This window comes from Temnothorax nylanderi, unplaced genomic scaffold (genome assembly GCF_030848795.1).
Source record: "Temnothorax nylanderi isolate EJ_2023f unplaced genomic scaffold, tnyl_v1.0 TNYL_tig0267_pilon, whole genome shotgun sequence".
Classification (NCBI taxonomy): domain Eukaryota; kingdom Metazoa; phylum Arthropoda; class Insecta; order Hymenoptera; family Formicidae; genus Temnothorax; species Temnothorax nylanderi.
Window position 1 is genome coordinate 1 of NW_027249329.1, and position 258,983 is coordinate 258,983.

The following is a 258,983-nucleotide window of genomic DNA, read 5'->3' on the forward strand; positions in this document are numbered from 1 at the left end:
CGACGTTACCCCCGCGATCGCCGAAAGACTCTTGGCTACGGTGTACAGCGCGATAAAGATCGCGGGGCCCGGCAAAGTTCAAAACGGGCGACTCGGTACGCGTCAGCAAATACAAGACGATTTTCGAGAAGGGTTACACGCCGAATTGGACCACCGAGGTGTTTAAGATCGTTAAAGTGCAGCATACCAATCCCGTAACCTATCTACTCGAGACTATCGTGGAAAATCGTCGCTGGAGCGTTCTACGAGTATGAGTTGCATCGCGCGACGTATCCTGACGTGTATCTCGTGGAGAAAGTACTGCGCAGGAAGGGCGACGAGGTTTACGTGAAATGGCTGGGATTCGATGGATCGCACAACTCTTGGATACACAAGTATAATGTTATTTAATTCGTACAGATTGTATTTTTTTAAAACATATGAAAAAATAAACTATGTAAAAAATATTAAATACAAAATATCCAATATATAAAAAATATGTAACGACGTATGCAACATATAAAATGTTTGAAATACATATAAAATGTTTGAAATACATATAAAATGTTTGAAATACATATACGATATCTTTATTAATATCCTTTCTAATATAATACGTTATCTACTATTGCGGGTTTCGTGTTCATCGTGGCGCTATAAACAAATATTTTTTTTGAAGAAGGGGGCTGTTATTGCGTATACGTATCTATTTCACACTATTTTTTTACGACGCAGTACGCGAGACAAAGGAAGAAATGCAAAACAAATAAAAAATGATCTTTCAAGATTCAGTTGGAGCGAGAGAGAGAGAGCAAAGGGTATATAACGAGGGATGCATCAAGCTACAGTAGTATGATTTGAGAGCTTAAACACCTCGGTGATACATCTGTGCATTGATTGAGACATTTAAAATCTGGTGCAGCGATCGAAACAGTTAAAATCTGTGCGGAGCGATCGAAACAGTTAACAATCTATGGTGCAGCGATTCATCTGTGCAACAGTTCATCTGGTAAATTTGCAAATTATTATTTAAAATTATGGGAATGTGTTGTGGTATAATTTTTGACATATTTTTTGTCAAAGGTTTTGACAAAATCGCAGTATGGAGATGGTGGTGGAAGGCTTCGGTCTGAAGCTCACGCAAAAGGATCTTCACACGCTGGTCGATTTAAATTGCTCAACGACGAAGTGATTAACTTTTATATGATCTGCTGATCGCCAGAGGTACATCTTCGACAAATATCCGAAAGTACATGCGATGAACACGTTCTTTTACCCAAAACTTCTGTCGAGCGGTCACTCGTCTCTGAAGCGATGGACCAAGAAGGTGGACATCTTTGCGCAGGATCTCATTATTATCCCAAGTACATTTGAACGTGCACTGGTGTATGTCAATAGTAGATTTCCGCGATAAACAATTGTTTATTACGACAGTATGGGCAGTGAAAATCCGAAATGTCTGGCTGCGCTAAAACTAATTTACAAGATGAGAGTCTTGACAAAAAGAAACAACCTTATGATATGAGTGATTGGACATTTATTCCGCCAAGAATATTCCGCACAGACGAACGGCAGCGATTGTGGTGTATTCTCTTGCATGTTCGCCGAATACGTCTGTGCAAAGCAGGAAGATAACGTTCACGCACGATGACATGCCGTACTTTAGGAACAAAATGTTTAGGGAAGTAATAAATGGAAATATTATATAAAAAATTTTTTATTGAATAAATGTTTATATATAAAAAAATATGTGTGATTAATATTGTATAAAAATTTTTTTATTGAATAAATGTTTATAATATAAAATATAAAATATATCGTGATTAATATCCTTCCATTATACATATACGTACATACATATATACATACATACATTCATACTAGTACATTACATTACATTACATTACATTACATTACATTACATTACATTACATATTATATTACGTTACATACATATGTTGTGTTATACTACTACTACGTACATTACATACATATATTCATATGTATATACGTACATACATTTTATTACATATATTGCATACATTACATACATACATACATACATATTATACATACATACATATATATTATACATACATATATACATACATACATGAATCTTCACTGTTCCTTATCATATAAAGGTATGCGATAATGTCCCCAAGGCAATGTATCTGTCGAATCCGCACGATATATCGCTTATCGTCGTAAGGACTCAGAGCGATTTTCGTCTCACTGATAGTGTACACTTCGTGCATTTTCGATCGTATGCACGACTGCGGTCGAGTCATTTCGATCTCATCGTTCAGACACCGCGTGTAGTCGTCGAACGTAATGGTGCGCGCGATAACGTTGCTTTTGACACCTTTAGCTTTTTTACAGTCTTTTTTGCCATCGACTCGCAAGGCATACATTTTCGCCCTAAGTCCAACGAATTCGGTCATGATCGCGCCGTTGTTTTCGTCCTTCATCAGGCCCGGCACTTTTTTATTCACGAGAGGTATACCGTAAGCGTTATCTACCGCGTAATCACTCGTGTCGAACCTGGCTATATCACGTTTCATCGTCTCGTACGCGTCGTCGCACTCGATATGATAAATCAAACTGTCCGTGTCGGTATACATGATTCTACACGAGTCGTGGTACAGGGGAGACATGTACTCGTGGTGAAATTCGTATAGGCATACCTTCGACAAGTCGAGGATGCACATGCCGACGTAGATCGGTTTGTCGAATTTCACCTCGAGTTTGCGCATTTCGACGGCTACCAGATTTTCCGAAAACACGCTCCTGCTGTGGAAATTCGGTCGCGCGATCATTGCCTCCGCGCCGTATCGTCCGTCCCACTTCGTCAGTAACTTTACATCGACGTGATTGCGTACATTCTCCATCGTTTTCCCGAAAACTGCGTTATTCATTAATTTATATAAATTTTTTCGAACTCATTTTTGGCCTGTGTTCTAAATTCTGTATTGAGTTCGATGTAAGCGCGGAGCCACGCAGATTGAACGAATTGTAATACGCGATGTATTTTTGTGACGCGAAGACCGTGGCGCGTGCACTGCTGTAGATTGCGATAATGAATAACGTAACGCTCCTTATCGTTCACCGTGGCGAGAAGTTTGTCCTGTCGTTTGCCGGGCGGTTTATCGCGCGTTGGACAGAACGGTAGGTCAGTGTGCGCGTCGTGTTTATCCTGCGGATACTCTAGGTCGACCTCGAGAATATAGCCCGTAGGCGAATCCAAAGCGATCGCGTTATAGTCGAAATTCGACACGTCTTCGACCCATCGAAACTCCGCGTAGGGCAATGGTTGACACATCGCCCAGCCGTACAAATTGTTGACATCGAAGTACATTAGATACGATGACGGTTTCGATGAATCGTACGACTGCATGTACTTATTGTTGGCCTGCGCGTATCTGCCGGAACATTGACTCAGGCCGCCGCGAATACCACGTTCGATAAACATAACCATGTCAATGTCGGTCAGCAGTTCGAAATTGACACACGTATGTTTCAACATGGCATCCCACGTAAAGCCTGGTAAAGTGTAGTAGTACGCGGGATCGAGTCCGTAACTCGCGACGCAGCTGTCGCGGAAATTTTCAAACACGTCGGCCAACAGCAAGACATCGGTTTTCAGGTATAGATCGCTGTATTCGCCCAGGGTTTGAACGGAGAATCGCTGCCATACGTTCGCGGCGTGCGCGTAATCGCTCTCGGATACGGTTTCACCGGTCAAGGAACTGTAAAATGAATCGCGCGGCGGTAAACACGTATCCTCCAGCTTTTCGACGCTGTCCACGTATTCGTATGGAAAGACACCTTTTCGCGTCAATAATTTGAAATCGTCGTCGGATAACGCGGAAAATTTGGAACGTATAATTTTTAATTTATCCTTGTCGAGGAAGGATGCCAATTTTGCGAGACTCGCGCTCAGAAATTTATACGAGTCGATAAATCTTAATTTTATGTCGCTGCGCGAATCTGATCTTTCCGCTGTGTCTTTCACATGCTTCGTGAATGAGATGTACTTTTCCTTTGTTATAGGCAGTACATCGATCGAGCCTTCGAACGCGGCAGCTATCTCCTTGATAATAAAGTGTGCGTCATAGCCCGACAGATTGTGGAATATTACTGGGATGAAGTGAGAATCCTTATAATTCAGATTGCACGTCGAGTGTGCTGGACCTCTGTAACGCCCGGTCAGGTGGCAATGATCGCGTACACGATTATCATCCGGCGCGAACGGTTTTTCGCAAATGTGACATTGCGCCGCACTGCGAAATGTCTCCCACTCGTCTCGCGTTAGGTCTACCATGCATACATTGTCTGACAAGATATTCTTTACGCGATGCGCCAATCCTTTGAGTTCCTCGACGAACCACGCGACGCAGTCATTATCGCGACGAAATCGATACGCTGATAACGTTTTGTCGTACGAGCACTGTACGTAGTATGCTATACTACATACCCGATGATGTTGATAGACGTATGACGCGTGTTCCGTCTCCGGTTGTGTCTTCTGCAGCACGCACTCCAGATCGGCATATACCACGAAGGGAAGTCGCTCTTTCCTGCTGTGGTTCTTGAAGCTCAGCCACTTGTTGTCCTCGCTCGGTAGTCTGATGGCGCATTTGTTTACCTTTCGACATTCCACAGTGTGAGACTGCAACTTGTCGCTCGAACTAAAATAGTGGAGACATCTGCAAAAAAAGAAACACAAATATTATAAATTTTTTATATACAAAATATAAAATATTCTATATATTATTTAAAAAAAGTATAGACACTTACCGATCACAAATGTACTTTGCGTGTCTATGTTTGTTAATTTGTGAGCTCACGAGGCGGGATAGATGCTTAATCCACGCAAAATGTCCAACATTGTTGTCTCGTGGATCCTGCACGTACAGCAGATTCACATGTTTGTTACTCGTGTGGTCGGTAAGCCGTATTGGAAGAACTGTTGACGTCTTCTGTCCCTCGATGGTATAGACGTTGACGGATATATTGTTGAGCCGTTCGAAACTTTTTAATCTGACTCAACGTCATTGGGAACTCAATGTCTCGTACGTTCAATACCGTTGAATAATGCGGGTATGATGATTCCCGTGCTGAATTTCTTTCGGCTGGATGCAGAGCAGCCGTCACTGACCACGCAAAACACGCATTGTCCATAGACAGTACATTGATTACCGCGTACTTCAATTTAATGTCTTTAGGCAATTCCAAGTGACACCCCGCGCGCAAAGGATTGTATCTGTTGACGTTCACCGTCAAATTGAGGATTCGCGTCAACGCCCACCCACTGTCGCGTTCCTGGAACTCCTCGAGTTTCGCTAATGTGGGCTCGATAACGTGCCGCTCGTACCACTCGCGCAAGTGCGATGTACGACAGAGTTCTTTGTTATTTGTATTAAAACTCTTATTGGCACGTTTATCACCCGCCACAAACTCCCCGTTGAACAAGGTGTTCACTTTGACACAGTTATGTTTTTTTATAATGTCTCGCACTCGCTTGCACACTACGCTGCAGGCGTCTTCCAAAAACTGCCGCGGTTCTACATGGTCTGTATTAATTACCGCACCGGTCATTATCCGCGATTCGAACGCGGCGTCGATTTCTCGCCATACGAGTTCTGTCGCGCGCGTGTCGCCACTGTTACCGGCATTCGCATAATCACCGCCACCGCTACGGATAAATTTTCTTTCCAATCGCGTCTTCGCACCCTCGAGTCGCGCGATTCTGGCAACCAACTTTTGCCTCCGCCCGATCGAGAGCCGCGGACGTTTGGCACGACAGCCTTCTTCGAGCTGCTCGACGAATTCCGCGCATTGCAGCGCCCATGTAAAAAATTCACCCAAGGTAGCTACTTGGTCGGACAGCTCCAATAGATCGCGTTCGGTTTGCTCGAATTGATCCATGTTTGATCTATTTCACACAAATATAAGCACCGTTTCTTCTTGTTCACTGTTATTAAAAAATGTTCACGTCGCGAAAAAGCTAATGTTTTTATTTTCGTTGACATTCGCCGCAATCCTTAATCATCGGAGCGGGACCGTCGATGTGCGTTTCCTGCCACGGTTGATTCCAGTGTTCGTCACAGCGACGATAGGTCTGAACCTCCAAATCCGCCTTTATATGCTCCGGAAGTTTGTCCCACACGTAGTAGACGTGATCACCGCACATTTGCAATAGAACGGCTTTCGGCACGAATTGCAGCTGTTCGGCGCTAAAATCGCGAATGTCCGACGGTCTCGACAGCAGGACGAACATCTTTGCGACTGAGCGATAAAAGAATCTCTTTTACAGAGCACTTGCGCATGATAATGTTCAACCATACAATAACGAAGAAACCGCGTTACTTTTCGATCGATGTATAGCTCTCAAATCTCACTACTGCGGCTCGACGTGCTTCATCCCTCGTTATATACCCTTTGCTCTCTCTCTCGCTCCAACTGATTTTTGAAAGATCTTTTCCTTTGTCTCGCGTACTGCGTTGTAAAAAAATAGCGCGAAATTGTTTAGTCTACGCGCGATAACACCCCCTTTTCCCATAAAAATGTTGTTTACGACGAACATGTTCCGACAGGTTCGACGCGTTATCGGGTCGATCATCGTCCCGATGACGTCATTTCTTCCTTTGTCTTTTACGTACTGCGTAGATTGTTTTACGTACTGCGTAGATAGATTGTTTAGTCTACGCGATAACACCCCCCTTTTCCCAGAAAAATGTTGTTTACGACGAACATGTTCCGACAGGTTCGACGTGTCATCGACGAGACACGCTTCTACGCAGTGCGCTATCGAGTTAGTCTTACCCATTGTGCGCCGCCTAACGGCGTTGTTGCGAATATACCCCCTGCGAACATACCCCCTGCGAACATACCCCCTGCGAACGTATCCCCGCGCGACGCCGACCCCCCGCGCGGACCCGCGGCGCGACGCCGACCCGCGGCACGGCGCGGCGCGACGCCGACCCCCCCCCCCCCCGCGCGGACCCGCGGCGCGGCGCGGCGCGAACCCGCGGCGCGGGTGAGTCATCCCGGTAAAACCAGAGGTTATGCGTTATGCAAAAATTTATCCCGATGAGTCATCCCGGATATGAGTCATCCCGGATATGAGTCATCCCGGTGAGTCATCCCGGTGAGTCATCCCGGTGAGTCATCCCGGTGGTATGCCAAGGTCACCCCCCTCCCCCTCACCCCCTCGTAATCCGATACCCTTGTGTAACCCGATACCCCCCCCTCCCCCTCACCCCCTCGTAATCCGAAACCCCCCCCTCCCCCTCACCCCCTCGTAATCCGATACCCCCCCTCCCCCTCACCCCCTCGTAATCCGATACCCCTGTGTAACCCGATACCCCGCCCCCTCCCCCTCCCCCTCCCCCCCCGCGAAACCCGATACCCCCCCTCCCCTCACCCCCCCTCGGAGCTCCCGAGTCCGAAGCGGCCGTCTATACCTACTCTTGCGAGTCGACGGTAAGAAAGATACGAAAAAGGCTAAAGGTGTTAAGAGTAACGTCGTAGCCAGGTCGATAACGTTCGACGATTACACGCGGTGTCTGCGCGACGAAATTGAAATGACGCGACAGCAAGCCTGCATAAGATCCAAACAGCACGAGGTATACACCGTGTCCGAAACGAAAATAGCTCTAAGTCCGTACGATGATAAGCGATACATTATACCCGGTTCTACCGAGACGCTGCCATGGGGGCATTATAAAATACCATTGTAAAATACAATTGTAAATACATTTAGATATGTATAAAAATAAATGACTCATTTGTATGTATAATATGTTTTTATATTGTAATAAATTTTTACAATACATTATTCTTGTGTATCCATGAATTGTGTGAATTATCAAATTCTAACCACTTTACATAAACCTCATCCCCTTTTGCGCAAAACTTTTTCAACGAGATACACGTCGGGATTAGCAACGCGATGTAACTCGTATTCGTAGAAGCCGCCGGCGACGGGTTTTCCGCAGGAATCTTCCAATAGATACGTCTTAGTTAAGATACGGGATTAGTTTTCTGCACTTTGACGATTCTAAACACCTCCGTGGTCCAATTTGGCGTGTATCCTTTCTCGAAGATTGTCTTGAATTTACTCACGCGTACCGAGTCGCCCACTTTGAATCGCGCGGGAGCAGCGATCTTTACGTGGCTGTACACCGTTGTTAGGAGCTTGTCGGCGATCGCAGGGGTAACATCGATGGGTTGCATGCCGATAGTTCGATGCTTTCGCGCGTTGTAATCCGATACGAGACCCGGCAGCGAGTCGATCCATTTGTAATTTCCGTTGAGCGTAAACATTTTCTACATGTCGTTCTTGAGCGTGCGATTGAATCGTTCGACGACCGATGCCTTCATTGCGGAATAGGTCAAATAGTAATTGATATTATGTTTCTTCAAGAGTTTCTGCACGTTTGCGTTGTAAAATTCTTTCCCCTTGTCAGTCTGCAGATTTTTCGGACATCTTCCGCCGTCTCCAATTATTTTCGCTATCGCCGTAGTAACCTCAGTTCCGCTCTTGGCCTTGAGCGGTACGGCCCATGCGTGCTTGCTCAGCACGTCGATAACGGTGAGTATGTAGTAGTAGCCTCTGTTGAATCGCGTGTATGGACGCATCTCGACCACATCCGCCTGCCACAGGTCATCGTATCCGCGCACTATGACGCGTCTTCGCGAAAAATTTCTTCTCGCAGGAGCGTGTAATTCTTCCACCAGCCTCCGTTTCTCAGTTGATTGCTTCTTACTAGCCATGACGACGACGCGCAACTGACGCAGAAATCAGATGTACGTTCTTATCTATTCGCGATGATTCGCAATTACATCTTGAATCATCTTTTGAAGCTCGTTTAGGGTAATTTGCACGTTATTCTGGAATGCGGCCATCTTTCTCTCGATTTCATCCTGCCAATCTTTCAAAATTTGCACGCTCTGCTGCACGTCACGTTTATTGGCGGCATCGTCATCATCTACAGGCGGCGCTATCCGTCGAATCTTGCGTGATTTCGCGTCAAAGTCGGTGGCGATCATGCAAAGAGCGTTATCGCGCACGTAATTTCTAATTAATCCGCTCCATTGATAGTACGGTTCCGCACCGCCTCTTCCGAGCGATATACCAAACTTGTTGATCGGCATTTCGATGTTGATTGAATGACTCGCCGACGCGCGGTTTAATTTATAATAAGTCCAGCCTCGCGAAGTTCCTCGATAATCGACAGGATCTCGTTATCGTGACCGGTGTGACCCGCTAGGCGCGAAGCTTCGAGCAATCGGAGACGATCTACAAGCTCGTTGGGATCGTCCCAATGAACATAGTCGATCTTGTTGTCGTTTAATGTCATGGCACGCGGTATACCTTTTCCAGCTTTTTTACCCGAAATCGACGATGCAATTATATGGTCGATCTTGTTGCCGTTTAATGTCATGGCACGCGGTATACCTTTTCCAGCTTTTTTACCCGAAATCAACGGCGCGATTATTTGTGTGTACTTGTATCCCCTGTTGCCATTTATTTGAGCGTGAGCATCATAATTGCGTTTATGATGCTTCGTCGTCAACAGAATGCTCTTGTATGTTTGCATATCGTCCTCCGTGTAGATCTCGTCATTGGGAAATTTTCTTAAAGATCAACTCGTAAAGACCGCGTGTGCCAGCGTATCGTATGCCGTCGATAATTATGTTGTCCGCGTTGTTCACGTCAAAACGTTTATTACCGAGCATCATTCCATCGTTGCTGAAATAAACACCGTACATGGTGTCTATACCGCTTTCTTGATCGCCGCTCAGAACTGCCCCGACGTACTTTTGGCCCAATAGACCAAAGTGATCTCGCAACGTTTCTCGAACCTCAGATGTTTGCAACTGCTGTCGAACGGACGTCACGAGTGAGTCATCCGTGGTTTCGAAAACATCTTCGTTTGTGAGTGATTCGAGCATTGTGGGTTGCACGGAAGGCGCAGAGGTTATCGGTGGTTCATTCAATAGACCTGTCGATCGTTTCAATTTACGCGGTTGTAAAATTTTGGTTATTTCGCTCAAATTAGATGGCACATTTATCGATCGTTTCAACGTAACCGGAGTTGAAGCCATTACAGAGTCGTTAAACGAGGCGTTTGGTCGTTTTCGTTTGAGCTTCGGCTCTTCGTCTTCCCACGCCGTTTCATTCTCAATCTTTGACACATCAGATTTTTTGCCAACGGTGTTTTCGGCAATCTGCCTTAGAGGCTCGATGATGGGCTTAAAGTGTCTCTCCAATGCGATATCTTTCTCCATTTTACCAGTTTTCAAGGCATGATACTTTTTGCGAATCGAATCGCTCGTTTTCACAATTTGATTTGCTATCCTCTCGCGCTCTCTAATCTCCTCGCTGCTGTCCATGTTGCGATAACGTTGTTCAATCGACGCGTCGACAACAACTAACCACGTTTCGATATCGCAAAGTCGTTAAATCTTTTTCTGTATCGACCATTCGAAATCGCGCTGTCCTTGTCTATCACCACGAATCCATACTTTTGTTGCCAACATGTATGACACAATTTACTGAAATCATCGTATGAGATATCTGTGTTTACGTGATCGTTGAATACGTGTTTCAGATTGGTACCATCCTGTTTAAACAGAATCAATAGATTCGCGTTGTCGCGTATAAGATGCTTCGGTATCTTTGCATACGTCTGACAAAGATAGAAGGAGTCAACGTCCGCTTGCCGGCCTATTGCAAAGTATTCTCTTATCGTATCCTGCTCGTCGCACGCCACATCATCAAAGATAAAAATAGAATTCGGGAGCGCCTCGCTTGGTGGAATGACGTCACTGTTATTCGAGAACGTAAAGTAGCCAATCTCTTCTATCGGTGTTAGTATATTCTCCAAATATCGATATTTCGGTTGTTGCAACGATTTCGAGTAAACATACACATTCTCGAAACGTACACCATGCGGACTTTCCAGCAAGCTTATCAAGACGTTTGTCTTGCCGCAATTCGACGGACCGCAGATGATGCCGCGTATAGAAATCGGTAGCATGTCTTCATGTTTGCGTACCTCTTTCGTTAACTATATCCTATCGTCAAAGTTTGTCACTTTGATCGTCCGCGATTGTCGTACGAACCGCATTTTACCTCCCTTCCACAACGAATGAAAAACAATATCGAGAAAGCTGGCCTATTTATAGAGGCGCGTAGAGCTGAGATGCTCAGTCTTTAAAATGTTTTTGCTCGTGTCGGATAACAGCGATATTTACAATTTAACCGCCGAGCAGTTAAAGTATATACCAAAGGTCATTCTACTACGACAGTTTTATAATCATATAGATTATTTGTGGGATAAGCTTCCCGAACATATCAAGGCAGATTCGGAGGTTCAGCAATACCGTCGCTGTTTAATACAGTATAATTTGCCGTGTCAGCAAACGCACATCGACGGTCCGCCGCCGTTGATAAAAAACTGCGGCGAATGCCGCCGAAGATAGGTCGAGGTCTGTTGAATCGCGCGATAAACGCGCTTCCGATCGAATTACATATCCCCGGCTATGAATTTTGCGGTCCGGGAACTCATTTAGAAACACGATTGGCAAGAGGTGATCGGGGTATTAATCCATTGGACGCAGCGTGTCGCGAGCACGACATAGCCTACTCGCGTAGCAACGATCTCGCAGAACGACACGTGGCAGACAATATACTCGCCGCGAAAGCGCGAAAACGTGTCACCGCGAACGATTCAACTCTCGGAGAGAGAGCTCCAGCTACAGCCGTCTGGGCGGCCATAAAGGCTAAAACAAAACTCGGTATGGGTTTGAAAACGAAGAAAAAGAAGAAGAACAAGCGAATACTTCCGGTAGCGAAACGCGGCGGTATCCTACCGATCCTGCCGTTATTAGGGGTTCTCGGTTCGTTGGTTGGCGGAGCGGCGGGAGTCGCAAAGGCCGTGAACGATAACAAAGCCGCGCGGCGTCAGCTGGAAGAGATGCAACGTCACAATCGCGCCATGGAAGGTCACGGACTTTATCTCGCTCCGTACAAACGCGGACGGGGAGTCTCGAGAAAAAAAAAACGTCGAAGAGACGCTAAAAATCCCCAAGGGTGTAACTACCAACGTACAACTGCAACAACTGGCAAAACGTATGCGCATTCCATATTTTAGAGGTATTTTCATGCGCGACTCGTTACCGATCGGCGGTATACGTCGAAACGAAAGCGGTATCGTGAATTTGGATAATACTGAGGGACCGGGTACTCACTGGGTGGCGTACGCGAAGAGGGGAGATCGTGCCATATATTTCGACAGTTTTGGCAATCTTCGACTACCGAGAGAATTAGCGCAGTATCTAGAGAACAATGTGACGAAGATAGAGTACAATCGCACGCCTTATCAGCGATACGATCAGAGCAATTGTGGACAACTGTGTCTGCGTTTTCTACAGTCGGTTGACAATCAATTTAAAGACCGGCGTTACGCTGTTTAATCTCAGTATTCATTCAAACATGTCACTGACATTTACGCTCACTGGCCAGAGCAGCATCCTCGCGGTAAGCTACTTTCCCGCCGTGGATTTGAGCGATGGCGATTACGAGCTCGGTCTGACAGATTTTGAAACCTATCACACGATACCGAATGTAAATTCGTCGATCAATAAATTTTACTATGACGACGACAAGGAGATTACCATTCCCGAAGGATCGTACGAACTGCGTGATATAGACATGTATCTGAAACGCGCTCTTTTATGGGATCAATCCAATAATGTCTCGATAAACGAAGATGAACCGCACCCATTGATTATTATTCGGGCTAATAACAATACGATGAAGAGTGAGATCAAGTGCGCTTATCGGATAAATTTCACCAAACCGAACAACATTGGATCGCTGCTGGGATTTTCAGCGAATCGCGTGCTGGTGTAGCGACAATGGCACGAATCGGATGTTCCGATAAATATCATCAACGTAAACATCATTCACATAGAGTGATTGATTTTCGTGGAGAGGAGATCACCGTTAGACTGCATGTACGAAGACGACAGCGATAACGTGAGATGCTCGTTCTGAACGAAGATGAGCAGGTGCAACAGACGAGAAACAAAATTAGAGAGACAATCCGATCGCCAAAGAAGAAACTCACTGCGTCGAACGTTGAATTTTTGAAATCATTGGGTTTCATCGTACGAAATGGCTAATATCTTAAACATTTGAGGTGAACCGATCTTTGACAACAGCGTCGTCAAGATTGAGACACACACGTACAATCCGTACGCCAACACAACGTTTGGACATAACGATGAGATAAGAATACCCATACAACAGCAGGATTTATACACGTTGCCGTGCGAGAGCTTTCTCTACGTTGAAGGAAGATTGATGATAAAGAAAAGGAATGACCTGTCTCAGGCAACGCTTGCGAATAATTGTGCAGCGTTCATGTTCGATGAGATTCGATACGAGCTCAACGGTGTGGAGATTGATCGCAACAGAAACGTTGGAATAACCAGTACCATCAAGAACTATGTATCGCTATCGTATAATGATTCTCAACTCATGCGGAATGCTGGATGGGACGTTTCATCGAGCATACCGGAAGGATACTTCAACTTTTGCGTACCGCTCAAGAGGTTGCTGGGCTTTTGCGAGGTTTACAAACGCGTGGTTGTTAACGCTCGTCACGAATTAATTTTGATACAAGCGCGCAGCGACAACAATTGCATTGTAGGAAATCCGGCGACGGAGCCGGAAATTGAATTGTTTAAAGTACAGTGGCGAATGCCTCACGTCACATTAAACGAGATCAATAAGCTATCCATGCTACGGGCCTTGGAAAGCGGGCGATATCTTAGTGTTAGTTTCCGTTCGTGGGATCTGTACGAGTACCCCATGTTGCAGAACACGACCAAGCATTCGTAGGCCGTCAAAACGGCGACTCAGCTGGAGAAGCCGCAATACGTTATCTTTGCGCTGCAGACCGGGCGCAAGAATATCATGTCTCAAAATGTTAGCGTATTCGATGACTGTAACTTGACCAACGTGAAACTTTATCTAAACTCTGAATTTTATCCGTACGACGACTTGAATCTGGATTTTGGCAAAAATCGATACGCCGTCCTTTTCGATATGTATGCGCGTTTTCGTAAATCTTATTACGGATACGATTCCAGTGATACGCTTTGCAGCTTGTATACATTCCTGATGGAAGGACCTTTTGTTGTCATCGATTTCTCGCGACAAAACGAATCTGTCAAGAGCGCCACCGTGGATGTGCGAATAGAATTTGACTGCAAAGAGAATGTACCGGCAAATACTACCGCCTATTGTCTCATTTTGCATAATCGCGTAATCGAATACTGTCCGTTGTCGAACGTAGTGCGCAAAATCATGTAAATTGCAATATCAGCAGATATTGCGATATAAGATACACTGATGTACCGCGATAAGATACAGATTGCACCGTAGTTTCGTCATGATCGTACCAACGTTTGTCGATTTGCAAGGTTTCACCGTCGGGATGAAATTTGTCGTAAAGGAGGTGGCGGTTCTGAGAAACGAGACCGTTTTGGCGCATTACATTTTTACATGTCCCATGCCATGGAGTCTCCTCATGAAATCCGACAAGTCATGCGCTTCTTGGTTGATTGCAAATCACCATGGACTACGATGGGAGAACGGAAACGTGCACTACAGCATGGCGAAACATTTAATTACATCGGCCGTGCTTGGAGAGGGCGACGAGACGTCGACTCTTGTGTACGTCAAGGGATGCCAGAAACGAGAATGGCTGGTGGATCTGCTTGAGAATAAAGCGAGAAAAAATCTAAACATTGAGACTTTGGATGCCGATTACGAAGATATCGAATCTTTAAATAATCTAGATGTTACTAATACTATAAGATGTGAAAAACATGTTAAGAATTGCGCATTACAAAATGTATTAAAAATATTTAACTGGTGGTCGCGACACCAGAAATAATTATGATTTTTTTTAAATAAACTATATATGTATATATAAAATGTTTTATTTCCTTTTCCCACATAGTTTGTAGTATAATATAGATGTTTTAGCTGTTTAAAAGCTGTTTTAGCTGTTCAAAAGCTGTTTTTAGTTGTTTGCTAGTTGTTTGATAGCTGTTTTTAGCTGTTTGATAGTTGTTTGATAGTTGTTTTTAGTTGTTTTTAAAGATGTTTTAGTTGTTTGATAGCTGTTTTTAAAGATGTTTTTAGTTGTTTGATAGTTGTTTGATAGCTGTTTTTAGTTGTTTGATAGCTATTTGATAGCTGTTTTTAGTTGTTTGATAGTTGTTTGATAGCTATTTTGTTGTTTGATAGCTGTTTTTAAAGTTGTTTGATAGCTGTTTTTAAAGTTGTTTTTAAAGATGTTTTAAAGAAGTTTGATAGCGGTTCAATAGCAGTTATACAGATCAAATCACCGAAAGTCAATGACGCGATATCGTTTTCATGAACATACGTGTCTCGCGGTGACTTCATCGCACACGTGCAAAACTGCACATCGTAGATTTTTCGCAAGGCCCAAATGTATGGATGCTGAGATCATGGTGAAATTAGATATGATAAACAAACGATGTGACAATAGTGGGATATAGAAGGATGAATTTGATGGTACGCTCAGTAGTCGAGGACTAGAAGTAAGAGTCGGTTGGCGTGCTTGTTCGTGCGGCTTATACAGACAATTGGTTCGCCATCTTAAGAGCTGTATAGCTCGCAGGCCATAAACATTAGAATTAAAAGTCGTGAGTGCAAGTAAGCAAAGTGTATATAAAATGGATTTCGAAGAATTGCAGTTTGAAGAAGAAGAAAGAATGGAAGTTGAAGCAAACGATGAAGAAATGGAAGTGCCTGACAAAATGGAAGTGAATGAAAAGGAAGAAATGGAAGTTGATGATGATGCAATATTGTCAGACGATTCGTGTTATGATAGTGAAATGTCTGAGGATGTTCCGGAGGAAATTTTCAGAGTCTTGAATCAAGCAGAAATTAATGCGTTAAATCCTCTGACAAAGATGTGCTGCACATACTGTTATTTTACTCCAGGACAGGTGAAGTTTTGTGGGTCATGCATTGTGAGAATCAGTGGATTATTCCCAATGCTGTACGTTTATCGTAAACACGAGACATGTCCGTATATTCTCATGGACGGTCTCTTCTGTTCATCTTGTGGAGACCCATTATATCAAACACCATGTAATCTGTGTCCTATGTGTGTTTTTGTGTAAATTTTAACTGCTTTGAAATAGTATTTTTAACTATTTTAAGTGTATATATTATTGTCTAAAATTAAGAGACTATGGCCTATACTGCTAAGAGACTATACTGCTAACAATAACTGTAACATATATAGACAATACGAAACGTCTTCATCAATGTTGTGTCACACAGTGCGAAAGGTGACTGACTCCAGAGCCGGGGGTTTCTGATTCAAATCCAGCGGTGGTAAGCAAATTTTCTAAGTACAATATATATAAATTTATTTAATTTCACATACCGGCGCGGCCGTTGCACGCGGACTCCGCGGCGCGGCAAAAACGCGAACGCGGTCACCCCTCCCCCGCGGCGCCCGAAATCGCGAACGCGGGTCCCCTCACCCCGCGGACCCCTCCCCGCGGCGCCCGAAAACGCGGTACCCCCCCTCCCCCTCCCGCCCGCGGGGCGGCAAAAACGCGGTACCCCCCTCCCCCTCCCCGCGGCGCCCGAAAACGCGGTACCCCCCCTCTCCCTCCCCGCCCGCGGTACCCCCCTCCTGCTCCCCTCCCGCGGTAACCCCCCCGCGGTATACCCTCCAACCCCCCCCCCCGCGCGGTAACCCCCCGCCCCTCACCCCCCCCCCCCTCGGAGCTCCCTAGTTAGAACGCCCATACCTTACCTACTTTTTACAACAATTGCAAAGTAGTTTTCTCTGCTGAACACAGTTTTTTATTACTTGCGTTATATGTATGAGCCGCCATTTGCTGCGCGTGCGCAAACAACCCGGCAACCGAGCAACGACTTGAATATTTCGTTGAGCACCGACAGCGCCAAACAGCAGTGCTGCAATTGGATATAAGTCCGTGATCGGAACTTCGGAAGGCTGTTAATAGACTAAAATAAGATAGAGAATAACGTAAGTCGCGAAAGGCTATATATTTTACAGTTTTTTACGTTTTACGTTTTTCTATGTATGCTTTACTTTATGTACACGCTACGACAGACGTCTTGTTCTTTGTCATCAGCCGAACGCTGCCCTTGCGGCAACCCAATGCAAAATATAAACCATGTAATATTTAATTGCGGATTGTACTGTAGTAAAGCCTCTTATTTAGTCAAATACATTGAGGAAACCTTTCCTCAATCTCCAAGAGATATTTTCCCATTTTTAAATAATCCCCCTCATCAATTCATCCGTCTTCTCCTCGCAACTTGCAAGTCTATGGATCTCCCCCCCTTAGAAAGAGCCGAAGAGTTTAATCGGAGGATCATGTTAATCGGAGACGGTAAATCGGCCCACATCTGCAGTGAGGAAATAATAATTATCCATATCGAATCGAAATCGATTTATTCTGAGTCGAAAAGTCATCGAAAGTTGTGCCATAAATCAATCGAAATCGATGAATATTTCAATTACTTTCGATATACATTTTTGACGTCAATTAGACGTCGATTCGATAGATCATTTCTCGCTGGGTACAACCATGTAACAGAGTGACTTTTCCTTCTGCTAAAGTGTTTTATACTTCTTGCTGTATGCTTTGTGTCATTTTTCTATTAGAAAATAAAATCATTTTTAAAGCAATTACGGACATAAGGCAACATTATATTTTTTAATATATCACAGATGCGCGCTTCGCGCGCGCTATTTAGCTTCAACATTACACACAACTGTCAAAATATACGATGACAGCTACTCATGAAGTAAGCGCAGCGAGAGAACCAATCGGCATCACGGAAAAGCAACAACAATAAACTTCGATAGATTCGAGTTTCGACTTTACGTGCCTTTTTTAGATATGACTACTAGACACCACAGACGCGCGCTACGCGCGCGCTATTTGTTTTTAATATTTTACTGTTAGGGCCAAAGTACATATGACAGTCGTAGTCGTGGACGTATGTATAATAACGTACAAGCTTTGGCGTATCCTGATTTGTCAGGTCAAGGACTACGACCGTCGTATATCGCTACTCCATGTTATGTGCTTTGGCCCTTACTATTACACTATTAACCACACAACTGTCAAAATATGCTTTGACAGCCGCTTATGAAGTAAGCGCAACAAGAGAACCAATCGGCATCACGGAAAAGCGACAACAATATTTTGATAGATTCGAGTATTGATGACATGCCCTTTTTAGAAGAGGATTTTTGTACTGAAGTTGATTCATAATTCCGTTGATTCGTCATATTAGTTCTGTTCCATTTCGAGAAAAAGATGTCCATACTATAACAATTCCACGGCCATGCTTGACCATGCCTAAAATGCACTTTGGATTCAAATCTTCACTTTACGACTAATATTGTATCCTATCAGATAACAAACGATTGAACTTTGATTCTGTCTCGTGCGAGCCAATGTGTGAGTGAATTACGTCAGCATACGTGAGAGAATAGATTCGTAAGGTAAAGTGTGATACTCCTTCTTTAACCAACTATCAAGCAGCTTATATCATGCAGTCACATGTACTGAATAAAACGGAGTTTTTCTTTTGCATGGGCACTCATTTTACTTATTTAATCCGAATTAACAGATTAGGGGTTCAGACACAGACAGGTTAATTGCGCAAAATAAATTATTTTTGTATTAAGTAGCTGTATTAAGACAAGTTGTTCGTACTTGTTTAATACTCAAAAGGCGACGACGTTTTTGCAGGTTTGCCCGTCTTGTGCAAAAGTGCAAAATTATCTGAATAAAAATGGAAATCAAGCAAGTGAAGATTATAAAACTTTGCGTGGAAAATTGAGGAATTGCGTGGAAGTTTCAGGTACGCATTATTTTTACAAGTAAAGTCTTTAATATCGTGGACACTATAAGAACAAAACCGGAGATGCTCGCAGTAGAAGAAGCGGCGGCTATCGAGGTAAGTGCCAAAAAAATTAAAGAGTGGGGAAGAAACGATGGAGTAACGCAATAGATTATTGTTACGAGTGTCGCATTTGTTGCAGTGGTTCTCCTTTATTAAAAATCTGCTGATAACATTACAGTTTATGTGTCGAAGATACAAGACATTTTCATCATAGATTGAAGGCGCTCCGGCAGAATATTTTGGACAACATGGTCATAATGAGATTTTAATAACGCTTTTATTATCTTATGACCATTTCGCTACGGCGTGAAAATCGACTGCGTAGAATCAATGTATTCTTTCAAATTGAATGGCCGAGGTGATTATAAAAGAAACAAGAAGAAACTCGCAAGAAAAACATAAGAGCAGTGCGCTGGCAAGGTGTGACTCAGGGGCGAGGTGCGGCACGGAACAGGAAAGACTCTGGAAAGGGTAAAAAAAGGTGTTTCAAGTGTGAAAAGATTGAGCACTAGAAGTGTGACTGTTCGTCAAACTCGAGTAAATAAGGTGAGAGTTCAAAACATATCGATACGCTTGTTAGTTCTCTGTTTACATCAGACTTTAGTAAACAGTAGGTATATACAGATGGTTTTTGGACTCCGGAGCGACGAACAACATGTCAGACGACGAGAGCAAATTACCGTTCCAGAGATATCCAGAGGATTTTCGATCGAATCGAGGAGGTAGAATGGAGTCGTTCCTCGGCGCACAGCATCGCAGCCTATGCACTTGGTGGGTGCCATCAAAAAGTGGTGGCACAGGACAGCGTATAATGAAGATGAACCAAAAAAATGAAACAGAAGAACCCAAGGAACGAACAAATAGAACTGACGAGCGAGAAGTGGTAAATAGGTACACTCTGAGACTGACATATCTGTAATCAGCTTGACGAGACCTTTCGTTTGGTACCTACTTTATGACCAAAATCGAATGCGAAAAAAATGAGGCCGATCTTGTTCTCACTCTTTGTTGATTTGAAATTTCTTCTGTCACTGATGCTAATTGGCGACGGAATATCAAAAATAACAGTGGAAGAAGAAACATTTATAATATATTCAAGCCTACGACTCCGAGCGTTGAGTTTGCAAGTATCTTGAAAATAGTTATCTTGTTTTAGACTTGAAATTCAATCTTTTCTCAATGAGTGCAGCACTTGATAAGGATCTCTTATTAAAATCTAACAGCGAAAAATGTCTTCTTTTGAAGGATGACAGTGTAATTGCAGTAGGAGAACGCGTGGGAAAACTTTTTCAAATAACAATATGTGGTTGGTCTCGTAAAATGTCAAAAAATATAATTAACGGCGAATGCAAGTCAGGCGCGGTAAGTGGTACGCAAATAAAAAAGAAAAAAATAAATATGTATTTTAGAAGTAACAAACGTTTCGGCTCTTCCTTTGAGCAATCTTCAGTGTTTATTGGAGGCGATGGTAATACATTTCTGCTTGACCTGAGGTGGGAGACTCCTTCCTTAAAGAGATGTTGTATTACGCGAGCTGAGAAGCATCAACAAAGTGGACATAGTTTCCACTCAAGATCGGCAGTAGTCACAGAGTTATAAAAATTACATAAGGTCGCACGAATCGGAAATAATTATAGTGAGTATAAAATTTGTCAAGTACGTGGAGGATTTGGAGTACCGGAACAAAATAAAGGTTCACAAGGATGTGTTTTTCAAAACCTCACTCAAGATGAAATGTAGAGAATCAGATCAGAAATCGGAATGTGACTTTCCAATAGTATTTCTAATACTAGTTCTCAAGAACGTCAAGAATGATGAGAAGGAAGAACCGCAACGTGAAGTTGTGGAGCTCGGTAGCAGTGAGAGCAAAGATGAATTTGAGAAACCGGAAGAGCAACCTGCAGGAGACCAGCGAGAACTGGACCAGCGAGAAAAGGGACAGTCAGAAAAAGGATGAAGAAGGAAGAGGGAAGAACTGGTAAAATCAAAGTTAATTGAGAAATAGAGATAAACTGAAACCACCTACTTGGTTTAACAGTTGCCTTCTGAATTCACTTCTCCTAACCGAGGGGAGTGAGTCAAAAACTTTTCGAGAATTGTTAAGCAGCAGCGAGATGTAGGAAAAAAGCCACGAAGAAAGGCAGTCTTGAGAAAGAATCAAACGGATTCTAACGTTCATCTCCAGAAAAGGAGACGGTGTTGTAAAATCGCTGGGTCTTTAAAGTCAAATTAAAAGAAGATAGCACGATTGACAAATACAAGGCAAGGCTGGTAGTGAAAGGTTTTCTTTAGAAGCCTGAGCTCGATTATTTCGAAACTTTTAGTCCAATTGTCAAAATCGATTTAGTTCGAATGATACTGACGCTAGTAGCAGCGCATTGAAAGCATATTAAGTAATTTGATGTCAATATTGCTTTTTTTACGATGATCTACTAAAGGAAAACGTCTACGTGGAGCAGCAAGCTAATTTCGAGGATGAGTCATGCAAGGTCTGCAAACTTCAAAAAAGTTTTTATGGGTTTAAGCAATCTTCAAGGTTCTGGAACAAATCTCGCTTTATCAAATCTCTGAGGGAGTTTAATTTTAAACAAACGGAGACGGATTCTTGCGTTTTCGTAAGCGTCGATGAAAAGGTGACACTTATTCTTGCTGTTTATATCGACTACGGTTTGGTAATATCTACTAATAAAGAAATAGTTGACAGGTTGTGAGTGCATTTGCGAAGAAAGCTAGAAATTGAAGTCAGTCCTTTAAGTCTATTTTTAGGTATGCAAATTAGGGTTGGCATCAATAAGATCCCCGAAGAAATCACCCGAACAAAAAAATCCCATTAAAAAGATCCCACCAAAAAGATCCCCGAATCAACAACATCCCATGCATATATATCCCAGATGCATACAATCCCCAAATCGACAACATCCCACGTGTAAATATCCCGGATGCCAAAGAATGCTAGAAAACATTCCTTGAAGAAATAATAAGGCACACATATATCATTGTATTGTGCTATTTAATAAATATAATACATTATTCCAAACAAATATAAATAATCGGGTGCGTTGCACCGGCAGAAAATTTTTGTGATCCATAATTCTTTAATCAATATAATACATTATTCCAAACAAATATAAATTACAATCAGGTGCGTTGCACCGAACAATTAACGATCCTTATTCCTAATAGGCTAAGTTATGGGCAACACCACGCAGGTAATCAACAACGTCACCTTGACCATAGGTGCCCACAACATTGAGGAGCCGCCTGTTACGATCTCGATATTTTTTGTTTTTCGTTTGTTGAGCGTCACCTCGAAGTATCTATTCGACCTTTAAATCGGTCAGAGCCTGCTCATCACGCATTAAATCGATGAATTTCCACGGAGTAACGTGAGCCGCTTGAGCACGATTGTTAAAGGCGTTATGCCAACCTTCGACGATGTTGTTGGTACGATCTCCACCTTCAAGGGTGGTATCGTAATGATTCCACAAAGCAACGGGAAATAAAGCAGCACTTCGTACTTTACGTCGGTTGATAGTACCGATCCAAGTTGCTTCGATGTAAGAAAGCAACATTTCCCATTCGCCAGCATGATCGGAGTAAAATGGTGACGCAATTAATGCCTCGTATGCAGCTTCCACGTCAGCCGGGGGTACGAATGCGAGTGCACCTAGCATCCTGAGATTCAACGCGTAGTCGCCACTACGCGCGTATGCCGATTGCAATCCATATTGTTGAATGTGCTTCCAAATGCACTGTGACATATGGAAAAAGCACCCTTTTACAGTGACGCCATTAAACACCTTGATGATTGATGAATGCGCGTTCGAAGTCAACCATCACTGTCACCGGTTGTAAACGTGGCTCCATTGACTGCAACTCTTGCAGCATTTTTGTGTAGACCTTCTCGCTTTTCCCGGTTGTCAGCACAAACACAAGCGGCACCGCCTCACCTCCAACAGTCCCATGTATGGTGTACATTTGATAAAATATGTTGGGAACGACGCGAAATGTACCATCAGCATACCACACATCACACGAGCGTAATACATTTAGATTCCGTTCTGTTGTGAAAATCAATATTCTTTCATTTTTTTTGCCTTAATGCTACAGTCACTTTTCAAAAATGGCTCGTTTTTCCACGTGTTGCGATAACCATCGGGCACTACAAAATCAGCAATAGTGGTGGGATTTGGTGGTACATTTTGCTCAGCCTGACGAATGCGGCGAACCGTACAGCTGAGATCTCTTCTGCTTGGAAGTTGCCCACTACCTGCCACAGACACTCCAGCAGTGGCTGCAGCAACAATGACTCCTGTCGGCTCTCGGGTTTGTTTAGCTTTCTGCCTTAGTTTAGCCATTACCTTCATCACTTCTACCTTGGCGGGGTCCGGCGCGTGAGAGTGATCAGATTCCTCTGTTACTCTACCTATAAACGCATTTATATCAACAATAATAACATCGAGCACTCACTGTCGCACATAGCAATTGTAACATACCTCTTTTATTTTTAGTGGATGTATAGCAGCGTCCACGGCATTTGCCGGTTTTATGTAACATACATCGCCAGATGAATTTTCCGGCACCCTCGCGATGAAATACATATATATATTCGCGGTGAATTAGATTTTCGCCGCCTTTCTGGTTTGTCACAAAATGCAGCGTCATTCTCAGCAGACTCGCAAATTCAAGGCACTCGATGAAATGTGCGACAAACCGTCACCGGGAGAGTTTAAACGTTCACCGCGACAAACGATAGCGTACACAAGACACACAATATTATTGTAGCACTAGCAACGCTGACTGAAAAGCCACCTGACGAATTTCGAACACCTGTGCTACAACCAGCGGGAATTTCGAGCTGCCGGGCCGATGCACAGGATATTGATGGGGGAACATTTTATTCGGGATCTTATGAGTGGGATTTTTTTGTTGTTGGGATTATTTCGATCGAGGATCATATTTTTCGGGATCTTATGAGTGGGATTTTTTTGTTGGGATCTTTTTTGCCGGGGGAAATTTACCGTTCACCGCAAATTAGTTAACAGATAGATGAGTCGATTATCAGGCAAACTCAATACTTCGAAATAAGGCTGAAGAGATTTGACGTGGAATGAGCCAACAGTACGTGTGGCTATTCCAGCCGATACTTGTCAGGATCTAAATTGCTTCAACGAAGGACAAGACCTTGAAAACTTCTACGGAAGTTATATCAGTACAAAATTACCTTTTTCAAAAAAGGTAAAAAAAGGCGCCAAGTACACGCGCAATGTATATTGTAAATCCAAAAATCTAACCTAAGTGGTAGTAGCTTTATTTCTTTTTAACAAAATTATTATATCACAAAATTGATAACACAATTTGATGATATTATTCTTTTAAGGAAAATTAAAGCTACTACTACTTGGGTTAGAATAGGAAGATCCTTACATGGGAATACAAAGATACGTACCACTTGGGTATAATTTTTTAAAAGTGCAAAAGTTATTTTTCAAGGTAATACATATGTAATTGGCGCAATTTAAAGATTTTATTTTTTTTTTAAATACATATGACTTGGGTTAAATTATCCCGGGAAAAAAGAATTATATCTGCCGAGATATGATCAGATCTGAACAGATATAACCAGATCTGATCAGATATAATTTGATCTGCCGAGATATAATTATTTACCGAATGTATCCAGATCTGCCCAGATATAATTGAAAATCATGAAGCGATATAAAACGCTGTAAAATCATAAATATATCGATTTAATTCAAAAGTGTGCCACTTTATTATAAACTTGCCCGGGAAAAAAAGATTATATATAATTATATATAAATATATATGATTATATATGTATAATGCTATTATATATGAATTTTGTCTCTATATGATCATATATAATTATATATAATCATATATAATCATATATGAACATATATAATGATATTATATATATGTAAATATATACATGTGTAATATGATACATATAATTATAATACATATGAATGTATGTATGTAGGGGAGACCGGGGCTAAACAGTCCGTTTTTTTTCGGTGCCGATTTTTAACAACAAAATAAATAATTGTAGTTAAAAGTGGTATACCACTGTAAAGAGTGAACCTTTAGCTACAAAATTTATATAGGAAATTTTTGTCTACGTCGCTTTGTTTAACCGGTATAGAGCAAAAACGACAACGGTGGAAAAATTGAAATCTCAAAAATGCCGGGGTATAACAGTCTGCACTGCATTTTCAATACATATACGTACATCTAATCTTAAAAAATAATAGGATACATTTTAATAATTGTTTTTTAAGAGAAAAATATAAAAATTTATATAAAATTTAAAACAACCTAGCTTCCGAAGCGCGGATCTAGCCCGCGGCTGGTCAGGGTTCGGAGTAGGCGCGGAGGAAGACACAAGACTCGGTTGAAATGAAACGTAACAAGTTTATTCTATATACAGTAAAAGCGCGGGTGCGCCGGAATTATGCACCGAGAGCGCGTAACGAAATATACAGTAAAAGCGCGGGTGCGCCGGAATTATGCACCGAGAGCGCGGGTGCGTCGAAGGTATGTACAGAGATCGCGGGAGTCGACGGTATATACAGAGATCGCGGAAGTCGACTATATATATACGGAGATCGCGGAAGTCGGCGATATATACAGAGATCGCGGGCGTCGCGGATGCGGATACGGTACCGGCGATACGCGGGGATCGCGGAGTTCGGAGCGGTGTACAGAGATCGCGGAAGTCGGCGATATATACGGAGATCGCGGAAGTGCGAGCTTGGCCAGCGGCGGCGGTAAGCGCACGCGATGCAGGACCGCGCGGGATCGAGCGGCTAAGACCCTTAGCAGATGTAGAGATGACTCTCTACATCCGGACGTCTCGGAATACGCGGGCGGGAAGCGGTACCGGGTGGCCAAGACCCTTGGCGAGTAAGAGAAGAGCTCTCTTACCCTGGTTCACTCCGGTATCACAGGTCCTCGAAAGGAAGATCGAGTCGACCGCCTAGATTCGTCACTTGGCAGAGCCAGAGATGCCTCTCTAACTCCTGGTCGTTTCGAGTTTTTGGGATTGCGGGATCCGTGAGCAGCGGAGAACAGGTCGGATCGGTTTGCTGGCTCACGGCGGAATCTAAATGTTGGTAAAAATTCGCCGGTTTATATACCCGCGGCGACGTGTGTCGGTGTGGCGGGGGTATACGCGACGGCAATCGCGAGCGCCGGGATGGAGCGGCGGAGCGTTCGGAAAATACGGCGTCCCGACGCCGCGATTGCGTTCGGCGGCTTTCGGCCGTTTTCGGCACCGCTCGGCGCTCCGAGTCGGTTGCCGCGGTAAGTCCGTTCGCGGACTTATACGCGAGATAATATGTTTAAAAAAGGGCACACCGTGCCTTGTCTCGCCCGGCGAGTGTTCGGCCGGGCGGCATCCGGCTGATGTTCGCCTGGAACGATGTGTTTCGGGGCGCATCGTTACATCACCCCCCCCCCCTCTCTAGAGCGCGAACTTGGCGCTTCACGGACGGGCCCTTGGTTTGGCCGGTAGTTTGCGGATCTTCCGGACCGTACCCTCGTGATTGAAGCGTACATGCCACTTGTAGCCTCTTTCCGTCGTTTTCCATTCCCGGGTGACGTGGGCGGCGTTGTGAGGCACCAGAATGATGTGGCCTGGCTCTACCTCTACCGGGATCTTCGGGGGTAGCCGGGAGCCTACGGGCCTGAGTGCCTGTGCCTCTGCGGCTGGCGGTGCGGCAGGCGGTGCGGCCGGTGGGGCGGCAAGGGCCGGTGGTGCGGCCGGCGGTGAAGTCGGCTTGGCGGCGGCCTTTCTTCGGGCCAGGTATTCCGCTGGCGTGACCCGGCGGCGCGGCATTGGCGGTGGCGGGGTCGTTAGCCACTCCATTTTCTACCTCCGTTGCTGGTCTGACCTCTGGATCACGCATCCGACCGTCGGCACGTTTTTGCGTGTCGGCGGAGCGGCTGCGGGTCTCGAGGCCTCGGCGGCGGCGGCGACGGAGGCGGCGGACCCCGTGGCGAACAGCCTCGTCCACGTGTCCCCGAAATCCGGGCAGGCCGGATCGTAGGCGACGGGCTCGGCGAGGATCGCGTCGATTTCGGCGAGGATATCCTTCTCGGTTGTCGTTGTCTCCATTTCGAGAGCTTTGACTCGAGTGTCTCATTTTGTTCGTGGAGCTCGTTTATGTTTTTCTCGCCGCTATTGTTTACCGGGTGGTGGGGGCATGGGGCAATGTTTTTAAGCTCCCTCGTCGTCCTCGGGACTCGTCGTCGGGGCCGTCGTTGTTATCGGCTTCGGTTCCGTCGTTGCTTTCGCTGTCGGTTTCGGCGGCGGTTTCTCCCGCGGTTTCGTTGTCTGGAGGGGGGGATTCTGGCGCGGCTTTGAGATCCTGAACGTGGATATGTCGGATCCACTTTCCGCTCTTATCGCGCAGGTCCACGATTACGGGGGACACGATACGTCGCACCTCGAGGGGACCTTTAAATTTCGGCGCGAGTTTCGCGTTGAACGCTGCGGCTTTATTGGAGAGTGGGTACTCGCGTTTCCATACCCAGTCTCCAATTTTCGGTTTCCACGCTCGTCGCCGTAGGTCGTAGTATTTCTGCTGTCGCTGGAACGCGTGGGCGAGGTGTATCCTCGCAAGCTCGAAGGCTTCCTCGAGGTGTCGGCGCGTTTCGTCGGGCGGCGGTGCGGCGGTGTTTGGTGCGGCGTCCCGGTTGAGAGGGGATACCGGCTCGCGACCGTAGACCAGGTACGCTGGTGTGTATCCGGTTGCCTCGTGCCGCGCCGTATTGTACGCGAACTGCAGTTCCGGTATTCGTTCGTCCCAACTTCGGTGGTTTTTATCTACGTATTGGGACACCATGGTCTTTATTACGCGGTTCGTTCGTTCTACCGGGTTACAATGTGGCGCGTGCACGGGCGTGTATGCATGCCGCACGTTATGCGCGGCTAGCATTTTCTCGAGTTTCGTGGACCGGAGCTGCGTCCCGTTATCCGACAGGATTACTTCGGGGCATCCGTGCCGGAACAGTATCGCTTCGGCGATATTTGTCGTGACGGCGGACGCGGTGGCGCGGCGTAAGGGACGCATCTCCAGCCATTTTGAAAAACGGTCCTGCATGGTCAGGAGCCAGGTATGCCCTCCCTTCGAGCGCGGTAATGGCCCTATTAGGTCTAACGTGACTTGTTGCCAGGGGCGGGCGACAGAAGTGGCGTGTAGCGTACCGGCCGGTCGCGTCTGCGCGACTTTATGTTGTAAGCATTTCGGGCAGTTTCGGACGTATCGCGCTATTTCTCGAAACATGCCGGGCCAATAGTAGTATTGCGCGACGCGAGCTATCGTTTTCGCGATCCCGAGATGTCCGGCTGTAGGGGCGTCGTGATTTCGGTATAGTATTTCGGGGCGGCGGTCTTTGGCCACGCACTCTTTCCATTGCTCGTCGGCGGGCGTTTCTTTAAAGTCGAGATTGTGGAGTACGTGACGGAGTAGTTTTCCCTCTTTTATTTCATAGTCCGGGTATTCGCGTGGGGCGTTTTGTACGGCGCGCAACGTTCGGCGATACCAGGGACAACGGGGCGGGGGAGTAACGGCGGCTGTGGTGGGCTGGCGAGATAGCGCGTCTGCTACCCGGTTAAGGGCTCCCTTCCTGTAGCGGATTTCCAGGTCGTACTGCTGGAGCTCGAATGCCCACCGGCCCAGCCTCCCGGTGGGTGCGTCGATTTTCTGCAGCCACCGGAGCGACTGGTGGTCCGTGAGAACGGTGAACGGGTACCCTTCGAGATAGTCTCGCATGCGGCGGATTCCCCATATTACGGCTAGGCATTCGAGCTCAATCGCGCTGTAATTCCGTTCGGCCTGATTGAGAGTTCGGCTCGCGTACGCGATGACCCGTTCGCCCTCCGGGAAATTCTGCGTTAGAACGGCTCCTACCCCGGTGGTGCTGGCGTCGGTTTGCAAGATAAAACGGCGCGTGAAATCTGGACAGGCGAGAACCGGCGCGGTAGTCAGGGTCGTTTTTAGTTGTTCGAACGCGTTCTCTTCCTCGGGCCCCCACGCCCACCGGGCGTGCTTGCGGGTTAGCGCGGTGAGGGGTGCGGCGACGGTCGCGAAGTCTTGTATAAAGCGCCGGTACCAGGAGGCGACGCCTAAAAACTGTCGGATCTGTTTTACGGTTTGCGGCCGGGGCCACTGGGCGACGGCTTTGACTTTCTCGGGGTCGGTGCGTATTCCCTCGCGGTCGACGATGTGTCCTAGGTACTGTAGGCGGTCTACGCAAAACCGACATTTAGCCGGATTGAGTTTTAAATTCGCGGCGCGGAGCCGTCGGAAGACTTCCCGTAGGATTCGGAGATGCTCTTCGAATGTCTCGCTAATTATTATAATGTCGTCTAGGTATACGAAGACGTGAGGTTCTAATTCGGGTCCGAGCACGGTGTCTAAGAGCCTTTGGAACGTGGCGGGGGCGGAGTGCAGGCCGAACGGCATTACTTTGAAATGAAAGAGCCCTTTCCCGGGTACGGTGAACGCGGTGATTGGTCGGCTAGACGGGGTGAGCGGAACTTGCCAGTAGCCGCTTTTCAAATCGAGTGTCGTAAGATATTTCGCGCCGCGTAGTTTATCGAGGGTGGCGGTGATCTGGGGAAGTGGGTATGCATCGGGCTCGGTCGCGTCGTTGACCCTCCGGAAGTCTATACAAAATCGGTGCCGTCGACTACCGTCTTTCTTTCGAACCACAACTACGGGGGAGCTCCAGGCGCTGTGAGAGCGTTCTATTACTCCGTCTCGCTCCATTTTCTCGACTTCGCTGTCGATAACGGCCTGCATGGCCGGGTTACGGGGCCGGTATCTCTGTTTAATCGGGCTAGCGTTCGGTTTTAGGCGGATGTCGTGCGCCGTTCGGTCGGTGGGCCCGCGGAGGGTTTCGAAGAGCGGTAGTTCTTGCTCGAGGAATTCTCGTAACCGTATTTCCTCGGCCGGCGTGCGCGGTGCAATCCCCTCGGTAGCGGCCGTCCCGGGGGTGGTCTGCGGGGTTGTCGGGCCGGGAGGGGCGGGTACTGCGAGTCCGATTTTCGCCCAGAAGTCCACTCCGAGGAGCAGTGCGTTCGCTAGGTTTGGCATGATCGAGAAATCGTGCCAAATCGTGCGTTTCGTGGTCTGGATCGGTATACGGATGCGGCCGGGGAGGACGATGCGGTGGCCGTTGGCCAGTTGCACCTCCTCTTCGTCGGGCACGATCGCGAAGCCTAGGTTTTGTGCGAGTCGCGCGGTTTTTTCGTTTACAAACGATATTTCGGACCCGGTGTCGAGCAGCGCTAACAGTGGTTGGTCGTTTACCCGGATGTCTAGGTGCGGCCGGGGAAAAAATTTTACGTTGAGAACCGGGGGGCGGCCGGAGTTTCCGCGGTCCCGGCGGCGTTTCCCGGCGGAGGGTGGCCGTCCTTTGTGAGGACTCCATCCTTGCCGCATTGTGAGCAGAATTTCTGTGCGGGGCGACGGCAATCGAATCGGGTGTGTCCCCGCTGTTTGCACCTCCAGCAACATTCCCGTCGGTTGTACGCGGCGGCGATGATCGGTGTTTCGGCGGTACTAGGTTTCGCGGTGGCGCGCTTCTTTCGATTTTGCTGTAGCCTTTCGTACTCGCTGGCGCGTTGCTAGAGGTCGCGAGGGCTATCGACGTCGCCTCGCCAGATGCGGTTCTGGTAATCCGGGTGTAGATTTTCGTATAATTGCTCGACCTGTTCTTCGGAGGAGTATCCCCCCGCCCGTCGCATGAGCGTGAGTAGGTGGGTCGCGTATTTTACGTAGGCCTCCCCGTCCTTCTGCGTACGATCGCGGATTTCGTTGACGAGCTGTAATCGGTACCGGCGGGGTAAGAACGTTTCTTTAAAATCTGTGATAAAGTCGTGCCAATCGAGCCATCCGTCGCGGTTGTTTCGGTACCAGAGGAGCGCGTCTCCTCTCAGGAGTTCGGGTAATCCGCGTAGCCAGTGGTCGTCCGAGAACTCGTACGCGGCGCGGAGTTCGTCGATGCGCTTGAGAAATGCCCATGGATCCTTGCCTTCGAAGTGCAGCCCCCACTTCCGCATTTGGTTCATGATCTGCGTGGTGGGGGGTGCGGGGTATGTTGGGCGGTCGGCCGGAATTATGGTTACGGGTGACGTCGCGTCGGGTATGGTCAGTGTTATAGGCGGCGGGGGATCGTTTTCTCCCGTGGGTTTCCGGAACATCTCGGGGTGGGTGTCGATAAATTGGTTTAATCGGCCGCGGAGGTCTTCGATCGTTCCTTCGGTGTCGAGGCCGAGAGTCTGGAGTTCGGTTATTAAATCGGCTTTGTTGAGCCGGTAATAGTGCGCCTTCATTTTTTCCGCGTCTTGTGCCTGAGCCTTTCGGTCGGTTCTCTGTTCGGGCGCCATAAAACAACCTAGCTTCCGAAGCGCGGATCTAGCTCGCGGCTGGTCAGGGTTCGGAGTAGGCGCGGAGGAAGACACAAGACTCGGTTGAAATGAAACGTAACAAGTTTATTCTATATACAGTAAAAGCGCGGGTGCGCCGGAATTATGCACCGAGAGCGCGTAACGAAATATACAGTAAAAGCGCGGGTGCGCCGGAATTATGCACCGAGAGCGCGGGTGCGTCGGAGGTATGTACAGAGATCGCGGGAGTCGACGGTATATACAGAGATCGCGGAAGTCGACTATATATATACGGAGATCGCGGAAGTCGGCGATATATACAGAGATCGCGGGCGTCGCGGATGCGGATACGGTACCGGCGATACGCGGGGATCGCGGAGTTCTGAGCGTTGTACAGAGATCGCGGGAGTCGACGGTATATACAGAGATCGCGGAAGTCGGCGATATATACGGAGATCGCGGAAGTGCGAGCTTGGCCAGCGGCGGCGGTAAGCGCACGCGATGCAGGACCGCGCGGGATCGAGCGGCTAAGACCCTTAGCAGATGTAGAGATGACTCTCTACATCCGGACGTCTCGGAATACGCGGGCGGGAAGCGGTACCGGGTGGCCAAGACCCTTGGCGAGTAAGAGAAGAGCTCTCTTACCCTGGTTCACTCCGGTATCACAGGTCCTCGGAAGAAAGATCGAGTCGACCGCCTAGATTCGTCACTTGGCAGAGCCAGAGATGCCTCTCTAACTCCTGGTCGTTTCGAGTTTTTGGGATTGCGGGATCCGTGAGCAGCGGAGAACAGGTCGGATCGGTTTGCTGGCTCACGGCGGAATCTAAATGTTGGTAAAAATTCGCCGGTTTATATACCCGCGGCGACGTGTGTCGGTGTGGCGGGGGTATACGCGACGGCAATCGCGAGCGCCGGGATGGAGCGGCGGAGCGTTCGGAAAATACGGCGTCCCGACGCCGCGATTGCGTTCGGCGGCTTTCGGCCGTTTTCGGCACCGCTCGGCGCTCCGAGTCGGTTGCCGCGGTAAGTCCGTTCGCGGACTTATACGCGAGATAATATGTTTAAAAAAGGGCACACCGTGCCTTGTCTCGCCCGGCGGGTGTTCGGCCGGGCGGCATCCGGCTGATGTTCGCCGGGAACGATGTGTTTCGGGGCGCATCCTTACAAATTTTTATGCGAAACATTATTAAAAAATAGTTACGAGGGTTCCTCTTTCCGCAGAAGTCACTCGCCCGACTTGTTTCACTCCTCGACGTCCGATGACTCTATTCGGTGTCTGAACGGTTGTAATTCCCGTCTCATCCATATTTCATATGCAGTGAGCCCGAAATTCCCCTGAAAATGCACCCGGACTGCTTACTGACCGATTAGCCCCAAACACAAGTTTCAGGTTTGATCGCCCACGAAATATTAGACATCAACGATAATGAAAAAACTACACTGGATTCGTGTTCAGCATGCATTACTCTTTATAATCACGTACCTCGAGATTTGGGGAGCAAATATTATTGCAGATATTACAAAGTTTCCACGCGCAGAAAATGTAACTTTCACCTTCCGAAAACACGTTTGCCCTCGTAAAAATCATAACACGGCAGGTAACCTGCCGAAACTCCGTTGGTCACATAGGTACTATAAGCAGCGTTTACAATGTTAATAGCGAGTTCGCACAATATACAGGTTCCGAGATATTTGATTAGACGTATTTACCCCGTAGACGTTTTAGCCCCGGTCTCCCCTATGTTTGTCCGCTATGCAAATCTACAGTTTTCAAATTAGAACAACTAAATTTGGTATACTATCTCATCATGATACTCTAACTTAGACCGTAGACGTATTTTGAGAACCGCATCATTACCGATTTTTTGGGAAACCGGTTCCAACATTTTTCTAATGTCTGTCTGTTTGTCTGTCTGACTGCGAACTACTCATTCATTAATGGCATTTTCTAGAAACCGGTGCCATTTGTCTAATTTTTCGGGGATGGTATCGTACTAATATATAAAATTCTTACGGGTGGTGTATGTGTTTGAACGTTATTAACTTAAAAACTAATCAACCAAATCTTAAAGTATTATATATGAAATAGGAGTAGAAAAAACTGAGGAATATAATAGAATTCTAAAAATTGCTAATAATAAAGGAGTTACCGATTTCTGTCTAGAAAAATCTACGTAATTGCTCTAATTTCTGTAAATTTTGATATATCGAGCTAAATGCTTTTTTTATGGATGGAGTATCATTAAAGGTAGGTTGATATTGAATTTGGCAAGAATCGGTGAAAGGGTTGCCGATTTTTGCCTAAAAAGTGTATAAGTTATACATGTCACCTTATATTATAGATTATTATCATTAAAGGAAGGTGGTTTTTTGAATTTGGCGAGGATCGGTGAAGGGGTTGCCGATTTTTACTGATTGTATTATTTGAGAGCAGTCTCCAATCAATGCTTTTGTTCAAAAAGGTTCAAAGTATACAATGATCACAAAATTTTTCAATATTTTTTTTGCTTTCTGCTTTATAAACAAAGTTTGCTATTGCACGTTCTATGTAAAGTGATATAGCATAAATTAAACGAATAAAATAGGGATGTCGCAAAACATGCTTTGTGCATATATATATTACATATATACATCTCTATATATATAAAAAAGAGATGAATGTATGTATGTATGTTTGTCCGCTATGCAAATCTACAGTTTTCAAATTAGAACAACCAAAAGTATACTATCTCATAATACTCTAACTTAGACCGTAGACGTATTTTGAGAACCGCATCATTACCGATTTTTTGGGAAATCGGTTCCAAAATTTTTCTAATGTCTGTCTGTTTGTTTATCTGACTGTGAACTGCTCATTCATTAATGGACCGATTTTCTGAAAACCGGTACCAAAATTTGTCTAATTTTTCGGGGATGGTGTTGATGAAGAATAAATTAATATGAGAAAATAAAAATAAAAATTAAAAAAAGAGGCCCTCATACAAAATTGTCTAAAAAAGGTTCCTTTTTTCAAAAAAAAAAATTTGTGGGGGGTAAATATTACTATTCGGGGAAAAAACATCGTCTACTGTCTAATAAATTAGCCCGTAGAGGGTTTTGGGGAGGGGTCTGAGCTCGGGGACACAGGGTCCCCATACAAAATTGTCTAAAAAAGGTTCCTTTTTCAAAAAAAATTTTTTTGGGGGTAAATATTACTACTCGGGGAAAAGAAGGAAGAGCTTTTGAGCCCGCGCGAAGCGCGGGAAAAAAAGCTAGTACACTTACATATATATATTTTTAATAATTTTTTGCGTATAATAATAAATTGCGTAAAAATAGAATTAAGAACTCGTTAAAAAGTCTAACTTTTATTTTGTATTTTCTTTAATAAAAAATTTTATATAATTTTAGTTTCAGCACTAATATCGCTGAATTGCACTAAAATCATTGAATTGACAATTATAAGACAACAAAATTTTTAATACCTTTGTCCTATTAATCAAACAATTTGAAATATCACGTGTGAAATACACCTATCATTATTTATGATATTACCTATATCCTGATTAATTACCACAATAATCTCTAGTCATCTATATGATATACTTGCAACACAAATTGAGATTTATATTCTGTGTGTGTGTGTGTGTGTGTGTGTGTGTGTGTGTGTGTGTGTGTGTGTGTGTGTGTGTGTGTGTGTGTGTGTGTGTGAGTGTGTGTGTGTGTGTGTGTGTGTGTGTGGTGTGTGTGTGTGTGTGTGTGTGTGTGTGTGTGTGTGTGTGTGTGTGTGTGTGTGTGTGTGTGTGTGTGTGTGTGTGTGTGTGTGTGTGTGTGTGTGTGTGTGTGTGTGTGTGTGTGTGTGTGTGTGTGTGTGTGTGTGTGTGTGTGTGTGTGTGTGTGTGTGTGTGTGTGTGTGTGTGTGTGTGTGTGTGTGAACGATACTGTTATGATATATCTGAATAATATCCTATAAATATATTCCTGTAAACTAGTAATATCTCTACGTTTTCGCAAGGGCGGAAATTAGACTATTTTACAAATATTCTCTAGATATCTAAAGGCTATTTTAGATATCTCAATAATATTCTAACTTCCCGGAAAGATATCCTAACGACATTACGCAGATCCACTTTTGCTGTGTGGGTTATAATATAATCATACAATTATGGTTAAAGCAGAGAATACTTTAAATTTATACTTTCTAACACATAAAATTACCCACACAGCAAAATATGTCTGAGATATAGCCAGATACCTTTATGCCTACAATTTTAAGTCAAATTTGAGATATCTTATTTTCAGATATTCACATAATATCTACAGGACATCATTACTCGATATCACATTATATCTTTGAAAAAGACAACTCTGCAACATTTGCATTCGAATATATGGCCAATTCATAATTAGTTCTTATATTTTATAAAGATCAATTCAAGTTTATTCGTAGCCAATAAAACAATCCGAGAGGACTTGGACGCCGTACCGATTCGTCCCGGCGAAAGCAACTCGGCGCGAGAGGACTTAGAAAATTTTTGCTCGGGCAAGCGCTAGTAACATGTACTGCCGCGACGCGGCTACATGCGCCAGTACCTTCTCGTAAGCAAAAATCCATACGCATTAGGATAAAAGGCGAGCCTGTGAGATACTCTAATATTTTTCGTGATACCTCCGAGATATCATACAGTGCAGAGATGGCAAAATGCAAAATATTGGAATAGTATCGAAGCATAATTTTGAATTTATTGCGAATTCTTATGAAAAGAACTTCTTTTATATTTGAAGGACTCAGAATTGGTGACATAAAAATAAATTTCTTATGAACTCTTAAGAATTATTTTAGAACAGATAATAAATACGGAAAAAAAATTAATTTCATAAATCGAGAATTTAATAAAAAATTCTTTTTTTCTTCTTGCTATTTGGGTTGTATGTAACTGTTTTGTGAAGATCTGATTCGTGTTGCGCCGAGTAAAATTAGGAATCAGGAATGGTAACGGTTGACAAGGATGACAAGCTCGTAGATCGCAAGGATGACAGGAACGTTGAACGCAAGGATGAATGGCGCGCAGAGCAAGGATGTCTAGCGCGCAGGTCACAGGAACTACAGGAACGTAGAACGCAAGGATGAATGGCGCGCAGAGCAAGGATGTCTAACGCGCAGGTCGCAGGAAATCAGGAACGTAGAACGCAAGGTTGAATGGCGCGCAGATCAAAGATGTCTAGCACGCAGGTCGCAGGAAAACAGGAACGTAGAACGCAAGGATGATTGGCGCGCAGATCAAGGATGTCTAACGCGCAGGTCGCAGGAAATCAGGAACGTAGAACGCAAGGATGAATGGCGCGCAGATCAAAGATGTCTAGCGCGCAGGTCGCAGGAAAACAGGAACGTAGAACGCAAGGATGAATGGCGCGCAGATCAAAGATGTCTAGCGCGCAGGTCGCAGGAAAACAGGAACGTAGAACGCAAGGATGAATGGCGCGCAGATCAAAGATGTCTAGCGCGCAGATGATGTCGTTGAGCTGAGCGGTTATCATGGGATAGCGGTAATCTCAGTCGCGGTGTATCAATCAGTCGTGGGTATCACGTAAGTCATCAGTCGCGGTTATCAGATCAAAGTAGCGTAAACAATAGTTGCGGTGTATCATACAGTCCTCAGAAATCTCCCCGGCAGCCGTGTGCCAAGCGGTAAACTCGGGCAGCCGTGTGCCCCGGCAGCCGTGTGCCAAGCGGTAAACTCGGGCAGCCGTGTGCCCCGGCAGCCGTGTGCCAAGCGGTAAACTCGGGCAGCCGTGTGCCCCGGCAGCCGTGTGCCAAGCGGTAAACTCGGGCAGCCGTGTGCCCCGGCAGCCGTGTGCCAAGCGGTAAACTCGGGCAGCCGTGTGCCCCGGCAGCCGTGTGCCAAGCGGTAAACTCGTATTTTTTTTGGAGCACTTCTCGTAAAAGATGAATTATCGGAAACGCTCCACAGGAACAATGTCAAAAAGAAACAATGCACGTACACATAAGGAAAATACCGGGTCACTCGACACAAACGTATACATTGTAATGCGGATATCGTATCAAGAGTTAAATCAATGTCGAACATATCACGCGGGCGCGTAACGTTAAAATGGCGAGAATGATTGTACTGCACGTAATACCGCGGAGATTAAAACGAGAAAATTAACAATGTCACAACCGACTACGAATACACGCAATAGAAGGAAATCGAAAGTGACTGCTCACGAAATGCACATATAACGAGGATGTCAAACCGAACTTTACGTAGTCGCGCGGTAAGATTATGGCGAGAATAGCGACAATGCGTTTCTTGAAATACCACGGCAATCGAATCGGGTAATCAAACCTGAAGCCTCTCTCGAGGTAGAAGCGACGACGTTCAAACTTTCGGGCGTCTCGTTTACGTATCCGTAGGGAGTGATTAACATCAAAGCGTCCCGTCCGGCCTTGTGAGGCCTTTGGAAGAGGACGGGAGCAAACCACGTCAGAACTCTGAGGCTTTTCAAGATTTTAGTAACTCCTCGCTCCAAGATGCAATTCTTCAGGTAACTGTGAAGGAAGCTTTCTTGGCGACGATACGCGCACTCAACCCGTCTCGCGTTACTATCTTTTCTCGATATTAATGACTAATAAAACTCGTGAGAATGAAAAGCTCAGGCAAAAACACAAAGGAGACGAAGAATAATAACGGTTGCTAGGGCCGGTGCATGACCGTTGCCGCGCTCGTTGACTGTCGCGCCTTTCCCGATCGCGCTCGCGACGTCTGAGCCGATGTTACGGCGCTTATTTCAAATCGTCGCTTTAACGATTTCGAAACATTACCGCCCGCCTTCGACAACAGAGTTGGCGAACAATTGTCTCCAGGTTTGATCGGCAGAATGCAAAGCTTGACAATGGGTCGTTTAAAAACTTGAGGAGGCGGTGCGAAGGGTCACCACTCTTGATAGTCCGTCAGGGCCTGGATGAAGATCCGTGACTCCGTGGGAGGTTCTCATATCAGGAAATGTCCTGGGGTCAAGGCGGCGTAGTCGCTTGGATCGTTTGAATCAGATGAAACTTCGTTGACTTTACAGCTGCTTCCCATTTTCCTCCAAAGTGAGGAGCTGATGGCGGATTGAAGATCCATTTGGTACCGTCTTTAGCCAGAAGATATGCGAGCTCATGTAATTCCCTGAATGCGCTGGTAAAACGTTGACGTAAAACAGCATCAGCGCCAACAAAATTTGTTCCACAGTCGCTTTGAAGGGTAGCGCAGATGCCTCGACGACCAGTGAAACGTTTGTATGCCGCAATGAACGCTTCAGTCGTGTAATTGGTTACAACTTCGATATATATGGCTGATGTAGCCAGACATGCAAAGATCGCAAGGTAACCCTTATAGGTTCGAGCCGCCCGCCCTCTCCAAGTCTTGATCATGATGGGACCGGCATAATCCAATCCAGAATGTAGAAACGGCCTTGCTTGAATAACTCGAGACGCTGGAAGTTGACCCTTGAGTTGCTGTGCTCGGATTCCACGAAAGCGAGCACACCGAGTACAAATTAAAATGAAGGAGCGAACAGGAGCTCTGCCTCCAATGATCCAATAGGTTTGACGAATATAGCTCAATGTGACTTGCGTTCCACCGTGTAATGTGCGGCTATGAGCGTCGTCAATAATGAGAGTGGTGAGAGGGAATCTCCTTGGAAGGATGATGGGGTGTTTTGACTCCATGGAAAGATCAGCGTAATGCAATCGTCCTCCAACGCGTAAGAGTCCATCTCGATCATTCCACCAGAGGTTGTGATTGATTAGTTGCTCTGGAGCTAGTCCGCGGGAAGCACAGTCAGCTGGGTTCTGTTTTCCCGGTATGAAGTGCCATGACCCCTGGGGCAGCATCTCTTGAATTGCCGCAACTCTATTCCGCACGAAGTCTTTCCTTCGCGACGGATGGAACAAGATGTGTGATAATCAACTAAAAAGTGACAGACGAATCAGTCCAAAGGTGCACAGGTATGTTAGGTAGATCTAGCACCATCTGAGTGTATGTCACCAATTTCGACAATAGGAGAGCGGCCGAAAGTTCTAACCGCGGAATTGAGAGTAATTTAAGCTGAGCGACTCTAGTTTTTGCGCACACCAGGTGCACAGAACATTCATCATTGTCTTGTATGATCCGAACATACACTGCCGCGGCCATTGCCACAGAAGAGGCGTCTGAGAATCCGTGAAGTTCGATTATGCGATTGGACGATCCAAGTCCTATCCATCTTGGGATAGAAAGTTTTTGAAGAGTAGTCAACTGAAGACAAAAAGTGGTCCAACGATTGAGTAGCTCCGAAGGAACAGACTCATCCCAACCACACTTGAGCAACCAAAGTTCCTGCAATATTATCTTGCTCTGGATCACCACTGGGGAAATAAGTCCTAGAGGGTCGTACAGCTGAGCAATATCAGAAAGGATCGTGCGTTTGGTAACTCGGTCACGTTGCGATGATTGATCGGAGAAGTGGAAAGTGTCAGTCTCGGGTTTCCAAATGAGTCCGAGAATCTTCACAAGGGATGGCTCGAATTAAACTGGAGAAGAAGACTCGTTGCTACTGACCGAATCTGGTGGCAATAGCTCTTGGTTGTTACTCTTCCACTTTTGTAAGGGGAAGCCGCCCGCCATACAAAGCTGCGTTACCTGATGCGCTATTTCTTTGGCCTCAGAGATTGTGTCGGCACCTCCAAAGGTGTCATCGACGTAGCGGCCCTTCTTGAGGGCTGGAACAGCTTTAGGAAATCGCACACCTTCATCCACAATGAGCTGTAGTATCGTTCGGAGTGCGAGAAACGGGGCACATGTGAGCCCATAAGTGACAGTGGTAAGTCGATGAGCAGCAAGCAGACCATCAGAGAAATGCGGCATAGTGATCTTCGGTAATGATTGAAGTCGTCTGCACGAGCGGGACGGCTCACCGGAATCTGGCGTCGGACGGCATGAACCAGCCGGCTCATGAGAAACCAGCGCCGCCGATGGCGTGGCAGAATGAGAACTCTCTAAATCATCTCGTTGAGAGCGAAGCTTTGACTTGGCTAATATGTAGAATTTCTGACAACGCTCAAACGTCTTATGTTTGATGTATCGGTGATCTTTTAGCCGTCTATCTCCCGAGCGGCACAAATCCACGTGTTCCTCTCGAAAGTGTTGCCAGTTTTCGTTGAGCAATTCCAACCGTGCATTAACAAGTTGAAGAGTTGCAGGAAACATCTCATCTTCTTGATAACAGTCCGTCGCCGCCTTCTGTATTAATTTGAATCGACTGCGTTGCAGCGAAATCCTTGTCTCGATACTTGACATGATGTTAGGCGCAACAGGATCCGGCTCGAAGGACCAAAAAATGTTTTGTGAAGATCTGATTCGTGTTGCGCCGAGTAAAATTAGGAATCAGGAATGGTAACGGTTGACAAGGATGACAAGCTCGTAGATCGCAAGGATGACAGGAACGTTGAACGCAAGGATGAATGGCGCGCAGAGCAAGGATGTCTAGCGCGCAGATGATGTCGTTGAGCTGAGCGGTTATCATGGGATAGCGGTAATCTCAGTCGCGGTGTATCAATCAGTCGTGGGTATCACGTAAGTCATCAGTCGCGGTTATCAGATCAAAGTAGCGTAAACAATAGTTGCGGTGTATCATACAGTCCTCAGAAATCTCCCCAGCAGCCGTGTGCCACGCGGTAAACTCGGGCAGCCGTGTGCCCCGGCAGCCGTGTGCCAAGCGGTAAACTCGGGCAGCCGTGTGCCCCGGCAGCCGTGTGCCAAGCGGTAAACTCGGGCAGCCGTGTGCCCCGGCAGCCGTGTGCCAAGCGGTAAACTCGGGCAGCCGTGTGCCCCGGCAGCCGTGTGCCAAGCGGTAAACTCGGGCAGCCGTGTGCCCCGGCAGCCGTGTGCCAAGCGGTAAACTCGGGCAGCCGTGTGCCCCGGCAGCCGTGTGCCAAGCGGTAAACTCGGGCAGCCGTGTGCCCCGGCAGCCGTGTGCCAAGCGGTAAACTCGTATTTTTTTTTGGAGCACTTCTCGTAAAAGATGAATTATCGAAAACGCTCCACAGGAACAATGTCAAAAAGAAACAATGCACGTACACATAAGGAAAATACCGGGTCACTCGACACAAACGTATACATTGTAATGCGGATATCGTATCAAGAGTTAAATCAATGTCGAACATATCACGCGGGCGCGTAACGTTAAAATGGCGAGAATGATTGTACTGCACGTAATACCGCGGAGATTAAAACGAGAAAATTAACAATGTCACAACCGACTACGAATACACGCAATAGAAGGAAATCGAAAGTGACTGCTCACGAAATGCACATATAACGAGGATGTCAAACCGAACTTTACGTAGTCGCGCGGTAAGATTATGGCGAGAATAGCGACAATGCGTTTCTTGAAATACCACGGCAATCGAATCGGGTAATCAAACCTGAAGCCTCTCTCGAGGTAGAAGCGACGACGTTCAAACTTTCGGGCGTCTCGTTTACGTATCCGTAGGGAGTGATTAACATCAAAGCGTCCCGTCCGGCCTTGTGAGGCCTTTGGAAGAGGACGGGAGCAAACCACGTCAGAACTCTGAGGCTTTTCAAGATTTTAGTAACTCCTCGCTCCAAGATGCAATTCTTCAGGTAACTGTGAAGGAAGCTTTCTTGGCGACGATACGCGCACTCAACCCGTCTCGCGTTACTATCTTTTCTCGATATTAATGACTATAAAACTCGTGAGAAAGAAAAGCTCAGGCAAAAACACAAAGGAGACGAAGAATAATAACCGTTGCTAGGGCCGGTGCATGACCGTTGCCGCGCTCGTTGACTGTCGCGCCTTTCCCGATCGCGCTCGCGACGTCTGAGCCGATGTTACGGCGCTTATTTCAAATCGTCGCTTTAACGATTTCGAAACAGTAACATATCTGCTTTTAAATGAGGCATAGATATCCGACATATGCAGAATCAGATATCATATCTGAGATAAAATTATCATGGCTTTTTATAATCTTGGAGATGTCTCTGAGATATTTCCATGATATCTTGCGCACTCAGATATTCCGTCATTCAGATATCTTCTAGATATCTTGGTGATATATTTTGCTGTGTGGGTATAGGGGAGACCGGGGCTAGACCGTTATTTTTTTTTCGGTGCCGATTTTTAACAACAAAATAAATAATTGTAGTTAAAAGTGGTATACCACTGTAAAGAGTGAACCTTTAGCTACAAAATTTATACAGGAAATTTTTATCTACGTCGCTTTGTTTAACCGGTATAGAGCAAAAACGACAACGGTGCAAAAATTGAAATTTCAAAAATGCCGGGGTTGAACCGCCACCCCCCGGGGTTAATCCGTTACACTGCATTTTCAATACATATACGTACATCTAATCCTGAAAAATGATAGGGTACATTTTAATAATTGTTTTTTAAGAGAAAAATAAAAATTTATTTCAAATTTTTATGCGAAACATTAAAAAATAATTGTTTTACCCATTCCATAAAACAATTTAGGCACGTGAATACAGAGGTTAACCAAATCGTAAACTCCCCAACGGCACGTCACATTGTCAACGCGGGCAACCACGGGAAACACGCGTGACGGCGTTCCGGTGCCATAGGATCAGCGCGGACCCTCGAGCAACCTAACCAAGCCGCGTTTCTCGCGGGTAAGCGATAAATAGCGACAGGGGGGTTAGAAAAGCTCGCAGTGGAGCGCGACCATTTTACCGACTCGACGGCGTCCTCTCGCCGATTCCTCGATGCGCCGACGACGACGACGACGACGGCCACGACCACCACGACGACGACGACGACGACGACGACGACGATGACCACCACCGACACTACCACCACTACAACGGCAGCGACAATGACGCCGAGACGATGCGGCGAACGCTGGACGATGCGGTCGCACGCGCGACTGTCACTGACACAACGACCAACAACGACGATCTACCGCGCGCGCGGCATGTCAACTCTCGCGCGGAAATCGCGGGATCTCAGAGCCGTGCCGCGCTTCGCCGTACCTCGCCGACGTGCCGTGAGCGCGAGCGATCTCGAAAACAACGGTCCGCCATCTTTTCGGTCGGCCAAAACACCCGTTTTGCGACGATACGTGCGTACCATTTCCCTCCTACACAAACTGACGCACGTGCAAGGGAAGACAGAATCACGCTCGAGGGAAACCTAACCTGAAATCGCCGTGAGCTGAAGTCGTGCGCCCGGCGCGCCACAGTGACGAGACTGGCGGACCAGCCCCGGGTGCTTACTAGCGGATAAGCCCCAAACATAAGTTTCAGGTTTGATCGTCCACGAAATATTAGACATCAACGATAATGAAAAAACTACACTGGATTCGTGTTCAGCATGCATTACTCTTTATAATCACGTACCTCGAGATTTGGAGAGCAAATATTATTGCAGATATTACAATATTTCCACGCGCAGAAAATTTCACTTTTACCTTCCGAAAACACGTTTGCCCTCGTAAAAATCATAACACGGCAGGTAACCTGTCGAAACTCCGTTGGTCACATGGGTACCATAAGCAGCGTTTACAATGTTAATAGCGAGTTCGCACAATATACAGGTTCCGAGATATTTGATTTGGCGGATTTACCCCGTTAGCGGTCTAGCCCCGGTCTCCCCCTATATGTATATATTTTTCTATACCAACTATATTATCTGCTTAACTGTCCAATATATCAATGATTCACTGCTTTAAATAACTTTCAATCGTTCTATGTACCTACTATTTCTACATACATATTAGTCGTTTATGCCTTTTAATGCTCAAAACAATTGCTATATTTTTTAAACTCTTTTTGTTAATAACTTTTTAATAAAAAAACCTTTTGAATGTTGTTCAGGGTCATGACCTTGACAACATATGTCAAGGTCATCGGACCCCCTATCAAGCTGCATACCCTATACTGCATAATTACCGAACTTTGACCCTAGATAACTCCCGAACGAGTCAACGTATCGACCTCTGGTTTGTGCCAAAAATTTTCCTTTTTATGCCGATTCAAACAATATACTATGATATGGGGGGGTTTCATTTAAAACTTTTGAGTTGGGGTTCAAATGGATAAGGTTTCAACCTGCTGCCCGTGTCGCGGACACTTATACTTGGCGTGAGACACTGCCGTGTTTCTTGATAAGAAATAATATTCTATATATTGTACTTGCGAAATAATCGACTCCAACTTCAAATTTTAGAATAAACACGTACGTTTTAAAATATATTTATAAATAGTTTCTATTGTAAAGAATCGAATCTTTTACAAGTAGTACTCGAACTCTAAGAATAATAAAGTTGTTAATTTAAAGAATGTATATGTGTAACGATGTTGAGTGACTTTTATTCTATATTTTTAATTACATTTTTATTATATTTAACTTTAATAATTGTTAATTTAATATTTTTAATTATAAAAAATATGTATATTAAAGTAAGGTAAATATTTCCCTTTACACAGTCAGCCTCGATGATCTTGACCTTGACATATGTTGTCAAGGACATGACCCTGAGTAACTTTTCCTTATAACTTAATCGTCGCTCATTGTTTATTTAAAATATAAACAAAAAAGTTAAAAAAATATACGAATTGTAGTCCCTCCCTCCCAGGCAGGGGTGGATGGGGGTGGACCTCGATTCGCGTGGAAAGTTGAAAACCCGAACTATACAATGATACCTTGTTTTGCCCTATATATAGGCCGGGATGAAGTGGGGTGACTTTCGCTTCGATCTACTCCATCCTACCTCTACTTAAGGGTGAAACAAGGCCGGTAGCCCTTCCCCCGCTTACATGTGTACTATCTACACACACATCAGCATACATATGAGCAAATTACTTCCCTTAGTATTGACACAAATTCGTATATTCTTTTAACTTTTTTGTTCATATTTTAAATAAGCAATGAGCGACGATTAAGTTATAAAAAAAATTTACTCAGGATCATGTGTTCTTAACAATATATATCAAGGCCATGGAAATCGGTAAAGTCGCCCTTAATTTCATTGTACGGATCGAGTTTTCAACTTTTCAGGCAAAACGAGGTCCACCTCCACCCATTCTTACCTGCGGAGGAGGAGCGGTAGCCCCGCTTACATGTGTACTGTTATACACACATATCAGTAAATTACTTCTTTTAGCACTGACACAAACTTGTAAATTTCTCAAACCTTTTTGTTCATAACATTTAAATAAACAATGAGCGACGATTAAGTTATAAGGAAAAGTTACTCAGGGTCATGTCCTTGACAACATATGTCAAGATCAAGGTCATCGGGGCTGACTGTGTAAAGAGAAATACTTATCATTCGAACATATTTGATCTAAGTTCGAATCCACTTAGAATACCTTTGTTTTTCGAGGTATTCATAGAGAGTTCGAATCCTTATTTCATCCAGGTTCGAGTCTACTTGAAATTATTGCTCTTATTTTTCGAAGTGATTATGGAGAGTTTGAAACTACTCTAACAGGTTTGAAACTACTTGTAAGATAATTATAAATTAATTATATTGCTAGTTACAAAACATACTTTTAACATACTTACACTTGAACAACCAATGGGTAACGCGTAATTTCATCTTCTCTTAGCCCGGGTGGTAGATGCAATCTCACCTGGGCGTTATAGCCACCACTTATCTGTACAGGAAATGTTTTTACTTGCGGAAGTGCGATGTCAGCTATTCTTTCCTGTAATAAACATTTATATTATAAATATATACATTATGTATGTATTTTTTAAGACGAAAAAAATTGGCACATATTTGTGATAAAAATCTATTTAACAGGAGATTTAGTAATCTAAAATTTATAACTTATGCGAAAACATACGCGTAACAACGTGTTATTCTGCAATGTTGCAATGAGTCGCGGCACGGGCATTTCCATTTTGTAAAGGGCCACGGTAGGTATACCAGGTCCAAGGCACTCGAGAATGAAATATTCAAAATCCGCGGACGGGAAGATCGCATTGTGATATTGACAAGGTGGATCGCCGCTTTCTAAAAACACAGAACGTATGGGGCCGAAAAATAGACATATGAATATGGAACAAACTATTTACGATTCAGCATTGTTATTACAAAATTATTTAAAAAATGTATTTGTGTATGTATGTATATACATATTATATGTATGTGTAGGTGCATAAATGTGTATACACATATATGTGTATGTTATGTGTATATGTTATGGTCAAAGCCCGAAACGCGGTATTCCTACCCACACAGCAAAATACATATATCACCAAGATATCTAAAAGATATCTGAATGACGGAATATCTGATTGCGCAAGATATCATGAATATATCTCAGAGACATCTCCAAGATTATAAAAAGCCATGATAATTGTATCTCAGATATGATATCTGATTCGGCATATCGTCGGATATCTATGTCTCGTTTAAAAGCAGATATGTTACATACAACCCAAATAGCAAGAAGAAAAGAAGAATTCTTTTTAAATTCTTGATTTATGAAATTAATTCTTTTTCCGTATTTATTCTCTGTTCTAAAATGATTCTTAAGAGTTCATAAAAAATTCATTTTTATGTCACCAATTCTGAGTCCTTCTTCAAATATAAAAGAAGTTCTTTTCATAAGTGTTCCGGATTGGGCGAGTTCGCGCGCACGGCGAGCCCTTCGCGATGGATGAGGAGACGCTACCGCGATCCCGTTCTTATCGGCCGCACGCGCGATTCCTGGCGCGCTCCGCGACCAATCAAATTGCGCGATCATTCGCACATCGACCCGCATATCTATCGAAATCGATTGGCATGGTTCTTCATCCTCGCGTCGCGGCGCCGCCGGAAGCGCAAAAGAGAGTACGTCTGCTGCCGGCCGGTGAACCACACGTGTCCACATCCGCGACAACGAATAGGTCGAACCGGGTGGTAGGCTACGCGACAAAGTCTCCGCTCGCTCCGCGACAAGATCTCTGGTCGCGCCGACAGGATCTCAGCTCGTGCCGCGACAAGATCCGCTCGCGTCGACACGAGATCCGCGCTCGTACCGCGACAAGATCTCCGCCCGCGCCGCGAAAAGAGGTTCGCCATCAGCCTGCTATCTCGCGCGTAGTAAGAGGACCGCTCGTCGCCCGATAGCGTGGTTCACCGTGTCGACTCGGCTTCTACGTCATCTCGCACCGAACAGTACGTTTGAAGGCGTTCGAAAGGCCGTGGTCGGCCGAATTCCATCTCGCGAGTTACGTGTGATCTGCGTCGCCTATGGCCGTCACCCCTCGCGAGAGACTCGTATACAATCTCGCGATTTGCGGATGATCCGCGCCACGCTCGGCCGTCATCCCTCGTGAGAAGCAAGACCACTTTCGCGGGTTGCGAGTGATCTGCGCTGCGCTCAGCCGTCACCCCTCGCGAGAGTTCAAGACTCAAGTGCAATCTCGCCGATCGCGAGTGATCTGCGCCTTATCGGCCGTCACTCCTCGCGAGAGAAACTCAGATACCACGCTGTGCGCGTAAGGTGCTGCGTTCAGCATTTCTACCGCGTGTGAGACGTTCCGCGATCATTGCTGTAAACGCCTCGTGCGCCGTGCGCCGTTATCGGCCATTTTGGTGTAAGCCGCCGTGTCACCGTTCGACACGGCCATTAGAACAACACGTGCTAGCATCGTAGTGTTCACGTGAAGACATGTTCGTGACACCTGATCAAATAAAGATCCTCTCACAGCACAAATAATAAGAGTCAAGCTGATTGAAATTGCCCGTTCCGCGATCCTACGATCCTACCGCGCACCTAAACGGAGCGCGAACCTCCCTACCCCGCACCGCATCGAGACAAGTCTGACTTCTGACTCAGATGAGTTTCTGGTCCTTCGAGTTGAAACAATAAGAATTCGCAATAAATTCAAAATTATGCTTCAATACTGTTCCAATATTTTGCATTTTGCCATCTCTGCACTGTATAATATCTCGGAGATATCACGAAAAATATTAGAGCCAAGTATCTCACAGGTTCGCCTTTTATCCTAGTGAGTAAGAATTTTTGCTTACGAGAAGATACTGGCGCATGTAGCCGCGTCGCGGCAGCGCATGTTACTAGCGCTCGCTCGAGCAAAAATTTTCCAAGTTCCTTCGCGGCATATTGCTTTCGCGCCGCAGTCGTTACCTCCAGCATAGCTCCAGCAAAAGTTTTCTAAGTCCTCTCGCGGCGTGTTTTCACGCCGCGGTCGTTACTTCCGGCGTCGCCTAAGCAAAAGTTTTCTAAATCTCCTCGCGGCGAGTTGCTTTCGCGCCGCGGTCGTTACCTCCGGCGCCGCCTGAGTAAAAATTTTCTAAGTTTCCTCGCGGCATGTGGCTTTCGCCGGGGCGAATCGGTACGGCATACAAATCCTCTCGGATTGTTTTATTGGCTACGAATAAACTTGAGTTGATCTTTATAAAATATAAAAGCTGACTATGAATCGGCCATATATTTGAATGCAAATGTTACAGAGATGTCTTTTTCAAAGATATAATGTGATATCGAGTAATAATGTCCTGTAGATATTCTGTGAATATCTGAAAATAAGATATCTCAGATTTGACTTAAAATTGTAGGCATAAAGATATCTGGCTATATCTCAGATATATTTTGCTGTGTGGGTAGGATTGACTAGTCAATTCTGCGGAACGACCAAGCCTACGGTGAAGCTTCTTCTCCACCTATTTGTGTATTGTCTATACCTACACACACATCAGCAAATTACTACAACTTACTTTGACCAAAACACTTGGTCGTTCGACAGAATAGATTAGTCAATCCTAGGATTGCCCGATTGTTTCGGGTTTTGATCATAACATATATATTATACCCAAGTTACACATCACAGTCAAAATGACATTATTTTGACATCATATTGACCAAAAGTGACATATTGGGTGAATATGACGTCAAAATAATGTCATTTTGACTGCGATGTGTTACTTGGGTATGTGTATATATGTACAGGATATCTGGTAATTACCGTGCCACCTTTTGTGAGATATAAGGGCAGATATAAGGGTTAAACTGAATACTCGATAAAAAATTTTTTATATAAAAACATATATAAATACGTAGAATTGTATATAAAATATGTTTTCTTTTTTCCGTATAATTTCTGTTCGTATATACAGGAAAAATAATAAGAAGAAAAATTATAAAATAATTAAGAAGATAATTTTGCATTTTTTTAAACAAAAAAGTTAAAAAAATAAGAAAAAATTGCTTATGTAAGCATTATTATACATTTGTGAAAAAAACAATGCAAAACTTATTTTTCTAATTATTTTTTAATTATTTTTCTTATTATTTTTTTATGTACACATATATGTACGGATAAAGATTATATACAAGAAAAAAATTATAAACAAGAAAAAAAAAGGATTTTATATATAATTATATATGTATTTTTATACGGAAAATTTTTTTATCGAGTAGAAACTTCCTCTACGTATTTTAGGGGAACACCAAACATGGCCCCCTCCGATTCCGGCGAGTCTAACATATGTTGTAGTCCTACCCTCCCACTAATTCATGGTAAAGCGATACGACCCAACTCTCAAGCAAAAAAAAATTAGACTGTTTTTATGTATAAAACTCATAAAAATTTTATTTCTAATAATCAAAATTTATTATTCATCTTCGGAATCAGATTCACAATGAGACAGATTTCTCCGAAATGCACCCCTCTTTGTCAGCCGTGCGATGTATATTTTTATCGACAGGTAACAAATTTTATAAAGCGATTGCAAAATTGTTCATTTTTATTACAACAGCAGCGAGAAATCGGTACTCGCGAGGACGCAATAAAAATACATTCGCTGCTGTTACATCAATTGAGCGCTCCCGTTTTTCAACCGATGCTTTTATATGCTTGGTACGCATCAAAATTAATAGAAGAGAGGCCAATATTTTTAAATATGAATGATATTTGTTTTCCCATAACAGTAGTAAAAAAATTGTGCATCTGCAAAAGTGTAGGTTTTATTCAATGTGCTCATTGTAAAAAGATATTATGTTTTGAATGTTTTTATGATAAATACCATCCTAAAACATGTAATCTGTCTCATTGTGAATCTGATTCCGAAGATGAATAATAAATTTTGATTATTAGAAATAAAATTTTTATGAGTTTTATACATAAAAACAGTCTAATTTTTTTTTTGCTTGAGAGTTGGGTCGTATCGCTTTACCATGAATTAGTGGGAGGGTAGGACTACAACATATGTTAGACTCGCCGGAATCGGAGGGGGCCATGTTTGGTGTTCCCCTTGAGCCTTGGATACGTGTAGTATATAGATCATAATAAGGGACACATTTTTTTTTACATGTACTTTTACACTACTGCATGCTGGTTCGATTGCTAAATCCGCGACATTCAGTGTCACATCTGATAAAATTGTCCTCTTCTAAAAAGGGCATGTCATCGATACTCGAATTTGTCGAAGTATTCTTGTCGGTTTTCCACGATGCCGATTGGTTCTTTCTCTGCGCTTACTTCGTGAGCAATTGTCATTGCGGAGATCGTGTGTTTTAACATTTCATGTACATATTGTTAACGGTTAAGTGTGTAGTGTAATGATTATATCCCAGACAGCACAGGATATCCTATTGGGAGTGGGCACAATGACCAAAATGGCGGATATGAGCCGGCTTCTGAACACGCGAAACATATGTGCTCACTCAATTTTGTCGATAAAATTGTAAAATTCACTTTCACTATACTGATTTATGATTTTTTTTTTACAATTTTATCGACAAAATTGAGTGAGCACACATATTTCGCGTGTTCACGAGCCAGCTCATATCCGCCATTTTGGTCATCGTGCCCGTTCCCAATAAATACCCATTTTTATGTCCATTTCTTGTCGGGATGTCCCTGGACCTTATAAAGATATCCATAGGATATACATTTGTGGATAATCTAGGAATATCTCAAAATGGACAAGTTTGTATGTCCATATGCTATCCTTATTTGTATGTACTCGCTCCCTCTATGCCAACGCCATCTGCATGTAATTCCGATCTCTTTCTGTTTCCTTCTATATGACCGGAATCTCACGTCGGTCACGTCGAAAATTATACGTTAAAGGTAATCCTGTGTTTCTTTCTTTACATCTAAAAATCGTATTATGTGCTGTTGACTTTATATCATTATAATGATACCCACACAGCAAAATATACCTGAGATATAGCCAGATATCTTTATGCCTACAATTTTAAGTCAAATCTGAGATATTTTATTTTCAGATATTCACAGAATATCTACAGGACATCATTACTCGATATCACATTATATCTTTGAAAAAGACATCTCTGTAACATTGCATTCGAATATATGGCCGATTCATAGTTAGCTCTTATATTTTATAAAGATTAACTCAAATTTATTCGTTATAGCCAATAAAACAATCCGAGAGGACTTGGACGCCGTACCGATTCGTCCCGGCGAAAGCCACACGCCGCAAGGGAACTTGAAAAATTTTCACTCGGACAGCGCCAGAAGTAACGACCGCGGCGCGAAAGCAACCCGCCGCGAGGAGACTTAGAAAACTTTTGCTGGAGGTAACGACTGCGGCGCGAAAGCAACATGTCGCGAAGGAACTTGGAAAATTTTTGCTCGAGCGAGCGCTAGTAACATGCGTTGCCGCGACGCGGCTACATGCGCCAGTTGACATGCGTCAACTAACCTATGTAGGTTAGTGGCGCGTTTTAAACAGTTAAATACTTTTAAAGCGCGTCACTAACCTACATAGGTTAGTTGACGCGCTTTAAACACTTAAATACTTTTAATACGCATCACTAACCTACATAGGTTAGTTCTTCAGATTTACCGATGTTTCATTATGTATATATATAAACGAGCTTGTAAAGCGCACCACGAACCCATGTGGCACCTCGTTTCGCGTGGAAAGTGTATGCGTGAACTATTTCGACATATATATTAGTCATTTATGCCTTCCAATACTCAAAATAGCTGCTATATTTTCCAAACTTTTTTTTGTTAATAACTTTTTAACGAATAACGAGCGACGGCTAAAACCTTCTGAAGGTCACTCGGGGTCATGACCTTGACAACATATATCAAGGTCATTGAAATCGGTGAGGTCGCCCTTAATCCAGACATTTACATAAAACTTTTTTTATATTTTATTTTGAAGGACTCAGAATTGGTGACATAAAAATGAATTTCTTATGAACTCTTAAGAATCATTTTAGGACAGAGAATAAATACGGAAAAAGAATTAATTTCATAAATCGAGAATTTAAAAAGAATTCTTCTTTTCTTCTTGCTATTTGGGTTGTATGTAACATATCTGCTTTTAAATGAGGCATAGATATCCGACATATATGAAGAATCAGATATCATATCTGGAGATGAAATTATCATGGCTTTGTATGATCTTGGAGATGTCTTTGAGATATTCTCATGATATCTTGCGCAATCAGATATTCCGTCCTTCAGATGTCTTCTAGATATCTTGAGATATATTTTGCTGTGTGGTTATATAAGAGTTAGATTCTTCTAACCTATTAAAACCTATATATATGTATATGCAGCTTCCACAATCAAGATCGAATTACCTAAATCATAGCATGAAACAATTACTATGTTTACACGAGCGTTACTTCTGTAGTAACCCACACAGCAATTAAAATATATCTGAGGATATAGCCAGATATCTTTATGCCTACAATTTTAAGTCAAATCTGAGATATCTTATTTTCAGATATTCACAGAATATCTACAGGATATCATTACTCGATATCACATTATATCTTTGAAAAAGATATCTCTGCAACATTTGCATACGAATATATGGCCGATTCACAGTTAGCTCTTATATTTTATGAAGATCAACTCAAGTTTATTCGTAGCCAATAAAACAATCCGAGAGGACTTGGACGCCGTACCGATTCGTTCCGACGAAAGCCACACGCCGCGAGGGGACTTAGAAAATTTTTGCTCGGGCGGCGCCGGAGGTAACGACCGCGGCGCGAAAACATGCGACGAGTATTCCCTCGGTCTCGACGTCCGAGAAGGCACGCCGCAAATTAACAATCGGTAAATGGTAGCTCGACCAAGTATGTCCTCCAAAACTCGGTATGGGCGCCAGTCGCAAATACTCGAACCACGGTACAGTAAATCCAAGCCAACAATATAAATATCTCAGGCGTGAATCCTTTAGTAATTCAGATCGTTGTTAGATCTCGGGGAGGAGGAGAGGGAGCGCAGTGCAATTAGCACACACAAAATAATATGAACAATAATGATAACATATTTTATAAGGATAAGGTGTATGACAAGTCGTCTCTCAGATATCAATAATATCGTAACGACTCCCGTAATAATCACAATCTCGTAACGAATTCCGCAATGAATAACACCGTAACGAATAACGTCTGATACTACAATGAATAATGCGAATGATATCTCGCCATTACGCGACGATATCTCGCTCACAGTACCAACATGACTACGCGAAGAATATCTACCGAATACGCGACGATATCCCGCCAATAGTCTCGTAATAACTACGCGAATGATATCTTGCAATCACGCGACGATACCTCACGAAGTTCTCAATACCAGAACGCGAAAGAAGCCTCGCACATTACGCGAACGCCATCTCGCCAATAATGAGACGATTACGCGAAACGTATTTCACGATTTCACGACAATCATGTGTCCGAATACAACCGAATTCCACAATAATGACTGCACTACATAATCAATTCGGTCCCGCCTCGCGGGACGGTAATATGCGCAATGCTCCTCTACAATTATTCGATCCCGCATCACGGGATGGTAAACACAAAGAGCACGGCTATTATTATCTGTTCAGGATTTAGACACTCGTAACGCCATCCCTTGGTCGCCCTCTGAACGAGTTGATTTCGCGCCGCACCCCGTCAACCCCTGACCGCAAAGTCTCTCCCGACGCGTTATTGATCCTGCCATGCCTGGATTGCGTGATCCAGCAAACGAAAACATTGGTTGATACGTGTCGCGTGCCCGAAAACTCCCGAAACGGGACCGCGAGAGCTCCGGTCTCGGTAGTAGCGAAAGGCACTCCGTTTCACGCGGTTGCTCCACGCCGTCGTGCATACGAAATTTACCGCGCCGTTATTGCGCCCGCTCTTTACCGCGCAGCGACTGCGCCCGCTCCTTATCGCACCGTCGTGCGCTCATACTGACTGCGCCTTAGTGCGCCTGCAATTTCATCGTCGCATCCGCGACCGGTGAAGATTCGCGTCTCTGTGCGCTCTCCTTTCCGCACCGTCGTGCGCCAGCTCATCGCCGTTGCTGTATTGCGCTCGGCAGACTTTATTCGGTTCGTGCGTGTAAGTGCTAAGTGCAGCTAACGTAAGCGCTACACGTGCGCCAGCTAATTAACCGCCGCAAGTGCGTCCGCTAATTACCAGCGCCACAAGTGCGCATTCACACTCGTGACCGGCCAACACTCACGCGTCACGTGCGTTCGCGCCCGGTGAACACTCGCATCACGTGCACGCTACATGTACGTGAACCGCTCTCCGCGCCTGATTATTGTAAGGGTGCGTCGACTATGAACAGTTGCCTCATCTTGTACAGACGTTGATTAAACGAGAGCTGTGCTCTATTGTTAACCAGAACAGTGTCCTCATTCACTCACACGCCTTATCCCTGTCGGGGTAGAACCCGCTCTTCCGCTAATTGGCGCAACGGATTTACGCTCGGAAACGCCAACATTATCTATTGCGGGTGACTGTCGGCCGCGTGCGAATCTCCGAGAAGGACGATTACGTTTCACTCTCGGCCAACCCCTCCGTCGGTGCTTTTATGGTAATTATTTAGCGGTAAACATGCTTTACGCGGCACTACGCGACGTTTGGAAGGGTCCCGGCCTCGAGAGGAATCTTACTTGTTACCAGATGCTCGAGTAGTGGCCTTACAATAGTTAATCCTCTGCAAGCTCGGCAGCCGGTGATTCGGGATGTCACCTCACGTAACGCTGGCACGACAGTGGCGATTCTCTGGTCCGGCGGGACCACGCTGGGCCCGCGCGCCTGCGCGCCGTGCTTGCAAGCCTTCCTTGCCGATCGGCCCTTCGCGAGCGCTGCGTCCGATCCAAACGCCTTCCGCTCTTGTCGGCGCCCTTCGCGTCTGCTTCGCCTGCCGGCGGTACGTTCGAAAAGCTGCTAAGAGTCCGGCTGTCCAGGCCGCGACTTCTGACCGGCATTTCGACTGCCAGGCTGGCTACGTCGACCGGTATGCAGAATCCCGTGGAGACGATAGGGTCGTTCTACACCCTCGGCGGGAACCTCGTCGGGGCGTCCCCCTGCTCGGATCCTCCGTTAGCAGGCTTTACTTTGGCGCAATTGGGCTGAGCGCTCGCCCTGCGAGTCGCTCCAAGCGGTATCAGTAATGGGCCCGAGCGTGACCCGCCCGTCGACGAACTCCTCCGCAGGATGCCTCCAGAGTTTCCTCGTGCAGTCCCGCGGTGCGACCCAAGTCGTTATAGTAAATCCTGCTGGCCACCTACTCGGCACCACCTTTCGTAATCTATAAATCTCGCAAATAATATAATTATAATACTAATACGGCGCGGCCGCCCCGCCCCTCTTGGGTGGAGGCCGCCATCCCTGACGCTCCCCTCGGTCGAGCTACCATCCGGGCGGAGACGTGACCTTGTCACGTCACAAGCAACACGCCGTGAGAGAACTTAGAAAACTTTTGCTCGGGCGGCGTCAGAGGTAACGACCGCGGCGTGAAAGCAACATGCCGCAAGGGAACTTCCCAGACAGCACACGGATATCCAATGGACATCCATAAGACGTCCTTTAAGGATATTGAGAATGTCCATAGGCCATCCGTCCTTTGGACATTCTATAGATGTCCATAGTATATCTGTTTAAGAAATTGGTGGACATGCTTATATCCCTAAAACATGTCCACAGGATATTTGATGGACGTTCTATGGATATGATAAAAGGAAACATCCAGAATTGTAATTTACATTAAAAGGATAAAAATAATGAAATATATAAATATTTTAAAATAATATATTTATTTTAAAAATTATATAAGGTATATACATATATGTATGTATCCACACACACATACACACATTGTTAAACGTATTGCACACGTGTATTGCAAATTAATTAAAGAAAACAGTAATTCTCGTTCAAAATAGTTATCAAAACTAATGTGGAAATTTCAATACGGGTGTTTACTCAAATTTTGTAAAAAAATTCCCAGATTTTCTAGAAATTTTACTCCAAATTAACACTTTTGCATTGTTTAAAAACAAAAATGACTAAAAATGAGCAAAAGTGAAACAAATTTACAAATTGCAAATGCAAATATTTACAATGAAGAATATGTTTTATTTTATTTTGCTTCTTTTCCCTCCCTTTCTTTTGCACGTCTCAGCCAAGTTTTAATGGCTTACTCAACTTTTTTTCGATTTTCCGCTGCTTTACACAGTAGAGCACTTTCTAAATAGAAAAAAAAAAACATAATATATAGACATAATTATATATTTGAAATATAACTATAGTTATTATACAGGGTATCTCTAAAGTCTGACTGTTTGAGATCGCGATTACATTCGTAGATTGCATCGATTGCATCGTACGAAAAAGCACAATGCGTGTGCCATCGTCATATTATAAGTTCATCGTTTCAATAAAATGACTATTTCTATATGTCATTTCCTTGTGTTTTGCGTTATAACATGGGCTTTTCCAAGAACATTCCTAATCAATAACTTTCTAGACGTTTCCCGAACGCTGTTTTTATGTTCTTGTGCGATAGAAAAACCCACGTTATATAAACAATGTTCGGCGTGACAAACAACAACAATTGTCAACGGCCCGTCAACTATATTTCGTCTCGAGACGGCACATTGCGATGACGTAGGCAGCCGACTGCCAATCGCGCGTCACAATACGTGCCTCGCGCATGTCAGGTGCGAATCAATGCGTGTCAGGCCATTTGGCCGCCAATCGCACGTTTCGACCTGAGGTCACCTACAACACTTAAACTTAATTGGTGATTGCCGAGAAGAAGCTCCCTTATAAAAGAGCTTGCTTCGTCGGAGACCCGCTCTCGCTCGCAGTTCACCCGCAAGTGTACACTAAAGCGCTCATTTCGCACACCGCCTAGAATCACGCGCTTAGCGTTCGCACGAATACGACGAAGCTCTCTTTGTCGAAGTTCACCCGCTTAGAATCACCGCTAGTTAAAACCGCTTTTGTACACCGCTTTGAGTTGCTCTTCGCTATCGCGCTTCGCAAACACGCTTTCGCTGCTTTGCTTGCCGTACTAGCTTCTGTGCGCGCTTTCACGGCTTCTTTCCTTTTCTGGAAACAGACGAACTTTGTACATATTGTATGAATATAGACCCTTTATTTTGTAATACACGGATTTGGTAAACTTATTCTGGTTTTTGTGAACTGCTTTTCCTCGTGCTTGTCTTCCTCGCGCTATCAATCGCGCATCCGCGCACTCTCGCACAGTCTGACCGAGCCTCCTGGATCTCAGAAACGGCTTTAGATATGGAAAAATGTTTTAGATAAAAGTTGTAGGATATTAAGGGAGACAGATGATAAAAATATGGAATTAACTTCGAGCGATTTTTTTAAGGCCAGGTTAGTGTGATCCATGTTTTCTTAAATGGAATCTTCCATTTTTTATTGCATATTTTTGTAGCCCTTGTCAAAACGTTTTCAAAACACTACAATAAAGCTCTCTTTTATTAAGAATTTTCTGAGATATTTTAAATTTTGTCAAGATACTTTTAATATAAAATATGAAATATCTCATTAAGTATTTACTTTTCGATGACTTTGTATTTTTATACGCAGAATAATAAAAAAAATCGATTTTTGTAAAAAAAAATTATTTTAAAAAATTTGATTGTATTTTGTAGAAATATTTATATTTGCAATATTGCATAATGTAAAAATTAATATTATTATTCAATTTTTTTCATTATTCTATATAAAAAAGTATTAGGGTGAAGTCATCGAAAAATGAATATTTCACGAGATATTTCATATTTTATATTAAAAGTAGCATAACAAAATTTAAAATATCTCAGGAAGTCCTTAATGAAAGAGAGCTTAATTATAGTGTTTTGAAAAAGTCTCAACAAAGGCTACAAGAATATGTAATAAAAAATAGGGTTTTCATTTAAAAAAAACTTTGATCACAATGACTTGGCCTTGAAAAGGTCATTCGAGGTCAAGTCCATATTTTCATCATCTGGTTCCCTTTATATCCTACAACTTTTATCTGAAACATTTTTCCATATCTAAAGCCGTTTCCGAGATCCAGGGGGCTGGGTCAGACTTTAGAGATACCCTGTATAAAGTGCCGACAATAAACATAAAAATTTGCAAATATAAATCCATTTTCAGACAAATTTAGACTATTTATGCGTTTTAATTACATGTTTGATGTTATTCAGCAAGAGAGCAACGCAGATGTGGTGGTACAAAATATTTAATTCCGACTAAACTGTGAAATTTACTACGTTTAGGTTAGGTTAGGTAACGTGATAGCGTTACTTCTGTAGTAATTCACTCATTTACCCAGAGTGAATTATAAAGTTTACTACAAAACTCCGTTTACGCAGAGAAATTATCGTAAGTTACTACAGAAGTAACTCTCGTGTAAACATAGTAATTAATTATTTCATATCATGATTGAGCTTATTCGATCTTGATTGTGGAAACTGCATATATATAAATTTTAATAGGTTAAAAGGATCTAACTCTTATATATCATTATAGTGATATAAAGCCAATGGCACACAATACGATTTTTAGATGTAAAAAAAGAAAAAGGATTACCTTTGATATAAATAACGTATAATTTTCAACGTGATCGACGTGAGATCTCGGCCATAGAAGGAAACAGAAAGAGATCGGGATCGTAATTACATGCAGATGGCGTTGGCATAGAGAGAGCGAGTACAAATAAGGATAGCATATGGATATACAAACTTGTCCATTTTGGGATATTCCTAAAGTGTTCACAAATGTATATCCTATGGATATCTTTATAAGATCCATGGACATCCCGACAAGAAATAGACTGTGACGTTGCGGCCCGCCGTACCGTGGCAGCGCCCCGCCGCCATCACAAGGCGCGAAATTTCGCGCCCAGGGACAGACCAGAGAGGCAACGGCGAGATCTCCAGGGGCCGAATTTTATCGCGTTTCCGCAATCTGATCCTTTTTAATTTTATTTTATGTAATTGTAATACGCGCGGTGCCTCACCCAAACCACGGCGAGCTTCTCCGAGGGAGCACCAGGAAAGGAAGGGTCCGGGAGGACCAAGGACCGAGGAGGAGTGGCGAACGCGGAAACGGCAGAGACCACGGGTCGGCGAGAGCAACGAGGAAGGAAGGCGTGCGGCGCGTGAGGCAGCGACGGACGAGGCCGCCGATAGCGGGGCCCCAGGCGCCTGGGTAAACCCGGCCTCAGCAATCTGCCACCACGGAATATCGGCCCACGGGGTGGATGGCCACCGCCCCGGGGTCAAACCGGAGGCACACCGGAAGGGACGAAGTCCCGTCCTTTACCAAGTACAAAATTTTAAGGAGTCGCTGCGCCGCCGAGGGACCGTTGCACGCCCCCGAAGGATTCCCTTACGACGACCCTGCGCCGGATACCGCGAGCTTGCAAGCTCGCGCTCCGATTGGTCCGCACGCCCCGTAGGAAGGGGGTGCCACATCGATTCCGCAATCGAGCGGATTTAGCGCGACACTCTCTGGTCGTCCGTCGGCGTGTCCGAATATCTCGGAAGTAGATCTGCGATAGCGAGGTTAAGTCCTGCGTTACGACGACTGTTGGCACGAGGTGACGGCGAGAAGCCCCGGGAGAAGGCATTGCACCGGTGAGGTTGCCCGCAAGTAATATCGTAAATGTCGAGCCACGACGCCGCCCTCCGGTGCGCGCTCTCGCTCGGAAAAATGTGCGTAATATCCCGGCATGTACGGTTCCCCGCGAACCGAGCGTAGTTTTGCGATCGACAGCGAGAGCAAAGGGCCTCGGGATGGTACCGTGGCCGCGGAATCGCGGCAGAACGTTATGGCGAGCCTCTGGAGATCGCGATAGATTTGCTGGCGAAATCCGGTATTGCGAGCCCGTTTTCGCGTAATGTCCGCGCTTGTGGTCGCGTCTCGCGTGCACGGTGTTCGCGGCGTATCGAATTCGTCCGGGCGTTACCAATAATTACTTGCGTTGGAAGGTTGTCCGCGTCGACACCCTGGTTGCTTTAACATGTTGTTCGTGTCGACTACTTGCGTTAGGATATCATTCGCGTTAGGATAGTTGCGTTAGGATAGTAATTACGTGAGAGTATTATTCGTGTTGGTTGGAGAATGCTATTTCGCGTTGGTTTGATGGGTTGGAGAATGTTATTCGCGTTGGTTTAATTGCGCCCGGTTGCTTCCCGCGGTAGAATAATTGCGTTCAGACCGTACTTGCGTTAGACTGTTATTCGCGCTAACTCATTAATTGCCTACTTGCGTTGGGATATCATTAGAATGTCGTTTGCGTCGGTTATTGCGGCATGCCGTTTGTGTCGACTTATTAATTGCGTTGGATGTTAATAGCGTGGACTCGTTGTCGCGTTCCTTTGTTATTCGCGGTAATTCCGTATTTTCCCTCGCGTTAGTTCTAGTATTTCGCGTTTTTCCGAGCACCTCGGCGTATCATTATCGCGTTCGATCAGAATTACTTGCGTCAGCTTCGTTTGTTTCTTGCGTTAGATTAAGTCCGTATTTTTGCGTTAGATTAAGATATTCTGGCGACAGAATTCCGGTGCGGCTGCGGACGTGGCGTTCACGCACTCCGAGCGTGACGCACCACCATCTCGCGATATTCTATGTTCGACCATACTTCCTAGTTACAATATTATTTCGCGTTTACTCCGATTATTCGTATTCGGCCGTATCTTTTGCCGATGGTCTACCCTAGTTGTAAGTTTAATTTCCTACTATTGTTCTCTGATTTGATAACGGCGCATTCCGCGCGTTTACTATACAATAACGTAAAACTCCATTCATTTCCGGCGTCCACGTACCATTATTTTTGTTGCTTAAATCCTGACGCGCGCGTTATCTGTTATTCGCTTGATTTCTATAATTTGGTAATGGAAGTCGAATTGGCACTGATTATTTCACCGGAGAATTTCCTCCGAATAAACGTTGTTATTCATTTGTTAACTGCCTGAGTTAATAATTTAGGCGTCACCCCGCCGAATACCGCGCTGCCCTATATCAACCCCGCCCATCACCGTTAGGTCGAGCTGGCCGATTCCTCGCACACCGAAATTATCGAGTCTAGCGTCTTTCTTTGGTTTTTTTTTTGCGATCTTAGCGTACGTTAGTGGACGCGAATTTACGCGTCTGGCGCCCAACAATAAACTTTCGGGTAGTGAAGTGTCGGATGTGCGAGAGAACCGTCGGAGAGGCCCATTATCCTTCTCTCCTTTCCCCTTTTGATCCGTCGTGCGCCTCGGGCGCGAGAAAGACGTGACAAGACATAAAACGGACATCCATAGGATATCCTGTACTGTCTGGGTTACAAGTAACACTACCCAAGTGTCACTCGCCGATTTTTTTGAAATTGTGCACACAAGTAGAACTTCGAAAAATATTTGTGTCGTGTTTTCTTATTTGTGCTCATAAAGCGTTTTAAGAGTAGAAACTATACTCGAAATATTGACCTTCTCAACCTTATGTATAACAACCCTTAAGGCCATGTACATACGTTATCTTGAATGATTTTTGCACCAGAATACTATCTCTAGGAGTTTTCAGGGTCGTTGATTAGGAATTCTTTTATTGGTCACGTGATGCCATTGCAATCATGATACGTACTTCGTGAACAAAGTTTAAATTCCCGTTCTTTGCCGAACACAGGAATATAACTAATGTGGAGGTGACGAAAAACTATTCCTTTTTTTTTATTTTATAATTTTTATTTTACAATTTTTTATTTTACAATTTTTTATTTTTTTTAGAATTTTTTTTTCAAGGTAATTGCATGTATAATAACAATGGTCTTAACTCTAGCTCCGGTCCAGTGGATTGCTGAACGATTTTCGGTTTTCTAGTTGTCATATAATAACATAATTTTCTAGTTTCCTTATAATAAGTTTAGTTTTAAAAATTATTTTTTTTATCTGATATTATCTTAAACATCTTATTCAAAGTCTGTATTTTCAATTTCTACGGTACAAGTTTAAAAATATTAATTGGGTTGTTGAAAAAAAAATTATATATATATCTTTTTTTATATGTAAACGTGTATTAATAACACCAAAGCACAAAAATATATAAAAAAAAATTTTTGTGTAAACCTGTAAATTATTATTAATAATTTTATCGACGTAAAAATTCAAGTTTTGTCACGTGATCATGAAACGCCACGCGATTGGCGTACGAGCTCGTGACGTCACGATGTTACATGGTCACGCCGCGAAGACTGAATACGATGTGTATAAAATAAGCTCTCCGAAACGACTTATAATAAATTCGATCATTTAGCCGAATTTCGACGGAGAATGTGTGAACAGTGTTTCGTGAAAGCAAATAGCAATAATTTGCCGCAAATAAACATGTTTGCGGTGTTAGAATTTCTCAAAGATGATGATCGTTTCAATGCTCCAGAAATACGGTGTGCCAAAGCTTCATTGTAAGTAAAATAATTACGTTTCAATGTGTAACTGCTCATTAACAAATAACATTACTACGAGATTTTTATCGTAAATTTATTTAAAGGAACTGTCGTGAGAGCTACGGAGATGCAGCTGTAGGTTATGTCCAAGTAAAACGTGAAGGAGACCTCTGCATTGTGAAATGTCGAGTATGTCCTGAACATAAGGTTCGGAGCAAAGCATATTCAACAACATTAATCATTAATGAAGCAACAGAGAAAATCATAGACGTTCAGTGTCATGATTGCGCAGCAGCAACAGGTATCTATGAATATATGCAGTGAAAAGTGATGCGTTTTTACCTGTTCTCATTGCCATGCGTTCCTTAAAATTTGTCTTACATTACAGGTGAATGTAAACATGCTTTAGCAGTTCTCATGTGGGTACATCGAAGGAGCGAAGACCCTGCGCCTACAGAAATAGCATGCTATTGGAAAAAATCTCGTTTGTCAGGTGTAGGAACGGCACTCAAATATGTCGAAGTCAAAGATTTAGTCATTCAGAAAGTACATAAACTAAAACAAACATCCATTCCCGATAATAGCACTTTCTTACACGACGTTCTAGAACTGGCAGAAAGTAAACAAATTGACTGTCAAATTTCACGACTAGAGGTTGACTTGAAATGTCTGAAAACAAATAATTTATCGTTGCACAGACTCCTTTTAAAATTTCACTTAAATGGAGGTCTGATGTCAGGAGATTTTCTTACTTTTGCCAGTTCTGAGATGACTCAAGTCTTATGCGATGAAGCTGAACAATTGACACGAAACTAGAGTTGCCCACTGTGGTACGAACTCCGATACAGGAGGATTACAGCTTCTAAGCTGTACAAAGCAGCACATTGTACAACAGATAGTGGGTCGTTTGTTAAACAGGTAACAGGGGCGAGTAAGGTGCATGAAACAAGTGCAATGTTACGAGGAAAGGACTTGGAAAAACTGGTGCTGATAGAGCGCGAACTAAATACACGAATTAAGAGTGCTGGACTGTATCCATCACCAAATTATCCAGCTCTTGGTGCATCACCTGATGGTATGACCAACGAATGCATTGTAGAAATAAAATGTCCTTCGAATGAAAAAGCGTTGGAAAGATTCTTGTCGAAAGATAAAATTATCAATCCTAAGTGCGTAGCACAAATGCAATTACAAATGTTAGCTACAGGAAAGAAAAGAGGATTATTTTGTGTGGCTGATTCGGGTTTTGAAAGTACAAAAAAGTGCACATGCAGTGGTTTGCATACGATGTAGAAGTAGCACAGGATTTAGTTAAAAAGGCAATGCTGTTTTGGGAAAGAAATATATTTCCATTGTTATTATCTTCTGTACAGAAGTAAGGTGTTAATGTATAAAACTATATGTAACAAAATATATAATATATTCAGAATTATTACCCACTTGTCATACTATTTTTTTATTATTGGTGAGTGTAAATTTATCAACGCCGAGGCAATCACGATAATGTCATCAGTGTAAGATAACATACTATGGTTTATAACAGCATGTGGCTTTAGAAAATCGAATTCACGCAATCTCCCAATGACACGTTCTACGTGGATCCGTAAGCTAGCAATGCGCTTGGTTTCCAAAACCTCAGATTTCGTAGGTTTATGTGTAGACGATACGCTTGGTGGTTTTATTAAATCGCAATGTTTTTCTGCTAATAAAGATTTGATATTTTTAAAACCTCGGTCCGCCACAACAGCACATTTTTCAGGAAGCTGATCTAGTATACCACACTTCTCAAACAATAATACATCTGATATTCTACCTCCATATCCAGTAGAAATGAAATTGATAAAGCCATCGGGTCCACAGATATCAAATACTTTATCGTGTTACACTTTTTATATTCAGACCAAGTCAAGGCTTGATTTACGGGATCACTCGGTTTTTCGATTTGTATTTCCAGAGCATCTACTATGGACTGGACATGACTGTATGAGATCCGAAAAGGAATAGGCAAAGTTTTTTTAACTAAGTCAGGATTTGGGAAGAAATTCAAAGTTTTTAGTAAGTGACTGACAATGAGTATTGGAACAGTTTTGTTGAAAACTATACTTTCATTACTAGGACTCATACAGAATTGTTCAGCCAGTCGTTCTAACGTATCTTGTCTTCTGATCTTCATTAAACATAACTGTATATTTTGGATACTTACATTACCTTTCGTGCTCAAAAGATGCAACAGTGATTTCCATTCGTTCGGAATCCCTAGGTACGCTTTCATGTTGGTACTTATGAAATAGTTTGTTACATTTAATATGTCACGTTTATATTTATTTGGGCTACTAGGATCATCGAGACTCGTTTGGTCGCTAAACATATAATAATCATGAGAACTACTTATATCTATCGACGTAGTTGTAGTGCTTGTCGATATGGTGTCATGTGCATAGGACATCTTAGAAATAATAGGTTTTGTCGGAGAAGTTGCAACATTCGTACAAATGGGTAATTTAATCGGGGAAGAACATTCATTGACAGTCGATACTGGAATGTTGCACGTTGTATAAACGCTACGATAATGTGGTCGGATCTTGACCTGTATGCCAACACTGTGCTGCATCATGGAAGTCTGTATTCCGACGTCTCTTCTTGTATCCGCAACTTCTTGTATTTCACACACAGTGAAAGTTTGTTCAGCTCGAGATTTGAGACCGAGTTCATTTATCGCAGGCTTATTTAGAGCAGCAGTTATATTCTGTTCCGATGCATCTGCAGCATTTGTCGAAGAAGACTCGAATGCTTCTGTGAGGATCTCGTTTATTTCCGCTCGTCTTTGTCGTTTTTCTGCTACTATACGTGGAGTTGAGCATGTTCTACGTTTACGGTCGGGCTGGCATTCGAATTTATGTGAAAATAACGTTTTTTCTAATTTTTACTGGACCTCCCATCATCATGTAATACTGATAATTTTCCATATCCTCTCGCAGCTATAAATATAAAACATTTTTGATGCAGTTACGAAATTAGATTAAGTTATTAATAGATAAAATCATATCAAAAAAATAATAATTTAACAATTTAACATATACTTAGGCTGCAAAAACTTACATTGAAATGGTCTTCACAGCAAAAGAAGTTCGATTTGCTGTTTTTTAGGTTGTCTCTCCGAACGGCATTAAACCATTTTTTACGAAGTTTCACGTCTTGTGGCACTGTCGCGAACACTTTATTTGGTGTACTTTTTGTTGTACTACCACAGAGAGGAACGAAACACGTTCTATACGATTTAATTATTGCCATTTCTATTAAAAACTCAAAATCTCAACAGATATCGTATACGGCATATAACATTGTGACGTCACAGACCGCTCGGGTAACTTCGGGCGTGATCGGCGCGTCATCGGCTATGAGTTTGAAGTAATATTTTATCAAATCTATATCTCCGTTAATATTACAAAAAAGAGAAGCACTTTTTTTCTATAAAACATATGCATATAAACTTCCTAAATATTAAAAAAAAAATTACGTTTAAAAACCCAATTAGAATGAAAATTAGAAAAAAAATTAAAAAAGAAATTAAAAAATTGTAAAGTAAAAAATTGTAAAATAAAAATTGTAAAATAAAAAAAAAGAATAGTTTTTCGTCACCTTTATGTTGGTTATTTCTGGGTTCGGCAAAGAACGGGAATTTAAACTTTGTTCACAAAGTACGTATTATGATTCCAATGGCATCACGTGACCAATGAAAAAATTCCTAATCATCGACCCTAGAGATAGTATTCTGGTGCAAAAACCATTCAAGATAACGTACATGGCTTAAAGGGTTGTTATACATAAGGTTGAGAAGGACAATATTTCGAGTATAGTTTCTACTCTTAAAATGCTTTATGAGCACAAATAAAAAAACACGACACAAATATTTTTCGAAGTTCTACATGTGTGCACAGTTTCAAAAAAATCGGCGAGTGACACTTGGGTAGTGTTACTTGTTAGAAAATTTTGCTCGGGCGAGCGCTAGTAACATGCGCAGCCGCGACGCAGCTACATGCGCCAGTACCTTGTCGTAAGCAAAAATCTTTACGCATTAGGATAAAAGGCGAGCTTGTGAGATACTTGGCTCTAATATTTTTCGTGATACCTCCGAGATATTATACAGTGCAGAGATGGCAAAATGCGTTAGTACATTTTATGTTCTTTCTGAGACAGACTGGATCAAAAGATTTTTAATAAACCCTTTTTGAATAAATCATGAAGGATTTTTTCTTATTCTTCTTCAGATACAAATTAGCGTTCAGATGAAGTTTCCATATTGGAATAGTATCAAAGCATAATTTTGAATTTATTGCGAATTCTTATGAAAAGAACTTCTTTTATATCTGAAGAAGGACTCAGAATTGGTGACATAAAAATTAATTTTTTTTTAACTCTTAAGTCATTTCGGAACAGAGAAATAATACGGAAAAAGAATTAATTGCATAAATCGAGAATTTAAAAAAAATTCTTTTTTTTCTTGCTATTTGGGTTGTATATAACATATCTGCTTTTAAATAAGGCATAGATATCCGATATATCGTATATATATATATATATATATATATGCAGAATCAGATATCATATCTGAGATAAAATTATCATGGCTTTTTATAATCTTGCAGATGTCTCTGAGATATTCTCATGGTATCTCGGCAAGTGTTGCACAATCAGATATTCTGTTATTCAGATATCTTCCAGATATCTTAGTGATATATTTTGCTATGTGGGAATTTAACTTACGATCATTTCTCTGCGTAAACGGGGTTTTGTAGTAAACTTATGATAATTCACTCCGCGTAAATGAGTAAATTACTACAAAAGTAACGCTCGCGTTACCTAATCTAATCTAAACGTAGTAAATTTCACAGTTCAGTCAGAAATATTTTTTACCACCACATCTACGTTGCTCTCTTGCTGAATAACATCAAATATCTAATTAAAACGCATAGTCTAAATTTGTCTGAAAATGGATTTACCTATATTTGTACATTTTTATGTGTATTGTCGGTGCTTTATATAATCACTATAGTTATATTTCAAATATATAATTATGTCTACATTATATTTTTTTTTCTATTTAGAAAGTGCTCTACTGTATAAAACAGCGGAAAATCGAAAAGAAGTTGAGGAAGGCATTAAAACTTGACGTGTAAAAGAAAGGGCAAGGAAAGAAGAAAAATGAAATAAAACATTCTTCATTGTAAACATTTGCATTTGCACGTGCAATTTGCAATTTGCATTGCAATAAAAGTATATTATTATTATAATTTGCGAATTTATTTCACTTTTGCTCATTTCGAGACATTTTTGTTTTTGAACAACGCAAAAATGTGTTTGCAATTTCCATATTATTTTTTGTAACTATATTTACACTTTTTAAAACTTATGATCTATTATAGCATGAAATTTATTTTGAATTAAGGGGACACAGGTTTGTGTATATCATCAAATCGATAAACATTAGCATTTGTATGTGCAATTTGCGAAGGCCAAAACACAGACTTTTGCATAAAGCATAATGCATAAGCAAATTGATTGGCCCATATATATGTGCATAAGAAAATAGACCAATCCATTTTCTTATTAGTTTAGTGGCCTATAGAGTGGTCAATAGAGATGAAAATAACTTGCACATTGCTTCCTCATCATTACAGATCGGTACCATTGCTCCTATTTCGCTCACAAAGCTTCTCTTATGAGTGTTACGTCCTGCGAACTAATCGATTTCCCTTTTTCGCGGAAATTCCTATGCGCCTAGGATATGCCTTAAGATTACGATAAGTAAACTGAGCACGGACGGTTATCGATCGGCGAGTGAGCCTTGATCCCCTCACATTCCTTTTTTTATTACGATCAAGCTGCCTATTTGCTTGAGGAACTAAAAGCGACCTCCCAGACGAATTCTATCAGTTGTCTGGCCCACCCGGCGACATGACGCGCGAAAAGGGCCTTAGTCGCAGATAAAATTGGTAAAAATCTTTATTGCATCGAGCGAGGTTTGCTCGTACGATGTTCCCGACAAACAGAAACAAAGCCTAACACGTGTTCTAAAATACACATGGTGGAAGTTTCTGTTTGCACTTAAGATCGAGAGGTATGGATCGTCTGTTAACATAGGAACAGGGTCGCGAGATAAATAAGGACCCCTAATAAAGGAAAATCGGCAATAGTCGAAAACAAATGCGTCATGGGACACTGGGAGAAGCGATGAGTTGCACCCCCAATAAGACAGTGGGGGCCTTACGAGGGGACTCACCAATGAAAAACCGGAAAAATCGATAACCGTCTCTAGCTTTCTAGGATAGACGAAAACTTAAGATCTGGCTCTTGGGTGAGAAACGTCTCGCCCAATAGAAAACCCTCTAGATAAAAATTAGAAGAATCCCACCAACCAAAAGTCCCAAAACGAAGACCAGACACCCCCCACAAGGAAATCCACCCTTTCCACCCTTGGAACTTTCCTATAAAAATCGCGACTTTAAGCACTTACTGACACTTCCGATCCGGTACGAGACAGTTCAGTCCTGAGTCCGTATACTCATTCTAGTTTCGTTATATTGAAAACAATTTTCTGTTGTTGCCACCCTAAAGGATCGCGAGTAAAGTCTGTGCGCGCTAAGTGCCACCATCCATCTTACCGACCCGGCGAGACCTGCGGTCAGCACCAGCCCCGACAGAGTTACCCATACACCTGTTTCATCAAAAAGTAAGTCCTGTACACACACACACGTATATATATCGGCTCCCCTTCGTTTATATATTCACGGGTTAGGGAAGTCTCTCAGTTATAACCTTCAACTATCCGAATTAGCCGATTTATCGGTAGATCCGCCATAGTCTTCTATTACTTTGAGTTAGCTGACCCGTCGGTGGACCGAGGTATTGCTTTGAGTTAGCTGACCCGTCGGTGGACCGAGGTATTGCTTTGAGTTAGCTGACCCGTCGGTGGACCAAGGTATGTTGCCTTGAGTTAGCTGACTCGTCGGTGGACCGAAGTATATTGCTTTGAGTTAGCTGACTCGTCGGTGGACCGAGGTATATTGCTTTGAGTTAGCTGACTCGTCGGTGGACTCGAGGTATATTGGTTGAGTTAGTTGACTCGTTGGTAGACTCGAGCCACTCCTTGGATCTCCAAAACCTGAGGTGACTTCCCCCCAGTTGGCGGATTTTAATAATTAACAATCCGCTAACTTGTAGTGGATTCGGCCGGTCCCACCCATGAGAAGTCGCGAAACGCCGCGAGACACGAAAGACGTCGTCAACATAAGCGGGCGCGAAAGGAGGTCGAAACCCAAGGATCGGAATTTCCCCAGGAACAAGATAACCCCGGTCCTCCGCATCTCGCCATTCCACCGCCTCCACCAGCATTTACGGAGGAGCCCTGTTGCTCATCACGGGAGAATCGCCCCGTTGCCCCACCCCGTCGCGTTGTCCTACCCTCTCGCCTCGTTCCCGCACCTTATCGCCCCGTTTGCCGCGTCCCCCCTTTCCGCATACTCCCCGTTAGACCCAATCCCCCTCCTCCGGTCGAACACAGGGTACCATCCCCGACCCCCTCGACCGCCTCCACCATCGACATCGATGAACCTAACCCTCCCGAAATAGTCACCCTAGATTAACAATCATCTCCTTTTTAATCCATAAAATTCTTGTCCCTCTGTTTTCACTCCCCAACCTTTTCTTTATACTTAGTTCTTAATGTCGACTTAAATTTCAAGTACTCATATACACTCACACACTCGAATAACATACACTCCGGCTCATCTCAATACCTGATTCTCTACCAATGTCGGTACAACCATTATGTTATTGTAATGTTCACCCTATCAATCTCAGCAACACGTATTGTTATATTGTGTAATAAATGTTTAATTTGTCTATAAAATTTAATTAAATGTTCTTTTTATTTTAAATAAGACCTCAATCTCAGTACCATTATTCCTCTCGAAATCGCACGAGGTCCGATCCCGAGTTAAAAGGATTAAATTCCTTGACTCGAAAGAGGACCGACGATCGCACCGCTCACGGAAGGCGTCTTAGCGTCTACAAACGTTGACCCTTCCTGAGTCATAAAAGTGCGTTCGGGCTCGCGCCACGCGCCGCAGAGCGCGTACCTGCGAGCACTATTCTTAAGCTTCGAGTTGCGTCCTTCCTTACCCCGACCCCCCTGGTTAGCCATTCCTTCGCTTCCCAGATTTTCTTATCCTAATCCCGGGGTTGGACGTAACAGAACTTAAAAATTGGGGGCTCGTCCGGGATTCAAGTGTGATTTTTCGAGAGTGGTGATGAGTACGAGGTCAAAATCTGATAAAGATCAAGTTGACGATCTCTATAAACAAGCCCTACAAAATCAAGGCAAAACTAAACCTAGCTTTACACCATATACATCCACTCCCTTTCCTAACATTAAATCAGCACCTAGACAACTTTTCACCCCAAACGTTGGCGAGACTGCGGAGGACAAATCAAATATAACCGACGCGTCCGATTTCACTCTTCGCGTTTCTGATTCCTGGGATAAAACAATACTACCTGCACCGCAGGATCAGTATCCCGTTTCCGACGATCACTCGAATAAAACAATACTACCTGTGCGGCAAGATCAGTATAATTCTTTTATAAGCATCGCAGGAACAATGGCCCACGCTAACCCTTTCGCCACATTAAAATACGCGGTAGAGGCCGTTCCCTTCTTTGACGGAAAAAATATTCCGTTAACATATTTTATCGAGGGATGCGAGGAAGCGAAAGCTATGCTGCCCGCCGAGGCAGAAGCTCAATTCACTAAAATAATCAGAACCCGAATTATAGGCGAAGCTCGTCGTACCATACAAGATCAAGATTTCGATACTGTAGCCTCGTTAACAAAATATTTAGAACAAGTCTATGGCGCTGCTAAAAATATTTATCAATTACAAGGAGAGTTAGGTTGCATCTATCAAAAAATAGAGGAAGATGTAGTAACTTACGCGAATCGGGTCAAATTGTTGGGAAAACAGATACTAGAAGCACATAAAAATTCAGGACATGCTGCCGCTCCCGGTCAAAATATTAAAGCCTCGTTAGAAAGGGACATGTGTAAATGTTTCATTAGAGGGTTGAAACCGGAAATTGAACAAAGAGTGACAAGAAATTTGGATGTCCAAGCCACTGTGGCCGACGCATTGAGAATAGAAAGAGAGCTGTACGAAATGACAGATTTACGACAGGGTCAAGGTAATCTTGCAGGAAAATCTTCAAACACTAATCGTTTGCGGGAAACCTGCCAGATCTGTCATAAAGAGGGACATTCAGCCTCTAACTGTAGGAAATTAACTCAGCCTTCGCCGCAACCTCATAATAAAATTGATCTTGGAACCGAAATTCTCATATGTCAGATATGTAAAAAACGCGGGCATAGCGCCGACAAATGTCGCCTCCGCGACCCTCAAGCCCGACGATCCGTCAATGTAATTCAAGAAAGTCATGTCACTTGTCAATTGTGTTCAAAATCCGGTCACAATGCTAAATCTTGTAGAATAAATACTATTAACAATCAGAGTAAAATGACCGTAATTTGTCAATGGTGTGATAAACCGGGACATTCGGCTAATAATTGCTGGAAAAAGCAAAACGAACAACGCGACACGGCAAACAGACCAAAAATTGTCTGCCAGATTTGTAATGGTGTCGGGCATATCGCAAAAAACTGTCGAGATAAAATGGAACAAAACGCGACACCTAAAACCTCATTATTTTGTCGTTATTGCAAGGGAGAAGGGCATCTCCTCGAAAATTGCGAATTACGCATTGCGAGTAATAACCGCAGGCAAACAATCAACCAGGGAAACTCCAATGGCCCCTCGAAGTCGGGTGTGCAACAGGGGTCCGAACGGATCTCACACCCATCGACATCTCAGAAAACTCAATAGACAGAAAAACGATAGAGATACAACCCGTAACCGTAAACCTCGATAAACACCGTCGCGTGCCAACTATTCAGGTAAATTTCGGTAGACCGATTTCACACGTTACCCTTATGCTGGATACCGGTTCTGGCCCGAATTTAATTAAAGAAAAATATTTATCAAATAACAATACAGTCAATCACAATAAACTTTTGCAATTAAGCGGTATAAATGAATACCCCGTTTATACCCTCGGAGAGGTTATTTTACCACTTTTTGAAAAACCGGTAATTTTTAACGTAGTATCAGACGATTTACCGATTCCTCAAGCCGGTTTATTAGGCAACGATTTTTTTCAGCAAACTTCTTCAAACATAGATTACGCGACGGGACACTTAAACGTATCAGGAATCAGTATACCTTTCCTCTCACCGGAAACTATTACAGCTTTTCCGCGGTCAGAATCTCTATTTTATGTAAGAGTAGAAAATCCGGAAATAAAAATAGGATACCTACCAAAATTAAAAATAGCCCACGGAATTTATCTAGGAGATACCATAGTAGAAAATAATTCCGGAAAGGCATATTTAAAGGTTATAAGCACCTTGGACGAAGAAGTGGAAGTTCAAGTACCTACCCTGCGTCTTAAACCATTAAATGAATTATTTGACAACTCTGAGTCAAATATGGGGACGCATAATAACCGAGAAGAAATTGCGATTACGCAAATTAATCCTCGACGCTTAGAGGACAATCAAGTTTATTGTGAAATAATTGACAGAACAAATGAAGAAGAAACGGAAGTCGAGATCATTATTGAAAATAAAAATAACGAGCATGCAAAGTTAAATAAAGGCGAGTTTATAAATGAAAATAAGAACGAAAGTAAAGTAAGAAGAAAAGAACCAAAGGAAATAATTGAGAATAAAACTATGAGAAAAAATAAAAAAATAAATAAAAATCTTGATCTAGGTATTCGAGAGGAAGATTTCCAAACCTTCCCCGAAACGCTAGACTCCCAAAATCCTGGAGGGGGAAGTTACCAAACCCCTCCTGAAATATTAAATAATTCCAAAATCTCTGGAGGGGGAAGTTACCAAACCTCTCCAGAAGATTCCAAAAATCCTGGAGGGGGAAGTTACCAAACCCCTCCTGAAATTTTGAATAACAAAATCTTTGGAGGGGGAAATTACCAAACCTCTCCAGAAGATTCCAAAAATCCTGGAGGGGGAAGTTACCAAACCCCTCCTGAAATCTCGAATAACAAAATCTTTGGAGGGGAAAATTACCAAACCTCTCCAGAAGATTTAAATAATCCCAGAATTGCAGAGGCAAGTTTCCAGACTCCTCTAGCATATTCTACTCCCGTCGATTGCGAGGAGGGAAATAACCAAACCTCACTACGTAATACGACAGAAATTAGTTTAAAAGAGCCAAAAGGTGAGAGCTCCTTAAAACCTGTAGAAAAAATAATATTTCCAAGGGTTGGAATACCCATAAAAAGTGCAGATATTAATAAGAATAATACCTCTCATGTTACTATTGGAGAACTCATGAGAAGAGTAAAATCATATAATCCTAATATGGAAAAGATTTATGAAATTAACAGAAAAAGTAAACCGTCTTCAAAAACTTTAGCATGCGCACAAACTCGATTCCAAAAAATAATGGAAAATTTCCGGTATAAACGTAAATCAAAGCAACATCAGCTAATGTCAGAAGCACCGACTAATGACATTATTTCACGTGAATGTTTGGTATCATCCGGAGAACCTAAGAAAGATAGGCTTTCGGAGATTACGAAATTGCTACGATTAGAGCATTTAAATAGTGAAGAAAGGAAAAGCGTTATGAAACTTATAAGTAACAGTCAAGACCGATTTCACATTCCCGGAGAAAAATTAACGGCAACTCACGTACTACGACATCAAATACCAACGACAGATGATCGACCTATAAATACTCGACAGTATAGATTTCCACAAGTCCACAAAGAGGAAATAAATAAACAGGTAAAGGAACTGCTCGAGGCAGGGATCATAAAGCCTTCTCAGTCGCCTTACAATACGCCCATTTGGATAGTGCCGAAAAAGGAAGATTCAAAGGGAAACAAACGTTGGAGAGTAGTATTAGATTTCCGAGGTGTGAATGAAAAAACTATGGGCGATGCCTACCCATTACCAAACATTGTAGAGATTATCGATCAATTAGGCAATGCAAAGTATTTCACAGTATGTGATCTCGCCTCCGGGTTTCACCAAATAGAGATGGACCCTGCAGATAGCCATAAAACCGCGTTCACAACCCCTAATGGTCATTATGAATTCGAGAGAATGCCTTTCGGGTTAAAGAATGCTCCCGCTACCTTCCAACGAGTAATGGATTTAATATTAACAGGGATAAAAGGTGTATTTATCTATATGGACGATATTATTATTTCCGCTCCTACACTAGAAGAACACGAAAGAAGGTACAATTTAGTAATGGAACGACTCCGCCAAGCTAATCTAAAGTTACAGCCCGATAAATGCGAATTTTTAAAAACCGAGGTAACATACTTAGGACACATAATAAGTAGCGATGGAATTAAACCCGATCCAAAAAAATTGGAAGCCGTAAGACAATTCCCTAGGCCAAAAACACCGAAAAATATTAAACAATTTCTTGGATTAGCAGGATATTACAGAAGATTTATACCAAATTTTTCCAAATTAGCTAAACCTTTAACAAATTTATTAAAAAACGATACGCCTTTTAACTGGACATCTGTTCAAGAAGAATCTTTCGAAATGTTGAAACAGAAATTATGCGAAGAACCAGTCTTGCAATATCCTGACTTTTCGAAACCTTTTATTTTAACTACCGACGCTTCCGGAACTGCCGTAGGGGGCATATTATCGCAAGGAGAAATAAACAAAGATCGGCCAATAGCATACGCGTCGCGAACTTTAACCGACAATGAATTAAAATACGACACTTATGAAAAGGAAGCTTTAGCGATAATATATAGCGTCAAACATTTCCGACCATATCTATACGGGCGAAAATTTACATTAGTCACAGATCATAAGCCTTTACTTTGGTTTAAAAATGCCCAAGATGCAAACATGAGAATTCTCCGTTGGAGATTGAAATTAGCAGAATATGATTATGATGTAGAATACAAGGCAGGGAAAACTAATGTTAACGCCGATGCTTTGTCAAGAAATCCGGTAAATTTCGGAGAAGCAGACTGCAACATAATTAATCATAAAAAACTTTTAAATCCGAATGATCCCAGAGATGCAGAAACAATTGCTAAAATGTTAGAAGAATCTGATGAGGAGGAGGAGGACGAGGATTTCGATCTATACCTTTCAGATGACGAAAAAATGGAAGATTTACCACCTAACGATAACCCACCTGATAGAAACAAAGATTATATACCTTTTACGCAGGAAGAACTGCGTGAGCCACCGAAATCGGAAATTGTAGAAAAAGCATTAGTCCACGATCCTCCTAATTATAATAGAATACAAACTCGAAGCCAGACAGCGAAAAATACGCAGCAAGAAAGATCACAGGGTCAGAGAGATGAAACCGAGGAGATAAAGGATAGAAACGATCCGCCAGACAAGGAAAGCGACTTTGAAGATAACGAAATAGACGATAAGGAAGACGAATCTAGCGAATCTGGCGTCCCAACCAATGAAAATAAAAACCTACGGATAAAACCTACCATTATTAATAATCAAATACTCAAAGGCAATATAATAGAAACTCGTGATTTACTATTTTTACGTAAAGACAATGTGGCATACTTTGTCGACACTAATGGGAAACCATTAGATTCTGGATCACAAAAGCTATTCGAACGAAACGAGATCCCACGTTTAAGCCCGCTTACCTTAGGTGAAGCAAAGGCCGTAAGGTATAAAAAATACTACCATATAGCACTACCCATCAGTGAAGGACAACGGGAAGGCCCAACAATGACCCTAACGCAGATTACCACAGTTATAAAAAACTTACAAGACGTAGCCGATAGACTAAAATTAGAAACACTCAGTATCGCAAAGACAGATATTGTCAACAATGTACCATGGAATAATATAAAATCCGTCTTACAATTAAATTTTACTAACTCAACAACCAAACTAATCATATGTAACGGATTAATTAAATACCCTCCTAGAGATCTCCGTTCTATTATAATCGGTGAAATGCATTGTTCGCCTACCGGAGGACATCGAGGCGTAACAAAGACATATCATAGAATTAAACATAAATATTATTGGGAGAACTTAAAATCCGACGTTCAACAATATATACAACAATGCTTACAATGTCAATTGAAAAAATTAGTGCGAGTAAAGACTAAACAACCTATGATAATTACTGACACACCAGGATCTTCTTTCGATAAAGTAGCGATGGATATCGTAGGACCCCTGTCCAAAACCGAAAGAGGCAACGAATATATTTTAACTTTACAAGATCAATTAACTAAATTTTGCATGGGAGTACCCCTACCAGATCAAACTTCCGAAACAATAGCGGAAGCCTTCGTGGACAGATTTATTTGTGTATTAGGGGCACCTAAAGCAATATTAACCGACCAAGGAAGAAATTTTATTAGCGATTTAATGAAAAAGATTGCTAAAATATTCAGAATTCGCAAATTTTGCACAACCGCCTTTCACCCTCAATCAAACGGATCGTTAGAAAGATCACATCATGCATTAGGAGAATATCTTAAACAATATGCCAACGAACAAAAACAGTGGGATAGATGGATTAGTCTTGCGATGTTTAATTATAATACTTGCATACACGAAGCAACGAAACATACTCCATACGAATTAGTTTTCGGTAAAATAGCAAGAATTCCATCAAACGAACCTCTGGCTCTAGAAGATAAATTAGCTAATTACAACGAGTACTTAATAAATCTCGTCACGCAACTTCATACTATACAGACGAACGCTCGTGAAAACGTCGTCGAAGCTAAATTCAAATCCAAGAAACACTACGACAAAAAAATCAACCCTCGAACCTTCAAACCAGGAGATCATGTTTTTCTACTAAAGGGACCTAAGCCAGGTAAATTCGGAGATCAGTATACAGGGCCCCATGAAGTTCTGGAAATATTAAGCAAAAACAATATAAGAATTAGAATAAAGAAGAATAGCCGAATTGTACATCCAAATCGGTTACGAATCTCCCACATTAAAATAAATAAATAAATAAATAAATAAATAAATAAATAAACAAATAATGTAAATCTCCCATACTAAAGTATATTTAAACAATAAATATTAAATAATTCAAATAAACAAACAATTAATAACATTTCAGATGGATCCCTGGACTAAAGGAATAACCGCAATATTAATAATAACCATATGGATACGCCAAACTTACGGAATAATAGGATATGACTGTACTTCTCCAACTACAAACTTAACGACTTTATCACTAATAAACGTTGAAGATTGCGATATTCCACTACCAAAGGTCAATTCTAGCCAAGTCTTCATACAATTATTGCAGCTCAACGAATTCGAAACTGTAAAAGTGATACAATGCAAGGTAGAAATCGATCGTACGATCCGGAAATGTGGAATGTTTTCTCATAATTCGGACGTTCTAAATGGAAAATATGCATATATACACGAAGTGACCAGGGAGGCCTGCATACGAATGCATTATTATGGAACTCTCGAATTTAAAGGAACATACATAGTGGCACTAAAATCTAACCAGACCACCAGTCGCCCGGCGATCCTAACTGGCGTTGTGGACGCCGACGGAAAATGTTCTGGAGGATCCTATTCAGATCTTTACGGAACGTGGACAAATGTTCTCGTACAGGCAACTGTCACAATCACCCTGCAAGATTACTTCGCTAACGTTAAACTAAGCACTAACCGTATACATCTTAGATCAGGAGTGGCCTGTGATTTTAGTACCGCCAGATGCACCGACATAGAAGGAGGAAATACCTTTTGGGAGCCCATACCTAATGACTCCTGTAAATTCACTTCATATAGCATCTTATATAGAGGTTACGCGGAAAAGGTAATCGATAACGTAAACGAGCACTCTCAAACCGCTTATACTGTGAATGCAGACGATACAGTCTTTGCTTTAACCAGCACCGGGAAAGACTTAGCGTGTGGATATTCGCTCATTCGAACGGAGCACCCAAAATTAGTAATTTGGGAAACCTCACCTGAAATGGACATTGCTAAACGAACCGGCCGTGTAGAAAATCTCGACCTTTTTACTTACATGAATTCGAAATTCGTTTACGTAGAAAAGCACATCCGTAACCAGATTAATCAACTGTACAGGAACATCTTACTACAACAATGTAACCTTGAGTTAAAAATGTTGCAAAACGCTTTAGCAATAGCTACACAATCTCCCGACATCTTCGCCTATCATTTCATGAAGGGACCTGGATATATGGCCCTCCTAGCAGGCGAAGTAATCCACATAATAAAATGCGTTCCAGTCGAGGTAAAATTAGTCCACACCCAGGAATGTTACGAGCAACTCCCAGTAATGTTTAATAACAAGACCTCCTTCCTAACGCCTCAAACGCACGTACTACTACGGCAAGGAACACAAATTAATTGTAATTCTTTCGCACCTCCTATGTATCTTTTGGGAGACTCTTGGTATAAAATTACGCCAAGGCCAATAGAAACACTAGCACCTACGGTCATAAAACCCATGACCAAAACTACCTGGAAGTACACTAGCCCTGGAGCACTCGCTACCAGCGGCATATACACACAAAAGGATCTGGAAGATCTAAGGGACCACATAATGTTTCCCGCCGAGAGACCCGCTGTCCTTAACACCGTAGCGAGAGGAGTAATGGGAGAATCAACCGTGCTGAGTGAAGGCTCCTTCGCCAACCTAATCGACGAGGTTTCGATCGAAAAAATTGCACTCTCAGCCTGGGAAAATTTCTGGAGCAAATTTTTAATCTTTGGCAATATTAGCGCTGGCCTGCTTGGAATATATCTTTTTATAAGAGCCATTAAATTAATATTAGATACACTTGTGCATGGATATGCTCTTCATACAGTATATGGATGGTCGATATATCTAATAGGAGCAATATGGGACTCGTTAACTCACCTTTTATTACATCTGGGACAGGCAAGGCCTAAAACCACAAATGTCAGTGGCCCGGCTCCGAAAGGCGATCCGGAACAAAAAACATCAGCTAGCGCGCCACTCCATGATCTCGAATGGCAGGCAAATGTACGACCTGTCAAGCCAATTAACGAAAAATCCGAACACACCTATCCTCTCCTCCCTTTGAAAGAAACTCCCACCTACACTTTTGAACTTAAAGGCTAATAGAAATAACAAATTAAATAAACTTCTCCATCCTCTGGATCAACCTTGCCTCTTTGAATCGCATGCTACGACATGCAAGAAACTAAATTAAACTTCTCTATCCCTTGCATCAACTCTGCCACTTTGAATCGCATGCTACGTCATGCAAGAAATCAAACAACAACATTCCTTTGTAGACATGGAAATACAGCATATCAACACCCGGCTATTAACCCGCGGGCCGCTGAAGGTCAAAGTCATCAAGGTGGACTCGCCTGTTTCCTTCTGGGTCCACATCGAAAAGGCACGGGAGGATCTTGACGATCTCATAGATGACCTGACTCGAAGGATGACGCGGAGAGGCCATCTTCTACACGAGCGGCCTGACCATGTACACCCAGGCGAGGCGATCGCCATCCACGAAGGGAGGCAGTGGCAAAGGGGGATAGTACTCCGAATCGACAAGGACAGCATCGTCTCAATCGCCTTACGAGACTGGGGGCGCGTTGTCCAGAGGCCCATACACGAAATCTATATATTAGAAGACAGATTCCGTGACCTCGAATGGCAGGCAATCCGTTGCGGGATTGCAAACATCCAGCCTGTAGGGACAAAAAAGAGGTGGTCCCGTAGGGTCAATGGACTAGTAAAACTTCTCATAGAAAGACGGAGCGGATGGCTAAAGATCCGCAAGGCGACGAAATTCGGAGACGAAGCTACACTCGTCAGCTTCAGCCCAGAACCCGAAGGCGAAGACGAGATACGTGATCTCGAGGGGCTGCTAATACGGATGGGATGTGCGGCACCCAGCATTTCGGAGGAAAAATAAAAATAAAAAAAATATATATATATATATTAAGAAGAAAAAAAAAATAATTTTTTTTATATATATGATTAAATTTTATATACGTAAATCACGAATAAGGCCTTGCATATATTTCTCTTTAGATTTTACACATATATGTATGCGTATATAAATATAGTTTTTTCTTTCTATAATCTTAAGTCACAAATACACTTATACTCCCACGACTTCTCCTTAGTATTATAATTTTACACACACATATGGTATATATATGTATGCGAATACATATATATATATATATATATATATTATATATAATAAAATAAAAGTAAATAAAATAAAATAAAAAGGAGGGAAACATATGTATATGTATGTGGAAAGAGAGAGGAAGAAATGTACGTATATGTATTTTGTTGTATAAGATTATGTAAGTGCGAATACGCATAAATGGATAATGTATATGTGCATATGCGAGTACACCCTTACGGAAAGAAACTACAGCCAGTAAATATTACACTTGTGTAGTTACTACAGGACCACCTGTAGTTATCACAGAAAGGAACACAATAATCTGTAGTTATTACACGCTGTAATTACTTAGTGCGTGAAATCCCTGTAATATGGAATACACGTCTAATCATGAAGGGTGAAATCCACTACACGTGTAATCCACTATATATGTAATATACTACACGTGTGGTAAGTGACTTGTGTAGTAGACTACACGTGTAATCCATTATATGTGTAATATACTACACGTGTGGTAAGTGACTTGTGTAGTAGACTACACATGTAATCTACAAAATGTGTAATACACTACTACACATGTGTATTAAACGTAATGCTACCAGTAATCCATAAAATTTGAAATAGCGAGTCTTATCATATATGGAGGGGTAAAAACCACAGTGGTGTAAGTCAAATTTTTAAAAATATTTTCTCGTGTGCATAGATGCAATCTGCACAGATTGCATCTATGCACACGAGAAAATATTTTTAAAAATTTGACTTACACCACTGTGGTTTTTACCCCTCCACCTCCATATATAGTATACTTTTACTTCAATGCAGCTGTATATATATAAATTATTTCTATAAATATTGTTTGAAATTTATTAGATTTAATGTATCACTTTTTAACCACATTTTATTATTTTTTCATTTCATATTTTATAAGTAATTTCATAATGAGCCGGCACTGGTTTCTGACATTCACCCGACTTTAAGAAATATTATATCATATATCCAATTTAAAATTTTATTACTCTTTTTAAACTGAATTTGTTTCTTAAGATGATTTTTGAAAAATTATATATTTGTGCTGGTTATGACATATGTAGACTATATATAACACTTACATCAAATTAAGAAGTAGTCTACCACGTAAGGCAGTTGGCTCACGATCCAGAGGTCCCGAGGTCCCGAGTTCGAATCCCACCAAGGTAAGTGTGTTTTTCAAATACAAGAAAATATTTATAATCATAGACTGCATCTTAAGAAACAAATTTAGTTATAAAAAAGTAATAAAACTAAGAAAAAAATAATTTTTTTTTATGCCGGGTGAATATCGGAAATCAGTGTCCTCTAGTATTAAGAGGACTGCAATCTTGTAGTCCTGTAATCCTGTAATATTTTCCTGTAATCCGAGCGTATAGTACGAAAATATTACAGTATATTACAATACTTTAGTCTGTAATTTTGTGTAATACTTTTATGTAGTTCCTGTAATATAATTTTCTGTAATCCGCTGTAGTTTCTTTCCGTAAGGGCATTCCTTTCTGAAATCTCAAATCGCACACACCCTCTTGCCTTAAGTTTAACGTATCTATATGCGTGTATACCTTACCATTTTAGTATCTCTTTAGTATCTAATAGTAAAATCATAAACATTACGAGTTACCTTATAAGTGAAAATGGTCTTGCGCAGGCAATAACGATATTCCCTTCTCTTTATTTTCTTCAATTGCAAAGATTTTTATTATTCATAATAATATTAAAAGGATTTTATTACAATTACATACCTTACGAAGGAATAAAGAAGAAGGAGAAACAAAAAAAAAACAAAAAAATGTATTATATTATATTAACTCTCACTCTGTAAAGGAAAGACGAAAGAATTAAGGAAGGGGTTTTGGAGGTCGCCTATTTCTTTCCTCTTTCTGAAAACCAAAAGATGCACACAAATGCGAACCTTTCGGTATCTAAATCTTAAGATCGATTAAATTATCGACCGATGGAAATCGGCTATTGCAAATATCTTGTTAAACTCCCAACATTTATTATCTTAACCGTAGTTCTAGTTCCACAAATCGTAATAAGTTTTTGTTCCTTTTTTTTTATTATCTTATGTTTTGACCTTCACTATCATAATCTTTATCTCATAATCTCAACTCTAAAATTTGTAACAAATTTTATTTGTATTTTACGTTGTATCCTAGACTATAAATGAGATTTGACATGCAAGTATCCCTTTAATTTTCTTACCTTTTATAATCTCACTACGATTCCTTCTTCCTAAGATTTTAAGATAAATATAATTGCGTAGGTAGTTTTAAACAATAGTGTGAGGATGCTTTCCTTCTAAGTGGTATATATATTTACAACGACAATAAAAAAAAAAAAAATAAATAAATAAATAAATAAATACAAGTAGCATGAAAATAAAAGCCACCTGACTGTAAATTAAGTACGAGGTTCCGGCACATTCCCTTCCATGAATTATCTAATGCGAGAAAAAAAAACTCGCGAATAAAAAAATAAAAAAAATATTTTGTGTCGATTATCAACGGCACCCCGATGAATTATTCCGTTCGAGAATTTCATCTATTTTATTGTAACTTGCCACCATTGCTATACAAAACGGCTGCTAGATGAAAACCAGCTAGCCCCTCGTCGTCCTCGGCGATCTAATCCATAAGGATACCATGCCGAACCAGACGGGTACATAGCAATCCAGCTATAATTAAATGGCAAGTTAAACCTGCGATATGTCACAAACATATTAAAAATTGTCAGCAAGCCAGCAAGGCACACAAAAAACACAGGTAGTTTTGGGGCTACCGCATGGGTCAGTTGAAAAACTGCCACAAAAAAAAAGGGGGACGCCTCGGGACGGACGACAGCCACGTGGACAACCCATTCTAGCTAGTAATGGCACCATTATTGCCCCATTAAAGGAAGGAAAGACAGCCTCACACAAACCGAAATCTTGCGCGTTGCGAGTAGCATTAAGACATTATCAAAATAAGTAGGAAAATATATATGCGTATACATTAAATATTTCTCTTGCGTTTGAATGTGCAGGTAATCAGAATTATCATCCTCTCTTTGATCTAACAATCTGATACATGCACATGCAGGCAACAGCATAAACTAGAAGGACGAAAGAATAAAGGACGGATTTATGGAGGTCGCCTTTTTTTTCTTTCCTCCTTCTCTAAACAGAAAAACGGAAATCGTTTCTCAATCAATTAGTCTGCAAATGTTGTGTTACACACCCCCAACATTTGTCTAAGGCGGGGGGTGTTACGTCCTGCGAACTAATCGATTTCCCTTTTTCGCGGAAATTCCTATGCGCCTAGGATATGCCTTAAGATTACGATAAGTAAACTGAGCACGGACGGTTATCGATCGGCGAGTGAGCCTTGATCCCCTCACATTCCTTTTTTTATTACGATCAAGCTGCCTATTTGCTTGAGGAACTAAAAGCGACCTCCCAGACGAATTCTATCAGTTGTCTGGCCCACCCGGCGACATGACGCGCGAAAAGGGCCTTAGTCGCAGATAAAATTGGTAAAAATCTTTATTGCATCGAGCGAGGTTTGCTCGTACGATGTTCCCGACAAACAGAAACAAAGCCTAACACGTGTTCTAAAATACACATGGTGGAAGTTTCTGTTTGCACTTAAGATCGAGAGGTATGGATCGTCTGTTAACATAGGAACAGGGTCGCGAGATAAATAAGGACCCCTAATAAAAGGAAAATCGGCAATAGTCGAAAACAAATGCGTCATGGGACACTGGGAGAAGCGATGAGTTGCACCCCCAATAAGACAGTGGGGGCCTTACGAGGGGACTCACCAATGAAAAACCGGAAAAATCGATAACCGTCTCTAGCTTTCTAGGATAGGCGAAAACTTAAGATCTGGCTCTTGGGTGAGAAACGTCTCGCCCAATAGAAAACCCTCTAGATAAAAATTAGAAGAATCCCACCAACCAAAAGTCCCAAAACGAAGACCAGACACCCCCCACAAGGAAATCCACCCTTTCCACCCTTGGAACTTTCCTATAAAAATCGCGACTTTAAGCACTTACTGACACTTCCGATCCGGTACGAGACAGTTCAGTCCTGAGTCCGTATACTCATTCTAGTTTCGTTATATTGAAAACAATTTTCTGTTGTTGCCACCCTAAAGGATCGCGAGTAAAGTCTGTGCGCGCTAAGTGCCACCATCCATCTTACCGACCCGGCGAGACCTGCGGTCAGCACCAGCCCCGACAGAGTTACCCATACACCTGTTTCATCAAAAAGTAAGTCCTGTACACACACACACGTATATATATCGGCTCCCCTTCGTTTATATATTCACGGGTTAGGGAAGTCTCTCAGTTATAACCTTCAACTATCCGAATTAGCCGATTTATCGGTAGATCCGCCATAGTCTTCTATTACTTTGAGTTAGCTGACCCGTCGGTGGACCGAGGTATTGCTTTGAGTTAGCTGACCCGTCGGTGGACCGAGGTATTGCTTTGAGTTAGCTGACCCGTCGGTGGACCAAGGTATGTTGCCTTGAGTTAGCTGACTCGTCGGTGGACCGAAGTATATTGCTTTGAGTTAGCTGACTCGTCGGTGGACCGAGGTATATTGCTTTGAGTTAGCTGACTCGTCGGTGGACTCGAGGTATATTGGTTGAGTTAGTTGACTCGTTGGTAGACTCGAGCCACTCCTTGGATCTCCAAAACCTGAGGTGACTTCCCCCCAGTTGGCGGATTTTAATAATTAACAATCCGCTAACTTGTAGTGGATTCGGCCGGTCCCACCCATGAGAAGTCGCGAAACGCCGCGAGACACGAAAGACGTCGTCAACATAAGCGGGCGCGAAAGGAGGTCGAAACCCAAGGATCGGAATTTCCCCAGGAACAAGATAACCCCGGTCCTCCGCATCTCGCCATTCCACCGCCTCCACCAGCATTTACGGAGGAGCCCTGTTGCTCATCACGGGAGAATCGCCCCGTTGCCCCACCCCGTCGCGTTGTCCTACCCTCTCGCCTCGTTCCCGCACCTTATCGCCCCGTTTGCCGCGTCCCCCCTTTCCGCATACTCCCCGTTAGACCCAATCCCCCTCCTCCGGTCGAACACAGGGTACCATCCCCGACCCCCTCGACCGCCTCCACCATCGACATCGATGAACCTAACCCTCCCGAAATAGTCACCCTAGATTAACAATCATCTCCTTTTTAATCCATAAAATTCTTGTCCCTCTGTTTTCACTCCCCAACCTTTTCTTTATACTTAGTTCTTAATGTCGACTTAAATTTCAAGTACTCATATACACTCACACACTCGAATAACATACACTCCGGCTCATCTCAATACCTGATTCTCTACCAATGTCGGTACAACCATTATGTTATTGTAATGTTCACCCTATCAATCTCAGCAACACGTATTGTTATATTGTGTAATAAATGTTTAATTTGTCTATAAAATTTAATTAAATGTTCTTTTTATTTTAAATAAGACCTCAATCTCAGTACCATTATTCCTCTCGAAATCGCACGAGGTCCGATCCCGAGTTAAAAGGATTAAATTCCTTGACTCGAAAGAGGACCGACGATCGCACCGCTCACGGAAGGCGTCTTAGCGTCTACAAACGTTGACCCTTCCTGAGTCATAAAAGTGCGTTCGGGCTCGCGCCACGCGCCGCAGAGCGCGTACCTGCGAGCACTATTCTTAAGCTTCGAGTTGCGTCCTTCCTTACCCCGACCCCCCTGGTTAGCCATTCCTTCGCTTCCCAGATTTTCTTATCCTAATCCCGGGGTTGGACGTAACATGAGGAAGCTTGTATTTTATTCGATGCATAATTATTAGAATTTATTAGTTTGACTTCCTCATAGAGAAAGCTTTATGAGCGAAATAAAATAGGAGCAATGGTAACGATCTGTAATGATGAGGAAGCAATGTGCAAGTTTCTAATTTGCACACTTTTTTAAATTTTAAATTTAATCTTTTTATGAATTGATAGAGGGTTAGCTTATAGTAGCATAAGTTGAGTTTTACAATCGACGCAATGTCAAATCGATGTTGACTTTGGGAGTTCAGGCTACATGGTCCATAGATGGACTTCGCATATGGACCTTTAATCGCGTATACAGTTAGGTCTAATCAACCAATCTTAAGGAGTTATATATGAAATAGGGGTAAAAAAAGACTGAAGAATATAACAGAATTATAAATAGCCCGATATCTCAAAATTGGCGAAAGTTAGAACAACCACGAACATTTCTCAAAAAATTCAAAATTTTATAAAGAAAGAACCCTTTTACCAATTATCGCCAAATTCAATATCAACCTACTTTTAATGATATTCTATATAAAATTACATGTATAACTTATACATGTAACTTTTTAAGCAAAAATCGGTAGCTCCTTTTCACCGATCCTCGCCAAATTCAATACCTTCCTTAAATGATATTCTATCCATCAAATAACTTACACATTTTTTAAGCAAAAATCGGTAACCCTTTTACCGATTATCGCAAAATTCAAAACAACCTTCCTTTAATAATCTATACTATTATTATAAAGCAACAGAGTTTGCAGCCTTTTTTGTTCGCTATGATCTCGGAAATTATTTGACCGAATTTTTACCAAAAGTATATGAAATAGGGGTAGAATTTTCCGGGGAATGTTATAGAGTGTATATTTTTGCGTTACCGATTTTCTGGAAACCGGTTTTTTTAATTTTTCTAATTTTTCGAGAAATAATTGACCGAATTTTAAAGAATTGTACATAAAACAGGGGTAGAATTTTCCGGGGAGTGCCATAAAGTGTATAATTTTTTGTTACCGATCTTTTTGGAAACCGGTATCAGAAGTTTTTCGAATTAGCCTTTTTTTTGTTCGCTATGATCTCGGAAACCAATAGACCGAATTTTTACTAAAAGTATATGAAATAGGGGTAGAATTTCCCGGGGAGTGTTATAGAGTGTATAGTTTTTTGTTACCGATTTTCTGGAAACCAGTTTTTTTAATTTTTCTAATTTTTCGAGAAATAATTGACCGAATTTTAAAGAATTGTATATAAAATAGGGGTAGAATTTCCCGGGGAGTGCTATAAACTGTATAGTTTTTCGTTACCGATCTTTTTAGGAACCGGTATCTTTTTGGAAATTGGTTACGAAATTTTTCCAATTTTTTAGGAAATAATTGAGTGAATCTCAAAGTATTGTATACGACGGAATTGCATTTCAGTCGATAAAAAAGTAATATTTTTCAATTTATAGCATTTTAGAGAGAGAGAGAGAGAGAGAGAGAGAGAGAGAGAGAGAGAGAGAGAGAGAGAGAGAGAGAGAGAGAGAGAGAGAGAGAGAGAGAGAGAGAGAGAGAGAGGAGAGAGAGAGAGAGAGAGAGAGAGAGAGAGAGAGAGAGGGGAGAGAGAGAGAGAGAGAGTCTTATTACACATGTCCTCCGGGGCGAAGCCCGGGTAACCAGCTAGTACTCTATATAAAATTACATGTATATCTTATACACTTTTTAGGCAAAAATCAGTAACCCCTTCACCAATCATTGTCAAATTCGACATCAACCTACCTTTAATAATACTCTATCCATAAAAAAATTAAGCTCGATATCTCAAAATTTGCGGAAATTAGAGTAATCATGCAGATTTTTTTTAGGTATAAAATTTATACTATAAGATTTATACTATAAATCGGTACTTTTTACACTGTACAACAAGAAAAAGCACAAGAACGAACCTTGCGGCATTCGATAGTTTTTTGGACGCAGAAAACGATCCCGTTTGCCAAATCTATCACGTCACAATTTTGAGATATTTGCAGTTAAAGTTGCAAAAATGGGCTATTTAGTGTATTTTTGCATATTATAACTACGATATGTGACGTATCGGAGAAGTTTAATCAATCAGAATAGAGAAAACTGATCTCAAGTTTAGTAAACTTTGCTTTGATTGGTCTTTCAATCCAATCTCAATCCCAATCCGTAGTCTGATACGGGCTTTAAGAAATTCTCTAGTCTTAATTACCTGGAATTTTGAGTAAAAATTCTAGAAAATCCGGAAATTTTTTTGCAAAATTTGAGTAAATCCTATTGAAGTTTCCCACATTAGTTTTTGTAACTATTTTGAACAAATTGCTGTTATCTTTAATTAATTTGCAATACGTGTGCAATACATTTAACAATGTGTATGTATAATATGGATACATACATACATATGTATTGTGACGTTGCAGTTTCGCTGCATCGTGGCAGCGCCCCGCCGCCGTCACAAGGCGCGGGTTCTCGATAATTATTCGTTTTGCGCCCGAGGACGGTTCACAGAGTCAGAGCGAGAGATCTCCAGGGGCATAATTATAATTGCGTTTCCGTATTTTGATCCTTTTTTTTGTTATTTTGTATTGATACGTGGCGCCTCACCGAGCTGAGACTGGAGTTCCTGAGGAGATGCAGCGGATCGTAAAATGCGGAATCGACCGAGAGGAATCGAGCCAGGATATCAATCGACGCGAGCGGACCGCGGCGAAACTCGCAGGCCGGCGGGCGCAAGGGAGCGCGGAAGGACACGCGCGTGGCGCATGATACGGCGACGGACGGACCCGTAGAGGCAGGGCCCCGGGACGCCGGGGCGAAATAAACTTCGCCTGTCCTCGTCACCTGCAGACCGGACTCCGGGATGGTCGGCCGCCATCCCCGGGCCTAAAGGGAGGAACAAGAGGGACTTAGCGTCCCGTCAGCTGCCGGGAAGGATCCCGGCAAAATCGTCGTGCGCGCGAGGAAACCTTAAGCGCCCTACGGGAGCCGGAATTGTCGGCCCTGCGCAAGGATACGTCGCGAGCTTGCGGGCTCGCCCCTAATTGGTCCGCGCTATAGCGTCGAGCGGCTGCGTACGCCCGGGGTGGGGCGCGCAATCGATTCCGCCATCGAGCGAAATTTCGGGAGCACTCCTGGATCGTCCTCGACAGCCTACGCACGCGTCTAAGTTGTCCGTCGCGATAGTCTTGGCGATTTTGACGATTTCCTGGTCGATTTTTCTTGACGATTCTCCGGACCCTTGGGGCGACGGCGAGGAGCTTTCAGGGGAGAGCAGACGAACGGTGAGGTTGCCTCGGTAATATTCGCTATGTAAAGCCACGACACCGCCCTCCGGGTTGCGCTCTCGCTCAGATGTAATTTCGGTAATTGGTGTGATTCGCCGACAAGGCGTAGTTTCGCGATCGAGAACGACAGCGAGGGGCACCGGAATGGTCTCGTGGCCGCGGGATCTTGACCGAAAATTGCGAGCCTCTGGAGATCGCGGCCGATGCGTCGATGACGAGTTCCGATATCGGGAATTCGCCACTTCTCGCGTTCGCGACCGCGCGTTTTCTTTATGCGTCGCAATTCGTACGGTCGGGACTTAGATTCCACGCGCGACAGTAATTGCGTTCGAACATTTCGTGTTCGGCAATTTCGTGCATTAGGATATTCGCGTCTGAGTATCATTCGCGTTCGGGTATCTCTGGCGCTAGGATGTTATTCGTGTCGGGCTAATTATTCGCGTAGGATGGTTATTCGCGTTACTCGGTAATTACTTTCACGTGTTACTCGCGTTGAACAGTCTCTCACTGGAGTAATGGCGCTTGGCGTCTTACGTTAGGGTAATTGCGTTAGAATGTGATTCGCGTTTATTATTGCGTTCCACCTGATTTTCGCGTGCGAATAATTGCGTCAGACCGTGTTTGCGTTAGGATACGAGTCGCGTAAAAAGGACGTTCGCGTTCATTATTGCGTCCCCTTGTTGCTCGCGGTAATTTTGTATTTTCGCGTCAGTTATAGTATTTTGCGTTGTTACTCGCGAGAATCTCGTATTTTTGCGTTAGTTACAGTATTTTGCGTTATGCCAAGGGCCTCTGCCCATCTTTCTTCGCGTTAAAATATCGCTGGCAATAGCGTGTTGCGCTTGGGTGATGACTGTGCTACGATTATTCCTCGCGTTAGATTAAGATATTCGTGTTAAATTAAGATACTCGCGTTAGATTAAGATACTCGCGTTAGATTAAGATACTCGCGTTAGATTAAGATACTCGCGTTAGATTAAGATACTCGCGTTAGATTAAGATACTCGCGTTAGATTAAGATACTTGCGTTAGATTAAGATAATTTGGCGACAGAATTCCTGTGCGGTTTTGGCCGTGGCGTTCACGCGCTCCGAGCGTGACCCACTATTATTTCGCGATACTTCGTGTTATTGATACTATTATTTCGCGTTTACTCCGGTTATTTCATGTTCGGCTGTGTCTTTTGCCGATGCCCGATATTATTTGTGCGTTTAATTTGCTATTATCGTTCATTGCTTGGCAACGGCGCCGTCGGCGCGTTTGCTGTGAATTAACGTATTATTTTCCGTTTATTTTGACGCCCGCGTTATCAGTATTGTCCGATTCTACTGTGTTTCATGCAAGCTCGAGACTAATATCTTTTCATGCTACGTTATCTAACTGCGTTTATTTAAAACCTGTAAAGTTAACTAATGTCTGAGTTTGGTATTCTCATCTTTCTTATTAATTATACAATTAATGTCTGAATTTCATAATTTCATCCTTCTTTTGTTCATTAACTACACGACTCTTTACAATAAACCCTGTTCTCTAATTTCATTAACTATGTGAGTGTAATTTACGCGTCACCCTGCCGAATGTTGCGCTACCCTTTTATCAACCCCGCCCACACTCATTAGTCGAGCTGGCCGCTCTCTCGCACGCCGGATCTCTTGCGTTTTGTGTTTCCGGATTTTTGCGGTATTGGAGTATTTCGTAAACGCGTGTCTACTAATATTAAAGTTTCGCGTCGGATTACCGAGCCGTGCGAGGAGTCGTCGGAGAGGCCCATTACCCTTCTCTCCCCGGACCCCTTTTGATCCGTCGCACGCCCCGGGTACGACCGGGAGTGAAAAAGACGTGACAGTATATAATATATTTTATATAATTTTTAAAATAAATATATTGTTTTAAAATAATTATATATTTTATTGTTTTTATCCTTTTAATGTAAATTACAATTCTGGATGTTTCCTTTTATCATGTCCATAGGATGTCAATCGGATATCCTGTAGACATGTTTTAGGGATATAAGCATGTCCATTAAGTTCATAAACCAGATATACCATGGAGGTCCATAGAATGTTCGAAGGACGTAAAACGGATGGCATAATCTAAATTAATTGTATTCGTAGAAAATGTGCTTGACTTGCAAACTTTTTTAATGTGACCGGCTTTTCCGCACTTTAAACATTTAATACTTCGATCCATTTTACACGCGGACGCGTAATGATTCTTTCCGCATCGAAAACATGTAACAATATTTCCCCGATACTGTGTATTTTCTTTATTCGCATGTACGTCATTATTTCTATTCTGCTTCTGGAATTTATTACGTTCGGATTTCTTAAACTTATCTTTACTGTATGTACTCTTCTTCGGGATGGTTCCAACGGCTGCAACCGTTTCCTCCCCTCGAAGTTGTTTGGTCCCCTTCTCCGAGAGTTCCATGGTTGTTGCAATTTGTACTGCCTTATCCAGATTCAGGTCTGCAATCTCCAGTAAACGGTTCTGAGTTCTTATGTTTCGTAGGCCGTAGATGAAGATATTCCTTAAAGCTATTTTAGCGTAATCCCCTAATTTGCAATTCAAGGAGAGTTTTTGTAGAGCTGCTATAAAATCCTGGATTGATTCTCCGTCTTGCTGCTTCCTCTGCATCAATTTGAAGTTTTCCGCTACTTCCAGTGGCTTTGGTTCGTAGAATTCCTCAAATTTCTCTGAGATTTCCTTGTACGTTTTTCTATACGGGTCCTCTGGCGCGAGGTGATCCGCCAGGACATTAAATGCGGTAGGCCCCACGTAGTGTAATAGATACGGTACCTTTCTTTCTGCCGGTACCTCGAAAATAGCAAATGCCCCTTCAAGACGTTTCATCCATCTTGTCCACGCAATTACTGCTGGATCGAATGGTTCGATTGTAAATGTAGATGGAATTATGGCCATCTTGCTTCTGGTATGGTGGCACGTGGCTGATGCAATTTTCTCGCACTTGCAAATAATGTCTTTGAATTCGTCGCTTCGAATTTTCGCGACGTTCCCGACGCGTGATTTGTTTGTGTCTCTTTTTGTCGACACACTAATACACGTGTTTCACTTGATTGTAAGATCGTAGCATTGTAATCACGATTTGCGACGTTTTTTTGCACGAATGTTCTCGTCGCTTCTTGCAACGTGCTCTTTTTTTTTTTTTTTTTTTTTTACGCACGTGATTCGCGTGAGCGAAATTAGTCCTCGTCGCCACTTATTGTGTATGTAGTTTATATATATATTCACAACGTGAAAGTGGGAATGTAGGAAGACCCATGCGGGTAACACCGTTAATGAATGTACTCGAATACGTAATTCTCGAATGTTCTTTATTCGGAAACACTGAACACACGTGTATACGCTCGGGATGGTTAGTGCGTAATGGCCGCAGTTGTCGGGTCCTTCTCGACCGGCTCGACTCGACTCGGTTGCCTTTGGCGGCATTCGGCCGCGTAGCGTCGCCCGATAGGCGGACGACGCGTTCACAATCGCGCACGTATAAGACCGTGCGCGCGTAATATAAACGCGAATATAACATATATATACCTATATACATATATAGATATATATTTTTTAATTGGACGACAATTTTTTGAAAAAAATTGAATTTTTTTAAAATTTGAATTTTTTTAAAATTTTTAATTTACATCGCAATTTAATAATTTTAGTGCTAGAAGACGGTCAGGACGACCTGCTAATTCAAGCTGCTGAAAATTATGAAAGGGAGCAAGCAGCGACTTTGGAAAATACTCAAGACGATACACAAAAAGCGTATTATTCTGAAAATAAATATATTGAAAAAAATAAGAACGAGAAGAAGTCACAAAAATTTAGAAATTCCACGAAATAAATTTTGTAACTAACTAGGATTGAATCTTTTACAAAATTTTTTTTCTCTGAATCTAACTCTGTATTTTCTCAATGTTTTTTTTCGATAATACACTTTTTTTATATGGAATTTTTAATCAATATCTTTTACTTCGTCTTGAGTATTTTCTAACTTCGCTGTTTGCTCTCTTTCAGATTTTACTGCTGCTCAAATCAGAAGTTTGTCCTGATCGTCTTCTAGAACTAAAATTATTATTGGGGATGTAAATTAAAAATTTCTGAAGAAATTAATCTATTTTCAAAATTGTCCAATTTATAAAAATATTTATTTAAAAAAAAAATATATATATATATGAAAGTCGTTATTATTTTTTTTCACAAATACTGAAGAATATAATAAAATTAGAAATAGACCGATTTCAAAAAATTTGCGGAAGTTAGAGCAACCACAAACATTTCTACAAAAAGTACAAATTTTCTTAAAAAAGAACCGTTTTAACGAACATTGTCAAATTCAATCCCAACCTCACTTACGCATGATACTCGAAATAAATAGGTGTGTATGTATGTTTGCTTTTATATCTCGAAGAGTGTTTGGCGCTCGCCCCCCGGTACATAGCTGTACATATTAGTGTTAATCGTTAATTCGTCCGCAATAGCATTAGCGATCATTCGCGTTACAGTAATTTGTCGTGTTCGTGATTCGACGGTAAAGTCGCGCCGTCGATAAATAGATCCCGCGTTGGTGACTCGCGCGAAACGTTGGTGGATCGCGATCTAAGTCAATATTCGCGCGACTCACCCGACTCGTGCTGCCCGCCCGCGGGTGACATCCCCAATTATTGGAACAAATACTCGCTCGCGCCGGTTCTCAACAGGAGCGCGACGCGAGCAAACACTCTCCCTTCGGAAGTCGTCCGATCAACACGACTCTCCCTTCGGAAGTCGTCGAGTCAACACACTTTTGGACGTGATCGAGTCTGTACTGGAACCGATTCACCGAGCACCGCGTGCCGTGCCTCGCTCTGCTTGCCACTGTTATGTGCATTTTGCTTGCCTGCCTCTTCTGCGTGCCTTTCTTGCCTGCCGCCTGTTTCTACCCTTGCCTGCCGTACATCTTCCCGCTATCACGGAGGGTTTGCCAGCCTACGGGAGACGGACGACTCGAGTACACACCCGAGAGGGCACCGGGCAACGAAACGGTGAGTCGCTTTTGCTTGCATACTACTCGCTGCACGTATTTTATCGTTCATTCGCGTTGCGGGGACTGAGACACACCCCCGCTGGTCCTTTGAGTCACGTTCAATCGCCAATCCGGGGATCGCTCTACCGCCCCCCGAGCAAAAAGTATTGGACCGATTTTGATCTATTGGCGTTAAATATAAATATATGCTATCATCTATTTGCGTGTCTTATTACATATGTCCTCCGGGGCGAAGCCCGGGTAACCAGCTAGTATATATATATATACCAAAAACATTTATAATTTTTAGTTTATTATTTTAACTTGTAAGTTTATTCATTAACTAGGTTTATTCGTTAACTAAGTTGATTTACTACTATATATGATTTTAAGTTACCTGTCATATAAATTTAAGAACAAAGCTTAAATCTGATTAAAAAACCTTATGCAATATATTTCTGTCTTTATTTTGTCTCTTTTTCAATGTAATTTAATTTTAATTTTGCATTTATATTACTGTAGAGGGAATTATTTACTTTGACATCAAACAGACATCAAAATGACGTCAAAATGACAGTCATAATCACCATCAAGGTATGGGACGTTTTGCAGTCATGATGCCATCATTTTGCCATCATTTTGATCACTCCTTTTGACATCATACCCCTCGTCAATTTGATGGCAATTTAACATCACTTTGACTAGGTTGTTTTCGCTGGGATATATTGGAACGGTTTGATGATTTAATTTTTAGAATATCCTATATAAGTAGGAATAAAAAATAAGTAGTCAGTACTAAAATGTTATAAATTAAAATTTTATTTAATGAAGTAACACAATAGTAGTAATGTAACGCATAGGGGAGACCGGGGCACCATGAGCCACGGGGTACCATGGGTAATTGACTGTTTAGGATAATCTAGAATGTTTAGGTTGGTATAACTAGTATCATGTGACAGTTACTTCATTGCCCATACTTCGTATCTAGGTGATAGTGATCAAAGTCCGTTGTCTCGTGACGCACGTGACATAAATGATTTTCGTGATACATAAGTAACCTTTTAACTGATTTAAAAAGTTTTAATATTGGTTTTGTAGTAGAATATACATGTACTGAAACTCAGGTGCAACTTTCTAGCTTTCTTTTGTGATTTTATAACACTATAGATAATCATGTATCATTTATTTTTTAAATTACATTTTACCGTTTTCTATATTAAGTGCATTCGGGGCACCATGGGACACTCAATACTGGGGCACCATGGGTCACACATTATGCACGGCATCGATGATATTGATAGATATATAAAGATTTACAGTCAACGGCACAAGAAAAAGAAGTAGCTGATGAGGTCCCAAGCCAGTTTAAAAGTCGCGCAGAAATTAGAGGCTATCCAAAGGCAATACATCAGTATGGAACTAGAAAACGTAGACAGCAGGGTAGCAGCAAAATTTTGACTGATTCTCCGGAGAAAAAAAGCTTAGTAAAAAAAAAGAAAAAGCAAGAAAAAAAAGGAAAATAAGACACGGAAGAGAAAACCAAAAAAGTAAAAAGACGTCCTTACAGTTATTAATAAAGAGAGTTATTAATGAATTAGATAAAGAAAAGAGTATAAACGTTTATGTTTTTTGTTTGTAAAAGAATATGAACATTTGTTTTTTGTTTGTAAAAGAATATGAACATTTGTTTTTTGTTTGTAAAAGAATATGAACAATTGTTTTGTTTGTAAAAAAATGAACATTTATGTCTTTTGTTTGTAAAATGTTATTTTTGATCAAAGAAAACATGTCAGAAATAAGTTTTTCTTCTAAAAAATAATATTTTAATAGTGGGTAGTTCGGATATCTTGTCTGTCCTGTAAAATCCTGAACAGTGTGATAAAAAATGTATAAAATAAAATATATTTTCAACTTTTGTAACATTTCGTTACTTCTTGAATGAATAAATCTAGTTTTTGTGTGTGATCCATAGTGCCCCAGTATGGGGCACATTGGGTCATTTCTCAAAAAATGTGTTTTCATTTTTTTCTCAAAAACTAATTAATATTTATCAAATATGCTAAATAAATAACAATATAATCTCGCTCGACTAAGCAAACAGCTAAGCAATTTAAAACGGCAAAATTTCGAGCAATTAAAGGATGTTGAAAATATATTTAATAACGTCAATAAAAATATACAATCGTGTTAACGTTTCGAGCCTTACTTGGACTTCTTCAGATCCGTAAAATACTATGAATAACACATTACAAATATCTCGTGTCAATTTACATTAAAAGAATCGGAGTCGATCTTACGCCTCAATTTACATTAATCAGAGTAGATCTCACCCATGAATATGGACAGATGGTCAAAGTGAAGTCGGAGAGTACATCGTCGAATATTCGTCAGTTACATACAAAATCGGCCGTATTCCTCGTTGCATGACTCATATGTGTCCATGAAAATTTAAATCTGTCCAATCCTTCAATATATAAGAAGTACGATCGCCAAAAGTTCGAGAAATAGAATCAATATTAAAAACATGAAACCTATAAGGAAGGACATTCGCACGCATGCTAAATAAACTTTAAAATATACATTGTGCTTTAACTATTAAAAAAAAATGAGAAAAAAATCTTATATTTAAAGGTACTTTTCAGAGTTTGAATTTTTGTGGCTCATGGTGCCCCGGTCTCCCCTATATTTTAAAGATAACATAAAATAGATAAATAATATAAGTAGGGGAGGGGCGGCAGTGTGGTCTAGTGGTAGAGCGCCAGACTCGTAATCTGAAGAACCAGGTTCGAGTCCACTAGAGTTAGAGCATGTAAACATGGAATTTATTTTCCGAAAGCTGGGTCCTACGTGCAAGATAGGCTCTTGTGCGGAGCAAACTGGGCTCCGTTTTTCGGAAAGAAACGTTAAGCCGTTGGTCCAAAGGGTTAAGTGAGAGGAAAAGGGTAGTGAAGGATGAGAATTGTAACCCTAAGGGGATCGATTAAAACTTCCATTTACTCCATATAAGTAGGGGAGACCGGGGCGAAGTCTTCACCGGGGCGGAGTATGTATGGCGGGGTTGTATGAACTCGCCATTAATATTGTAAATGCTACTTATGGTGCCCATGTAACCAACGGAGTTTAGTGAGACTGTATCCCATGTTGTGATTTTCATTAAGGCAAACGTGTTTTTGGAGGTCAAAAGTGAAATTTCTTGCGCGTTGAAAATTTTTAATATTTTAAATATTTTCTCTCCGAATCTCGAGATAAATGATTCTGAAGAGTAATGCATGCAGAATCCAGTGAAGTTTTTTTATTTTCGTTGATTTCTAATATTTCATGAGCGATCAAACTTAAAATCTGTGTCCGGGGCGAAGTCGTCACCAAGCCACCGGGGCGGACTCGTCACTGTGACGACTTTATCTCGGTGGTTTTACTATATTTTTCGTTGCAAATAAGTCATTGTATTTCTTAATTGCAAGAAAATGGTACGCACGTACCATCGCAAAATGACTCCCGTCGACAAGAAGCAACTCAGGAAGGCAGTTCTTGCGGTGAAAAAAGATAAAATTAAGACAAAAGTAGCCGCAAAACAATTTGAAGTCGCGAGAACTATGTTGAACGACTGGCCGAAGAAGAATAATAATGAAATAGCACACTTGGATGACGTGGCCATATGATATCATGGAGGCTTCGGGCGAAAATCAAAGTCAAGAAAGCAGCAGTGGTCGGATTCCGACGAGGACGGATAAGATTAGGGACGATAACGAGGACGAGATTGGATAATATGTGCTGCGTGTGCTCAGAGATGACAGAGAACAGAGCATTTCGTGCGAGCGTAGGGCACATAAGTGCGTGCGCTTTTCTTGTAATTATTTTCCGCCATCGTGTTTTTAATTAATGTTACCATTTTTCTATTAAAAAATAATTAATAAAATGTATCCTATCATTTTTCATGATCGGAATTATCAATTTTCATTTAAAATTCAGTCCGAGAATGGAGTGACGACTCCGCACCGGCATATTTTGACATTTCAATTTTTGCACCTTTGTCGTTTTCACTCTATACCGGTTGAACAAAGCGACCAAAAATGTCCTGATAAATTTTGTAGCCAAGGGTTCACTCTTTACAACGGTATACCACATTTTACGAAAAAATTATTTGTTTTGTAGTTAAAAATCGGCACCGAAAAAATAGTGACGACTTCGCCCCGGTCTCCCCTAATAAGATACAATGCAATTTTTTGTTAATATAAAGTATGTTATTTATCTATTTTATGTTATCTTTAAAATATATGCGTTATATTACTACTATTGTGTTATTTCATTAAATAAATTTTTAATTTGTAATATTTTAGTACTGACTAGGGGAGACCGGGGCTAGTTGGTACACTTTTTTTAAAGATTCTTTTACACGTAACTAATAAATGGAATACAAGCCGCAAAAGAATTTTTTAATAGCCGCATGCTTAAACAACAAATTATTTCTTTAACTAAATAGTATAATTAATTTTGTTACACCAATAACAATTATAAGGCGACGACATTTGTAACAACCAGCCCTATATACGGGGTAAATTGTTACAGTACGTTGTAAAAGATCCAGTTTTCAAAGTATAATATATTTAATAAAGAGAAATAACAACATGTAACAATATGTGTTATATTACATTTACATTGTAGAGTGAAAAATTATAATATAGATATAATTTAACTGATGTTCTGTATTGACTGGTTCTGATACGTAATAAGAGACGTTAACGGTGAAATCTTACATAAGATTAAAATATCTACCGCTGTTATGCCGAGGTTATGTGTTACACCGTCGGAGTTGGTCAAAATTATAAGTAGTAACAACCTACCCCGTCACAACCTGCCCCGACCTGCCATATTTAGATATTTTGATTATTGTTTAAACAAAAAAAATGTTTTAAGACATTAGCATAACTGGAAGTTATTACGTTTAAAGTAAAAATTTTAAAGACACAGTTAGAATTATGATATGATGACCAGATTTAGAAATATAACATTTAATACATCATTGATTTATTTTACTTTTGGCTATGCAAAACTAATAATATTTTCTGTTTGTGGAAATACGCTACTCAGCCTAAAATAACTCATTGAAATATTATCGCAATGTTATTGCGGAAATACTATATATTTATGCAATATTATCTTTTGTCACTTTTACAATAATTGCCGTGTACCAACCTGCCCCATATACCAACTAGCCCCGGTCTCCCCTACTTATTTTTCATTCCTACTGTATGTATGTAGCAAGCTATAAATTACTTTGGATAACCAAATCTGTTGAGAACAGAGTGTGAAAGTATCTGTTGTAAATTTTGTCGACAGAATGTTAGCAGAAATATAACAGAATCTGGTAATAGGATATAATGGCAAATTGACTGCAGAACCTAAGCAACATCTGCCGTTTTGTAACCATTTTAATTATATATTCCTTTTAAGTGTTTACAAAATAACAGATTCTACTCGGTTTCTGTCGACAATCTGCTGTCAGATTATAATGACAGCAGATACAGTAACAGACTCTGCCGACAAAACATGAGTTGCTAATCTGCTGTCATCTGTCACCATAGGCAGTTTGTTTACTAGGATACCACTGATTCGAAATAATTACTTGATTTTATATTTTAAACTAAAAACAAAGCTAGACATCATCACAAATATGACTTTCCATAGTACAATCTAGGCAATCTTTTCTTGTTTTAAGTAATAAAAAATTTTGGAAATGTATATCTCTCTTTTACATAACACATATTTTTATTCAAATTCTTATATTGTGTATTGAACTATGACTGGTACTCTATACTTTGATTCAAAATAAATATTTTAATTAATTATAAATATATTAACAGTATTTTTATTTTTTATATAATATCTTCTTCCCATTGGAGAATATTATAACAAGTTTCACATTTTTCAAGCAAGAGAAAAACGAGATAAGAAAAATAATGTTAGCACTCACTTAAAACATTCCTCTTTTTCAACTTGTCCTTTTTGGAGATATCCTTTGCTTGACGATGTTCCTTGCTATCGGTATGAATTTCATGGTGATCATGCCATTCATTTCGATTGGTGAGACCATTTTGCCAATTTGAAGAACTAGTCCGATATTCATTTTCGTCAGCGTTTGTCATGTCGGATGAGATGGTGCACGTAAGGCATATAGCGGGACGCAAAGGCGATCCCATACGAGGAAGAGCAGAGCTCACGCAATAGAGATGTCTCTGACCCGGTCTCATAAATGGAATACCGATGAAATATCTAGTTAAAACGTAAATTATTTTACAATATTAAATCATTAAGCATTAATTTAACAGGTTTACTTGCTTACATAGTATTATTCACTTGGTCCCATACTAAAATCCTAACGACTTCAAATTTTCCATGCGTCAAAGGCACTACTTGTTTTCGGGGCACATTAGCCCAAATTATATGTTTGTAATATCCTGCCGGTCCATCTTTTACAGGACTTATTGCGATGTAACTGCTGCCGTTTATGGAAAAAAGAGGGGCTTCTGGTGGAGTATCCACCCATCCACCCTCACCCGATATTCTCTGAATTTCCTAAAATAATTAATTTATAATTTTAACAAGTATTAATTAAACGTACTTGTTTTTCATATTGAATATAGACTTATATAAAAATAAAAAATTGTCATGGCCACATTAAATTTAAAACTTAGAAAACACTGAGAAAAATATCGTATTAAGAAATAAGAACAATTAGTTAAATATAGATAGAAGTGAATACAGGAATTATGAATCGAAATACTTATATTTGATTGCGTATATATTGCCTGAAACAAAAGAAAATGGCATTTACCAACCTGACAATGCCACATTGGACTTTTGCAGATGGTAATTACTGAAAAATTCTGAGCGCGCGTCAGCCAAGTTATGCAAATTTCTGTCTGAGATACCCAGGAAGCGGTCGAGAAATAATGATCCCTGACAGAAAAAAACAGAAACGTATTTGAAAGACAATGTCAACAATGATGGATAAATGACAAGCGATGTGCATTATTGGTTTTAAAAGTTTTTAAAATAATGGACACACCCATATTGTATTTTCAAATAAGTAATTTTACGAGGATTGCAGTAACTTGATCCAATGTAATGAAAATTTTTGAAATGCAGCTTTCCGTTTGTAATAACGCTTTTCTTCCATTGTCTTCAACAAGTTTTCTTCCTAATGTCTTTGATATGGTGAAGGTTTTAGATTTGTTGTAATAAATGTTCTAAATGCCGTACTTAAAATTTCGCGCCTAAATACCCGTATTGCGGAGCAAAAAACATACAAATGGTAAATTATAATAACTTTTAATAATACTGTTGTGCTAGAAATATGTAATACTCTAGGTTTAATTGTTATGTCTAAAACAAAAGTTTTTACTTCAAACAAAGATACAATGTGATTTCACGATATGAAAAGGAGACACTTAAAGTGCTTAAGTGAAAAAATGCATTTAAAGTTTTAGATAGTTATTATTTTATAGATAATTATCGGTTTGCAGATAATTTAATAAATAATTATGTAAATAATTATTCTTTGGGCCCGTAGCTATTGGAGGATTATATGATTTTTTTAAATTTTTTTAAGAAAACTGACTCTAATAATGAACTCTTTTTGCTTTTATAATAAAGTCGTTCTTGCCTCTTTATAAAAGCAAAAAGAGTTCATTATCAGAGTCAGTTTTCTTGAAAAAATTTAAAAAAAAATCGTATAATCCTCCAATAGCTACGGGCCCAAAAAATAATTATTTACATAATTATTTATTAAATTATCTACAAACCGATAATTATCCATAAAATAATAACTATCTAAAACTTTAAATGCATTTTTTTAGAACTATATTTTTAAAATCAAAAGATTTCTCGAGGCTATTGAATGGACTTGTATTTTTCGGTAAAATATTCCCGGAAAAAAGAGATTATATATAATTATATATAAAGTAGCTGGTTACCCCCCCCCCCCCCCGGGCTTCGCCCGGGAGTCGTTTTTCTTAAAACGACTTCATTTATGTTTCAATATCCTTATTGTGGACAAACATAAGGAGTGTTCATGGATTAAACATGTCGTAACCAATCTTTTTCTACTCGGTCAATTATTTCCAGAAAAATTGGAAAAACTTCTTATACCGGTTTTAATTATATACTTTATGGCACTCCCCGGGAAATTCTATGTATAGGTATATACTCCTGTTTTATATACAATTCTTTAAGATTCGGTCAATTATTTCCCGAAAAATTGAAAAAATTTTGGATACCGGTTCCAAAAAAGATCGGTAACGAAAAACTATACAATGTATAGCACTCCCCGGGAAATTCTATATATATACACACCTGTTTTATATACAATTCTTTAAGATTCGGTCAATTATTTCCCGAAAATTTGGAAAAATTTCTGATACTGGTTTCCTAAAAGATCGGTAACGAAAAATTATACACTTTATGGCACTCCCCAGGAAATTCTACTCTGTTTTATATACAATTTTTTAAAATTTGGTCAAATATTTCCCGAAAAATTGGAAAAATTTCGGATACCAATTCCCAAAAAGATTGGTAACGAAAAATTATACACTCTATAACACTCTCCGGGAAATTCTACCCCTATTTTATATACTTTTGGTAAAAATTCGGTCGAATAGTTTAAGAATGTATAAAGAACATACATACACACAGACATTCTATTTTATATATATAAGACTAGCTGGTTACCCGGGCTTCGCCCGGGAGTCGTTTTTCTTCAAACGACTGCATTTGTATTTCAATATCCTTAATCGAAAAAAATTCCTTTATCAGGCAATGGCTTATCAGGCAATTGCAAAGAATCCTTTATATTCATTTTTATTTAAATTTTATTATATATATATATATATATATATATAGATTAAATTATAATATTTAAAATTGCACAATATATTTATTATTCAATATAATTATTATTAATATTAATTAAAGAAATATCGAAATTTAAGATAACCCATGTTTTTTTATGATTTTAACACAATACCGCCAGCATTTGCGTAATCCGATGTGCACCACGGGGAAGTTGCAACGAAATTCACGCGAGACAAAACGTCAATTCGTAACGGTATTCACTGAATACTATTTCTTATTTGAATTTAATTTCAATCTGAAATCGAACTTTCGCAACAGGCATTACAAAAAATATTGTAAATATGTGGTATTTGCGGAAGAAGACAACGTTTTATATACAATTCTTTAAGATTCGGTCATTTATTTCCCGAAAAATTGAAAAAATTTCAGATACCGGTTCCCAAAAAGATCGGTAACGAAAAACTATACACTCTATAACACTCCCCGAAAAATTCTACACCTATTTTATACTCTCATACATACAGACGTCAAGTACTTCCAATAATAAAACATTTTTTAAAACAGAAATCGGTAACAAAAAATTATACACTTTATAGCACTCCCCGGGAAATTCTACCCCTGTTTCATATACAATTCTTTGAGATTCGGTAAATTAATTCCCGAAAAATTGGAAAAATTTCGGTACCGGTTTCCAAAAAGATCGGTAACGATAAATTATACACTTTATGACACTCCCCGGGAAATTCTACCCCTGTTTCATATACAATTCTTTGAAATTCGGTCAATTATTTCCCGAAAAATTGGAAAAATTCCGGATACCGGTTCCCAAAAAGATTGGTAACAAAAAACGTATACACTCTATAACACTCTCCGGAAAATTCTACCCCTATTTTATATACTTTTGGTAAAAATTCGGTCGAATAGTTTAAGAGTGTATAAAGAACATACATACATACAATGACATACATACATACATACTGTCACGACTTTTTCACTCCCGGAGCGGTCCGGGGCGTGTGCCGGATCAAAAGGGGAAAGGAGAGCAGGATGGTAGGCCTCTCCGGTGATTCTCTCGCACCTCCGACACTCCATGAAACAATTTTAATGTTGGGCGCCAGACGCGTAAATTCGCGTCCACGAAATCGCGAGAAACCAAAACGAGACGCAAAACGAAATAAGTCGGTGTGCGAGGAAATGGCTAGCTCGACCTAATAGCAGGGCGGGGTTGATGAAGGGCAGCGCGATACTCGGCGGGGTGACATGTGAATTACCAACTCAGTCAGTTAACAAATAAAGAGCAACATTTATTCTGAGGTATCGCTCAGGCAAAATTATAAGTGCCAATTCGGCTTCCATTACTCAATCATGGAGCTCAAACAAATAACTGATAATGCGGGCGTCACGGTGTAGGCAACAAAAATAATGGTAACGCGGACGCCAGAAATGAATAGCAATAGAAAGTCAAACTTACAACTAACATACATTATCGGCAAAAGGCACAGCCGAATGCACAAGAATTGGCGTGAACACGAAATAGTAGAATCAATAGGAAGAAAAGTGAACGTGAAAGATCGCGAAATAATGGTATATCACGCCCGGAGCGCGTGAACGCCACGGTCCAAACCCGTACAGGGATTCTGTCGCCAAACAATCTTAATCTAACGCAAGTAATAATCTTAATCTAACGCAGGGAAATATCTTAAACTAACGCAGAGGACGAACGTGACGCGAGTAACGTCCCAACGCAAGAGGGAACGAACGCAAGATGTGATATCGCCGAGGATATCCTAACGCGAAGAATAAGGCGCCGAGGCGCTCGACGTAACGCGAAACACGATTCTAACGCGAGGAAATATGCGGAATTACCGCAAGCAATACTATAACTAACGCAAAATTACCGATTTACCCTAACGCAGGAAACTGAGGTTAACGCAAGTGATTCCGATCGAACGCAACACCCGCGATCGTCAGCGATCGTCCAACGCGAAAAAGGATGCACCGAGACACTCGGCATCACGCGAAATACTCGAATTAACGCGAGAAAATTACGGAATTATCGCGAGTAATAACGAGACGCCAGATTAGGTCGACGCGAATGGTATCTTAAGACAAGCAACATCCTAACGCGAATAATATCTCAACGCAGCCGATATCGCGAGGATAATCTAAGTGTCCGGACGCGAATCGCAAGTACGCCATCAAACCAACGCGAATAACCGTCTAATGCAATTAATATCGCGTGCGGAATCTAAGATTCGACCGGGCGAAATACTACGCACAACGAGACACGCGGTCGTGAACGCGAAGGGCGCGAGAAATGGCGTACTCGCGATATCGAACGTCGTCATTGACGCGCCTACCGCGACCTCCAGGAGTTCGTACATTCCGATCGCGATCCCACGGCCACGAGACCATTCCGGTGCCCCTCGCTCTCGCTATCGATCGTTAAATACGCCTTGTCGGCGAATACGCTAATTATCGCGAATATTCCCGAGCGAGAGCGCGACCCGGGGAGCGGTGTCGGGGCTTTACATGCTGAATATTACCGAGGCAACCTCACCGTTCTTCTGCTCTCCCTCGAAAGCTTCTCGCCGTCGCCCAAGGGTCGGGAGAATCGCCAAGAGAATCGTCCCGATATTCGCCAAGAAAATCAACTGTATTTCGCGACTGACTATTTCACGCGTGTTTCGGCTGTCGAGGACGATCCAGGAGTGCTCCCGAAATTTTCGCTCGATGGCGGAATCGATTGCGCGCCCCACCCCGGGCGTACGCAGCCGCTCGACGTTAACACGCGGACCAATTAGGGGCGAGCCCGCAAGCTCGCGACGTATCCTTCCGCAGGGCCGACAATTCTGGCTCCCGCAGGGCGCTTAAGATTTCCTCGCGCGTATGACGATTTCGCCGGGATCCTTCCCGGTAGCGGACGAGACGCAAATGTCCCCGGGTTTTTGGTTTCGGTCCGGGAGTGGTGGCCAGCCACCCCGGAGTCCTTTTTGCAGGTGAGGAGGGCAGGCGAAGTTCATTCCGCCCCGGCATCCCGGGGCCCTGCCTCTACGGGTCCGTCCTTCGCCGTATCATGCGCCACGCGCGTGTCCTTCCGCGCTCCCTTGCGCCCGCCGGCCAGCGAGTCTCGCCGCGGTCCGCTCGCGTCGATCGATATCCTGGCTCGATTCCTCTCGGTCGACTCAATCCGCATTTTACGGTCCGCTGCATCTCCTCAGGAACTCCAGTCTCAGCTCGGTGAGGCGCCACGTATCAATACAAAATAACAAAAAAAAGGATCAAAATACGGAAACGCAATTATAATTATGCCCCTGGAGATCTCTCGCTCTGACTCTGTGAACCGTCCTCGGGCGCGAAACGAATAATTATTATCGAAAACCCGCGCCTTGTGACGGCGGCGGGGCGCTGCCACGATGCAGCGAAACTGCAACGTCACAATACATACACACATACATACATACATACATACATACAGACATTCTATTTTATATATATAGATTTATATATATAGATAGATATATATGATTATATATAATGCAATTATATATGAATTTTGTCTCTATATGATCATATATAATTATATATAATCATATATAATTATATATGAACATATATACTGAGATTATATATATGTAAATATATATAATCATATATAATCATATGTAGTCAATATATATTGAAAAAGAACTGTCCGGGAAGAAAAACCTCTTATTTGTTCATATTAGTTTATATTAGTTTATATTAGTATATATATGATTATATATGATCATATAAGAAATGGAAAATATAATCTTAAACACTATTATATGGCCATATATCAGAGTATATAATTATATATGGTCATATATGATTATATACCCGGGAAAAAATACCTCTTATTTGTTCATATTAGAAGATATATAATTATACTAGCTTGATACATCCGTGCTTCACTACGGTATGCAAAAGATTCTATAATTCACCTCTGTATTTAAATTTGCCCCTTTAGGGGTTGATTAGGGCAAAATCTTGAATTATGTTTTTAAGCATTTGTATGGGTAACCTTTGTAAGCAAAAACCAAGTTGATATCTCATCGGGCCTAAGAGATATTGAGGAATCCGTGAAAACACGTTTTACCCCCCGGGAAAAAAAATCTTTTATAATGTCTTATATGCTCATATAAGAAGCGATCTTATATATTCATATATGAATTTTGGCCTGATAAGATCTTATATGGTCATATATGATTATATAAGATTATGTAAGGACATATAAAAAATATCTATTGTAATGTCTTATATGTTCATATAAGACATTATATGTTCATATAAGAAGCGATCTTATATGCTCATATATGAATTTTGGCCTGATAAGAGCTCATATGGTTATATATGATTATATAAGATTATACATATAAGGACATATATATATTTAAATAAGTTTTAGAAATTTGTTATTTTCAAATATTATTTTTTAAGTATGCCACTTTATTATAAGAGTGGACTCCACGATACAACTAATACAAAAATTGTGCCGCTCCATAGCGCGAGACAGTGTCGTGTCTTTTGATACCGTTCTTATAACACTGTTTGTCAAATTTTAAATAAGAGAAACAGATCCCATCGAATGCCATCTATCGGATACTTTGAGATACAATATTGTGATCTGATCATATATAATCTTACATGACCATATAAGTTCATATATGATTATATTATTTTCAGTAGTTTAAAATTTAAATTATAAAGTATGTTTATTTATTTATAAAAACTATAATATATATTATATAACAGTTTCATTCACGAATTATTACAGGTAAAATTTCACTGCTTACGAAAATATTTAATAAAAATTAATGTCAATTAAAAAAAATTAAGTGTTTTATGCAAAATTAGAAAAAAAAAGGAAAATTTAAAATAACATAAGCAATGAGAAGTACCGTTTTTGGTCAAAGCGGATCTTGGTGCTTAATAATATTTCACAATATTAATTATTATTAAATACATTTTTTAGTTTTTTAAACTGCGTGCCAATATGGACTTTGTCGGACTTAAAACGCAATAATTGTGTAAATTAAAACTAAAAATAATATCGTATATTAATTTGATTGTCAAGTAAAATAATATACTAGAAGAATATTTATAACAGTTATGCAAACTTATGGATAGATCCGAGTATATAAGGGAGACCGGGGCTAGACCGTTAGTTTTTTTTCGGTGCCGATTTTTAACAACAAAATAAATAATTGTAGTTAAATGTGGTATACCACTGTAAAGAGTGAACCTTTAGCTACAAAATTTATACAGGAAATTTTTATCTACGTCGCTTTGTTTAACCGGTATAGAGCAAAAACGACAACGGTGCAAAAATTGAAATCTCAAAAATGCCGGGGTTGAACCGCCACCCCCTCGGGGTTAATCCGTTACACTTCATTTTCAATACATATACGTACATCTAATCCTGAAAAATGATAGGATACATTTTAATAATTGTTTTTTAAGAGAAAAATATAAAAATTCATTACAAATTTTTATGCGAAACATTATTAAAAAATAATTGTTTTACCTATTCCATAAAACAATTTAGGCACGTGAATACAGAGGTTAACCAAATCGTAAACTCCCCAACGGCACATCACATTGTCAACGCGGGCAACCACGGGGAACACCCGTGACGGCGTTCCGGTGCCATAGGATCAGCGCGGACCCTCGAGCAACCTAACCAAGCCGCGTTTCTCGCGGGTGAGCGATAAATAGCGACAGGGGGGTTAGAAAAGCTCGCGGTGGAGCGCGACCATTTTACCGACTCGACGGCGTCCTCGCGCCGATTCCTCGACGCGCCGACGACGACGACGACGACGGCCACGACCACCACCACGACGACGACGACGACAACGATGACCACCACGACGACGACGACGACGACGACCACCACCACCGACACCACCACCACTACAACGGCGGCGACAATGACGCCGAGACGATGCGGCGAACGCTGGACGATGCGGTTGCACGCGCGACTGTCACTGACACAACGACCAACAACGACGATCTACCGCGCGCGCGGCATGTCAACTCTCGCGCGGAAATCGCGGGATCTCAGAGCCGTGCCGTGTCTCGCCGTACCTCGCCGACGTGCCGTGAGCGCGAGCGATCTCGAAAACAACGGTCCGCCATCTTTTCGGTCGGCCAAAACACCCGTTTTGCGACGATACGTGCGTACCATTTCCCTCCTACACAAACTGACACTGACGCACGTGCAAGGGAAGACAGAATCACGCCGCTCGAGGGAAACCTAACCTGAAATCGCCGTGAGCTGAAGTCGTGCGCCCGGCGCGCCACAGTGACGAGACTAGCGGACCAGCCCCGGGTGCTTACTAGCGGATAAGCCCCAAACATAAGTTTCAGGTTTGATCGCCCACGAAATATTAGACATTAACGATAATGAAAAAACTACACTGGTTTTCAGCCTATTTTTTTCTGCATAATTATTAGTAGATATTTATTAATTTGGCTTCCTCATAGAGGAAGCAATGTGCAGGTTTCTACTTGCACACTTAAAAACTATAAGGAAGCAATGTGCAAGTTTCTACTTGCTCACTTAAACAAGTTTCTACTTGCACACTTAAAAACTATGAGAAAGCAATGTACAAGTTTCCACTTGCACACTTAAAAACTATGAGGAAGCAATGTACAAGTTTCTACTTACACACTTAAAAACTATAAGGAAGCAATGTACAAGTTTCTACTTGCACATTTAAAAACTATGAGGAAGCAATGTGCAAGTTTCTACTTGCACACTTAAAAACTATGAGGAAGCAATGTGCAAGTTTTTACTTGCACACTTTTTTTATGGATAGAGTATCATTAAAGGTAGATTGGTGTTGAATTTGGCAATGATCGGTGAAGGAGTTACCCATTTTTGCCTAAAAAGTGTACAAGTCATACATGTAATCTTATATATAAGGTATCATTAAAGGGAGGTTGTTTTGAATTTGGCGAAGATTGGTGAAAGGGTTACCGATTTCTGCTTAAAAAATGTATAGGGTAGACCGAGGCAAGGAAAAAACCTTTTTACCGATTATCGCCAAATTCAATACATGTAACTTTTTGAGCAGAAATCGGTAACTCCTTCACTGATCATCGCCAAATTCAATACCTTCCTTAAATAATATTCTATCCATCAAATAACTTACACATTTTTTAAGCAAAAATTGATAACCCTTTTACCGACCCTCGCAAAATTCAAAACATCTTTAATTTAATAATACTCTATGTAAAATTACATGTACATCTTATACACTTTTTAAGCAGAAATCGGTAATCCCTTCACCGATCCTCAAAAAATTCAAAATTTTATAAAGAAAGAACCCTTTTACCGATTATTAGATATACCGATAATCAACCAATATTATATATGAAATAGGGGTAGAAAAGACTGAAGAATATAATAAAATTAGAAATAGCCCCATATTTCAAAATTTGCAAAAGAACCCCTTTACCGATCATCGCCAAATTCAATACCAACCTTCTTTAAATGATACTCTATCAATTAAAAAAAAATTTAGCCCGATATCTCAATATTTGCGAAAGTTAGAGCAACCACGGACATTTCTAAAAAAATTCAAAATTTTTTTAAAAAAGACTACCCTTACCGATCATCGCCAAATTCAATACCAACCTTCCTTGAATGATACGCTATCGATTAAAAAAAAAAAACAGCCCAATATCTCAATATTTGCGGAAGTTAGAACAACCACGGACATTTCTAAAAAAATTCAAAATTTTTTTTAAAAAGAACCCCTTTACCAATCATCGCCAAATTCAATACCAACCTTTCTTGAATGATACTCTATCGATTAAAAAAGAAAAAACAGCCCGATATCTCAATATTTGCGGAAGTTAGAGCAACCACGGACATCATGCAATCGTAAAGATTTGGTAAGTTTAGCTGTTTTTAAACAGAAATCGGTAACCCCTTTATTATTAGCAATTTTTATTAATTCTATTATATCCTTTAGTTTTTTCTACCCCTATTTCATATATAATTCGTTAAGATTTGGTTGATTAGTTCTGAAGTTATAAAAATTTCGGTAAACTTGGTTATTCTTTTTAACAGAAATCGGTGTAACCCCTTTATTATTAACAATTTTTATTAATTCTATTATATTCTTCAGTCTTTTCTACGCCTATTTCATATATAATTCATTAAGATTTGGTTGATCAGTTCTGGAGTTATAGAAATTTCTGTAAATTTGGCACAGACATACATACACACATACCGACATTTTTTTTAATGCAATATTTCGACGTTTTAAAACACTCTGAACATATTGACATTAAAAACTCAAAAAACAATCTTTTCTTTGGTTTCTTCTACCCCTATTTTATATATAATTCTTTTAAATTTTGTTGATTAGAGCCAACTTTATACGCAATCAAAGGTTCATATACGAATTTACGAAAACTACACTGGATTCGTGTTCAGCATGCATTACTCTTTATAATCACGTACCTCGAGATTTGGAGAGCAAATATTATTGCAGATATTACAATATTTCCACGCGCAGAAAATTTCACTTTCACCTTCCAAAAACACGTTTACCCTCGTAAAAATCATAACACGGCAGGTAACCTGCCGAAACTCCGTTGGTCACATGGGTACCATAAGCAGCGTTTACAATGTTAATAGCGAGTTCGCACAATATACAGGTTCCGAGATATTTGATTTAGCGGATTTACCCCGGTAGCGGTCTAGCCCCGGTCTCCCCTATTCATATATGATTATCTTTAACCTTATAAATATACTTTTACATGATCAGACATGATAATATATAAGCATATAAGACCATATATGGCTCTATAAGGTTATACTTAAAGAGGTTTTATGGAATATATAATCATATATTTTCATATAGGGGAAACCGGGGCTATCTGTCTTGCTATCTCAAGTTTTAAGAGACATATGTCTCTACCATTGTAACAAGTAGTTGAAAAATGCCTTACGTAAGATATTTAAATGTTGTCTGTTTTCTTGCGATGCCTCTCGCAGACGCTATATACGTTAAAAGAAGAGCGAAAACAATTATTCACATTTTTCGACGGTCGAAAAATTTGCTGTGCGACAGTAGTTTAACTCAAATTAAAGTAAGCAATTCATAATATTATCAATTAATATATAGTTATCAAGTGTGAAAAGCGTCAAATCTTAATTCCGCATTATCTAAAATTGGCAACATGTTAAAGACTGAAAAACGTGGTCGGGGCTATCTGTCCTATTTTTGATGGTGCAATGTGTCCACATTTCAATGACGAATTGTTCTTTTATAAATAGATAATGGTGCGTAACTACAAAAGAAAGACTTTTCTTAAGACGGATAAGGTAGACATTTCCAATAAAATTATATTTAGAGCGATTAAAATCGATTAAAATTGAGCGAGAATCTTTTCGTAAAAACAGCGTTAAACTTTGGAATAAATGTTCGGGCTCTCACTCGCTACTGTAAAAAAGTGACCTACGAGCAACTACTTGATCCTGCGATTCAAGAATCGTCACCAAATTTTTGTTTTAAAAATACACGTCAAGTTAAATATATGAGTTTGTCTTAAATTATTGAGTATTTTCTATTTCAAACGCTGCCGAGGAAGATAAGGTAAAGGCCCTAAATAAAAAAAAAGATCAAAGAATTGAGGGGACAAAAGAAACTCATCACATTGCGTTATTCTTTGACAGATGTACCGCCCCAGTCAAACTCCCCGCCTGGCAGTGTCCTCGAATCGGATCACGCGGGAGTATTAACGGCGATCGGCCGCGAGGCCTCACGCCATCCACTCTGACACGCTTGGCTCTAGAACACCGTGACCGCCGGGGCACGAAGCCCTCGGGCCACGCGCTCCGCCTAACCGAGTAAGTAAGGAAACAATGAAACTACAGCACTTTTGCAACGGACTCAAAATCAGTTTGATGCCACCGTATATAAAGAAAAGTCAGCTTTACGCAGGAAACTTGTCAAAAAATCTATACAAAGTGCCTACTACTTCTCTGACTCTAACGACTAGGCAGTTTTTTCAATATTATATATTAATAATGAATAATATTATAAATAAGTATAGAAATTAATATATATAATGTGTTTTTTATTATGTGGACAGATAGCCCCGCATATGGAGCTATCTGTCTACGCTTGACTTGTCCACTTAAGAAATTCGCCTCTTTAAAATGTTAAAAGATCAACGATTCTAATTGTGTTTTTTTTTAATAGCAAGGTTGAAAGGTTATACCATTAAAATTTTAGCCAAATATCTTTATTAGTTTTTTAGTAAACTTGAAAAAAGCGTAAAGTGTGGACACATAGCCCCGTCTCCCCTATAGCCATATAATATTGTTCAAGATTATATTTCCATTTCTTATATGACCATATATAATTATATATCTACTAATATGAACAAATAAGAGGTATTTTTTTCCGGGTATATAATCATATATGCCTATATATGGCCATATATAATTATATACTCTCATACATAGCCATATAATAATACTGTTTAAGATTATATTTTCCATTTCTTATGTGATCATATATAATCATATATCTACTAATATAAACTAATACGAACTAATATGAACAAATAAGAGGTTTTTTTCCCGGGCCCTTTTCACCACGTTAGGGGTCGAATTTCTAAAAATTCTTTTTTAGTGGGTGCTTACATCATGAAAAGAATATACTCCCCGAATTTCATGTTTCTAGGTTTAAGAGTTTGGGTTGGGCGTTGATGAGTCAGTCGGAAAATTCGATTATATATATACATATATAGAGATATATATGGTCATATAAGAAATGGAAATATAATCTTGAACAATATTATATGGCTATGTATGAAAATATATGATTATATATTCCATAAACCCTCTATAAGTATAACCTTATATAGCCATATATGGTCTTATATGCTTGTATATTATCATGTCTGATCATGTAAAAGTATATTTATAAGGTTAAAGATAATTATATAATTGGGTGTACAACTTAGTTCGGTCCGTTTTCAAAAGATGGCTCTAGGTGCTATAAATGGTTGACGGCGACAGCTGATTTTTGCTGTATCGTGAAGTGTTAACATCTGTCAACTAAATATTGACAAGCCTTTGAGTTTTGCACAACAAGTTTAATTTTTACTGCGTTGAAAATGTCGAGTTTCGTTCCAAATAAGCACCATTTGCGGGAAGTTTTGATTTTCTGTTTCAATTGGAAGAAAAGTGCAGCTGAAGCGCATCGAATGCTTGTGGAAGTGTATGGTAAATCTGCACCATCGGATAAATCTTGCAGAGAATGGTTTCGACGATTTAAAAGTGGTGATTTTAGTGTTGAAGACAAAGAGCGTTCGGGTCAACCGAAAAAGTTTGAAGATAAAGAATTAAAAACATTACTCGATCAAGATTCGTGTCAAACGCAAGAAGAGCTCGCAAAAACATTGGAAGTTACTCAACAAGCTATTTCGAAACGACTCAAAGCCGCGGGATACATCCAAAAGCAAGGAAATTGGGTCCCATATGAATTGAAACCGAGAGATATCGAACGACGATTTTGCATGTCCGAAATGTTGCTTGAACGGTACAAAAAGAAGTCTTTTCTGCATCGAATCATTACCGGGGACGAAAAATGGATTCACTACGACAACCCAAAACGCAAAAAATCGTATGTAAAGCCCGGCCAACCGGGAACATCAACGCCGAAGCCGAATATCCATGGTGCCAAGGTAATGCTCTGTATTTGGTGGGATCAGAAGGGTGTGATCCACTATGAGCTGCTAAAACCTGGTCAAACCATCACGGGAGACTTCTACAGGCAACAATTGATCCGTTTAAAGCGAGCTATAGCCGAAAAACGTCCAGAATATGTGACCAGACACGAATCCATAATCTTTCACCATGACAACGCTCGGCCTCATGTTGCTGTTCCGGTTAAAAACTATTTGGAAAATATCGGATAAGAAGTTCTGGCTCACCCGCCTTATAGCCCAGACCTTGCCCCTTCCGACTACCATTTGTTTCGATCGATGCAGAACGCTTTGACTGGAATACGCTTCACTTCAGAACAGGGTATCAAAAATTGGCTCGATTCATTCTTGGCTTCAAAAGATGAACGCTTCTTCCGCGACGGAATCCATAAATTGCCAGAAAGATGGGAAAAAGTAGTGGCTAGCGATGGACAGTACTTTGAATAAGGTATTAATTCATTTTATCGTTCAAATAAATGCGTTTTTCAAGCAAAAAACGGACCGAATTAAGTTGTACACCCAATATATGAACATATACTCGGATCTATCCATAAGTTTGCATAACTGTTATAAATATTCTTCTAGTATATTGTTTTACTTGACAATCAAATTAATATGAGATATTATTTTTAGTTTCAGTTTACACAATTGCGTTTTAAGTCCGCTAAAGTCCATATTGGCACGCAGTTTAAAAAATAGAAAAATGTATTTAATAATAACACAGGCCCACAAAAAAAAGAAAAGTTGTCTGCGCCATGGACTAGACCATGGTATTCCCATGTATTTTCGCCTGCTGAAACCGAATATGATCTCAGTTTTGCCCCTACACGTCAGGATTTTTTTCTACAGCCAAAAACAAGGTGTTTTGCTCCTACAAAACACCCTCCTACAAAATATAAACCGACATATAAATGCCACCAACAGTTATATAGTTACGTATATGTATGATTCGTTTATTGCGTTTCCCCGTAGGGTTTACAAGGCGTTTTTATGAGGAACGTACCCAAACCTCTTACAGTGTTTACTTTCCCGTAATCCTGGCCTCTTGCGACCTCACAAACATTATTTTTTCCCTCCCTCTCCGCGTCCCTATACTCTACTCTTCTTCTTCCTCTGCTTCCTCCGATACTGCGCTCATCTGCCTCCCTCCTTCCTGTCACGTCTCCTTCCTACTTGGCCCACTCTCTCTTCCTCTTGTCCTCCTTGTCCTCGTCGGACTCCATGAGGAGCTTCTCCTCCATCCCTCTGGTGATCTTCTCCTCCTCGGATCTCCCTGCGCTCCTACAATCTTCCCTCCTCCTTTCTAACCTCCTTTCTTTCTCTTCTCTCTCCCTATCCCTCCTCTCCACCGACTTTTCCTCGTCTATCTTCACACCTATACTGTTCCCTGCTTTCCTCCTTGCCTCCAGCACCCGCCATTTCTCCTCTTCATCTCTCAATCTCACTAATATCGTTAGCCAAGCCCCTCTCTGCCCTACCACCCTCACCTCTCTTACCTCTACCTTCACCTTCAGACCTACCGTGAATAACTCCTTCACCTTTTCCCAGTTTGATTCCTTGCCTTCCCATTTCTCCTTCTCTATCCTTAGTATTACGTTCCTTTTTCTCAGTTCGTCTTCGTTCTCACCCCCCACTACCCACCATTTCTTCTTCTCAGCCCTACTCTCCTCGCTATCATCCCTCTTCCTTTTGCCTCCATTTTGCTCCATTCTTTCCACCTTTCTTTTCAATCTCTTTACTTCCTCCTCCAGCTCCTCTAACCTCTCGTCCTTTCTTCTATCGTCCTCCTTCACCTCCTTTAGCATCTTCCTTACTTTCTCCTCCACAATCTTCTCCACCGCCTCTGCTATTGCTCCTCCCTTTCCTTCCATCCTGAATTATCTGTAACAGTACCTAAATTACTCACCTCTCCTTTACTCTACTCTCTCTCCCTTCCTCCTTTCTCCCTCCGACCTATCCCGCTTATCTCTTTCTCCTCCACCTTTACCTTCGATCCTTCCGCACACAATTCTTTCGCTAAACACCGCTTACTTTCTGCTACCTCTCGCTTCGTCTCACGGCTCACCCGCTCTACTACCGCCACGTGCCTACCTTGCCTGTTCACCTCGCTCCATCGACCCCTTCCTTCGATCTCTCGATCTCGCCGTTTACCCATTGACACACGATGCGAAGACGCGTGTTGCGTATCCGCCTTAGCCTTTTGTGTTGCTCTCGCCTCTCGTGCCATCTCCTCCCTCGCCCAAGCTCCCGTCGTCCTAACCTCACTCTCCGGCCTCCGTTTCGATCTCAAACTGATTTCTGCCGACCCACTTTCTTTTTCACCTCGCCTCCATTTACTCCACCTCCTTTCTGCCTTCTTCACACCTATCTTTCTTCCTCCACCTTCCCTCTCCATTGTTTCACCTTTTATCGCCGCTCTTATCCTCCCTTTCTCTGCTCTACCTGTTCCCCCGCCAAGGGCTACGGGGGGACCCATATAGTTACATATATATATAGATATATATATATATATATTGGGTGTACAACTTAATTCGGTCCGTTTTTTGCTTGAAAAACGCATTTATTTGAACGATAAAATGAATTAATACCTTATTCAAAGTACTGTCCATCGCTAGCCACTACTTTTTCCCATCTTTCTGGCAATTTATGGATTCCGTCGCGGAAGAAGCGTTCATCTTTTGAAGCCAAAAATGAATTGAGCCAATTTTTGATACCCTGTTCTGAAGTGAAGCGTATTTCAGTCAAAGCGTTCTGCATCGATCGAAACAAATGGTAGTCGGAAGGGGCAAGGTCTGGGCTATAAGGCGGGAGAGCCAGAACTTCCCATCCGATATTTTCCAAATAGTTTTTAACCGGAACAGCAACATGAGGCCGAGCGTTGTCATGGTGAAAGATTATGGATTCGTGTCTGGTCACATATTCTGGGCGTTTTTCGGCTATAGCTCGCTTTAAACGGATCAATTGTTGCCTGTAGAAGTCTCCCGTGATGGTTTGACCAGGTTTTAGCAGCTCATAGTGGATCACACCCTTCTGATCCCACCAAATACAGAGCATTACCTTGGCACCATGGATATTCGGCTTCGGCGTTGATGTTCCCGGTTGGCCGGGCTTTACATACGATTTTTTGCGTTTCGGGTTGTCGTAGTGAATCCATTTTTCGTCCCCGGTAATGATTCGATGCAGAAAAGACTTCTTTTTGTACCGTTCAAGCAACATTTCGGACATGCAAAATCGTCGTTCGATATCTCTCGGTTTCAATTCATATGGGACCCAATTTCCTTGCTTTTGGATGTATCCCGCGGCTTTGAGTCGTTTTGAAATAGCTTGTTGAGTAACTTCCAATGTTTTTGCGACCTCCCGTAAGTTAGCCGGTCAACTTCGACTTTATTAATTTTTTTTTTTTTAATCGTTTGTTGGTCGTTTGTTGGTGATTGTTGGCCTAATTACAACGTTTGTTGGTTCTTAATTTTTTTGTAAATTAAAAAAGAAAAATTAGCCTTAAGTTAGCCGGAAAAATTTTATTTTTAATTAAAAAAAAGCCTAATCGATGCGTAATCGTTTGCTGATGATTGTTGGTCTAATTTTAGCGTTTGTTGGTTTATTATTAGTCTTAAAAACAAAAAAAAACGAAAAATTATCTCACATTAAAGTAATCGAAGATTGGTTTATTTGCCTACGACTTAAGGTTTATTTCTATCAATTTAAGGCTAACATCTATAAAACTGGCTATGTATACGGGTCTTAACATCGGCAGAAAATCGCGAAAAGATCAAGAAACATGGTGGTTCCCTTGATTTTATCAGTCGAAATATTTGCATTTTACTTTGAATATTAGAGATTAAATCAGTGTACAACAGCTTTAACGTGCACTGAGTGCGTACCAGCTCTGCCAGTGAAAAACGCTATAAAGAGGATTTATATCTTATTTTTTCTTGCATAGATAAACAGAATGTTATCGGAAAGTCATCTAAGCATTTTGAGAAGAATCTTCGGAAAGATGAACGTAGAAACCAATTGTTGCAATTAAGAAGAAAGAAGCGCGAGCAAGTATTTGCGCAGAACAGAAATCTCGGTGGTTTTTCTTCGTCACCTGTTCTTATCTGGGTCATACCGTTGCAAAGTGATGTGGACATTGTTAATTAGTTACAGCAGATACAATTTAAAGAACATTGTATCTGCTGTAACTAACATGGACGAAACTGCTAATGTTGCTACTAGTCCAAATGGCATTATACATATTGGGTACGCTATAAGCAGGAAAAGAACTTGTTTATTCTATTATTAGTGAGGTAAATTAAAAATTTGTTAATATTATATATATATATATATATTTATCTATGTATTTGTATTAATTTAGTGTTCCAAGACTGAAACAGTGGTTTTCTATCATCGTACCATCGATGGGTGACGTTTTAGCAACATTAGATGCAGCCAAAGTTGCTACCACGTTACTCTTTGTTACTTCTGTCGCGAGTCAAGCAAACGATGGTACGCAAAGAGATATTATAGGCGATTGGGACAAGGAAATTATCGTGTCTTGCCTTGCTCAAGGTTTACCTTCTACAATAATTGCAGTGCATAAAATTCAAAGACTTCATATTAAGGTAAGTAATGATACGTTTAACACTTTATATAAAATTTACAAAGAGTAAACTCTTCACAATAAAGAATTAATTTAATTTCTATATTCGTTTCAAAGATTTTTAACACTTTGAGTGCCAAACTGCCCAGATAGCAAAATGTGTTCGTTCTGAATACATATTGTACTCACGTTTATTAAAAACATGATGGCAAGAATAGACACAGATGCGGGCTCATATGTTTCTCAGAATGCAGACATGTTATGAAATCTATAAAAGTTTACAAAATAGTGACATAATGAACACATAAATGTTCAATCAAATACTGCATATTGTGTGCATATAAAGCTCAAGAAATGACAACAATTTTAAATATTTCATACTTAATAAAATTATTTAAAAATATGTAAATAAATAAGTAAGACGTATCCAACAATTTATCAAAAATTGCTTCGCAGATCACCTCTGCACTATGTGATACCAGAGGTATCACTTAAGCTGATCTGCAGCAAAGAACATTGTAATTAGGCTTCTCACAAGCTCGCCTCTTATACTAGCGCGTGATGATTTTGGATTACGAGAAAGTGACGCGTGGTATAGCCGCGTCGCGGCAGCGTGCGGTACTAGCGCTCGTGGTAATTGTTGTAAAATTATTTCCACCAGGGTCAGCATGTGATTATCATGAGTTGGCTAAGTAACGTCAATATCTGAGCTCATATATTTCCTCATATACATGTTAACTTGTACTCATGATGTGTATCATCACAATATGATCACAAGACATACATCACATTTCGATCAATATCAGAAGATCATGACGTGATGAAATCTGATCATCAGGCATTGCTATCTGGGTGATTTTGGCTCTCTTGCTACGAGCTTGGCGAGAACGCTGGACTGATTTGCAATGGGGTATTAATATCAAAACGGTAAGCGTCTGTATTTCCTTGATGTGCTTCCTATTTGCTTCCCAAGGTTCTACATGTTTTCTAAAATCAAGATTAATTCTTAGATTTTGCCAAGAGGAGTAAGTGGTTATGTATATAACTTAGCAGATTGTATATTACAACAAGCGTTAGTGGGACCAGGACCTAATCAGTTAGTACTGTCTTATCTGAAGCACTCGTTAAGTTCTCAGGTTTGTTTATTATATATATATATATATATATATATATATAATATATTTCAGGGGTTACTTTAATTTTTTCTTACACAATACACATATACTGTGACTTGTCAGTGATTTATATTTCAAATTGTCTTGCAGCTAGTGTCATACGCTGCAGTGTTGCAGCGAATAAGTAAATATGATGCTTTTCACAAGCCCCATTGCATCGTGAGCCTGCTGTAGTTCCTGGAGTCTATACAAGTTGGTATCACATGCCGCGGTAAACCAGAGGAAGATCTCTTGGCAGCGGCAGTCCTGTCTATTGTACATTGGCTTCTACAATGTTACCTGCACACGTTGACAAAGGCGCCCTAGAGTAATCCTCTCACTCCGCATCCGAGCGAGCTCGTAGACAAACCTGCTAGTATTTTGCAACAGATGCTGAATTCGGACTTTTTGTGCGCGATGATGTATCTGGCTAAATACGATGACAAAGGTGTGCTGTGACCAATGGAAAATTATTCAACGTTTTGCAATTGCTTATGCATTTGCACTTTTTCTTTTAGATCTATACATAGAGGTTGTGAAGAAATGCCAGGAGACCGAGACATTACTGAAGACGAGCACTCAAAAGTCCGTGGTACCGATAGAGGATTCACTGAAAAAGTTATGCAATCTGGAGATTGAAAGTCTCTGCCCTGAGAAAATGAAAATGGAGTCTATTACGCATTGTCTGCAGCCACTCTTTGCCGTTCAAGTGTTACAGAATCCTAGTACCGAGACAACCGTGTTCGTCAACCAGCTGCTGATGGTGCAGAGATTAAAGTGCTATACAAATGCACGGCTTTACTGCGAGATTATCCGCGCCTGTCTGATGTGCACCAAAATACACAAAATCGTGAAGTTTCAGCCAAATCGGTAAGGAAGCCCCTCTCCTTCATAATTACCGGAGAAATAAATCGTCTGTTAAAATCAATTATACAAAAGTTTGGTCTTCCTAAAAAAAATTTTCTTTTCCATTCGTACAATCCATGATTAACTGTGGGATAAACTGTTGGTAATAACATTTGTATATCTGTTTTCAGGTATCTTGCCTTCTCAAAGCATTGCCCGAGTTATTCACGACTGATATTCTGCTGAGATTGTACAACATACAAACCATGATCGGGCGCAAGGCCACCGCGCGAGATCTATGGATGTTGCGGAATATTAATCTGAAGCCTACAAAATAAAGTCACAATTATCGTAAAATAGAGAATGCATCTTTTCACATGGATAATATTGACGAACAAATACATCAGTTTTATATATATAAATATCTATATAATGTACACAAATATTATCCTCTAAATTCTTATGGCACTTGTACCGCCATGATTTACATGTTTGTATGTAATAGCATAAATAAATAATTATGTTCAATAATTATTAAGCTAATCATACTTGATAAGTATTGATTTTATAAAAACACAGAAGAAGAATATTATATTTGACGCATGGCATTTGTTAAAAATTATCTTTTCGATCTAAAAATTACCTATTTCTTTACTACAAATAAAGTTAGAACAAATATTTGAACGTAGTCACTTTGAAAGTATTCTTAGAAAATGCATCTGATGCATATCTACATTTCAAAGCATTTGAAGAAATATAAGTTTATAAGTTCTACTTTAAACATAAAATTGTATTTAAAATGGATTAATTATGAATTTATCATTTTCTTCCCATGAACTCTTCATTCAAGACGCCTAGTTGTCAAAGTACGTATAAAATAAATGTCAAACTTACCATATGTGCTAAAAAAAATGATAGAATAAAGTAAATCATAAATACCTAAATATGATCACTTAAAAACATGATACAGTGTTTCATGATACGCGCATTATGTTTGCGTTTAAAGAACTAAAATTTAAATAAGTTGTATTTTTATAAATAAAGATTATTTATGTAATCATTAAGAGTATATGTTATTTTATAAAAATATAAGCTTCAACCTGATTGAATTTATATAAAATTGAAGAGAATTCTCGTATTCATACGTGAATATACGTTTCCTATAGTAGAATTCTCTTGAAAAAAAACCTACTTCTCAAATGTATATATGCTTCCGTTTCTCACTTGTGGAAAGTGTTTTACTGTAAAATTTATAGATTTGTTTGAAGTAACAAAACGTCATTTTTTTAAGAACCTTATTATTTCATACAATTTTCATATAGATCCTAATTGTCCATGTCTTTTACAATAAATAAGTACTATATATGTATCTCAGGTCTATATTCCACTTCTTAGCAAGGACTATTCTTACAAATTATCTGCACAAGTTTCTTAAAATATAGCTTACTTACAGCTAGAAACTCAAACTGGAGCTTTACGTTACATTGAAGTGCATTAGAAAATAGTATGTTTATATATAGTGAAAACGAATCTATAAGCAATATAATACATATACAGAGTAAAAGTTAGAGAATAGAATTAAATTCGCAGTTTACAAATGGTTTCGATTTACGCTGTACAAAATTAATGTATATAATGCATATAAACTATGTATATTCATATATCTATATATATATGTATAGATTATAAATAACACTTTTCTAGCGTCTAACTTCTCTTTATCATCTTTCATTTTTCAATAACTTCCTGAAAGCTAGCGTCAGGTATGACGCAGATAAGAACAGGTGACGAAGAAAAACCACCGAGATTTCTCTTCTGCGCAAATACTTGCTCGTGCTTCTTTCTTCTTAATTGCAACAATTGGTTTCTACGTTCATCTTTCCGAAGATTCTTCTCAAAATGCTTAGATGACTTTCCGATAACATTCTGTTTATCTATGCAAGAAAAAATAAGATATAAATCCTCTTATAGCGTTTTTCACTGGCAGAGCTGGTACGCACTCAGTGCACGTTAAAGCTGTTATACACTGATTTAATCTCTAATATTCAAAGTAAAATGCAAATATTTCGACTGATAAAATACCCAGTACATATTTTATCAAATAATGCAATCATGATTTAACCTGTTTATACTAAGCATACACTTTACGTTGGTTTGTGTACGACGGCTTTAATGTGCACTGAATGCGCACCAGCTCTGCCAGTGAAAAACGCTATTAGAAATCAAAGAACGTTCTGCTTAAAACATTAGCATATAGAATTCTACATTAATTACCTTAATCTCACTCGGTCTCTCGTTGAAACGATGACGGCGCAAAAAAACAGGAACCACCATGTTTCTTGATCTTTTCGCGATTTTCTGCCGATGTTAAGGCCCGTATTCATAGCCAGTTTTATAGATGTTAGCCTTAAATTGATAGAAATAAACCTTAAGTCGTAGGCAAATAAACCAATCTTCGATTACTTTAATGTGAGATAATTTTTCGGTTTTTTTTGTTTTTAAGACTAATAATAAACCAACAAACGCTAAAATTAGACCAACAATCATCAGCAAACGATTACGCATCGATTAGGCTTTTTTTAAATTAAAAATAAAATTTTTCCGGCTAACTTAAGGCTAATTTTTCTTTTTTAATTTACAAAAAAATTAAGAACCAACAAACGTTGTAATTAGGCCAACAATCACCAACAAACGACCACCAAACGATTAAAAAAAAAAAATTAATAAAGTCGAAGTTGACCGGCTAAGTTACGGGAGGTGTTTTTGCGAGCTCTTCTTGCGTTTGACACGAATCTTGATCGAGTAATGTTTTTAATTCTTCATCTTCAAACTTTTTCGGTTGACCCGAACGCTTTTTGTCTTCAACACTAAAATCACCACTTTTAAATCGTCGAAACCATTCTCTGCAAGATTTATCCGATGGTGCAGATTCACCATACACTTCCACAAGCATTCGATGCGCTTCAGCTGCACTTTTCTTCCAATTGAAACAGAAAATCAAAACTTCCCGCAAATGGTGCTTATTTGGAACAAAACTCGACATTTTCAACGCAGTAAAAATTAAACTTGTTGTGCAAAACTCAAAGGCTTGTAAACAATATTTGGTTGACAGATGTTGACACTTCACGATACAGCAAAAATCAGCTGTCGCCGTCAACCATTTATAGCACCTAGAGCCATCTTTTGAAAACGGACCGAACTAAGTTGTACACCCAATCGCTCACTTGCTACAACAATGACATAACTAAAAAATTGTCATTTTTGAACTGTTTGCAAAAAAAGGGTGAAAATTCAATACACTGAATAAAGAGCTAATATATAGCTCTAGATATTTTTGTTCCTCTACAATCAGTTATTGCTATTTTCACTCATTCCAAATACGTAAAAGATATCCTAAAATCATCCAAAATGTGTCCAGGATGTCCTGAGGAGTTTTATAGGATGTACTCAGGATATCCTGCGATACTCCTCAAGATATCTTGGACATAAGTAGGATAATTTTAGGATTTTTTATGCTATTTAAGTCTAGTGGACATTTATGAAAAATTCATAATTTATTACGGAACTTAACATTCTGAAATTACTTTAAGTATTTCACAACAATTAATGAAGTCAAATAAAATATTCATATAAAATATTTACGACAATACATGTTGTCCTGGATGTCCTTCGGATTTTCCGAGGATGTTATTGGCTATCTGGAAAACAACTAAATATCCTGAAATTATCCCAGGACATCCTGGACATATTCAGGACGATCCTGAGGACATCCTGGACATATTCAGGACGATCCTGAGGACGTCTTGTGCTATCTGGGTAATGTGTCCGATTGTCACTGTGTCCGTTTCCTACTGTGTCCGATTGCGACCATCGTGTGTCCGTTTCCAATTGTGTCCGATTGGCACTGTGTCCGTTTCTTACCGTGTCCGATTATCACTGTGTCCGATTGGCAATGTGTCCGATTGTTGCTGTGTCCGTTTCCTACTGTATCCGATTAGCACTGTGTCCGATTGTAATCGTTGTGTGTCCGTTTCCTACTGTGTCCGATTAGCACTGTGTCCGATTGATTCAACCTGCTGTGTCCGATTTATTCTGTGCGCAACTGGGATCTCCCCATTAGATTACACTATTGTATCTCAAAGTATCCGATAGATGGCATTCGATGGGATCTGTTTCTCGTATTTAAAATTTGACAAACAGTGTTATAAAAACGGTATCAAAAGACACACGACACTGTCTCACGCTATAGAGCGGCACAATTTTTGTATCAGTTGTATCGTGGAGTCCACCATTATAATAAAGTGGCACACTTAAAAAATAACATTTAAAAATAAAAATGTTCTAAAACTTATTATATATATATAGGGGAGACCGGGGCTAAAACGTCAACGGGGTTGAAGCGTCAAATCAAATATTTCGGAACCTGTATATTGTGCGAACTCGCTATTAACATTGTAAACGCTGCTTATGGTACCCATGTGACCAACGGAGTTTTGGCAGGTTACCTGCCGTATTATGATTTTTACGAGGGCAAACGTGTTTTCGGAAGGTGAAAGTTACATTTTCTGCGCGTTGAAATTTTGTAATATCTGCAATAATATTTGCTCCAAATCTCGAGGTACGTGATTATAAAGAGTAATGCATGCTGAACACGAATCCAGTGTAGTTTTTTCATTATCGTTGATGTCTAATATTTCGTGGGCGATCAAACCTGAAACTTGTGTTTGGGGCTAATCGGTCAGTAAGCAGTCCGGATGCATTTCCAAGGCATTTCCGGGCATTTCCAGGCTCACTGCATATGGAATATGGATGAGACGGGAATTACAACCGTTCAGACACCGAATAGAGTCATCGGACGTCGAGGAGTGAAACAAGTCGGGCGAGTAACTTTTGCGGAAAGAGGAATCCTCGTAACTATTTTTTAATAATGTTTTGCATAAAAATTTTAAATAAATTTTTATATTTTTCTCTTAAAAAACAATTATTAAAATGTATCCTATTATTTTTCAGGATTAGATGTATGTACGTATATGTATTGAAAATGCAGTGTGACGTTTAAACCCCGGCATTTTTGAGATTTCAATTTTTCCACTGTTGTCGTTTTTGCTCTATACCGGTTAAACAAAGCGACGCAGACAAAAATTTCCTATATAAATTTTGTAGCTAAAGGTTCACTCTTTACAGTGGTATACCAAATTTAACTAAAATTATTTATTTTGTTGTTAAAAATCGGCACCGAAAAAAAACTGACGTTTTAGCCCCGGTCTCCCCTATATATATATATATATATATATATATATATATATATGCCTTTATATATAATCTTATATAATCATATATGATCATATAAGCTCTTATCAGGCCAAAATTCACATATGAGCTGTGACGTTGCAGTTTCGCTGCATCGTTGCAGCACCCCGCCGCCGTCACAAGGCGCGGGTTTCGCGACCTTTTTCACGCCCGAGGACGGTTCAACGAATCGATGCGAGATCTCCAGGAGCATATTATAATTGCGTTGCGGTATTCTGATCCTTTTTTATTTTGTATTATTGCGTGGCGCCTCACCGAGCCGAGACCCGGGGTTCCTGAGAGGATACAGAGGAAGCGGAAGCGGAGTCGACGAGAAGGATAACGGCGAGAGATCGGACGACGGAAAGCGGATCGAAGCGACTCGCGGGCCGCCGAGAGCGACGGAGCGCAGGAAAAAACGCGCGCGGCGCGTGACACAGCGGCGGGCGGACCCATAATGGCCGGGCCCCGGGACGCCGGGGCTAAATCAGCTCATCTGCCCTCCTCACACTGCTGACCGGATTCCGGGATAGGTGGCCACCATTCCCGAACCGAAAAGGAGGAACACGGAGGCAGACACGTCCCGTCCGCCGCCGGGAGAAATCCCGAAAAATTTGCCGCGCGAGCGAAGGGCCGTTTGGCGCCCTGCGGAAAGCCGTAATTCACGGCCCTACGCACGAATCCGCCGCGAGCCTGCGAGCTCACCCCTCATTGGTCCGCGCTCCAACGTCGCGGGGCCGCGTACGCCCGGGGTGGGGTGCGCTATCGATTCCGCCATCGAGCAAAATTTCGGGAGCATTCGTGGATCGTCCTCGATAATCGACGCACGTCGAAAGTCAAGTTGCGGTATTTGCTTCGCAATTAAGTCGCCTTTCGGAGCTGAGTACGACGCCCGGCTGCCACCCTCTCGACCCTTGGGACGACGGCGAAGATCCTCGGGAGAGAATCAACCTACGGTGAGGTTGCCTCGGTAACGTTTTATGTAAAGCCACGACACCGCTCCCCGGGTCGCGCTCTCGCTCGGGAATGTTCGCGATAATTAGCGTATTCGCCGACAAGGCGTATTTAGCGATCGATAGCGAGAGCGAGGGGCACCGGAATGGTCTCGTGGCCGTGGGATCGCGATCGAAATCTACGGACTCCTGAAGATCGCGGTAGGCGCGTCAATGACGACACTCGATATCGCGAATACGCCATTTCTCGCGCCCTTCGCGTTCACGACCGCGTGTCTCGTCGTGCGTAGTACTTCGCCCGGTCGAATCTTAGATTCGGCACGCGATATTAATGGCATCAGACGGTTATTCGCGTTGGTTTAATTGCGTTACCTACGATTCGCGTTCGGACCTTTAGATTATCCTCGCGATATCGGCTGCGTTGAGATATTATTCGCGTTAGGATGTTGTTCGCCTTAAGAGGCCATTCGCGTTGACCTAATGTTGCGTCTCGTTATTACTCGCGATAATTCCGTGATCTTTCTCGCGTTAATTCGAGTATTTCGCGTTACGCCGAGTGTCTCGGCGCATCATTTTTCGCGTTGGACGATCGCTGACGATCGCGTGTGTTGCGTTCGATCAGAATCACTTGCGTTAATCTCAGTTTCCTGCGTTAGGATCAATCGGTAATTTCGCGTTAGTTATAGTATTGCTCGCGGTAATTCCGCATATTTCCTCGCGTTTGTTTAGTATTTCGCGTTATGTCGAGCGCCCCGGCGCCTTATTCTTCGCGTTAGGATGTCCTTGGCGATATCACATGTTGCGTTCGTTCCTTCTTGCGTTGGGACGTTACTCGCGTCACGTTTATTCTCTGCGTGAGATTAAGATTATTACTTGCGTTAGATTAAGATTATTTGGCGACAGAATCCCTGCACGGGTTTGGACCTTGCGTTCACGCGCTCCAAGCGTGGCGCATTATCATTTCGCGGTATTTCACGCTATTATTTCGCGTTTATTTCCGTTCTGTCGTAGTCAGTCGTAATTTGTACCGATACTCTATGTTATTGGTTCGCGAAATATTCTACTATTATCTGTAAAATTGTATGATCTCAATGATTTGTAAGTTTAGCTTCCTCACACTTTATCTTGCTGTGTCTTCCACGCGTTTACGGAGTTAACGTAAATTCCATTTATTTCTGGCGTCCGCGTTATCATAATTGGTTATTACAAAATCCGACGCCCGCGTTACTAATCACCTATCCGTTTTGGTTCGATTAAAGGAAGCCGAATTGGCATTTACTGTTCATCCGGGGATTATTACAGAATAAATGTTATTCTTTATTTGTTAATGGCTTGAGTTACGACATTCTTTATTAGGCGTCACCCCGCCGAATACTGCGCTGCCCTCCATCAACCCCGCCCTGCTATTAGGTCGAGCTAGCCATTCCCTCGCACACTGGCTTATTGCGTTTTGCGTCTCCTTTTGGTTTCTCGCGATTTCGCGGACGCGAATTCACGCGTCTGGCGCCCAACAATAAAATCGTTTCGAGAAGTGTCGGAGGTGCGAGAGAATCACCGGAGAGGCCTATCATCCCGCTCTCCTTTCCCCTTTTGATCCGGCACACGCCCCGGGCCGTCCCGGGAGTGAAAAAGTCGTGACAGAGCATATAAGATCGCTTCTACAAAACACATACGCATTATATACATTCCCCGGTAAAAAAATCTCTTATAATGTCTTATATGCTCATATAAGAAGCGATTTTATATGCTCATATATGAATTCTGGCCTGATAAGAGCTTATATGGTCATATATGATAATATAAGATTATATATAAAGACATATATATTTAAGTAAGTTTCAGAAAATGGTTATATATTTTCAAATGTTATTTTTTAAGTGTGCCTCTTTATTATAAAAGTGGACTCCATGATACAACTGATACAAAAATTGTGCCATAGCGCGAAATGGTTGTCGTGTCTTTTGATACCGTTCTTATAACACTGTTTCTCAAATTTTAAATACGAGAAACAGATCCCATCGAATGCCCTCTATCGGATACTTTGAGATGCAATATCTGATCTGATCATATATAATCTTATATGATTATATAAGTTCATATATGATTATATTATTTTCAGTTTAAATTATAAGGTATGTTTGCAAAATAATACGATTAATATATTTATTTATAAGAACTATAATATATATTATATAACAGTTTTTTTTACGAATTATTACATTTTTTAGTTTTTTAAACTACGTGTCAATGTGGACTTTGTCGGACTTAAAACGCAATTGTGTAAATTAAAACTAGAAATAATATCTCATATTAATTTGATTGTCAAGTAAAATAATATACTAAAAGAATATTTATAACAGTTATACAAACTTAAAACAACCTGTCTTCGATACGCGGATCTAGCTCGCGGCGGGTCTGGGCTCGAAGGAGGCGCGGAGGAACGGACGCGAGGCGAGGTTGGCAAAATGAAGCGTATCGCCGGGTGTAACAAAATAACAAGAGTTTATTCTATAATAAATGCTCGCGGTATTTACAACGGATTAATACTGATTCTATAACAAGTGCTCGCGATATTTACAATGCTTTGATGTGCGCAGAATACAATGATCGGTTTGTCGCGGACGGCGCGAGGTAGAATACAATGATCGGCGTGCCGCGGGCGGCCGGGCCAAATCCCAAAAAGCTGGTCAAAAGTCGAAAGCGTTTTTCAATTTGGATGAAACTCAGTACCCGGAAGTTTTTGGGCTCGCTGATTACGAATCCGAAGTCAAAATTTGAAAAATCAAAATGGATGGTTTAAATATGGACGATTTGTATAGAAAAAACGTTTTATTTAGGCTAATAATTTAAATTCTGTCCTTTTCAATGATCATTAATTAATACTCGATTTCTAAATAACAATAGAAAAATGAAAGATTAAGAATGCTGTCAAAATTCTATTATCTGAATATAAAGTTATTATAAAAATTTTTTTTTTAATGTTAAGTTATTTATTACATCAACATTAAATTTCTTATTAAATATGTGATTGCTCATGAAAGAAGAAAGTGAAATAAAAAGTGAGAACTGCAAAATAAATATATATTTAATAAAACAAGATTAGTCGGCCTGACTGGCAGTAATTTATTAGTATAACGACATTTCAACCATTAATTTTGGGTCTTTATCAAGTTAATTTAACAATGCTGGAACAACATAAATTACCGATAATCAACACATGCTACAAGAATGCAAATTAATAAACCGTGATACAAAGTACAATAAATATAATAACTTACATAGATCATTGTGCGTCAAAATTATAGAAATATTTGAGTCATACTTAAAAATTGTGTAAACGGGCGGTGAATAAATATATATTTATTAAAATACAGTCAATCTCAACAACTTTATGCATCGTCATCAGAAGAATAATTTGATTCACAGTCAGTTGATACAATTGCAAGTATTCAATTGATTGCTGGAGCTTTCCTCACTCTCTGTAATACTTGGCGCAATTAATAATAAGGCTGTTTCTGGTAGCAACGATTTTAATTTTTTTCGAGGTAAACTTTTGAAAAAATTTGTCTTCAATCCTCTTCACTTGCTGCCATTTTGTCTTTAAGTCATATAATAATTTGCGTATGATAGGTTTCACGTTGTCGGATAAAGTAAAAGAGCGTTACAATTTACGAGACATGAACTTTTCAATTTCTCGATATGCTGTAGTCACATAATCATTTAAATGGCCTTTCAATACAAAAAAATTTCATTTCTTAATAAACTTGCGCAAACTTGAGCATCAGCGTCGGCAGATTCTAAAATTTGAAAGTATAATATTTATAGATAAATTGACAATTACACATTCAATCTTATAGTTACTATTATTTATTCCAAAATATATATATTTTTAAATTATTTATAAAAGTAAATTGCGTATCTTAAAACTCAATACAATAAAGACCACAAGAAAATAAAAAGAAACATTAATTTAAATTTTTATCCGCACGAATAAACCGGGCTAACTAAGAACCAGCGCGGTAAATGATGCGCGAAAGTTTTATTTATATTTTTATTTTACATATTTTCCAACCTTTGACTGCGTGTTGACAAATCTAGTCGGCACGCAGTTAAAGGTCGGAAAATATGTAAAATATAAATATAAATAAAACTTTCGCGCATCATTTACCGCGCTGGTTCTTAGTTAGCCCGGTTTATTCGTGCGGATTTTTGATTGAAACCTATACTTCAAATTTTAAATTTTTATTTTTAAAATATTCTCCACAGTGACAATGAAAAATTATTAATCCTCATTTTCTATGGATTTTAATTCTACGCTCTAAATTAGAAATATTTTAGCAGGTACCTAATTTTTCGCTAAACGCCTTCCTAAAGGCCCAAAATTTTGGGCCTTTTGGAAGGGGCTTAGCAAAAATTGACTTGATACAAAATATTTCTACCTTGAACCGTAGAATCAAAATGAGCAATAAAAAATGGGGATTAATATAATAAAAAATTGACTTGGGCCTGACTGAGCCCATATAGGGCCCCGGGCCCACAATGTGAGTACACTTCTGAATAGATATTTCAAAACCCTACAACTTTTATCAGAAACATTTTTTCAATATTTTGCGTTTTTAATGTTTAAAATTCAATTCAATTCAAAAGAAAATTGTTTTTCACTACAAAAACTTGCACCAATAGCAGGAAAGCAGCTAAGAGCAGCAGTTCTTTGTTGTTTTTATTAAATAATACTTGAATCTACAACATGCAATAGGTCTGGTCGCAGAACTCTACAGAACTCATAAACTTTTCTCTACGTTTCTTAAATTTTCCGTTGCAATTTTACGTTTATTTTCGTACAACTCATTTGTTTATTGATATCACATAAATTATTACTATAAATTTTGTAATACGTGATAATATTCTACTTACTTCCAGCTGTCGAATCCATTTTGTAGATTTGGAATTGCTTTATTTTTATAGTTTTGGCGTCTTCCTGAATATAACGTTTAAAACTCGGCTCCGAACACGACACTTCTTGTTCGAGCGAGCGTCACTTTTGAACTAATGTGTACGAGCAGATATAAGTGATAGGACGTTCTCTAGTCTAGAATCCGACCTTCGGACTATTACTCAAACAAACCCACCACTTTAAATCCTCGGAATTGAAACTTTATTTTTCGACTTTTGGCCAGTTTTTTGGGATTTGGCCCCACTGTGCGGCGCGAGGTAAAGCGCGGTACGTACGGGGCGAAGCCGGTACTTTCGGCGGTCTCGCGGACCGAATCTCGTGACAATGGCCGCGTTCAGCAGACACAACTGTTGAGTTCGTCTTATCAACACTCTACGTTGATTGGTTGGTTCTAAAAGTAAGAGCCAATCACGTTCGACTGCTACTGAGCGGCTTGGTCTGCTGAACACGACCAATAGGTATCGGCGCGGGCGGGGCCGGTTTTCCGGGCGTCGCGGATCGGAGCGCGGCAAAAATGGCGCGAAGCGCGGAAGCGGCGATGAGATCGCGCGGGCAGGATCGATCTAGCGCGAGTCCGACCACCGAGAAGCGCTTGGTGGAGGCAGAGTACGGGGCTCTACCCCCGAAGAAGGCTGCGAGCGGCTAGATCGAGGGAAAGGCGCGAGACCAACCACCGAGAAGCGCTCGGTAGAGTACGGCGGCTCTACCCCCGATGGAAGGCTGCAAGCGTCTGGAGACGGAGCGGTATCCGGCGAGAAGCGCTCGGTGGAGGCAGAGAAGCGCTCTGCCCCCGTTCGGATAACTCTGTGTGTAAGGAAGCTGGTCGTTTATCGAGACTCGCTCGGTGAAGACAGAGTATGCCAGAGGCTCTCTACCCTCGTTCTGACTAGCGGATGCGGGAGTTCAGGATCGGTGCGGTCGGTCGGAAAGTTGATCGGGAAATCGCAATTTGCGTTAACAAACGCTCTGTTTATATAGCCGTCGCGGCGGCGTTACGGAGTGGCGGGGCTAGCGACGGCAATCACGAGCGCCGGGACGGTGCGGCGGAACGGTCGGGGACTACGGCGTCCCGACGCCGCGATCGCGTTCGGCGGTCTTCGGTCGCTTTCGGCACCGCTCGGCGCGTTGAGGCGGTTGCCGCGGTAAGTCCGTTCGCGGACTTCCTAACATACAATAAAGTATTAAAAATACGGTGGGCACACCGTGCCCGTTCTTTGCCTTGTGGATGGTCGGCCGGGCGGTCTCGGCAAGATGTTAGGCCGGAACGATGCAGTTTCCGGGGGGTATCGTTACAAACTTATGGATAGATTCGAGTAGATGTTCATATATGATTATCTTTAACCTTATAAATATACTTTTACATGATCAGACATGATAATATACAAGCATATAATACGATATATAGCTATAGGTTATACTTACAGAGGTTAGGTTTTATGGAATTTATAATCATATATTTTCATATATAGCCATATAATATTGTTCAAGATTATATTTTTATTTCTTATATAACCATATATAATTATATATCTACTAATATGGACAAATAAGAGGTATTTTTCCCGGGTATATAATCATATATGCTCATATATGGCTATGTATAATTATATACTCTCATATATAGCCATATAATATTGTTTAAGATTATATTTTCCATTTCTTACTCTCTAAAAGAGAATCAGTGTATTTTTACTGGGAAACAGTAAATAGTCATTGATTGAAGCAGTTATAAGTATACCACTGAGAATCAGTGACATTTCACTGAAAGAATTAGTTATTAATATTGACTGTTTTAATCAGTAATATTGGACTACTAGAAACAGTGACTTGGAGCAGCAAAATCAGTAATGTCAGCTGATTAAATCAGTTATATTGACTGTTTTACTCAGTAATATTGGACTACTGGAAACAGTGACTTTGAACAGCAAAATCAGTAATGCAAGCTGATTAAATCAGTAAATGTCCCAGCAAACAGTAACAAAGAGTAATAACCTTAATACATGTTATAATTTTCTATTCAACAATGTAACTGTTACAATATGTTTTGTAGTTTACAATTATATTGTTGAATAGGAAATTATAACATTGAGGTTATGTTACTGTTAGTTGGAATTTTCTAGATGTTATGTTGTACAAGGAAAAGGAAAAAGTGGTAGGGGTTGATATTAATACATTTTGATATTAAAACAATAAAATTCGTATATTTATTGATTTAATATAATTTATTTATTGTGGCGATTTTGTAAATGCAATTTTTAGACACCTTAAAATAATTTAAAAAATATGTATATATAATATAGTTTGTTTTATATAATCTTATTTCCAACGATTACCGAGATTAATAATCTTATTCTGTTTGATGTTCAGTTCTCTGGTTCAACCCAGTGAGAAACGATACATCGGATCGACGTTGATTCGATATCGATCCTATCAGATCTCATCGATGCGGTTCTGCAGGTTGTTGAATATCGATAGTTTCAAATATTTCGAGGTTATTTCGATGTTATGATAACTTTGCAAACAATCTGTTTTGGTAGCATGTAGCAATATAATATAATATTTTCTTTCAAGATTTTCAATGTTTTTCATGTTTGTCCATTATCAACGATTCGATATCGGTTCGATATCGATTCGACTTTGAGATGAAAAGAACTAAATTGTTTCCTGAATCGAAGAAAACTGAAAATTATTGTGTTTTAAATTATACATTAACCAAGTATGCGGTCTAATATATATATATTTATATATATATTTATATATAATTTATATAAATTTATATAAATTATATATACATATATATATATATATCATATAATGTCCATTTTAGAAAAGAATTATATACATTTATATATATGTTGTTATATGAAAAATTTGTTGCCAGGGATTACGTTTTTCAATGAGAAAAACGAGTTATGGTAACGATAAGTTACTTTTTTAAGTGAGAATAATGAGTTATTATTATATTATTAATTAATTATAAATTTATTTTAAAAATATTAAAAACATTTAAAATATATTAATATAACATATTCTTAAAATATATTGGGACAACTTCGCCGAATAATTAAGAATCATGCATGATGTACGCAATCAAATCGTTGTTGAAACGATGTCGAATCGATGTCGATTTGAACTCTTTGACATCAATTTGACATAGTTTCGACATCGATTCGATTACTATTTCCCACTAGTTAGAGACGGAGCACGCGCTCTGAATATGTTTCGAGTGCAATTTCATGTGAGAAGGCATTTTCATGTCGTGAGTATGGTTAATACACACATCAAGACTGTCATTATTCTATTATTCTGTCAATAGGCCTATTTGTAATGAGCCGGCACTGGTTTCTGACATTCACCCGACATTAAGAAAAAATTATATTCGTATATCCGATTTGAAATTTTATTACTTTTTTTAAACTAAATTTGTTTCTTAAGAATTTTTGAAAAATTATATATTTGTGCTGGTTATGACACATGTAGATTATATATAACACTTACATCAAATTAAGTAGTCTACCACGTAAGACGGTTGGCTCACGATCCAGAGGTCCCGAGTTCGAATCCCATTAAGGTAAGTGTGTTTTTCAAGTACGAGAAAATATTTATAATCATAGGTTGCATCTTAAGAAACAAATTTAGTTAAAAAGTAGTAATAAAATTTCAAAATAAATATAATTTTTTTTTATGTCGGGTGAATTTCCTCATTAGAGTTCAAATTGACATCGATTCTACATTGTTTCGACATTGATTCGATTGCTATATTTTTCATAAATATCAAATAATTCTTCAAACAAAAAGGTTGGAATCCCTCCGTTTGCAGACTCTATTATGACATCGAAAAACGTTATAAAAGCGCTCTAGTTATCATACGAAATATATCGATTTTTCAAAGATTTCGATATCGATGAATGTCAAAGCTGTGACCACCTGAATACCGAAATTGATGTGAAGATCGATTTTATATTGATATCGAGATATCGATATCTAATCGACGTCGATCCAATGTATCATTTCTCACTGGGTAATACGCCGTGGTTTATGCTGAAAATGAAAAGGGAGAAACAGTTTCTAGTTTATCGCGCTTTACTATGGGCCCGTTGGGCCACCGTCTCCGCCCCGTTGGCAAACTATAATCTAGCCCCGTTGGGCCTCTGTCTTTGCCCCGTTGGCAAACTATAACCTCGCCCCGTTAGGCCACCGTACTCGTCAGTACCCGCGGTAAATGAACTACGGCTCAAGAAGCTTCCGTACTTACTTTTAACCTCTCCTTTTTCGCAAGCACGCTTAGCTCAGTACCGCAGCTTCTCTCGTTCTTCGTAATGTACACTTAACACCGCTTCGTCCTTCGTCACGTATACTTTGCTCTCGTCTTCTGTTTCACACATCACAACCCTGTTCCGCTTCCTCGCACCATCAATCAGCATTACCAACAGATAACTGATTTTACAGTGACATCTTACTTTCACTGACCATAATCAGTGAGATATAAGATAAAGAAACAAAAAGTAAACGTTTCTACTGAAGTTCAGTGAAATACTCACTGATTCTCAGTGAAATCCTATTTTACTGTTTCAATTAGTGATATTTTCACTGATTCTACTTTAGAGAGTATATGATCATATATCTACTAATATAAACTAATATGAACTAATATGAACATATAAGACATTATAAGAGATATTTTTTATATGTCCTTATATAATCTTATATAATCATATATGACCATATAAGATCTTATCAGGTCAAAATTTATATATAAGCATATAAAATCGCTACTTATATGAGCATATAAGACATTACGAAAGATATTTTTTATATGTCCTTATACATATATGTATAATCTTATATAATAATATATAATCATATAAGCTCTTATCAGGCCAAAATTCATATATGAGCTGTCACGTCTTTTTACGCCCGAGGCACACGACCGATCAAAAGGGTAGGGAGAGAGGGGTGGTAGGCCTCTCCGACGGTTCTCTCACACTGTCCGATAATCTAACGCAAAAATGATTATTGGGCGCCAGACGCGTAAACTCGCGTCCACTAAGAATCACGAAAGTTCAACCAAAGTGACGCAAGACCTAATAGTCCGAGAGCCCACCGCAAAAATTTGGGTCCATCGCTTTTATGGATAAATTTACTTGCAAAAGGTAGTTTATAAGTCGTATTATCATAAACGATTGTCAGCCAAACTCGTACCCCCTGCGTTATGAGCAATAAAAATTTATTAACAATTGGATTTCTAAGCGATTTGGGTCCATCGCTTTTATGGACGAAACTTGTTTCATTCGAAAGGGCATCAAATTCCCTTTCAGAAAATACCCGGCTGATTTGCCCTGGCCCCTGCAAAACCCAGGCTGTTCGCGAAATCGCTGATTAATCCCGGCGATGGTAGCGGGGTGAGAAAGACGCGCGTGGAGGGTGTTAACAAATTATGCCTTTATTTTTTGTGTAACTCAGACCACAGTCTGAGCCGTCTTTAATGGAATATGTACAGTCTGACCTGAGAAACGATGAGCGGTGTATAATGAGAAGTCTTTTGATGCGCGAGGCAATTGTATAAATTGCCTCGCTCGTGGTGATTCGCCCGTGAGCCGTTGAGACACGTGGCGGTCGGCACTCGCGCACGTGTGAGCCTGAGTCGTCGTGTTGATGTACCAGAGCTGGCTGGGGTGAGCGGTCTCTTTACAGTTTACAGTCTCTTGGCAGCTTCAATCACTGCGAGCGGCACGGTATGCAGTTCTACGAACAGAACTCACAGAGCACACGTCGTACGTACGATCACAACGCGGACATGTTTCTCTCTGAGGCGAGGGAGAAGCTCGCGATGAGCGCGCCCGTGCTTGCGCAAGCTGCCGCGTCGATCCGGCCTGTCGATACCCGATCGATGCTGCCATCTGATGAGATGGCGCAACGCGAGCGTAATCTCGAACACAGGCTGATCATGATTTTTGACTCAACGCGCGAGTCAGATCGAGCGTGGCGTTTGAAATGCGCGCCGTAAACAAGGACAGAGCGTCACGCTTTTATTTATACTTTGGATACTATCTAATATTATAAATTTTTAAAGATCATAATTGTTGTTATTGTTATTATTTAACTTTTATGATATTATAATATTGTGTAGGGATTATGAATATTTTTGATTTTTTTATCATTCATATTATTATATTTTATATGTTAATTATATACTTTTATCATTTATCATAGTTAAAAATATCATATTTCCAGATAAAAAGTATGGAACTGTCAGAGAACGTAATGTAAATTGGAATTTTGTCGAATATTTCCAAGTTTTTTACATTTTTTTTATAATTAATTGAATTTTAACAAAATCATAGCAAATACTACACGGAAAAAAATAAACTGTAAAAAATAATAAAATTATCAATAAAAGATACTGTTTAGCACTGTAATTTAGTCATTTTACTGAATTTTTATTATAAATTGATGTATGAACATCTAATCTTACTGTTTGAATATATATTAATATTATTATACACTGTAAAAAGCATTGATGTGCATATCAAAAATTCATTTGACGTGTTAGTAGTATCTCATTTATTTCATTGAAAAATTACGAGTTTATCATTACCCGTGGCCGAGTTACATAATAAACTGTAAATAGTCATCAGATTTCTGACGATTTTTTACAGTTTATTTTTTTCCGTGTAGTATTTGCTATGATTTTGTTAAAATTCAATTAATTATAAAAAAAATGTAAAAAACTTGGAAATATTCGACAAAATTCCAATTTACATTACGTTCTCTGACAGTTCCATACTTTTTATCTGGAAATATGATATTTTTAACTATGATAAATGATAAAAGTATATAATTAACATATAAAATATAATAATATGAATGATAAAAAAATCAAAAATATTCATAATCCCTACACAATATTATAATATCATAAACGTTAAATAATAACAATAACAACAATTGTGATCTTTAAAAATTTATAATATTAGATAGTATCCAAAGTATAAATAAAAGCGTGACGCTCTGTCCTTGTTTACGGCGCGCATTTCAAACGCCACGCTCGATCTGACTCGCGCGTTGAGTCAAAAATCATGATCAGCCTGGGTTTTGCAGGGGCCAGGGCAAATCAGCCGGGTATTTTCTGAAAGGGAATTTGATGCCCTTTCGAATGAAACAAGTTTCGTCCATAAAAGCGATGGACCCAAATCGCTTAGAAATCCAATTGTTAATAAATTTTTATTGCTCATAACGCAGGGGGTACGAGTTTGGCTGACAATCGTTTATGATAATACGACTTATAAACTACCTTTTGCAAGTAAATTTATCCATAAAAGCGATGGACCAAAATTTTTGCGGTGGGCTCTCGCACTATAATCAATTCGGCGTGCGAGAGATCGGCCAGCTCGACCTAACGGTTATGGGCGGGGTTGATTAAGGGTAGCGCAAGATTCGGCGGGATGACGCATAAATCACACTCTCTCATTTTTAAACAAAACTAATAACAACGTTTATTCTGAGGTAGTTCTCAAATAAAACAATCAGTGCCAGTTTGGCTTCCATTACTACCGTAGAAATCACGCAAAGAAATGATGACGCGGGCGTCAAGAATCAAACACATAATAATAGTAACGCGGACGCCAGAAATAAAACAAACGCTAAGGATAACGCGGACGTCAGAAATGAACGGAAAATTACGTTATTTTACAGTAAACGCGCGGAATGCGCTGTTACCAAATAAGGACAATAGTAGAAAATTAAACTTACAAATAATATAGAGTATCGGTAAAAGACACAGCCGAATACGAAATAATCGGAGTAAACGCGAAATAATAGAGTCACTAGGAAGTAGGGTCGAACGTGAAATATCACGAAATGGTGGCGCGTCACGCTTGGAGCGCGTGAACGCCACGTCCAAAACCGCGCAGGAATTCTGTCGCCCAGTTACCTTAATCTAACGCAAATAATAAATCTAACGCAAGTAATAATCGCAGCGCAAGCAACGTCCCAACGCAATTACGACCGAACGCAACACACGCTATCGTCAGCGACGTTCTAACGCGAAGAAGGATGTGCCGAGGCATTCGGCAGGACACGGAATACGATAACTAACGCGAAAATACGGAGTTACCGCGAGAAATGACGGGCGCAATACTAAGGCGACGCAAATAACATACTAACGCAATTGATCCGTTGGCGCGAATGACATTCCATATTCTGACGCGAATATAGTTCGACGCGAGTAATATCTATATCTGAACGTAATTATCCCAACACGAGAAACGCTCGAAACGCGAATAATGACGCGAATAATAACCTAACGCGAGTAATAGTCAACGTGAATAATATCTGAATGCAATTAATCTAACGCGAGAGACAACCAAGTCAACGCGAGTCATACACTGAAAAAAAGGCTTGGTTATAATAATCCAGGCTTGGTTAATGTGACCAAGCTACCTAGTGAAATAGCTTCAACTAAACGTATATGAATGTGACGAAATAATTTGGTTAATGTTAACAAATAATTGTAGTAAAACCTGATATGATTTGGTTATTATTGGCAAAGATTGGTAATTATTACCAAGTAATGATAAATGTAACCAAACAGTTTGGTAAGTATAAACTGATAGTTTATTAGTAATTAACAAATGGATGCGTGCAACGCTCTCGGTTCCCTGAAGCGCCACCACTAACAAATGCCTGCGCTTCCGCACAGTAAAGAATAATCTTATTATTTAGTAATACTTACGAAATTTAGTAATACTTACTAAATTACCAAATTGCGTACTAAATAATTGAGTAACTGTCACCAAATCATTCAGATAACGCTTTTTCATACAATTTCGTACTAATCATCAAACTGTTTGTTATTTATCACTAAGCTATTTGATAATAAGTACTATATAATTTAATTGGCTCAACTAAACGTAAAATTGGCTCTTTCAAAATGTTTATAATTATTACAAAATGTTTTGTTATTAATATTATATTCGGTAATAATAATCAAATATTTTAAAAAGAACTATTACTAAATGTATCTCACAAGATTACCAAGAATTTTTCTTTCAGTGTATTCTAACGCGATTAATATCCTAACGTAATCAAGCTAACGCGAGAAACAACCAAACGCGAATAATATCCTACGCAATTCATGAGTCCATGCGAGTCATATTCTAACGCGATTAATGCCGTGCGTGGAATCTAATTCCCGACCGTACGAATTACGACGCACAACGAAACACGCGGTCGCGAACACGAAGGTCGCGAGAAATGGCGAATTCGCGAGATTGAAATCCGTTTCGGATACGTCTACCGCGATCTCCAGGGGTTTGCAAGTTCGGTCGCGATCCCATGGCCACGAGACCATTCCGGGACACCTCGCTTTCGCTGTCGATCGCCGAATTTACGCCTTGTCGGTGAATACGCTAATTACCGAAATTATTCCGGAGCGAGAGCGCGGCCCGGAGGGCGGTGTCGTGCCTTTACATAAGGAATATTACGCGAGGCAACCTCACCAATGATCTGTCTCCTCCCGAGGATACGTTGCCGCCAAAGGTCGGGCCGGGCGTCGTCGTCAGGCTCGATAAGGTCGGGCGTAATTCGCCGCTCTAGATTAAGAATGAAAAGGCCGAAAAGGTAAAGTCGCGTACTTCGCCGGAGGACGATCCGAGAGTGTCGCCGAAAATTCGCTCGATGGCGGAATCGATAGCGCGCCCCACCCCGGGCGTACGCGGTCCCTCGACGCTATAGCGCGGACCAATTAGGGGTGAGCTCGCAGGCTCTCGACGTATCCTTGCGCAGGGCCGTCAATCACGGCTCCCGCAGGGCGCTTAATGGTTCCTCGCTCGCGAAACAGCAACGTCACATTTTGTTACAACAATTTCGCTTGCTCGCGCGGCGATTTCGCCGGGATCTTTCCCGGCAGCGGACGGGACGCTAATGTCCCCGTGCTCCTCCGTCTCGGTCCGGGAATGGTGGCCATCCATTCCGGAGTCCGGTCTGCAGGTGAGGAGGGCAGGTGAAGCTCATTCTGCCCCGGCGTCCCGGGGCCCTGCTTCTACGGGTCCGCCCGCCGCTGTGTCACGCGCCGCGCGCGTGTCCTCCTGCGCTCCCTTGCGCTCGTCGGTCCGTTCGCCTTGCTTCGATCCGCTCTCGCGATCCACTTCTCGGCTCGATTCTCCTGGCTTACTCCCTTCGTACTCCCTCGCAGTCCCTCGAAGATCCGCGTCTCGTCTCGGTGAGGCGCCACGCATTATACAAATAAGAAAAATAAAAAGATCAGCACATGCAAACGCGCTTAATTATGCCCCTGGAGATCTCGCATCGACTCTTGGGACCGTCCTCGGGCGCGAAGCGAATAATTAATCACCGAAAACCCACGCCTTGTGACGGCGGCGGGGCGCTGCCACGATGCAGCGAAACTGCAACGTCACAGAGCATATAATATCGCTTTTTATATGAACATATGAGACATTATAAGAGATATTTTTTCCCGGGGTATGCGTATCTGTGTATTTGGATAATCACAACTAACATTCTCCTTAAGTATACGGAGACCCCAGTCGTAAGTATATAGAGGGTTTATATATACATATTAATTCTGTATATATTCAACTAAGGATCTTCACGATCTTCACGTAGGTGTATACCGTATATTCGACTTATAATATATCTGGACATCTGTATACGGAGTTCAATATAAAATATGGTTTGGGTTAAATATAAAATATTTGTTGTTTATACCGTCTCAGTATATATGTCGTAGGCAAATAGTTATTTTCGGAAAATAGCTTTTGACTAGGCAAATGCTATCTGCCTGGTCAAATGGCTTTCGCCCGTTTATTTGTGTTTAAATAGCATTTGCCTGAACGCTTTTTAGGAAAATGGAAATAAATTGTAATTAATTATTCAGAGTAGGACCTTTTCCGAATTTTGACATTTTTTGCGGCTCTCTTTGTAAAAATCTTTGTAAAAATATTTCCCAACAATTGGGTTGGATTAGCTTAGCCGTTTGGGTGTATTTCCGAATAACCCCTGCTCCCGATCGACCTAAAGTTTTACACATAAGTTGTTTTCGATGTGAGCAATAAAGTGCGCGTGGTCCAAACTTCGGAAAATTACCCCCCCCCCCCGGGGGCGGAACCTACTGCCTCCACGCATACACTTTCCACGCGAGACGAGGTACCACATAGATTAGTTTTTTATGCGTGGAAAGGGCTTTCCCCGCCTACATGTGTACTTACTTGAAATACATCAATGCATGTTTTGCTGAATACCATTTGCCTAACAGCGGTTCAGTCAAATAGCATTTGCCTAGGAAAATAGCATTTGACTAGGAAAATAGCAAAAATAAATGGGCGAAAGCTATTTGACCAGGCAGATAGCATTTGCCTAGTCAAAAGCTATTTTTCTAAAATAACCATTTGCCTATGACGTATATACGAATAATAACAAGTATGGAAACCAACATCATATTATTCTTTAGAAATTAGTGTATGCTGAATTTTGTATTAGTCATTATATTTGCAATGTAAGTTTTTGTGAATACTGTTGTGAGCGCACAACGTTATAATGATTAATTAGTGTACTTAGCAATAGCGAGTTGCCTCCTATAAGTAATCCGATCCCAGCGACTAAAGTCGAATCTGAAGTCCGCCGAAAAACCTGACGATTGCATCGGACGATCGATCTTCTGATGCAAACCGACATCGGAACCAGGAGCGTTCAACTCCAGGACGACCGAAAGGGCTGACAATGAGAAGTCGGACAACGCTAACTTGGGGGCCCCCGAGTTAACAACAGGATGTCGATTCCGACATTATAAATACCGCCGAATAGGAAGATCGGGCGGGCAGTCGCTAATACAACATCTAAGCATATACGTGCGTCACAATAACTGTCACATTAATAACCGTCACATTATTCGTCAAATTAGTAATCGTTATAATCGTTAAGCGACTTTTCAAGTATAACGCGAATATCGGGACTTAATCCTAAGTAACTGGGACAATTGTTAACTTGATCAAAAGAAATATATTTCAATTAATTTATTTAAAACAGTGCGACGAGTTAATTCTTTCTCCGACCCGGAATCCCCAAATCCTGTGGCGTTCCCGAGTCCACCTCACGGCAGCGGCACAACAATACCTACCAAAATTTTTCATATTTATTTATCACTTTAATTAGAAAATCTATTCTATGTAACAGCATTGAGTATTTCACAATACATATTTGCATTTTGTAAGTGTTATTTTTTAGTACAATCTATCTCGGCATTTCTTACAGTCATTTTTGTATGGCACAAGCATCAAATACCCTGAAACAAAGTGTTGCACTAGATGTGTCAAAATTATAACTCCTGGATTCATGTGTAGTCTGATTTTGGACTTTTGATTTTACCATGTGTTGTTGTTAGTAATTTTGCTTTAAATTTTTAATTGTATGTACACGAAATTGAATATGCGAATAAAAACACAATATGTAAGTCAGACAAGTGAGTATCCGGCCTTGCGTTGACTCCTACGTACAGAAGTTCTCCGATGCGTTCTTGATAATTCTTATTTGATTCCATCATGTTTGCTTGGCATCTGTTCTTGATGCTTCCTGGATCCATAGGTATGTGTGAGGTTTTTGCGTCTCTCATTCCGTTGCGGTTAATGATTTTATCTATGTAGGCTTCCTAATCAAGGTGAAAAATGTCTCGTTCGTCCTTCCATACTCGAAAACCAAGAAAACTTCTCGGTTCTCCAAGGCCTACAATATCAAACGTCCTTTTTAGCGTTTCCTCCGTTTCGTCAATGATCCTCTGAGTACTGCTTGCAATCAGAAAGTCATCCACGTAAACAATTAGATAAGTTGTTGTTGTCCGTGTAACCCTTTTAAACAGGCATTTGTCCGATTTGTTTTGTTGATACCCGTATTTATTCAAAACGCTCTTGAGTGTGTCGTATCATGTTTTCGCGGCCTGCTTTAGACCCAACTAACTTCTTCGCAGTCTGCATACTTTATCTTCTCCTCCTGGCTTTGTAAATCCCTCCGGTTGAACCATATATACGATTTCCTTCAGGTCGCCATTGAGAAACGCAGTTTTGGCGTCGAACTGCTTAACGATGAGTCCTCTTTTTGCTGCTAATGTGAAGAAGATACGTACTGTCGTCTGTCCAACCACCGGAGCGAAAACTTCGTCATAGTCCTTGCCATATTTCTGCGAGAAACCTTGAGCTACTAAGCGGGCCTTGTATCTACAAATATTTCCGTCAGTATCGGTTTTCATTTTAAAGACCCACTTACTTCCAACGGGTTTACGTCCCTCCGGCAGGTCGACCAGGTCCCAAGTATGGTTTGTCATCAGGGCCTGTATCTCCTCTTTCATGGCCGAACTCCATTTTTCTTTATCGGGGCCCGATAGCGCCTCTGCGACAGTCCTAGGCTCCATGATAAAGGTGCTGACCATGTTAGCATGATCGGAGATTCCGAACCTGTCAGGCGGCCTGCCTTTGTTTCTTCGCGATGATCTTCTTAGTTCCTCGTCCTCTCCATCTTGGTCTTCATCGTTGTCTTTGCCAGCATCTTCAAAACTTTCTTCGTCGCTGGTGATCACGATTGTCTTGTCGGTCCGTGATGCATTTTGCTCCTGCTCTTGCTCGAATGATACAGTCTTCTCGTCCGGATCCTGCTCAATCGAGCTTTTTTTTCGTGATTGATCAAGACTCGTTTCTACATCTGGTGTATTTCCAAAATTTTCCTCTCCAACGAAGGTCACATTCCTGCTGATTGTGATTTTTCCTGTCTGCTTGTCCAGAAGTCGATATGCTTTGGAGCCGTCCGCATATCCGACGAAAATTAATTTCTGCGCCTTTGGACTCAGTTTTCCTCGAAACATCTTGGGAACGTGCACGTATGCGGTACAGCCAAACACATGTAAATGTGTCATGTCCGGCAGCCTTCCTTCCCACAGTTCAAAGAGCGTCTTCTCCGTTGCCCTTGTCGGTAAGCGATTTTGTAAATAATTAGCCGTATTTATTGCTTCTCCCTAATACTTTTCACAGAGTGTTATTTGTTTTGTCAGCGAGACCTTAGGAAATGGCTTTCTCGCCATTTTTGCCTTAATACAGCATTCGCAAGCGCATCTGATTCCACAATCCTTTAACTTAATTTCTGTTGCCAGTTTCTTATCCACCAGCTGCTTCACCGCCACGGGGTCTCGATGTCCGAATTTCTTGTGCCACGTATGCTGACACTCGATGGTGTGGGCAGATTTTGCTGCAAGTGCACTTTCTACGAGATGCAAGTAATATAAGCCACCTTGCAAACTCCCTGTTGCAACTAATTTTCCTTCGCGAATTAAAGTTATTGCGAGTTATCCGTCGAACTGACAGCAGACTCCCTTTCAGCGTCGGCACGTACAGGACATCCGTCAACGTTACCGGTGTGTGCTGTCCTTCACGTCCCACGCATCGTAACACCACGGTTCCGATTCCTTCGGTTCGCGCCATTCTACCGTCCGCAAGCATAACGCTACCTTTCACGGCACTGAGTTTCGTAAATACGTCTCTATTTGTCGACATGTGCTTTGACGCACCAGAGTCAATTGTCCACTCAGTGTCTGTTTCCTTCGGCTTGCTCGCTCCAACCATGAAGCACATGTGCACCGAAACTTCCGTGTCCTCACTCTCGACGTCAACAACGTTTCCGGCACTCTCCTTGTTATTCTTCCAACGCTTGAAACGGGGACAATTTCTTTTAATATGCCCCGATTTTCGACAGAAATAATAAGTTACACTGCTACCAGTCGATACCTTCAAAGCACTTTTCTTGTCGACTTCTCCGATCTTGTTTATTTTTCGACGCTTGTATTCGTCGATTAGCTTTCCCTTTACGAGCGTCAGATCATCGGGACGGCTCTCAAAGGCCGTTACGAGCGTACCATATGAATCCGGCAGGCTTCCAAGAAGAATCGCAATTTGCAAACTTTCCACGAGTTTCTCACCTAAAGCCGCTAGTTTGTCGACAAGCAAGAGCGTCCCGTTAATATGCTCCTCCATATCTCCGTCTTCATCCAGCTTCCGATTAACGATGCTTTTCAGAAGGAATACTTTACTGGGAAGTGTTGATTTCTCGTGGTATGCCTTCAAAGTGTTCCATGCTTGCTTTGCAGTTGTCGCTTCCCTCACGTGTTGTAATTGACTGTCCTCCACTAGTAGACAAATTGTCGCGCGCGCCCGATTGTCCCTTTTTGTCCATATTGGAGTAATTTGCTCCGGCGGCGACTCTTACAACATCCCACAGATCTTTCTTTATTAGCAGTAGTTCAACTTTATATTTCCACAATTGGTAATTATCGTTATCAAGTTTTGCGATGGAAATGCGTGTCGTTTCCGCCATTGTCTATCACACTCGACCACGTTATCACTGAGCACGTTTTGAGCCTGGGCCCATAACCTGTTGAGAATCGAACTATAATTTTGAATGTAAATCGCAAATACCTCCGACAACAACACAACACACGTGACTGGTATGATTACAATAATTACTAGAAGAATAAATGCAAGAATATACAATATTCTGATTAGTACAAGTCCGGAAGCACGTTTTCAGATACACTTCTGACGAGAGAGTGAGACGAGCGTCGGCGTCGGCGGTTTACGCCGAGAGCGAATTCGTGTACACGCGTTTATCACGTGCATGATTCTCGAGTGTCTACTGTAAGATGTCACCATATACACGATTTGTATTTCAATATAGTGTTCAAGTAATATTCAACAAATATTATTGTGCACTAAATATTTTTAACAAAAAGCAAATAAAGATGCTTTTAGATATGTTAAATATAAGTAAGAAGGAATTGTCGGAGCCAGGAGGTCACCAGTAATTTGTTCGATCAATGAGGTCAAGCACTGTTGGATGTAATTACTACTTGGATAGGTGATTGCCCTCAGGAAATGGGTGTTTAAAAGATATACAGACATGTGTGTATCTTTTGTATATTCACTTTCTGTAGTATTTTAGCTTTAGTTCCGGTCTACCATAGGTGTTTTAAGCCCTAAAAAATTGATCAGTCATAGTCGAATGTGAGAAGGATACCTAATCAACTGTGATTAGAATTTTTTAGGGCTTGTGTTGGATTTGAATGAAACTCATTTCGAGAGCTACTCGAGTCGTTTTTACGAATCTAAAGTCGATATTTTCGAATTTAAAATGTCAGATCTAATGTAGCTGACAAAATGTAAATATGGAAACAACATATTTTAACCCTTTAACGGCCAACTTTTTTTGCAAGAGTTAAACACACTCGACTTATGGTGGATTCAAGTTAGCAGGTATCAAATATGTAAAAAAAAATTTTCATAATTTTCCTACCCTCTAAACTAGCCGTACATGGGAGAGTCACCCTTAAAACGTAAAAATGTTGTAATCTAATAAACAAATGTTTCGCTCGACAAAGTAACAACTAAATAAATTCAAACGGCCAATTTCGAGCAATTATCAGGTGTTAAAGAAAATTATTTAATACATTCAATATAGTATACAAATTCGTTAACGTTTCGCGCCTTACTTGGCCTTCCTCAGAACAATAAAAATTACAAAAACGCATATATATCTCGCATTATTCTAAGAGTACAACGAATCAACTCATTACGACGCCACAATTTGCATTAATCCGGTCTCACCAAAGCAATCGGACAGTTAGTCATATTGAAGTCAGAAGTGTCAATTATTCGTCAATCCACGCACTGAGTCGGTCGCTTCTCCCGCTGTATGTCCCTTATTCGTCCATGAAAACTCATATGGATGTAAATTCCTTGTCTCACAACCATCTTAGTGACAACTATGTTAAAATAGAATTCACATAAGACCGAAAAGAACTTTTGATTTAAAACGAGCTTAGCCACAAATGACTCACATAAGTAGTCGATGAAACAAAGAGCCGGGGTGGATTCATTACAACGTCTCGCAAAACGTGTGTTCATCGTGAGAGATAGCGGACGACTGAGACGATCCCATTGATTTGATTTTTTTACATATTAATAAGAGACTGAGGAAACTTCAGTCGATTGAGCATAACAATACGAGTGATGATTCCGAAAATGCAGGGAAAAAAAGTTTTATTGTTATTCCGTATTTGGGGCACACTTCCGAAATCATCGCTTCAGCAATCGATAAATCTGAAAATTCTGTGGGATATCGCATTCTTAACAATCTTAGTAGCATCATTAAGGTCCATAAGGATAAGAACGCCCATTTTTCTAATAATGACGTAGTTTATAAAATATGTTGTAAAAATTGTGATGCCTCTTATGTCGGTCAAACAAAAAGACAGCTGCAAACTAGACTAAAGGAACATAAAAACAATATAAGATTAGATGATTCAAAGCATTCTGTTGTTTCGGAACATTCTACTAAATTTAATCATTCGTTTGACTGGGATAATACGCGCATTCTGGAAGTTGAGCATAATTACAAAAAGAGATTAACCGCAGAAATGATACATATTAAAGAGCAGATTAATGGTATAAATTTAAATAAAGACACGGAACTGCTAAACGATGCTTATTTTGACATCTTGAATCGATTATCTTGAACGTTGGGTTAATAACAAAGATTTATGTTTTCGTGTCCTTGTAATGCGGGTATCGTCTCAGTCGTCCGCTATCTCTCACGATAAACACACGTTTTGCGAGACGTTGTAATGAATCCACCCCGGCTCTTTGTTTCATCGACTACTTATGTGAGTCATTTGTGGCTAAGCTCGTTTTAAATCAAAAGTTCTTTTCGGTCTTATGTGAATTCTATTTTAACATAGTTGTCACTAAGATGGTTGTGAGACAAGGAATTTACATCCATATGAGTTTTCATGGACGAATAAGGGACATACAGCGGGAGAAGCGACCGACTCAGTGCGTGGATTGACGAATAATTGACACTTCTGACTTCAATATGACTAACTGTCCGATTGCTTTGGTGAGACCGGATTAATGCAAATTGTGGCGTCGTAATGAGTTGATTCGTTGTACTCTTAGAATAATGCGAGATATATATGCGTTTTTGTAATTTTTATTGTTCTGAGGAAGGCCAAGTAAGGCGCGAAACGTTAACGAATTTGTATACTATATTGAATGTATTAAATAATTTTCTTTAACACCTGATAATTGCTCGAAATTGGCCGTTTGAATTTATTTAGTTGTAATCTAATTTCCTGTTACTTTATCTGGATCTAAATTGTAAAAAAAACATTCCAGAACATGCAGGTATATTGTAAAAAATATACAGACCATTACTACCCTTATAAACTATCCCCACATTGAAGAAAACATCCCCGTTTAGAACGTTACAAGTCGAAAATTTGGCTTAGGTACATTATTCTCAAATGAGAAAAAATTTTACTAAGACATGGAAACCATCCCCAAGCCATCCTGTTGAAGGTTAGCCACCCTCAAACCACCTTTGAAACAAATAATAGAATAACTATTCTAAACGCATAAAGGGTGTTTTTTGGCTTATTATCACTATCAGGGGTAATTTTTCTTGTAGCCCTTTTTTGTACATAATTTTGACTTTATTTCAAAACGTATACATGAACTAAAGGTAAACAAAAAAATTCTGCCTAAACTTTGTGTTTATTTTCTATTTTCTCGTAATTTTGGCACTTTTTGACAGGGTGTGTAGCTGAAGAGTTGCTATCCCTCAGGTTCAACATTTTTTTGTATTTAGAGCCTACTTTACTCTTTAAAATGAGACCTTAATGAAGTCGATGTGTTAATTTTTATGGAAGATATGATTTTTTAAAGTGGGACATACGTATCCCACTGGCCATTAAGGGGTTAAATCAGCGATCCTAAAAATCCCTGAAATATGAGTTTTATTTAAATTCAAAATTTTACATTTTGTCCGTCATATTAATCCGCCATTTCAAATTTTGAAATTTTGATTATAGATTCATGATCAGCGGTCTTAAAAATCTTTAGTAAGACGTAATTAGATGCTAATTATTCCTTAAAAGAAAGTCAGGCATGAAAGAGTTAAAAAGGCTATGTTCATCATCAATACCATTTTAACAATAATCGACACAAATTCCTTTTAAGGGCTGAAAGTCTTAACAAAATACTTAATTGTAATTGCAATAAAACTTCTTCAACACGTCACATATCGTAGTTATAATATGTCAAAGTACACTAGTCCAAAATACATTTTAGTCCATTTTTGCAACTTTAACCACAAATTCCTCAAAATTGTGACGTGATAGAGCAATTTGACAAACGAGATCGTATTCAGCATCCAAAACACTACCGAAAACGAGTTTCGTTCTTGTGCTCGAAAAAAAGTAATTTTTATTGAAAACGTCATGGGCTTATTTCTTAGTTATTAAGCGTTACATTGACCTATGTACTTAGCGTGTTATACTTTGAAAGGTGCTCTATTAGGTAAGATCAACGAAAAACACACTCAGGTGGACCTTCTTAAATTTGTTAGGGCATAAAACACCTATTGTAGACCAAGACTTATTCATATACAAAGATTTAGGTATATTTAGTCGTGTGTATCATTTTGTGTATTGTATGGAATACACACGACTGAATATACTTATATTGAATCTCTGTATATAGATAAAGCCAAAATTCTATACAAATTGAATATATAATAAGATACACAAATTTCTGTATACCTTTGAATATCCATTTCCTTTAGGGTACGCAACGTAAAAAATATTTTATTTATTATATTATTCTGAATGAGATTAATAAACTTACGTATGCTCGATGATTGGTGGTGGTTTCACTATTTTGGTACGAATATTTTTCAGATCAGCTAAATCGGCAACATATAGCTGTACGGAAGGATTTGGCGTTCCTGGCTAGTAAATAAAATACAAAGTTTCTAGAATAGTATTTCTTTCTTTTTGTTCATAAAACGTAAATAATATAAAAAAAATCTAGCTTCAGTAAAAAATATTGCAATGACTGTTCGAATATATCGCGTACCTTAGGATATCGTAGGGATCGTATATCAGGATATAAAGCTTTGTTTCCCTCTCCAAACCACGAAATATGCATCTCTTCTACGAGAGAATCATTGAACGAGGCATAAAGCATCACATGACCATCCGGCGACATCCAGATTGCCTCTCCGCTGTGCAATATTTCCTCTATAAATAATAATTAAGCAATAATAATAAATGTTTTAGTTCTGTTTTATTAAAAATCGTGTATTATTGTTAATTACGTAACATTGTCTCTCAATTTTAAAACGTGTCCTCGAGATCTTAATTAGTTATATCTTTTGTTACAGCTTAACTCCTCCTCTCCCCCAAACCGTATGAAAGTTAGGCAAGAAGTGTTTTAATAGAAAATTGATAGCTAAATATTTTACCTTCGTATAACCAATCTGGTACGCCATTGGACAATATACCGGGCACTGCAGTGTTCGTTACACGATATGCAGTATTGCTTAGGGGACCTGTTCTGTAATAAATATCGTAGTCCTGCACCATGACGAGTCCGTGTCCACTTGGAGTCCATTGCGCCAGTAAAAGATATGGATGGCTGTCTTTCTCAGGATAAGGTGTTAACACTATGCACTCTCTGTGAAATCGTTTGTAAAGTTCCTACATTAACCCCGCTGTTAACAAACGATGTGTTATCGATGCTCCATAAATTACACTGACCGTGTATTAAGATCATAAATGACATATTGTGCTAAGTACGAGTGGCGAAACAGTTTCTTCACATTTTGAGCAAGAAGTAAGAATTTTTGATCCGGCGATAAAGAGAATTTTGCTGGGTTTAATCGTCTCTGTATAAAAAAAGGTATTAACGTTTATTATCCTGATGATGAACTGAAAATAATGTAACAGAATTTATTTCTACGACATTTTCAGACTTACGAATGTCTCATTCGGCATCAAACTGTGCGATGCGATATTCGAAACGTTTAACAAGGAGATGCCACCCCAGATGTCTCGATAACATATATGGCGATTACTTGCCCAGGATCCATTGAATAATAAAGGAGATAATTCACCGGAGAGTACCTGAAAGATAGAAATACATCTCTTTGAACCAGATATACTTATTTTGAAATTTAAAAAAAGTATGCCAAGTTAGGTAAGTATAAAAAGACATTTCCATCTGTAAATAGGGTAGGTAGTCCATCAATGAACCAGTTGTACACTATAAACCATTGCAATATTTCATAAATGTAGTGTTGCTAGATTGTTCTTGTTGTCATGCAACGACTCGCATTTGAACCCCTCTTCGGCTCCCCAATCGGCCGGCAAATCGCGCGAAGGACGGCCGTTTGAGACTACATTTTGTGATTTTTGGGTGACAAACTAAGTTTTTTTGTGTGTATTGGCTTTATAATTCTGTAAGCAACTTTCTTCTATTGCATTATTTTACCGTATTTTTTGAAAATTATCATAAAAAATGTTATATGGTCTACAATAAACCATTTTGTTTTTTACTACAGTTATCTGTGTTATAAGTCTTATTAAACTGACTAGTTGCTACAATAAATAATAATCTAAGTAAGAAAAAGTCTGATTAAAAATAATAATTTTGATTGTAAGCTTCAAATAATGAAAACATAACATATATAATTAAGTTAGCTTTAATTTAAAGTCATGCTATCCTAATCTTACTTATCATGTCTTATAATTATCTCTTTCCTAAATAAACATTTTAAAACATAGTACAACTAAAATAACACTAACAATTCACTGTATAAAACATGTGGTTTATTCTTAAAAATGGCTAGGTTCATTGTGTACACACCCCTGTACACAATAAACCATTTGACATTGTTTTAAAAAAATAGAATTTGTGCCTAAACTTTAAAAATGACTTACAAGTTATCTTATACAGTATGTAGCCAACTAAATTCATGACTGTATGCAAAAACACAGATCTCCAACTCAATAATTGAGAGAGATATAAGCCTCTGAAATTTACATGGTTCATTGTTGGACTACCTACCTACATATACTTGCGTGAGTGTGAAAAAGAGGGGAGAGGGAGATGGAGAAGCAGGAAAGAAGAAAAGGAGAGAAAAATACAAGTTATGGAAGACAATGCACTTAGAAATGATCAAAATGTCAATTTTTCAATTTTTGTTGAAAAAAGTAGTTCATTTCTTTCACATTTTAAATTAAATATAATGTACAATCAAATTAGAATCAAATGCCATACGATCCAAGCTTAGATCTTTGACAGCCTTATATTAGTTCTCTGTGTGTGTGTGTGTGTGTGTGTGTGTGTGTGTGTGTGTGTGCGTGTGCGTGTGCGTGTGCGTGTGCGTGTGCGTGTGCGTGTGCGTGTGCGTGTGCGTGTGCGTGTGCGTGTGCGTGTGCGTGTGCGTGTGCGTGTGCGTGTGCGTGTGCGTGTGCGTGTGCGTGTGCGTGTGTGTGTGCATACATGTATAATTTTCCAACTTATTTAACTGCGCGCCGATTATTTGTCGGACTTGAAACACAGTTATTGTTGGAATTAAAACCCTTCTCTCCCCGGAATTAAATCGACTCGATTTAATTATCTAAAAACTGTAAAGAATTTATTGCGACAAATATTACCTCAGCCACGATTCGATCTTGGAACCTTTCTCATTCCGTGAAGGGTGTCGTATCAATTCTACTACCGAGACATGTGGTAATATTTATCGCAACAACTGGTTAACAATAGTTTGAAACGTCTTTCTCAGGCGATGTGAATAAATAATAATAAGAGAAATACCTGTTAAAGATCTAAGCTGCGTATGGTATTTGATTCTAATTTGATTGTATATCGTAACGGTCCTATATTTCTCTTATTATTAAATATAATGGACGTTAAAATATCTGAGAACAGATTAAAAATATTATCCTCGTACAGTTTGAATGTGGTTAGAAGTAGATAATCAAGAAATAAGTAGGTAAATAAATTGTTTTAAATTTTTGTTTTACTTGTCATCTATAAGTCGCTTGCAAAAGTTATGACATCGGCTTAACTTTAGAAGCTACTCTCTTCTAATTTTGTTGAACTTTTACAGGTAGGTATGTAGTAACTTATTAAATGTAGTCGAAGCTACTAGTGTAAAGTTGCGGAAATGTCTAGTTTTCAAGAATTCCAATTTAAATTATTTGGATTAATTAACGTTTTTTAAAATTCCGATATAAAAAAATAACAAGAATTCAAAAATATTTTGCTGAAATGTTTCACTTTATTAGTATATTTAAGCCGGGTCCGATTATCGAACCGAACTGCGAGCCGAGCCCCGAACCGAATCTCGAACAGAACTTGCAGGCGAACCTCAAATCGAACTCCATCGCGAACCGCGAACACGAGTTAAAATTTTTTGAAGTCAAATCTCGTATCGAGATTTACAATAAAATTTATATAAATATTATTTATATAAATTTAAAAATTTATATAAATTCTTAATGCATGTATGCAAAATGCAATATTTATGTTTACAATCATATTTTTTAACATTGCAATATATATTATAAATTTATTGCGTATTTATCACAGGTTTAGAGTATGTTTATGCAATATTAATTCTAAATTTTGTTTTATGGTTTGAAAAGGAATTAAGTTTTGAATACAGGAAAATAATAAAAGCACATGTACACATATTGTTTAAAATGGAATTGAGATAAAGAGGAGAGATTGTGTATTAGCTGCCATCTGTGGTGGTTGTTGTTGTATTATATCATTTGGTAGAATTACTACAGATGGCGGGACTTGTGTCGTTGTGTATTCATCCGCGCGCTCAGCGTAAACCGTGTCATCCGCGCGCTCGGCGCAGACCGTGTTGCGCTCCAGACTCTGATCACGCGAGCGGTGCGTGATACGGCGCGTGCGCAGGACGAACATATTCGTGCTTGCGGCACGACGAGCGTTCATTCGTCTTTCATCTTTCGTTCGAGTAATAACGTTCTCTGCCTTGAGACGATTCGGCTGCGTAATTCGTTACTGTGTGAAATATTGCGATAGTCTGTAATATCGGTACTGTTTTCCTCGTATCCCACTCGGCATGTTATGTTGCTGAAATATTGAAATATTCGGAAACAATGCAGAAACACTTCATTAACATCTCACTTGCAATTATATGCATCTAAAATATTTCAAAAATGTACCTGCACCATGTTTTTTGCAATATTGCATTAACAATATGTCTGAAATCTTTCAGAAAGTTGTTTACAATATTTATAAGTTTCTGTAATATTGCAAAAAAAATGTAGCAGATGCAATATTTCAGAAACATTTCCAAAGCACTACAAAAGCACTATTACGTTTACTTTGCACGAATAATATTTATGTAACATATCAAATGCAACACCGCATCTAAAATACCTGTGAAAAATCTCCGAAAGATTGCGTCGGTAATGAAAAATTGAATTGCAGGCAGTGAATTTTCTACAATATTGCGGGAGAAATATTGCAGATGCAATGGTTTAGAAACATTTCTGATACATGATAAAACTATTATTACGTTTGCATTGCACGCGTTATATTTTTGAATGTTTCACATACAACATTGCATTTGTAATATTTCCGAAAAGTTGCTGACAGACTTTAGAACTTATAAAAAATTAAATTTATTATTATATAATTATTGCATTTTTTCTCTTTTATTAAGAATTTTCTGATATTCCAAATTTTGTCATATGGCATTTTTAATATAAAATATAAAATATTTAATAATATTTAATATCTATAAAATAATATTCGACGCTGACTGGCAAAAAAGATTTATTCGTATATCTGTATTGTTAATATTGTTATGCGATAGCTTTATGCTCACCAAAATAAGCAAGTATAAGAAAGAAAGAAGCGTCAGAGTCAGAGGATCACCACTACCCTGTTCAATCATCGATATCAAGCGACAAGGCGCCGGTATACTACTTGGATGGGTGACCGGTTGAGAAAGCGGATTTCTTCGGACAAACGCGCGACGGCTATACGCACATATACGGCTTAATATATTTTTTTTGTTCCGGTAATAAAATATTTTATTTTTCACATATCAACAAATTGTTTTTGCGTCAGTAAGAAAATTTTGTTTGCTAATACGAAACATTTTTTTTAGTGTAAAATGTATTTGAAACATCTCTGAAGTGTTTCCGCAATATTTCGTAGATATATTTGAGAAATACTTCATAACATTGCCGAAATCTTTCAGCATGGTCACATTTGAAATAATTGCGGACATTGAAACATTGCCGAAATGATGTAGAAACGGTCGTAAAAAATTTCTGAAATATTAATGAAAGATGTAATATTTCAAATGGAATTTTGCAGAAATGGGATACTTGTCTTCAATCATAAAGCGATCACTGAAAGTATCTGTGGAAAGAGGACGTCGACGCATTGTCGAGAACGGTTGACGATCGATACTTGAGACACGAGGAATGAAGGAAGACCGTCGCCATTACCACTTCGTGTGTTCACACGTAGGACAAAACCGCCATTACTGGATGAGAGAGAATGCCCTTGCTGGCGTAATTCAGAGACGTAATCCTTTCGAGGATTTATTATTCTAGACGGAGAATGCTTCAGCTCTCAGGTAACTCTTCGATCTCTGTTAAAACCATTGATCACCACCAGAGTTGTGCTAATCTACGATTAGCCTGGTATAACGGTGTTACGTACGGAAATTTTATATTTTCGACGACGCACGTTAGAAGTTTTGAACGTTTAAACTACGCACGCGAGGCTCGGAATTCCGAGCGAACGCTCAGTTTCCTGTAAATGTTTATCTTATCGGACGACCCTTGGGGGGCTGGGGGCCAGATGGGGCCCAAAACTACGCTTCTAGAATGTTCTAGAAGCTTCTGGAAAACCTCCCCCCTTAAGACGCGATGGAAATGACGGGAATCTCGCGCGAGAGATTCCGGTCTTTTTCGGGTATAAATAGGGCGGAAAAACGCCGCGGAAAACAGATAGTTCCGAGCTTTGGCTCCTTCCAGATAGTTCCGAGCTTCGGCTCCTTCCAGATAGTCCTGAACTTCATATACTCCTTAGGCTCTAGCATTCAATTGCTCAGCCACTCCTTCGGCTCTAGCATTTCAATTGCTCAGCCATTCCTAAATCTCACTCAATTCTAGACAGTCATTTTCCTACATTCGACTGTACGCCTAAATCCGAGCATTCGCGCTCAATCCTGGGACTTAGTCTCCGTATTTTAAGACCGCGCCTCGCGCATAACTTACTTGTATTAAATTTTAAGAATAAAGGTAAGATAAGTTCAAAAAGGAATAAGCTCGAAATCTGGAATCTCATCTCGTGTTAAATTCTTAATCGATCACTTCTAAGATTCGACTCGCAGTTGTCGCTGACATAGTGCGTGGCGATTGGTCCTGAGCGCTGACGAAGAGTGTGGCGAGCAGGTACCTTTGCTGCCGAGAGCGTGGCGATTACGGGGTTGATTCTTGAGAGTCGTAATAATTACTATTAATTCCCGAAAGTGAATTTGGCCTTTACGCTGCCGATCTGAGCGCTGACGAAGAGTGTGGCGAGCAGAGTGTGGCGGATTGGCTTTTGAGCGCTGACGAAGAGTGTGGCGAGCTATAAAATTCATTTTCGAGGATTCGGGTTAGATGACGAAAAAGGGAGGTAGACGAACTCAAATTAAAAAGATTAGGTTCCAGATTAAACAAGCAGTCATTTCCAATCGAGATCCTCTTCTCCTCCTCCACCAATTGCAACAATTAGAAAACGCACCTCCATTTAAACCTATTCCTGTCGATTTCGACATCGATTATCCCCATTATAATCAAATAAATAAAAGTGATCCTCGGTACAAAATTTATAAACTTAGATATCTTTTCGGTCCCGAATAACAAAAGCAATAACAATAACAATAATAATATCCTTCACACGACTTGTCCAAATCCCTGGTAAATTGCTTAAATGCATTGACCAAAAAACGGACGAACAACAACAGAACGTGACAGAACGTGACAACGGACTTTTCGGCCCGTGTACATTTCGATCTTTGGTTTCAGAGATCACGAGAGCAGTTCGAGGAATACTTCCACAGGAGAAAGAAGCCGCCTGGCTTCACATTGCATGAAACTGAGCTCAGTATAAATTTCATTCTTTTCTTTTATGGTTGCAACCAATACGATTATTCACTTTCCTTTTTTCTATTTAAGTTGTAATTGCTTAAACCAGATCGTTACTATTGAGAATATTTATGTAAAAGAGACTTCTATACTAGATATTGTTAAGCATTTCAATGCAAATTAAGTTGCGTTTCTTACATATTAAGGTATGCCTACGGCATTTGATTACATTCTAGAAAGAACAACCGTTACATTAGTAAACTTATTCATAATCCGTTGCTTTGAATTATTGAGTTATGATTTCCTCCGACGGAATCTGATTATTACAAGTGATATTGCGAACTGAACTGCCATTTGTCTTGTTTCATGGATTAATACGTTACATATCATTTAACATTGAATTACTTTGAATTGTAGAAATTACACAGAAGACTTCGTCTTATGACTAATCACTTTGGGTTGAGAATTATCTACATCGTTTATGAGACGGTACAAGAATAATTATAATTTAATCAATCAGTATTTTTAAGAATAATTGTTCCATCACTGCTCGAGAATAACGTATTATTTCATGCCTTATTATTTCTTTGATATAATGTGTGATATTTCTGCATCTTATCTTTTATGTACATTGGTTTAATACGAATGATCCTTTTATTGAGATAAGCTCCTTTAAAAATTATACTTGACTATGTTAATAGTCTTATGAAAATTGCACACTGTTACAACTATTTCAATAAAATACTTCACTATTAAGAAGATAGTTAAGATAGTGATTTGATGCGTTTAAAGGGATTATTCGTTAATGAATATGTATATCTATTGTATATTTTATGCATTGACTATTCTGTCGGATATATTAATATGTTCATATATGCTTATGTCTTTAAAACTTCTATTACATTGTTGATAAAATTCAAAATACACAATCTCTCTCCCTTCGAATTACGAGTAGTGTGTCGTTTCCTATATTAAATCTAGAGACCAGGCTTATGCGTAAGCTTGTAAATAAACACATATTAATTCACCTTTTCCTGTTTCTATACTTTTTTTATTTTCGCTTTTTCTCTTTTCAGAGATGCCAATAATGTCGTTATCTTTTTTTTTGCACATGTCACTATCACATTCGAGTTCTTTACTTATTTCTTCTTATAAAAAAAAGTATGAGAACAGGAAAAGACGAGTGAATATGTGTAGGGGAGACCGGGGCCTAACCGTATGTGTGCTTTTATTATTTTCTTGTATTCAAAGCTTAATCCCTTTTCAAACCATAAAACAATATTTAGAGTGTTACCTACCTATAACTATATTTAATTAATATTGCATAAACATACTCTAAATCTATGATAATACGCAATAAATTTATAATATATATATTGCAACGTTAAAAATACGATTGTAAATATAAATATGCATTTTTTTAAACTTGTTATAATGTTCGGGATTTTTAGCGTCCCGTATATAATAATCTTTTCTGCTCATAATCACTAATTAATTTTACATTTTTTATTAGACCATTCCATTTTGTCTATCAGTAGTCGTGTAGACTGCACATACGTAGATCGAATCGAATACAGCAACTGGGCAATTACTCACGTTTTCTTTCATCGTTTATTTTTCGTCTTTTGTCATTATTTGTCTAGCTCGAAGCTTAGAGTAGTTCTGTCGGTACACTATCAACTAAAAGTTTGGTCTCCAGTAGATAGAGAAATTCAACACTTATTCAATGCTACCGGAGCGACACTTTTGACTGAATCTGTACAGTCTAAACCTGCTTACATAGAAACAGCTCATGCATGAATACACCACTACCACACTTTAATGTCAGATCAATTGCGTTTGAAAGGTTGGTTTATCAAAAAAAAGTCTTGCTAAACGAAAAAAAGCCGTTACCGCAATGTGCATAGTAAATGGTGCTAAACGTGAAAAGGTGCCACATAACTTCACTGAGAAATCACAAACATTTCAATTTGAAGGCAGACGTATTATTGATATGGGTTATGTTGCCAAACATTTAATATGCATAAATATGTATTCTTTGCAAAGTGATATCTTTGAAACTAAACCGTGAAAAAATTTAATTTTTTTTTAGAATAATCCCACACTCATGTTTTATACCCTACTGTTTTTTTTTTTATTAAAATCGTAGGATCCGTTCTATCGTTACATATTAAAATGTGATGAAAATGCCATCCTTCCACGTTGTGTATAGGGCGCAGGCACAAAAAGTGCTATTTTTAATTAATAAACTAAACGGTGAATCGACTTCAAAATTTCGTAATTGATAGATTAACTCCGTCTACAACATATTAAAATTTCAAAAAATTCGTAAGCAGAGTGAAAAACGACAGAACTACCTTAACTACCAGTCTACCACCCGACAAAGCGTATAATCTGATCATAAAAAGCATCTTTTGATGTTTTATCGAAATACCGACTTTTGGTAGGACACTGCGAACCGAGCCGCGATCACCAAAATGCTCGCAGATTCGTGGAGTGAGTACGCGATTGGTTCGTACCGATGCGATGTTCGATTGGAGGTTCGCGAACCCGTCAGCTCAACAATGTGGACTATGATCGACTCGCGGCGAAGTTCGGCTCAAGGTTCGGCTCGATAATGTGGACGCATGATCGGTTCGCGACGAAGTTCGGCTCGATAATGTGGACCCGGCTTAGGTAAATGCAGTATATTCTTCGATATCATCGCTCGTTGTTTATTAAGTTATTAACAAAAGAAGTTTCATAAATAGAATGTAACCACATGGATTTCAACTTTCCACACGAAGCGAGATCCGTCCCACATCGCCCCCCTGCTTACAATACGAAATGAGGTCTATCATTATACGGTTCCATATGGATTTCCAACTTCCCACGCAAAGCGAGGTCCATCCAACACCACCCCCTGTTTATAGTGCGAAACGAGGTTTATTATTGTACGGTTCCAACTTTTCACGTAAAGCGAGGTGTTTACAGTGCGAAAAATGTAAAAAAATGAATTTTTTTATTTCTTATTTTTTTTATTTTGTCAACAGTATACGTATAGTTTTCTAATACACTAATAAAATAAAAGATTTCAGCAAAATATTTTTAAATTTAAATTATTTTTTCATATCAAAATCTGAAAAAATGTTAATTAAGTCAAATATAAATTTTTTGGAAACTTTTCTGTTGCATTTCCGCAACTTCGCACTAGTAGCTCCGACTACATTTAGTAAGTACTACGTACCTGCACAATTTTATTAAAATCAAAGAAGGGTAGCCTCCTAAAGTCTTACTGTGACACCAAGTAAAAACTATGTTAAAACCTATGAAGCGCTTGTGACCAAAAATTGCAAGAAATTTCCAGTCGAAGAGCTCTCCTATAAAATCATATCTTTTAAGAGCAAGAATCTGACACTTGCGAAATAATAGGGTTGTTTCAGACCACCTTGTATGAAACTTTTTTCATATTTATTCGGTTTAAAAAAAATTATGGTTTTAATTTAGCCAATAGTTATGATACATAATAATTAAAGCTACGAAAATAAATTAAGTTCCTTTAAACTAGAATTAAAGTTCAGAAAGAATTTATTTAGAAAAAGGCATCAATCACAATATAGCCAATTATATGAAGATTTATTAGAAGAAAAGATATGATTTTAAATATGATTTTATCCTATAATTTTGTAATTGCACCCTCTTTTTCAATATATATCACAATATACGTAATATTTAAAAACTTTCAGTAATTATTTATTTTAGGGATGATCTCATCAATTTTAATGAACATATGTTGTCAAGGTCATCCTCCTGAGTGACCTTCAGAAGGTTATAGCCGTCGCTCGTTGTTTATTAAAAAATCATTGACAAAAAAAATTTGAAAAATATAGCAATTATTTTAAGTATTGAAAGAAATAAACAACTAATATGTATGTGAAAATAGTACATGTATGAACGAAGGAAAATCATTTAAAGCAGCGAATTGTTCATATATTGAATAGTCTTTTTGTTAAAACAGAGTAATTGGAGAATAGAAAAGTACTTATATATACAATTTTATATGTTAGAAAACATAAATACCAAATAATATTCAAATGGCTCCGCGGATTAAAATTCAGTATAAAGAATAAGGCAAGGAAAACCGTAACAGGATGTTCGTGCTTTATTATTATTAATCATCATCAGTCCTATTACCCGTGCCCGAGCGTGGTGACTTCTCTTCATATACATGTGTTGCGCACGTAGATTATACACATTGTAGAAAAGAGAACTATTCTTTTAAGTTTCGCGCCCTCACAGTAGGAAGTAATGCAGTGGCGCCAGGCGTGCGCCGCCATATCTTTTATATTCTTTAACAACGGTGAGTGAGCCGCGCAGTCGCGTTAGAGCTACAAGGTTGTACCGTTCTATAATAAAAGGTCTTGTAACAGATACAGAGAGTAATTCCGTAGATACCCGAATCTCCCGGATTTATAAGGAACATATATATTCTGGCGACCGTGACAGGACCCGGGAGAGATTAACGTTTCTAAAAATACGATGGATAAGCTACGGAAAACCCGAACGGTCGTACGAGCGGCTTTCACTCGAGCACACATGACATTGAGATACGAGATCAGCAAAAAGGATCCGGAAGTAGAAGAAATCATAGCATCATTCGCTCTTTTCAAGGAGAAGGCGAGCGTATTAGAGGATTTAAACGAAAAGATATTCCAATGGACCCAAGACACAGAGGAAATACAGGAAGAAGAGATGATTAAAGAGATCGAGAACCCCGATGAATATCGTATCAGGTATCAGCAAATGAAGGTTAATGTATCACAATTTATCGACCCTCCCCCCCTTCCTGTACCTAATCCCGGAACTCGTCAAACAGCGAGTAGTCCCTCAATTACGACCCCGTTAAATCATCCCGCACACGATAAAAGATTTAAGCTTCCAAAGATTGAGTTACAGAAATTTAATGGAGATCTGAAAGAATGGTTATTGTTCTGGAGTCTATTTAAGAATATCCACAGAGATAAATCCATTACCAAAGAGGACAAATTTCAATACCTTATTCAAGCCATGGTGAAGGATTCGAGAGCCTACGAACTGGTCAACAGTTTTTCTCCAACGGCAGACAATTACGATAAAGTTATTGATAGTCTTAAGAGCAGATTCGGCAGGGACGAATTATTGATAGAATTATATATCCGCAAGCTACTTAAATTAGTATTAAATAATACGGCTAAGAAAGAATCTAAGATGTCTGTTGTAAGCCTTTACGATAAACTCGAAACTCATTTAAGAGCACTTGAATCCCTCAATGTCACTATTGAAATGTGTGCAGCTATGCTCTATCCATTAGTCGAGTCATCTTTGCCGGAGGAATTATTGAGAGTCTGGCAAAGGCATCCTTCCGCATCGGGCATTACTGACGCTAAAGATCGTTTAACCAGGTTAATGAGTTTTTTGCAGACCGAAGTAGAAGCTGAAGAGAGAATATCCATGGCGGTAAGTGGCTTTGGTCTAAATATTAAGAACAGAAAAGGAGAGAATGCGAAACCAGAGCCAAACGAGACGCCGACAGCTGCAAGTCTTTACAACGCGAAAGAAACTCGTGTCATAAGATGTATTTTCTGCAATGAAAATCATGAAAGCTCTTTGTGTGACAGAGCAAGGAAGATGCCTATGGAAGAGAGGATAAGTATAGTAAAAGACAAAAACGCTTGCTTCAACTGTCTAAAGGTAGGACACAGCTGTAAGAAATGCAGTGTTACGTCCTGTGGACTCCACGATTTCCCTTTTTCGCGGAAACCTCTTAAAAATTTAGAGTAGCTTTTAAGATTAAAATCAAAACCGAGCATTAGCGGTTGTCCATCGGCAAGTGAGTTACGATCTCGACGCTATTTCCTATTGTAGTGAGGGACAGTCGTCTCGTCCCTCTAATGTTAATGCGGGTGCCTGATGCAGGGAAATTAATAACTCTCACTCACTTAACGTATATGAAGTATATTTGAGTACAAGAGCTTCAGAGAAGCTGTTTGGCAGAAATAAATATTCCGCACTCACACACACAACTCGCAACTGTATCGTAAGTCGTTATTTGTAATCGTAAGTATCTTCCGTAATATCTCGCGTAATATCTCGCGCCGAGCTCACCGCGTACGTGCTTTCTCCACGGGCTCTGCCACACGACTCCCCTCTCTTCCTACCATCCTCGATATCATCCTCGATATCAGATTCTTCGCTTGAATCCGTCTCGTGATCTCCGTCGACTTTATCTCGCCACGGTTTTAAATTAGCGGCTTTCCACACGCCTGTATACGGTTTTTGTGACATCTGAAATCCTTCGATATCACCGATAACATACCTATCGTTTCGTAACGCCTTAATGATTCTATAAGGATCTTTATACGCGGGGGCTAATTTCCCTGGGCCAGTGTCAAAATTCTTGACCATAACAAAATCATCTGTCTCGTAATGATGGGCTAGTTTCCGTTTCTTATTAACATAACCCTCGTTATATTTCTGGGCCCTCTGTACCCTATCGCTCGCTTTAGCACGTAATACCTTTAAGTCTCGTAGTTGCGTCCCACTAGTCTCATCGACATAATCTTTAAGCGCATCGATTACACTTCCGCGTTGTCTAACACCGAATAACAATTGACTGGATGTCTCGCCTGTTGAACGATTTGGCGTATTATTAATGGCAAACTCAATTTCTCCTAAGGATTTATGCCAATCCTTGCCATCGTATAGTTTTCCTAAAGCGGGACCTAATATTCGATTAACGCGTTCTACTTGCCCATTCGCTTGGGGCGATCCCGTCGCTATTTTAACATGAGTAATACCTGTTTCATTCATGTAATCCTCAAACTCTCTCGAAGTAAAGCATGTACCTCGATCGGAAATTAATGTTTTCGGTCTACTATAAGTTTGGAAATATTCACTCAAACATTTGATTGACTCTCGCGAGGTTGTAGATTTCACAGCGTATAAGCGCACGTATTTCGTAAACGCGTCTATAACTACTAATACATGTCTCTTCGTCGCATGAGCACGATCTACTGGACCATAATGATCGACATGAACAGTCATAAATGGCAAATCTCCCTTGGGAATACTATGAAGTAACCCTTCTGCTTTACTAGTATTTTTCGTAAATGCTATACACTTAATACAATTCTTAATATGACTCTTAACTTTATCCTTCATGTTCGGAAACTAGAAACTTTCTTGGAGTATTGCACAAGTTTTATCTATACCAAAATGGCCAAAATCATTATGATACCTGTGTAGCACTTCTTGCTCCATTGCGGATGGTACATAAAACAATATCTTATCTTTCTTCTTTCTATAGATTATACCGTTACGCATCTCATAAAAGGGATCTTGTTTTTTCTCTAATCGCGTCCTAAGTTCTTTAATGTTCGCATCGTCCGCTTGACTTATCGATAAATTAAACTCGAAAGTATTGTCTTCCAATACTAATATGTGATAAACTCGGCTGAGTGCATCCACATGCGGCATTCGCTTACCGACCCTGTGCTCGGTCGTGTAATCATAATTTTGGAGCTCTAACGCCCACCTTGCATCGCCCATCCATTTGCTCGAAACCAAACTCGAAAGTTACCCCTTTCTTTAATAAAGCGTATAATGGTGCAGCAATCAATGAAAACCCTTGTATGAATTTCCGAAAGTATGAGCTCAGACCTAAAAAACTTTGCACGTCTCTTACACATTGTGGGGTTGGGAAATTTCTTACCGCCAGAATTCCCGATTCAGTTGGACGTATGCCCTTAGCTGATACAACATAACCTAAAAATTCAATCTCTTCATAAACAAAGTGACACTTATCTAATCTTAATTCTAATAAATTATCCGTGAATATTTGGAGGACTCTGGTTAATACTTCGAAATGTTCTTCGAGTGTATCGGTTGCTATAACAACATCATCGAAATACGAAACTACTTCACCTGACTTAAGAGGTTCTTTTAAAGTAACGCTAACATGTCGTTGGAAACAGGCTGGAGCATTTTTCGGACCAAAAGGCATGTTAACCCATTCGTATTGTCCAAACGGGGTAACAAAAGATGTATACTTAATACTATCTTCATCCATATAAACGTGGTGAAAACCATCCTTTAAGTCAAGTAATGTATAATAGCGTTTACCCTGTAACTCGTCTATTTGCTCCTCAATAACCGGCAAAGGAAAATTATCGCGTTCTGTAATTTTATTTAAAGGCCGATAATCAATACATAAACGCAAACTGCCATCCCGTTTTCTCACTAAAACAATCCTAGAAGCATATTCAGAATTTGACGGACGAATTACTCCGTTTTTCAACAATTTATCAATAATCTCACGTAATTTATTCTTTTCATCATAAGATAATCTGTTTGGAGTAAAATGGAATGGTTGCTCGGTTTTAACCTTAATCTTAAACTTAGTTTTGATCTTTGGAACTTCGGGTCGTTTCGCTTCCAAATAAGTCGTTCGGACAGTTTCCTTAACCCTATCTCGTACTTCAGATGGTAACTCCGGATTAATATCTAACTTGTCTATTTCGCCGCCGCTAAATATGCTCGGCTCCACATTCAGGATTTCATTTTCCAACACTGATTTCTTTCCGTCCGGAAGTTTCGCTAAACCTAACCCTAATAGCTTTAAAGCGTCCCTACCTAAGAGAGCGCTATGTTTCATCGTGCCATCTGTAACGACTCTTAAAATTACGTCCTCGGCTGTCGCTTCTTCGCATGCAATTTTTAATTTAGCAACGCCTACGATTTCTACCGTCGAACCGTTAATTCCTTCATATCGTTCACACGCTATTTTCTCAACCCTATCACGCGGAACAAACTTTTCTTTAATCAGGCTAATCGGACTCGCGGTATCTAACTGAGTATCTAAACGGAAATGATAATTAGTCGCGCCACCAATTCTTTCGAAATCGACAAACTTTAGATATTCGTTATCCGCGACAAACTGATCGGTGACACTTGTTACTTGCGGCGTACTCTGCTTCGGTTCCTGCTCCGTCGTCGGGGTTGTCTTCTTCTGTCTCTGCGGGCAGTCTCGCATACCGTGCCCTTGAACTCCACACTCGTAACAGGAACCTCGATCTCTCTTTGGCTTGGTACACTCCTTCATCCGATGACCCGTCTGGTTGCAGTTGTAACACCGCGTTCCCTCTGCTTTATTCTCGTTCTTCTGTGGAACTCCTGGTTTTCCTTGTTTCGACTTGTCGGATACAACAACATTGCTATCACGTCCGTGCTTCCCTTTATTTTCGGGCCGCAACTTAATATTCTCGGACGCTCTCAACACCATATCTTTCCTCACGAACCGCTGCATTCGGGCTTGATTTTGAAGAAATCTGTCAGGAATCCCGTCGATCAAATAATCTACCAGCTCGTCTTCATTCACCGGTACTCGTCCTGCCAGAATAACTTTGTCGTAAAAGTATGTGCCGAATGTTTCGTCACTCTTCCATTCTCTCTTCTCAAACTGTCGCCGCAACTCAACTTTAGCCGGCCGGACATCGAATAAGTTACGCATCTGCTCTAATAAATTTTCGATTGGAGTCTCTAGATGCTCTGGTCTGGAATGGAACCACTTCAGCGCTTGATCCTTAACCTTTAAACCAATCAGCACTCGCGCAGCATTGTCATCTAACGAATACGTCTGCCGCACAAGGTTAAATTGCCTCACCCATCGGTCGAAAGCGTCACGCTCACCCGCGAACTCACTTACTAACTCGCTTATGGCGCTAATCGGCTGTCTGAAATTCGACCATAAGTTATTGTTTACTCTCGATGTCGCCGATGACTGCATTGCTATCTCTCTCTCTCGCCTGGTAATGTCTAATTCGCGTCGTAATAGCTCCTGCTCTCTTCTCCACTGATGAGACGGAGACAGCTCTCTCTCGGTACGTGGCCGGTCGGTAGTGTCGGCACCGCCAGAATCCTCCATACCGATCAGGGGCTCTTGCAAACGTATGGGTGGGATAGACCGATCCATCTCACCGCGCACATCATCCTGCGCAGCTTGGCGGTCGTCTTCCCGCTCATTATCCCGCCATGATGAATTCGCTAGCTCGCCGGATCCTACTGGTCCTACATCGACGTCGGTCCCGAGACGCTTGATTTCCTCCCTCCAAGACCCGCTGGCGTCATGTCTGTCGAGCTTCTTAATAAGATCCGCCTTATTTCCTTTCAAGGGCAGACCCTTCCACTTGCACATCTCCCTAAGAGCCGCGATAGAAAATTCACGGGCATCCATCTTGACCGGACCCGTTTCTTCTACGTAGCACAATCAGGCACACAAGGCTCGCGATCTTTGGTCACTAATCCCACTTTTGAAATGTAGTGAGGGACAGTCGTCTCGTCCCTCTAATGTTAATGCGGGTGCCTGGTGCATAGGCAGGGAAATTAATAACTCTCACTCACTTAACGTATATGAAGTATATTTGAGTACAAGAGCTTCAGAGAAGCTGTTTGGCAGAAATAAATATTCCGCACTCACACACACAACTCGCAACTGTATCGTAAGTCGTTATTCGTAATCGTAAGTATCTTCCGTAATATCTCGCGTAATATCTCGCGCCGAGCTCACCGCGTACGTGCTTTCTCCACGGGCTCTGCCACACGACTCCCCTCTCTTCCTACCATCCAGGGCCTTCTCGACTCGCGCCCTCTCTTGCCGACCATATTTACTACACTATTTTTTCTTTATGTTTGCTAAACGAGATCGAGAAATCGAGAGAAAACTTCCAGACGACAAAATCCAAGCAGACAAAGCATATACGACTACGTTTTGTCAATTTTGTCTGGCCCACTACTATAAAACACGGCGACATGACGCGCCAAAGGGGCCTTAATCCCAGACGGAGTTTGCCGAAAATCTTTATTGCATCGCGCGACTAGCTCAAAATTGCCCGCGCAATGTTCCGACAAACAGAAACGAGGTCTAAAACGTGCTTTTAGAAATCTTGTAAGGGCACGTGGCGGAAGTTTCTGTTTGCAATAAAACTGCAATTAAGATTAGATGGAATGCATTTGTCTGTCGGTACTGAAAACAGGGTCGCAAGATAAACTAAGAACCCAGAGCCCTAATAAAAGAGAAATCGACAATAATAAAAAAAATGGATGCGTCACTGTAAGAATCGATAACTTAGACCCCCAAAAAATAAGACGGCGGGGGTGGGCCTTACGACAAAACTCGCCAATGGACAACCTTAAAAATAGATAATTATGTCTAGCTCGCCAAGGGATAGGCGAAAAACCGAAAGTTACGTCACGATCGGAAGAGAACTCAACCAATCAAATTGTATTAAAAAATAATACCGCCTCCTTAATTCTGTATAAAAATCGCGGCTTTACGCACTTGGAGACACTTCCGATCCGGCACGAGACAGTTCACTTCTGAATCCGTATACTCATCCCAGTTTTCACTTACTTATTAAAGGCAATTTTCTGTTGTTCGCCAACCTAAAATATCGCGAGTAAATTCTGTGCGCGTTAAGTGCCACGAATCACCCTCACTACCCGGGAAAAAATGAAAGAGATCTGAACAAACTTGATCAGATCTCATCAGATCCGATCCACTCAGATCTGGTTTGATCAAAATATTGGCCCTATCTGATCAGATCCAATCAGACATGAGTAGATCTGATCCGATCCGGTGTCCATCTACTGCAGAAAATTGTTGTTTTCAAATGTTATTTTTTAAATGTGCCACTTTATTATAAAAGTGGACTCCACGATACAAAAGTTGTGCCGTTCCACGATTTACATAACTTGGCGCAACTTAGCACGACACTGCCGTGTCTGATACCGTTCTTATACCACTGTCCATCAAATTTTAAATACGAGAATCAGGTTCCGTCGGATGCCATCTATCGGATACTTTGAGATGCAACATTATGATCTGATCATATATAATCCTATATGACTATATAAGTTTATATGTGATTATATTATTTTATCAGTTTAAATTATAAGGTATGTTTGCAAAATAATTTAAAAGATTTATGTTTTATATATACATATACACATTAATCTTTTATATTTACCTATTATTAATTAATTTTGCATGGTACTTTTTTAATGGAATATTTATAATAAATTCTAAATATGGTGTCGAAATTAACAATTATTATCAAATTGGCAGAGACTATATTTATTATATATGTTAATGTTTCAAAATTGAGAAAACTGTTTTTAATATAAAAATTAATTGATTTTTTGACCAAAAATCATTTAAGCTTCCCCTTTACAGAGTTAATATTATATTTGATATAATGTCCAACATTGGATGTAAAAATTAATAATGGACGATTTGAGAACGAAATTTTTATAAGTTCTATACTGACGAGATCTGCTCAGATCCGGCAAGATTGGAAGAGATCTGATTGGATCAGCAACATAACTTTGTAAGCCAAGATTGGTCTTATCTGGTGAGATCAAGATATGTCTGACTAGGTCTGCTCAGATCCGGCAAGATCGGAAGAGATCTGATTGAATCAGCAACACAACTTTGTAAGCCAAGATTGGTCTTATCTGGTGAGATCAAGATATGTCTGACTAGGTCTGCTCAGATCCAGCAAGATCGGAAGAGATCTGATTGGATCAGCAACACAACTTTGTAAGCCAAGATTGGTCTTATCTGGTGAGATCAAGATATGTCTGGCTAGGTCTGCTCAGATCCGACAAGATCTGAGGCGTAATGTCTGCTCGTACTTCAGGAGATCTGAAGCAATCAGATAATGTCCGATTAGATCGGAAGAGATCCGATTGGATCTGCGATTCAATATCGAACGGCAGCAATGGTCAGATCTGGTGAGATCGGATTATAGTTCAGCATATCTGGCTGCATGTGATCAGATATGGCCATGCAGATCTGGCGAGATAAAATTGTATCCAATCAGATCTGACTTTACTTGAATTTCAGATCTCGTTGTATCTCATTTTATCAAATCAGACATGGTCAGATCTCCTCCATTTTTTCCCGGGTAGCGACTCGGCGAGACCTGAGGTCAGCACCAGCGCCCGACAGAAATATATATATATATATTTTTTTTACGTATACATATATATATATTCCAACAAATAGTAAGTCCTAAATATTTGTTCACTCTAACTTTCAATTGCCTGCACACGTATAAATGTATAATATAAGTCGTATCATAATAGCCATTCTATTCCTGTCTCGAATAATCTTAGCGTTACTCGCTCAAAGTAATTAAGAATCCTTTGTCTTAGCGATATTCGCTCAGAACCTCTCAATACTCCCGTTTAATTGCTTTAGAGTTACTCGCTCAAAATAATGAAGAATCATTTTGTCCTAGCGATATTCGCTCAGGATCTCCCATCAATCCGCTGTTCCTTCTTAAAGTTATTCTCCCGCCTAGTTGCTTTAGCGATTATCCGCTCGGAGTAATCTCTTTTCTCATGCCTCAGTAAAATCCAACATAATAGTTATTTTAAATTAAACGAATTATATTTCCAATAATGCCCTATTAAACGTCAATTAAATCGATGGAATCGACGGAACAAGCTGGTTATGGAATCAGTAAAATCAAACGTCCTAAAACCTTAAATAACCTTAACCTTATTTCAATGGCGGTATCCTTATTTTCCATGTATAAATTCTTGTCTCTCTGTTTTCACCCCGCGAACATCTCTTTATATTTCATTTTTAATTGCCACTTAATTTAATTGCGACTTAATTTAGTTTCAAATACACATATACACCACACGCACACTTAATTAAACCATTATGTAATTCAATGCCAATCTCGATGTAATAATAGCGGGCAGGATGTCCATTTCCAAATAGGTCTCCCTTCAAAAATCCTGCCCGATCACCCCCGCACTTATGTAACACCCGCGTCAGATTTCGAAGAGATCACCGCGCGTTTCTCCTCGATAAAAAATTTTATTAAATGTACCTACGCAAATCATCCTGAATTCATAATGTACAATAAAGTCTCCTTTGTTTTAATATATATATTTATACACATCTTACACTAACGCCTAGCTTATAATTATTTCTTTTATACCAGATAACACTCTTTTATGTCAAATAAATATAAATACTTATGTTAAAGACATCTCCATTTTTTCTTTAAATTAAGACCTCACCCTCAGTACCATCCCCCTCTCGAAATCGCACGAGGTCCGATCCTAAGTTAAAGAGATTAAATTCCCTGACTTAAAAGAGGACCGACGATCGCACCACTCACGAAAGGCGTCCTAGCGTCCCTACGGACGTTGACCCTCCCTGAGCCATTAAAAGTGCGTTCGGCTCGCGCCACGCGTTACAGAACGTGTACCTGCGAGCAACAGAGTAAGTATCTGCTTGTGTCCTTCCTTACCCCTACCCCTCTGGTTAGCCTTTCCTTCGCTTCCCAGTTTTTCTCATTCAAATCCTGGGGTTGGACGTAACAGCTGGTATAAGGAGAAATGCGCTTGATGTGGGAAAAGACATGTCATCTTAATGTGTCGCAACGTGTCTTCAGACCCGACGAAGACAGTCGATAATATTAATAAGACGGAAGAACAAAGTTTGACAAATCTATCGCTTAATCCCAAAGTATTTCTCCAGACATTACGTGTCAAGTTAATAAATGGCTCAAGAGAACAAACGGTATGCGCCGTTCTTGATACTGGTTCTCATCGTTCCTATATTTTAGGCCATGTCGCAGAACAACTCGGATTTGAGCAGTTAGCGAAACAAACGATGACTCATTTACTCTTCGGTGGAACCAAAACGCAACCTCAGGAACACAATTGTTATCGTATCCATTTGCGTTGTTTAGACAACTTGTACGCTTGCAACTTTGTGGCCTTCCATCAAGACATAATTTGCCAAAATATACAGCAAGTAGTGGAAGGACCATGGTTAGAAGAATTACGTCAAAAGTCAATAAAGTTATCCGACGTTAAATCTGACAACCAGCCCATATCATTATTAATTGGAGCAGATATCCTTGGAAAATTGTATACCGGGAAAATCTATAATCTCAAGAGAATGGTCTCACAGCTATGGAAACCAGACTTGGTTGGATACTAATAGGCAAGACTCCTGAGGAACATCGCCAAGACACAGCGTTAATAGTTTCATCTATGTTCTCATTAGATGCAAGTTTAGCAGACATATGGAATCTAGACGTTCTTGGTATTGAGAATCCCATCCAAAAGTCATCGAAAGAAGAACACCAACGAGAAGTTTTGAGAAAGTTTCAAGAAACAACTAATTGTGAGATTAATCCCACGGGAAGATATGAAGTGATTCTATCCTGGAAAGAGAATCATCCTCCACTTTGTGAAAATCGAGATGTGGCAGAAAGAAGACTAGAAAATACTCTAAGGAAATTACGGACTGACAAATTACTCGGCGAATATGAGAAAATTTTCGACGAATGGCTAGCCGAAGGCATCATACAAGAAGTTCCAGAAGAAGAAATAAATAATCCTAGATTCTATTTACTTACTTCATAGACCCGTTATCAAGGAAAATAGTACTACTCGCATTCAACCAGTTTTCGATGCATCAATTAAAGGAACTGATCGACCCTCGCTGAATCAATGTTTAGAAACCGGACCTAATTTTATCGAGTTAATTCCATCGCTACTTCTACGGTTTCGAGAGAATAAGGTTGGAGTTATAGCGGACATCCGGAAGCCATTTTTACAGATCAGCGTGGCTCCAAAGGAACGCGATGTCATGAGATTTTTGTGGAAAAGAACATTGAATCCAGATGCCTTGGTAGTATATCGTCATTGTCGAGTGGTCTTCGGGATTTCTAGCAGTCCATTTCTTTTGGGAGCCATCATCGATTTTCACTTGAAACGTGAATTGGGGAAGACTAAAGATATCAATCTGAGAGCTATTATCAAGAAATTAAAGGAATCATTTTACGTAGATAACTGCGTTACTAGTGTCGAATCAGAAGAAGAAGGTTCAAAGAAAAGGCAATCTCTATTATGGCGAGCGGCGGTTTTAAACTAAGAGGATGGCAATGCTCTAATGAGAGAGATTCCGATCAAAGAGTTCCAGTACTCGGATTAATTTGGGACACAGAACAAGATACCCTGATGCTATCACCAACAACATTGCTGCATAAAACTCCAGACAGAGTCACAAAAAGAGAGATATTATCTTCCACTCAAAGGATATTTGACCCACTCGGAATGGTATGTCCAGTAGTAATAAAACCTAAATTATTACTGAAGTTGAAGACGATGTGAAGAGAACATTCTTACAATGGCAACAAGAGTTGAAGCAGTTATGCCACCTAAGAATTCTATGGTGGGTATTAGGAAACAATGAAGGTACTTTATCATTACATCTTTTCACAGATGCGAGTCAAGAAGCATATGGCGCAGTAATAGTCGCTAGGGTCGAGTACAGAGACAGAGTAGACATACACTTCATTGAGGCCAGGTCTAGAATAGCTCCAAAGGAGAAAGCCACAATTCCAAGATTAGACCTTCTAGCAGCATCAGTGGGAGTCAGGCTAATGGACAACACAGGATTCGTATTAAATAATCAACACATTGATCGGTATTATTGGATAGACTCTTCCACTGTTCTGGCGTGGATTCAGAGAGAAACACGATGGGGTACATTTGTTTGGAACATAGTTCAAGAAATACGTCAGTTGAGTAACCCCGAGCGCTGGCGTCATGTACCAGGGGGAATGAATCCAGCTGATCTTCCTTCACGCGGCTGCAGTGCCAAACAGCTTCTCGAATCACGGTGGTTGGAAGGACCACAGTGGCTCAAACTTCCAATGGAGATGTGGCCAAATCCTCGTTTTGCAGTGGATGAAAGCTTGGTAGCTAGCGAGATGAGAAAGACTACAAAAGAGCGCAACAAGATATTCCCCGGACAGTTCAAGTTATGAGCAATATCAACGAAGATTAAGATAAGAGAGATTTGATAAAACGCTTGTCGAGCTTGTCGAACTATTTTCAAGTTGTTTGAATACTAACCTGGATTCGAAGATTCATTGATAACAGTCGACGAAAGAACGATCTTCGGTCCAAAACAGCATTGACGGTAGAGGAAATACAAGCTGCGAAACTAACGCTGCTACGACTAGTGCAAGAAAAGAGTTTCTCGGGCGAGAACGATCCAAAGCTGAACGCCATATATGTCTACAGAGACGAGCTAGGACTCCTGAGAACAAAAAGTTTGATTTGAAACAGACAAGACACGTTTGATTTCCGTCATCCTGTTGTGCTGGATTCCCGTCATTTCATTGTTACTAAATTAATCGAATATACACACCGAAGATTAAATCACGCACAAACAGAAACCACATTGAATCGCTTACGAGAACAATATTGGATTATAAGAAGCAGACGAGCCGTCAAGTCAGTAATACAAAGGTGCATCACTTGCAGAAGACAACACTAAGAAGATTAAAACTCCACCAGCCGCGTTACCAGAGAACCGAGTAAGGGAAGCAACCGTTTTTGAAATCACGGGAATGGACTATGCAGGCCCTCTATTTTTGAAAGATGGTACCAAAGCTTGGATCTGTCTATTCACTTGTGCTGTCTACAGAGCGATACATTTGGAATTGGTGACTTCGTTATCCACTGACTTGTTTATGGAAGCCTTCCAGAGGTTCATCGCAAGAAGAAGCAGACCTTCTACGGTGTACACAGACAACGGAACCAATTTCACTGGAACTAACCGATGCTTCCAAGAGATCGATTGGAGAAAAGTCGAAGAATACGGTACTGTAAAGAGAATCCAATGGATTTTTAATCCGCCTTCTGGAGCTTGGTGGGAAGGATGGTGGGAGCGATTAGTTCGTTCTATAAAGGAGCTTCTACGAAAAGTCCTAAAACGAGCTTCCTTAAACTATGAAGAGCTCACGACCATTCTTTGTGATTGCGAGGCCATCATTAACTCATGGCCAATCACTTATATAGCGGAAGATCCTCATCAATTAATCCCATTATCACCAGCATTATTTTTGCAAGACATACGAAGCAGTGGAGTTCCTGATATGTACATTGTGGTATTTACGGAGAAGCTCAATAGAAGAATGAGATACCGTCAGGAACTACGTGATCACTTACGAAGCAGATTCAAAATCGAATACCTAAGACAACTATCCTATTATTATATTTTTAAGGCTATATTTTTAAGAGAAGTTCTCTTGGCAAGACATACTCTCAGTGGTTTGCCATTGCCTTCCGAGAGGAGAACGAGCGAATATAATTTTTCTAGCTCTACCGGGAATCGAACCCGGGACCTTTGGCTCAATAGACCAGTGCGCTGTCTACCAGGCCACGCTCGTCCTTGTATGTTATTTTTAATAGACAAGTACGAGGGTCGTTCAATAAGTCCTTAGAAAATCCAAGAAATGGCGTTTGTTGTATCGAAAAAGGTTTGCTTTTAGTAAGCGTCATCTCTCACTAGACTGCTGTTAAAATCACAAGGTACAGTGTTTTTAATTTTGCACGAAAAATTGGGTGTGAAAAAAATCTGGGCAAGATGGGTGCTGCGTTTGCTCTCAGTGGAGAATAAACGCAATCGTGTGATCGATTCGGAGGCTGGTTTGGCGCTTTTCCGTCGCAATCCTGACGAGTTTCTGCGTTCTTTTATTTCCAAACTTGAAAAAATGGCTCGGGGGAAAACGATTCACGTCGAACGAGGAGGTCATCGCCCAAACAGATGCCTATTTTGAGGACCTTCCGAAATCCTACTTTTTGGACGGCTTAAAAAAGTTGGAGAAACGCTGGGAAAAGTGTATCGAGCTAAAAGGAGATTATGTTGAAAAGTAAAAAAAATCTACCCAAAATAACTTGTTTTTCTATCTTTTTCTAAGGACTTATTGAACGACCCTCGTATTATTCCAACCATAGTAAACTGTGCGCCAACAAATCGTCAGACTTGAAACACACACACACACACACACACACACACACACAATTCTAATTGAAGTAGTAAAATCTTCTCCCCCTAATTAAATCGTTTTAATTGGGGGGAAGGGGATTTTATGATATAGGATATGGCACATAGCTACATGCGAAAAATATAGGCATTTCGTTTGCGCATCATCTTTCGACACCGTATATATTTGAGAAGTACATATATGTGATGTGTGCTATATACAAATATTCAGTACACAACAGAGAGTTTACTGTTCTGTTTCGATTAAGCGTTAAAGTTTAAAGGTTAGGAAATCTGTCATATTGACGATATATCTGATTTATATTATAGCAATAGCATATTTAGTAGAACAAATGAATAATAATCCTTGGCTTGCGGTTCAAGATGTTGGTAATGCGAATACATGGCCTAAAATATTAGAAAAATGTTTTGGAATAAAAATTTCAACAATCACAATCGTATAATAAATACAATAGTAAATTTTGCATTTAAATGCAATATTAGAGGAATTTTTACATGACATTTTAACTTTTACTTTAAAAAAAACCATACATAAAGAAAGAAAACAATAACAAAGATACATATTTTTATTTAAATCACCAGATAATTCTTTTAATTTTAGTTGATAACTATATTAAATTAGTATATTTATTAAATGTTTTTTAAAATTTGTAGGAACTTGAACGAAATCGACGTAGTCGTATCTACAGTTATAGTGTTTATTTTAAAGAAATGTTGGATTCAAACTTTAATCAACGCTAAATCATTAATAAAATAAAAGTCTTTTTATTAAAGCAGAGAATAGTTGGTATATTAAAAAGTATATATATACCTACAATACGTATATTGTATACAAGTACATTCAATGTGCTATGTTTGTTTACATTTCTCATGTTATTATTCGTGATAGTGTAGTCTCATACTTCTACTTAGAGTGTGACAATCCTACAGTGAGTTAACACGTTACAATATGAAGCTGTACGAATTTTTTAGAATTTGTGATAATTACGACAAACTTGTCGATTATTTAATAGACCATAAAGTTCTGCATAGTTCTGCGCGTTGTCCTAAATGCAACAGCCTAATGAATTTTAATTGCAATACATTATTATTTCGACGCTATAATGTTCAATATGTTCGCAACAATCATAAAAGCGAATCAAACAAAAATGCGATATTAAATTGATTGACAATACGTGGTTCTCACATGCTTATTTGGATTTACAAACGATATGTTGATTTATCGTATACTTTCTTACAATTAGGCCGCAACGTCAAAATTTTCTTGAATACGAACTTGAACTTTCTTCATGCAGTATTGTTAATTGGTCGAATTTCTGTTGTGAGGTAATTTTTTTAAATAATTTCTTGTTTATTTTATTATTATTATTATAAAATCTATTCTTATTATTTTTATTACTACTTTTGTATATACATATTCTTTTTTTATATAGGGGAGGTCGGGGCTATCTGTCTACGGGGGCTATGTGTCCACAATACTGCTATCTGAGGTTTTAAGAGACAGACGTCTCTACCATTGTAACAAATAGTTTTAAAATGCTTTACGTAAAAGATTTAAACGTTGTTTGTTTTTTTGCGATGCTTCTCGCAGACGCTATATACGTTAAAAGAAAAGCGAAAACAATTATTCACATTTTTCGACGGTCGAAGTTGTGCGACAGTAGTTTAACTCAAATTAAAGTAAGCAGTTTATAATATTATCAATTAATATATAGTTATCAGGTGTGAGAAGCGTCAAATCTTAATTCCGCATAATCTGAAATTGGCAACACGTTAAAGACTGAAAAACGTGGCTATCTGTCCTATTTTTGATGGGGCAATGTGTCCACACTTCAATGACAGATTGTTCTTTTATAAATAGATAATGGTGCGTAACTACAAATAAAAGACTTTCCTTAAGACAAATAAGGTAAATATATCCAATAAAATTATACTTAGTGTTTAAATTGTCGCGTTGAAGTCCCTCGACCATGAAGCGTGCTGCCATCTATGGCAAATTTGAAACGTCAACCGATTCGATACGATTTTGTCATAGCCGACGTAGGCCGTAGTAACGAGCATACGAGCGTTGCGCGCGCAGCGGCACAGCCGCATAGCGACTTAGCAATAAGCGATTTCCGGGTTCTTCTCGGAAGTACGAACGTGGGGGAGCAAGAGAAAAAACAAAAAGCATTCAACATCATTCGTCCATCGTGGTCAGACGTGTCCGAGCTACCCTGAGTTGCCTACGGTATATTACTCATCCGAAATTCTGAGACCTGCCGCCGATATTTGCAGCGTGTACGACGTACGACGATTCCATTACGAGGTTATAAATATTGAAAGGGGAGAACACGGAGAAGGAAGGAAGGACGAAGTTTATGAGAAGGAAGGACGTCGCCATTTTCGGGGATTCGCCCATTTTTTATGTCTTGATACGGAAGGAGGTTTGATCCATGATCGCTTGCCAGGCTTTCACTGTTCCGCCAGTCTCCTAAAAGGAGGAGGACTATTTCACGTATGTGAAATAGCTGAATATAAGGTAACTCTTGATGTTCTGGTCAACAATCATAGAGCAGACTGAGGGTACTACATTCGTAGCTATATGTGCTCTCTGATTGCAGTACATTCAGGAGGTTTCCTTTGTACATGGGATGCTGAGATATACAGTCGCCTCGCTGTTGATTGCTAGGCATCATCCCACGATATAATCCTGTGCCTTAACTACCGGGATTATTACCTTTGAGTACTCAAAGTAAAACGTCGCTAATATCGGTTGCAACCACGCGGAACTTTAACGTTTTGTTAGACATTTCCTTACACGTATTCTATGTTTTCTTGTACGAAGAATTCTACGGATAAATGGTCTCTCTTAAGATCACTCGCTCCTTATTACGGAAATCGATCGAATTGCTAATGACAAAGCATTGTAAACATCTCCTATACATACTTAGTTTCTAATTACTTGCGTTACGATTCTAGATATATTTTCGGGTGTTACGAAGTTTACATAAACATAAAGTATCTCGTATTTAATTCTCATGAATTAGATTATTCGTTTAAATGCGAATTTCTGACAGACGAATCTCTGCGACTGATACATCAATTCACTTGTGTTTATATTGCCAAATGGATTAATGCTGCTAAGTAAATTTTACTCACCACAAGTAATTGGGATTAGATCTGAGTTGCATCTATTATTTGAATACTTATTAAATAAGTTCTCCTTATTTATGAATCATAAAGTAATTTGACTGAAGAACGGTTAAGTACGCATTATTCCATTTTTCTATGTTTTAAATAATTATTTGAATTTATGTTGATTACATTTACATTGTGAAAAATGTTTTATTAATAGTCATTTCATTTTCTTTAAGCTTACTTTATAAAAAATTAAGGTCATCCGCACAAGAGAGAATATAATAAAGAGCATCTTGTTTAGTTTACTTGTATTCTCGAATGTTTCAATTAACTAATGATTATTCTGAAAGATCTTGACCTACATTACATGATTCTCTGTGAAGTGACTATTAATACCTTGACTGATTTCATTTATAATTTCATGTCTTATATTTCTCTGCCATATTTACTACATGTATATGTTTATTTGTTGTTTCACTATATTTACGTATTGTTTAACAGTCATTTTGGCATTAGCTCATTCATATTACGAAATAAATAGAACGTTGAAAATATTTCATAGACATTCGAACTGCCGTGTCTCTTTCTTGTACCTCGTGCTGATCACGACTTATTCAAGACGTGTACACTTAGAGTGATTAAAAGAATAAAAATCGAGCGAGAATCTTTTCGCAAAAACAGCGTTAGACTTTGGAATAAATGTTCGGACTCTCACTCGCTACTACAAAAAAGTGACCTACGAGCAGCTACTTGATCCTGCGATTCAAGAATCGTCACCAAATTTTTATTTTAAAAATACACGTCAAGTTACATATGAGTTACACATGAGTTTGTTTTAAATTATTAAATATTTTCTATTTCAAACGCTGCCGAGAATAAAGTAAAGGCCCCAAATAAAAAAAAAAGATTAAAAAATTAAGGGGACAAAAAAAATTCATCACATTAATTTTGCAACAGACTCAAAGTCAGTTTGATGCCACCGTATATAAAAAAAAGTCAGCTCCACGCAGGAATCCTGTCAAAAAATCTACACAAAGTGCCTACTACTGCTCTGACTCCAACGACTAGGCAGTTTTTTCAATATTATATTATATTATATTATATTAATATCTAATAAATAATATTATAAATAAGCATAAAAATTAATATAAATAAAATTAATATAAATTAATATAAATAGCATAAATTAAAGTGTTTTTTATTATGTGGACAGATAGCCCCTCGAATGTGAACAGATAGCCCCGCATATGGAGCTATCTGTCTACGCTTGACTTGCCTACTTAAAAAATTTACCTCTTTAAAATGGTAAAAGATTAACGATTCTAATTACGTTTTTTTTAATAGTGTTTGAAAGTAAGGTAAAATATTCAAAGATAAAGTAGGACGCTTAAAGAGATTGTGTATTCGTCGATAACATAGATCGCAAAAGTTGGTAAGGATGGCGACAGTGGTAGCGACCGCTACTACTTCATACGAGTTAGTGTATTACTACGCGCGAGCGGCGCATGCCGCGTGGAAACCGGAAATCGAGACGGTTCGAGAGAGCGTAACAGCGCATGCGTTAGCAAGGCGTGCGTGCCAGCGACGAGGCGAGTCGCATTCGTGTCCGGTCCGTCCTACTAAGCACATCGTAACGTGGTCGAGATTGTTCGCTAAGTTTATACGAATCGCATCACCATTAAGAAATCCTGCTTTCATTGTCAGGCGGTTACATACAATAACCGATTGTATTTTACGGACGGATCGCTTTACATCTCAAAAAGAATATTGGATTCGACACGCTTGATCAAGCGTAGAGAGAGAGAGAGAAACAGATATCATCGTCACTGTAACTACGTCGATGTTCGAGACGAAGGACGACGGCCATTATACGTAATTTGAGAATGATCGTTCCATATCTATCAATCCGACGATATTGGACTATTGAGCTTTGGTCGGACTGACCAGCATTTTGAGAACATAATCTATACGATTTGGATGATTAAGGTAACATTTATCTTTGCTTTAACGTTGAGATACGGGCATTCGTCCATAGTGGAGATTGCTAGATTTACTTCTAGCACGGGAAAAAGGACTCAAAATCCTTTCCCTCATTTCAGATTCACGAGTTAACAAGACGTGGATTCGTCTTTAAAGAGTCAAGCCTGCTATTATTATTTTCATGAGAAAGCATATTGATAAAGATACTGAGCTCAGATTAACGTAATTTATTGTAATTATGGTGAGATTGCAATCCACTTTATTATTCCTTGATTCATATACCGAATAATTTAATGATCGAGTCAAAGCGTTTAATACTAAGTTTATGAAACACGTCAAATGAATCTGTGCTATTCTGACAATTATATGCGTGACAAATTAGAGATATTCCGTTTACGTTCATGGATGTTGCTAATAATTCTCTGCGTTCATTAGAGTTATTCGGACTTGCGCTGTCATCTCGTCTATCAAGCGAGTCGTATTACATTCCTTATTTAGTGTAAGTAAATCATACCATCGAGGCATTACCTGCTTCGTCTCTTGTCTTTAAAATATTTGAGTTATAAACGTATACATTGCGTTACGTATTAATCACTTTACTAGTATAAGTTCAATTGCGTTTTCTTCTAACATACATTCGAAATTAGTCATTACCGTATATTATTAGTCTATTCTTTGCGATATAATTCTTTTTATATTTTGTGTTCTTTGAGTTGAATTGATGTGTCAATTATGATTTACAAGAGCTATTCTATCAGCGTTAATTAATCCCTGGTGGAAATAATTTTACAAATTTTCACGCAAAAATTATGCGAAAACTACAATTTCTTATAATATAATTACAACTTTTCACGCTATTTTCACGTAATTTTTACGTCAAAAGTACGCGATTTGGGCCATGTTTGTAATTTTTCATAAATTTACGTAGAAATTTTTATGAATAACTACAACTTTTTGGATATACTACAAAATAAAATATAAAATTTACTTAAATTCTCTCGTTGAACATTATTTTATTGCTGAAAATCTTGATTACGTGCAAGCTTAATTAAATAAATTTATATTGTACTTAGAAAATTTGCTTACCACTGCTGGATTTGAACCTGAAACCCCTGGCTCTTGAGTCAGTCACCTTCCGCACTGTGCTACAACAATGATTGATGAAGACGTTTCGTAATGTCTATATATGTTACACTTATTGTTAGCAGACGTACGGAAGGTGTCAGCTCTTAATAGGATCGGCTCATTATATATATATATATATATATATATATATATATATATATAATATATATATATATATATTTCTTACAAAATTGATGTCGGTCATCTATTCGATATCGAATCGATGACTTATCGACATCGAATTTGACATTGAAAATCAGCCGATTTCAATCAAATTGTTTTGGCATTAAGTTGCTTCTTTCTAAGTTACTTGTGTTCAAAACTCTAAAAATTTTGTCTAAAATTAAGAGACTATCACCATATAGTATGCAGATAGTCATCGATTCGATGTCGATCGATATCGAACCGATGACTATGCATACTCTCATATGGTGACAGGCCGATATTCATAGTCGGTTCTTATATTCAAGTCCGTCTTAAGTTGAATCTTAAAATGTCATGAACCAATCGCATAGCCGTATTAAGCCTCTTGCACAATGCCAGGCAACAGGCAATAGGAACAGAAAATAACAAAAAAATCGTTAATTACGACCTAAAAAATTCGAATACTATGATTGGTTGGCAACAGGCAATAGGCACAGAATTTCCAACGTGACGGAAACTCTGTGTCTATTGCCTGTGTCACTGTTTATTCTGTATTTATACATGTATTTATACATGATTTCTGATTTCTATTCCCTGTTCCTATTGCCTGTTGCCTGGCATTGTGCAAGGGGCTTTGGCGTCTTAAGACATAACTTAAGACGGTCTTGAAATAAGATCCGACTATGAATACCGGCCATTAGTCTCTTAAGGGGGCATATACCTTTCTCGGACCAAAAAAACAGCATATTTCACGATTTTTTTTCCGACGAAAATATAAAAGATACGAGGATCGGGTTTTTCGCAAATGAAAGTACATATTTTAAAGTGCATTTCCTGATTTTTTTTTAATTAGTGATGGAAACCCCTTCCCCTACAGCCCCTCGCCCTAGGCCCTGCTTGTCGTGGAGGGTTTTGCGGTACCGGCGGAATCTCCAAGCTGGCTCATCTGAAGACAAAAAATAAAAAAGGGTCTTAAAGTTTATGATATTTTCTAGTCCCTGACGGATGGGATTTCCCAAATTTTGATTTTTAACAAAATGGCGGACTTCCAAACTTGAGACATCGATTTTTAGTCAAAATTTTCATTTTGTTTCTTAAAAAAAATAGAAATAATTAAAAAATTGCAAAAAGCATCCGTCAGGGACTAGAAAATATCATAAATTTTAAAACTTTTTTTGATTTTTTGTCTTCAGATGAACCAGCTCGGAGATTCCGCCGGTACCGCAAAAACATGCAGGGCCTAGGGCGAGGGGCTGTAGGGGAAGTACTTTCCATCGCAAATAAAAAACAAAAATCAGAAAATGCACTCTAAAATACGTACTTTCATTTGCGAAAAACCCGATCTTCGTATCTTTTATACTTTCGCCGGAAAAAAATCATGAAATATGCTATTTGTTTTTGTCCGAAAAAGGTATATGCCCCCTTAATTTTAGACAAAATTTTTAGAGTTTTGAACACAGGTAACTTAGAAAGAAGCAACTCTTGATGCCAAAACAATTTGATTGAAATCAGCTGATTTTTTTATGTTAATTTCGATGTCGATGAGTTTCCGGTGAATCGACGTTGAATTGACGTCGATTCGACATCAACCTTCTCACTGGATAAACATACTAAATATGCGACATGTTCGACATTTTTACATCAGGCTATGCTGAAATCTACAACTTTCAATAAGATCTGTTTCTATTCCTGCACTGCTAAACTAGTGCACACTGATGCAGTATAAGTTAGAGTGGGACAAGTATATCTTACATTTAATCATAAAAATATTTTTAGAATATTGTAGAAAGTTGTAAATAGTTGTAATTTTTACAATAATTTGCAACTTCTACAAATTACTAAAATTTTTATAAAAAATTTTGTTAGAACGTTGTAGAAAGTTGTAAATAGTTGATTTTTACAATAATCTACAACTTCTACAATTTACTACGTTCTCATAAAAAATATTCGCAGAATGTTGTAGATAGTTATAAATAGTTATGATTTTTACAATAATCTACAACTTCTACGATTTACTACGTCTCATAAAAATGTTCGTAAAAAAGTTGTTACAATTTTCTATTACTTTTTACAACTTACTACAATTTACTACAATTTACTACAATTTACCATGAATTTCTACAATTTTCACAAATTTGTAGAAATTTGTGATTTGTTGTAGAAGATTGCAATTTTTCATAGAAAATGCGTAAATTGTTGTAAAATTATTTCCACCAGGGATACTTAATAGCTCATCATTTTACATACTGCTTAAACGCACGGATTAGTTTCTAAAGGAAATAATCAATTGATTAAGAAGTTCTTCATATAACTTATAACAGAGTGAACGGGTTGACTTAATACAAGACATTAATTTAATACTGAACATTGTTTGCTATAGGGGAGACCGGGGCTAAAAAGTCTACGGGGTAAATACGTCTAATCAAATATCTTGGAACCTGTATATTGTGCGAACTCGCTATTAACATTGTAAACGCTGCTTATGGTACCCATGTGACCAACGGAGTTTCGGCAGGTTACTTGCCGTGTTATGATTTTTACGAGGGCAAACGTGTTTTCGGAAGGTGAAAGTGAAATTTTCTGCGCGTTGAAATTTTGTAATATCTGCAATAATATTTGCTCTCCAAATCTCGAGGTACGTGATTATAAAGAGTAATGCATGCTGAACACGAATCCAGTGTAGTTTTTTCATTATCGTTGATGTCTAATATTTCATGGGCGATCAAACCTGAAACTTGTGTTTGGGGCTAATCAGTCTACAAGCACCCGGGGCTAATCGGGCTAATCTCGTCACTGTGGCGCGCCGGGCGCACGACTTCAGCTCACGGCGATTTCAGGTTAGGTTTCCCTCGAGCGTGATTCTGTCTTCCCTTGCACGTGCGTCAGTTTGTGTAAGAGGGAAATGGTACGCACGTATCGTCGCAAAACGGGTGTTTTGGCCGACCGAAAAGATGGCGGACCGTTGTTTTCGAGATCGCTCGCGCTCACGGCACGTCGGCGAGGTACGGCGAGGCACGGCACGGCTCTGAGATCCCGCGATTTCCGCGCGAGAGTTGACATGCCGCGCGCGCGGTAGATCGTCCCGACTCCCGGCCGCGGTAAATTGTCGTTGTTGGTCGTTAAGTCAGTGACAGTCGCGCGTGCGACCGCATCGTCCAGCGTTCGCCGCATCGTCTCGGCGTCATTGTCGCCGCCGTTGTAGTGGTGGTGGTGTCGGTGGTGGTCATCGTCGTCGTCGTCGTCGTCGTCGTCGTCGTGGTGGTCGTGGCCGTCGTCGTCGTCGTCGGCGGCGCGTCGAGGAATCGGCGCGAGGACGCCGTCGAGTCGGTAAAATGGTCGCGCTCCACCGCGAGCTTTTCTAACCCCCCTGTCGCTATTTATCGCTCCCCTGCGAGAAACGCGGCTTGGTTAGGTTGCTCGAGGGTCCGCGCTGATCCTATGGCACCGGAACGCCGTCACGCGTGTTCCCCGTGGTTGCCCGCGTTGACAATGTGACGTGCCGTTGGGGAGTTTACGATTTGGTTAACCTCTGTATTCACGTGCCTAAATTGTTTTATGGAATAGGTAAAACAATTATTTTTTAATAATGTTTCGCATAAAAATTTTAAATAAATTTTTATATTTTTCTCTTAAAAAACTGTGACAGGAGATTTTAAGCCTAACGTCTCACAGCTTAATTTTCGCGTTTAAATAAGGCAACTCAGGGAACAAACCTCGATGCCGGCAAATATCTAACGGCCAATGAGCGTCGGCCTTACTGTGACGGCTTTCCCTTCTCCTCCCGGACCGCAAGGGGTTGCCGGCGAAAGCGGAACGGACACTCTTCGCCTGAGCGTCGTGCGAATAAGTCAGAGAGTCGAACACGGACCTTGTATAGTGAAATGAGTACCGATACCGGGCGGTACGACGTAGAACTGTTAAGCTGCCTTGTAAAACACGGAAGCAGGATAATGAAATAATATTCAGGCAATGGAATCACAGATCATATTTTGACCATTAATTATTTGAGAATGATCTAATTTCAAGGAGCAAGCAAGTAAGAACTGACTAATTTATTTTGCTCAACCGAGAACGTAAGTTAACAGATTTTCAATTATCTAAGTTAAATAATGGGTCCTTCCAACTCCCACCCCTGAGTCCATTTAGTTATAATCATAGGTAATTACGTTACTAATTTTCGTAAAATTAGTTGGCGCCCATCTTTGTCATTAATAAGGATATTGTTAAGATAGCAAATGATGAATTGCTGGAGATGATTACTGATTAGACTCCACTCTGCCTCCGTAGAAGTATGATCTACGGTCGACAGGAAATCTGATGCTACTTTTAAATAACATTAAAATTTGTGAGCCCTAACAGTCATGGACCCGACCGCGTTAGGTGTTGGCTCTATTCGTCTAAATTAATAAATGAATCACTTGTGTAATCTAACGTAAATTGTCTAAAAAGAATAGATCCTGTCTCAAAACAATTATTAAAATGTATCCTATCATTTTTCAGGATTAGATGTAGGGGAGACCGGGGCACCATGAGCCACAAAAATTTAAACTCCGAAAAGTACCTGTAAATAAAAGATTTTTTGTCTCATTTTTTTTTAATAGTTAAAGCACAATGTTTATTTTAAAGTTTCTTTGGCATATTTGATAAATATTAATTAGTTTTTAAGAAAAAAATTAAAACGCAAATTTTGAGAAATGACACATGGTGCCCCATACCCGGGGCACCATGGGTCAGTCACTGGGGCACTATGTGTCACACACAAAAACTAGATTTATTAATTCAAGAAGTAACGAAATGTTACAAAAAGTGAAAATATACCTATTTTACTTCTTTGGTTTTCTCTTCCTCTTATTCTCCGTCTTATTTTCCTTTACCTCTTGTTTTTTCTTCTTTTCTGTCAAGCTTTTTTTTCCGGAGACGCAGTCAAAATTTTGCTGCTACCCTGCTGTCTACGTTTTCTAGTGGAATACTGACGTATTCCCTTTGGATAGCCTCTAATATCTGCAGGACTTTTAAATTGGCTTGGGACCTCATCTACTACTTCTTTTTCTTGTAATATCCTCGATGGCGTGCTGTATTGTTTTAACAAAAAGTTTATTGGTCATCCAGCCTGATGGATTGGCCAGACCCAACGAGTTAGGCGGAGCACCAGTCAGCATGTGATCGCGGTAGTTCACCCGAGGAAATATCAAAACAGGTGGTAAATAGCTTCCATCAACACGGACAATGCAACATGTTGTAACAAGAACTTCTTTTTCCACACTTTTGATTTTACACACAGCTTTGCAACCTTTTTCAGCAATTATCTTCCCACTATTTTGAACTGTCATGGTTTTCGTTTCATCTAAATTATAAATTCGTGAAGAATCCTACATAATGTGTAACACATGGTGCCCCAGCATTGAGTGTCACATGGTGCCCCGAAGGCACTTAATATAAAAAACGGTAAAATGTAATTACAAAAATAAACGATACATGATTATCTATCGTGATGATTATTTATAGTGCTATAAAATCACAAAAGAAAGCTAGAAAGTTATACCTGAGTTTCAGTACACGTATATTCTACTACAAAACTAATATTAAAACTTTTTTAAGCAGTTAAAAGGTTACTTACGTATCACGAAAATCATTTATCTCACGTGCGTCTCAAGATAACGGACTTTGATCACTACCACCTAGATACGAAGTATGGGCAATGAAATAACTGTCACATGATACTAGTTGTACCAACCTAAACATTCTAGATTACCCTAAACAGTCAATGACACATGGTACCCCGTGGCTCATGGTGCCCCGGTCTCCCCTACGTATATGTATTGAAAATGCAGTGTGACCGATTAGCCCCGGGGGGGGACCGATTAGCCCCGGCATTTTTGAGATTTCAATTTTTCCACCGTTGTCGTTTTTGCTCTATACCGGTTAAACAAAGCGACGTAGATAAAAATTTCCTTAATAAATTTTGTAGCTAAAGGTTCACTCTTTACAGTGGTATACCGCATTTAACTAAAATTATTTATTTTGTTGTTAAAAATCGGCACCGAAAAAAACCAGACTGTTTAGCCCCGGTCTCCCCTATATGTGTATATTTATGCCTATGTATTATATTCTCTTGATTGTGTTGGTAAAATGAGGATTCTTTCTTTGATAACGATTTGAAACTAGTTATATTTGCCTACGTCAATACTTTTCAGAAAGGATAAACTGAGATAATTAATGTTCTTACAGGATTGTTCATAAAGAAGAAAAGGATATTTACTACTTTTACGAAGTATTGAATAAGAATAACAGACTCATTGAAAGGATCTTTCTACCTTAATTATTTCTTTACTTTGTATTTATTCACAGCTCGTATTAATGTTCAACATTCGTTAAATAACAGACCATTTGAAATTGTAAGACTACTATATCTAATATTGTGAACTTAGATTGAATACACAATCTCACCTACAGTCCATCAATTTAGTTTTGTTTAAAAGCTTTCTCATCAAATCATAAGACCTGGCTTCTGCGCGAGCTAGTGCACGAAACAAATAGCAAGGTTGAAAGGTTATACCATTAACATTTTAGCCAAATATCTTTATTAGTTTCTTAGTAAACTTGAAAAAAGCGTAAAGTGTGGACACATATAGCTCCGATCTCCCCTAGTTATGCATTCAGTGAGTAGAATCAAACTCGGAAATTAGAGGTGAAAGAGAAATCGTTGAAATTGATGAAGCCAAAATAGGAAGAAGGAAATATAACAAAGGACATGTGGAAGGACACTTTGGTGGAAATCGAAAGATCAACAAATCTATTATTTATCGAACCCGTACATGTTCGCTCTCCCATACAGCAAACTAACGTTGAATCAACATCTTAAAAACATTGAATTTCAACATTTACAATATTGTATCAACGTTGCGAAATGTAGAATCAACGTAGATTGAATGTTGAAAAGACTTTGCACAAACGTCTAATGTCCGCTAAATTGCAATGTCTTGTAGATGTCTACAAGACATTGCATTCAACATTAAGGGGGTATAACACCTTTGAGCATAAAATTTAACCTTTTTTTTCACGATTTTTTTTAACATATAAGGAATAGAGCAATCGAAAATCGGCTTTAAGGGGTCTTTTTATTATACATTAAAGATGTAAAAAAAATTTTTTTTGTATATGAAATTATTCGTATATAAAATATACACCCTGTCAAAAGAGGCCGTGTGCGTCCAGCTGGTGTACACGATTTCGGCTGACTGGTATGACCTAGAACAGAAATCCAAAAAAATTCTTAATCTGTGATAGATTGGCTATGGAGGTACATAGCCGTTTTTAAATTGGATTGTTAGTTTTTTTTGGGAACCAATTTTATACACGATTTTTCAGTGTAAATTTGGACACTTTTGTTTAAATTAGTGTCAATTTCGCAAAAATCAGTATTTTTCAAAAATCCTATGTACCTCCATAGCCAATCTATCACAGATTAAGAATTTTTTTGGATTTCTGTTCTAGGTCATACCAGTCAGCCGAAATCGTGTACACCAGCTGGACGCACACGGCCTCTTTTGACAGGGTGTATATTTTATATAAGAATAATTTTATATACAAAAAAATTTTTTTTACATCTTTAATGTATAATAAAAAGACCCCTTAAAGCCGAATTTCGATTGCTCTATTCCTTATATGTTAAAAAAAATCGTGAAAAAAAAGGTTAAATTTCATGCTCAAAGGTGTTATACCCCCTTAAAAAAAAAACGTTCCCATATAGCAGTAAAAGTATTGCTAATACGTTGCCACAGACTTGTCATTTATCAGATACATCAGATTTTAACGAATCAAGAGACACGGTAGTGTCTCACGCCAAGTACGCGCGGAGCGAGACACTACAGGGATATTCACGCGAAGACACGGATTTGCAAATTAAGAAATAGGAAATAAGAAATAAGAAATAAGAAATAAGAAATAAGAAATAAGAAATAAGAAATAAGAAATAAGAAATAAGAAATAAGAAATAAGAAATAAGAAATAAGAAATAAGAAATAAGAAATAAGAAATAAGAAATAAGAAATAAGAAATAAGAAATAAGAAATAAGAAATAAGAAATAAGAAATAAGGGTAATTCTATAGAATAAGGCCCTATCCGAATTTTGATATTTTCTTGCGGTTTTCTTGGTAAAAACCTTTGTTGTGACTCCGACAGTGATAATCAATCGGGGGAGCCCGAAAAATATGCACCCTATATATTTTTTACCTATTTTTACTTTATTTTTGGTCATTATGCAGTAATAGGGACCACCCTCCGATGACCTTGACCTTGACATATGTTGTCAAGGTCACCCTCCTGAGTGACCTTCGGAAGGTTTTAGCCGTCGCTCGTTATTCGTTAAAAAGTTATTAACTTTTAACTTTTAAAAGCTATTAAATAGTTCACGCATACACTTTCCACGCGAAACGAGGTGCCACATGGGTTCGTGACGCGCTTTACAAGCTCGTTTAAGTACATGCGTGGGCGGGGGGGGCTTCACCCCCCTGCACCCCCCCATTGTGTGAGTAAACCTAGGAGTGTAGACGGGGGGGCTCCGCCCCCCCTCGCACCCCCCGTGCACCTGGCGGTGTGGGTTGGGTTGATGGTTGGGCAGGGGGGGTTTTGCCCCTCCCCGCACCCCCCATGGACACGCCTTTGGCGTGCCCGGGTAGGAAATGTATTTCGCTTTAAGAGTGAGCGGAGGGGGCTAGGCCCCCCCGCACCCCCCTCATGCACGAGAACCTTGTTTTGTAATTTATAACTTATAAAGTGAGGCTTACGTGCATGAGGGATGGTGCAGGGGGGCGGAGCTTCTCCCCACTCACGCTTAAAGCGAAATACATTTCCTACCCGGGCACGCCGAAGGCGTGTCCATGGGGCGGCGGCGAAGCCCCCCCCCTGCCCACCCACCAACCCAACCCACACCGCTAGGTGCCCGGGGGGGTGCGGGGGGGCGCAGCCCCCGCCCACACTCCTAGGTTTACTCACACAATGGGGGGTGCAGGAGGGCGAAGCCCCCCCCCCCCGCCCACGCATGTACTTAAACGAGCTTGTAAAGCTCGTAAATCGAGCTATATTTTTCAAACTTTATTTGTTAATAACTTTTTAATAAAAAGCGACCCCCGACTAAAATCACTTGCATGTTACTCGGGAGGGTGTCCTTGACAATATATGTCAAATTCAAGGTCATCGGAAGTGGGTCCCCTTAACGCCATGTTTACCCTGCATAATTACCAAAAAATAGGTAAAAAAAATAGTTAGGGTGCATATTTTTCGGGCTCCCCCGATTGATTATCACTGTCGGAGTCACAACAAAGGTTTTTACCAAGAGAGCCGCAAAAAAATATCAAAATTCGGAAAGGGTCCTGTCGTGCCGCACCTTGATATTGGTCTCAGGGCCGGCACCGGGTTCGTAGGATCCGCGGGAGGATGAAAGAACACTCACAGATTTGATTGGTTGTAGCGTGGAGTATAATTAAAAGGCTTATTCACAGTTACACTTGTTCACTTATTCTAACGCCCTGGCTTGCGGGCTCAAGGTTGATACACGCTGTAACGATACGTGGTCTCGCGATACGCGCTCGGTTATTAGACTGCCCGTCGCTTCTCGGAAGGGCGGGCCTTTTATCGCGCGGAGTCGCTTCCTCGTTGTCAACTCAGCTGTCAGCGCTTTTGCTTCCGGGCTCAGGTCATTTGCCTGGCAATCCGGGTGATGCCCGGAATGCCACCTCAGATATATTTGGCAATATCCGGACTTGCGCTGTCGTAATTCCTATTCCTATTATGATTTTGTAATCATAATAGGAATAGGAATTACGATAACATGGATAATAAAAAAGAAAGCGAAGAAGAACACGCGACGCGACTTCCGCACACAACTGGAAAAATAGAATAATGTAACTTCCATGGAAAAATAAAACAACACAAATATTAACGAAAAACCTCATATATCAGTTTTTCTTTTTCCACGGGGGAAGGGATGTTGTGAAACGAAAGTCAACGTCCCCTAATTGCGACACTCAGCTGCCAGCGCAAGTACGACTATTGCCAAATATCTGAGGTGGCATTCCAGGCATCACCTGATTGCCAGCGCAAGTCCGGATATTGCCAAATATATCTGAGGTGGCATTCCGGGCATCACCCGGATTGCCAGGCAAATGACCTGAGCCCGGAAGCAAAAGCGCTGACAGCTGAGTTGACAACGAGGAAGCGACTCCGCGCGATAAAAGGCCCGCCCTTCCGAGAAGCGACGGGCAGTCTAATAACCGAGCGCGTATCGCGAGACCACGTATCGTTACAGCGTGTATCAACCTTGAGCCCGCAAGCCAGGGCGTTAGAATAAGTGACAACTATGGACACGGAGCCCACGGGATATATTACATTCTTATTAGATAGAAAGCTGACTTGGTTGTTGTCTAGCTCCTCGTTTATTTCCTCGAGATTAAGGCTTAGTTTAGTTAGTTCTGCGGGATCATTGATCACCGGTTCTAGCCGTAGTTCTGTTCCTGATTTTTTTCTATTTTCGAAATTTTGTGTTATTGTTCTGAAAGTCAGGTTAAATTGTGGTAGATGATTTTGTATGTACTTGGTGTACTCTTGTTTCTTCGTTCGTATCGTTAAGTCTGCCGTCGTCAGTCTACAATTTTCGTTTAACTTAATTTTTTCCCGTTCTATTTATTTCAATTTTGTTTTCTGCCTGATCATTGCATTGTATGATTACTTGATTTTTATACGGGGTAGAAAACAACCATGTCTGCGGTTCTGCTAACGTTATCCAAAGCGTCACATTCGAAAGGATGTGGCGTCGCTCGCAACTAACTTTTTGTGCTCGTATATAGATTTGCACCTCGCATGGTGCGTGCGCTGTTATGGAATACGTGGGATAATTTATTATGTCGCATACAAGTTTCTTGTCGATGTGTGTACATTTATCTAGGTCGCTTTCTTTTAGTGCAAAGTTACAGTTTTCTTTATCTATCGCAAGGGGGGTATGTGTGGTTTTAGATATTACAAAATGTTTTTATTATCGTACACCGGAAAGGGCGTTCTGCGTACAATTTCGTAGTTAGGATACGTAGCAATCGGGAGGGTTAGGATGGTGTAAACGTTAGGGTTTTCATAGTATGCATTTATTTTCACATAGTTTTGAATGGTATTCCAATTGTCAATTTGTATTTCGAAAAGAAAATGTGATCCTCGGGATAGGTGAGAAGTCGCCTCTTTTAATTCCGCTACAATGGTTTCGAGGGGTAGTAATCGCACGACTATTGCACCGTTTTTCGTATAGGTAAAATATTCTATGATATTCTCTACGTCGCTTATTAGGTCGGCGGTTATTACTAACAGGTGTTCGTCTATTTCTTCGCGGCGTAACATTTTCGGTACTCGCTGTTCTACTCGTTTCGTGATGTTCGCTAATAATGATTATCCTATTAATATTATAATATTCGCGTTTAAGATAGGATTTTTCCTTGTTTTATTTATTAATATGTATCTATATTTTGCTTTACTCCTTTATAAATGCTTTTAAACGGTCGGCGTGGACGCGTAACGTCTTTCTTTTTATTTTAATAGTATGCTTCACGTCGCTATTCTTTTCGAGGATCACGTACGGTCCGATCCATTGGGACTCGAGTTTTTTCGATCGTCCGCGTCGTACTGTCTCGTCATGTAATAGTACCTTGTCACCTACTTTAAACGTGTCCTTGTTACTCTTCTTGTCGAATGGTGGTTTTGCCTTGCTTAATTTTCTGCTGACGTAGATGTTCGGTCGAACTTGGCCTACTGGCCCCTGAGAACGCACGGCTCCGGTGGCGAAATCTGATGCGTCCGTCGCCGCGCTCTGCTTATCTTCTTTTAAATAAAATACGTTGCAAATTTTTCCTAATGCTTTTCGCTCTTTGCTATTTAAATGATCAGTTTGCAATTGCGCGTATAATTTTTTGAATTGCGCTAAAATGGATTCGCGTTTTTCGGTCGCGTGTAACGTGGGTACGTCAGTTGTATCACTTACCGGCTTCTCTTTTAGAGTTACGCGCGGTATGGGTGTCTCTACTAATTTTTCCACGCCGTTGGACATGCTTATCGGGCATTCGAAATCTGTCGGCTCCATCAAACAGTGTCCGATGAATACTCTTGGTGTAGGTTCTTTACTTTTTACGATACCTACTCTGCTGCGGGGTGGTAAGTTCACCTTCTTATATGGTCGGAGTTTAAATGTAACTCTTCCGATGTGTACCTGCTTTGTGGCGTGTGAGATAACGGCTTTGCGCTTTGTGAGGAAATCATTCCCCAGTATTCCCTCATGATCGATCGGGAAATCATCCTCTACCACGTACATGGTATGGAGTATTTTCTGGCTTCCGAGGTCTACGGTTGCTTTTATTTTTCCGAGAGTGTGGATCTTGTGTCCCGTCACTCCGGTCAAGGTCAGGCGTTTTTCTCGCACCATAGTGTCGCCTTTTAAATTTCCTACTTAGATTAGCGTCAGGATCGCTCCTGAGTCTAATAAGAGATTTGTCTTGCCTTTCTTGGCCTCTTGAATAGGCAGTGTTATCAGGTTTAAAGTATGTATGTTATGTTTCCCCGTTATCTGCGACACTTGATACTCCTCGGCGGCTCGTGCCTTATTCTTCTTTAGTCTCTCGTCTTCTTCGCTGCCGCTACTGGAGGAAGATTCATCGCTCGTTTCTCGCGATTTCTTTTTTCTTACCTTTAAACCATTTACTGGCGCCTTTTTGGGGGCGTCCGTTTTCGATCGGCTTGATCGTTCCGTGTTGGGTCGTCCGTTCAGCGACCAACACTCTTCTCGCTTATGTCCGGTCTTTCTGCAATAGGTGCACTCGATCGTATTTATCCCGCCGGGCTTTTCCGCTTTCGGCAGCGAGAATCTATTTGCATGTCGGCTCGTACGGCAATCTCGCCCGTAATGGCCTGTTTCTCCACATTTGTGGCACTGTATCGCCTCATTCCCCACTGTATCGCGCGTTTTCCGTGTTACAGTTAGTTTTGTTTGTCGTCTGTCCGTTCCGCGGGAAGGGGCCCTTTACCTTTTCCTCCGCACTGGCGCCGGTTATTGCTTCCTGCAAAGTTCGGTATCGCTGCGCTCTGACTATCATTTTTATGTCGTCGTGCAGTCCTATTTGGAAATTGTGCAGTGCTTGCATCTTAATGCTTTCGAGGATAGCTTTTTGCTGCTCCTGTGAGTGTCCTTGGCCTTCTTCCATGGCCTCGTATAATTCGCGTGCTAATTTTTCCACGCGTCGCCCGAATTCCTGCGCGCTTTCTCCCGGCTTTTGCCTTAGGGAGTTAAAGTCCAGTTGCAGGTGGGTCATGCCGCGCTTGCTAAGATATTCTGACTCTAGCTCGCGCTTTAGTTGTTCGAAATCGCGAATGTCGCGCGTGTCGAAATCCGTCATTGCTTTGCCCTTGAATTTGGTGCATAATATTGCTTCTAACAGCATTGCTTCATCTACGGGCTGAATATTCTTCATTGCGTACGTGCTTGCGCTTATGAATTCGCGAACGCGCTCTCTAGATTCTCCGTTTATTTCGGGAATCATGTTACGGGCTTTCTTTAGGCTAAGGAATCCGACGTGGTGCCCTGGTTGACTACGGACGTCGCTACGTGTTCGTCCGTAGGTGACGTCCAGCGGGCCCTGGCTGTGTATGCGTCGCTCTCGTGCGTCGGAGCAATAGTACGTGGTGGATTCTAGCCGAGTCAAGCGTCCCTGCATCTCGCGGATTGCGCGGAGGACTTCTACAGAGCGCTCGAACTCTGCGGCCTCTGTGCGTTCCATGCGTTCCTGCATCTCGCGCATCATGCGTTGCATGTCACTGAGCACAGAGTCCAATGCTCCTGGGCTTATCTGCGTCGGCTGGGGGGGGCTCGACTTTGATCAATCCCGGACGGCCGCCCGTTTGCCGCGGGTCTGAGCCGCTCTATTTCTGCGTTAATCTGCGCGGGTGATATGTCCTCGCGCGGTGCAATAGTCGCGGCAGCTCGTTACTGGCTCATCGTGTTGGCCCGGGGGGTATAATCCTCTTCCGCGGGGTCAAATATATCGCTGTCGTATGAGGTCAGGGAGAATTCTCCTCTCCCTGCGTTCTTGCTCTGCGTATCGGCCGAGGTGTCCGATCGTGCGTCACCGTCGGTCGGGGGCAATCTGTGTGCGTCACTGTCGTGATTGTCGCTATTTTCGTCACCGCTTTGGTTATCTATATTATTTCGCGGGTTTTCGTTCGCGTCACAAAGGCTAGCGTCTAAAAACTCGAATTCGCGTTCTACGATGACGTTGGGGTGCAGCTCGAGCTCCGGCGTATCTTCGCTGGCAAGTTGCGCGTCTAAATCTCGTCGCACGCAGTCTAAGGAATCGTTGTCCGTACGTCGTGCGGCGCGAAAGCGGTTTCGGATGCTATTTTCGATCGCTCTCTGCGCGCGCTCGCTCAGCACGAAGGACGCGTTGCTGACAGGGGAGTGCCGGGATAAGTCGTCCGACATCTATCGGCGCTTACGCTGGTATTCCCTGTAATCGCGAAGTCTCTTTCGGCGGTCGCGGTTGTATTTCCTGTAATCGCGAAGTTTCTTTCCGGCGTTCGCGGTTGCGGGGGGCGCTCACAATTCCTATTCTCGGCGCGTGCCGTTATCGGCTTACAATTTGGTTCGGACTTACAGTATCGGTGCGCTACGCATGGTGTCCGCTTTCTGCTGAGTCTGCTTTCCTCTGCGACGCTGTCCCGCTGGGCCGCGTCGCTGCCTCGCTGCTCCGTGCCACGCTGCTTCGCTGCTCCACTGCTCGGGCTGGCGAGTTCGTGCGGTAGGTCGGGGCCTTCTCCGGTGTCGCTGATATGTAACACTCGGCGGCTGCTACCGTCGTTTCACTCGCTCACTCGGGATCTGCTAGCAGTTCCTCTCCGGGATGTATTGCTGCCGTCTTATGACCCGTTCCCTGTTGCAGGCGTAACTTCTGGCAGGATGTCCTTCCGTCCGGTTGGCAGATCCCACCGCTGCCACCAATTTGTCGTGCCGCACCTTGATATTGGTCTCAGGGCCGGCACCGGGTTCGTAGGATCCGCGGGAGGATGAAAGAACACTCACAGATTTGATTGATTGTAGCGTGGAGTATAATTAAAAGGCTTATTCACAGTTACACTTGTTCACTTATTCTAACGCCCTGGCTTGCGGGCTCAAGGTTGATACACGCTGTAACGATACGTGGTCTCGCGATACGCGCTCGGTTATTAGACTGCCCGTCGCTTCTCGGAAGGGCGGGCCTTTTATCGCGCGGAGTCGCTTCCTCGTTGTCAACTCAGCTGTCAGCGCTTTTGCTTCCGGGCTCAGGTCATTTGCCTCACCCGGATTGCCACCTCAGATATATTTGGCAATATCCGGACTTGCGCTGGCAATCAGGTGATGCCTGGAATGCCACCTCAGATATTTGGCAATAGTCGTACTTGCGCTGGCAGCTGAGTGTCGCAATTAGGGGACGTTGACTTTCGTTTCACAACAGTCCTATTCTATAGAATTACCGAAATAAGAAATAAGAAATAAGAAATCCGGTTCATATTTTGAAATTTAATATATTGCGTACACCCTCACACACACCCCCAAACACCCTTCACATTCTTACTGACCTCCACTCACGCCATTCACCTGATTACCCCCCACCCCCTTCTATCTACCTAAAACACCTTAATGTATCCCGACACATTTCAATGTAACACAACCTTACTCACCCTAACACATCACCGTCCATCCCCACTCGCACCCTTATCCTCACATAAAAAACACCTTAATACAGAGTCTTTCTATTCCAACCGAATTGGTAGTAGCCTTGACAAAATTATTATAATATAAAATTGCATTACTTTATTTAATTCAATTAAAGCGATCTGTATTTTTCCAAAAATTCTCAACAAAACTATAATATCACAAAGTTCCGTTAATTAACTCAACTCAAGTAATATGTAATTTTAAAATCAAATAAATTTATGAAATCTTTACATTGTGTCAATTAGATAAAGAATGTATGACAACAATTTTAAAACATTAAAAATTTTTTTAAAACAAGAGAATGTAAGGTATTTGAATACAAAGTTTATATACAGAGTGTAAAGTTAAAGGTGTTACAAACTGTTATTTCTAAAGCTAAGCAAAATATGAAAATTTTGTTTCTTAGAAATAAGTCTGTAACACCTTTAGCTTTCAGCATGTATACTGTTTATAAGATTCGTAACAATACAAAATGCGTGATATCAGTACAAAATTACCTTTTTCAAAAAAAGTAAAAAAAAGGCGCCAAGTACACGCGCAATGTGTTATAAATCCAAAAAGTGTGCAAGTAGAAACTTGCACATTGGTTCCTCATAGTTTTTAAGTGGGCAAGTAGAAACTTGCACATTGCTTCTTCATAATTTTTAAGTGTACAAATTATAAATTTGAACATTACTTCCTCACAATTTTCAAGTATGCAAATTATAAATTTGCACGTTGCTTAATCAACATTTTATTTCGTTCATAAAGCTTTATGAGGAAGCCTATTTTTTTATGTATAATTATTATTAGTAGATATTTATTAATTTGGCTTCCTCATAGAGGAAGCTTTATGAGCGAAATAAAATGGTGATTAAGCAACGTGCAAATTTATAATTTGCATATTTGAAAATTGTGAGGAAGTAATGTTCAAATTTATAATTTGTACACTTAAAAATTATGAAGAAGCAATGTGCAAGTTTCTACTTGCCCACTTAGAAACTATGAGGAAGCAATGTGCAAGTTTCTACTTGCACACTTTTTTATTGTGATAAGGTTTATTGCGACTAATATTTGTTATACTATTACAAAAATCAATTAAATAATTAATGATAAATTTCTTTTCGCCAGTACATAGAATAACAATTAAAGTAATTTAAATCGACCTGACTGGCAATATATATAACGTCTTTTCGATATGAACATTGAAAAACTGTGAGCCAACTTGCTTTGTCGGATTCACACAGAACTTTTTTCGGATCAATCATCGAGACATTATTAATTTCGACCATGGGTTTTGGTCCGTTGATGTAATTTCTAAATTAAATAGTTTAAATTTTTATTGCGAAAAAATATTACCCCAGCCAGGGTTTGAACCTGGAACCTCCCGTATACCGTGCGGGTGTCGTGCCAATTCGACCACTGGGGCTGTGGTAATATTTATCGCAATAACAAACTATAAGATGGAGCACCGATTACTAGGTCGACGGTGTATAATAAACAGAATGATAAATTTCTTTTCGCCAGTACATAATTAATGTTTTTATTAAAATGATCCCTAATAATTGCGGATATTTCTTAATTTTTCCATTTTGTTTCATTTTTACTTCCTTATAGAGAAAGCTTTGTTCTCGTAAAAAAAAAAAAATTTTTTTGTTTTTCTGAACGTGTTCAGAATGTTCTAAAACGTCGAAAAATTGTAATTTTAAAAAATGTCTGTATGTATGTATGTGTGTGTGTGTATGTGTGTATGTGCCAAATTTACCGAAATTTCTATAACTCCAGAACTAATCAACCAAATCTTAACGAATTATATATGAAATAGGGGTAGAAAAAACTGAAGAATATAATAGAATTAATAAAAATTGTTAATAATTAAGCGGTTCTTTTTTAAAAAATTTCTGAATTTTTTTAAAAATGTCTATGGTTGCTCTAACTTCCGCAAATTTGGAGATATCAATCTATTTTTAATTTTATTATATTTTTCAGTCTTTTCTACCCCTATTTTATATATAATTTTTTAAGATTTGGTTGATTAGACCCAGCTTTATACGCGATCAAAGGTCCATAATTTTTTAAGAAATGCCTGTAATAGGTCTAACTTCCGCAAATTTGGAGATATCGATCTATTTCTAATTTTATTATATTCTTCAGTCTTTTCTATTCCTATTTTATATATAATTCTTTAAGATTTGGTTGATTAGACCCAGCTTTATACGCGAGCAAAGGTCCATAATTTTTTGAGAAATTCCTGTAATAGCTTTAACTTTCGTAAATTTTAAGATATTGGGCTGTTTCTAATTTTATTATATTCTTCAGTCTTTTCTACTCCTATTTCATATATAATTCTTTAAGATTTGGTTGATTAGACCCAGCTTTATACGCAATCAAAGGTCCATAATTTTGAGAAATGCCTGTAATAGCTCTAACTTCCGTAAATTTTAAGATATAGGACTGTTTCTAATTTTATTATTGGGTGTACAACTTAATTCGGTCCGTTTTTTTGCTTTTATTTGAACAATAAAATGAATTAATACCTTATTCAAAGTACTGTCCATCGCTAGCCACTACTTTTTCCCATCTTTCTGGCAATTTATGGATTCCGTCGCGGAAGAAGCGTTCATCTTTTGAAGCCAAGAATGAATCGAGCCAATTTTTGATACCCTGTTCTGAAGTGAAGCGTATTCCAGTCAAAGCGTTCTGCATCGATCGAAACAAATGGTAGTCGGAAGGGGCAAGGTCTGGGCTATAAGGCGGGTGAGCCAGAACTTCCCATCCGATATTTTCCAAATAGTTTTTAACAACGGCCATTTTTAACGGCCACGGCCATTTTTAAAAAAATTCAAAATTTTTTTTAAAAAAGAACCCCTTTATCGATTATCACCAAATTCAATACCAACCTTCCTTAAATGATACTCTATCGATTAAAAAATACTTGCACACTTAAAAACTATAAGTAAGCAATGTGCAGGTTTCTACTTGCACACTTAAAAACTATGAAAAAGCAATGTGCAAGTTTCTACACGGAGAACTGAAAAACCGTAACAGTTCCTGTATTTTTGCTCGCTCTCAACTTTTAGTCTTTCTTTCAGTAACTATTACGTACTGCTACAGTAAACATTTTTCCAGTAACCAGTACGGATTTCACAGTAACTATTACGGATTCTACAGTAACGAATACAGATCGACTGTTAAGGTTTATTTCCTAATCCAGTATTGGATCAGTATTGTATCGTTCCATAACCATTACGATAAAGACCAGTAATGATTTCGGTACAATATTATAACGAAAAAAAAAAACAATTTTTTCTTTTTATTTTTTAAATTGTTCTTATTTTTTTTAAATATTTTTATAGTTTAATTTGTATTCGTGGTTCCGCATATATTCTATTTTATTAATTAAAATTACGCATTTGTTTTACAATTTTTGAGAACGCATCGACGGGATTTGAACCTAAGATGTCCGGGGTCGCAACCTAACACGCTAACGCTGAGCTAATCATACGCTTGTGGTATCTATCATTATAACAATCTATATATTTCTACTCTTTATCAGTATGACAGATTTGGCTGTTATGCCACACATTTTTTTCTAAAATTGCACGTAGAAATCTTTAGATTTTTTAAATGTCTATCTATAATTATTTTACTTAGATTTTCTTAATATAATAAAGTTATTTTTAATAAAAAATTAACATTTGTTCCTTAAAGATTCGTCATTTCTATCACGGGAATAATACAATTTGTTGTATGCATTGTTTAATGTTTTGTCGTGCCGGTGCCGGTACGTGTCGTTGCCGGAACGTGACGGTCCGTGCCGTATAGTGTGAATCAACCTTAAATCTTACTTACGTTCTTATTTGCACTTTATACTTTTTTTGACAATCAATCTTAACCTTTACGCACAAGAATACGCACGACAATGAAGCTGTGATTTTCCTTTCTCAGCCAACTCGTCTGAACACGTCGCGCTACTGTCAATTGTCATCGCCAGCGCTGCATTCTACAGTAACTATTCTGAATCACCTGAATCTCGATCTCTGAGGTCGCGCGATAGAACGAATACTGAGAGCCAACAGTAATGGTTACAGAATCGCACATGATTGAATAATGAAACTCCTCAGTAATTATTTATTTTTTCAGACAATATCGCTTGCAATCTTAATCTTTAGATACTACTGTGTTTTTCAGCAGACATTACTTTTTTTTCAGTAAGCATCTGTGTATTTAGACTAAAAGTTGAGAATAAGCGAAAATTCAGAGATTATTACTGTTTTTCAATTCTCCGTGTATACTTGCACCATTTTTTTCTAATTTTTACGGGTAAAAAAATTAAAAAAATCAGTTTCCAGAAAATAGATAACGAAAAACTATACACTCTATAGCACTCCCCGGAAAATTCTACCCCTATTTTTTTGTTAAGTAAAAATCAAAACTTTAAATTACATTATACTGTCGATTATTTTTGTAGCACAGAATATTATTGCGTAAATTTCTTTAGAAAGAGCTTCAGAAGCGCATTTCTCCGTTGCTACGTAAAAGCGCTTGATTTTTACATAAAAGCTTTTGAAACGAAATCCTTCCTGACATGAAATGCACCTTCGGACTCGTGATCTCATCGAGATCGCATTTATCCGCTGAGAAAAGCATCCGATCGTCAGTGCAGATACCTATTGGGAGATCAACAGGTCTTAATGGCTCCCGCAATAGCACCAACGAGTTTGCTTTCCTTTCCTTCTTTCGTAATTAGCGACGTTACTCGACGGAACTTGGCTGATCTCTAAACAACGTCAACGGACTAAGGAAAGAGGCGAGAGAGCGAAAAATGCGAAAAAAAATTTCCTCCAAAAAAAGTTTATCCCGTGATGGAAAGTTTTCGGATTTAGTGGAAATCCCTGCACGCTCGCACTCGTTTTGCTACTGTGAGAGTTTACATCCCACGTCAAAATAAACTTTTACAGCAATTTCTACGCTTAATTCAACCGCGGTTTACCCCGACCTCTCCCACTGATAATGAAGAAACGTGAATACGCGATATGAAATTATATATCACAGTACCAGATGCAAAGTGGAAATTAGTTAGCGTCCAAAAGTCGTCTGAAAATGGAATAACCATAAAAATATCAATGATTGTTATCATATGTGAAAAAAATATTGAAAAACTTAAAATTAGACAATGTGCATAATACTGATACAAAGTTTTTATCCGTAAGAAAGTTAATTTAAAAATGTAGCAAACGTGTGATTATTATAATCTTTGCAAGTTCAGAAATTAAGATATTTATATTTGTGTGTGTATGTGTGTGTGCAAGTCTGACAAGGGAACGGTCGGAAGTGTCCCTACCCGATTTGGATGCGCTTTGGATATGTTGTTGAGCATAAAAAAACATTAGACACGTATATTTTTTTTGCGGCGTATCTCGACGTTTAGGGGTTGAAACAACCCCTCGAAAATAACGGTTTTTATAGTTTTTTGCGAATATCTTCGAAAATATAAGGCGTAACGACAAAAAATTTGTACGAAATGTTTATGGCTTTTTGTGCTCTTTACAATGGCGTAATCAGATTTTTTAAATTTGTCACATTTTTTAATTTAACCCCACCTCCACCGTTTATTTGGACACGGTGCATTTGGACAATGTTTATTTGGACACAGTGCATTTGGACACCGTTCATTTGGACACAATCAATTAGACACCGTTTATTTGGACACGGTTCATTAGGACACCGTTAATTTGGACACGGTGCATTTGGACACCGTTCATTTGGACACGATCATTCGGACACGATCAATTGGACACGGTTCATTTGGACACCGTTTATTTGGACACGGTGCATTTGGACAATGTTTATTTGGACACGGTGCATTTGGACACCGTTCATTTGGACACAATCAATTAGACACCGTTCATTTGGACACCGTTTATTTGGCCACGGTTCATTTGGACAACGTTCATTTGAACACGGTGCATTTGGACATCGTTCATTTGGACACGGGGCATTCGGACACCGTTCATTTAGACACGGTTCATTTGGACACGGTTCAATTGGACACGGTTCGTTTGGACACCGTGTATTTGGACACGGTTTAATTGGACACGGTTTATTTGGACACCGTAAAAAATACGACCTGTGCAGTTGGACACCGTAAAAAATTCGGCCTGTGCAGTTGGACACCGAAATGCGCGACATGTGCAGTTGGACACCAGAATGCGCGGCCTGTGCAGTTGGACACCGAAATACGCGACCTGTGCAGTTGGATACCAGAATGCGCGGCCTGTGCAGTTGGACACCAAAATGCGCGACCTGTGCAGATGGACACGAAAATGCGCGGCCTGTGCAGTTGGACACCGAAATGCGCGTGCATGGGTGGTGCAGGGGGAACGAGGCCCCCCCTCCCACGCATGTACTCTGATATATTATATAGGATATATTGACGAGTAAGGATGCAACAATATTAACATAATTTATGATTAACATGTCTATCATTTTCGTGTCCATCTGCACAGGTCGCGCATTTCGGTGTCCAACTGCACAAGTCGCGCATTTTCGTGTCCATCTGCACAGATCGCGCATTTTGGTGTCTAACTGCACAGGCCGCATTTTTTACGGTGTCCAACTGCACAGGCCGTATTTTTTACGATGTCCAGATGATTCGTGTCCAAATAAACCGTGTCCAAACACACGGTGTTCAAACGAACCGTGTCCAATTGAACCGTGTCCAATTGAACCGTGTCCAATTGAACCGTGTCCAATTGAACCGTGTCCAAATGAACCGTGTCCAATTGATCGTGTCCGAATGATCGTGTCCAAATGAACGGTGTCCAAATGCACCGTGTCCAAATTAACGGTGTCCTAATAAACCGTGTCCAAATAAACGGTGTCTAATTGATTGTGTCCAAATGAACGGTGTCCAAATGCACCGTGTCCAAATAAACATTGTCCAAATGCACCGTGTCCAAATAAACGGTGTCCAAATGAACCGTGTCCGAATGAACCGTGTCCAAATGAACCGTGTCCAAATAAACGTTGTCCAAATGAACCGTGGCCAAATAAACGGTGTCCAAATGAACGGTGTCCGAATGCACCGTGTCCAAATGAACGGTGTCCAAATAAACCGTGGCCAAATAAACGGTGTCCGATTGATCGTGTTCAAATGACCATGTCCAAATGTACCGTGTCCAAGTGCATCTCTCCCAAAAGATTATATAGTCACTGGCAAAACTGGCAAAGAATTGAGTAAGAGCTGAATAAAAAATTATATTAAATATTCAATATCAAAGGAAAAAGTAACAAGCGTAAGAAACCAATAAAAGTTAACAATAAAAATGCACTTACATATTCACAAAACGACAGCGTACAACACAGTTCTTTACACTTCAGACTTATGATCTGAAATGCTTGCTTTTCGGAATTATGACATAAGCAAATGATATTCAAATGCGTGAATTTGGTTGTTGATTTTGTTGTGCCGTAACCGGGATAGTATATTATTGTAGCGGTTAATGTGACGCACGTGTTCGTTCAGATTATGATTTGCGACTGCCCGCCCGATCTTACAATTTGTCGGAGTCGACATTCCGTTGCTAGTCTAGGACTCTCGAAATAGCGTTAACCTCTCGCTGTCAGTGCCTTGCGCTGGCCTTTGCATCAGCGCTTTCGGCCATCCCGGAGTTGAAATGGAAATTTTTAAGCGTACGGCGCAACTGAACAGAAATAACGCAACACCTACCTACAGCGCGACGCCTATACCACATATCATCTCGTCTTGCCAAAAATCTAATAATGGTATCATAATAAAAATACACATGGATGTATTTGGCATTTGACGCTCTTAAATTTGCGTTGGAAAAATTGTTATATTTGGCAAAAATAATAGGTGGGGGTGGGATTAAATTAAAAAATGTGACAAATTTGAAAAATCTGATTACGCCATTGTAAAGAGCACAAAAAGCCATAAACATTTCGTACAAATTTTTTGTCGTTACGCCTTATATTTTCGAAGATATTCGCAAAAAACTATAAAATCCGTTATTTTCGAGGGGTTGTTTCAACCCCTAAACGTCGAGATACGCCGCAAAAAAATATACGTGTCTAATGTTTTTTGATGCTCAACAACATATCCAAAGCGCATCCAAATCGGGTAGTTTCCAAATCGGGTTTTTTCAACCAATAAACGTCGAGATACGCCGCAAAAAAAAATACGTGTCTAATGTTTTTTGATGCTCAACAACATATCCAAAGCGCAACCAAATCGGGTAGAGACACTTCAGACCGTTCCCTTGTGAGACTCATTTTTAGATAAACATAAGAAACTAGCTAAAAAAAACTCTTCTAAAACGTGCAGAGTAAAAAGAATTAATTTGGTTTTCAAAAAGTTGATAAAGAAAATATTGTTAAAGATCAATAAAGATTTTCGCATTTTGTTAATTAAAAGTTCTTTATTTCAAGTTCATAAATTATTTAAACTGAATAAAAGATACTTATAAATATTGTAACATCTATAATAGATGCAATGAAGAGAATTCATTTATAAGCTTTGTCGCGACAGAATAAAGGCTCTATTTCCAATTTTCTTCTTGAAAGACAATTGCTCTTTATCGAGGCGATATTGGACGTAGTGCTATAAGCATAACAAAAACTCGACGCTTTATCGCGGGAGGATCATAGAACCGAATCTTAGAAGAGACTTCCAATTAACAATTACGGCGGAAAATTACTAAATGGACTTTAAAACTATACGTAAGATAAAACTGAACGTAAATTCGCTTCCGCTTTTATTAGGCAAATGATATTACGTGAAAGAGAGTATTCTCGAAAAGTCGAATAACCAATATCTAAAGCGCGATGCGTCGTCTCTGTTATAGAAATTGGCTGTACCCGATATCATATATTCTCGCGGAAAATCCTAGGAAGTGCCAGCCATGGTAAACCGATCGTATCGGATGAAAATTGCAAGCGGTACATCACGACGTGACGTTAACGGACTCCAAATAATTTTAGTGATACAATGATACAAGTTTTATCAAAATAGGTATAAATTTAAAGTTAATTTACTCTCCTTGGAATCCAATATAAGTTAGAAATATTAATTAAAAGATAGTATATAATAATAACTTTATTATATACTTGCAACTTACATATGCTGTTACAATATATTGTTACAGTCGCTTTCCTTTTATTTCGCGAAAGCGGTTTGAAGAAACAGGAGTATGTTATTACGCATTGTTTTATAAATGTTTCTGAAAGTTGAATCCAATATCAAAAATAGAACTTTTTCCTCTATATTTTTAGTATAAAAAAGATTTTCTTTGTGATACTATGTAGAATGAAAGTGGAACGAATCTTTTTCTGAGATTATATATGCTATAAAATTATAGAAGCTTTTGTGCAGAAGCCAAAACATCACGATATATATTCATCTAATTTACTTTATACATATAAAAGATGCACATACATCTCATCGGATTTTCTTAAAAGTATTGAATTATTGCCTTTGGAATCTCAGCTTTAAAATCTGTCATAACGCGAGATAATTACGCGTTAAAACAGATTGCGTGCTCGACCCCTCGGAACGACTGGCGGAACAGCTATTGTCGGTGAAGGAAACTACCGCTGCAACTGCAACAGTTTCCACGATCTCGGAAACGGAAATAGGGGCGAGCGTACCACGCAACGTCGCCGATAAACAATCCGCACGACAATTTATCATTTGCGACGTCATAGCTTTACTGTGTCGTTAAGCTACGGCCGTTGTTTCGCGAAGACGACATTAAAAGGAACATTTATGGCGACCAGTCGAGTTTCTGTGCCTCGTATAATTCCGTAGCGTTTGCAATGACCGAGTGAAGTATTGTAGAAAAACGAAATAGACTAACGATCGCACATAAATATCTATTTGACCACGTCAATTTTACCACGTTTATTTTTCATTGTTTAAACTTGCAATTTCGAGCTTGTGAGATGGTCAAGTGTGAATTATATTTAACTATCCTAACTTGTATTGTTATGATATATACAATATATTGTTTTATTATAATCTAGAGATCACATTTAATTTTTTATTTTTTAAATATTCTACTTAATTAGACTTTTCATATTTTATGACTTTATTATTGATTTTAATACCATTTCGTATAAAAATGGAATTAAATGTTATATATGCGTAGAACAATATTATAAATATTATAATCTGAAAGAGACGTATGAATAGTTAATATTATGTGACATATTTTATGAAATTATGTGACGCTGAGTTATCACCTAAAGAAGCATTCGACCTACTACATTAATATCAATCTCTTATCTAGTGGTAACGTCAATACTTTGAAAGTGGAGCAAGTAATATTATTCTGTGGTTCAGTACGTTGTAGAAGTCATCAGTCCACAGAACACTATTGGCTGACCTAATTTCAGAATATCAATAGAGAGTTAATATAATCTAGAGTTGTTACATGGTGTACATAAGAACTCGTGCGTGTAAAAGCGCGCGATAGTGAAAACCGAAATGCATAACTCGGGAACGTAATCCTAATCGGTCACGACAAGGCGCGTTACGCTTAGCTTAACCCAACCGAATCGCTCGAAAGTTAGTTTCTATGGCACACCAGTTGAATTGTAACATCGCGCATGCTGAAAAACCGATAATACGTCTCGCCGAATGCAAAGTTGTACGAATACAATGCGATTAGGAAAATGCGTGCCAGTTATTACTTCAATATGCGTTTTCGGCATTCTTATGATAAATGTTTAAGGACAGCAATTGCGACATTAACAATAAAATTGATTTGCCTTCCGCGTTATTCTGTAAGGAGTTATTTAATTCGCCATAATTTTATTTATACATTAGTTTTTTATTTCTACTTTAAAATAATTTTTTAAATATATAAAAAGTGATTTTATTACTAAAATTATAAAATAATAAATTAGTGGCACAAATGAAGTTTTACAATCGACACAATGTTAAATCGATGTTGACTTGAGTAGTTCAGGCTACATGGTCTATATATGGACTTGAGAATATAAGACTGAAGAATATAACAGATTTAGAATTGAATAAATTGCGGCTGGTTTGGCGCAATTTTTCTAATTTTATTATATTTTTAAGTCTTTTCTACCCGTATTTTATATATAATTCTTTAAGATTTAGTTGATTAGTTTTTGAGGCATCCTGTCTTTTTATTAAAAACGTTCAATAAATTTATTCGATCGCAATCTATAAACAAAACACTGTTGCTGCTAAGGTGACGACAAGCGTCTTGAACATTCAAAGGAGTATGAATGTGTTAAGAATTTATGAAACTTGACAAGTATTAGACGAAGTTGTAGTTATTCTTTAATTAAATAATGATTAAAAATACTATTCTTTTTAAATTTAACATATCTTTGAGATGGTGTGATGTAATTGTGTCCGAAATTATTTTTCTAATACCAAAATTAGTGGCTGCTATAATTTTGGTATTATAAGTACGGATCCTGCCCCGATCATGGTTTAATTGTCTAGATCATGCCCCGATCTTGGCTTAAATGTCTGGTTCGTCCCCGATCTTGACTTAATTGTCTGGATCGTCCCCCGATCTTGACTCAAATCATGCCCCGATCTTGGCTTAATTGTCTGGATCATGCCCAAATCTTGGCTTAATTGTCTGGATCATGCCCCGACTTGGCATAATTGTCTAGATCATGCCCCGATCTTGGCTTAATTGTCTGGATCATGCCCCGATCTTGACTTAATTGCTTGAATCACACCGATCTTAGGTCATGATCTGATCTAGACAATTAAGCCAAGAATATAATAAAACTATAAATAGCCCGATATTTCAAAATTTGCCACACATATTTCTAAAAAAATTATGGACCTTTGATCGCGTATAAAAATGGATCTAATCAATCAAATCTTAAAGAATTATATATGAAATAGGGGTAGAAAAAACTGAAAAATATAATAGAATTAGAAATAAATCGACCCAGTGAGAAATACGTCCGATCGCGAGTTTACTTGCATTAATTGTTTTTCAGACATAAGTTTAGATGAAGATAATTGAAAGTTCAACAATTTTTGTTCTCATTATTTCAAATGATTGTTCTAGCTACTTTATTCCGAATTTTTGTACTTTTTAAATACACAATAAACAATGTATTTTCATTTTCAGACAGTAAAAAATAAGTTCCAGATCAAATTGTGTCGATCAGACAAAGTGTTAAGTTTGCCCCGGCGGGGTGTCGAGTTTGCCCCGGCATTTTTCAATTCGAAAATTAGTCTTCGCGTCACTTTTCCTTTCCTGGCGGCAAAACAAAGCGACGTACAGCAAAACTTCCTGAATCAATTTTGTACCTGAAGAAACACTCTTTAAATATGTACCATTGAATTTGCCTAAAAATTTTAATTAAATATTAAAAATTGCCTTTGAAAAAATAGTGTCGGCTTAGCCCCGGTCTCCCCTACCTCATCAAAACGATATCAAATTGACGTCAAATAGATGAAAATTTCATCTATTTGACGTCAATTTGATATCGTTTTGATGAGGTATTTCTCACTGGGCGATATCTCAAATATTGAGAAAGCTACAGCGTAAAACACGCTTTTATGAAAAATGAAAATCACCTTAAAATCCATACCAGTCGACGGATTTTAATAAAATTAGAGGAGAACATACTTTCTATAATACTCTATTTGTGTGCAAAATTTCAACCCGGTATCTAAAAAATTGTAGAAGTAGATGCGTGTACAAAAAATCCGTACACACACACACACACACACGCACGCACGCACGCAAGTCGATTGCCTACAAGCTTTATTGCGCACAATTAAAAAATTAAGAGACAAATGAACGTTTGCACACAAGATACTATTGCACACAAGCCGCATTGGACACATGATATTATTGCCTACAGATTGATTGCCTACAAGCACTATTGCGCACAATTAAAAAATTAAGAGACGAATGGACGTTTGCACACAAGATACTATTGCGCACAAGCAACATTGCACACATGAGGTCCGTTTTCTATTGCTGAACTGGCTGCACTAGTTCAGAGGGCTGTACTTCCGAATAAACCATCCTTCCGATTGAGATAGGGTTTTGCAGGTGATTTTGTCACGATATCTAGAGATTATTTATCGATGTCCTATCTTCGGTTTTTTTTAATAGTTTTCTAGATTTTAGCCTGACAATCATAAACAAAGCGTGCGACGCTCTACCTCAGGTACGAGGTATTTGTAACGTGTTCCACGTATAAATGTTTAATTATTTTTAAAAGTAAAAATATTTTAATAACAATTTAGCGGAAGGTACAATTTTAGCATATTTCTTCTATAGAGACGCTCCTGAGGCACAGCATGACGTGCGCGATCGGCAGCTCGGCGTCGAGCCTCGAGCGGCGAATATTGGCGGAACCCATTGCATCTATGCATATGTTATGGTCAAAGCTCGAAACGCGGCATTTGTAGGATTGACCGGTCAATTCTGCGGAATATCCAAGTGTCTTGATTAAAGCAGTTTCTAGGAATAGGCTGGGAGTTATAGCATTTTCGACTGGGCCGGGTTTCAATTCAACCCGAGTTGAGTTATGACGTCACAGGCTCTACTTATAGGTTCTAATTGGACGATTCCAGCATGTGACGTAATAACCCAACTCGGGTTAAGTTGAAACCCGGCCCAGTCAAAAACGAAACGCTATTAGATTAGTTTTTTATGCGATTTCCCCGCCGATTTGTATACTGTCTACACACACACATATCAGAAATTAAATTACTACAAAACTTTGACAAAGGGTGCGATCCATTTGGTGCTCCAAACGCTCTTGGAAACATTTCATCCTTGTTGTTTATCAAATGTTAAACAAGGATAAAATAATACTCTGAAGAGTTTGAAACGTCTAGTGCATCGCAACCTAAGACGCTTGGCCGTTCGGCAGAATTGATTACCCAGACAGCACAATATCCAAAATCGGGATATAAGACGTCTTTTAGACGTCTTATGTCCCGCTTGTGGACATGTGTGCTGTCTGGGCAGTCAATCCTAAGATTGCCTGCGTTTTGGGGACAAAGATTTCTTAAACTCTATAGTCGAGTTAGCATACTATCGATAAATTAACGAAGTTTCTTACAAACACATTAGAAATAGCTAGAGACAAGCTCCGTAATAATTTCAATATATGGCCGTAAACGCCAAAAATATGCTTCACATATTACGTTGTAACGATGCGCCCCGAAACACATCGTTCCCGGCGAACATCAGCCGGATGCCGCCCGGCCGAACACCCGCCGGGCGAGACAAAGCACGGTGTGCCCTTTTTTAAACATATTATCTCGCGTATAAGTCCGCGAACGGACTTACCGCGGCAACTGACTCGGAGCGCCGAGCGGTGCCGAAAACGGCCGAAAGCCGCCGAACGCAATCGCGGCGTCGGGACGCCGTATTTTTCGAACGCTCCGCCGCTCCATCCCGGCGCTCGCGATTGCCGTCGCGTATACCCCCGCCACACCGACACACACCGCCGCGGGTATATAAACCGGCGAATTTTTAGCAAGATTAGATTCCGCCGTGAGCCAGCAAACCGATCCGACCTGTTCTCCGCTGCTCACGGATCCCGCAATCCCAAAACTCGAAACGACCAGGAGTTAGAGAGGCATCTCTGGCTCTGCCAAGTGACGAATCTAGGCGGTTGACTCGATCTTCCTTCCGAGGACCTGTGATACCGGAGTGAACCAGGGTAAGAGAGCTCTTCTCTTACTCGCCAAGGGTCTTGGCCACCCGGTACCGCTTCCCGCCCGCGTATTCCGAGACGTCCGGATGTAGAGAGTCATCTCTACCTCTGCTAAGGGTCTTAGCCGCTCGATCCCGCGCGGTCCTGCATCGCGTGCGCTTACCGCCGCCGCTGGCCAAGCTCGCACTTCCGCGATCTCCGTATATATCGTCAATTCCGCGGCCTCTGCGTATCGCCGTCGCCGTATCCGCATCCGCGACGCCCGCGATCTCTGTATATATCGCCGACTTCCGCGATCTCTGTATATACCGTCGACTCCCGCGATCTCTGTACACCGCTCCGAACTCCGCAATCCCCGCGTATCGCCGGTACCGTATCCGCATCCGCGACGCCCGCGATCTCTGTATATATCGCCGACTTCCGCGATCTCCGTATATATATAGTCGACTTCCGCGATCTCTGTATATACCGTCGACTCCCGCGATCTCTGTACATACCTCCGACGCACCCGCGCTCTCGGTGCATAATTCCGGCGCACCCGCGCTTTTACTGTATATTTAGTTACGCGTTATAGAATAAACTTGTTACGTTTCATTTCAACCGAGTCTTGTGTCTTCCTCCGCGCCTACTCCGAACCCTGACCAGCCGCGAGCTAGATCCGCGCTTCGGAAGCTAGGTTGTTTTAACCTTACTCAAACCTGCTTTTATAAAAAAGTTTTTATGTGCCCAGAGCTTAAAGGTCTATTTAGACAAACTTTCATAGCGCATAAACATAAGCATAAGAAAATTGATTGGTCCATATACATGTGCATAAAGAAATAGGCCAATCCATTTCTTTATATGCACCTATGCAAGTTTGTCTGGATTGACCTTAATTGGTTAATTCTTAGAGCCACCGCACAAGACTCTCGTATGGTCACGTAGCGTAACATAACGTAAGCCAACGCACAAGAAACGTATTGGTTACGGCCGTTACGGCGTTATACGTTTCTTGTGCATTGATCTACGTTACGTTACCACGCGAGAGCTTGTGCGGAGGCTCTTACGATACGTCTTATGTTATTGCTACGACAATTTTTGTGCGGGAGTCTTAAGCCCGTGTCACACTACGTATTACGGACGCGGATTGGATTGAGATTGCGGATCGCGAATCAGAATTCAGCCAATCACAGATGAGCTGCTCGTCTAAGATTGGCTGAATTACGATCCGCAATCCGCAATCCCAATCCGATCCGCGTCCGCAATACGTAGTGTAACACGGGCTTTAAGGCTCGTTCGGGGAGCGCGCGCGTTAAGACCCTTGCACAATGGGCGCGTTCAGCAGAACAAACTGCTCAGTAGCAATCGAACGTGATTGGCTCTTACTTTTAGACCCAACAAATCAGCGTAGCGTGTTAATAAGACGACATTTAACAGTTGTGTCTGCTGAACGCAGCCATTGTCGGGCAACAGGCAAAGGTCCATATGCGAAGTCCATATATGGACCATGTAGCCTGAACTCTCAATAAAGTCAACATCGATTTGACATTGCGTTAATTGTAAAACCCCACTTGTGCTACTAAGCTGACCCTTTTTCAATTCATAAAAAGGTTAAATTTAAAATTAAAAAAGTATGCAAATTAGAAACTTGCACATTGCTTCCTCATTATTACAGATCGCTACTATTGCTCCTATTTTATTTCGCTCATGTAGCTTCCTCTATGAGGAAGCCAAACTAATAAATACTAATAATTATGCATCAAATAAAATACAAGCTTCCTCATAAGAGGAGCGAAATAAAATAGGAGCAATTGTAGCGATCTGTAATGATGAGGGGGTTGCAAGTTTCTAATTTGCACACTTTTTTGAATTTCGAAAGATTAATAATTTGTTCAATGTTGTTTCAATATTGTAGCAACATAAAGGATCAATGTAGAAGAATCAACATAGATTCAACGTTAGAAAGATATTTATACTTTAACATTCAACATTGCAACATCTCAGCAACGTTGTTTCAACTTTTTGTGCTGTATGCCCAGTAAGCAAAAAACATTAAATTAACGTTTAGAAATATTGACTTTATGTGTATTTTTTAAACGTTTTTTAATAATATTATACACATATTTGAAAAATATTATTTCGTAATATGATTTTTCTGAATGTTGTTAAAATATTTTAAAATATTTTTCAAATGTTACTCTGACATTTATTTCAGATCAATGCAATAGTTCAAAATTCCTTGTAATTTGGACTTAGAAATAACGTTGGTAGTATATTAATTTTCTGTTGTTATATATAGGCTGCGTTCGAGGAGCGCGCTATTAGCGCTATTGCATAATTCTATCTTTATCGCTCATCAAGTGTAGAACAAGGATAGAATAAGCAAATAGCGCTAATAGCGCGCTCCCCGAACGCAGCCATAATGTTATTGTTTTATATTGTGCGCAATGCTCATCGCGACAGCCATGATGTACATACATGATTATCCTACATACGATGCCTGAGTGCGTATACACGTGTGTGGATCGAGCAGTGCGGAGTGCTCTTTATTTACAGCATATTTATATATAAGTAAGTAACTATTATATTCTAAAAGTTGTATATTAATGATAAGAACTCAATTAACCATACGTGCTATGAATAGTAGCTGGTGATGCAGGATTCATTTTTCGATTTACAAGAGAGATTTACAGAAGAGAGGAAATATCAAATCTATCTACGTTATATAATACACTTGTCTTTGGACATATCAAAAATATCATCAAGGTTCGTCAATGCTATTATTTCGATGGTACCAAACAGTGTAACTTTCTATAAAATAACCTCAAAATTTGACGAAATATGTAAACGATAACGTATAAAGCTGGTACAATATGCATGGAGACGATTTGTTGAAGAAGTATTGTACGGCTTTAATACATCATCGTTTGCATATATCACTGAAAGAGTAATTTAGTATAAAATTAGTATAAAGTTGATAGACGTAACAAACGATCAGTATAAACAAGACCATCAAAACTGACTTTTTATTCATTTCTATATTTTTTCACATATTTGTGCTATCACACTCCAAAGTATATAAATATATTATTGTAAGCATATTTTATATGTACAGGGCAATGAATATATCTTAACATACAGAATCAATTGTATCAAATTCAAAAAACCACCATTTGAAAAAATTGACCCTGGCTAAGATAAACATCAGTGAACAATATATCATAAGGAAAACGCTGTACAAGATATTTAGATTGGAGAACATATTTCCTTAACTTCTATTGACAGTTTTCTTACTTTTGAGGAAATGTTAAAAAATGACCAAGAAGCTTTTATGCAAGTCGTAAGTAAAGCTGCTTATTATTATTAAATTATGTATATATTAAATTATAACCTTTCTCTTATCTAAACTATATTGAATTCTTCTTGTTTTAGAGGCTTTTAGACAACAATCCCTTGTAATACAGAGAAAGACTTAGAACATTCTATAATGGAATGGCTTAGATTTGCAAACACCCGTAAACAAAGAAAAAAAATTTAAAAGGTAAAAAAGTAACATAATGTATTTTGATACACAGAATGAATCACTGAAGTTGTTACTAATATTTCTGAAATTGAACGAGAAATTCTTATTTTCCAGTAACTGTTTGGTAAAGATCCGGAAAGAATAATAATCCGTTTAGAAGGAAAGAATAAGAGTTTGAAGAAAAATAGTAAAAGAGTTATATTGAACTAGAGCACCTATATCGCATTGCCTAAAGAAGAGTTAGAAGACACCTTAATTTCCCTTATCCGAAGGCTGACTTCAAAAACTTCCCCTCTTAGGATCAATACTTTCTGAGATAATTGGCAGAGATATTTCGCAGAGATAATTGGCACACGAAATAAAACTCATAATAAAACCTATATATGTATATGTATATATATTTTTTTTATATAAATAAAACTACTTTTTTATGATAATTAGTGTAATGCATATTTATTGAAAATAAATACATATTGCCTGAAATAAAAACAAAATATCAATAACAACTTTAAATAAATGTTAGAATTAATATTACGATAATCTTGATATAATATTGTAATAAAGTTGATAGTTTGTTTAAATTTTTATCCCCAAAACATTACAGGAATGATAGAAAAACCTTAGCGCAATGTCATTTGCAACGTTATGGCACTCCCATTTCAACATTACTGAAATTTCGGAATCGTGGTCAAAGTATGTTCATAATGATGTTCTATATACAACATTAAGAACTATATATTTAACAACATTACAAGTTCTAGAATATCGTTGCAATAACATTGTAATAATGATTTTTTGCTTACTGGGTGGGTCTGCTGTTTGTTATTAAAAAATGGATAAAACCCGGAACAACAATTATGTCAGATTGTTAGAAATCGTATAAACGTTTGTCCAACAAAGATTATATACATTTGACGGTAAATCATAAAATAAATTTTGTCAATCCTGTGACTGGTACACACAACATACAGAACGCATGAAAATATTTGCACGCGCACAAATATTCCTCGTTATGGAATGCGAAAAGAGCACAATAGGTATAGAATATTCAGCCGAATTCCTATTTCGTCGGTGTTATAATTACAATTGAACGAATTGACGCTTTTTTAATATAATGGCAAAGATGTATCCCATATCTGAAAATTAAATAGATCTGTTAATAATTAATAATAATCTGTTAATATTGCCTCTCTGCTCATACATGCACTGTTTTCACATACATAGATGATCACATCTATGTGTGTGTGTGTGTCTTTCAGTACTAAATATAATATTACACAATTGTACAATTACAATAATAAACGGGCTTTCTAACACATAAAATTGTGTATATACTTTTTAATATACCAACTATTCTCTGCTTTAATAAAAAGACTATTCAATATACTAACAATTCGCTTAAACTTTCCTTTTTTTGTTAATAACTTTTTAATAATCAACGAGCGACGGTTATAACCTTCTGAAGGTTATTCAGGAGGGTGACTTTGACAACATATGTCAAGGTCATCGAAATTGGCGAAGTCGATCTTAAAGTAAATAATTACCAATTTTTCCTTTCAGAGAAAAATATATTGCTTTGTATTTTGCATTAAAATATCTTATTGTCACATTTCTTTCAAGACTTAATTACGAATTCGTCATTACTTACCTCAGAAAGACGTAATCGTGTTCCTCGTACTCTAGGGCCATCATCGGGAGGTGTGAGCAAAGCTACAGATGTAACAATAAGAGCTAGGACTGCGACGATCACAAGCAACGCTATTAAAATCCCACGCCAGTTCCTTTGATTTGGATTGGTTGAAACTAGCTCCTATCACAAAGGTCTTTACTAACGTTAATGTCAAATATGATCGAGTTATTATACGAGTATGTACTATCAAGCGATGCGGCAGCATCGCGACTTCAGGTACATGAAAGGGTGATGGCCATATGACTGTTATTGCATAAACGTTATGACGTTATCAAGTTTATCCAGAATTCTTATGTAAAAAGGTTTTGAGGAATATTTCAGAAACAAAACCAGCTTTCAAAAATTTAAGGCCATTTTTCTAATAAAATGTCAACGTAAGCTTTCCATTGCGACAAGTCTAAAAAAATCGATGCACCCAGGAAAAAATATCTCTTATAATGTCTTATATGCTCATATAAGAAGCGATCTTATATGCTCATATATGTATATACGCCGTACCTATAAAGAAAACCCGGAAAAAAAGATTATATATAATTATATATAAATATATATGATTATATATAATGCAATTATATATGAATTTTGTCTTTATATGATCATATATAATGATATTATATATATGTAAATATATATAATCATATATAACCATATATAGTCAATATATATTAAAAAAGAACTGTTAACTTCAATAATAAAGCATTGATAAATTAAGATGTATATTTTTTCAAAAGCTGTAGAATCAAAAGTGAAATGATTTATTCCATATATTATAACTTAAATTTAAATATATATTTCAATCGCCTGTATAATTATATATAATCATATATAATCATATATGATATCATATATAAGTACGGAAATTTTGCTTTTTATATATAACGCTACATGAAATTATATATAATCATATAATCATATACTTCCATATGAATCTTATATGTATCCATACATGAGTGCATATATGATCTATTGTTCATATCTAGTTATATTTGGAATTATATATGCCCATATATAATGATATATGGACCCATATATAATATTATATAACCCGGGAAAAAAACCTCTTATTTGTTCATATTAGTTTATATTAGTAGATATATGATTATATATGATCATATAAGAAATGGAAAATATAATCTTAAACAATATTATATGGCTATATATGAGAGTATATAATTATACATGGCCATGCATGAGCATATATGATTATATACTCGGGAAAAAATACCTCTTATTTGTTCATATTAGTAAATATATAATTATAAATGGTCATATAAAAAATGGAAATATAGTCTTGAACAATATTACATGGCTAAACCTCTAAGTATAACTTTATATAGTCATATATGGTCTTAAATATTAGTATATTATCATGTGTGATCATGTAAAAGTATATTTATAAGGTTAAAGATAATCATATATGAATATATACCCTATAATGGATTTATAAGGTTAAAGATAATCATATATGAATATATACCCTATAATGGATCTATCCATATAAATTTGTATAACTGTTATAAATATTCTTCTAGTATATTATTTTACTTGACAATCAAATTAATATAAGATATTATTTTTAGTTTTAATTTACACAATTATTGCGTTTTAAGTCCGACAAAGTTGACACGCAGTTTAAAAAACTGAAACATGTATTTAATAATAATTGATATTGTGAAATATTATTAAGCATCAAGATCCGCTTCGACCGAAAACGACACTTCTCATTGCTTATGTTATTTTAAGTTTTCTTTTTTTTCTAATTTTGCATAAGATACTTAATTTTTTTAATTGACATATTAATTTTTATTAAATATTTTCGTAAACAGTGAAATTAAATATAATAATTCGTGAAAAAACTGTTATATAATATATGTTATAGTTCTTATAAATAAATATATTAATCGTATTATTTTGAAAACATACCTTATAATTTAAACTGAAAATAATATAATCGTATATGAAATTATATAGTCATATAAGATTATATATGATCAAATCAGAATATTGCATCTCAAAGTATCCGATAGATGGCATTCGATGTGATCTGTTTCTCGTATTTAAAATTTGACAAACAGTGTTATGTTAACTTTTAATAAAAAAAAAGAAGCGATTAGAAACGCACTGGATTAAAACGAACAATCTCTCACGAAAGATGTGATACGACTGATGTTTTTTGTTTTTCCACGCTAGAGCAGCGTGAGCACAGACCACCCGCTCGCCCCCACCGCCTGTCGCTTTGTTGCTCATATCTCCGAAACTACTCGACGGATTTGAAAAATTCAAAAACGTACTTCTTCGTTAGAAAGAGAGGAAAAACTTTTGTTCAACACATTTTTTTGTAACTCGCATTGTCTCTTCTGAAAATGGATTTTTCAACATAAAATTGTTATTAACAAATAACTGCACGGAGTTAGGTAAAAAAAACCAATAGAATTGAATTTCCCACCCCCGAAAACATAAAAAAACACTCTCAAATTGCGGGGACCTCTTAGTGATCACGGGGAGGGGGTATTGCGCAAAGACTATACCCTACAACTCTTTTGTATAAAACATTTCTTCCGAAAACGTCATATTTCCGAGATAATTCAGTGTTCCGACCTTTTTGTTATATCTTCCCGGAAAAAAAAGATTATATATATAATTATATATAATTATATATAAATATATATGATTATATGTGATTATATATGAAATTTGGTGCTTTATGTAAAATTATATATGGGTCCATATATCATTATATATGGGCATATATAATTCCAAATATAACTAGATATGAACAATAGATCATATATGCACCCATGTATGGATACACCCGGGAAAAAATGGAAGAGATCGGAACAAACTTAATCAGATCTCATCAGATCCGATCCACTCAAATCTGGTTTGATCAAAATATTGGCCCTATCTGATCAGATCCAATCAGACATGAGTAGATCTGATCCGATCCTAGCGGATAGAGTCAGATATGTAACGAGAATAATCTATTATATCTGCTCAGATCCAATCAGACATGAGTAGATCTGATCCGATCCGGTGTCCATCCACTGCAGAAAATTGTTGTTTTCAAATGTTATTTTTTAAATGTGCCACTTTATTATAAAAGTGGACTCCACGATACAAAAGTTGTGCTGTTCCACGATTTACATAACTTGGCGCAACTTAGCACGACATTGCCGTGTCTGATACCGTTCTTATACCACTGTTCATCAAATTTTAAATACGAGAATCAGATTCCGTCGGATGCCATCTATCGGATACTTTGAGATGCAACATTATGATCTGATCATATATAATCTTATATGACTATATAAGTTTATATGTGATTATATTATTTTATCAGTTTAAATTATAAGGTATGTTTGCAAAATAATTTAAAAGATTTATATTTTATATATACATATGGGGCAAAATTTGTCAACCGGGACACCGGCCTGCCCATAATTGTTTTCATCGCAGAAAAACGACCTTGCGCCTAGAGGTAGCTATGGGTAAGAGCTATCGAAAGCCGTGTGCAACTTTGCAGAATTCAAAATGGCGGTCCCAAGATGGCGCTTCAAAGTGCCAAAAATCTCTTCGTTCTCATATGAACCTTGGATCTTTAGCTCATTCATGATTAAAACAGCTCTAAAATGACCTGTGTTAGAGTTAATAGTAGGTTGACCACGAATCAGTAGCTGGGTGATCGAAATTTGGGATGGTAATCCAATATGGTGGCCAGAAACTTCATTTACGCACCGCAAACTACTGACAATTGACCGGATCTACTTGAAAATGGTTGTGCGAGTGGTTCATGGACTGTATATGACAAATCCGATCCCAAAGAAGCAAAATCCAAAATGGCGATGATCGGAATCCAAGATAGTGATCCAATATGGCGTTCGATCCACTCTGTATTGTAAGTCACTGGAAATTCAGCAGATCCACTTAAAAATGATTGCGTGGATGATTTTGGGACTGCTCATCATAGATCTGACCTCAGTCAAGCCAAATCCAAAATGGCAGATCCAATATGGTGGCTGAACACTCCATTACGTACTGCAAATCCTTGAAAACCTGTCGGATCCTCTCGAAAATAGTCCTGTAGGAGTTTTTACGGCTTCTCATTAAGAATTCGGTCCCAAAGAAACCAAGTAGGCATAGACATGATCTGATACGAAACAGATGGGACCCTAGATTTTGGCAGAATAATCCAAGTTGACGAACGGGTGAAAGGATTGGTTCCTTTGATATGTCGATTAATTTGCTCTCATCAATGTCCATTGTGTAGTAATAATCTAGCAAAGTAAACTCGCATGTTATTGTGCTAACCCGTCCTCTCACGTATTCTAACATTATTGGGATTCACCGACTTCGTGGGACTGACCTTTTCCTTCGTCTCATTCCTATATTACTATATGTTACATAAATATTATTCGTGCAAAGTAAACGTAATAGTGCTTTTGTAGTGCTTTGGAAATGTTTCTGAAATATTGCATCTGCTACATTTTTTTTGCAATATTACAGAAACTTATAAATATTGTAAACAACTTTCTGAAAGATTTCAGACATATTGTTAATGCAATATTGCAAAAAACATGGTGCAGGTACATTTTTGAAATATTTTAGATGCATAGTTGCAAGTGAGATGTTAATGAAGTGTTTCTGCATTGTTTCCGAATATTTCAATATTTCAGCAACATAACATGCCGAGTGGGTATGATCATATAGAAACAAAATTAATATATAATTGCATTATATATAATCATATATATTTATATATAATTATATGACTTCCGTTTCCGGTGCGATAGAGTGTGACACGTGGTGGTTAGGCGAGTTCTTTTCGGCAGTGTGTGAGAGCGTAGGAGAGGTCTGGTGGAGGTGTGCATGTGAGAGGGAGAGAGTGGAGGAGCGAGAGTACGTGAGGAAGTGGAGGGAGGTCGTGAAAGAGAAGGATAGAGGGAGAAAAGGGTGCGGAAAGCGTGCGTGAGAGCGGGACGGGCAAGGAACACGCGAAACGTAGAGAGGGAAAGCGTTGAGAGGAGAGCGGCCGCGGGCAGGGAGCACGCGAAGTATAGACGGTGCGCAGGGCGGTGAGAGAGGCAGGCTAGGGATATTAAAAGGGATCGGAAAGAACGGTAAACACATTGAGGCATAGAATAGCTAGAGAGATAGATAGTTGTAAAGGTGGCGGATGAAGATAGAGAAGGAAAGAGTAATAGAGAGTGAGCAACAAGGCGGCAAGGGGGAGAAGAAAGAAAGCGAGAGTGGAAAGAAAGCAAAAGGCAGGCCAACGAAGGCGGAGGAGCTATCCAAACTAAGAGGGAGAACAGATAGCGTAGGAAATACTGGAAAAATTTAACGCAACAAGGAAGGTTAATAGATCGCCGCCAACCAAGATTAAAAAAGGAGAAGAAGGAAAAGAGAACATGGCAGCAGAGGAGATGTTTAAAGAAATTTTAAGGAAAATGGAGGAACAGGAAAAGGAAAGAAAAAAAGATAAAGAGGAAATAAAAAATGAAATAAAAGGATTAAAGGAAGAATTCAAAAGGAGAGAGGAAATATAGGAGAAGCAAAGAAAGTTGTTGGAGGAAATAGTAAAAAGTCTGGAGAAGAAAGTTGAGAAGATAGGCCTGAGTGGAACGGAGGGAAATTAATGAAGGAAGAGACTTAATAGGGAAAATAAAGGAGATAGAAAAGAATATAGAAATGGCGGAGAGAAGAAGGATGAGAAACAATATAATTGTGAAAGGAGCGACGAGAGGAAACGAGACAGAAAGGAAAGAGAAAATCGAGAAGATGATAGGAGAAATAAATAAAGTAAAAGTGGCCATTGAAGAAGTACAAGAAGTAGGATATGGAGATAATAAAATGACGATGTTGAAATGTAGGAACTGGGAAGCCAAAAGGGAAATAATGACAAAAAGGAAAGAGTTAGGAAGGAAATATGAAAGCTTCTTAAATGACGATCTCACTAAAGTAGAAAGACAGATACAGAAAGAAATAAGAAGGATAGCAAAAGAGGAAAGAGGGGCAGGAAAGAAAACCACAATTGGCTACTAGAAGATGTGGGTGGATAACAAAGAGCTGAAATAGAACGAAAGTAAAAGAAAGTTAGAGGAGAGGAGTGATTTTCGGAAGTCATAAGGAAAGGAAAGAGGATAGGGAAGGAGAAGGCATAAGGAATAGGAGAAAGAGGGAGGAAATGCGGAATGGGGGGCAGGAAGGGAACAAGCAAAGTGAGGAAAGGGTGAACACACAATGACAGTAGGCTTCTGGAATATAGCTGGATTAATGAGGAAAAACGAAGAATTCTGGAAAGATATAGAAGAATAGAATAGAATACTTTATTTCTGCCCTTCGACTTGAAATGGGTTACATGTGTTTCCTTCAAGTTCATGCATACATCATTAGAACTCCTCTGTTCTTACCATCGATAATTATACATATATATAAACTTTATAATTACATTATATACAAACAAACAAAATAGAATATTACATCATTATTACTTTAACAGTCTTTTGTCTCTACATTTCGTGTTTCTCTTCTCCCCTCCAACTCCACCATCCATCTCTCTCCCTCTCCCTTGCCATTCAAAATTCTTCTTACTCTCTCCCTTATTCCTTCCCCCATATCATCACCCCCCTCCCTCGCACATCTCTCCAGTGTATGTTCCCAGGTTTCTTCCTCTGCTTCACATACTCTGCATCTTCTTTTTTCCTCTGATTCCCAGTATCTTCCGCTACGCATCTCGTTACCTAGTCTGAATCTTGCTATCCTTGTCAGCGATTTTTCCTTTCCTCTTCTTTCCAAATACTCAGGTCTTCCGATTTCTACTATCTCTTTGTACCATCTATTGTACTTTGACTCTCTTATCCTTTCATTTATCTCTTGTATTTGTATATCTCTATCTCTGCACCCTATCTCTTCTATACTGCTCCATCCTTCTTCTCTCTTTCTTTCTATCTCTTCCGCTGCATATCCTTTACACTCGTAAAACTTTCTTCGTTCTATTTCCCATTTTGACTTTTCTTTTCTTATGTCTTTCTTTATTTTCTTCCAACATGCTCTTGCTATTTCGTTTCCCCCTTCGTTTTCTAATTTTTCTTCGTATCCCATTGCCCTTTTTGCCGCTTTTGTTCTCATCATAACTCTTTTAGTTTCTTCTCTTATCATATAACCGGGCGTGCACCAGTCCAATGCTAATGTCCATCTTATAAATCTCTCATGTATCCTTTCTATACTCTTTCTTTCCTTCCATCCCCATATTTCTGCTCCATACATCGCCACATTTGCCACCAGCGAGTCAAAGAGTTTCATTCTTCTTCTCCAGTCTCCTCCAAAAATTCTTTTTCCTATACCCCATACTTGCCTCATTGCGGATTTTCTTACTCTCTCCTTTATTTGTGCTTCTTGTCCACCGTTTCTTTGAAATATGTATCCTAAGTAGCAAAATTCTTTTACCTCTTCTATTTGCTCTCCTTTCCATTTCCATTCCACCTCCTTGATTCTACCTCCTCCTTTCTTAAATCTCATGACTTTTGTTTTTCCCACATTCACTGTTAGTTTCCTTTTGTCAAAGTATTTTTCCAACCTCCTTATCATTTGCTTCATTCCCTCTTCTTCCTCTGTAATTGCTACCACATCATCCGCATATGCAAGCGTCCAGAATTTTGTATCTCCTATAACCACCCCTCCCTCCTGCCCTTTTCTCATTACTTCCTCCATGTCCGCCAACAGCAATATAAACAGCAGCGCACTCAGAGGGCATCCCTGCCTTACTCCTTTGACCGTCCAAAAGCACGGTCCTTTCTCTCCATTACATCTAATCACGTTTCTTGTTTCCTTATACAGCTCTTTGATTCTAACTCTCAGCCTTTCGCTTATTCCTTTCTTCTCCATTACCTTCCATAATATTTCCCTATCAACTGAGTCAAATGCTGCTCTCAAATCTATAAATGTTGCCACTAGCTTCCCTTTTTCTTTGTTAATCGCTCTTCCTATTACATAATTCAATGTGTATATATTTTCTATCGTTCCTTTTCCTTTCCTGAATCCTGTTTGCGTCTCCGGTATTAGCTTCTTCTCTTCTACCTCTTTTTCTAGTCGTTTTGCTAAAATAGCTGCGTATATTTTGTAGCTCGTGTTCATCAGCGTCACACCTCTGTAGTCTCCTGCTTCTTTTCCTTCCCCTTTCTTTACTATTGGTACAATTATTCCTTCATTCCAGTCTTCTATCATTTCTCCTTTCCTCCAGGCTATGTCACATATCTTCCATATTGCTTCCTTTAATCTGTCTCCTCCGTTTGTCCATACCTCGTTTGGTATTCCATCCGTTCCTGCTGCTTTTTTATTTTTCATCTCCGCTATTACTTCTTCTATCTCCTCCCTCCTTACTCCTTCCTAATCTTCGTTACCATCTCCTGTTTCTTGTTTTTCCTTTTCTGTCTCCTGCTTCGTTCCTACACCTCCTAGTAGCTTCTTAAAATGCTCGGTCCATTGTTCTTCGTTTATTTCCTCATTCACCTCTTTTCTGTGTTTTCTTTCTCTATTTATGAATCTCCAGAGCTTCTTTTCATTTTTTGCATCTTTTCCTTCGCTTCTTTTATAATTCGTTCTTTTTCCTTCTCTTTTTTTTCTTTTATCTTTTCCCTATATCCTTTTCTCTTCTTTATATATTCCGTTTTTTCTCCTTCCTCCTTTTTCCATTTCCTTAGCTTCTTTTTTGCTTCCCTTCTTAGCTCTGCGCATTGTCCGTCCCACCATCTATTTTTTCTCTTCGCTTTATTATCTATTCTAATTTCTCTCCAGCTTGCCGCTCGTGTCACTGCGTTCTTTATTTCTTCTATGAGCTCCTCCGGGCTCGTTCCATTTATAGTTTTTTCTTCAATCTTCTCTCTATATCTTTCTGCCGCTTCTTTAGACCAGTCCATTACTTTTTTCACTTTCTTCTCTTCTCTTTTACTTCCTTTTTCTATTTCCTCTGTTACTTTTAATACTACATATTGATGATCTGATTCTATCTCCTCTCCAACTCTTACCTCTTGTGTTCTTTCCCATAGCTCTTGATTTCCTATTACATAGTCTATTACTGTCTCTCCTCTCCCTCCGGTAAAGGTGAATTCTCCTTCTTTATCTCCCTTGGTTCCATTCAATATTCCCAGCCCTTCTTCTTCCAGAAATTCTATCAGTTTTCTTCCTTCTGCGTTTATTTCTTTGTCTTTTGATCTTCTTTCTTCCCCAAAGATGTCCGCGATTCCTCCTTCTTCTTCTGTTCTTGCGTTAAAGTCGCCTTCAATTATTATTCGCTCTCCTATACCTCCTTCGTTCGTATATTCTTTTATTATTCTTATTTTTTTGTCAATGTCATTATTTACGTATACGCTGATAATCTTCCATTCTCCCTCCTTTGTTCTTACAATTCTTTCCACTATTCCTTCCTCTTCTCTCTCTATTCTTCCTTCTACTTCAAGCCCCTTTCTTACTCCGGTGATTATCCCTCCTCTTGCTCTTCCTCTCTTCTTTTCTCTTGTCGCCGGCTGACATTTCCATATATATCTCTCTGGCATTATTCTTTTTATTTTGCTCCACTCTTTTTCTTCCACCCACGTTTCCAGAAGCGTTATTATGTCCCACTCTTCCATTACCTTCCAAAACTCTTCATTTTTCCCTTTTAGCCCTGCTATGTTCCAGAAGCCTACTGTCATTCCCGCTTGCCTTTCTCCTATCCGTTTCTTTCCTCCTTCTATTCTTCTCCTCTTCCTTCCTCCTCTTCTCCTCCGTACATTCTCCTTTTCATTCTCCTCCCGTCTCTGCTCCACCTTGCTCTCTCCGAAACCTTTTTCCGTCTTCCAGCTTTTCTTCGCTTTCATTCCATTTCTTTTCGTGGCCGTCTATCTATATTTTTTGATATCCTAAAGTTGCTCTTTTTCCCTTTTCTCTCTCCTCCTTCACTATACTCCATAATTGTTTTTGGATTTTCCTCTCCGTTACTGTCATGTCATCATCTATGAATATCTTTTTTTCCTTCCCCATCTCCTTTCTCTTTACTATTACCTCTCTCTTGTCCTTCCATCTATTCAGCCTTACTAGCGTCATTTTGTTCTCTCGGCTGCCAATTACTTGTACCTCGTCCACTTCTACCTTTTTTTTGGCAATTTCTTTCAGTAACTTTTCAATCTTCTATTTCTCTCGCTTCCCTCTTCTATTTTCGCTCCTTTTATTATTATATTATTTCTTCTTCTTCTCCTTTCGTCTAATTCATTTTTTCTCTCTATCTCCTTCATTTTCTTCATCAGCTCATTGCTCTCCCTCTCTCCTCCTCTCTTCCTTTCCGCCTCCTCAATTCTCTCCTCCAGTTGTTTTACTCTGTTTTCTATAGGGTAGACCGGGGCATGTTGTTACACGGGGCACGTTGTCACATCGGCTTTATTTAAAAAACTAATAACCAGAGGGCAGCACCCGTCATTCCCAAAACGTGTTAGTGTATGCCCATCTTTGGTGTGTTTACAGTTTTGAGATTGCTCCAGCCGTGTTGACGTAAAATCAACTTGAAAGTTTTTTGCGACGTAAGTAAAATTTTATTGTCTAATATTCAACGTACTGGACATGAAGCTTATGTTTTTTCAGAATAGACCTTTATATTATCTTAAAGTATGTACTTTTACCTACCGCGTGCAATACCTAACCTTATGAATATCTCAAACGTGTCGGCCATGAGGTTGTTTTGAGTAAAAAAATGCCCTCGGGGCGCGTTGTCACGAATTTTAATGTCATAGGTGCAATTGGGATATGGTGCGCTCCTACAAACGGAAAACTGCGAGAGCCGCAGTAGTCGATCTAGAAGTAATTCGTCTTGATGTTAACGATCAATAAGTTGCGCATTCGAGTGGAATTCTTGTATTTAGATTAAGACGAAAACTTCGTGCTTTTTGTACTTTTTTGAAATAAAATAAATGTTTCTGTGAAGGATTTTACTTTTTTACATTGCAGCGCACTATAATATATTGATATTTACGTTGAATACAGTTTGGATAACATTTTGCATGCAATTACATTTGATGTGACAACGTGCCCCGGTCACGGGGCACGTTGTCACAAGCGACCTGTCGTTATTTATTGTTATGTAACAACTGTAGAGTAACAATCACACAAAATTCGATACTGTCCAATTGAAGCTGAGGGTTCACTCGAAATTTTAGCATATCACAGTACTCTCAAATATTGAATGTAAAAAATACAAAAAATATTGAAAAAAATGTGTGACAACGTGCCCCGGTCTACCCTACCAGTTTTCTGCTTTTCCCATATCATTTCACTTTTTCTGTATTCTTCTCTCAGATCTTGTATCTCTTTCATTAGTTCCTCTTTATCTTTCTTTCTTTCTCTCTCTTGTTCCTCCAATTTTGCCAGTATCTCCTTCAGCATTTTTTCCGCCTCCATGTTTTCCTCCTTCCTTTCCTCTTTTTTATTTTGCTTGGCGGTGATCTGCTTAATCTTTTCTCCTTATTAAATCTTTCTAGGATTTCTTTCTCGGCCTTTTCTGTTGTTTCTCTCTCCTGCTCTCTTCTCCTTTTCTTTATGTAGTCTGTAATCGACCCTTGGCTTCCTGTTCTGTCTCTTGTTCTTGACAGTTCCGCTGTCCTCGCGTGTTTACTCTCTGTGCTCCTACCTCCTTTAATCGTTTCTTTATTCTCTTTCTCGTACTTCTCTTTACTATTTTTACTCTCTTTACCCTCCTCCTTCTTCTCCTCCATCCGCTCCCTTTTCTGCCTTTACGGTGATCCTAGACTTCTTGTTTACTTTCTATGCCACTTCTAGATTCTACGAGCCTCTCCTAACCTCGAAATTATCGCCGCTACACAGATTCGAAAATCTCCGGTCTGCGTCCTCCGCACTGCTTGCCTTCTTTTCTCTCTGCCTTATTGCAATTTGCGCATGCAACTATCTGGAAAACAGAATCGCCCTACGGCGATATCACGGCAGAATACTTCTAATAGATTTATGCGAATGATATGCGTGTTTCTCCTTACTTACTCGATCGGTAACCCCCTTCTGGAAAGATATAGAAAACTGGTATATAATAGCTATGTTAGAAACATGGGTAGAGCAAAAAGAATGGTGTAAAGTTAAAAGAAGGTTATCGGATAAATATGTGTGGAAATGCCAGTCAGCGACGAAAGAAAGAAAGAAGGGAAGAGCAAAAGGAGGGAAAATAACAGGTGTTAGGAAAGAACAAGCCGCAGATAGAATAGAGGAGAGAGAGGAGGAAGGAATTGTGGAAAGAATAGCAAAAACAAAGGAAGGTACGTGGAGAATTATAGCGGTATATGTGAGCAATGATATTGAAAAGAAGATAAAGAAGATAAAGGAATATACAAATGATGGTGGTTTAAGGGAGCAAATAATAATAGGAGGCGATTTTAATACAAGAACAAAAGAAAAAGGAGGATTAACAGAGATAATGGGAGAAAGAAGAAAATCGAAAGATAAATAAATTAATTCAGAGGGAAGGAAGCTATTGGAGTTTGTAGAGGAAGAAGGATTAGGAATAATGAACGGAACAAAGGGAGACAAAGACGGAGAGTTCACTTTTATAAGAGGGAGAGGTGAATCGGTAATAGATTATATAATTGGAAACCAGGAAATTTGGGAGAAAACTGAGGGAATAAGGATTGGAGATGCTATTGATTCTGATCACCAGCTCGTAATATTGAAGGTAAAAGGAACTGGTGAGAGAAGAGAAGGGGAGAAAAGAGTAAAGAGAATAATGAATTGGTCAAAAGAAGGAACGGAAAATTACAAGGAGAGAATGAAAGAGGCAAGAATAGAGGGTGCGAACATAGAAGAAATATTGGAGGGAATAAAGGACGCAGTAAAACAGGCTGCTGTTTGGAAAGAAATAAGAGAAGACCAGAGATCGAAGAAAAAAAGCAGATGGTGGGATAGTGAATGTGTAAGACTAAGGAGAGAAGCACGAAAGAAACTAGTTAAATGGAGAAAGAGAGAAGTAGATAAAAAGAGGTACATTCTAAAGAAAAAAGAATATGAGGAGAAAATAAAAGAGAAGAAAGAGATAGAAAGGGAGAGAGTTATAAAAGAGGCGAGAGAAGCAACTAGCGAGAAGGAAGTATGGAGATTTATAAACAGAGAAAGGAAGAGTAGAAAAGAGGTTTGCGAAGAAATAACGGAGGAGCAATGGAATAAACACTTCATGGAGCTATTGGAAGGAGTAACTGTGAAACCGCGTGAAAAGGACAGGAAGGGAGCAGGAAGGAATAAGAAGAGAGGAAGTGGAAGAAGTAATTAAAGAAATGAAAGAAAAAAAAGCAGCAGGTACGGATGGATTGCCAAATGAGGTATGGATATATGGAGGAGAGAGATTGAAGGAAAAAATATGGGAGGTATGTGATACAGCGTGGAGGACAGGAGAAATAGCAGAAGACTGGAAAGAAGGTGTAATAGTACCAATAGTAAAGAAAGGAGAAGGGAAAGAAGCACAAGATTACAGAGGGGTGACATTAATGAACACAAGCTACAAAATATACGCGGCAATTTTGGGGAAAAGATTGGAGAAGGAGGCGGAAGAAAGAAGAATATTACCAGAAACACAGGCAGGGTTCAGGAAAGGAAGGGGTACAATGGAGAATATATATGCACTGAATTATGTAATTGGAAGGGCTGTTAGCAAAAAAAGAGGGAAGCTAGTGGCAGCATTTATTGATCTGAAAGCAGCATTCGACTCCGTGAACAGAGAAAAAATTTGGGAGGTACTAAAAAGAGAAGGGATTAGTGAACAGCTGAGAACTAGGATAGAAGATCTGTACGAAGAGACAAGAAGCGTGGTAAGAGTGAAAGGAGAAAAGGGATCATGCTTCTGGACGGTCAAAGGAGTCAGACAGGGATGCCCGCTGAGCGCTATGCTCTTCATACTACTGCTGGCAGACTTAGAGGAAACAATGAGAAGGAAGCAAGATGGAGGCGTGGTAGTAGAGAATAAAATTTTGGACGTCAGCATACGCAGACGATATAGTAGCTATAGCAAAGGACGAAGAGGAGATGAAGAGGATGATGAAAAGACTGGAGAAATATTTCGACAGAAAAAAGCTGAGAGTGAATGTAGGGAAAACAAAGGTAATGAGATTCAGGAAGGGAGGAGGTAAAATGAAGAAAATGGAATGGAAATGGAAGGGAGAAGAAATAGAGGAGGTAAAGGAATTCTGCTATCTAGGCTACACATTCCAAAAGAACGGAGGACAGGAGGCGCATATAAACGAAAGAGTAAGGAAAGCTACCATAGCAATGAGACAGGTTTGGGGAATAGGAAAAAGGTTATTTGGAGGAGACTGGATAAGAAGGATTAAGTTATACGATTCGCTGGTAGCAAGCATAGCCTTATATGGAGCAGAAGTGTGGGGATGGAAAGAGAGAGAGAAAATAGAAAAAATGCACGAAAGGTAGGGGAGACCGGGGCTAAACCGTCAGTTTTTTTTCGGTGCCGATTTTTAACAACAAAATAAATAATTTTAGTTAAATGTGGTATACCACTGTAAAGAGTGAACCTTTAGCTACAAAATTTATGTAGGAAATTTTTGTCTACGTTGCTTTGTTTAACCGGTATAGAGCAAAAACGACAACGGTGGAAAAATTGAAATCTCAAAAATGCCGGGGTATAACCGTCACCCCCGGGGGCAAATCCGTTACACTGCATCTTCAATACATATACGGACATCTAATCCTGAAAAATGATAGGATACATTTTAATAATTGTTTTTTTAAGAGAAAAATATAAAAATGTATTTAAATTTTTTATGCGAAACATTATTAAAAAATAATTGTTTTACCTATTCCATAAAACAATTTAGGCACGTGAATACAGATCTTGACAAGCGCACGCATGTGTTGTGTGCCCTACGCTCACACGCAATGCACTGTTTCCCATATGCTCTGATTATTGTCAACTTCTCTGAGCACACGCAGCACGTATTATCCAAGTCTTCGTCAGAATCCGACCGCTGCTGCTTCCTTGATTTCGATTTACGCCCACTGCTCGTCGAAGGCTGCGGTTCTGTTTGTGTGGCATTTTTTTGGGCCGGCCTCTCTTTCTCGGCACAGTGGCAGGTGTAGATTTTGACGTCTTTCTCGGCGCTCATTTTATCTTTTCTCACCGCAAGAACTGCCTTCTTGAGTTGCTCTTTGTCGACGGGAGTCGTTTTGCGACGATACGTGCGTACCATTTCCCTCCTATACAAACTGACGCACGTGCAAGGGAAGACAGAATCACGCTCGAGGGAAACCTAACCTGAAATCGCCGTGAGCTGAAGTCGTGCGCCCGGCGCGCCACAGTGACGAGACTGCCGGACTTGCCCCGGGTGTTTACTGACGGATTAGCCCCAAACACAAGTTTCAGGTTTGATCGCCCACGAAATATTGGACATCAACGATAATGAAAAAACTACACTGGATTCGTGTTCAGCATGCATTACTCTTTATAATCACGTACCTCGAGATTTGGAGAGCAAATATTATTGCAGATATTACAAAATTTCCACGCGCAGGAAATTTCACTTTCACCTTCCGAAAACACGTTTGCCCTCGTAAAAATCATAACACGGCAGGTAACCTGCCGAAACTCCGTTGGTCACATGGGTACCATAAGCAGCGTTTACAATGTTAATAGCGAGTTCGCACTATATATAGGTTCCGAGATATTTGATTTGACGGTTTTACCCCGTAGACGTTTTAGCCCCGGTCTCCCCTATATAAGGTAGACATTGGGTCTAGACTGGAGCACACCCGGATACATGATAAGGGAGGAAACCAAGAGGGACAGAATGAGAGTAAGTGCTGGTAAAAGGGCGATGAAATACGAGGAAAAACTGGAAAGGGGAGAGGGAAATGAGATTGCAAGAGAATGCTGGAAAGAAATAAAAGGGAATGTCAGGAAGGAAAAGGCAAATTGGGAAGAAGAGAGAAGGAGCTTCTATGAAAAAAGAGGATACGCAACTGAGGAGATAGAAAGGAAAAGAGGAAATGGCTGGAGCAGTATAGAGGAGATAACAAGAAGAGACAAAGACATTCAGAGTCAAGAGAGAGATGAAAGAGTAAGAGAGTCTATAGATATAACAGGTGGTACAGGGAGATAGCAGAAATCAGAAGGCCAGAATACCTAGAGAAAAAAGGGAAAGAGAAGTCCATGATCAGGAAAGCGAGATTTAGGCTAGGTAATGAGATGAGAGGTGGAAGATATTGGGAACTAATAGAGAAAAGAAGCTGTAGAATATGTGGTGCAGAACCAGAGACATGGGAGCATATGTTAGAGCGATGCACAAGAGGAAAGGAAAAGGAGAAGCCAGAAGGAATTGGCGAGAAGATCATAAGGATACTGAATAGTAAAGGAGAGGGAGAGAAATGGATGGCAGAGCTGGAGAGAAGAAGAAGGCAGGCTAATACAGCGGCAAGTTAGTCAGAAAGATTAGAGGAGAATAATACGGATGATTTTTGTTGAGGAGGATAAGCGGAAGGTATTGGATGCAAAGAGAAAGGAAGAGAGCGGATTGAGGGTGAAAATGGACGAGGACAAGTCGGTGGAAACGAGAGTAAGAGAAAGAGAGGAGAAAAAAAGGAGAAAAGAGAGGAGAGGAGAGGAAAGCGGGAGGCCAAAGAGGACCGCGGAGGAAGAAAGAGCGAAAAGGATGGAGGAGAATCTCCTTATGGATACGGACGAGGACGAAGCAGATAGGAAGAAAAAAGAATAGGAGAAATTTAGGATGGAAAGGCGAGATGAAGGGAGATAAAAAGAGAAGCATTAAGGGAGAGGAAGGGGAGAAGGAGGTAAGATTGTAAGAATGTAAGAATAATCTTTAATACAGTTATTTGCAGAGTGAACGTAGAATAAGAAAGAAGGAAGGCGTCGAACAAGAGGAGGGAGAGAGCCGGAAAGAAAAGGGAAGAGCAGCGACAGAAAGGAGGAAGTCAGAGGGGTACGGAATTAAAGGAACCTGAAAGAGATGACCAGAAGGGTGCCGGATGGAAGACGAAGGGAAGGAAAATGAGATGTGAGGTCGCTCAATGACCAGGTCGGGAAAAGAAGAAATAAGAAAAATTATATTATAGATATAAAATGTATATGATTAATGATTGAATGTATAATGTATATGATTTTATTTGTATAGCAGAATTTGTAAAGGTTTTTGGGAACGTTTTTACTGAAAAAAATGCCTTTCCAACCCCGGAAGGGGAGTGAAATAAAGATTAATTGAAATTATATGTAATTATATATAATCTTTTTTTCCCGGGAAGTTATAATATATGGAATAAATTATTTCACTTTTGATTCTACAGCTTTTGAAAAAATATGCATCTTAATTTAGCAATGTTTTATTATCGAAGTTAACAGTTCTTTTTTAATATATATTGACTATATATGGTCATATATGATTATATAAAGGATAAGATAAATACGTTTATTGAATTCCCTCAGGGTTGCAAGGCGTTTTGTAGGGACGTTCCCAACCCTTTATTCAATTCTCATCCAATACTACCCTTCTCATCTCACTTAACCCTTTGGACCAACGGCTTAACGTCTCTTTCCGAAAGACGGAGCCCAGTTTGCTCCGCACAAGAGCCTATCTTGCACGGAGGGCGCAGCTTTCGGAAAAAACAGTCCATGTTTACATGGCTCTAGTGGACTCGACTAGAACCTGGTTCTTCAGATTACGAGTCTGGCGCTCTACCACTAGACCACACTGCCGCCTATATGATTATATATATTTACATATATATAATATCATTATATATGTTCATATATGATTATATATGATTATATATAATTATATATGATCATATAGAGACAAAATTCATATATAATTGCATTATATATAATCATATATATTTATATATAATTATATATAATCTTTTTTTCCCGGGCTGTGCAAATGTCGGATCATCCGATAGATGGCATTCGATAAGATCCGTTTCTCGTATTTAAAATGTGACAAACGATAGTATAAGAATGGTATATAAATCAAGTGTACGGTACAACTTATGTCATCAGTTGTTTCGCACGCTAATAATAAAGTGGCACACAATTTCAAATTAAATCGATATATTTATGGTTTTATAACATTTTACATCTATTCATAATTTTTAATTATATTTCGGCAGATCAAATTATATTTGGTCAGATCTAGTTATATCTGTTCAGATATGGCCAGATAGAGACAATTTGCAGATCAAATTATATCTGGCCAGATCTGATGAACCAGATCTGGTCATTATCTCGGCACCCGGGAAAAAAAATCTCTTATAATGTCTTATATGCTCATGTATAAGAAGCGATCTTATATGGTCATATATGATTATATAAGATTATGTAAGGACATATAAAAAATATCTATTGTAATGTCTTATATGCTCATATATGAATTTTGGCCTAATAAGAGCTTATATGGTTATATATGATTATATAAGATTATATATAAGGACAAATACAATATATTTAAATAAGTTTTAGAAATTTGTTATTTTCAAATATTATTTTTTAAGTATGCCACTTTATTATAAGAGTGGACTCCACGATACAACTAATACAAAAATTGTGCCGCTCCATAGCGCGAGACAGTGTCATGTCTTTTGATACCGTTCTTATAACACTGTTTGTCAAATTTTAAATATGAGAAACAGATCCCATCGAATGCCATCTATCGGATACTTTGAGATACAATATTGTGATCTGATCATATATAATCTTACATGACCATATAAGTTCATATATGATTATATTATTTTCAGTAGTTTAAAATTTAAATTATAAAGTATGTTTATTTATTTATAAAAACTATAATATATATTATATAACAGTTTTATTCACAAATTATCACAGGTAAAATTTCACTGCTTACAAAAATATTTAATAAATATTAATGTCAATTAAAAAAAATTAAGTGTCTTATGCAAAATTAGAAAAAAAAAGAAAATTTAAAATAACATAAGCAATGAGAAGTACCGTTTTTGATCGAATCGAATCTTGGTGCTTAATAATATTTCACAATATTAATTATTATTAAATACATTTTTTAGTTTTTTAAACTGCGTGCCAATATGGACTTTGTCGGACTTAAAACGCAATAATTGTGTAAATTGAAACTAAAAATAATATCTCATATTAATTTGATTGTTAAGTAAAATAACATACTAGAAGAATATTTATAACAGTTATGCAAACTTATGATAGATCCGAGTATATATTCATATATGATTATCTTTATCCTTATAAATATACCCAGATAGCAAAATGTTAGCAGAATGCGCGCAGATTGGCAGCAAATTTGATCAAAATCCCACACCAAAACCATAGCCATCTGTGTCCGCATTAAGCTCGTGTTCTGTCGACAGAGCCTGCTGACAGGCAATGTAAGCAGATTGCCAACAGAAACCGCGCAGAGCCTGCATACATAACCTGGCAGCAGATTGGCAGCAAAAACCGAGCAGCGCCTGCGCGCTCGACCTGAGAACAGATTGGCAGCAAAAACCGAGCAGACTTTGTCCATACCCATACAGCAAAAAATATTTTTTAGGAAAGATTAAAATAATTCACAAAAATATTTTTTAAATGTTTCTATGTCCGCCAGATTATGTCAAAAAAATCATTGCAGCAATTTTGGTTGAGCCTTGCGTTGTATTGCTGACAAAGATATGTCTCGCGGATGTCATGATTTTGCTTCGCAGGAAGCCTGCTTATATCAGCCCTCAACTGAAATTTACTTACGAGTTAGTCTTACCATTATGCGCCGCTTAGTGGCGTCGTTGCCAACTATCACGGAAAGATGCGCTACCATGCATCTTTTTTAATTAAGAATATTTCATAATATTTCAAAAATATTTGAAAGAAGATTATAAAGCCAATAATAAATAAATTTAAAATATTTTTTAAATATTTTGGAACGAGATTATAAAACAATAAATATGTAGATTTAAATTAATATTTCAAAAATATATTTCAAATATTTAAGAAAATATTGTCTGGGTAATAAAGAAGAACATTTTTATAAATATTTTTAAAAGATTCTTAAAATATTCTTAAAAATGTATACCACAGAAGGTTTTTAAATCATTTTTAAATATTCCTAAAACAATTTTAAAATGTTTCTTGCAATATTTTTACAGAAATATTCAAAAATATTTTTTGAAAACATTTTGTGCTGTATGGGTAATCAGCTGTTTAAATGTCATGCATTAGCTCTTTAAATGATTCCTGACCTATACTGTTAATTAAGCGTTTTTTTATGAGAAAGGAATGCAAATGTGAAATAATTTTAAAAATGGAAAATATATTATATATATTATAATACATGAAATACATATAAAACATTACAACTCAAGATCTAATATTACAAAGTTTTAATGTATGTGTGTGTGTGTGTGTGTGTGTGTGTGTGTGTGTGTGTATGTGTGTGTCAAGATGTCTAGCTTAGTAAAGGATACTATAAAAGATATTGTACTAGAAACCAATTAGTGGAGAATATAATAAAGAAAATTTTACTGATTTTTAAATAATATTCTTAATTAACTACCTCTCATTAATTGGTTGTTATTACAATTGTTCTCTATAATATCCTTTACTGACCTACATATACTGGAATAATTTAATTTTTTTCCTATCTTTTTATTATTTTGTTTTTAACAAGATAATCTGATTTATAACAATTATTTCTGGTCTGCTAAATTTCTTACCTGTAATATTTTAAATATGATAGTGTTCTACACCACACACATACACATTGAAACTAATGTATGTAATATAATTATATAGCGCCATTCTAATCTATATATATAAAGACAAATGTCCTGACTGACTGACTCATCAACGCCCAGCCCAAACCCCTGAACCTAGAAACATGAAATTCGGGTAGTGTATTCCTCTCATGACGTAAGCACCCACTAAGAAGGGATTTTTAGAAATTCGACTCCTAACGGGGTGAAAAGAGGTAAAATGTGTTTTCACGGATTCCTCGACGGGCAACGCCGGCGCCGGACAGATAGTAATGTATAATATTATTGAGTTGTAAAATATTCGTTTTATACATTTCATGTATTGTAGTATATAAATAAAATATATGTATATGTTCTATTTTCGAAATTATATATATACATATGTATATTTATTCCACATCTGTATTCTTTTCTCATAAAAAGAAACGTTTAAATATACAGTATAGATCAGGGATAATTTTTAATGATGAGCTATAATAATGCGCGTCACTTCAACAGCTGATTATCGACAGGATCTGTTTGGTTTTTGCTGCCACTCTGTTCTCAAGTCATGCGCGCAGGCTTTGCTCGATCTTTGTTGTCAATCTGCTGCCAAGTATGTGTGCAGGCTCTGCGCGGTTTCTGCTGCCAATCTGCTCACATTGCCTGTCAGCAGGCTCTGTCGCATTTCTGGCTACAGTTTGACAACATCGTCTGATAGAGCAGTTTCCGCGTGCAATTTGTTGCCTTTCTGATACCAAAAATGTAATGCAGACTCTGCGTGGAATCTGCTGCTCAGGTTTGGCTATCTGGGTACTTTTACATGATCAGACATGATAATATATAAGCATATAAGACCATATATGGCTCTATAAGGTTATAATTAAAGAGGTTTTATGGAATATATAATCATATATTTTTATATATAGCCATATAATATTGTTCAAGATTATATTTCCATTTCTTATATGACCATATATAATTATATATCTACTAATATTGTAACGATGCGCCCCGAAACGCATTATTCCCGGCGAGCATCAGCCGGATGCCGCCCGGTCGAACACCCGCCGGGCGAGACAAGGCACGGTGTGCCCTTTTTTAAGTACATTATCTCGCGTATAAGTCCGCGAACGGACTTACCGCGGCAACTGACTCGGAGCGCCGAGCGGTGCCGAAAACGGCCGAAAGCCGCCGAACGCAATCGCGGCGTCGGGACGCCGTATTTCCCGAACGCTCCGCCGCTCCATCCCGGCGCTCGCGATTGCCGTCGCGTATACCCCCGCCACACCGACACACCACCGCGGGTGTATATAAACGACGAATTGTTAGCAACAATTAGATTCCGCCGTGAGCCAGCAAACCGACCAGACCTGTTCTCCGCTGCTCACAGATCTCGCAATCCCAAATTCGAACAACCAGGAGTTAGAGAGGCATCTCTGGCTCTGCCAAGTGACGAATCTAGGCGGTTGACTCGATTTTCCTTCCGAGAACCTGTGACACCGGAGTGAACCAGGGTAAGAGAGCTCTTCTCTTACTCGCCAAGGATCTTGGCCACCCCGTGCCGCCTCCCGCCCGCGTGTTCCGAGACGCCAGGATATAAAGAGTCATCTCGATATCTGCTACCCGGGAAAAAATGGAAGAGATCTGAACAGACTTGAGCAGATCTCATCAGATCCAATCCACTCAGATCTGGTTTGATCAAAATATTGGCCCTATCTGATCAGATCCAATCAGACATGAGTAGATCTGATCCGATCCTAGCGGATAGAGTTAGATATGTAACGAGAATAATCTATTATATCTGCTCAGATCCAATCAGACATGAGTAGATCTGATCCGATCCGGTGTCCATCCACTGCAGAAAATTGTTGTTTTCAAATGTTATTTTTTAAATGTGCCACTTTATTATAAAAGTGGATTCCACGATACAAAAGTTGTGCCGTTCCACGATTTACATAACTTGGCGCAACTTAGCACGACACTGCTGTGTCTGATACCGTTCTTATACCACTGTTCATCAATTTTTAAATACGAGAATCAGATTCCGTCGGATGCCATCTATCGGATACTTTGAGATGCAACATTATGATCTGATCATATATAATCTTATATGACTATATAAGTTTATATGTGATTATATTATTTTATCAGTTTAAATTATAAGGTATGTTTGCAAAATAATTTAAAAGATTTATGTTTTATATATACATATACACATTAATCTTTTATATTTATCTATTATTAATTAATTTTGCACGGTACTTTTTTAATGGAATATTTATGATAAATTCTAAATATGGTGTCGAAATTAACAATTATTATCAAATTGGCAGAGACTATATTTATTATATATGTTAATGTTTCAAAATTGAGAAAACTGTTTTTAATATAAAAATTAATTGATTTTTTGACCAAAATCATTTAAGCTTCCCCTTTACAGAGTTAATATTATATTTGATATAATGTCCAACATTGGGTGTAAAAATTAATAATGGACGATTTGAGAACGAAATTTTTATAAGTTCTATACTGGCGAGATCTGCTCAGATCCGGCAAGATCGGAAGAGATCTGATTGGATCAGCAACACAACTTTGTAAGCCAAGATTGGACTTATCTGGTGAGATCAAGATATGTCTGACTAGGTCTGCTCAGATCCGGCAAGATCGGAAGAGATCTGATTGAATCAGCAACACAACTTTGTAAGCCAAGATTGGTCTTATCTGGTGAGATCAAGATATGTCTGACTAGGTCTGCTCAGATCCAGCAAGATCGGAAGAGATCTGATTGGATCAGCAACACAACTTTGTAAGCCAAGATTGGTCTTATCTGGTAAGATCAAAATATGTCTGGCTAGGTCTGCTCAGATCCGACAAGATCTGAGGCATAATGTCTGCTCGTACTTCAGGAGATCTGAAGCAATCAGATAATGTCCGATTAGATCGGAAGAGATCCGATTGGATCTGCGATTCAATATCGAACGGCAGCAATGGTCAGATCTGGTGAGATCGGATTATAGTTCAGCATATCTGGCTGCATGTGATCAGATATGGCCATGCAGATCTGGCGAGATAAAATTGTATCCAATCAGATCTGACTTTACTTGAATTTCAGATCTCGTTGTATCTCATTTTATCAAATCAGACATGGTCAGATCTCCTCCATTTTTTCCCGGGAAGGATCTTAGCCGCTCGATCCCGCGCGTTCCGGCGCCGCGTGCGCTTACCGCCGCCGCTGGCCAAGCTTGCGCTTCCACCGTGATCACACCCTCGTGTGCCGCGAGCCCGCGCGCCCGCGATCTCTGTACACCGCTACCGTATCCGCATCCGCGGCTTCCGCGATCTCTGTATATATCGTCGACTCCCGCGCTCTCTGTATATACCGTCGACTTCCGCGATCTCTGTACACCGCTCCGAACTCCGCGCCCGGGAAAAAATGTTTATATACAATTTTATCTAATTATATCATATTATATATAATCATATATAATAAGATCTATTTATGTATTCATTTATATGCAATTATATCAAAATATTTATAACTCCATATCAAATTATGCAACATTATATTACAATTCTTTTCTGAGTAAATAATTACATGTAATTATATCAAGATATGTATAACTCCACATCGAATTATACAATATTATATTAAAACTCTTTTTTGAGTAAATAATTATATGTAATTATATCAAAATATTTATAACTCCATATCAAATTATGTAAAGTTATATTAAAAGTCTTTTTCGAGTAAATAATTATATGTAATTGTATCAAAATATTTATAACTCCATATCAAATTATGCAAAGTTATATTAGAATTTTTTTTCGAGTTGAGATACATCAAATTATATACAAACATATATAATTGCGCCAAATTAGATATAATTATATATTTTTTTTTTAATGTTTGATTGAAATAATAAATAATAAATTCGCGTAAAAATACCATTTTTCTAGTATAGAATAATTTAATTTTATTTTTATATGTATGCGTACACATATATTTTATTGTTTACATAATACAATTTATTAAATATGGTGTCCCGGGAAAAAATGTTTATATACAATTTTATCTAATTATATCATATTATATATAATCATATATAATAAGATCTATTTATGTATTCATTTATATGCAATTTTATCAAAATATTTATAACTCCATATCAAATTATGCAACATTATATTACAATTCTTTTCTGAGTAAATAATTACATGTAATTATATCAAGATCAAGAGACACGGTAGTGTCTCGCGCCAAGTACACGCGGAGCGAGACCGACCGTGACTCTTTTACGCGACGCGACGGGTTGCGAGTACTCGAGATGTTGAGATCTCGATAAACGAGTGAACGGATCAAGTTCTAAGTAGGCTTGATCGACAGTTTGGGGTCGAAATAGGGGGGGGTTTCTCTTATAATATTCCGCTACGTGCCCTACGAGCGGAGATATTGCGACGCAAAGTCCAAATGTGAAAAATTTTATTTAAGATACTCCTCCTCCTAACGCCGCGATATCTTGATCACGTGATCAGAGAAAATGTCCCTTTCACTTTTTCGCCACTGGCGGCGCTTTCGCGCAGTGCAGATATAGTGCGTTCATATACGTGTTTGTACTGCGCGCAGTGCAGATGTACTGCGCGCAGTGCAGATAGTTAGTGCGTTCAGCGTGCTGCCACGTCACAGTCAGTTCACTTAACCTATCGAGAGATACGGTAGTGTCGGAGCGAGACCGACCGTGTGACTCTTTATTATTACGCGACGCGACGATTAATTCAATAACCTATAACACGGTAGTGTCCCACGTCAAATACGCGCGGAGCGAGACCGATCGTGACTCTTTACGCGACGCGACGTTAATATTTTTTCTGTTCAAGGTAATTGTTTTATTTACATGTAATTATCCTATTATTATACGACGCGAAGCGAAACCGCACCGTGACTCTTTTACGCGACTAAGTGCATGTGACAGGAATTATAATAGTTTACGTTTACGTGAGTATTTACTTCTGTAGTAACTTATACGAACGATATCTCATCGTAGTTACTATAAAATCTCCCGTTTATGCGGAGGAATTATCGTATCGTTCTTCGTAAGTTACTACAGAATTAAGTAACGTTCGCGTAAACGTAGTATAGGTTAGATTACCGATTTCTTACAAAATTTTACATAAAACGCCAGATTCACTTATGGGAGCTTTCCAGCAAGCGACACAAGTCGACACAGGTATCGTTTTGTCTTTGTTACTCATTGCCAAAAAAGAAAGATAAAACGACGTTTGTGTCGGCTTGTGTCACTTGCTGGAAAGCTCCCTATGTATGCAAGTTTAACGTCTATTGAGTTAATATGAAATAATTTTCCTAAATGTAATAAAAATAACACGATGTTATATATATGCGGTTTGCCGTGAATATATATATATATATATATATATATGTGTGTGTGATTTCTGCCCAGTGCTCTGAATGTTATGTGATTTTCCCCCAGTGCTCTGAATGTCATCTAGTCATACATATCATGCTTTGATACAAGGAACGTGAAAAAGAGCGGGAAAAGAAAAGAACAAACAGAAGAGACAGATTCAAGCTTTGTCTTTTAATCTGGACAAAGACAATGCCGAAAAATCCCCGCAGTCAGAAAATGAGCAATCTGATGGCCTCGCGATTAAGAAGATTAAGAAAAATCCAGATGTAGATACAAGTTTCTTGCCAGATAGGGAAAGGGAGGAGGAGGAAAATAAACTTAAGGAAGAATTGAGGCAAGAATGGGCTAGAAAGCAGAACGCGTTGAAGGAAGAAGAAATTGAGATCACATTCAGTTATTGGGATGGATCTGGCTATCGTCGGAGTGTTATAATGAAGAAAGGTGAATGTCTCAGTAATTTAGAGAATTTTTAAGTTATTAAAATACTCCAGTGTCACTTTTGGAGTAACATTGGCGTGATATATAATAATGTTCTACTGCATAAATTAAATTTTCACATACAGGTAATTCTATCTATCAGCTTCTTCAGAGATGTTTAGAAGTTCTGAAGCGTGAATTCAGCGAGCTTAAAACAGTAATGGCAGATCAGTTAATGTATGTCAAGAAGGATCTTTCTTATATTACCGCACCATTATACGTTTTACGATTTTATTGTAACTAAGGTAAAGATACTAAATGATAAAACTTATGAAGCAATATCACAATGTTGGCATGTTATTTTAATGTATGTAATATTGCAATTAGGCACGAGGAAAAAGCGAACCTCTGTTCACATTTGACGTTCACGATGATATTCGTGTTATGCACGATGCTTCTGTCGAAACCGAGGAATCACATGCCGGAAAAATTTTACTTAGGTATTTATCATTAAAAGAATACTTTGTATAATTCTCTTTTATGTTATTTCTCATTAGATCATGGTACGAGAGGAACAAACACATTTTTCCAGCGAGTAGATGGGAACCTTTTGATCCAACAAAAAGTTTTGACAAGTATACAGTGTCGGATAAAAATAGGAAGAAAGATAAAATCTGATAAACTTAGATTCAACGAATTGTCCAATTTCGATTAAAGGATTCAGATTCAAAGGACTGTAATTTAGTAGAGCTACATAATCGAGTAAATGAATTAAATATTATCACATAACTGAATGAATTAAAATCACAGTCCTTAAAAATACAATGTAGCTACAATATATATACATATATATATATATATATATTATAATATATATACATATATATATATGTATATATATTGTAATATATTACAATCTGTTGTATAATGAATCAATTGTACGATAAAACAAAGTTATTTATCTGGTTATAATATTTACAGTCCTTTGAATCTGAATCCTTTAAACGAAATTGGACAATTCGTTGAATCTAAGTTTATCAGATTTTATCTTTCTTCCTATTTTTATCCGACACTGTATACTTGTCAAAACTTTTTGTTGGATCAAAAGGTTCCCATCTACTCGCTGGAAAAATGTGTTTGTTCCTCTCGTACCATGATCTAATGAGAAATAACATAAAAGAGAATTATACAAAGTATTCTTTTAATGATAAATACCTAAGTAAAATTTTTCCGGCATGTGATTCCTCGGTTTCGACAGAAGCATCGTGCATAACACGAATATCATCGTGAACGTCAAATGTGAACAGAGGCCCGCTCTTTCCTCGTGCTTATAGATATCCATTAACAGGTGGTACTTATGGTCGGCAGTCCAGACTCCGGAAAATCGCATTTTGCAAAGAATTATCTGAAGGAATACGGATACGTCAACAGAGACACTTTAGGCAGCTGGCAGAAGTGCATTGCTGCAGTCCAACAATACTTGAATCAAGGAAAAAGTATAGTTATAGACAATACCAATCCTGATCCAGCTTCGAGAAAGAGATATATTGAGATAGCCAAGAAGCGCAATGTCTCGGTCAGATGTTTCGTCATGACGACAAGTATAGAACACGCGAAACGTAATAATAAGGTAATCGAAAATTAACATTAACCGTCATCGTGTGAAAGAATCGTATGAAGTAATGTTTCCGAAAATTCTAATCGATTTATTATTATATTACAGTTTCGCGAGTTGACTGATCCAAGCCACATTTCAATCAACGAGATTATTATCAACTCCTACGTGTAAGTAGATTTTAGATATATACATCTCTACACTCAAAATTATTTATCTTTGGATATGTAATTATACTTTGATGTTACTCTTTTGCAGGTAAATGGTCGACAGAAGCTTACAATGTGGTACAAAATTGTTCCTCAAAGGGAGTTGCTGCCCAAACTCAGATTGAAGGTCGCATTCAAACTAATATTTATGCAAATATTTATTTTATGATACAAAATTATGAGGTAAGTAGTTATTATTATCCAATCTTCGAGAATCTCTTTGCAGATGCGCAAATTAATTGAAATTAATTGATTTTTTAAAGCTAATTTCCCTTACTGAAGAACTGGTAATGAACGGACATGCTGAACAAGTAGGCATGGGACCAGATGAATGAAGCCAGAAACACTTGAATCCATCTGTACATAAGAGTTGTCAAGAAACTCTACAATTTTCACGCATAATCCGCGATTCTTAGTCAGTATGGACTAGAGTTTAATACAATCGCCATTGATGATCCCCTTTAATCGCGTCAAAATTGATTATTTCGCTTTTTGACTTCGTTCTTTACTCATGTTGTAAAATAGTTTTCCGATTGTGTAGAATATTTTTATTTAGAAAGAAATTTATAAAGATTGTTATATTGATCGTAGAGTAGAGAAAACAATAAAACTTTTAACATTTTACAAAGTAGTGTCACATTTAAACTAGAACATTGTATCGAATAACTCAGACGAATTAGGAAATTCGTTTCTACGTGACTCATGTCTATTTCTGATTGGGGACGATTCGAGAACTCATTGAAATAATTTAATTTCTTTTCACGTTTAAATTTAGGTCACCGTAGATTAAACTTGTTACCTTAGAAGTTATTGTTAAATGGCGCATTTTATTTAATATTCCGCACTTCACTGTTGTGGCATAAAATTATTTTATGTTTCAAAAGATGGAGACTAAGCTTTCGGATTAATCCAGATGTACGCATATATACTGTATATATTTGATTAATTGTTTACTTAGATATCGATGATTCTTGCGCGATATGCTAATACATTTTTTTCTATGCAAGATTTCAATGCAGTAGAAACTAGTTAACTGAGAAAAAGAGTCTATAAATGATTCGTAACTCGTGCAATTGCGCTCAACTGGAAACGTTTGGCAGTTATGAAATGTTAATATTTAATATTGTTGTTAAACATAATATAGAAATATTTTTCTAGGAAATGTATACAAGTAAGGTTACAATCATTAAATCGCTCACAGTGCTCACGTACATAACTTTGTCGCGCGCTGCGATTAACTCAATTTATTATAATTTATTATAATTTTTTAACAAAGCGAAAATATAGCGCAATGAACATCGTTACGTAATAATCATTCGTAATTCATTTTCGTGTATATAATAATTTTCGTGTATATAATATGTAGCTGACCGCAATCTTTGACTCTATTCAAATTTTGTACAACACTTCATTTAGCATTGTATTAATCATTAAGTAGCTTTGAGTACATTTAGTAGCTTTTGTATATTCGTCAGTTTAATCCTTGAAGTTATTAAGACTTGCATGAATTTTTACCGCAAGTCCTCTTACATCTTTTATACGTCTTCTGTAAAATATATAAAAATATATCATAACTGAATTAACTCGCATATCTTGGTCTGTCTTTTTTTTCTCCATTGCTTAACTTCTATTCGCCTCCCAACTTGACGTATACGCTACTATACTCGTCCAAGACGTTATTCGCGACATTTACAAGCTCTCTGTCTTTCTCTTCAATCGCTCTAAAAAAAATGTGTCGTCTTGAAGTGATTGTCTTCCTAAAGGATTTAAAAGTTACGCTTTGCGAAGACATAAGATATACGTTAGCTGGAAAATCGATTCACAGCGGGATTAGAAAAAGACGGAATGTTATGCGGTCGGTTCTTCAACAGTATAACGGGTGAACGTTTCGCGACTAGGTTAATCCACTTGCATATCGGTCATTGCGATCTCGTTCTTGTACATACTTGACTCATCTAGTCGCGCTTGAGCGTGGATTCGCTCAACGTGCGCGGACCTGTTCGGACGTGTTTTGTCCGGAACGAAAATTTTTTAAGTATTGCGACTGATACTGTCTGCATTGATCCTCACTCAGTTTTTTAGTGATTTCCATTTAGACTTTGCCACGCTAACAGTCATTCAGACTTTTACGCAAACAGGGGAAAATGCTGGCCATATTGACCTCGTACTAGAGGCAGGTGCCAATGCAAATCAAAGAAGAAGAAGAAGAAGACTTGACTCATCGTTATGAGACTAGCTCCATTGTTCGCGAAGATACTTTTCTCTTGTTCTCTCTTCTGCTACCCTAAGGCGCGCGCGCGCGCGCGCGTGTGTGTGTGTGTGTGTGTGTGTGTGTGTGTGTGTGTGTGTGTGTGTGTGTGTGTGTGTCAAACGTTTTACCTATTATTAATTTTTTAACTTCAGACACATTACATTTTTATTTTTAAGTAGTAATTTTTTTCTGTGGTATACATATGTATAGCATTAACAAGGTGTACAACTAAAAAGGTTACAGATTATTATTTTTAAAAAACTAAGCAAAATATTAAATTGTTGTTTTCTTTAGAAATAATGGTCCGTAACACCTTTAGCTTCACACCTTGTACATACTGTTTATAAGATTATAAGATATATTGTTTATAAGATTAAAATGCGTAACACTACAAAAAGGCGTGATATCCGTACAAAATTACCTTTTTTAAAAAAAAGGTAAAGAAAGGCGCCAAGTACACGTATAGTAGTGTATATGTTGTTACCTCGAAAAAAAAGAAAGTGGTAGTATTATACCTCGAAAAAACCTAAGTAACAAGTGGTAGACGTACTCTTTGTATCTCGAAAAATCTCGAAAAAATCTAAGCAGTAGTATCTTTATTTCCAAAAAATTATAACCCAAGTGATACACATCACAAAATTATGTTACCTTATCAAAGAAGAGTCGCGCTTCAAGTGATCTATTACAATTACAAAAAAGAAATGATATCTCTTTAAATTACAGCGCCAATTACAGAGAGAACATATATATTGCCTCAAAAAATAATTGTTGCACTACTTTGAAAAATCTTTACATGGTGTCAATTAGAAAAAGAATGTATGATAACAATTTTATAAGATTAAAAAATTTTATTTAAATTTAACAAGGGAATACAAGATATTTAAATACAAAGTTTACATGTGTATTTTTTAGTGGTCACAAAGAATTACAGAGGAACAGTACAAAATAAAAATATTTTATTAAAATATTTAATCCAACGAGGGAATACAAGGTATTTAAATACAAAGTTTATATATGTATTTTTCAATAGAATAAAAGATTTAATCACAAAGAATTACAGAGGTAACAGTACAAAATAAAAATATTTTATTAAAATACATAAATTTTTATTGTAAAAAAACTTGGCGCTGCTAGACCTCGAAATTTTAAATAAATAAGGACAACAATAAATAAAAATAATTCAGAGAAGAATGCTACGGGAGTAACAAAATGATTATCAGCGTGGTGTGTATGTGCGAGCGAGTGATATGGGTGTGCGTAACGACGGCGAATAATGCGGCTTATAATTAAGTATAGGATAAGTTTATTTATTTATTTAAAATTTCGAGGTCTAGCAGCGCCAAGTTTTTTTACAATAAAAATTTATGTATTTTAATAAAATATTTTTATTTTGTACTGTTACCTCTGTAATTCTTTGTGATTAAATCTTTTATTCTATTGAAAAATACATATATAAACTTTGTATTTAAATACCTTGTATTCCCTCGTTGGATTAAATATTTTAATAAAATATTTTTATTTTGTACTGTTCCTCTGTAATTCTTTGTGACCACTAAAAAATACACATGTAAACTTTGTATTTAAATATCTTGTATTCCCTTGTTAAATTTAAATAAAATTTTTTAATCTTATAAAATTGTTATCATACATTCTTTTTCTAATTGACACCATGTAAAGATTTTTCAAAGTAGTGCAACAATTATTTTTTGAGGCAATATATATGTTCTCTCTGTAATTGGCGCTGTAATTTAAAGAGATATCATTTCTTTTTTGTAATTGTAATAGATCACTTGAAGCGCGACTCTTCTTTGATAAGGTAACATAATTTTGTGATATGTATAACTCCACATCGAATTATACAATATTATATTAAAACTCTTTTTTGAGTAAATCATTATATGTAATTAGATCAAAATATTTATAACTCCATATCAAATTATGTAAAATTATATTAAAAGTCTTTTTCGAGTAAATAATTATATGTAATTATATCAAAATATTTATAACTCTATATCAAATTATGCAAATACACCATATTTAATAAATTGTATTATGTAAACAATAAAATATATGTGTACGCATACATATAAAAATAAAATTAAATTATTCTATACTAGAAAAATGGTATTTTTACGCGAATTTATTATTTATTATTATTTCAATCAAACATTAAAAAAAATATATATAATTATATCTAATTTGGCGCAATTATATATAAGTTTGTATATAATTTGATGTATCTCAACTCGAAAAAAAATTCTAATCTAACTTTGCATAATTTGATATGGAGTTATAAATATTTTGATACAATTACATATAATTATTTACTCGAAAAAGACTTTTAATATAACTTTACATAATTTGATATGGAGTTATAAATATTTTGATATAATTACATATAATTATTTACTCAAAAAAGAGTTTTAATATAATATTGTATAATTCGATGTGGAGTTATACATATCTTGATATAATTACATGTAATTATTTACTCAGAAAAGAATTGTAATATAATGTTGCATAATTTGATATGGAGTTATAAATATTTTGATATAATTGCATATAAATGAATACATAAATAGATCTTATTATATATGATTATATATAATATGATATAATTAGATAAAATTGTATATAAACATTTTTTCCCGGGAAGTTATATTAGAATTTTTTTTCGAGTTGAGATACATCAAATTATATACAAACTTATATATAATTACGCCAAATTAGATATAATTATACAATATATATATTTTTTAATGTTTGATTGAAATAATAAATAATAAATTCGCGTAAAAATACCATTTTTCTAGTATAGAATAATGTAATTTTATTTTTATATGTATGCGTACATATATATTTTATTGTTCACATAATAGAATTTATTAAATTTGGTGTGTTACAAATATAAAAAAAGATTATATATAATTATATATAATTATATATAATCATATATAAACTTTAAATTTGGATTATCTAATAGATGGCATTCGATAGGATTCGTTTCTCGTATTTAAAATTTGACGAACAGTAGTATAAAAACGGTATCAAGAGACACGGCACTGTCTCAAGCAGTGCCAAGTTATAATATATGGAATAAATCATTTCACTTTTGATTCTACATATTTACCACAAAAATGGACCCATTAAAGATTTGATCTAATTGTATCCAAAAATATATATAATTATATCTAATCATTTATATATATATATATATATATATATATATATATATGAAGTATGCATAGTTTGATCTAATTACATATAATCATATACAATTTTATCTATTTATATATAATTAGATCAGGTCAAAATCCATGTATAATTATATCTACAAAGTTATATATAATTAGATAAAATTGTATATAAACATTTTTTCCCGGGCGATCTCTGCGTATCGCCGTTACCGTATCCGCATCCGCGACTTCCGCGATCTCTGTATATATCATCGACTCCCGCGATCTCTGTATATATCGTCGACTCCCGCGATTGCGGTACATGCCTCCGACGCACCCGCGCTCTTTATACATAGCTCCGATGCACCCGCGCTCTTACTGTACACCAATTTACGCTTTATAGAATAAACTTGTTATATTGTTCGTTTTAATCGAGTCTTGTGTCTTCCTCCGCGTCTACTCCGAACCCTGACCAGCCGCGAGCTAGATCCGCGCTTCGGAAGCTAGGTTGTTTTAATATGAACAAATAAGAGGTATTTTTTCCCGGGTATATAATCATATATGCATATATATATCCATATATAATTATATACTCTCATATATGGCCATATAATACTGTTTAAGATTATATTTTCCATTTCTTATATGATCATATATAATCATATATCTACTAATATAAACTAATACGAACTAATATGAACAAATAAGAGGTTTTTTTCCCGGGCAGATCTAATTTTTTTCCCCGGGAGCATATAAGATCGCTTCTTATATGAGCATATAAGACATTATAAGAGATTTTTTCCTGGGTGTCAATTAAAAAAAATTAAGTATATCTTATGCAAAATTAAAAAAAAGAAAACTTAAAATAACATAACCCACACAGCAAAATATATCTGAGATATAGCCAAATATCTTTATGCCTACAATTTTAAGTCAAATCTGAGATATCTTATTTTCAGATATTCACAGAATATCTGCAGGACATCATTACTCGATATCACATTATATCTTTGAAAAAGACATCTCTGCAACATTTGCATTCGAATATATGGTCGATTTATAGTTAACTCTTATATTTTATAAAGATCAACTCAAGTTTATTTGTAGCCAATAAAACAATCCGAGAGGACTTGAACCCCGTACCGATTCTCCCCAGCGAAAGCCAGACGCCGCGAGGGAACTTAAAAATTTTCACTCAGGCGGCGCCGGAGGTATCGACCGCGGCGCGAAAGCAACACGCCGCGAGGGGACTTAGAAAACTTTTGCCGGAGGTATCGACTGCGGCGCGAAAGCAACATGCCGCGAAGGAACTTGGAAAATTTTTGCTCGGGCGAGCGCTAGTAACATGCGCTGCCGCGACGCGGCTACATGCGCCAGTACCTTCTCGTAAGCAAAAATTCTTACGCACTAGGATAAAAGGCGAGCCTGTGAGATATTTGCCTCTAATATTTTTCGTGATACCTCCGAGATATCATGCAGTGCAGAGATGGCAAAATGCAAAATATTGGAATAGTATTGAAGCATAATTTTGAATTTATTGCGAATTCTTATGAAAAGAACTTCTTTTATATTTGAAGAGGACTCAGAATTGATGACATAAAAATGAATTTCTTATGAACTCTTAAGAATCAGCTAAACAAATAACAATGGCCAAATTTTCGAGCAAAAATAGGTGTTAACATTTATATATTCAAATTACAAGTATGGTCGAAACGTAAACTAATTCGATTGTACTATTGTAATTTGAATATATAAATGTTAACACCTATTTTTGCTCGAAAATTTGGCCATTGTTATTTGTTTAGCTGTTTGCTTCATCGAGCGTATTATTTCGTTTTTCTTAAGAATCATTTTAGAACAGAGAATAAATACGGAAAAAGAATTAATTTCATAAATCGAGAATTTAAAAAAAATTCTTTTCTTCTTGCTATTTGGGTTGTATGTAATATATCTGCTTTTAAATGAGGCATAGATATCCGACATATATGCAGAATCAGATATCATATCTGGAGATAAAATTATCATGGCTTTTTATGATCTTGGAGATGTCTTTGAGATATTCTCAAGATATCTTGCGCAATCAGATATTCCGTCATTCAGATATCTTCTAGATATCTTGGAGATATATTTTGCTGTGTGGGAAGCAATGAGAAGTGTCGTTTTCGGTCGAAGTGCATCTTGGTGCTTAATAATATTTCACAATATCAATTATTGTTAAATACATTTTTCAGTTTTTTAAACTGCGTGCCAATATGGATTTTGTCGGACTTAAAACGCAATTGTGTAAACTAAAACTAGAAATAATATCTCATATTAATTTGATTGTCAAGTAAAATAATATACTAGAAGAATATTTATAACAGTTATATAAACTTATGGATAGATCCGAGTATAGGTTCATATATGATTATCTTTAACCTTATAAATATACTTTTACATGATCTACTTTATATACTTAAAGAGGTTTTATGGGGAATATATAATCATATATTTTCATAATAGCCATATAATATTGTTCAAGATTATATTTCCATTTCTTATATAATCATATATAATAAACTAATATGAACAAATAAGAGGTATTTTTTCCCGAGGTATGTAAAAATAGTACATGTATGAGCGAAGGAAAGTCATTGGCTGTTCTTCCGAAAACGTCCGTGCTCCGATTTAGTTGAAACTTTGTGAATAGGTTCCTTTTAGATAAAAAAGACATGTACCAAAAGGATTTTTTGCGACTCCCAAGTTTAGCAACTTTTTTAACGTTTTTAACTTGCTGCCTCCGCGCATACATTTTCCACGCGAAACGAGGTGTTACATGGGTTTACAACTTTCCATGCGTGGAAAGCTCACGCATGTACTTTGGAGGCACATTATGTGTCTTGTTTAATAATAGTGGAGCTCCCTGCAGGGGAGGCGGAACCTACTGCCTTCACGCATACACTTTTCACGCGAACCGAGGTTGACCCCCACTCCCCCTGCTTTCGGGGGAGGTGCGGTAGCCCCTCCCCCGCTTACGTGTGTACTGTTTATACACACACAATTGAAGTATTATTTAAAAATTCATATTAACTTTCCACGCATGAAAAGTTCACGCATACACTTTTCATGCGAACCGAGGTTTACCCCCACCCCCCCTGCTTTCGGGGAAGGTGCGGTAGCCCCTCCCCCGCTTACGTGTGTACTGTTTATATACACACAATTGAAGTATTATTTAAAAATTCATATTAACTTTCCACGCATAAAAAGTTCACGCATACACTTTTCACGCGAACCGAGGTTTACCCCCATCTCCCCCTTGCTTTCGGGGAG

The 258,983-nt window shown here is 39.3% G+C and overlaps 5 protein-coding genes, 3 long non-coding RNA genes and 2 pseudogenes across 10 annotated transcripts; 7 read left to right on the forward strand and 3 right to left on the reverse strand.

The window, feature by feature from the left end:
• Positions 1-45,900: 45,900 nt before the first annotated feature.
• Positions 45,901-222,308, reverse strand: Dpp10 (Dipeptidyl peptidase 10). 2 transcript variants are annotated; one of them, XM_071718745.1, is made up of 11 exons: positions 221,806-222,306; positions 154,754-154,900; positions 154,535-154,662; positions 154,240-154,451; positions 153,852-154,015; positions 153,621-153,724; positions 102,339-102,459; positions 101,843-102,075; positions 101,474-101,772; positions 46,262-46,431; positions 45,901-46,120 (listed from the first exon to the last, which is right to left on the reverse strand). In XM_071718745.1, exons 2-11 carry the CDS (start codon positions 154,769-154,771, stop codon positions 45,974-45,976), a joined length of 1,596 nt encoding a protein of 531 aa, XP_071574846.1. In that variant the 5' UTR covers positions 154,772-154,900; positions 221,806-222,306; the 3' UTR covers positions 45,901-45,973. The 2 variants fall into 2 exon arrangements, with proteins under 2 accessions (XP_071574846.1, XP_071574848.1); XM_071718747.1 differs by lacking the exon at positions 46,262-46,431 and having other exon boundaries at positions 221,806-222,308.
• LOC139780212 (uncharacterized) lies at positions 62,578-64,471 on the forward strand (annotated as a pseudogene).
• Positions 64,516-67,327, reverse strand: LOC139780211 (uncharacterized; annotated as a pseudogene).
• On the forward strand, positions 78,594-81,217 carry LOC139780208 (uncharacterized). Its single transcript, XM_071718744.1, has one exon. The coding sequence runs from the start codon at positions 78,608-78,610 to the stop codon at positions 80,360-80,362; it is 1,755 nt and encodes a 584-aa protein (XP_071574845.1). The 5' UTR covers positions 78,594-78,607; the 3' UTR covers positions 80,363-81,217.
• LOC139780210 (mediator of RNA polymerase II transcription subunit 24-like) lies at positions 121,162-123,165 on the forward strand. The gene is made up of 5 exons (XM_071718748.1): positions 121,162-121,618; positions 121,702-121,827; positions 121,957-122,293; positions 122,364-122,715; positions 122,883-123,165. The coding sequence occupies exons 3-5, from the start codon at positions 122,236-122,238 to the stop codon at positions 122,935-122,937; spliced, it is 465 nt and encodes a 154-aa protein (XP_071574849.1). The 5' UTR covers positions 121,162-121,618; positions 121,702-121,827; positions 121,957-122,235; the 3' UTR covers positions 122,938-123,165.
• Positions 124,055-126,937, reverse strand: LOC139780213 (uncharacterized). The gene is made up of 2 exons (XR_011720179.1): positions 124,966-126,937; positions 124,055-124,625 (listed from the first exon to the last, which is right to left on the reverse strand). It is a non-coding gene; the product is annotated as an uncharacterized lncRNA (long non-coding RNA).
• On the forward strand, positions 175,928-182,509 carry LOC139780218 (uncharacterized). The gene is made up of 5 exons (XM_071718751.1): positions 175,928-176,141; positions 177,245-177,785; positions 177,908-178,080; positions 178,295-178,920; positions 182,423-182,509. Exons 1-5 carry the CDS (start codon positions 175,928-175,930, stop codon positions 182,507-182,509), a joined length of 1,641 nt encoding a protein of 546 aa, XP_071574852.1.
• LOC139780215 (uncharacterized) lies at positions 184,921-188,613 on the forward strand. The gene is made up of 3 exons (XR_011720181.1): positions 184,921-185,160; positions 185,355-185,418; positions 188,569-188,613. It is a non-coding gene; the product is annotated as an uncharacterized lncRNA (long non-coding RNA).
• On the forward strand, positions 218,845-220,594 carry LOC139780214 (uncharacterized). Its single transcript, XR_011720180.1, has 5 exons — positions 218,845-219,205; positions 219,279-219,400; positions 219,750-219,974; positions 220,067-220,175; positions 220,272-220,594. It is a non-coding gene; the product is annotated as an uncharacterized lncRNA (long non-coding RNA).
• Positions 222,309-247,955: 25,647 nt separating the features above from the next.
• On the forward strand, positions 247,956-251,836 carry LOC139780217 (uncharacterized protein F21D5.5-like). Of its 2 annotated transcripts, none has more exons than XM_071718750.1 (6): positions 247,956-248,447; positions 248,570-248,728; positions 249,758-250,053; positions 250,147-250,208; positions 250,297-250,430; positions 250,511-251,836. In XM_071718750.1, exons 3-5 carry the CDS (start codon positions 249,781-249,783, stop codon positions 250,298-250,300), a joined length of 339 nt encoding a protein of 112 aa, XP_071574851.1. In that variant the 5' UTR covers positions 247,956-248,447; positions 248,570-248,728; positions 249,758-249,780; the 3' UTR covers positions 250,301-250,430; positions 250,511-251,836. The 2 variants fall into 2 exon arrangements, with proteins under 2 accessions (XP_071574851.1, XP_071574850.1); XM_071718749.1 differs by having other exon boundaries at positions 247,957-248,447; positions 249,772-250,053.
• Positions 251,837-258,983: the final 7,147 nt, after the last annotated feature.

What these genes read in the sequence shown, in the direction of transcription:
- Dpp10 (XM_071718745.1), bottom strand. An exon ending in ATTTATGATCTTAATACACG is followed by an intron (nt 154,452 to 154,534) that starts GTCAGTGTAATT and finishes ACGATTTCACAG; the next exon opens with AGAGTGCATAGTGTTAACAC. An exon ending in GATCCCTACGATATCCTAAG is followed by an intron (nt 153,725 to 153,851) that starts GTACGCGATATA and finishes TTTATTTACTAG; the next exon opens with CCAGGAACGCCAAATCCTTC.
- LOC139780210 (XM_071718748.1), top strand. Translation starts at nt 122,236, where the DNA reads ATGCTGAATTCGGACTTTTTGTGCGCGATGATGTATCTGGCTAAATAC. An exon ending in GGCTAAATACGATGACAAAG is followed by an intron (nt 122,294 to 122,363) that starts GTGTGCTGTGAC and finishes TTTTTCTTTTAG; the next exon opens with ATCTATACATAGAGGTTGTG. An exon ending in GTGAAGTTTCAGCCAAATCG is followed by an intron (nt 122,716 to 122,882) that starts GTAAGGAAGCCC and finishes ATCTGTTTTCAG; the next exon opens with GTATCTTGCCTTCTCAAAGC.
- LOC139780218 (XM_071718751.1), top strand. Translation starts at nt 175,928, where the DNA reads ATGGAAACCAGACTTGGTTGGATACTAATAGGCAAGACTCCTGAGGAA. An exon ending in AGGACTCCTGAGAACAAAAA is followed by an intron (nt 178,081 to 178,294) that starts GTTTGATTTGAA and finishes CATCACTTGCAG; the next exon opens with AAGACAACACTAAGAAGATT. An exon ending in TTCCTGATATGTACATTGTG is followed by an intron (nt 178,921 to 182,422) that starts GTATTTACGGAG and finishes CTCTGATTGCAG; the next exon opens with TACATTCAGGAGGTTTCCTT.
- LOC139780208 (XM_071718744.1), top strand. Translation starts at nt 78,608, where the DNA reads ATGTTTTCTCATAATTCGGACGTTCTAAATGGAAAATATGCATATATA.
- LOC139780217 (XM_071718749.1), top strand. Translation starts at nt 248,663, where the DNA reads ATGTCAAGAAGGATCTTTCTTATATTACCGCACCATTATACGTTTTAC. An exon ending in ACGATTTTATTGTAACTAAG is followed by an intron (nt 248,729 to 249,771) that starts GTAAAGATACTA and finishes ATCCATTAACAG; the next exon opens with GTGGTACTTATGGTCGGCAG. An exon ending in ACGCGAAACGTAATAATAAG is followed by an intron (nt 250,054 to 250,146) that starts GTAATCGAAAAT and finishes ATTATATTACAG; the next exon opens with TTTCGCGAGTTGACTGATCC.